General features: G+C 41.5%; 2 protein-coding genes and 3 long non-coding RNA genes across 21 annotated transcripts; 3 read left to right on the top strand and 2 right to left on the bottom strand.

Moving 5' to 3' along the window:
- Positions 1-2,992: 2,992 nt before the first annotated feature.
- On the bottom strand, positions 2,993-17,206 carry LOC149918611 (uncharacterized). The gene is made up of 4 exons (XR_016465196.1): positions 17,133-17,206; positions 9,430-9,485; positions 7,732-8,038; positions 2,993-3,144 (listed from the first exon to the last, which is right to left on the bottom strand). It is a non-coding gene; the product is annotated as an uncharacterized LOC149918611 (long non-coding RNA).
- RAB2A (RAB2A, member RAS oncogene family) lies at positions 17,141-61,718 on the top strand. Of its 4 annotated transcripts, none has more exons than XM_090137624.1 (9): positions 17,141-17,171; positions 17,395-17,517; positions 26,700-26,771; positions 30,635-30,702; positions 42,479-42,561; positions 43,934-44,026; positions 47,117-47,228; positions 57,825-57,893; positions 60,096-61,718. In XM_090137624.1, the coding sequence occupies exons 2-9, from the start codon at positions 17,472-17,474 to the stop codon at positions 60,189-60,191; spliced, it is 639 nt and encodes a 212-aa protein (XP_089993750.1). In that variant the 5' UTR covers positions 17,141-17,171; positions 17,395-17,471; the 3' UTR covers positions 60,192-61,718. The 4 variants fall into 4 exon arrangements, with proteins under 4 accessions (XP_089993750.1, XP_089993751.1, XP_031468785.1 ...); XM_090137625.1 differs by having other exon boundaries at positions 17,157-17,175; XM_031612925.2 differs by lacking the exon at positions 17,141-17,171 and having other exon boundaries at positions 17,179-17,517.
- Positions 61,719-76,132: 14,414 nt separating this feature from the next.
- On the top strand, positions 76,133-204,144 carry CHD7 (chromodomain helicase DNA binding protein 7). Of its 13 annotated transcripts, none has more exons than XM_090137628.1 (39): positions 76,133-76,409; positions 79,548-79,651; positions 116,898-118,752; positions 145,594-146,015; positions 154,069-154,207; positions 156,707-156,844; positions 157,868-157,933; positions 163,656-163,711; positions 164,864-164,978; positions 166,715-166,798; positions 167,689-167,826; positions 167,923-168,044; positions 168,478-168,721; positions 174,316-174,492; positions 175,700-175,843; positions 178,097-178,352; positions 182,624-182,834; positions 183,389-183,584; positions 183,803-183,970; positions 184,653-184,832; positions 185,121-185,231; positions 185,317-185,522; positions 186,472-186,671; positions 187,279-187,438; positions 190,306-190,395; positions 190,892-190,995; positions 192,400-192,529; positions 192,807-192,879; positions 193,098-193,152; positions 193,873-194,101; positions 194,263-194,471; positions 194,611-195,288; positions 195,767-195,927; positions 197,532-197,759; positions 197,973-198,416; positions 198,940-199,161; positions 199,472-199,612; positions 200,111-200,215; positions 200,991-204,144. In XM_090137628.1, exons 3-39 carry the CDS (start codon positions 117,073-117,075, stop codon positions 201,942-201,944), a joined length of 9,036 nt encoding a protein of 3,011 aa, XP_089993754.1. In that variant the 5' UTR covers positions 76,133-76,409; positions 79,548-79,651; positions 116,898-117,072; the 3' UTR covers positions 201,945-204,144. The 13 variants fall into 13 exon arrangements, with proteins under 13 accessions (XP_089993754.1, XP_089993757.1, XP_089993753.1 ...); XM_090137627.1 differs by lacking the exon at positions 76,133-76,409 and adding an exon at positions 77,565-78,110; XM_090137636.1 differs by lacking the exon at positions 76,133-76,409 and adding an exon at positions 77,565-78,110 and having other exon boundaries at positions 199,475-199,612.
- Positions 204,145-258,912: 54,768 nt separating this feature from the next.
- Positions 258,913-261,962, bottom strand: LOC149918612 (uncharacterized). Its single transcript, XR_016465603.1, has 4 exons — positions 261,481-261,962; positions 259,996-260,143; positions 259,321-259,430; positions 258,913-259,215 (listed from the first exon to the last, which is right to left on the bottom strand). It is a non-coding gene; the product is annotated as an uncharacterized LOC149918612 (long non-coding RNA).
- A 7-nt stretch (positions 261,963-261,969) lies between these two features.
- Positions 261,970-270,555, top strand: LOC116242267 (uncharacterized). 2 transcript variants are annotated; one of them, XR_016465602.1, is made up of 4 exons: positions 261,970-262,068; positions 266,855-266,915; positions 268,216-268,363; positions 270,281-270,555. It is a non-coding gene; the product is annotated as an uncharacterized LOC116242267 (long non-coding RNA). The 2 variants fall into 2 exon arrangements; XR_004169703.2 differs by lacking the exon at positions 268,216-268,363 and having other exon boundaries at positions 270,281-270,542.
- The last annotated feature ends 17,803 nt before the right edge of the window (positions 270,556-288,358 follow it).

The following is a 288,358-nucleotide window of genomic DNA, read 5'->3' on the forward strand; positions in this document are numbered from 1 at the left end:
AGCAATTATTACTTTCTTTAGTGAAAGCTATGACACTCTAAATTAAGCTGGAGCTGACAAATGTCGCAACTCCCTTGAGCACAAATTCCTTCATGAGCTGCAGTGATGGCAGCTCCTTAGCCTGTGCCTTCAGTTCTACAAGGCCAAAATTCAGTGCTCAAGTTGCCTGCTTACTGGTCAAAAGGGGATATGCATCCATTCTCTGATGAGACAAATACTTTCTTTGTATTGTTTCTGATTATGAGAAAGTGACAAGAAGGTAAATAAATTATGAAAAGTGATGGCTCTGTTTTGCCATCAGTAGGCAGGAAAAGAAATGGGAAGTGTCTTGGTTAAATGTTACTTATCTCTTAACAGAAGAAAGCTTTTGCTTAATTTAAAATCTGCTCTGTGAGGAAACATTTCACCACATAGAAGGTAGACATATTTTGCTAACTTTTTCATAATAAGATTTATTGTCAAAAATACTTAGAGTGGCAAACAATACAGTCGTTGAGTTGATTATGGCTCAGTAAGCTCTTAAAAGATTTAGATTCTATATAAGCATAATTAAGTGGCTTTTTTCCTAAGCTACTAACATTTTTGTAAATCTTGGCTCTGTTACAAAACATGTTAATAAAAAATGTATAATTCAAAATAGCTTGCTTTGGAAGCAAATAATTCTTGATTTTTTTTCCTTTTCTGATGATAGTTGTTAATCTTAGTCAGTAATGCTCAGTTACGGAGAAAAGAAAAACAGCCACTAGTTCAGGAAATTCAGGTTGGTCAAACTCATCTCCGTGCTGGGTAAGATCATGAAGCAGATCTTGCTGGACACTATGCTAAGGAACTCAGAGAACAGAGAGGTGACTGGTGACAACCAATACAGCTTCATTAAGACCAAATCATGCCTAACAAATCTGGTGATCTTCTATGATGGGGTTACGACACTGGTAGATAAAGAAAGAGCAAAAGGTGTCCTCTATCTGACTTGTGGAAAATGTGTGACAGTGCCCCACATTACATCCTTGTTTCCAAATTGTAGATACGTGGATTTGATGGATCAATCACTCAGTGGATAAGAAAGTGGCTGAATGATTGCACTCAAGGAATTTCAGTTAATGGCCTGATGTCCAGGTAGAGACCAGTGACAAATGGTTTCTCTCATATGCTGATGTTAGGATCAATATTATTTGTTGGTGACATGGACAGTGGGATTGAGTAAACCCTCAGTAAGTTTGCCAATGACACTGAAATGTGTGGTGTGATCAACACACTGAAGGGAAAGGTTACCATCCAGAAAGACCTTAACAGATTTGAGAGGTGGGCCTTTGCAAGCCTCATGAAGTTCAACGTGGCCAAGTGCTGCGCTCAGGTTAGGGCAAATTTAAGCACAAATGCATGTTGGGTGATGAGTGGACAGAGAGTAGCCCTGAGAAGAATGACTTTATGATACTGATGGATGAAAAGCTTGACAGTATGCAACTGCAGCCCAGAAAGCCAAGCATACCTTGGGCTGCATCAAAACTGTAACTAGACAGTCAAGGGAGGTGATGGTACCCATCTACTCTGCTCTTATGAAGTCTTACCCAAAGTACTGTGTTCAGCTACGTGTCACCCAGCATAAGAAAGACATGGGCATGTTGGAGTGGGTCCAGAGGAGGGCCTTGAGGATGATCAGAAAGACTGAGGGAGCTGGGGTTATTTAGCCGCAAGAAGTCTCACAAGAGGACCTTATAGTGGCCTTCCAGTATTTAAAGGGGGCCTACAGTAATGACAAGGAGAGACTTTTTATCAGGGATTGAAGTAACAGGATAAGGAATAATGATATCAAACTAAAAGAAGGAAGGTTTAGATTAGTAGAAGAAAGAAATTCTTGATTATTAGGGTGATGAGGCACTGAAATAGGTTGCCCTAAGAAGCTGCGGATGCCCCATCCCTGGAGGTGTTCAAGGCCAGGTAAGATGGCCTTGGGAGGTCCCCATGTCCATGGCAGAGTGGTTGGAACTAAATGATCTGTAAGGTCCCTTCAAACCTCAATCATTTATATGATTCCTTAAAATTGATTGCTTTGAAAATTACCCTGCTATTGGTTACCTCAAGAATTACTTCATACAGAGGATCTTTCTAGATAAGAGTCTGGTACAGTGTGCTAAATTTCTTGAGGAAAACACTTTCAGTGATTAACTCAAAATAATTAGTAATTACTTCTACGTTGTTATGAATTCATTATTTATTACAAGAGTGATAAAATATTAGAGAGGAACTGATCAGTTATAAATCAAAGAATGAATTCAGTAATGTTACAGAGTTTCTAGTTACATTTCATAGTAAATTCAGAAAGGAGTCGTTAAAATAGCTGTATCCAAAACATATGTAGAAGGTATTTATACAGACAGTCCGTGAAAATGTTTGTATAAACACATAACATCCATTCTCTGGTGTAATATTCTACAACAATCTAAATGATCTTAAGTAATCTAATTTTTATTAAAACATCATCTCTGACCCAGACCAAATATAAACAGATATTTCAGGTCTTTTCAGCTATGGAATCATAGTAGATGATGGTGGCTTTTTCCTTCTCTGTTCATAGTTACAGAGGTACATCCTTTCTGATGCATTGTCTATTTTCAGCTGGCTACATATCTAATATGCTTGCATTGCCACTATTACTGAGATATCTGAGCTCTTCAGTCTTTCTTGATCTTCATCTTTTGTAATGTTAGAAACCAGCATTTTTACCAGGGCAATGGTAGATCTGTGGCAAACCAATAAACTCCAGCTACAAGATGATGTCCGAGTTCTTAAACCAACTTCCTATGATATTGCCTAAGTAAATTTTCCACTTTGAAGTAAAGTTTTGGAGAGATAATAATAACAGCAATAACCTTCTTGGCTGTTTCTACATTATTTAACCAAGAATTGTGACCAGAGGAATGGTAAAAGTGACTCTGAAAATTCTTTGTGTATGGTAAAAGTAAATATTATAATGCAGCCCTCTAAACTAACTTAGAATATTGCAAAAGAAACTCTGACTCCAATAACCTGTGGTAGCCTAAATTGTTTATTTTGACAGTGACTGAAGAAAGTGATGTTTCAGCTATGACTGCTGACCTTCCTCAAGGTTTCTTCCAAATGAGTCAAAGCAAACTCTCCAAATATCTAGAAGAAAAGCAATGTCAAATCACTGTACTTCAAAATAACTGTCAACATGTAAGACTAAATTAAATTAACCTGGAGATTAAATGTTGTTGTTCTGAAATGCATATCAATCTTTATATTCATTGAAGCAACTGCACTAAGATAACCTTGATAATTTCCGTGAATTTGGGGAGGAGAACACAAACATATGGCTGATTAAACTCAGTGGTCAGCAGTGAGCACTGGCCCATGTAAACAATGAAAGGTTGTATTACATTAAACACTAACAGTTTCAGTTTTAATATTTAGATATTGACGATGTTGGATGTAATTGTTAGCCATAAATCACACTCTGGGGAAAGCAGCCCTATGTTCTAACATATCAAATCACTATAGTTATTTAACAGTAGTAGTGATATGGAGGTTTTTAATGGTTATGTCACAGTTTCCTTCTGCAATGAGTGAGAGCATCCAAACACTGAAATGTTAGTCTATAGGAAATAACTGTAGTTCAGTTAGATTCTAAAATCCAATCCTGTTATTCATATCAATTTCTTTGATAATTAAACAATTATGGTAAAGCACAGAATGAGTTCCACCAAAGATTAAACTACAGGGGTTACTAGAGTTGTTGTTTGCAGAAGCATAACCCGAAAAGATTTTATGTAGCTATTATTCATACATATGATCATCTCCAACATGTAGGCTACCTCAAGAGAGCTGGAGTTGCACTGCTTAGCCCTCAACTGGTTATATAAATCTAAACTGTCAGTTTCTCCTCTCTTTTAATTTAAATTCCTGGCAGGATTACTGTGAGAGTATATGCATGCAATTTTTAATAATTATGTAACAGAATATAGAAACCACTGCAAATTGGGGAAAAAAAATACCAACCCTCAACCAGTCTGTTAGTGCAAGACAGTCATCACTGCTTAGTTTGTGCCAGGCCAAGGCTGGTTTTATTCTCTTGATACTCAGATATATGTTTCTAGTTATTTAAAACCTCAGCAATTCCTCATCTAAAGCTCCTGTATCAAGTTACACACCAGGAAAAGTACAGGAGCCAAAATGCATCTTCTGGGATGCTTTATGCTGCTCTGCATGATTGGTTGTTCACACATGTAGAGTCTGCACTTATGTCATTAGATTCTAGACGACATTTAAACCTTCTGCATCTGTGATGTTTTGAGGGTAAATTTAGTCCAGTTAAGAAAGATGTTACAAGCACATTTCATATAGTTCCTTCCCTTCATTTCTCAGTGGTATCTGCTATCACATAAACTACTCCTCAGCCTATTCTTAGCCTTCCCAGAGTAAGTGCAGCTCTAGGAAATGCTTGTATACTACAACAATCCATGCAGCTAAAGGAGATAAATTATTCAGTGAAGTATCTTTTTCAACCTCCAAATCTTGGCAAAGCCTTCTATTTTGATGGAAGCTCACTAGAATGGACCATCACACTCTGATTCCAGTAGCTTCTTTTTTCTACTGCTACTGGCAACTCAAAACAAAAAAGTTGCTTATTAGTTTTGCAATTTTTTAATGAACTTCTGAACTAATGAAATGTCTTCTTATTCCATGCATCTTGAACACAACAAGAATACTGTGCCACACTTCCATTTCCTTTTCACAACTCAGTCTTGGTGGAAAAAGAACTGAGAAGCTCAGCTGGCCTTGTTCCACCATTAGAAGACTATTCTGCAGTGCCCTTTTCCTCTTCCCCCATTAGCTTCCCTAAGAGATTATGTTTGTCCTTTCTCTGCCTTTCCACAGTGGCTCCCTAATCATGGTCGGATGCAAAGACCATTAGTGCTTGTCAGACAATTTAACCTGTACATTTCAAATGATGTCTAAAATTTGGTCTTGTTTCAATACCTGAGCAAAAGAGCCAGAAGCTACCTGATTTGCTCTCAAGATTCAGCTTCTTACCCAATGATCTAAGTTCAAGGCCTGCTAAATACAGTTTTAGCCAAGTCCATCAGTTGTAACTACAATTTGAAGCCCTCATGCTGATGCTTCCTGGTTACTTTTTAAGGCTCTTCCTTCAGAACGTGTCTGTTTTCTGTAAAGTATTCTCTTTGATGTTCCATTTATCTTTGTTGCATCATCCACTATCAACTCCATGAAAAGGTAGCAGTTTGTGAGAAGTACTGAAGTAATACTAAAAATGCTTCTTCTTGTATAAGATTGAAAGTTAAAGCAGTATAAAAAGAAATAAAAGATACAGTTAAAAGATCATTTTTAAAAGAGCAATATAAAGGATGTATTTTTTTCTGACAGAAGATTTTTTCAAATGTAAGAAATATAATGCATGTGACAAAATTATGTTAAGGACCCTTCACTGCAGACATCTGTGTTTATTTTCTGAAAAGCACGACTGCTCTTTTAACAGTAACACCTAGTCTTTCGTGCCCATAATAGGAAATATGTCTGGGGAATAATTAAAATATCTCTCTTTGTATCAGTTTGAAGTGTACCAAACTTGTGGAATAATGTTGTCTATTCCCATCTATTCCTAATACATAACGTACATTTCAAAAGTGCTTTTAATGCCACTTTTTCTCTCTCTTCTACACTGTGGCAGTCAAAAGAGCTATGAAACCTCTCAAGCAAATCATCTTGCACCACATTTCCCCTAAATATAAGCCAGTATGTATACACTGTGTCACATCTTCCACTAGATTACAATAACTGATCTTTATCAAATGAGATACTAAACATACTGTTAGAAATAACATATAACATGTATGTGTTTTATGCCTTACAAAACTGTAATTTGTAATTGCATTTTCAGTCAATAGAGGGTTTTAGATGGAACTTCTGATCAGGATAATTACTTTAAAATAAAGCTCAGCGAAGTACTAATTCTTACTGTCTGGTTTCAGCTCATGTCTGCATTACTCAAGCTCAGTTAGATCACATGCATTACTGAGCATCAGTTAGACCTTCAGTTCTCATTGGTGAAAAAGCCAGGGACTATGTATACAAAAATGCACGGAATTTACTCACCTCAGGACACAAGGTCAAACATCTGCTTACTCTAAGAATGGTATTTAAACCTATTTGATCTTTATCTGAAGTGTAAGATAAAATGTTTTGCATGGGATAAGTAAGTTTTTGTCTTTTAAGAGACACTCATAAACTTAGAACTCATAAAGATGAACTACTGAATGATGGGACAATTCCAAGTGCCAAAATGACCAGATAAATAGGCCTGTTGTCATTACAGCAAAATATTCTTTTTAAAAAAGTATAATGAAATCATCATGGTGGTTTGTTTCTTTTTGTTTGTTTGGTGTTTTTTTTTCATAATTTAAATATTGATTACTGTCAGAAATTTCAGCTTGCTAAGATGAAATCTAAAGGACTGAGCCACCAACTGGAAAGAATCTGCCACAGACACAATTCGTGCCCCACCACAAGATCCCAATGACATTTTTTACTTTCCATTAAAAGTGTGTGTGTGGGGAGGGAAACAGGCTTAATTCAGACAAATTAGGAACTATGGAGCTACTTTCCTGGGACATGTTAACCAGCATACAAATCTAGGTATGGTTCCCTGGTTATGGATATTAGTCCACCTGTACATCTGGTCTGTACTTATCTTTTCTTTTTCTTCTTTTTCTTTTTTTCTTTTCAGTGTCTACAGCACTGAACACACTTTTCCAAAAATACTTACTTTATTTCATTTCATACAAGATGCTGCAGTACATAAACCGGATATTACATTGTTGCCTCCATTTTGATTGGACATAAATATTACTATCAGTATAAGCTGTTCTTTGTGCTCTCTTTATCTCAACTGACATAAAACCAGTTGAACCAGAAACTTCCATTGCTTTCACTTGCGGGAACATTTTTAATATCTTTCTTAGAGTCGTCAAGATACAAAATATGTTGATCTCTATTTACCTAACTCAGATGAATTTGCTAAGTGCCACCACACCTTTCTAGGTAGGTTGCCTGCTTAGTTTCTCTCTATGCCACGGCAAGTCACACACCTAACACCCTGCAGAATTTTATTGTGTACCATCAGCATAGGAAGTCAGCTGCACCATGCAAGTACCCTATTCACTGAATAGCTACAGCCTGATTAATTCTATTACACAGAGTATAAGCTTAGAGGATGACTATAGTGAGACTGCGAATGCAGAAAGAATTTGTGCAGTTTGCTTCTGGTCACTCTTCTTGTCTGGGACAGCTCTGCTTTTCCCCATCACACAGCTATGTGCATGGCAAGAAGAGCTACAGAAAATTTTGACATTACTGTTGTTCCTGGAAAAATTCATTCTGTCTCCTCCCCATATGCTCCTGCATTGCTGCTGTCAAAGAAAAGTGGTAGCAGGAGAAGGCTCCTACTTCCTACAGGGCAAAAGTTAACCTACCTGACTTGCTGGCTATGGCCAGGCGTTACAAGGCTGACTGTTTCCTAGAAGAAGCAAGCTGGTCACTGATTTTCTAAAGTTAGCAACTTTGGGGCTTGTTTTTGAAATAAAAAATTAATTTGTATAGTTTGAAGATCACTCTGAGTTCATACTGGGGAGTACTACATACTTTTTTCTACCCCTACAGCACCAAGGAGTTCCTCAAACAGACTAGTCCTCTTACCATTTGAAAATGTGAAAAGAAAATACCATTTTGTAAATTTTCCTTCTTTCCTTCTTTCTTTCTTTCTTTCTCTTTCTTTCTTTCTTTCTTTCTTTCTTTCTTTCTTTCTTTCTTTCTTTCTTTCTTTCTTTCTTTCTTTCTTTCTTTCTTTCTTTCTTTCTTTCTTTCTTTCTTTCTTTTTCTTTCCTTCCTTCCTTCCTTCCTTCCTTCCTTCCTTCCTTCCTTCCTTCCTTCCTTCCTTCCTTCCTTCCTTCCTTCCTTCCTTCCTTCCTTCCTTCCTTTCCCATATCAGGAAAAGAAGGTCACTCTGAAGAAAATATAAAATACATATAAATATAAAATACATATAGGAGTGAGAAACGTACCAGGAAAAAACTGCTACATATTAGAGCTGTGTTTGGAAAGGAAGACTGCCAACATACCATACAGCAAGCTTTACAGTGATAAGAGCTTCATTGCCACAGTCTGCAAGTATTATCTACACAAGTTAATTATGATGAGACAAAGGCTGTAAAAACAAAACAAGTCTTAAAAAATATAATTAATGTGGCTAGCTATATCATCTGAACTTATTTTTATCAAGTGAGCTTCATTAAGACAAGATGTGACACAATCCTTCATGTTTTTGGACTAGAAATGAAGACTTGAAGAATCTCTTTTTAAAGTGGTATGGAAGTATACTACAGAGTGATAAAGGAAGAAATTCATCATCAAAGAAAAATCTGATGGAAAATAAACCAGATCTTGATGCTGGGAGAATTACTTTCCTTCTACAGTTACTGCCATGAAACATAACACAGAATCCTAGACAAATTTTTGTACTATTTGGCATCTCATGATCAGAGCAACAAGATAAATGTGCAAATATTTGTCACAGAGAGAAGTCATGCATTTACTAATCCAAAATTATATATTTAACACTTAATAATTCACCATCTGAAATGAAGGTAAAGTGTTTTGGGTTTTTTTGTTCCACTAAAATTCATTCTATTGGGTTGTTGTTTTTGTTTTCTTGTTTTGTTTTTGTTTTGTAATTCTAGGATATACTATTTACCTCTCTCATACACATACCAGTGTATGAATGGACAGTAGAGAGTGATACAGGAACCTTAACAAATCCGAACATTTTGATATTTGACTATTGTCTGCTCTGTGAAATTAAAGACTCCCTATCTCACAACAGAGGGCTGCATGTGGACAATAACAGCTTTGGTGTGACCTTCACAACCTGAGACAAGGAAAGGAAGCTGCGCTAAAATGGCCTTAAAACAGCTTGAATTCTAAAACATCAAGTCAATCCGAGAAAGGAAAATACATGCAGAAGCATGTGTTACCATCCACATCAATAAGGGCTGAATGCAAAAAGAGTCTACGTACGTATTTGTTAAAGGAAAATATCTCCTGGTTTAAAATACTTAAGATTAACGCCTACTTGGTGAAATACACAGCAAATAAATCCTTAGCACAGAAACAATTCTATTTGCTATTCATATTATTTTGGTTTGTCAAGTTTTAAACAATTTCAGTAGGAACTTGCAGCCTTTTAACATCATCATAGCTATGATTTGGCTACAAGCATTTTAGTTAGAATTAACAGACTTTTCTACTATACCTCTCAGAAAAATGCAGGGTAGGCTATCCCTAATATCTAGATGGAAAATGATCATTTCTGTTACTCTGATCCTAAGACTTCCTCACCTCAAATCCTTCAGCAACTTTGCTGGCTTCCAGAATCTTAGATAGTTCCGTACTTTCTATAGGCACAAAAAAAAAAAAGTCAGTAGAGGTATCAGAAAAAGAAAATAATTAATATTTTAAGGGGGAAAAAATCCACAAAAATGAGCAGAAAACAATACAAAACAGAAAAAAAAATCCTTCTTTTTAACAGACTCAGACTAAAAAGATGTTTTCAGTTCGAAAAACAAAATATGACTGAACTTGCTCAGTCTTATTCCTTTTTAATGAAACCAATTTCCTTAAAGTTTTCTCACTTCTTACCATTAGTACTCAGGAAGTTTTGTGATTTTCACTTCCTATGAGCCCGTGCAACATCTCTTTAATACCTTCTGCTTTCTTTGGATTTAAGCACTGTCAAAACAATTGTTTAAAGAGATCTAAAGGAAATTAAGAAAAAAATATGTCTCTAAAGTCTGAAAATCTTCAAAGATGTCCATTCAAGTAGACTTCTGCATCGATCTGATATTGCCCGGATAGCACTAACACTCGATGCCCTTGTGAATTTTGCTATGAGCACACATTTGCTAAGCTTCTGAGAACAACCACAACAAAAAAATCAGCATATTTTTTCAGTTTGTCTGTTAGCCATTCAAGGTTATTTCAAGGATCCTTTTGTTTTCCTACTTTTTATGGGAAAAGCACTTTTATCAAACTGTTTGTATCAAGGCAGCAGAAAACAAGGTTATTCACAAGGAAAAGCAGGGTGCAGTGATAACAGTGGCAAAGGCCATTAGTAAATAAACAGGGATAAAGCAGAGTTCATGTAAATATTTCCATATATAGGTTCAAAAACTCAAAATGTGAATGCAGCTGCAAAACTGAAGTACTCTTCCCTTTTGTTGTATTATCCAAAGATATTAGTTAAATACTATACTATTCTAAATAAACATTTAGTTAAAAAGTTAAAACCATTTCCAAACTTTCTTTTTACCAGATCAAAAGCAACAGTTTAACTTAGCTTGCTTGTTTGTTTATTTGTTTGTTTAAACTACACAACTTGGCCTGCAGTAGAACTCTAAAAGCAAATCAGTGGCTGCAGAAGCGGGTGGTGAAACCTCTGTGCAAATGGTGCAGCCATTAACTGAAATCCTGGCATGAGTGTTCTGGAATAGGATCCTCAGAGGCTGAGCTGTGCCCACATCCCTCATAGGCACATATTTCTGGGTTCTCTGCTTGGAAATCTACTCTCCACTTTCCCATTTCTCCCCCCCCAGAAACCTCTAAAAAAAGGCCTCTAAAAACACTGGCCTTCCAGGCCTTTTATCTTATTGTGGGTGTTTCTTCTCATATCGCACCAAATCCTCTTTCATTCCAAACCCCAAATTCAGGGAGGTGATGGAGTCGCTGTCCCTGGAGGTGATGTGTTAATGTGGAATGGAGGGACATGGTTTAGTGGGCATAGTGGTGGTGAGTTGCTCATTTGAATAGGTGATCTTAATGTTAGAATCTTAATTCCAACCTTAATGATTCTATGATTCTCAGTTCAGATATCTCTGCTCTTTCTAATCCCTGCACTTACCTTCCTCATACCTAAGTAAGAATGTCAAAACAATCCATTTATTTGCACCAGATCACCTGTCCCAGAGCGCAGCAGATGCCTGCTGCTCTGCCCCTCCTCTACCTGCTGCTCTCTGTGTATAGTCTCTGCTGCCTTCTGTGCTGAGTCTAAATGGTGTAAAAATTAGAGATTCTAGTGTTGTGACTGCTATAAGTTACATACCTAGCAAGCCAGTCAGAGAGCATGATTTGCATCGTTTAACTGTTAATCCATGCTCCCTTCCTCAAAAGCAAAAATCAGAAAAGCAGTGAAAGATAATGTTATATTCCAGTTCCAGAAGTGAGGATCATACTGTGAAACCTGAGGGCTGGACATTAAGAGACTACTTTGCTTCATTCTTTCTGTGCATACAAGAAGTTTGAATAAAATTGCATATTCGAGACATACAACAACCTGTCAGAATGACCTAACAAGGGGAACACAGAGTTCTATCCACAGGACTTGAAGAGTCTGAGGAGTACATGTGAGCCCTAGCTGAAGCTGCTGAGACCCTCTCATTAAATGAAACCAAATGCAAACAACAAATGAGAAGCTCTCTCTACCATAGTCCAGTATCCCATGCCTCTCAACAGGAAGGAAAAATGAAATTTGATCAGAGGACTCAGCTATGTGAATTCAAGGATGTAGCTTGATTTCTATATGATTTCTGTGAAGTGCTCCAGGTGAAGAACACTCAATCAGCAGCGAATGGATCAGAAATTGAAAGGTGACTTCAGAAAGATAACATCTTTCTCCAAAAGATTTCAATGTTAAGGAAAAAATTAAAAAGAAAAAATACTAAGCAACTGCAGCAACACTCTGGCTGCAAATGAGAACTGATCCCATATCTCAGGAATATACCTGAGCATATAAAATGCTTGTATTAGAAAACCTAGCTAAAGATACTAAAGACAAACACATTCAAAAAATCTAACCTGTTGCTGTGATTGGGAAAATCGTAATTGGTCTGGAAATTGGGAAATTGGGAAAAAAAGCTAGATATTAGGAAGAAATTCTTTACTGTGAGGGTGGTGAGTCACTGGAACAGATTGCCCAGTGAGGTTGTGGAAGCCCGCTCCATGGAAGCATCCAGGGCCAGGCTGGATGGGGTTTTGAGCAGCCTGGTCTAGTAGGAGGTGTCCCTGCTTACAGCAGGGAGTTGGAACTACGTTGATCTTAAAGATCCCTTCCAACCCAAACCATTCTATGATTCTGTGATCCTTACAAGTCCCTACCAAACATTGATCCCATCAGTACACCATCAGCAGCATTGCAAGTGACTCAAAACATTCTGTGAATATGCACATCTGAAAATTTTAAAGCATTTCAGGCTACTGGACAACCATAAGTGGTCCGTTTGTCTGTCTAGCTGCTGTGCAGCCACTGGACAGAGCCAAGCAGCAATTAGGCACCATGGCTGCATTCAGGATGGGTACCTCTCTGGCTTACCAGCTGTCAAAGCAAAAACAGGAAGGAAGGCCTCTCTCCAAAATGTCTAAGCAAAAGTGTTAAGGATACACTGCAGTCTCTGCATTTTCTCCCCATCAGCAACCTGCAGTTCTACAGAATGGTAATTCCATTTCCTGATGAGATTTTATTTAGTCGGTTCAGGTCAATTTTACTTGCGTCAAACCAGAAGATCACAGAAACAGGAAATTGAGACCAGTTCCAACGAGTGAAGTAAATGTCCTTAAATATTACAACACAGGGATGTTGAGGTGATTGCCGAGGCTTGATCAGCCCTCTGAGTAATAAGTACTTCTTGTGGTTCAGCAATGCAGAAATCCCTGATGCTAAAGAAGGCTCGGAGCTGTCATGAATGGATGAGAATTCGGAGGAGATAGTGAAGATGACACAACCCACACAGGTCTCCTTAAACCTGTCAGCCAAGGGAGAGGCTCCAGCAGAAGAGGGCTTACTAAGACTAAAAACCTATCTGCATGGCCGATGTCTAGAATCACAGAATCACAGAATCACAGAATGGCCAGGCCAGGCTTGGAAGGGACCTCAAGGATCATGAATCTCCAACCCCCCTGCCACATGCAGAGCCACCAACTTCCTCATTTAATGCTAGACCAGGCTGCCCAGGGCCCCATCCAATCTGGCCTTGAATACTTCCAGGGACAGGGCATCCACAACATCTCTGGGCAGCCTGTTCCAGCACCTCTCCACTCTCTCCGTAAAGAACTTCCCCCTGACATCCAACCTAAATCTCCCCTCCCTCAACATAAAACCATTTCCCCTCATCCTGCAGTTATCTACCCTTTCAAAGAGTTGATTCCCCTCCTGTTTGTAGGCTTTCTTTAGGTACTGAAAGGCTGCAATGAGGTCACCCCGCAGCCTTCTTTTCTCCAGGCTGAACAAGCCCAGCTCCCTCAGCCTGTATTCATAGGGGAGATGCTCCAGTCCCCTGATCATCTTCATGGCCCTCCTCTGGACCCTCTCCAACAGCTCCCTGTCTTTTTTGTACTGGGGGCTCCACACTTGGAAGCAGTATTCCAGATGGGGCCTCACAAGAGCAGAGTAGAGGGGAACTGTCACCTCCCTGTCCCCGCTGGCTACCCCTCTTCTGATGGAGCCCAGGATCCCATTTGCCTTCCGAGCCGCAAGGGCACACTGCTGGCTCATATTAAGTTTTTCATCTATCAAGACCCCTAGGTCCTTCTCCACAGGGCTGCTCTCAAGGACCGCTCCTTCCAGTCTGTAAAGAAGGGGCCTTCCAATCAGAGGGGTCTACAAGGAGTGATGACTGCTGGGGACAGCTGGGTTCCATGTGACAAAGTTGCCAATGCATTACATGTTGTGTGGTCCTGTCTGAAAGCTAACACTGAAAAATTAATGCTTATCCAGTCCAGTTCCCCAGCTGACCAGACAGTTTAAATAGGGGGGGGGGGGGTCAAAGAGCGTCCCTCTGCAGCAGACACAGATCATAGAATCATAGAATGGCCTGGGTTGAAAAGGACCACAATGATCATCTAGTTCCAACCCCCTGCTGTGTGCAGGGTCACCAACCAGGCTGGTCAAAGCCACATCCAGCCTGGCCTTGAATGCCTCCAGGGATGGGGCATCCACAACCTCCTTGGGCAGCCTGTTCCAGTGCGTCACCACAGATGCACCAGCTCTATCAGCAGCAGCCTTTAGTTACACCGGATGAGATGGTATCTTATCTGCTCTTTTTCTGCAGCTTTGCAGGCTGTCATACCAACCAGTGAGAAGAGCAGGAACACCAGAGGAAGAAGAGCATGACCTCTTACTTCAGAGGTCGAGTGAGCACTTAGGAGTACTTATTTCCATCCAAATTCTGTATTGGATCCAATAAGTGATCCCAGCTGCAACTTTTCCTTCAGGCCTCTATCATGGAAATTATTAGAAAAGAGAACAGATCCTTTACACACAAAATACTTGAAAACAGAGACTATTTTTCATAGACTACGGGGCAAAACTTTTTTTTTTTTTTCCTGTAAAAAATAATTCTGGATAGGAATTAATGAAAGTAGTTATCAAATTAATTTGAAAAATATCAAAACTTCACTTCTTGTACATAAGATAATGGGAAAGTGGTTTTTAGGAAGATCCTCCAAAAGAAAGATACATTTTTCCATGGTGTTGTGTTTTCAGAAGAAGACAAGGTGCTCGGACATCCAAGAAAGCAAATGCTTTGGATTTGCTAAAATATGACTTACTAGTTGAGGAAAGCTGATTTATGTGGTATAACTGGTTTCATTAATAAAGAATAAAAATTTAACAAATAAAGTTCAAGAAGAAGTAAACAGCAGTAAATAGATAAGTTGGATTTCTCAAGAATAAACATTGATTGAACTAACTTTATTTCCTTCACTGACAAGCCACGGGAATGAAAGAAAAGTGAGTTTACAACACCTTCAGCTCGGGAAGGCTTATGACATTTTTTTTCCATTACATTTGTTAAGTCAAGAAAAAAATCACTATGACATGCACATTTGTCTAAAATAGTACAGTTGTAGAAGGTTTTTAAACTAAGGGAAAGCTTTGCATGTGGCCTTCCAGTGCTCTGTTTAGACTAGGAAACGTATTCAATATTTTCATGGACAGCCTGGGTAATAAGATGGCTGAGATGGAATTAAAAAAAGCAAGTACATTTGACAAAGTGAGTGAGTGGCCTTGACCAAAACTACTGAAATTAAGTGAAAGGCAAAACAGTGTTTCATAAGAAGATATCAAATGTATAGTAACTGGATTGAAAAGATGTAGAATGAAAAATTAAATTTAGATGCTGCTGCAGTAAAATCAAACCAAACCACATTTGGAGAGGAGAAAGACAGGAGACAACACTTTGTTTAGAGGTGAAGAGGCTGGTGTCATCGACAAGTGAGAATTGCTATTTGGGGCTCCATGCTTTGCCAGTAGTACTGGGAAAAGAAAATAAGAACACGGAATGGAGAAAAAGCAGGGAAAAAAGGCTGGTAAAGGAACACGTTTTTCATGCAGAGAAGAAGATACAATTTGTATGTAAAGGGAAAAGGAAAAAAAAAAAAGGTTTAGTTGTGGGGAAAATCAGTGTTGGTAAAGTCACTCAATATGGAAACAGGATTTGGGACACTGCACAATCAGCTTTATTGAAGGTTTTTAAGAGTAAGTTAGTCACACAGCTCTTAGAAGTGACAAAAGTCAGTGCTGTCCAACTTCAAGACCTGACACATCACAAATTAAAGTCTTTATAAAATTAAAAGCTACCAGACTGGTACAGCCAGGAAGGCAGATCCATGAGTTCACATGAAGAAAATGTCAGTGGCTCTTCAACAGTGCCACCAACTCATAGCAATTAACCAACCCGAGTCTCATCAACCATACCTACAGAGAGCAGCCCTTCTCTCAGCACCTGATGCAGCCTCGGCACGGAGCCAGCCCAGGTGCCAAGCCACAGTGCCAGCTCAGGGGCCGAAGTTCTGTGTACACAGATTGCTCCATGCAGCAGCGCTGAATTGGAAAGACCTTGAAGCTTCTTCCAACTCATTGAGCCTTTGTAACTCCAAGCCTTAAACAGTTGCTCACAACTTGGGATACTTTGCTGGCTGACTGCTTACAGTTCTATGAAGAAAGACAAAAAAGGAAAAAAAAACATTTCCCAAGCCAGAACTCAAACACGATATGTGAGGAAAACAAACCTGTGTGGAGTTACTCATTAGTGTTCCAGTTTGCATGGAACTACAGAGTGGCTTAGGTTGGAAGAGACCTCAAAGATCACCTAGTTCCAATCTCATGCCACAGGCAGTGTTGCTAAATAAATCAGGCACCAGCTCAGCTGTCCAGGGCCCCATCCAACCCGGCCTCAAGCACCTCAAGGGATGGGGCACCCACAGCTTCTTTGGGCAGCTGTGCCACTGCCTCATGGCCCTCTGAGGGAAAAGTTCCCCTGACATCTTATCTAAATCATAGAATCACAGAATCATAGAATCGCTCAGGTTGGAGAAGACTTTAAAGATCATCGAGCCCAACCACAGCCTAACCATACTACCCTAACTAACAACTCTGCTAAATTGTGTCTCTGAGCACCACATCCAAAGGGTTTTTAAACACATCCAGGGATGGTGACTCAACCACCTCCCAGGACAGCCTATTCCAGTGCTCAACAATCCTTTCTGTCAAGAAGTTTTTCCTGATATCCAACCTAAACCTCCCCTGGTGCAACTTGAGGCCATTTCCCCTCATCCTGTCACCTGTCACCAGCAAGAAGAGACCAACCCCGCTCCCCCTGTAAGCACCTTTCAGGTATTGGAAATCTCCCTTCTTTCATTTTATAAGCTCCCTCTAAGTATCAGAGTTGCTTATCAGGATCTCAGAGCTGGCTCAGCAGCCACACACCAGGCTTCCTTTTGCAGATCCCCTCCTCTTGAAACTGCAATGATGGTGTTTTTTTTCCCTCAACTCCAACCTGTCACCACTCCCTGCCCCTGACTGCAAGCACAGAACTCAACAGCACCCAGCCTCTTTCTCCCGCTCTCCTCCCGAGAGACAACCGTCCCGCCGCAGCGCCCCGCCGTAGGAACGCAGCGGCTCCATCGCGGAGGGGGCGGGGCGTGCCGCGGAGCTCCGCCCCCCACGCTGGCGGCAGGCGGGAGGCGGGGGAGCCGCGCGCCCCCGCGGCTACCTCAGCACTTCCGGGTCGGGGGCGGGGCCAGGCGAGGAGGTTGGTGCGTGACGTTGCCGGAGGGCTCCGGGCCGCTCGGCGCCTGTTATTGTTCTCGCCTCGCGCTCCGACCGCCGCCGCGTCCTTCCGCGGGCGCCTCGGGGAGCGGCGGGAGAAGAGCGGCGAGCGAGAGAGAGAGAGAAAGAGAGCGGCCGATAGGGGCGGGAGGCGGCGGGGCGGAGGTCGGAGGGAGCGGCCGTTAACCGTTTCGAACTCTCCGCAGCGCGAGCCCGGCCGGCGGGGGCGGGGGGAGAGCGCGCGCGTCACGAAGGAGCGAGCGAGAGGCGGCGGCGGGCGGCCATGGCCTACGCGTATCTCTTCAAGTACATCATCATCGGGGACACAGGTAAGCGGGGGCAGCCGGGGGCGGGCGGAGCGAGCGCGGGGCCCGGCTCCCCGTTCCCATTTCCGCAGTGCTGGCGTCGCCGACGTGGTGGCTTGCGCGCTTGGAGGCGGCTCCCCGCCCCTGCGCCCGGCCCCGCCCGGGGCCTCCGCCCGCCGCTCGGCCTCGGGGCCCGCCGCCGTCTCGCCGTTCCTCTCGCGGCTCTGCCTGCGGCATCCGGCGGGCCGGGCGGCGGCCGTCGCCGCGGGGTCCGAGCCTGGACGCCGCCCCGCCTGCGGGTGGGCCTCGGGGGCCGCCGTGCCGTGGCTGCGGGCGGCCCGCTAAGATGTCCGGAGGAATGCGAAAAAAAGCCTCGTTTCTTTTTCGATTTTTATTTTTTTCCCCGCTGGTGTTGTCGTCCCCTCTCTCATCCTTCGTAGAAACTCGCGGTGTGCTGGTTGTCGCCGCCACGTAGCAAATAACCCTGCTTACTGTTGCTGTGGGCATAACCGCGCGCTGATAGAAGCTGATGTCTGAAGCCTCTTAGCCTGTGTATTCCGTGTGCCCTTGGCACGGGGTGGATATGGGTAGCACGTTTCCATTCCAGCTGTTGTCATGGGGAGGTAACTAACGTAGTTATTGTGCCTGTGCATCATACGTCTTCCCTGTTGTTTTCCTCATACCTGAGTAAATACCTCTTTTAGTAGCTTTGATGACGCAGATGTCATCTTGCATATTCTTGCAGGGATACTTCCATAATTGTACTTCATGAGCCAAATTGTAGTTCGAGTATAATTAAACATGGCAGTTGCATTACACGTGAGGTTATTAAATGTACTGGTTGCAATTACTATGGTTTTTTCTTCCTTTTTCTTTTTTTGAGCTCTGCAAGCATTTTTTAGGCTGCTGCAGTAGGAGCTGTAGTACAAATGTCTGTTAAGAGAGAAATCACAGTTTTAACTACCATTTTGGAAATGTTAGGTTTGAGATGAGTGAAAATCCTGATATGTTTTTTTTTTTTTTCTTGAATGTTTAAGTGAGTGACAGTTCACTAACCCAAAGCACAGGAGAATACCTGAGCAGCTCCAGGGGAAGAAGCAAGTTTGTCTGCCCAGGAGCGTGCAAAATAGTAATGCAGAGTTCAGAGTGATGGTGCTTCAGAACAGGTCATCAATCCTGCTGCATTTCTAAAGCTGTGATTGCTGAAGTGGTAGGGAAGACAGCAAACAAGTGCTTTGGTGTATTGATTGTATGCTGATTAAATTTTTAGAATGAATTTTCCATAATGCAATGGTCTGTGCTGCAGTTCTGTTGCTTGAAAAGAGAAACGGAGAGTTGATGTGTGTCATTCCTGTCGCTGTTTTAGCTTCTTGAGAGCTAAATATGGATATAGTAAGATAGAGAAGGGAGATATGGGAAAACATGTCACAAATTTATTTTTTTGTTGTTGTTGGGTTTGTGGCTTTTTTCTTTTAGTTTCTTTGGCTTTTATTCAAAGTTGCTACAGGAAGCTAATTAAAACCAATGCAATGATCATTCTTGAAGTAAACGAAATACGCCCATGGCAGAAAGTTGGTTTTGCTTTCATTTAGATCTCCTATGAGTCTTTTAGTACTCTAACATAGCTAGTACTGAAGAGACAATTCATGTTGTGCACAGCTTGTTGCCAAAAACACTGTGATAGTCTAGGTGTTGCTACTGTTACTCAGCCAAAGACAGCTGAACTGGTAGCTCTGTTTATGGAAATTAACAATGGGTGAGGGTTATCTCGATCTGTTTCAGTGGTGTTTTGTCACAGCGTTACCACCAGTGGCCTTGCGTGCCATGTGATTTTCACAGCAGTACAGAAATTTATCCCTGAGACTTGAGAGTCTTTGGAACTGGATCAACTGCTTGGTGACTCAGCAATTGGTTGTAAACAAACTGTAGGAGAAAAGTAAGACATCGGTAACCAAGGACAGATGTTAACATTTAGCTCGTATTCTTTTTCAGCACTACAAAGCAAAGTGGGTTATGCAAGCTGAAAACAAAACAAAGGAAAAACCTGCAGTTATACAAGACACCTGCATGTCTTCTCCAAATTGTGATTCCTGGTGCTTTCATCTACTTAAACACAGGAATTCAGGATGGTCTCAGCGTCTTAAAATGACAGCCGCAGGAATTGACTGTGCAACACTGCCTTTTGCTCGAGAGATCTTGTCCCTTTGCTTGCTTTGTTTTTCATTGACATTCAGTGGCTTATTGTTCTGCTGGTACTTCAAACACAGTAGCTTTATGAACATGGGGTTGATTCTGTTGCGATTGCTATATTATTCATCTGCAAAAAAAACCAAGATGATTTTTCAGCTTGATTGGTGGTGGTAGGTGGTGTGTTCCTCTGCTCTTTCCAACACATCTGTTTTTGGCCATCAGTTGAAGTTTAGGTGGACTTTGGTCTGAGTCAGGGTGAACACTCTTAGCACACAAAGGTTGCCAAGTTTTGCAGTTGGTGGCTGAAAGTCTTCCTGTTCTTCTCAGAAGTTTTTCTATATGATAGTGAAGTCTCCTTTCCAGATTAAATGTCTTCATTACTGGTAACGTATTACTGTACAGGAAGAAAATGATGCATAACATTTCTGTAAGTAGTAGGGCTGGATTTCCCCCATTCCACTAAATAGGATTTTCTGGTATTAGAGTATGCTTAGTAGTTTCCATTAGAGACTGTTACAAAACTTTAGTATGTCTGAAATACCAGTTTTGCAACGGTCAGATTTCTTGCCACCAACATAATTTGTCAGTTGTATTCCATCTAAATGTCTGTGTATGATCAGCATTGCTGCATCTTTCATGAGCAGGTCTGTCTTCCTCTTTTCTTTGATGTGTTAGTTCAGCAATCCTCAGAGTTTCTTGTGTAATGAACTTCTTGCCTTCCAAATTCAGTAAATAATTGCTACGTATAAACCAAGGGTCTCAGTTGTTCTTACTAGGCAAAGATGAGAGAAAGTAGGATAGCTTTATGATCTCGCTTTCCTTACCTGAATAGCTTACTTTACTCTGGAATGTCAGCTGTTTCAATTGTCCAGGAGATTCTCAAATGTTGAAATTAAGTGATTGAATTGGCTTTATTTTTATCTCATCTCTTTGTGAAATGTTTCCAGTGTCACTGCACTTTGTTCCAGGATAGCCATTATTTGCTGGCAGTATGCAAGGCAAAAGCCTCTTGCCCTTAATTTCTACAAGTATGTTGCAATAGTTCTTAACAGGTTTTCATCTCTCTAGAGCTGGTGTTAACAGTTCATGATAGTTTGAGAACTACTTCATGCTGAAGATCAGGAAACTGGACCTACACTACTTACATCTTGCCTTGAGATGCTTTTGATGACACTGTGGTCCCGAAAGTGTAGATATTAGGTGTTGTGTAAGTACATCTTAGATTCTTAGAAATGGTTAACTAGAAATAGCAAACTGTAAGCACACTTTTACAAATGGTTACTGTTTGCCGTCATACTAATTCTAATGTTCAGTTAGTAAAAAGGTTTTATTCAAGTTTTTTTTTTTAATGACTGGCAATTTTCTAAGTCTGTTGGGATCATCTAGAATACAAACAGATTTTCTACAACCTTGTGTAGTTCTGTTAGAAATAATTTCTGTTTTTAAAACCTGTAGAGTTAGCAGTTGAGTTGTGCCATGCAACAAGGAGTGTGATAAAGCTGAATGTTCCTTTCAGTTTGTTGATCTGGACTGTATTTTAATATAGAAATGAAAAGTAGCATTATTGATTTCAGATGTGTCACTGTAAATAATGTACAGCAATGTTGTTTTTTTTTAGCATTAAGTTAAAAAGCCATTTTTACAGTACTGCTTTTCACAAGTATATGTAGTCGTCATGAAGGATTTTCAAGGTTGTTTTACTCACTTTCTTGTCCCTGGTATATAAAGTCCCTTTGCTTTGTAAGTAGCAGTTTGAAGCTGTGTAGTCTCTCCTTCCTATTGATTTTATTTAAAATGAAAAAAAAATCAATTAATGACAGAGTTGTCCGACAGACAACTGTCTGATAAGAGTTTAAGGATAATCTTTGCTTTAAGTTAATGTCTTATGCTTAGCCCTGTGGAAGAGTCATATGCAACTCTGCTTTGCTGAGTTGGAAAAATATGCTGTATTTGGAAAAGAAGGAGAGAATGAATGAGCTGCGGCCTGTGATAAAGCAAGGGGTTCATGAAACATCTGGAAGCAATCTAGAATTGTGCAGACTACTGTAAAGAACCAGAAGTCGCTCATAAGCCAGATTAGAAGCCTGTATCTTGTGACATCTTTACTATTTAATTATCTGGTTTAAATCTGATTTGGTTTTAAAGTCTGTTATTTGAGACTTGTCTGTTGAGGCAGGCTTTAGCCTATTTAAAGATTTATTTTTGTTTGTTTCCTTAATAGAAGTAGGAGAAGCAGAGAGCTTGTTTCATCTCGGTTTTGTGGCTTTGATTACTTGGCATCCAACTAATGTAGTTGATCACAGGTAAAAGGAAGGAGGACTGGCATAATCTCATGGGGATCTTTGCACTCTAGTACGAGCTGGTTTAGCTCACAAATGCAGTAGAAAAGTCCTTACATTTTGATTTAACTACTTACTGGGTGGGTAAACCAGCTGAGTTGGTCCAGGGAATTGCTACCAAGGTTGGAGCGCTTTCAAGAGCGGGAAATGGACCTAGGAGAATTGGTGAGAGTGACAAATCACTGAGTGGTGAGCTGCTTGGTCACCTTGTCTTGTGAAGCAACAAGAAAAAATAGTCTGAGGTGCCTGAGCTAATCCAGTGCTTATCTGCTGCCAAAATTGGAAGTCTGGTTACCTCTTGTCCTAGCTACAAATTTCTGCTTCTGAGCTATCAGCATCAGTACTTGTTCCATCCCTTCAGATAGACAGTTCAGTTCACAAAAGTGATTTAAAGAAACGAAGCCAAGCAAATAGCAGTTGTGATCAGAAAAGTGTAAGAGCCATTCTGAGTAAGGAGGCAGAATTGTATGGGAAGGAGCAAGTCTACCTGCCAGAGGTGGTTAGCAATTTAACTACAGAGATTTGCCCTCAGAATTCAGTTTCGATACTCCGGATGAGATGACTGCTGTTGCAGTTGGTTTGTTTTTTCCTTTTGTTTCCTTTCTGGGGCTATAGCAGAGCTTAAGTGAACAAGTTAGGAAGTAAGCTTAGCTTTCCCCCACCCACACACTTTTTTTTTTCTTGCACTGTTGGTTTTGAGACAGGTTAGCTTTCTGAGACACTCAGACATCAGTGGAGAGAACAGGACTGCAGCACTTAGATGGGTTTAAATTGTTGTGAATCCCTATCTTCTGGCTGTAATCTGGGAGTAGGCGAGTTTAGTCTATTGGTAATAAAAGCCTGGAAGTTCCTTTTGGAAAACAGCAGTACACCTCTGACTTTGCAGTTGACAGTTGATCAAACATACAAATATATATTTCTTTTCCTTTTCTTGAGTTATTTACGGAAACTCAGGAGCTGGTAGGGAAGAAGGAACCAAGTCTGCTTTCTTGTCAAAAGCAATTGAACTGGTTTATCTGTATCATCATGAGTGCTGTGGTTACAGAGCTGCTTTCTAAATTGCTACAAGCAGGCTCTGCTGCTCCAGGGATCAACTGTTTATTTTGTATCCCTTGTCTCATGCATGTTCTAATATCTTGGGTGACTGTAGTTTTCTGCTGGGTCAGTTTCTTGATTTAGCTCACTGTGTAATCTTGTGAGCGAGAAGGGAGAGGTTAGCTTTGCTGCTTTGCTGCTCTGCTTGCTGAGCAGTGAAATGAATGCTGGTGCTGGAGTTGGGAGGTGTTGAAGCATCTCTGGGCCAGTGGGGACCATAGCAAAGGTGTGGCAATATTCTGCCTACGGAAATTGACTGCAGAGCAGCACCTGGATGAAGAGAAAGCTGTTATGAAAGGCAGAAACATTTGGAGGCTTCTCAGGCTGGTGGTTTGGAATACAGAGATGAAAGAGTAAAGTAGTACTGTGGCGCAGCTTCACATCACTTTCTGTCACTGAGTACTAAGAAATGAAGTGATTCTGCAACAGGGTCTTGCAAAGAAGCATACTGCTCCCTTCTGAGCACATAATCTGTTGCTTGAATTTGTTCTTAAGCAAAAGCTTTTGTTTGCTGTTTGTTGGTGAAATGTATCCAAGATCTGCTCATATCTCGTTTTAAGATGTTAAGGGTTTTTTCTCCTCTGGGGATGGTTTGTCTGAAATAATTGTTGCAGTAAAACAGAGAATGAGTTAATAAATAACTGAATCTGTCCTTTCTGTGTTGTACAACTCACTAGCATGAGACGTGCTCCTAGGGAGTCTGCCTCATTTCAGGCAGAAGACTGTGCTAAGACTATGATTATCTCACAAATAGCCATTTTGCTCAAGAACGAACCAGTGGAGTTAGCATAAAACATTTGTATGTCACTTAATTATCTGCCATGCAACTGAGATCATCTTTGCAGCCCTGATACATTTCACATGATGGTAAACTGTTCAGGAGTTAATGAGACTCCTGTTTCCGATAAAGGTTGCTGTCTGTGTCTCTAATAGCACAGTCTGCTCATGCTCTAGAAGTGTATGGCTCACAAGCTGATGTAAGAAATGTCTTGTTACAAATTTGTGGTGTATTAAAATTATAAAATGAAACCAAAATGTTGCTATTAAATGTAGACATTACAATGTTTATAAGCATTATCTAAAGATGATTTATAGCATAAATCTAAGAGGAGCTACAGCTTTGTTTGCAACTTCTTGTGAAACTTATTCAGTGCAACACTTATGGACTTCCACAGGCTTTTGCTGGAGGTTGTGGAAGTAGCAGGAATGGCAGTGAATAAAAACTGGTTCATTTCTTCTGTTTCTGATGAGTGAACCTATCAGTCTGCTCCCAAAAGCCTTGCTATAAGAACGTACAGGTTCAGGCATCTTGGTCATTCTGTGCTAACTACAGACCATGCGTGTGTCAAAGGGCTGTGCCTGTCCATCATCTGGACTGTGCTGACCATAGTGTTTGTATGTTCATATGAAGCAACAAGCTGCTCATCAGCCTTCCAAGCAGAAAGATCAGATTGCTGCATGAGAACTGGTGCTGGGACACTGAATCAAGTGTCATTTTGTTGATTGAATTTTGAAATGTTTTTCTAATGACAGTAAGATTTTTGCAAGTAATAGTAGATGATAGGTTTGAGCTTCTGGTTTATTCAGTGATATTTGAAATTACTTTTTCAAGTTAATGGCAAGAGCTTTTCCGTGTTCTATTTCTGGATTGATTTATAGGTTGTTTTTGTAAGTGAGATGGTGATTATGTTCTATGGTGGGGTAGCTGTATTTCAATAGTGGTGATGTAAAAGTTTTCTCTGTATGTAAACACTGCTCTGGGAGTACTATAATGGCTGTTATTTTAAGACTCCTTAGAGATCTGTGTTCTGTCTCTGCAGCTCCAGTATTCTGCCTGTCCTTCAATCTATTATGTCCAGCACTTGCCCATTCCTCTTCTTCTTCTGTCATGTCCACTAACTTTGTTGGAGGCTGAATGGGACGTAACCTCTAACCAATTCCCAGTTCTGGCAGCTTGCTAGCATAAGCCAGAGAGCTACTGGGAAAAAAACAAAAAACAAAAAACAACAATCTGTTAAGGCCGATGCTGTAAACTTTGCCTTGGGCTGTAGTTCCATGCCACTCTAAGCTGTTGATCTGCCAGCTGCTGCATTTCTCTTCCCTCATTTGAACTCCCTCTCATGCTTGTCTGACCTTGCATTAAGCCATTTGTTTGCTTTGTCACTTCTCTTGTCAGGTTAGCATGCTAACCCAGCAGAAAACTGAAATGGCTTAGTCCAGTGAATTCTGAAACGGTGTGGAGAAGGGAGCATGAACATGCTGCAGGGAAAAGTAGGGACAGCAGCACCAGCGACTGGCTTAGCTGGCTGGAATCGCTGCTTCAGTTGTTATTTACCTCCAAGTGATGAAATGCAAGTCTCCTATTTCTGTGAGCTTTAATTGTAACTGGTCTTAGCTTTTAAGACTAAACTGACAGATGGGTGGTGATTCTGATGGAGTAGGCTTTGGTTTCTTGTGAAGCTATACTAAAAAACTCAGGGAATGTTGAAGTTAGCAGTAGAAAAATAAATGTCACTGCACGCAAACCTCTGGTATGCATATCTTGTATCTGAAAGTATGGTTCTACTTTTACTTGTCCCTCCTTTCTTTTTCTGTTATCTTGTTTTGTCAGGCGTGTTGCTCCTGATCAGCTGTTGCTGACCTCTGATATGTAGCTGAAATAACATTACCTCCATGTACAGTTTAAACAAAGTCCAGCAGGAGAATGGCTGTTACAGTATTCCATTTTGATAGTGCAGAGTCTAAGTGTATAGAAATCAAACATGATTGCCAAGTTGTATAAGGCTAGAAATATGAAATACGATGGAGCAGAACTGAAAGAATGTCACCTTCCACATAAAAGAACAAGAATAAACTACTTGTGAATAGCAGTGTTTACAAATGCAGGTAGTTTAAGTATTCCTATCAGCTATATCTGCTTTTATGTACTTTCATGTACAAGAAATTGCCCGTTTGCTGACCAGTGTCTGTGTAGCTTAAAATAGTTTACCCATATGGGTCTGAGATCAGGATAACTGTGTTATCCTGTTTGGTTATAATGTGAACTCATTTGTTCCTAATTCTGCGTAGAGTGCTTCTGGCCTGTTGGGAACAAGTGAGCAGTAAGTAGCGTGTAATGGTCATAGGCAGCCCACAAATACCTGTTGTTACCTCAGCTGATAAATTAGGAGATGTGGCAGCAATCCTCAATGTTATTGAGGATCATGTTAGCTTGAGAAAAAACTGAAACTCCTGGAAGAGATGTAGACATAGAATAGTGATGAAGAGCAGCAAGCCCTGTAGGTAGAGTGGTCAGAGGATATGGAATTGTGCTTTGAAAGTCTGTTAGGAAACCTTTTCTCTCAGTTTGAACGGCAGAACTACTACTTCAAAATAATTAAATAACTATTTTAATACTTATGAAACTTTAAAAACCGTTAGGAGAGAGTTGTATTTATATGAGTGAGTGTTTGAAACTCAGTCTTTCAGGTTCTAGTGATGAATTTTTAAACAATATGCACCGTTCACCTCAGTTGATATATACTGACTCTTGACAGATTATTTCAAAATTTACTTAAAACTTTTCTCTTTTTTTTTTTTTAGGTGTTGGGAAATCATGTTTATTGTTACAGTTCACAGACAAGCGTTTTCAACCAGTCCATGATCTCACTATTGGTACGTCTCTTTGGTTCCCCCACAATACTAATGTGTTGTTTCGAAACATATTTAAGATTGGTTTGTTTGATTGGCCTTTTTTAAAAGAGTTTTAAGCAACTAGGGTATCTCTGCACGTGTTTATGAGTTTGTGCTAAGCTAATGTTGGATTTTTTTTCTTATTAATGCAGCAGCAAATCCTTAGCTGATGAGTGTTCGTTAGCTAATAAAGCCAAATGGAGGCCTGTTTCTTACTTGAAAGATAATACAGAATCTGAAATAACAACAACAAAAATCATAACTATCTCAGTTGTCTTCAGCTAAAAAGCTGAAAACTGAATGTGAATAGAATTGGTCAAGCCTGAAATGCAGTGAAGGTGATGCAAATGGCAGGCTTTTCACTAAGGAACAGGGTATTAGCCTATAGCTACAGAACTTTGAAGACTGGTAGAAGATAAAACCAAAGAAAAGTTAACCTTAAAGATAAGCAAGTTTGGCAAGGATAGCTTACTGATAGCAAAAAATTATGTGTAAATGATGCATGTCCCTTCCAATGTTTGGAGGGGACAGGTTTTTTCATAACTTCTCAGTTGATTGAAGACTGTTTGTGTTAGGTAGGATTTGATATTCGTACTGTGGGAAGAGAATAAATGTTATCAGAATGCATTGTCTCTGAAACTCTTACCACAGCAAATGATACCAACTTCTATTTATATTTCCTCATAAAATAAGAGGAATAGTGTGGGAATAAAATTTTCTGTGGACAAAGATAGTCTTCAGATCAGTTTCACTGTTAAGCATAACAAATGCTAGCCTTTAGTAAGTTTGCAGCACCTTTGAACTTGTTCATGTTACTTCAAAGAACTTGTTAAGCTTTCCTTCAAGTCATGCTGAGTGTTGTACAGAATGTATCCCTAGTCTTTATTTTTAGTTTGTGTCCTGGAATAGGTGGACTTCCTGTGTTGGGAGGTACTAAAATAGACACTTGAAACATAAACAGATACTTTTCATGTAACAGTATGTATGCCGTAGCTTAGTTACAGCCATCTAATACAATTCAAACTTTTAGAGTAACTTCAATTTTGAAATATTTCTGATGTCTTGGCAGCAGGTAGGCTAGCTGAATAAAAAGCCTGAGCTTTTTCATGGATGTATAATTTATTGTCATCTTTTCTTCTTTGGTCCTACCCAATATATGACACCCATAAAAACATGCCTTTGGCAGTCTGTAGCACATTTCTGCTTCTCAGCAGCTTGATAGGCTGTGGGAAACATCTTCACTTCAGCAGGATGGCTGTAGTGCAAGTTCAGTGCCTGCCATACAGCTGACATCTAAGAGCAGGTACAGAAAGTAGTGGCATCAGGAAGTGAGCCTAGATAGCAGCATAGTGAGTGATGTGGGAATGAAGCATGAGAAGCTGTTTGGCAAAGAAGAAAGGGGTATAGGCTGGAAGCTTCCTTCAGCATTACTGATAGGGCACATGTCTGTTCTGGCTAGAATACTTCTCTCATTTACCCAATGGATTTAGGAGGACAGAGATAGAGAACGTGGGTTCAAACTGATACAAATGCCCATGCGGGGCGCGATAGGATGGGTTGGTATTATCTTACATGCTTCCAGCTGATGTTAAAACTCTAGAGAACCTGTAGATTTTGAAAGGCCTATGTAAAGCAAGCACTTTCTTATCAATATAGTACTATTATCAATATAGTACAACAGTTTTACCAAGTGGGAGTGCAGTTTCTATTTCCACTGTGGGCAACTCAGAAGAGAATGGAAATTGAAATTAGACATGGGGAAGAAAGTTACTTCAAGCATGTAAAATTCCACGTAAAATTTTAGTATAGCTAGCCTAGCATATTATTTCTTAAATTCAGAGATAAACTTCAATGAAAATCTGAAGAAAAAAGAAGACAGAAAAGTATCTGCTTCTGTATAGCCTGCTTTTTAGCCACCTGCAGAGTTGTGCATAACTGTAATAGAATACTCAAACCTAATAACTTAAAATGCAACAACTATCCGTATAGTTTTCATTTGAAAATGAAAGTATCTGCCATTAAAATAATTGAAGCAGGGAGAAGCTGCATGATGCAGTTAACAGACAGACAAAATGAGACTGATTTCTGTAGATGGAATGGGTGGCAAAAACTACTGTAAAGTTTTGTTAGCTCAGCCCATTGTGCTCACTATTTCTCCCCAACTGCAAACATGAAAAGCTTCTGTTCCCTCTTTAAGAGAACATAGTTTCAGACTAGGTTGTTTCAAATTCAGGTTTTGCTGCTAGCAACTATTTTGATGGAACAGGATAAGTACTTTTGACTTTTCTGTGAGGTTGAGTTTAGAACTAAACACGCTTCTGTTAGTCTTGAGCACCTTTCTCTGGCTTGGCACTCAACATCAGAGCACTGCCTTTCACTTACTCCCTCATTAGAGCATCTTCCCCCATTCTTTTTATTTTGCATGTAATTACTGCAAGTTATTCAGATGATAGAGCACCTCATTTGACCTCATTGAAGCCTTTCAATACCTAAAGAAAGCCTACAAACAGGAGGGGAATCAACTCTTTGAAAGGGTAGATAAGGCAGGACAAGGGGAAATGGTTTTAAGTTGAGGGAGGGGAGATTTAGGTTGGACTTCAGGGGGAAGTTCCTTACAGAGAGAGTGGTGATGTTTTGGAACAGGCTGCCCAGAGAGGTTGTGGATGCCCCGTCCCTGGAGGTGTTCATGGTCAGATTGGATGGGGCCCTGGGCAGCCTGGTCTAGCATTAAATGAGGAAGTTGGTGGCCCTGCATGTGGCAGAGGGATTGGAGATTCATGATCCTTGAGGTCCCTTCCAACCCTGGCCATTCTGTGAGAGCACAGCATTCTCTGGCCAATGGGCCAGAGAATTTGGCTCTGGTATCCTGTGGGAAGGAGAGTGGTCTCCTTCCTGCCTCTCCCTTCCCAAAAGTCATTAATTCTGCAGAATGTAACTGTACCCCAAAACATTCACAGCAAGTTTTTGAAGAGGTGTTTGGAGTCCTTCAAGATGAAGATTGAAGATGTGAATCTAGACAATTTTAAATGAAACTTACACTTTTTAAGTCTCTTTTTCTAATGAAATAGTAGCTGTGTGAATCATAGCTTAATGGAAACTTTGTAGTCTTATAGTTACGTAAATTAACTCTAGGTACTTCTCATGTTTTAAATCCTGTAGCAATAGCCTCAAGTTTATGCTTCATTTACTCTTACTGATCTCAGAATTTTTTTAAAAGACTGATGGAAATTGCTGGATTTTTCCACTAAAGAAATTCATTTGTTGATTGGATTTTTTTCCCTCTGTTACTTTCCTCTGCTACTTACCAGATTTGATCTTTAACTAGATTGGATTTTGGAAGCATTTTTTCATGAAGGCAGATGAATTCTAATTAATAGAGTAATAGAATTTATCTTGTTGAAGGTGACATTCTTTTGATTGTTTTGATTCTGTTGATAATGAATTGTAGACTTAATTTCTTCTAAACTGTCTGTAGTAATAAAATATTGGTAGAGCGTTAAAAATGACCACAACTCTATTCATTTCTCTGTTTATACCCAAGCACATATTTCTTCTGCTCTGAGAAGGACCTATTGAATCATTTTGAAAACTTGGTAGGAAATATCTCCTTAGCACTTGTTCTAATCAATATATTTATATAGCAATTGGGAAGTTACAGCTTTCTTCCTTCTGGAAAATATTCAAGCTCTTTAAAGCAGCTCAAGAATTAACTAACGCGGAAGGAGAAATAGATTATTAAACTACTGTGAATGGAGGAACGTATGTTAATTCAATATTGTATTTCTAGGAAACATTCTTCTTTCTGATGTCTTCTAATAATGTAACCTTCTGTTACATCTATCCAGGTGTAGAATTTGGGGCTCGAATGATCACTATTGATGGAAAACAAATAAAGCTTCAAATATGGGATACGGTAAGTAATAAAACAAACTATTTAAACATGTCTCCTCTAGCTTTTTCTTTTGTTGTTCTGGTTAAGTTCCCCATGATCTACACCATGTTAGCTGAAGTCTTGCAGCTTTCTGTGACTTCTGTGAACGTTATAAGTTTGCTAAAAAAAATTTCTGATGTGATGTGCTCTTAAAACTTTGCAAATTGCTGCTGTTTTACAGCATAACGCAACTTCCACAAGCAGTGCTTTCTCAGATTTGAGAGACTTCACTTTTTCTTTTTTCCAAAAATTGCTGTTCTGCTGTTCAGAACTTAGATTCTTCTGAGTAGTCTCTATGCTCATGCAAACGTTGGCTGATGTCACTTTCTGTTGGCATTTATCTACTAGTTTTGTTCAAGAGCTCTCTAGGGTAAATCTACATTTGCAGTGTAGGATATAAATGATACTGCTCACTGTTTTCACAGAAAATGTCAAGAAATCCGGTTCACTGTAGTCATCATAACACTTGGATGGTTAAGAAGGGACTGGTAAAAGCTTAAAGTTTCAAAAAGCCTACTGAAACAAACCCAAAGTCCTTGACTTTCAGGGGTAGTTCAGTTTAAAACATGTATTAGCAAAGTCAGGTACATTCTGTTGGTTGCTGTAGCACTGACAAGTTGGCCTCAGTGTTCTTGTCATGATTCAACATCTCTAAGACACCCATACCAATGGCTCTGTTTTCTTGTGCACTTAACTGTTTGATAAGTCACAGTTTTATTCCCTTTTCCAAAAGCATTTTAAGATACCTTTACGAACCTACAAATTCATGTTTGTGCTCTTTCTGGCATAGCAAATCTATGAAGGGAGGTGTATTCTTATAAATGAGTGTATCTAAAAATGTAAACAAAAGCAGTACTTTAGCTAACTTCATAGCTAAAATCTCATGTGCCTTAATTGTTTTACAAGTTCATCATCTAAAATCACATCTAAAACCTGTGCCTCCTTACACATTCTCTGTGGTATAAATGAATTATGTTCAGATTGTGCATCAGGCTTTTTCTAAGTGTGAACATTTTTACAGCTACAGCTGTGGATTTGCAAACTACCAAGGTAGCTGAGACTCTGTAAGTTCAATAGACAACCAGAGGGCAGCATAAACAGAAGTTTGAGGAGCAAACCTTTAGTATGTAACTTAACTAGGAAAATCCTAAATCCTAAAATTGGGACAGATTTTCTGCAGATAAAATTACTATTTTTACTACCTATGTAGAGAGATAATGTGCTGTTACCTGTTTCCTGGATACACATGAGCTTTACCTATTTTGTAGTAGATTTTCCTTTGTGCCTCAGATTGAGTAGCTCTTCTGTCTCTTTGGCTACTTAGTGCAAGCAAAGTGTCTGATACCCACAAATTCAATGGAGTTGCTCTTGATTATAAATTATGAGCTGTTTTTTGACAGGGATTTTATTTGGCTAGATTCTTGAAGATATTGAAAATACTAATTGGAAGATTGCATATTCTCTGAATAGACTGGGAAATTGTAGTTAATAATTTATGAATTGTAAGCAGTGAATGACTTAGTATGTTGCCTGGAGTTAAAATGTAAACTGTGTGCAGACTTTTTTAAACACAGGATAAATCTGTTGTAATCAAGTCTCATAAGCATATCTACATTCCAATGACTCAGTTTTGGGCTTGGCTGTAAAGGTGTTAAAGAAATAGTAAGATAAGAAATACAGTGAGGCACATTTCAAACATGGATGTCAAGGGACATAAATATGTCCATAATGACTAAAGTTACTGTCTCTCTTTCTGCTACCAAAAGCTGCTAATTGTAGCTAGCGCTACCTTGATATTTATTAAGCTGTAACAATTTCTATTTGACAAAAGAAAGTTCGTTTTACACAAGTGGCTAAGAAAACTTGATACATTGAGTCCCAGCACCCCCACTTCTCTGATTTAGTGCTATACTTACATGCCTACTTCTAATCTATCGCTGAAGCATCTTGAGGAGAGGCATGAGAAATGGAAAACTAGATAAAATGTTGTTTCCCCTGCTTAAAAGTAAACGAGGGGTTTGGCTTTCTTAAGCAAATTTTTCTTGCCTGATATTTCAATGCTGTGGTGATCAGTTTGTTGTCTTCAGCAGACCAGTGCAGTGCCAAGGAAAGGTGTATCCCTTAGTTCATAAGTAAAGGATCACGTATGGAAGCTGCAGCATACGTCCCTGCAGGAGTAGATTAACTCAGGGGCAGCTGAAGTGAACAGCGTTGTATGTCAGTGAGATCCATTTGTGTGGTTTCTGTTGGACTTTTTTGTACCATAACTCAAGACTTCATTAGCGTCTTAGTTTGATTCAGGAGTGGGATGCAGGAAAAGGGTCTGCTTACTGCACTCTGGATTTCATGTGGGAGTACACAAACTGGATTCCTTTTGGATGAGGCTGTGCTGGAAGATATGCTCAAGGAATGCTACATGTGCCTATTAGCTTTTGTAGTCTAGTATTTGTTCTTGTGAGCTGATGTCTGGTAAAACTTGTCTGAAGTGAAATAAAAACAAAATACTGCAGGGAAAAAAAAAAAAACAACAGAAACTTGCATAAAAGATGCTCAGTATGAGCACTGTGTACTTGTGCTCAGTGTTGCAGTCACATGACTACTTCTGTTCATTCACTGACACCGGCAGCCAGTGCATCCCCTCATCATCTTCCACCAGTGGAGGCTGCTTTTGGATAAATTCTCTGTGCTGCCTGGCTCCAGAAGCTTGTTGCTGTGTGTGCTGTGGCATGTCAAGGTATTTAGGTCTGGAAGTCCTTGGATTTCACTTCTGCTTCCTGACGCTTTTAGGCCAGTCAAGGGAGATGCAGGTATTAATTATTATCAATTAATTATCAAATTATTCTTTTGTCTTGTCTATAGATTATTTCATTTCCTCTGATCTTTATCTTATTAAAGATTTTCATTAGTTGCAAAGATTAAGAAGTAGTCTTGTCAAAAGTGGCTATCTGGTAGTTTACTAGTATGAGAAATTTAGATGCTTTTTTTTTTTTTTTTTTTGGAAGAGTGTGATAGTTGAGCTTGAATCAGTTAACAGCATCCCCTTTCTGTCTGGGGACCTAGAAGTGGAAGTGGCCTGTAAAAGCTGGTAAGGATCAGCCACAATGTTTGTTCTGGGAGCTGTTTAGTTTCACAGGGTTAAATAAGCTGTGTGGATGAAGGTTGCTTGTCTTGTGGCAGTACAACACTGAGAAATATAAAAATCATTTCTCCTCAGGAAAAAAAACCTTCATTGTTGTAGAATGATGCTGGGCTTGTTACCAGGATGAGTCAATATATCTTTTTATTATTGAGGGGGGTGTTCTGAATTGTATTTATTGTTACTTACATCATTGCTGATGAGCAAAAATAAACAGCAGTTGAAAGGGGGAATTAAAGTTCTCTCAGATGCTATGGGGGGGAAGGGGTTGAGTCGAGTCTAAGTAATACTATTTATGTTTTACAGATTAAATTGACATGAATGAATTTTTTTGTGTTTGAAGAAAACTGTTAATATTCCTCCTTTGTTTCATGGAAATCAATGATCAAAAATGTTTTGCTAATGTGTTTACATGATTCTTGTTAGAAAATAAGCATGATTTTTCTAGTTTTCTCCTTGAGTTTTTGTAGATGTGGGGGTGGCGGTTTCAGACAATGAATTATTCCTTGTAAGCCCATATTTAACAACAAAACAAACAATAACCAAAAGAAAAACCTCTGCCTTTTGGATTTGTTAGACAAGTTTGAAATTCCTTTCTTATAAACTGTTTTCAAATACTTGCATTGTTTTCACATAAGTGATCTAACTGAATTAACAGTGGTTTTGTTGATTTGGTGGGTTGTTTGTTTGTTTGTTTTTTGCTAACTGGGAGCTTGCACCAAAAAAAGGTTTGTTTGTGCAAGATGGAAAGCATAGTTGAAGGCATGTCTTTTTTTTTTTTTTCAATAAAACTGTAGTATGACATGTCTGCTTTGAGAGATTTGGACTCCACCAATCATTCTTGGAAAGTCAATTATCCTTAATGTCTTTATGAATACCCTGAATCTAGCAGAACAAACCAAGTCCCCTTAATATGTTAAATGAATATTTGTTTCATCTTAGTGATACTGTCGACTGCTAGGGCCTCCAACTTCACTGTCTTATTAATGGCCTGTTTCATTATGTTTTGTTCTCTCTTTGGTAGTTAGAGCTTGGAGGGATTTTGTCCATTTGTAAGTTCTTCCTCTTGCTGTTTGTGTAATTAGGGCCATCGTCTGACCCTCCATGCCAGTTGTTAATCATAGAATCACAAGGTTGGAAACTACCTATAATATCATCTAGTCCAACCGTCTTTGCATTACCACTGCTACCACAAGCACTAAACCAGATCTCGCAGCTCCTCATCCAGACGCCTCTTGAACACTGCCAGGGATGGTGACTCCACCACCTCCCTGGGCAGGCCATTCCAGTGCCTGACCACCCTCTGAGATAAAAATTTTCTCCTAATGTCCAACCTAAACCTCCTCTGGTACAGTTTGCGGCCAATTCCCCAGGTCCTGTTTGTTGCCTGGGAGAAGAGGCCAAGCCCCTCTTCACCACAACCTCCCTCCAGGAGCCTCCTCTTCTCCAGACTAAACAATCCCAGCTCCCTCAGCCGCTCCTCATAGGACTTGTGCTCCAGACCCCTCACCAATTTCGTTGCCCTTCTCTGGACATGCTCCAGGGCCTCAGCGTCTTTCTTGTGGTGAGGGGCCCAAAATTGAACACAGTACTCGAGGTGCGGCCTCACCAGAGCTGAGTACAAGGGAATGATCACCTCCCTGCTCCTGCTGGCCACACTATTTCTAATGAAGGCTAGGATGCTGTTGGCCTTCTTGGCCACCTGGGCACCCTGTTGGCTCATGTTCAGCCAAGCATCAACCAACACCCCCAGGTCCCTTTCCTCTTCATAATCATCCAGCCAGTCGTCCCCAAGCCTATAACGCTGCATGAGGTTGTTGTGGCCAAAGTGCAGGATCCGACACTTGGCCTTGTTGGACCTCATCCCGTTTACCTCAGCCCAGCGATCCAGCTTATCTAGGTCCTTATGGAGAGCCTCCTTACCCTCAGGCAGATCAACGCCACCTCCCAACGTGGTGTCATCTGCAAACTTACTGAGGGTACACTCAATCCCCTTGTCTAGGTCATCAATAAAGCTATTAAACAAGATAGGCCCCAGTACCGACCCCTGGGGGACGCCACTTGAAATGGGTTGCCAGTTGGACTTAACTCTATTAACCACTACCTGTTGGGTACAGCCCTCTAGCCAGTTCCTTACCCAAAGAAGTGTATACCTGTCCAGGCCACGGGCAGCCAGTTTCCGCAGGAGAATCCTGTGAGAGACCGTGTCTCAGGCTTTGCTGAAGTCTAGGTAGACTACATCAACAGCCTTCCCTTCATCTATCAGGCTGGTCACCCAGTTGTAGAAGGAGGTGAGGTTGGTCAAGCTCAACTGCCTTTCATGAACCTGTGCTGGCTGGGCCTGATCCCCTGGACACCGCACATGTGCTGTGTGATCTCACCCAAGATGATTTGCTCCATTACTTTTCCTGGTACTGAGGTCAGGCTAACAGGCCCGTAGTTCCCTGGATCCTCTTTATGGCCCTTCTTGAAGATGGGAGTCACATCAGCCAGCCTCCAATCCTCTGGGACCTCTCCAGTTAACCAAGAGTGCTGATAGATGGCTGAGAGCGGCTTGGCAGTCACCCCTGTCAGCTCCCTCAGCACCCGAGGCTGTAGCCCATCCGGTCCCATGGACTTGTGACAGTCCAGATGGAGGAGGAGCTCTCTGACTGTCTCCATCTGAATTGCTGGGGTATATTCTGAGTAGCGTAAGTTATTGTTCACATCAGTGATAGTACTTCAGGAAGCCACGGAAACTTGATCTACTGTCTGGGTTAGTGTTCAGAAACCTTAGTCTTAATGTGCTTAAATCTATTTGTTTAATGATATACTGTATTTGTATTTTATTTTCACACTATATTTCTTGTCAGTTTCTCATTGCATTTCACAATAACAGAGAAAGATCTTGCTTAGGATAAGGCCTGAGATAGAAGAAGAGCTAGTCTTCCTTCTCTCTGCAGTGAAACTTGAGTTCAAGTGACCCTAGTTACTTAAAGGTTTCAAATATATTTATAAACTGAAATAATTCATGAAGGTACTTCTAATAGTGGAGAGCTGAAGCTTTCTGTTTCTGTTAGTGTGTTGGGAATTGCTTTGAATGTCTAAACTGTATGCATACAACATCAGAAAAGAAACGTGTATAGTTCCACCCTTGGGTATTCTTATTTCTCATGGAATTTCAGTTCTTATTAGGATGCTGGCAGAGTTATTTTTGAAGCAGTTTGTAACTTGATGGAATAATCCATGTAAGTCTGACATTTTTAAAAGTTTTAATGAATTTGTATTCATCTGTGTCTTTTAGTTCCATCTCTTCTACAAGAGATGGATCTTAGTAAAGAACACTTTTGCTGGAAGGCACCAGTGTTGTTTTCTTATTTTTACGCTGTCTTTATGCCTTTTTCTTGTTATAGATGCTAGTAAATTATCTGAAAATTATTTTATTCCAGAGTAAGAGACATAATGGCAAGATTAAAAGGCTGTACACTTATTTATAGTATTAAAAACTGTGCTGAAGGATATGTATTGCTCTTCTCCCTTTCTGGAACATTTTATTTGAGGGATTAACTTGTTGAAGTAGATCCCAACTGGCAGTTGTCATAAGTAGTCTGACAGAGGCATGAACTGGTCAATTTTTTTTTCTGTTTACATATTATGTTGCTCCAAAAGTAATGCCTGCTTTTATTTCCATGGAGATTACAACAGGTGCAAATAATGCAATAACACTATTTGATAGAGAAGATTTTCAGCTACAAAACACTGTTTTTCAACATAGTCACTATCATTAGCTATGCATTTTCACCAGCAGTGAACAAGAGCCTGCATGTTGTACTTATAAAAAAAAATCTGCACTGACAGAGTTGACCTGCTGTTGCCACTGCTGAAATGCACCACCCACTGCAAGCGTTGATGAGTGTCAGTGGTGCAATTTTTTCCACTTGGAGGCATTTACTTCCACCCCTTTGCTTCATATGCACTTCCATGTCAGGCACCATTTGGTCAGTCTGCCCCTCTGCTTCCATCTGTCACGTGGCAGAAAAATGTAATGGAATATTGGCAGGAAGATTCAGCCTCTACTGCCATACCACCACTGCCACCTGTCTCTGATGTCACGTGCCAATGTAATAATACGGGTGGCATTACTTTTGGAGCAGTCATCATAGATTCAAAAATACACAATTCAGGATCTTTCAAGATACCCTTTTTGGGTACTGGATGAGGAACTGTGAGATATAGTTCAGTGCTTGTGGTAGCAATGGAATGGGATGACGGTTGGACTAGATGATCTTGCAGGTCATTTCCAACCTTATGATTCTATACCAGAGACTTGTCTATACATTTCACAACTGAACCCTCCGTAGCTATGCTGCACTCTTGGAAATGTTGCTGAGATTTCCTATAGGAAATGTAATACTTGAAGTCTTTTCTCTCATGTGCCACAGGCGTGTCAACTGTAACACAGTTAGTGGCCTGGAAAACTTGAATACAGGGCCTTCATCTCTGCACCTAATGTGATGGGTAATCCTTTACATTCTGATTATACCATTATTTTGAAGTTGCAACTTGGTCTATACAGAGATTTATATTTAAAGAGCAGGAATGTATGTCCAGTTCATGCAGGGATTAAGGTTTTTAGTACTGTTTTGAAGACTTGTAACTCAAACTGTGATTACTTAAGTCTCTCATTTTAGAAAGTTTATCTTCATCAGCTGATAGTGTGTGAATTGTAAAAGTTCAAAGTCCAATAGACAACCAAAACAGGTGTTGTTTAACAAAGAATCAGTTGTTTATCAAAAGCTCACTTTTTCTCATTTTCAGTGAGCTACTACTACTCATGCCAGAATAGCACCCTTTAACCTAAAGAGAAAAGAGGCATGTTCAGGTCTATGTAGCATGGCTGAACATTGACTCCTGTAGGCTACCTTGTCAGGGCTGCAGTTTCTATGAGTGAAATAGCTGCTGTTGTCTGTCTGTTATTTAAAAGAGCTTCCACCTTCTCCCTTCCTCTACAGTGTAACTCTGAAAGTGGGTGCAACCTGACGTTGCCTCAGAGCAAAGGCTTGTGTTTTCTCTACCAGATGTAGTTAGACCTTTGTTTAGTGTCTGCTGCCACTAACTACTAACTTCCCTGCCCCCTACCCTCTCATTCAATCTCTGGCATATGTTGCTGAAAGATTAAACAACTGTGTCAGGCAGAGTGTTGTCAACTGGTTGAGGGAAGTGCTCCTTCCCCTCTGCTCAGCAGGTGGGGAGGCCACACCTGAAGCGCTGTGTCCTGTTTTGGGTTCCCAGTACAAGAGACCTGGGCATATTGGAGAGTCCAGCAAGATGATGAAGGGACTGGAGCAGCATTCCTTGAAGAGATGCTGAGAGAGCTGGGACCCTTCAGGAGCCTTAAGGGAGGACTCTTACCAGGGTCTATAAACACCTGAAGGGGGTATACAGTGAAGATGGAGCCCAGTGGCAGACAAGATGTCATGGGCACAAACTGGAACACAAGGGGTTTCCTTTCAACACCAAGGAACAATTTTTGGGGAAAGAAAAAGAAAATCTCTGTGAATGAGTGACTGTGTGCTGCTTCAGGCTCCCTAGAAAGGTTGTGGTCTCTGCTTTGGAGATCTTCAGAAGCTGTCTGAACATGGCCCTGGGCATCCAGCTCTGAGTGTCCCTGCTTGAGCAGGGGCTGGATAACACAGAGATCCCTTCTGATCTCAGTTGTTCTGTGAAGAAACTGAAAATTTGGAAATTCCCTTGAATATAGAACAGAGAAAAGTGTTACGTGTTAGGAGAGTATGGAAAAGATTTTATGCATGCTGTTAATTCCACTTGACAAGATAGAGGGCTCTCCTCGTATCAAACCTGGTTTTGCTTTTGTACTGAGCTTCCCTTCTGCTTGTTGTATCCATTGCTTCTTGAAGCAAGTAGCTGAACTTTAATTGGTCCCTCTTTGCAAGTTAGATGAAGTATTAAAACCATAAAAAAATTGTATTTTAAAATAAGTTATTATAGTAGTAATAATAATTACTATATTTTGGGGGTGATAGCCTATGCTTCTGTATTTTGTCTTTCCCTCCTCTTGAAGTAAAGGGGTTGGAAGCAAAAGAGCAAGTTTGCAGATGAAAAATGCTTCAAATAATAACAATAAAAATAAATATATGTGGAGAATCTTTTACATGCCTAACCCACATTATTTTGACCTTACAGTTCACTCATTTAGATTTCTGTTGTTGAAATAAACTTCAAATAAATGTTTCTTACTGTTTTATGTGTAGTAGGTAAATCTCTACATGTAAAGATGCATTTTTATGTATTACATATACATATATACCTTTATATATTATATTTCATAGAGTTTCTCTACAGAAACTCAATTTTATTTTGTTTAGAATAAAAGAGGCTTTGGTTTCTGTTGTCTTCGTGTAAGTAAACACAAATTCATTATTGCTAAATGGAAAACCATATTTTTGGGAATGATGGTAATGTTTTCCACCTTCTTTTCAGGCTTTCCTTCAGGAAGCAATTATATTTAAGAAATATCATCATGGACAAGTAATAAAACAGTTGAAAATATTACAGTAATATCAGGCTTTAAATACCAAGTGCTTCTTGTAAGAACTCCAAATTCTTATGTTCTTGTAGATCTGGTAGAGCCTCTGGCAATTGTGGTTGACTTTAACTTGGTCGTCTTCCACAGTAAATTATTTAACATGACAAGGTTGAATTGATGAAGGTGAAACAGGCAATCTTGAATGTGGTAGGCAGTCTCAATAATGTACAATTTTTAGTGATGTGTAGAATATATTAGTAACAGTAACTTGGTTTATTGTCTAGTCAGGAAGAAAATGTTTAATGCATCTACTGTGCGCTTGCTCAAGTCATCACACCAAGAAAAAACTCAACTTTTTTGGACCTCCTGGGCAAGGAATCCAGTACTGAGCTAAACACTTGTTTGTTTTTACTATTACTTAGTGTACTCTATTAGGTTGCCTGTATTTTGTTACCTTCATCTGTATAAAGATGGGCTTGGATTGGACTCTTGTTCTAGTCCATATGTTAGTGTATTTCAGTTGAGTTGAAACTGGTGAATGTATTTTCTATCTTTTGTAACTCATTTCAATGGAGTGACTAAGACAAAATGTTTTCTTAAGCTGAAGTAACTGAGTGTTCTGGAGTGTAAGGGTGCTGTTTGAAAACTGACCACATAAAAATGTATTGTGCTCTAGATTCTGCTATTGTATGTTCTCATTGAGTAGCAGAATCTGGCTCAGGTGCTCCTGAAATTCAAGAGAACCATATATTATGGAAGTACAGTGATTGTGAGAAGATTCTGTAGGTCTGGCTGAATCATAACAGCACAAGCTTTGATAAATATTTCGTTCTCATTTTTCGTAGTTTTAAATCGGAATAATTTCCAGTGGTCGTAAGGATAACTATCTCACTGCGTGTCATTTTTCAGCATTAACATTAGTGTTTCTTAATCATGTCCTGTGCTAGCTCTGAATTAAGCTAAAGCTTTTATTAATACTAAAATTAAAAATCTTTTTTTCTAATAACTGTTAATTGCTAGATAACACTTCTGAAAAACACAAGCATGGGAGCTCAATGTTTGCAGTTATGAATATTTATCTTTCAGGGCTTTGATTTTTAATACAGGAGGGAAAAGGGTTATACCCTTGTCCTTTAGCTTTATCCACGTGAACTGTTCTACCTGTGCTCTTAAAAATATTTTTTATAAATGCAGACAAGGTTTTGGTTTGACTGTTGCATGTTAGTGAGGGATATCTTGGTAAAGGAGACTCAAAACAGCTGGGGATTATTGGGCGGTGATTAAAATCTAAGCTGATAAGCATGTTCTTCTAAGAGCAGAGATTTTAACAGAATACTTTTCTATAAGAACTGTCTAATTTCTGTAGTATCTCACAAGTTTTTCACCAGTGGATATGGAGACGACTGTTGCATCCTGTGGCTGTTTGACACGTGTTATTTATCAAGTACAGGGAAAATTGATTAGCTGTGGAGCAGAATTGTGTAGAATTGAATTCAAAACCATTTTCTGTTTTTTCATAATAAAATGATTACTGAAAGAATTCCATCTGAAGACTGTTGAAAGCTGGCTGCAGTTTATGATATAACGGATAAAATCTGCATCCTTGGCCTTCCAACAACCTTTACACCAGCAGATGGTGGGCGTAAAGATGTCATTCATCATTTATTTACAATGGGCTTTATTTATTCTAGTGTCAACAGCTGCCCCAGGGAGCGGGTTATTGAATTCAAATGTGAAGCTCTGGGTTATTTGCTTCCTTTCAAATTTGTCTTCAGAGCTTAGTTGCTAGGAGTCCATTCTGTGCTCTAATAATGATTCATGTATTGTGAAGCCATTCAGTAAATTGGGTTGTCAGGGATTGCCAAAAAAGGTTTAGAGGTCTTGTTCCGTTTTTTTTTCTAACTACACGGTGCTGTAGTTGGTGTCTCCTCCTTATGTGCCTTCTTTTGCCAGTGTTAGAGACTTTGTCCCCAGTTGTTCCCGCTCTGATTTCCCCTCCATATACTTCCTTGCTCTCACAAAAGTAGTAAGTTTATGGTTTTCAGCAATGAAACATAAATTTGAGACATGAAATAATGAAACTTTGTCTTCTGCAGGCAGGGCAGGAGTCCTTCCGTTCCATTACAAGGTCATACTACAGAGGGGCAGCAGGGGCTTTACTAGTGTATGACATTACAAGGTGAGGATATGGAAGAAGTTATAACTGTACTAAAATTATGTGTCTTTGTAGACTTGTTATATACAGCAATGTTAAAAATGTCTAATTCAGCATGTTTTTTTTTGTAGAAATACTTGCAATCTAATGTTTTGTAGTGTTTGTTAGGCAATCAAAATCAATATAAAACCTAGATTCAGTATGTATACTTCTAATTTTCTCAGTATACTGGTTGAGAAAAAGTATGTATAAACTCTAGGGAAGAATGAATCAAAGTATTTATATAAAGTATTTGACCATGAACCTGTGGATTACCTTTACTGAGAAAAGCGTTAAAATATTTCATGAATTTCTTTTTGTGAACTAGAATTTTTCTTTTACTGTGGCAAACTTTTTACTTAGCTGCCATTCTTGAAATCAATGAGTAAAAAATAGCAAAATATCAGAATCAGATTACATAGAAATACCAGGAAACTTCTACCAATGCTGTCTTTTTCAAGTTGGGGAATATAGTTCTCAAGGTGTGATTTCAGTAGCAGATGTTCAGACGTGACTGAGATATTCCTGCAGTCTTGAGTAAAGCGTCTGTAGCTCTTTTCTGCAAAACCATGGTGTGATTTTTAACTAAAAAATTATTACGACTAGATTGTGAAAATATACAGGCTCCAAGGCACTACAATGTTATATTGTGTGATTCCTTTTTGTGGATCTTAGGCATCATTGCTGAATTAAGCAACGAGATTCTTAGTTTCCCTTTTGTTCCCTGCTTATTTTTAAATGTCAGAAAACAATCTATTCTTCCCAGTTGACTTCCAACAAATCAATCTTTGATTCATAAGTAGGTGGCTTTCTGCTTGTGAAATATTAAATGCACAATCATGTTATTAAATATTTAGTGTACATTTTCTATAAGATCTGTAACATTGTCATCTTGTACCTATCTTACTTTAAAATACATCACTGCTAAATTCATTATTAAATTTAAAAATTCAGGGAAAAGGAATGTCAATCTTTTCTTTTGCCAGCAGTAGAGTAAGTATTAGTTTATGAATAAATGACTGCTTGTGTTGCTGTTTGAATTCATTTGAGGATGTTACAGACTTCTAAAACTGCAGTCAGCACACTTCATCTGTATATAACATTGCAGATTTTTATAGGAATACTCTTTGTAGTAAATGTTTTCAATTACTCTTTAGGCAGAGTTCATTAATGCTCCATGTCTGCTGAATTTGTGTTTGCTTGTTTTTCTCTCACAAATGGATTACCAGCTTTTATCCTTGAAGTGTATGTACTAATACCTGAGTTGGTTGCTCAGGTAGAGAAGCTAAGAGAGGAGAAAAAGATTTGCATATGTATATATTTTTAAATGCTGCCTTTAATTTTCCTTCTCTTTCAGGAGGGACACTTTCAATCACTTGACAACTTGGTTAGAAGATGCTCGTCAGCATTCCAATTCCAACATGGTTATAATGCTTATTGGAAATAAAAGGTAAAACTTAACCAATCATAACTATGTAGATGGTGGAAATTTAAAACTTTTCTCGTTACCTTTTTTCTTTCTAAATGATGCTTACACGTGGTGTCATCACCTAGATCTGTCCCTTATAAAGGGAATATGGTTCCTTATTAAGGTGTTTTAAAATGGTTTGCTTTTCTAGTTAAGAACCACAGCAGAGGAACCTTGCTATTAGATTCACATGCAAAACACTATGAAATGCAAAAAAATACGTGCCTCAGCAGTTACAAGGTGCTTCTGAACTTCAGGCCTGCTTCATGTTCTGTACATTCCAGCTGGGAGTGGGGTCAGAAGCTTTTTAACCATGTCCTAGTGATTCAAAAGATTTGAAAACTGTTAGTAAATTTGGAAACATTTATCTGCTTGTTTTTTCATCAACTACACTGTCCGGAGTTCCAAAATGGTTCCCTATGTTGATCAATGTTGAAAGTCTTCATAAAAAAATTTTACAGAATACATTAGTTTTATCTAATTTTTCTAATTCTTAATCAACTGGACTATGTCTAGATTTTTACTGGATGCTAGGGTTCTTTTTTAACATCAAAAGTATTATCTCAGAATTTAATGACCTATTAGTTAGAGGTCCTTACCTAATGGATTTTAACTTGTCTCCTTGTCTAAGTAGTTCTTGAAGGTAAAGATGCCAGCTGAAGTAACTGTGTATGCTTGTCACTAAAATGAAAGCTGGATCAAGTCTTAGATGCTACTGAGAAACAGCTTTGTAGTAAATATGGTTTAGTTTTGTTAGTCTGGCGTGTTCACCTCTTTTCTTCTTTTTCTTCCCCTTTCTATCCCCTTCTGTTTTCTTCTCTCTGTCCTACCTTTCCCTCAAAAAAAACAAAAACAAAAACAAAAACAAAAACAAAAAAAACCCAAACATGCTAAGCAGTAAGTAATTATCAAGCTTGCCCACATTTTTATATATAATCTGGAAAATGACCAGGAAGGTTCTTTTTATTAGTGGAATGTGATAATCAGTCTTCTCAAATGGTTTATAAATGAAACTTTGGTAAGCCCATGATGCCAGTGGCCAGTGGTCTTTTATGCATGTAAAAAGGTAGTAATGAGAGAAAAAGTGTGTACTATTTGCTTGCATAAGGTACTATGAAAATAAATATTAAGATGCAGATAATGGTGCCACAGGAAGCAAACGTTCTTTAAGAAGGTTTTTAAAGGGGATTATTTTCAAGCCTCAAAGAGAAGGATGGGAAGAATATTTCCTTTCTGCACTGTACTAACAGCGTGTTACAGGAGTTCTTACAGTAGAGCATACTGCTAGAGACATGGAAGAACACATATACTAGCAAAATATTTTTAAGCCAACAAACTTTGTTTTTAAGAATCCCAAAAATGCACTTACAATACATTTGTTCTGCTGACTTCTAAATTTGAAGGGAGTTGAGAATTTAAGCTGAAATACAATAGCTGTTTTTTGAAAACATTACGAATAATGGTATTAAAACGTGACAAATGCTATACTTAATCTCCTTTCCAGAACAAAGCATAGCTATAATGATCTAGTAAGACCAAATGCTTCGAATTATTGGAATGGGATGTATGCAGAGAGGAAGACAACTGTGGTTAGTAGAAGCAGTTAAAGCTCTTACATGGATATCTTTAGATACCGGTAATGAGTGGGTTATCACTGCAGTTTTCAATGCAACAATACTATTTCAAGTAAAAATAATTGTTTGTTTCTATTTTAGTATGCAGATAGCACTGTAGTGAATCAGGTTTTCAATAAGGTATTTTTGAGAGTAGGGTGGTAGTAGCAATGAAGACATTGTTCTTGTTCAAGAATATCATGTTGAACAGCTATCTCAGGCACATAAGAAACACCTTGTTTAGCTTATCTGAAAACTGGAGCTGAGATACTGGAAATGCTTACAGACCGTGAGCATCAACTTTAATTTTTTGCTTTGAGAAAACAGTTCTTCTATCCTTATCTTCAAATGCTCTGTATTTAAATGATGTGTTGAATTGTCTTGACTCTAAAATTTATCTGAGCTAGCATGTAGTTGTAAAAATAACAAGAGCTTGCTTTGCTGCAAAGTAGATGCCACATTGAGCGTTACTTATGTTCAATGTATGTGTCATTAAAAGAATGGTGGCCCAGTGTGTTTCTTACTAGCATTCTAGCTGCAGATAAAATCTATGTATTTGCAAACTGTTTAATTTGAGATTAAGTATCTAAGAATGGCTTTATATGTGTAATTTAAAGGCAGCTTTCTTTATACATATAAAATACTATTTATGTATCAAGAAATACAGCATTATTACTGCTCAGGATTTAATATATTTGGAGGAGCAGAAACTCGATGACCTTGTTCCTAAAGAAGCTTTAAAAAAGAAGAGTGAAATACTAATGTGTTCATGTGACCTAGAGAGTTGAATTTGGTATTAGTTGTTCAGTCCTATAAGGTATTCTTTGCCATTTTTGTAATATTTAACTTTTTTTTGAAAAGCAGAAAACAAAAAATTGAGTTACAGTGACTATAAGTTCTGCTGCTAAAGGGATTGGTCAAAGCTGTAATGCTAGGGTTGCCAGGAGGGAACGAGTAACTTAGTTCAAAATAACTTAATTTTGTTCTTAGGTTTTGCCCTGTTAAAAAGACCTACATACAAAGTTTTCCTGAGTAGAAAAAAAGGTCTGGAGGGTTTGGTTCTCTTAATGTTTTATAAAAGTCTTTTATCATTTCTACTTTGCAGTGTGGTTTGGTAGATACTAGAAAAGTGATAAAGTGATTACCTAAAATGACAATGTCTAAAGTTAACATTCCAAGGAATGGCTAGATAAGTATATTTGTATCCTTTTGTAAGGCATTTCATAAACTCTTTGATAAGATCTGTATCAACTGGAATTAATGACTCAAGTGTGATATCTGTGCCTATTCTGTGTACTATAAGTGCAGGGTTTATAGTAATTCTACTTTATATGAAGGCTTGAATATATTTTTGTATGTACGTAAGTTCTTATGGGGCCTGTTCACTTATAAGCATGTCTCTGAACAATGTCATTTACATGGACAGACTATGTGAGTAACTTTTTTTATTATATCTTAGTGATTTAGAGTCTAGACGAGAAGTCAAGAAAGAAGAAGGTGAAGCATTTGCACGAGAGCATGGGCTCATCTTTATGGAGACATCTGCCAAAACTGCTTCCAATGTAGAGGAGGTAACTTTGCTTAACACTGGTGTTTTAGTAAAGCAGTTGTTTTGAGTTGTGTTCTGTAGTTTGTGCAGATGCTATTCCTTTAGTGTTTGGATTCATTAATTTGAATTAACTACTTTTTAATTTATAGTGTGAGAAAGTCATGGTCTAGATGATACCTGATTGCACAGCACTAGTTATATCATTGAGATTCTGTTACCTAATATACTTCTTAAAAATACTCGAACAGTGAAATGGGTACACCTGTCTTTCTCAAAATCTTAAAATTGAAACTAGAATGGATTTGCTAGTCTGAAGCAAGACAAGCTCTTAGTTTCTTTCACAGATCTAACCTGTTCTTAAAGACCTTTAGTATTTCACATACTCTTCAGTGCAAGCTATTGTGATGCTTCGCTGTATCTGCTGTAAAAAAGTTTTCATTGTTTCTCTCTACTACCTAGCAGGAACCTTCTTTGTTGCAGTTCACACACAAAATTTTTTTCTGTCCTCTGGAGAGTTGCTGAAGAGATCATTGTCTGGGTTTCTGTAGTCTGTAGTATTTGAATAACGTTAGGTTTTTCATTCTTTTGCTGTTTTAGAGTAAACAACTTAAGTCCTTGAAGTTTAACATGCAATTCGTATTTCTGGATATTGGTATTTTTATATATTTCAGTTTGATTTACTACAAATTTTTCTTGAACATTGATTATGGTTGACATCAGCCAAAAACTAAAAACCCACTCAGTTGCTTACTCTCTACTTGCCCGATAGGTTGGGAGAGAGAATCAAAGGAAGTGAGGAGAAACTAAGGGCTTGAGATGAAGAAAACAGTTCAGTGAGTGAAGGAGGGGGCATGGAGAAGGAGTGAGACAGTGATGGGAAGACAGTCACTCCCAACTTCCCATAAACAAACTGAGTCTCTGAGCAAATAGATTGTTGCCCAGGGACTTGAGTCCCTGAGCAGTAGCTACTTTGGAAAGACTATCCCTTGTTTTTTATTGCTGAGTATGATTGTTATGTGATAGAAAATACACCTTTGGCCAGTTCAGGTCAGCTGTCTGTGTCTCCCCCAAACCTAAATGCTAGGGCAGAGAGAAAAAGGAAAGCTTGACATTATGCATGAAATGTTTAGCAGTAGCTAGTGTCTTTATCTCTGTTTTGGTCACAAATCTAAAACACAGCAGCATGCAGGCAGCTGTGAAGGAAATTAACTCCATTCCAGCCAGACCCAGTGGACAAATTGCTCGTGATGAGCTGTTGGTGCTATGCAGAGCAGAGAAATTTCTTCACTTTTAGGCCCTCAATTCCTGCTTCCCAGTTTTCTATCCTTGTGTACAGTAGTATGACGTAGTTCTGTTTTTCATCTACCAAATCTGTTGCTACTCGTATCTAAAGTCATTCTAAATGCAGGATGGTGGACAGCCATCATGGTATATTTTAAGTAGTAAAACCTTCTCATTTGGCAGTATTGTACTTCTTAAGGGTTACAAAAAGCAAACTATTTTCATTTACTTCGTTCTGTTTTGTTATTATATGATTCTAACATTCTAACATTTTTATCCGTGATAAAAAAAAAAAAAGCTTTACAGTGGATGCATTGGCCAGTAACATGTCTGATTATCTGGAGGAAGAGCAGCATAGAGTTGTTTTTCAAATAAGTTTGAATCCTCTCTTCATTATGGTATGAATGAATGATTGTGCAATTGTACTTGCTTTCTCACTCTGGAAAAGCCTTAAGATACAATTTTTTTTCTAGTGCCAGTCAAGTACATTCCTTAAATTATATTCTTAATCAACACTAGAAGAGGTAGCATGATCTAGAATGATTACGACTGAAAGAGCAAGATCTTAACCTCTGATTTAGTAAAAATGAATTGAATGTGAAGAAATAGTAGGCACAGGAAGTAAAAAGTGCCTCTTCATGGGTGAAGGAAGAGCCCGTTTTATTTTTAGGTCAGTGTGCTAATTCTGAACTGTTCAATATCAAAAAAATAGAGGGGAATAAGGGAATAAATAGTGTGAAATGGGCAACATTAGAGGAAAGAAAAAGAGGTATTCAGAACTGAGGCAGACATAGCTTCCAGTATGTGACTTCTGGACTAGAAAGAAATGATAATGTTGTGACTAGCTGAGGATGTAGAAGCTAAACAGAAAGAAAATTTGAGATAAATCAGCTGAACTTACCTGGCTGAAATTTTAAGCAGAAAAAACCTGTGGCCATGCATCTGCAAATCTGTGCAGGATAATCATAGAAACATCAAGGTTGGAAAAGACTCACAGGATCACCCAGTCCAACCATCCACCTATCACCAATAGTTCTCATTAAACTATGTCCCTCAACACAAAATCCAAACGTTCCTTAAACACGTTCAAGGTCGGTGACTCCACCACCTCCCTGGGCAGCCCATTCCAGTGCCTGAACCACTCTTTCAGAAAAGTAGTATTTCCTAACATCCAGCCTAAATCTCCCCTGGTGCAACTTGAAGCCAATCCCTCTAGTTCTATCACCAGTTACACAAGAGAAGAGGCCGACCCCCAGCTCACTACAGCCTCCCTTCAGGTAGTTATAGAGAGCAATAATGTCTCCCCTGAGCCTCCTCTTCTCCAGACTGAACAATCCCAGCTCCTTCAGCCGTTCCTCATAAGGCTGATCCTTCACCAGCTTTGTTGCCCTTCTTTGACCATGCTCCAATAATATTATAATCATAATGGTAGAGTCTGACTATATCTTTAAACGAACAAATCTGCTTCTGTCTTTGTGGGTTTGTCTTTGTTTTTTGTTTTTTTTTCTTTGCTAAGCCTTATTTCTACCACTGTGTAGTGCCCTAGTCAATATCTAGCCACAGCAACAGTACATGTTCTTGTTTGATGCTTGGATCTTAAGGCAATTTTAAAATGTTTGTTGTGTTCTGATAGGTTGTGGATGCCACTTCTTGGAGGTGTTAAAGGCCGGGCTGGAGAGGGCTTTGAGCATCCTGGTCTAGTGGGAGGTGTCTCTGCCTATAGCAGGGAGTTGGAACTAGATGATCTGAAAGGTCTCTTCCAATCCAAACCATTCTATGATTCTTCAGAATTATTATCCATTAACCTGCATCTCAGATGTGAATGTTCAGCAATGGAGAATATGAATAAATCCTGTTAGCTGTTCATCTAGTGCAAGGCTGTTATAGAAGGCTGATACTCTGTTTGCATAATAGACCATTAAGTGGAAAGTAGACAGGCTTTTCCTTCATAGCTTCTCTGGAGGTTTCTAAGAAATCAGCATGGCCACAGAGTTAAATCATCATGTTGCATATGGAGTGTGATGGAGTGGAAGTTTCTGAATCATTAGGAAGATAAAAGGATTGGAGGGAAGTTGTTATTGGACTGTCTGTTGTTTGACTGCTGCCAGAAGACTGGTTATGGTAGCTTCTTCAGCCATACTGTATTTGTGGGAAGTTTTTTTTGGTTTTGCGCACTTGTTGGTTTCTCCCTATAGCCATCAAGATAGATAAAGAGCTATCAACATAACATAATTTTTGGGGGGTGCTCTTTTTCTTCGGTGTTTTCTGAGCTGTCTACATTGGGCATTTCTTTCTTTACAATTCTATTGAAATAATTTTTTTAATGTTTTGAAGGTGTTTTGTAATATATGCTCTGAACATGCCTGTTGGCTTTCTTAGCCCAGGGTACATGCTGATATCTGATGTGAAACTTTTATGCTGAAAGTAATCTGGTGTTAACTTTTAGATTTAGTTACTGCATCTGTTATACTTCTCCTCTATCCTATTCACAACTCGTAGATATTGTGTGTGTTTTCATATAGTTTGCTCTGAGGTACCATTTGCAGAACTCAATGTTTTATTTACTTTTCTCCTAAGAAAGCACTGTGATACCTACAAGTAAGCTTTTCACTAGTATATGCACAATTCTAAGCTTTAGACGTCAGACATGTCTGTACTTGTTTTAATTAAAACTTCAGTTACTTTCCTACCTTACATTAAACTGCACAATTTTATTAAAGACCTTTTCTGTCTTGTTAGCAAAAGATACTAATGCTTGTGTTGCATTTTTCAGTAGCAGTTCAACAGCAATATACAACTGTTAGTTTTGGTGTTACCTGAAAGTTGCAGTTCAGAGCTTGCTGAGTGGTTTCTACATGGGCAGTGTGTAACACTTGTACAGGTAGAATAGGATCATCTGCATGAACTCAGGGTAATTGTCCAATGATACTAGCACTTGGTAGTTATCTTTTCATTCCTGAAATATCATTTATTTGAATCCATTTACTACATTCCTAGCTGTATTTGGAAAGCTGGAATAACTTTGTGCCTTCCTCTTGCATTCTATACTGCTAGTTCAATAATTATTAATGCAATCAAGCTTAAGCAAAAGAGTTTTCTGGATATTGAACAATATCTATATATTGAACAACCAGCACCAGACACCATTGCTGATCTCATTTACGTTAAACTTGCCTATCACTGACTCCTGGTGTGAGAATTGGTTTCAGTAAGTTGTTTCCCCTGTCAATGGGATTATGTAGCCCTTTGCCAAGCTTTCATCTTTGACTATTGTATTTGTTGTTCCAAGTTGTCTGCACATAAATAGAATGCATTAATGTATTAATTTTTTATGATTAAAACTGAATGGACTAACCATGTCAACTCAACAATTGAGCTCTCTGGCTATGTACAGCTGGATGGTCTTTGGACAGTTTTGTTCCAATTTTGTAACTTAATTTTCTCTTCAGACAGTTTCTTTCATACTTCTGCTTAAATGAAAAATGAATATTCAAACCCCCTGTATTTTCAAGAGGGGTACTGCTCAGTCACAGATAAGGGAAGAAAGAAAGCCTTTGTAATGGTCTACAGACTAAAAATGAAAATCCCACAGAAAGATGGACGATTATCAGCTTCCAAATTAGAACTGATGTTTTCTAGAACTGTTTTTCCTCTCTTTAAATATAGCTGCTGGTACACACCAGCTGTTTGACCTGGTGATCTAGTTAGCAGAGATTTAGTTAATTTGAAAATTTGAGATGTTAGTTCTAATAGAAAAGCAACACATAAGATATAATCTGACTAGATCTTGCAAAACAGTGATTTCTTGTCTGTGAAAGATTTAGGATTTACTTAAGTTGTCTCAAAACCAGTATTTCTTGAGTTCCTGGAAGCCCAAGTTCTGTGACACTTCAGCTGTGAGAATCTGGTTAGGACAGTGTCCTGACTCTTCTGTAAGTAATAGTGGATCTTCCACAGTTCTTAGGACTTTGGGACATAGTGAGGCATCATCAGAATCAAAACTCTCAGCTGAGGTTTCCATGCTATAGAAGAGCATGAAATATGGCTTCCTGAGTGAGCCGTAGGTTTTTTTTTTTTTTTTTTGACAGACTGATCCTTAGTTCTGGGGTTTTAGCTTGTGGATTTTTTTTCTTCAGATGCTCCATCCTTTGTTCAACAGCAACTGCAGCACTTCCTGAGACACTTCAGAATCTAGTTAATATGTTTCTTTCCAGTAAGTTTGCCAGAGATTGCACAGGCAAATTACTGTTTTGGGTCTATGCACCTTTACTTTAAGTATAAAGCTACAGATGTGCTAGGACACTTGTGTGGTGTGACTTCACTATATACTGTATATTTCCCCACTGCTTGATAATTAACTCCTCTGTAACCATTTCAGTGTCCCAGGCTATTTTCTGTTCAGAGCTTTGGGATCCCATTCTATAAAGTGGCCGTCTAGTGTTACTTACACTCTGGGATATAAAATGCCCTACTGAGTAAATGCTTTGGTCCATATCATTACACGTTCCAAATGTGTCCTTCAGTACTAGGGTAATGATATATATTGTATCTTATTGCTGAAGGAAGGAGATTGGGAAAGAGGAATTCTAGCTGTTGACTGACCACAGAGGTGAAGGTCATGCTTTAGAATTTGTGAAATGTGTAGCAGCTCAGTGTTCTTGATTTTTTTTTTTTAATGTTTTCCTACAATTAGTAATGAACTCTCCATCTGGAGTACTGTGTCCAGGTCTGGAGCCCATCTGGAGTACAAGAAAGATAGAGAGCTGTTGGAGAGGGTCCTGAGGAGGGCCACAAAGATGATCAGGGGACTGGAGCACCTCCCCTACAAAGAAAGAGGGAGCTGTGCTTGTTCAGCCTGGAGAAAAGAAGGCTATGGGGTGACCTCATTGCAGCCTTTCAGTACCTAAAGGGAGCCTACAAACAGGAGGGGAATCAACTCTTTGAAAGGGTAGATAACTGCAGGACAAGGGGAAATGGTTTTAAGTTGAGGGAGGGAAGATTTAGGTTGGATGTCAGGGGGAAGTTCTTTACAGAGAGAGAGTGGTGAGGTGCTGAAACAGGCTGCCTAGAGAGGTTGTGGATGCCCCGTCCCTGGAGGTGTTCAAGGCCAGATTGGATGGGGCCCTGGGCAGCCTGGTCTAGCATTAAATGTGGAGGTTGGTGGCCCTGCATGTGGCAGGGAGATGGAGATTCATGATCCTTGAGGTCCCTTCCAACCCAGGCATTCTGTGGTTCTGAATTCAAACCGGTTTGTATTTAAAAGCACTAAATTTAACTTTGATATAGCCACCAGAGGGCAGCATATTACATGAACTGAAAAAGCAGAACCCAGTATATATTTATTTTAAGCAAAACACTTCAAAATATGAGTTTTGAAAAGTATCAGTTATTCAGTTATTTGCAAGTGTGTGCAGCCTGCAGCTAAGTCATCAAATGCTCATCATGGGAATAGATTTCTGAGAAAGAGTGTGACATTGCACTTTGCAGATGTGGAAAATACATCTATTTAAGACATTATTTGCACATCTTGTCACATCTGCCAAGTGAAAACTAAATGTAGTGGTTCCATAACATGCATTCTGGTGCCTTTATCTTACTGTTATTCTTAGTGTATCTTAGATGTGATAAAAAAGAGCAAGAATTCCCTTTGCTTTCAGCACTGTTGTGTGTGTGTTTGTTTCTGTTTTTACCAGTAATAACATTGTGCTTCCTGGTTTTGTCTCAAGAGTAGCAAACCTTCTTCATTTGTTTACCCTGTCTGATAAAATGGATGTTAAATCTGATTTAATTTTATACTTGGTGTTTTTTAGGAGTAATTTATTTTGAATTCTGTATCTGCTGTTGTATGGTTATTCTTTTGGGGTTTGTTTGTTTTCTAAGAAGGGTATTTTGAGACTTCTTGATTTCCATTGTCAGTATGATGTAGAAAATTCTTTATGCAAGTATCTAAAGGGATAATATACTCATGTAGTGTAACTTAAAACCATTCTTGATTTGCTTTGCACTAGGTGCAGGTGACACAGCAGGCTGATAACATCTTACAAGACTCACTTTTCCCCACTTGCACATTAATATAATTTTCCTCAGCATAGTTTGACTTTTGTCAGTATTTCAGAACCCAGTTATAAGTGAACACAATAGAAATGTTGTACTGAAAGAAATCACAAAACAAATTCTTCAGACCTTTTTTGAAAATGCAGAACAGGTTGTCAAGCTTAAAATCATCGGTAGCTTTTGTGATTTAGGAAGAGTAAAACCAAGTGTTAAACACTACATGTAGGTATATTCCACAAGTTACATTGTTTTCTTTAAATTTCCTCAAAAGTAGCCTAGAATTTGTGTATTTGGAAGTCTTTCATACTCCATTTGCAGAACTCAACTCTTCTTTCACGAGCCCTGTAAGCATAGTGCAGGAGCTTGACGTCTTTTCAAGTGACAGCATACAAAGGCAGAACGAATGTACTCCAACCTGTCCTAAGGTGGTGGGAATGGACCTGAGCTCATTTAAGGTAGAGGGGCTTGAGTGTCTTTGTACTGTGCTTTAGTGGCAGTAATGTTACCAGGATGTGCAGTAGGCTTGATAGGCAGCCAGCCTGGGTCCATATGAGCTTACTGGTTGAAGTCTTGTGTTGTGTAGAAGTGGCTCAACTACACCTGGATCCAAGTTGGCATATGCAGTGCTACAGCTGTGCTCCTGCAGTTCCCTGCACATAGTATAATAAATCCAAACTGGCTTTGAGGGGAAACTGCTCTATCTTTTTGTGTCCATAACTCAGTTAATCTGCAAACAGGATAAACTGCCCATAAATAATGGAGAGTTTACAGTATACTGTATGTTCCAGATAAGAGTTAGGACGTGCAATATAAAAAGAGATTTTTAGAAGAAGCCAATTAGACTTGAGTTCACCTTCTTGTCCTTGCTAATTGGGACACTAGCATAGAGCACCAGTATCTGATAGAATATTCTTAAAGTGATTAGAGTCTTTTATTAGCAGGGCTGTCAGATGGTTATTTCAAGTCCGCTTTAACTTTGAAGCATAAACTCCCTTAAAATACATGGATGCAAAAAGCAAATGAATGTCTCAAAGGATGCTAGTCTTTTCATGACCGATTAGTAATTTTTCAGAATCCATGCTAACAGAAAAAAAAAAAAAAAAAAAACAAGAAGTAGATTTATTAGTTGCTCTAGTCTTGTGAAATCATTGTTTTCAAATTGGAATTGCTTATATGTGGCCCAGTATAGCTTGGCATTTTGCAATGCAGGTACTGCTATGTGCTGTTTTAACACTAATATTTGGCAAACCTAAATCACAGTCAGAAATTTGGTAATCAGGTGACGTATTTTCCAGATGATTGAAATGATAGAACTGAGGTAAATGAAATATTTGGATGTTTTTATTTTCCTTCAGACCAAGGCTTTCTCAGGAAATGCATTTAAATGTTAAAATACACCATCTGTACTGGATTTGGTATCTTTTTTTTTTTTTTGCTTTGTACAGTCCTTGTGCAATAACTGTTGAATGGGGGATGACCTGGGTGGCCCGAGTGTCATTCTGCCTTTCCCCATGGGCTTTATCATTTTTGTGTGGATAGGTGCATTATTGCAGTGATGTGTTCTTGAATGTAAGCATCCAGAAGATACCTTGTTTTCTGTTGTTAGTTTGGAGTTTGTAATCTGATAAATTTCTTGGTGGAGGGTCTAAAGCAGTTTTTATAGATGTCGTTTAATTCTTGTGAAATAAATTCCAAGAGCCTAAGTATACTTAGCCAGCACTAGTTCTGTAATTGTTAGATGTGCCAATTGTTAAGTGCTTGTTTACATGAAGTTATCATAACATGTTTTTAAGACTCCAAGTTCTGCTTAATGCCCTTTTAAATCGGCAGTGAGCAAGCATCCTCAGATCCCAGCTGTGAGTTTCCAAAGTTCTTGGCATATGCCTTTCAACAGGCTCGTGTATGAGGCTGTTACAATAATTAGTGTGTTATCAGAAGCCAAGATAAGGTTGAATTTTTTCTCTCACATTGAAAACTTCAGTTTCTGAGAAATTTGAATCAATTCATAGTTGGCTGGAAGCCAATTTTTCTCCTCAACTCTAACGCGTGTTTGAAAAACGAACTCACTTCCTAAGTGCCTTGTGAATCTGCAATGATTAATTCTTCTCATTATTTTGCTGCAAATTCTCATGACCCTCTGTGATGATTCGATCACCCACTTAGAGTTTATGCATATTCATATCTTTCTGCTCCTGCCGCAGTCGTTCAAGTCTCCTTCACTGGCTGTGGTGTGTGCTTGGTGCAGTAATTGAGCTGCAGTAGATTGATTACTCTGGGGAGCTGTAAGGCCTTTAAAGGTGAAAACATATCAGTCCTGTTAATTAGGAAACAAAGCTCTGGTGGCAAGTTCAGCAGTCAAATGCTTCCAGTGTAGAAATGAGGAAAGGTATGATTTGTTCCTCTCCATGAACCCTGTTTACTTTTTTATATTTGAATTAGATCTGTATTTGCTGTAACAGGGCTGTGCAGAAGATAGCATACCTTGTGTGATTGTGTAGTGATGGTGTTTTAAAATAAAAATAACTGTATATTTGATATTGCTTGCCATTATTGGCTGCTGTTAATCACCTCTTAAATTATACATTGTCTTAGGCATTATTTGACCTATAAAGTTAAATGTGGGATGAAAAACAGAATCGTTAATCTTAAACTTTAACAGAAACCATCTATATATTCATTCTTTCAGACGCAGTATCGAAGTCTTTTCTCTGAATTAACATAATACATTTTCAGAAATCATAATAAAATTTAGAGTCTTTCTATTATTAAGTTTTCTATTGCCCACCATGAGCAAGATTAATTAAAGAGAATACGTTCTTAAAATTAGGTGAATATTAAATGATAGCATAAGGTTTCATCCAGCAGACAGCATCCTTACATCATCATTGTAAGTACCGTGTGGTTTTATGTTGCTAAGCACTCTAATCTAGAGTGGCCTATTACAAAGATATTAAGGGTAGGGGAAACCATCTGCCACACAATCTATCCATAAGGGTCAGAAATAAATAATTTAAAAGTAATTTGTGTATCTTTTTTTTCCCCTGTAATTACTGGACAACAGATTGTAGAATACAGTTGTTATGAACAGGCTACTGTTTTTGTAAATAGCATGTGATCTGTTGCTACTTCAGGGTAGGTTACAGGGTGCTGTTGGCTTACCTGTTCTCCTCAGGTCAGAAGGAAAGGTCTTGCTAAATAAACTATACATGAGATGGACTGCAGTTAGTGTATCTTAAGCCAGGATATCACATTCACTAGTCTATTTTTTTTCTTTCTTTTGTAGGCATTTATTAATACTGCAAAGGAGATTTACGAGAAAATCCAGGAAGGAGTTTTTGACATAAATAATGAGGTAAATTTTACGTACTCTAAATGTGTGACTTTTCTTTTTTAAGGTACAAAATTCACCTTCCTTAGAATGCTGGACAGTAAAATACTTGTCTGTTCCATTTGGATATAGAATTGTCTGCTATTGTGATAAAAATGGATTAAAATAAGTGACCCTATCCATCCATGAAGCATCACAAAATAATATAAATCCCCAAAAGAGAAGAAAATCCACTTTCATCCACTTCTCCATATGGTGTCATCTGTTTTCAAAGATAATTTTCCACTATGTAAATGGAGGACCATGTTGATATGCCAGATGCACTCCATGAGCTGTCCAGTGTAGGGGAGGGATTGCTTTGAGAGTTACATAAAAGACTTTTGAAATGTTCCTGGTTTAGGTGGCTGGATTCTGTAGGGAATAAAAGATTAGCCATTTTGTCTATGCACATTACTGAAATTACAGATTATCAGGGCTGGTCTCTTTGGCTTGTTTTGTGGGGGCAGTGGCACAGAGCAGGGAATGTTTCTGTAATGCAAGAGCCAGGGAAGCCCTATAATCTCTCTTAAATGTTGAAATGATAGTGCTGTTGAAAATGTTGAGCAGCCACAAGATAGGTTCGTGCCTGTAGAAAAAGCAAGCTGAAATTCAGAGTTAGAGGAAATAAATATCCGTTAGGATCATACAAATTCCCAGGTAGAATTTGCATGAGAAGTAACACCACATAGAACAGTTCAGCTTTGGCAGCGCCATGTGATCACTCATCTCCTCTGCGCAAGTTTTTTACCCCATGTCTCTAAATGTCGTTGCTAAGATGCTTAGTAAAAGCACATGTGGAAATCTGTAGTGCTTCTCTGTCCTGCGCATTCTCTGTCCAGGACTGTCAGTCTGACACTTCTCTCTAGCCTGGTGGTCCTTGCAGAGGTGTTCAAAGAGCAGTGAAGGAACTGTTAGGACTCAATTAAGCTCACCTCTTTCTGCTCAGTATAGAGCTCAACAGAAGACAACTTTGACCAATAAAAATATTGCTCTTCTGATTTTTATAGAAGTGATGAGAAACTTCAGTAGTATGAAATATTTGCATTGAGAAACTTGTAGCTAAGTAAGACTTCAGCAGTAATCATTTAGATTAATTCTGACTGAAAAATGTGGGTGTGCATACATGGTGTTCTGGCAAAACACCCCTTAAGTTCAGTTTAGTGATGAAGAAGTTAGAATTGTCTTTAACATTTTGTAAGGAAAATACATGCAGTACAATATAAATTGGACAGTAATCGGTGTCTGAAAAAGCATGCTCATTCTATCTGTCGAGTTTCATATAGTAGCTGATTGCTTTACTGTGCCTTATGGAGCTTTGATTGCAATATGCTGTCAAGAGCCAACAGTCCGTGCTATTTCTTTGGCTTTATGCCAGGTCTGGCTCCTTGATTCCTCAAGAAGTTGCTACCAGCCCAGAGGGGGCAAAACCAATGAGCCATAGGGCATGCTTTTTATTAAAGAGGAGTCAAAGAGCGAAAAGAAACCACATCAGCTGCTGTCAATACTGAGCTAGTGCCAGAAACCCCAAGGCTACTACTGTTGCAGAACAACTGCCAAGCACTATAAATCTGAGATTTACTGTGACGCAAAGTTTCCTTAAGAGCTTAATTTCTGAAGCTACTGTATTACTTTGCTCAAAGTGCTGTATTTTTAGGTAAAATCCACTTGAGGGAGTGAGGGTTAAGATATAAGTGTGATTTTGATGAATGAAAGAGCTACGCTGTGTGTGGGTTCTTGGCAAGTAGCCACGTCTTTCGGGATCATAGAAATTATTGATGACACAGAACACTCGTATGCCCTTAGCCCATACAGCTGATTCAACACAGAAGGAAATGCTGTCTAGAGAGGAGAAGTTTTTACTGAACTATTAAACTAGTGGAGGTTTTGGTGAGAGGGGGGAGGTTACATGTTCCTGGCAAATGCTAGATATTTTTAAAGCCTTACGCCATGCGGTATTCACGTGTGATTCTTACTGTGTTTTCATGCTAGGTGCTTAAGGTACAAAGTCTAACGTGGTTATAAAATTTAAATGAGAAGGAAAGAAACTTCCTTTTAAATTATATTTAATTGTTGCTAAGCAAAAAAAAAAAAAAAAACATTGCTGTATTTATTGTGTGTGCTAGAAAAACTTTTCAGGTATATTCAGTCTTGTGCAATAATTATACTGTGTATTAAACTTCATTTCAGGCAAATGGCATAAAAATTGGCCCTCAACATGCTGCTACTAACGCAACACTTGCAGGCAATCAGGGAGGACAACAAGCTGGTGGAGGCTGCTGTTGAGCCCATTTTTACTTTCTAGCTGCCTAGATGGGGCCTACTAACTTGTTTGTTCACCCTTCCCTCCCTCCCCCTGCCCTGCTCGCCTCCACTGCAATTCAACTGAGACATGAAACTTGTAAGTTGGTTTCCTGTTGCAGAAGAAGACTTTATCCTTCAAACTCTTGTATAACTTTGAATAAATGGTTAATGTTCACTTAAAGACAGATTTTGGAGATTGTATTCATATCTATTTACATTTAATTTCTAGGTCAATTGATGTGATTATTTTTGTTAAATGTTGTCTTGTGCCCTTGACTACGAACTGAATTGTATTAAACACTACGAAGTCATCTGAGTATTTTAATCGATTTGTGTAGTTAGGTTTCCCAGTTCCTGCGGTTACCTAATGTTTAATATTGTAGAGCTGTCCTCAAGTTTTTTGTCGATTTTCAAGGCTATAAAGAGAAGCAGAAGGACTCTTTTAATTCTGTATTTATCACTTTCTGTATATATAGTTTAATAACCTGCTTGGGTGTACTTGCCAAGCTAGAATTCTTTAATGCATTTGCATAAATTCTATACTACTTAGAGCTTGAAAACTACAGAAGCATTAATAGAAATTGCTTGGACGCTAAATTTTAAGCCTTTTTGACATTGTTAGCATGTTCATCCTCCCCTGTCATTATCCTGAAGTCCAAGAAAAATGCTTAATGTATATTACTAGAGGCTACATACGTGCTATCTATTTTAATGCCAAATGTTTGCTGTTTGTCCACAATTTCCACAGCACCTCTTCAGAAATGGATTAGCTGTTTGCCTTAACGAATACTATAGGTAAAAACAGAGTGTGAATGAAAAGTAGAGGAGGAGTTGATAAACCGAAAATGGCACATTATAAAAAGGTTAATCTTTTCTTAATGCTTTCTCTTGTTTACCACTTGATTTCTAGGTATATTTTTCATGCAAGGACAGTTTTTTCAACCTAAATGTACAGTGGTTGTGTAAAGTTTTCTTTTAGTGACAACTTGTAATCCTAAGTATATGGTAAGCATCTTGTCTATTGTGAAGAGGGTGTGAAAATAAAATCTGCCAGTTTGGAAATCTTGATGAAAATCAAATCTGGAAATGCTTTGGCACTTATTATGGAGGGGAGGAGCAGGGGGGATGTTTTGCCTCAAATGAAAGGGTTGCAACGGTACAAAACAAAATCCTGTGTTTGTTTCTTTGTTGAAGTACAGAATATTCATGTCACCTTTCCTACAAATGATGGAGCAAGTTTCCACCTCATCCTGTTTATATAAATTGCAGATTTAAAGGGTGACAGTAATGGTAGGCCATGCTTCATGTATCTAAAGGAAAATAAAATGACCGCAGAACTTTTGTCTTACTGGACCAATACTGACTGCAGCACAACACTGGGGGACATGGATCCTCACGTCATCCGTTCCAGTTGTGAAAACTGAAACATCAAAATGAATAAATTCCAGTCTGATAGGTGTAATACAGCAGTGGTTCTGAGATTAAATAAAGTTTAAACAATGTGTGGAACCTTTTGTTTGTATATTGGGGGGAAGGGGCAACCACTAAGGATTTGCTAGTTACTGACGCAAATATTTCTTGCACTTATAGTTATGTTCACTCTGTGCACCATCAGCTGTTTATTATGGATTTGGATTCATAAAACATGAACACTGCTTCAGTTAAGTTTGAAAACTATTGCATGAGAGTAAGACCATAGGGCTGAGTAGGTCCTCCCAAGGAAAAATGGACAAACGAGAATACATGTTTGAATGACCTGCTTGAGGATTTGGGGAACTGGCAGCACTTTCATATCTCAGTTGCTTGAGATAACTTGGGAGAACAGTATTCTCTTCCGTAGCAGCCGCAGATGTGTGACAAAAGCAAAGTAGGGGAATTAGTACCATAATCGGGAACAAAAATGCATGCTGTTTTTAAGGGATGATGACTCAAAGCTGGGATACTAAGCCAAAGCTTCTTCCGCCTATTCATTAATGAATGTATAAAAGACATAGAACTAAACAGGAATCTAGTTCTGATTTTTTTTTGGTAGGGGATGAGTGAACATGGGAACGTACTGTAACTTATTACAGCTGCATGTATATATTGATTTTGATCCTGTCTTACATGCTAGTTTTATCCTGTGCATTATGCTAGAGGTCTGATACTTTCAAAGAGGAGCTTGGAACAAAACTAAAGGTTCCTTGTGTTAGCTGACTTTTTGTCACAGGCTTTGTGCACACATAACCCTTCTGTTTCCTATCAGATATCTATATATTTCTGTGGGGTTTGAGAAGCCATTGATAGCGTTTCATCATACAGTCATAGAATTGCTCAGGTTGGAAAAGACCTAAAAGATCGAACATCGAGCCCAACCACAGCCTAACTGTACTACCCTAACTAACAACCCTCTGCTAAATCATGTTCCTGAGCACCACATTCAAACGGTTTTTAAGCACATCCAGGGATGGTGACTCAACCACCTCCCTTGGGAGCCTATTCCAGTGCTTAACAACCCTTTCTTTAAAGAAGTTTTTCCTGATATCCAACCTAAACTTACTGGTGTAACTTGAGGCCATTGAGCAAGATCTAGCTGTACAGCACATGCTTTACAGAGTCATTGCTGCAGGTTTCAATTTTGCTTGTAGATGAGTGACTGATAACTAGCTTTCATGTGGCATGCCAGTTCTTTTATTGATTGCATTTTCATAACCAAGAAATGAAATATTTCATTGCTCTCCAGCAACTTATGCAGCTGTAACATAGGACTACTATCAACACTGAAAAATCATAGCAAGGTGCAGCTTCTCTGTAGTCATAATTTACCGTATGATATAAACTGTAGTTAACTTAGGAGTAAATTTGGAGTGACACATCCTGTAAGGGTAACATAAGACTCATCTCTCCTATTTCTACTTAAAATTAGAAGCTCTGGGAATTTTGGCTTTTGTTGTTTAAGAGTGATTCAACTCCCCTTCAATCTTCTACCTTTGTTTCTGTCGATTCCAATCGTTCTGATTTATTGCGCAAAATCAGACTCAGTACTGACTTTAGGTAAATGACTGCCAAAATACTCACTGCTAAGTTAAAATAATGAGAGGCTGTCCGAAGGCCCCAGCCGGCAGTGCACCAGCAACGTCTCCCTTCTGTTACATTATGCTCTTTATATTGCTTGGTTCATTGTTTGTTGTGCAGTTGGAGAGCGTTCGACTGCAATACTTTTATTTTGTGCGTGTTTTCAGAGAGCTGCAGTTTAAGCTAAAGGGCCTATGTATAACTGGGGAGAATTGTTTCTGCCTCAAGAGTCTGTACTATAAAGCTAAACCTGTTCTTGGGTTGAGGGGAGAGGGAGCCAAACTCTTACCAGATTTTAAGCTACAGTTAAACTAATTTTGAATGAGAAAGATATGTATTAAAAATAAATTCAAGTTTTGGCATTAGAGGACTTAAAAATAATTCTGAATGACAGCACCCCAACATCACTTGCCACTATTGTTACCAATAGGATGTTGCTTTTGCAGCTGCTGATTGTCCTACAGCTTTCTTGCTTTTTTCTCCTCAGCCAAGTTTCTCTCATGCTTACCTCTGTTTGTCTTATCTCTTTGGATACTCTTTCATCCATATTGGAATCTAGTGAGTAAAGTGCTGCTCTCCGCATTTGCTGTTCCGCATCCTTCATACTTACACGTAAGGAAGTTTGCCCAAAATTGGGAATCTTTTTTGGGGAAAGGGATATGCTCAATTGCTGCATGACTTGAAATCATGAGGAAAGTATTGCATAGGCTCTCTTACACATTGTGCATGTTCCATGTGTACTGTTTTTTGTGGGAAGGGGAATAATTTGCCTATTCCTTTTCTACTACTGAGTGAAAGGAAATAAGGGAGAAAGAGGAAGGGTAACGGGTTTTATTTGGAGATCTTAATAAATTTGCTTGCTGATGCCATGCTTATGATTTGTATATTCTAATGCTCTTTTCCCTTGTGTATGCTGCTCTTTTTCTGCCATATTACTGCAGTGTGACTTTAACAGCGTACAGCGGTGATTTATTTTAATATGGTACTGAAATCTCCATTTGTAAATAATCCAGTCTGCTGCTGTGTAAGTAGCTGATGAAATGTCTTTACTGGGTCTGCTGCGTATGAAAGAAACCACAACATTAGGCAATAAAAAGTACTAACAGAATATTACAAAACCAAGACCATGACAAAAAAGCAGCATGTTTTGGATCTATCATTTTTATTCTTGGGACAGATTTTATTATTTTTGGAACTATTACAAGACCTATGTTAAATATTGTGGATGACAAGAGGAAACAGACACTTGGCAAACATGGAAAACCAATTACAGCGTATTACCGTATTCCCCTTCCAATAAAGGAGGGGCTAAACCAAAAGTTTGTTCTTTGCTTAGCAGCTGGGGAAAAAAGTGCTCTGGCATTAGGGGTGGTTTGAGGAAAGAGACTGTTACTGCAGCACTCTCACTGCAGGCAGTCCTAGCTGCAGAAGGCAGTTTTATCCCAGTCTAAAGAAGCATGCTGTTGTCACAGGAGCTCTGATTAAAGAAATTGCTATTTATACTATCAGGTATACTGCTTGCTTATGGATATAATAACAATGACCCATGTTTGGATGCAGTCTGCAGTACTGCATATCTTTTCATTGTGCTGTTTCTGAAAACTTGTTTTGACAGATCAACTGGAATGTGTACCTGATGCTCAGATTTAACTGCTGCATCACAGGGCTCTGTGTGATGCAGAAGTGTAAGGGCTGATGAAAACCAACCCTAAACTTTACACAGAGGCCAGGGTGCAGCAAAGCATGTACATCCGTTCAGACTGCTGTCTCAAGTAGCAGCTCTCATAAAACTGACCACAACAGCGTGAATGTAAAAGAAGCAGTGCAGCAACATGCATCTGTGCTGGTCCTCAGAGCATAAGTATGATTTAAAGGTTTCTTCTTTAAGAATTCAAATATAAAAGTTTATATTGGGTACAATTTTGATGTTTGGTGTAAACTACCACAGGATCCTATTAGCCTTTCTTATGTGAAGCCTTGTACTACATATCAAATGAACTGAAAATTTACTTTTTCTGGACTCAGACATACAACGCAGGGAGGAAAGAAAATCTGAGTCAACAGGGTCGGTTGAAGAGACCAAAGTGTCTGTAACAGTGGTTAATTGAGGTGTAAAGCTGCCCCAGTTGCAATACTTAAGGGAACATCACACTTTCTGATCATGACTTGGGGAGATATTTCCAGATGCAGGAAATGTTTGAAGTAACATCCTTTACAGGATGGTTAAATGCCAGGGGTTCTCATGTCAAACAATGTGCATGCAGTTGTTTGCTGTTTTGCCAATAACATGGCGGAGGGAGAGGAAGGGAGGCTCCCATTGTTATCCAGAGGTTGGGCTCTGCCACCAATGTTGCAAGTGTTGCTGCTGTGTATCTGCAGCATAGGGCTGCTATGGCAATGTGACCAAGGGGCAGGCAAGACTTACTAAGGGTGGGACCAAGGGAGGGAAAACTGCTGATGTGAAGTCAGGCTTGTGGAGAAGTGGTGAGAGTTAACTCACAAAGAACTGGCTCAAAAAAACTGAATCTATGGAGAGCACCTGGCTGGGATTGTTGTATACAGCATAGCTTTGTCTTGGTTGTGTCTGGAAGTAAAAGCCTTCTAACCTGTATCTTCTGTTTGTTTTGTAAAGACGGATAGACCTTATTCAAGGGGTGGTGGTTGGGTTCACATCAAAAGTACCTGCGAGAGAGAGCCAGTACAGAAAAAGGGGCTTCTGGTGTCCTTGAGAGTCAATCTAGCCAAACAGTGAGTGACTGCTTAATGTAACCAGTCCAAAAATCCAGCGGGTAGTTGGTGCAGTTTCTCCTTCCCTCATGTTCAGAGGAACATGCCTGCACAGAAAGTAGAACACTTGTGGTGTTGCCTGTAGTGTTGCTATGGAGTGATAATGATGTTTGTGAAGTAAACATTCAGAGGAAACGGCATCCTCACCATTGAAGAAAATTAGTTTGTATGATCATGTCATGATATTGGCCTGCTCAAATCTGCTGCTGTTTTCTTTCTGGATTGCAGTGCTCCATGTGTTGTGTGTTTCTTCACATTTTTGATACCTCACTTTTCTTCCCTTTGTTACTTCTCTCACCCTTTCCTTGTTGGTTTTTGCAGATGGGTGGCTTTTTAGGGGAAATGTTTTGAGAAGCAATGTATTTAGTTTCCTATCATTCTAGAAAACCTTTAGTAACCATCACTGGAAAGAAGTGCTGCTTTTGTTTGCTTTGTGCACAGGATATTACTTCCTTGCCTATGCTGAAGAGGAGAAACGATACTTGGGAGGTCAGAGGGATGACACAGGTCAGTTAAAAGCCAAAGCAGCATTATTTCTTACACACTGGAAAAAGTTCTGTCTTGCAAAGGGGTGTAAGCAGTCTCGCTTGATGACCTAGCATGTTTTATTTAATGCATTATTCCAGTTGCACTGAAAATAAGCTTCACAGTTTGGCTACTTTGGATAAAGCAGTGTTTGCTCCTAACAGTGCTGTTATATAAGCATAGTATATGTAGGTGGCCATAGCCCCACCTGCTTTACTGAGGGACCAGGTAGATGCACAGGGCATGCAAGGAAATGAGCTGAGCTGTGCCTTACAGGTGTGCTGTGAAGCTGAGCAGAGCAGTGGCATAAAATGGTTTGAGTTGGAAGGGACCTTTAAAGGCCATGTAGTCCAACTGCTCATCTGCTAACAGCTGCAGGCTTCAGTACAAACACATATAAGGAAAACACAGCACATGGTAGAAGCTTTCTGGCCAAGCACCATCCAGGTGGTGCATGTTTTGCAGGTATTTTAGGTTTTATTTTGAAGGTGAATATAACCTCAATTTCATCCTCACATCTCTTCATGCTAGTTCAATTGCTGCTTGCGATGAAAAACAGTTTTCCTTCAGTGTCAGCTGAACTCACAAAGTGTAAGGAGGATGAGGAGAGGAGAGGAGAGGAGAGGAGAGGAGAGGAGAGGAGAGGAGAAGGAGAGGAGAGGCTGCTACAAACAATGGCTGTGCGAGCTCAGCCTGCCCTCGAGCCGCCTCGTCTTCCCGCTCCGACCGAGGCATCTCTCGGAGGTATGCAAAGCAGCAGGGCGATACTCGCAGCCTTATCAGCGGCTATCGGTCGGATCTGCTGTTTGTTCCAGACTCCACCTTTGCTTGGAAAGAGCTTGCGATGCTGTGAGGTAATTCTTCCTCCCTGCTTGTCCCGACTGCCGTTCGCCCCTGCCTGCCTCAGGCCGGGGCAGCGGACATCAGGCAGCCCGTCGCCCCGCCCGCCCACCGCCCCGACGGCGCTGCTCCGTGGTGCCCGTCCACAGGCGGGAGACGCGGCAAGCCTGAGCCGGTATAAACCCGCATTATTTTGATTTACCTCCAATTGATTAGGAACAGGTCCGGCCTCGCGTACCATAAACACCTATTAAAGCGAAATAAATGCGTCTACGGGGAGCTCGAGTTAAACGGGGCAGCGAGAGGCGGCGGCGGAGCGCCTCGCGCACGGCGGCCCCACGCAGCCCCGGCTCTCCGCGGGAGGCCTCGCCCGCGCCGGCCGTAGGTGGGCGGCGCTCCCATTGGCCGGCGGCCGCGCCCAATCAGCGCGGCGGGGGGAAGCTCGGCCGCGGGGTGACGTCGCGCGCGGAGCGGCCGTTGGGGGCGGCGGGGCGGGGCCGGTTCTGACCGCCGTGCGGCGCGGAGGCGGGCGCTGCTTTGGCGGCGGCTGCGGGAGGCGCTGAGGCGGTGCGAGGCACCTGACGCCGGTACTCCCCGTAGCGGGCCGGCTTCCTCCTTCTCCTCCTCCTTTCCGGGCAGTCCTCCGGGGAGCCCCGTCGCGCACACCGCCCCCCTCAGCACGCGTCCGGCGGCCGCAAAATGGCGCCTCCCGGCGGCACCGCGGGCGGCAGCGGGCGCGGTGCGGGGCTTCGTGCTGCCCGTCTGCCGCAGCTGTTCGGCTTGGCGATGAGCGCGGGAATAGAAGCAGCGAAGTTAAATGTCCTGAGGTGGCTGGATAGCCCAATTTTATGTCTGTAAATATTTTAATGAGTAAAGGTGTTAACCGTCCAACGCTTTGCTTGTGAATGAGCCAAAAACCTGTCGGGATCGTCCCTCCCCTGCACGTGCTCTGTACCGACACTGACTTTGCTCACTATGAGCCAGAGTGGCCTCTTAACAGAATGGAAAGATGTGGAGAAAATGGGAAATTCCCATCAAGCCAGCTTCAATGAAAGCTTTCTGTGGACGATCCATTGCTAACTACAAAGCTGAGAGCAGCACAGTTGCATCTTACAGAGATGAACTGGCCTTTCCTCTTCGATCTGCATCTTTAAACTCGAGGAGGTGCTTAGAGTTGAGAGCAGGTGAAGCGGCATTGGCCTGGGGATGCTCTGCCCACAGAAGACAAGCCCACGTGGGCTTGCTGGGACACCAAGCTCCAGAACACGACACCTGAAAGCTTGGAGTGATTGCACACAGCTGAACAGCTCTCCATCACCTCTGACATCCTGGCTCAGGTGGGTGTAAGCAAGTGTAGAAATATAAATATTGTGTATTTCTAGGTACATGCTGATAGTATTTATGCATTGGAAATCTCCCTGATGGCGAGACGAGCAGCAGCATCTGAGAAGCACATAGGCCTAATTGATTCCAGACCCAACCGGCCTGGATTTTGTTTCCTCTTATTTCAACTTTCTGACCTTGTAAAAATTATCTTGATTGTGTTATACTAAAACAAGGCCGTGATCTTGCAAAAACTACCATGTGTGTGACTGCCGGGCGGCACCGAGTGGAGCACTGCAGATGGAACCGATGCTGACGGCACTCGGCCCCAGGTTCGCTTGTTTGTTTTGCTTTGCTGTATCTGATCCTGGTGAAGCAATTGTCTCGCTTCTGCTGAACACAGAATCTGAGGTTTCGTTTTTAAAAGAGGTAAAAATGTGTAGTAAAACGTACGAGGTAAGGGATACGTTTTAAATCCTCGCAGTAGTTTCAGCTCTTGGAGTTTTATGACATTTCAACTTAGAGAGATAACAGCAAGGATTTAAAATAAATACTTACTGCCTGTAAGTTTTACATTACTTTCTTTTTTCCTTGTGTACTGGAGGTCTGTGTATTTCAAAGAATTGTTTCTAGGGCTTGGTATGAAAGTTTAAGGACTTACTGCCTTTGATGGTAACTTTTATGATGCTGTTGTGCCTTTGCATGAAAAAGTAATAAAAAAGACCTAGGGCAGCATAAAGCATTTGACGTGTGGCTGTCTTTGGTGCTGGAGAAATTCTGAGTGTAACTGTTCTCTGCCTGACAGCGACACAAGGCCCACCTACACTGATCCTTTTCTCGTGCTAAGTGCTTTTCCTTGCACTGGGAAGTCTGAAGCCTGCTGGCCTTAAAGCCCTGTGAAGACTTGTAACAGAAAAATCCTTTCCAGCATGTTGTAATAATTATGTATGATCCCTTTCTTCATTTCTCTGAAGATTCCTTTTTTTTCTTACAGATCAAGAATAAACAATGTATTTGTGTCTTTATCAGGAAGCCTCCCATGGGCGGTCCCTGTAAGCACTGGGATTGCCTGTCTGATAGCAGGAGGCTTATAAACAGCAGCTCCAGGGGAAGCAGGCCTTCTGCTCCTCCCTCTGCTCTACTGCAATCCCCATTCATTATGGCCTCAAGAACTGAGACTGAGCTGCAAGTGTGAGAAAATTATGGATGCCTGGCTGGGTACCACATCTGCCTTTACCTGAGCTCATAGAATGAATCACAGAATGGCCTGGGTTAAAAAGCACCACAATGATCATCTAGTTTCAACCCCCCTGCTATGTGCGGGGTCGCCAACCACCAGACCAGGCTGCACAGAGCCACATCCAGCCTGGCCTTGAATGCCTCCAGGGATGGGGCATCCGCTACCTCCTTGGGCAACCTGTTCCAGTGTGTCACCACCCTCTGAGTGAAAAACTTCCTCCTTATATATAACCTAAACCTCCCCTGTCTCAATTTGAAGCTATTCCCCCTTGTCCTCTCACTATGCACCCTTGTAAACAGCCGTTCCCCCTCCTGTTTATACACTCCCTTCAAGTATTGGAAGGCCACAATGAGGGCTCCCTGGAGCCTTCTCTTCTCCGAGCTCACTGACATAGAGATGTTGCAGGGAATTTTCTTGTATATAACATAGCACATCAAATGATCCTGAACATACAACAACAAATATAACAAAAAGTTAAGCCTATCTAGCAGCTTCTATGTGTCATTAAAGCTGGTTTCTAGAAAGTTGGTGTGAATACAGATGGCATCTTGTTTGAACTTTCTATCTTCCTTGTAAGGATTTCTTGTTTTCCTACAAACCTCAAGGTGGAAGTGGAGAGTGGTAGATTATGTATCAAATAAAAAAAAAAAAAAAAAAAAAAAAGCTGAGAGCATATGCAGTGTCCTGGCTCAGAATTTGTGTTGGTAAATTCCTATGCCAAAGATGTAACAACGAATACTAGAATACTAGTGCTGATATTGTATCTTGTTGCCTCTGTCTTCCAGCCACTGCTTTTCTAATAAGTTGTACAAGAACTTCAAGTAAAATCCTGCCTGCTCAGAAGTAATGCTGTCTTCCATGTTCTCAGTGCTAAATATACAGCGTGTTCTGGCTTGCAATTTTTAAGAGAGAAAACAATTGGTCTGTTGCTTACAAGTTGTGTCATCTGGTGCAGCGATAGTGCACAGCTCACCAAATGTGACCTGTGGCATTACCCATGCAATGCACATCTCCTCCCTCTTCTGCAACCACCGGATGAAGACATGAGGTCTGATTGCCTTAACATTTCAGCAATTTCTGTCCATCTGCTGAGAACCCACGAGCAATATGATGATTGTGCAAGTTTCTGGTAATACACAAATTGTAAACAAGTACACATGCAAAAGGTGAATTTCTGGGTGGTTTCCAGGGGAGTTCTCTTAGTGCTGCAGAGCTGAGGTATTTAAACACAAAACAAGTTTTGGATTCACGACAGAAACAGAAAAGAAGCAGAATGGAGGGGGACAAAGTGAGGCATTGGAAGGGTGTGGTGGTTTATATGCTTCTGCGACTCTGGATTTATTTCTTTATGGTTGGTGTTTTTGGGTTCTGAACACCTTTGCTTTCAGGTAATGTCAGCTAGAATGACAAGTGCATTTCATGAAATCTGATACAACATTTTGCCTATGAGATATTAGCAGAGTGTATTTTATTACATTCAGCTTTAAGTTTTAATATTTGCAAAGTACAATGAGTAGTGCATAGTTTTATGTCCCTTGATGATCAAAGCCAGGTAGTTGTTTCTTTTTCTTGCAACAAAGTGCTGCACAAGGGACATGCACATGGCCAGACTGTAAGAAGGTATGAAAAAGTAAGCTTGAGTCCTCATATATTTGCTGAATTTATCTCACAGTTTGGACATCCCAGTGCCTGCTGTCACTGATGTAAGCTGTGGTGTGTGCGTGTTATCCCTGTCCTCTGTACAATGCTGATTCATATTCAGCTTGGGCCCATCCTGTGCCAGTGGAGTGGAGATCACAGCTGACAACTTTGCTACTCCCTTGCAGCAGAACTGTGATAAACTTTAAACACAACTGTGTATGAGACGCTACTGTCAGGGACGAGTCTGAAATAGGGCATGGAACAATTTATTTTGTCTCCTCCTTACAAGTGTATGGTGCTTTTACATCTGTCTGATAACTTTCTGAAACGATATTTCCATGCCCGCCCTTCTTGAGAAGGAAAGGACGAGATAGGGAGAGACAGAAGAGATGTCACGGATTGCTCTGCTGTAAGGCACTGACATACTACTGTGATAAGTGCAGTGTGAGAAAACACAAAAAAACAATATGGAGTGCTGTAACGCAGCGCGTGTTTATGAAATATCTGAATTACACCAAGCTGGGCGGATGGTGACTGCCATGGATGGTCAGCTCAAAAATCAAAATAAACTTAACAACGGAAAACTGAAATTCAATTAAAACAATCACCAATTTCTTGCAGAAAGCAAGCTGGATGGTTATGTGAGTGCAGAGAGACTCACTAACTAAACAGCAACTGACAACAATTTTGCTTTTGCAAAATCCAATGCTCTCTTAGGATTTATCAATAGGTGGCATATGTAAGTCACAGAGTGAGATGTAGGGATGATTCCACAAGTGCTGGCGAGGCCTCAGCTATAGCACTGCCTTTGGTTTAGTCTTCTCTGATGAAAAATAAGAACAGTTCAGGGCAAAAAGAAGGAAGTGTTGTAGAGTATAAAAGTACATGGTGAAGGAAATCAGTATGTTGAGTGTTAGAGGGATTTGGATAAAGTCTCCTGATGTGCAAGGCAAGAAGATGTCTTCAAGTGCTGGGGGAAAGTTGAGTTAAACAAGTCTGTATAAAGGAAAAATGCTTTAGATTGGGTATGGGAAGGGTGGGAGGATGGTTTAGGTGGGATGTTAGGAGAGTGGGAGGGGATGCAACAGTAACTTTTAGGTTGGCCCAGTGAAATACCAGAACAAGCAGCTTGGGAAGTTGGGGTATCTCCTTCCTTAAGGGCTTCCAAGAACAGGTTAGACAAACATCTGCTGGGGATTGTCTGCCCACTTGATCCTATCTCTGTGCGGCCACTGTGACCAGATGGTCCCCACAGATCCTTGCTGTCTTTCTGGAAGTTCAGTGAGCAGGGAGCGGGCTGGACCTGAGTTTAATGAGAAGACGGTATCATCTGGTTAGCTGATCCTCTTTCAGGATAGAAAAACGAATCAGAGAAAAGCACATCTCACTTATCTGTTGAAAGAAATTTATTTTGTTGTTGTTGTTGTCTCGCAATTCTATGAAACATTTACAAAAAATTAGATGGAAAAAAAAATTAAATGTAACACATTTTAGCTGTCCCTCAGGCATTTTTAGTGTAACAGATTCAAGAAACAATTTAAAATATATCTTTTCCTCAATAAACATAAGTAGCTAAAGTAACTAGTTTACAATTACTTGTCAAGGGTATTATGCAGGGTGTTTGGATGTGTTGTGCTGTATGTAACTGACCAAAGCTCCTGTAGGTATTTCTGACCATGCCCCGGAATTTAGCACCCGGGTGTTTCTGGAATGCTTAAAGCCAAGAAAATAATGGTGACGAGTTACTCCAACCCAGTACAAGTTGCTCAGCACCTCATTGAAAACTGTGGAAGGAAAGCTGAAGGAAGCATGTGAGCCTCTCCCTTTCCCACAGGCGATCTCAGTGACTGCACAGTGTCCCCACACCCGCAGCTCTCTGCCCGCCCCAGTGAAACGTGGCGGCCACAGGATGTGCAGCTCACAGCCAGGGGACGTGACCCTGCGGCCGGTCATGGGCGCCCCGAGCCGGCCCGTGTCCTGCACCCTGCGTGGAGGAGGAAGTGGCGGCGGCAGCGTGTTGCTAAGCAGACGGGCCGCTGTGTTTTTCTGTCAGCTGATGCGTGTGTCAGGTGTGTGACTTCATTCTGAGATATGATGCGTTCCATTTATTAAGGACAAAGGTCAGAAGCCGTCGGCACAGCGGTAGCTGTGACTCGCCATATAAGACGAGGAGTGTTCTGAGCCAGCAGAGATGGAAGTGGGAGCCTTTACCACGCTGAGAACAGAGCCGGCCGTGATGGCAGAGAGCGGCACAGCCCATGAGCACACGACTCGGGAGAGCAGCTCCCATGGAATCCCCTCCTGCATCTAGAGGTGATCAGAGACAGCGAGCCGAGGTGACTGACGTGTTAGATCTTAGAGCTCACATGGAAAGCTAAGAGGAAATCTTGCTTCTGACAACATTAAGCCTATTGGAGAAGGAGAGCAGGATTATCGTCTCTGTAGTGGGAGCACACGAGTTGCTGCATCCTAGCTGATGTTATTGCTATACCAGAAAACTTGCAGAGAGCAGAGCAAATTGGGAGAGCGATGCTGCTTGCTGCTGCAGGACTCTTGGTGTGAGGCTGATGTCCCGGGGCAAGTGGCAGATGGTGCCCATTCCCCAGCTGAGGAGCTCCTCATGTAGCTGTGCCTCCTAGCTGGTGCCAGCCCATGCCACTCCTGCCTGGCTTTCAACATGAGCAAAAAGCCACCACCGTGTCTATCCCCTGATGGCCCTCGCTCCCTTAGCTTGCTGGTGCCACAGGGTGGCTCTGTGCAGCACCACGCGCCCGGCACCCTGAGATGTTCACGAAGTTCGCTCTGGTACGAGCCTGCCACTTCCTGCCACTAACCGAGGTCTGGGTGCGTGCAGCATGTCAGCCTGCGGTACATCGGTGAGCAATTTCTTCTAGAGAAAGGGATTTTGTTTTCCTTTAGCGTATGGCACATCATTATCATCTGTGCCCTTACCCCCTCAGCCTCCTGTTCTTCCATTGCTGCCCAATTTCTGAGAAGCTTTGAGTAAAACTTTCAGTTGTGAAAGAAAGAGAAACCACTTGTCTTTTTTACTTCTTCTCCATTTCTCTGCAGTAATACCTAGAGAGGAATGAAGCGTGAGTGTGTCTAAGGGTTGTGCAATTGAGGAGATGCTTCCCCCCCACTGCAGGACAGAGTGCAGTGCTTTAGGCTGCGCCCCAAACACTGCACCCCAAACATGGTGCAGGGGCTGCCTGGGGGTCACAGGGCTCCTGGTCTGGGAGCTCCAGCTCCCATTGTAGTTTCACAGAGAGAAAAGTAAAAGGCTGTGGAAATAAGAAGGCATCAAGAGTTGGATACATCAGTACAGGACTCCCCTGGGAACCGCAGGTTCCTTCATAAACAGAGTTTTAAGGAAGGAGTCACATCTGGGGACTTGGCACTGTCAGATATCATCCTGCCTTCTGAACAACTATGTCTGGGCTTAAGATCTTCATTTCACTATAGCCGCCTTGTAAAACAGATGCTGGTTCTTCAAAGTCCTCCGGATAAGTAACCTTCCTTGGTATTTCCATGTGATGCAGAATCGTTTGCATTTTGTGAGAGCAGTGTTTCAGAACACATGTAAATTCTGCCTCGTAACCTCACCGCCTCCCTTCTTGCAGAGCACATTACCTTATCTCTGCGTCACGATGCCTGTCTGAGCGAGTGACTTGCTCAGCTGTGCACACTGTGTCCCCACCTCGAAGCCTTACCTAGTAAGGTGAATGCAGCATTGCATTCAGGCTTTGTCAGTGCACATCCCCTTGCTCGGCAACTGCTGTTGAAATTCTCAGCCATTAATGCAAATTCTTTCTAATCTGCTAGCCAAATGGCTGCCTGCATCATGTGGATTACCCAGCTTGCCAGCACACAAAGGGCTGGGTGACTACAAGGGAATTTTCATCCCTGTCATCTCCTGGATACTTTAATGAGCTCTTACCAATAAGGTTAATCACCGAGACTTCCACCTCACCGTCTCTTTGCTCTCCTATGGCGCCTCATGGTGCGTGTTGGCAACTGGGGGCGTTATGGCTTTCTCTTTGGGGACAGGCCGATGGATGAGTCAGTTTCAAAACTTTTCCTCCGTAGCAGAAATGCAGTGATGTATCTCGGCTGTTTCTTTCGCTGCGGTAGTGCACATGTGTGTTAACGCCTGCCTCGTGAGGGCTGACTCACACCTTTGAGCGCTTTCCCCAACTCTCCATGTCTTACTGTTGGTGACTTCCCCGCTTCCACCTGCTTTGTCAAAGTGGTGCCCACAGCTCTTCCTTCCGGCTCTGAGGAATGTCTGGGATCCCTTCCCATGGGCACGACCCGCAGCGAGCCGCTTCTTCCGTAGGCCTGGCCGAAGGTCTGCCTTATAGGGCAAGAGAATCCGGCTCTGTTCCTGCAGAAGGAGGTATGCACAAGGGATGTGAGCATTTTCTCTTTTCTTGGAATGCACTATTGAACCGGGCTGCCACGCGCATTCCCTCTTGCTGTGGTGACACAGTGACACGCTTTTTGAAGAACGGCCGCACTCCTGTGATTGCCTGATCCTGTCACCACACCGCTCTTGAGGCATTTTCTATGCTCGGAAGCTCTGCAATCTGATTTCTGCTCAACAAGAAACTGAAACAAGCTTCTAGGGGGAGCCGCGGGGCTGCTGCTGTTCGTCTCACAGCGAGCTTCTCCCGGCCCTGACTCCTGGGGAACTCCAATCTCTGAACGCAGGGGCAGTTCCCGTGCCGTGCCAAGGTGCCGGGGTGTGGAGGCAACTGAGCAACACGCACCCAGCACCAGGCTGCCAGGTAAGGATCCACTGCAGGGTCGTTTGCTCTCAGCTAAAAACTGAGTAAACTGAAACTGGTTGCATTCAGTTGGGAGGACGCCTGTGTGCAGTTGTTTTCACACAGCAGAGGGACGCATTTTAAAAATAGCACCGTCATAAACCAAACAAATTTGGTGGAGCCATACTCTGGGCATGTGCTGCTTTCAAGTGATTTTCAACACCGTTTCCACTCGCTATTTTTAACTTTATGGGCGATCACTGTGAGGAACAGGGGAGGCATTATGCGGCCATCGGGCCCAGGAGCGGGCCAGGCACTGCCCGCGGTGTATCTCGCCTTGGTTCGCTGCTGCACTGAGGTGGGCGCATGGAACGGGAGCCAGCGGAGCTTCGGGTGCTCCCGTTGGCGGTGAGTTTCCCTCTCAACCTGCCACAAGCAGCGAGGAAAAGGAGTTACTTCACCGAGCGCTGCCTCGCAGCTCCCGCACAGCGGCACACAGCATCCCGGCGCTACATCTCAGCCCCTCGCACTTTTCAGACTCGCTCAGTTCCCACAGCGGATCTGACGGACTGACTACTGCGCGCTGCCGGTGCCCGCGCTCTGACGGGATTTGCGCGATTCCCCCGCACGGAGCCCGTTCCGCGCACACCGCCCCGCACCGCGCGGAGCCCTCCGCCCGCCGCCGCGCCCACGAGGCGAGGCCGGGCCTCGCGGGCAGCGCCCGATGGCCGCCGGGACAAAGTCCGCCGGGCGCGGCGGGAGGCCCCGGCCCCGCGGAGCGCAGCGGGGGACGACCCCGGGTCCGGTCCGAGGGGTGCCGCGCGGCGCCGCTCCCAGCTCCGGGCCCGGCCCCGAGCGGTCGCGGGGGCGTCCCGGGACGCGGAGCTGAACCCGCGGGGCTGCGGGCCCGTTCCCCTCGGCCCCAGCGGCGGACAGGGCGGAGCGCCGGGGGCATTTGCATGGGGGACGCCGCTCCGCTCCGCTCCGCGCCCCGCCGCCTCCCGCCGCGCTTCCGGGGCCGAGGCCGGGGGGCGGTTAGTGACCCCGCGCCCCTCCCCCGCGCTGGGCCGGTTCGCCACCACCATCGCCACCGCTTCTTCTTTTTTTTTTTTTCTTTTCTTTTCCTTTGCTTTCCTTTCCTTTCCTTTCTTTTTCTTTTTTTTTTTTTTTTGTTGCATAAATTATGCCGGGCGGGGCCGTGACGTCGCGGTGGGGCGGAGCGCGCGGCCGCGCTCGCCCCCGGGGAGGGGGCGGTGTCGGGGGCGCGCCTTGTGGCGGCGGAGGGAGGGGAAGGAGGAGGAGGAGGAGGAGGAGGGGGCGGCCGCGGCAGCCGCCTGGCTGGCTGGTGTCTCGCTCGGTTCGGCTCCTGCGGGCGCGCTCGCTCGCTCGCTCGGGAACTATCGGATTAAACTTGAATCGAGTGAAATTACACAAAGGAGCGGAGCGGAGCCGGGACCCGGCGGAGAGCCTGAAACTGCCCGAGCCCCGCGCTGACCCTTCCTCTCTCCCTCCCCTCTCCCTCCCGCCCCGGTCGAGGAGCCCCCTCCTCCCCTCTTAGCCCGGCCCCGGGGCGAGCGAGCAACTCCGTGTGCGAGCTCCGCGCCCCCCCCGGCCGGCGGCACCAACTCCGCGCCGGGTGCCCCCCTCCCGCCTGGCCCTCGGCGGAGGGCAGCGAGCAGCGAGCGGGGGGCGCCGGCCCCCGACGGCCCCGCGTCGGCCCCGGTGAGTGCCCGGGGAGGGGGCGGGCGGGAGGGCGCGGAGCGGCGGCGGGGCCGGGGGTGGGCAGGGGGACGCCGCGCGGCCGCGGGCGGGGCCGGGGGGGGGTCCCAGCGGGGCGCTTCCCCCGGTGTAAATGGCTTTTTGTTGTGCTGCGGCCGCCTCGGGGGAGGGGAGGGCAGCGGGGAGCCGGAGCGGCGGCGCCCCTTCCCCTTTCTCTCCCCCCCACCCCCTCGCCCCGGTTCCTCTCGTTAAGTTTGCGGGAAAAGTTGAGCGCAAAGTGCTCGGTGGGGGCGGCGGGAGCGCTCCCCCCCGCACCCCCCCCCCCGTGCTTGACCACGCTGCCGACGGCACGGGAAGCGCTGTAACAAAGTGAGGGCGCTGCCCTGGCCCGGCCCGGCCCGGCTCGGCCCCGCACATGGGGCTCAGCCCCCAGCGGAGGGAGGCAGGAAGGCGGGCGGAGGGAGGAGGAGGAGGAAGGAGCACGCGGTGCCGGTGCGCGATTGTCCTGCTCCGGTGGCAGGCGGGCAGCGGGGAGGGGGCGGCGGGAAAGAAAGAAGCGCGGGGCTCGGGGGTGGGTGGGGGGGGTTACCGGAGGCCGCGCTGTGGGGTCGGGGAACGGGGGCGGTGGGGAGCGCGGGGAGAGCGCACGCAGCGGCACCGCCGCCGCCCCGCCGGGAGCCGCCGCACGGCCGTTCTGAGGCGGCGGCGGAGCGGCTGCGTGCGCCTGGAAGTGGGAAGCGGACGGGGCGCGCGTCCGTCCGTGTGTCCGTCCGTGCAGGCAGCGAGCAGCCATCATTCCACCGCGGGCGTGCGGCCCGGTAGCCTTAGGGAAGCGGACGCGCTCCCACGCTGGGACTCCCCCCCCTCCCCCCGACCTTTCCCCCCCTCCTCTTCTTTTTTATTTTTTTTTTCCCTTTGTTTATTTTTTTATTGTTGTTGTTATTTATTTTTTTTCCTTCCCGGCTCGGTCACTCTCGCCCCCAGTCCGAAGGAGTTTTTTTTTAAACAGACAATGGACAAAAGAAAAGTAGCAGCGCCCGGGGAGTTCCCTCGGCACCGCCGCGGGGCCGCTGGATGCGCCGCGCAACTCGCCCCGCACTTGCCCACTTTCCGCCTTTGTTTTCGTTTGGGAAAGAGCCGAGCGTGCCCTCCGACTCCCGAAAAGGGCCGTTTTCCATCCGCGGCCGCTCGCCCTTCCGCGGGTTCCCGGCTCGGGGAATATCGGCGTAACCTCAGCGCGGTAACTTTGTTTCCGTGCCGATGTGCGCCCCGGTTTTTGTTGCTCCCGTGGCGGCGGGGCTGTGTTTATACAGAAGATGGCTTTCGGGAGAATGTGTTCGCCTCCCCCCACCCCCTTTATTTTTTTCTCTCTCGTGCTATACGGGACTGGTGAGGCACAAACAAGTTGAACAAAACATGTTTCTGTTCATTTCCTCACAGATCATCCATTCTAACGACGGCAAAAAAATCTTAATGACTATGACCTTAGCAGCACGGGGAGCTGATTTCCCCCAATTATAAATCCCGTTAGTTTGCGGTAATGTGTGAGTATCAATATATAATTCATACTAAAAGCATGATCCGTAATTATTATTATTTTTATTATTATTTTTTAAATGAAAGTTGAAATCCGTCTTTTCCCAATGAGAATGCCGCATCTGTCGCTCGGAGTGTTTTTGTCTCGCTGTTGCACAACAGAGGCTCTCCAGTCTTTAACCTAAAATGGCAGCTTTAATTTGACTGGGGCCCATTCATTGACAGTGATAATAAAAAGGCTGAAAGCTAAATGTGGCCGGGTGCTGGGGGCGCGCCTGCAGAGCCCCCTCCATTGCCGGGCGCTGCACAGGGAACAACTTCACAGTTCTCCTGCTCTGTCCCAAAAGTTTCCAGTGCATTTTTTTGTGCTTTCTTTTTTTTTTTTTAATTTGAAAAGAAAGAACAAAAAATCGTGGTGCTGTGCTTACAGCCCCTGCTAGGCACCGGGGTTGCTGACAAACTTGGCAGCGCTCGCGTTGTCAGGGGGCTGCTTCTGAGGGCTCTGCCTCCGTAACAGCAGCGGAAAAATTCTCATGATGCTTTCTAACATCAGATGGGGTCTGGAGAACGTTCACCGTTTGTTTCTGGGGACCGTAACAGGTGATGAGAACAATGACGTGCTCAACACTTGCCCATCTCTGGCTGCTGGAAATGGGAGCACTGCCCGTTCCCTGTTGCTGGGGATATGGGTGTGTGGGGCACTTCTCCTCTGGGGGAAACCCATAACTGCCTGGGATAAGTCATTGTGTTCAGTATTGGGCACCGTTGGAAGTTTGGAACAGTTGCACAAAACAAAATTTCCCCTGTGGGAGCACTGTAGAATGCCAGAGCTTAGCATGGCATCTGTCCTGCTCTTCTCTTAACCTAATGTGCTTATTTCCAGGATTTTTAAGCTTATTTCTTTCAATAAGAAATAGATAAAGGATCATTTTGAAAGCTGCACAACACAGTGTTAAATGCTTGTGAATGTGAGTTTAACTGAATTAGTGCTTCCTTGATACTAATTGGATAATTGTATTGGACCAGATATCTAACTAAATATTTAGCAGCATAATGATATTTCTGTTATTCTTGTCGATTCTGGCTGGGCTTTTCAAACTTGCTCAGATAGAAGTCTAGAATGGTTTCATCGCCTCTTCTGTAATTAAGGGAAGTTGCGATCATGACTGAAGATCATACAGCTCTTATGGGGAAAATAATAATATTTAAGGATGCAGTGTTGTAAAAATATTGGCCTGAACGGGATATAGCAGCACCCTGCACTCAGAACTTGGCACGCTGGTGGGAGGTGGGTGCTGTAGCCTATCTTCTTTGAATGTGGTCAGTGTGGACCCTGAGGCGGTCCAGGTCCCAGGAGCATCACAGAGCTCCAGCTCTGTGCAGAGAGCTCAGCCGGGGCTGTTTTGGAGAGCTGTTTACTGTTGGGCACTGAGAAGCTTTTGATTAATGTCTGTGGTATTTCTCATTAATGCTCAGATAATATTAGGGCTTGGTGGCATGTGGAATGAGCAGAGTGCCAATGAGGGTGGCACAAGCCCAAGGTGGGAGAAGCTTTGCTCGGGTGCTGCACCAGGACTTAGCCCTATATCTGGAGGTAGTCCTTGGTGCCAGGGAGCAGCATGGCTTTAAAGCAAGGACAAACTGAACATCTAGAGGTGATTTTTTTTTTTTTTTTTCTGCCAAGGTGCGAGGCCCAAGTTGCAGGAACTTTGCAGGTTTTCCAGTGCTTCTTAAAACCTTGTGCTGAGGCTCTGCAGATTGCCATATCCTGAGCATCCTGGAGCATCTGGCTGCTTGGTTTTGTTTGGTTTCCAGCGTATGGCGTGGTGCGTAAAGGTCGCTCAGCTGGGAGGAGGGGGAAAAGGAGCTGGGAAGGAAGAAAGCTGAAATAAACAAGTGCGTCACCTTAAATTGTGTGTCTTATCTCCACCCCTTGTTTCCTCTTCATCTTATTTTGATATTCTTAGTTGGAAAGCCTTAAGGGCCTGCTGGGTGGTGTTGGTCACGGGGAACCTGGTGTTATTCGGACACGGCTGCTGGCACCTGCCTGGAGCTCCCTGTTCCTCTAATCCTGACCTCTTTGTGTGTCTGCGGTAAGCAGGTTGCTGAGCACCTGGGTTGGGGTCTTGCTTGCTGGTGCCCATGAGCGTAATAAATGCCTGTATCTTATTTTTAAGTTTCTTCTCTGCATGAGGAAAATAGCAAATTTTGGTAAACCATCTTTTTTTTGCGAATGAGTCTTTTGTGCACGGAAGGACCTCTAGATCTCACTTTTCTGGTAGAAAAGTTATTGTATTAACGGACTGCATTGATTTAGCTTAGTTGTTAGGACAGACGTTAACTTTCTCCCTTCCCATCATTCCCTATTTATGCAAACAGCTTATTTGCTCAGTTACAGCCCGCTGGGCTTTGATGGAGGGAAGTCTGGGGTATTGTTTGTGTATGAATGAAAAGGCAAAGGAAAACTCCAATGCAGTTATTATTATTATTTTAGAACTCTTTCAGAGCACAGAGTAAGGCATGGTATGCAGAAACATTCCATGTTGTTATTGGGATTCTGCTGGGGTGCTGACAAAGAGTTCTCTCCGTTGGTTCCTTCCCCATCTCTGGGACCTGCTCTCCGTGGCTTTGCTGAGGCCAGCGGCTGTGGAAATAGCACCCCATAGTTCAGCGTTAAAGATACTTGGAAGACATGTTAGAAGAAAAAAAAAGCCTCAGTGACCTAAAGGACACATTCCGAGCGCCTGAATATGACAACAAAGCTCTTAAGGATATTCTTAAGTATACAAAAGCTGATTAGCTGCTAGCTTCCAATGCTGTGACTTTTCAGAGATGTAAACACGCACCTCAGAGGAGGCCTGCTCTGTGCTGCTGGGCCCTCCTGTGCAGCGACTGCTGCTCCGTGCATCCTGCTGCTGGGGCAGCTCCAGCCAGAAGAGCGAGAAGTGACACTGCTCAACGTAACCATCCTAATCTAAAAGTTAAACTCAGGAGAAGATTGCTAATTATCACGTAAGCCGCCGTGTTAGCCTGGTGCCATAGCACGTGACGTTGCAAGCTTATTGGCGTATAGGAACTAATGGCTGGTGTGGCACAGGGCTCTGTGGTGACCTATATAGTGATGGGGTGTGGTGCTGCTGGGCTTCCACCGGGCTGCCTGTAACCTGCCTGTGCCATGGGCAGCTGCTGTGACAAGAGGGCCTTGAGGGGAACAGCAGGAATAAATAACTTGGGGAATCAGCTGTGTGGAAAAAGTCATTGCAGCCAACATGTCTGTCTTTTTCCTGATGGTTCTGGGAGGAAAATTAAATTTCACGTCGCAAGGCCTGACCCTAGGGGTTGTTCTGTTCAGGCTCCCCTTGGTCATCGCACCATGGTGACTTTGCCTGCCTGGGCAGCAGGCAGCATGCTGGAAGGTCCCGCACCAAATGGTTTTAGAAGCACCTTAATTTTAATGACTTTGAGCCACTTAAGCTCTTCACTTGAGCTTTCTGCTTGCTGCTATAACTTCAACAGGTCTTTGGCTTCAAAGTTTCTTCTTTGTGATTTTGCAGGCCCACCCTGCAATTTGTCCTGATCTCTGTCTACCGAGTCAGCCTCCCTTCTCAAAGCGCTTTGTGGAGGTGTGCATCAGATGTACAAAGCATCATTTCTTTTAAGAGGGAAAGCCAGTCTTGCTCTGAAATATAAACATTATTTCTTCCTGTTTCTTCTCCCCCTGTTCATCCCCAGCTTTCCCATACACTTTTTCAGCCTGTGTCTTTCCTACCTCCTTTTTAATCTTCTTTTCAATTTTTGTTGCTCTTTGTTTGCTTAGCAGAGTTGTGTTTTCCTTGCTAGCCTCAGAGTATTAGGACACATTGCAGAATAAACAGCATTTCAGCTCTGATAGGGCTGCTCTTTGCCTGCAGTGCAAGGGATGCTGCTGCCAATGTGTAAGGAGTTGGGGAGCTACACCATCTAGTTCTGTCACTTCAGCTTCTGTGTTTGTGGAAACTGCTTTCTTGCATTGTTCAGTAGTTAACGAACAGCTGTAAGGTGTGTTCTTCTTGCTCCGTGATGTGGGATGTGTGTGGGCGAGAAGTCTGGTCCTCTCACCTGTTCTGTGTAACCCCAAAGCTACAGGTTAACCTTATCCACATGGTGAAATCTGGGGTGTGTGGAGGAGCGCAGGGGTCTGGACACTGCTCAGAGCTGCACAAAAGGTTTGGAGTGCAGAGGCTGTGATGGTGTGAAGTGGATCCAAACCTTGATCAAGTCAAGACTTAGTGAAGGCACGTTTTTGTCTTGAATCTCTGTATAGGAAGCCTATAGGTTGATTATTCAGAGAGTGAACAGCATTTGCTAAAAGCTATAGGTTCTAGATGCTAAGGAGTAGTGGTCATTCTTCAAGAGAGAACTGAAGGGAAACAGAAAGAAATCTGTAATTTTAGAATTGTAGAGATCAGTGTCAGGAGAAAAAGAGGAGAAAAGGTTTTCCTCAGAGAAAGTCTTGGGGCAGTGCTATCCCAGTGGGATGTGGAACAAACTCCTGTGGGATAGGAATGGGAAACTCAGTTCAGAATTTCAGCTCCGGCAACTTGTGTGGGCTGGTGAGCGGGGAGGCCGTGCGGTGGTGACGTACTGTATCAGCGTGTTCCTTGCTTAGAGAGCTGCTGAGATAGAAATCCAAGGCTGAAATGCTACTTGTCAGCTTGGACTGTAGAGAGCAGCAGTTTAGTATTTAATCTTAGAGCTGGAAATAAGACAACCTGAAAGGATATCTGACTTTGTTTTTAATGCTCGATAGAAGGAGGATTAAAGAAAGGAAGGTAATGGTGAGGCTAACAGATGTTCCAAAACTGCTCTGATAAGGCTGAGATGGCATTGCACGTAGGTGAGAGACTGGTAAGTTTCAGGGATGCATCTTAATTAATAGTTGGGATGTGCCAGTTCTCAGAATCTTGTACCTATGTAGTACTGGATAGGAGAGCATCTCTCAAGTCCAGAAATCCGGTGTTCCTGGTAACTCCAGTCTTTTAGTTTCATATTTGAATGTATAGTGTATATATGGGATCAGAAATCACTCTGTAACCGTAACAGTGGTTATTAGGTTGAAGTAAGGTGTAAGATGATGTTCTGATGAACTGCCTGGCATGCATCTAGGTGCAAGTCCTGCGGCTTTTTGAGGCTGTGCTCTGAGTTCTGTCACCTTGGGTTGGCAGTGGCTACTTGTTGATGCTGCTGTTTGCTGCCAGGTAGAAGGCGGACAGATCCCTGTCTCTGACTCTGGGTCTGGGAGGTGCTTGGGCTGTGCTGCGAGCTCAGTTCAGGTCCAGATTTCTGGTAGAGGTCAGAGGGAGGTTTTGTCAGGATGGCCTCAGCACAGGCCCTGTGCCATCTGAGCCACCGCTTACCTGAGCACAGAGGTCCCTTGAACTCCAGTGAAGGACTCCTGTTACAGTGTAATTCTTGCCTTGAGTTGTTCTGAACATGAAGAATTAAACTGAGAGCTTACAGCAAGCAATTTAATCTCTTGATTTAGGAAGGAGTCATTCAGGAAGTGAGTTAAACAGGGGCTCCTTACATGCCTGAGGAGGTAAGTCTGGGAAAGACCTGCTAAGTAATTCACTGTATTTATCGGTGCTGTTATGAGGTGTCTGCCACACTTTGCATTTGCTTAGCTCTGTGAATGGGTGCAACCTTACTCATCCCTGCTTTCATCATCCTTTCTTGGGAGGGGAAGTGAACAAGCAGGCTTCAGCCTCAAGCAAGGGGGAAGTGATCTCTGCAGAGGTGTGCTTTGTTGTGGGCCGTTAATTTGTACAGAAGTAAAAACAGGCAGCGATGCAATTCCCCAATTCCATCGTATTTTCAGAGAGGTCATTGGAAAACTGGCATCACCTTCACTTGCCCTTCAGCTGTACTACAGTTCTGCAGCAACGGTCAGCCCCAGGCAGCTCTTGGGTATTGCACTTACCCTATTTCAGTCAGGACTGGAGCTTTGTGGCAGCCATGCAGAAGGAAAAGAGTTGTTTGGCAGAATTGGTTGAGGGCAGTGCAGGAGCAGTTCCCAGCCTGGCTCTGATCACTGGTGTAGAAGATGACGGTCTTAGAAGTCACGCGTGTGAGATGTTGCATTGAAGCTTAAGAAAAGAAAAGTGGAAGGGGGAAGTGGTTTGTGCCTTTTCACTTAATCATGGTTAGATTTAAAGAAGTGCATGTTTAAGGTGACCGAGTTCTGAAACGACTCCTCCTCAAGGAAATAAGTGGATGCCTCGTACCCTCACTCTCCCTGCAGCCACCAGCAAATGACTGCTTGGCTTTGGGATACTGAAAACAACCACTTCAGCTCCCAAAAAATGGCAGATGGAGGGAGCTGCTCCCACCTTTCCTCTCAGAAGAAACTCCCCTACCACAACAGGAAATGTTCTAATCCCTCTTCCTGAGGCATTTTTCTCTTTTCACCACCCTCTGTCTCTGAGGAAAGAAGACCGGGCTACCTGCCTCTCTGGATGGAGTGGCCAATCCTTGTCCCTGCTGAGGTTGGTGTGGGGCTGGGGGCACAGCTGGGCTCTTGGGGTTGGGGTGCTGTGACTGGTCAGTGTACACCACTTAGCTAAGGTGGCTTAGGCACAGAAAGAAGGATATCAGTCAACCCACAGGGAGAAAGCATTGCTCTGAAAACCTGGTGGCATGTGGTGAAACACCTTGTTGGCTGGACTGCCTCCCTCGAGGCTTTTTTTTCCCTAGGATTTTAAGGAAGCAGGGATGCCAGCCTTCTGTAACAGGTCTGCTTGGCTTCTGGTGACAGCCCCAGAAGAAAAGGCCACGTTCTCTCAGTTTTCTCCTTAATAGAAATTCTTGTAGGTTTTCTTTGTTGTATGGCTTTTCGAGATTGGTGGTCACTTTCCAGTGGCTTTTTTTGTTTTTAACTGAAGTAGGATCTCCACATCTTTCTTCACCTATTCTCTTCTATCTGAGTTATGCTTATCCTCATCTTTTATCTCTGTGAGAACACTTTTTTTTTCTTTTTCCACTGGAGTGTTGTATGTAAATCTGTATAGAGAGTATATATTATAGTTCTTGTACAATAAATTATTTGGTAGCTCTTAGGACAGCTGGAAGGTGTTGAGTGTTGCCTTGCAGTCCATCTAATCGCATATAAGTCAGGATGTGAGTTGGGGAACGCAGTGAGCTAATTTAGCAGGACATTGTTCTGCGAGGAGAAGTTTCCACTCCGCCTTTGTCCCTCTGCACCCTTCTTCCCAGGCGCCTGGCTCTAAAGCAGCTGCGCTTGTCAGGTCCTTCTGGGAACCACTTTAGTTCACTGAAATGGCAGAAAAATAACCCGGGAAAATGGAGAGCAGTTTGCTGTTGTAATGAATCAAACTGGCTCATAAAAGGATCTGATGAACACCAGAGCTGGTACTAAGGACGAGGGGGGCCTGTGGCTTGGAGAGCAGCAAGCCCTTTTCATCTTTTCATTTTGGTGGCAGTGAGCAAGTGGATTGGATCAGTTGCTTGGGAACCTTCCTGGATGAAACAGAGATGGAATAATCATTTGTGAAGCAAAGGACACCAAAAGGAAGATGTGCTGGCTTGAGTTCAAACTGATATTGAAATTTGTTTATTCTAGCAGTGGTATGGACTGCGTGCTCTAAATTGTTTGTTAGAATTAATAAACTACTGTCCAGAAGTCGATTTTCCTTTTGAGGTAGAAGAACAAAAGCTGAGGAGATTTACTGAGGTATAAATGGCTTTTTGGAGATCTCACATTTGGAGTATTTCATCTTCAAAACACTTGATTCACAAGAAAGTGCATTGTTCTGCGTGTTTTCCTCATTTTGTGTTGTTTTTGTGGGTGTGATTCTCAGTGGTAAGCTTAAAGTTCTCCACTAGGTTCATAAACTTACAGATCCAAATTGTATGTCCCAAATTTTATCAAATCGATGTTTAATTCAGAGGGTTTGGTTACTCAGAACTTTATCCCAAGTATCTGCGTTATTCTTACATTAGTTTGAGGTGGTGCGAGATTTCTTGGTCTTCATAATTATCAAAGACTGTGTTGTTCTGATGGTTCTGAAGCTTTCCCACAGAGAAATGAACATGTGATTAATTGCAATCACATTGCTCTTGGTTGTTTGAAATGGGTGAAAAATATATTGCAAGTAAAATAGCATGCTGTTTGGGTACTTGTTTCACAGTGCTTCTGCTGCCCTTTGGAGAGACAGATGGGTGTTTGACATTCTATAGCTCTCATAAGGAGTGGACATATGACAGAAAGTCAGCAGCTCTGTCTCAAGAGCTCATGCTCAGGCTTCCTAACAATTTTAGGTGACTTTCAGAGCAGCAGGAATACATCAGGAGAAGCTGCTTGCTTCTGAAGAGCCGTTGTTATTGTGGAGTTCTATGCGTAAACTGCCTACTGTATGACAGAAAGGTAGCACACAGGTGAAAGAGTGGATTCTCCTTTCCATTTTTCTCGAAATACGGACAACTGTGTGTGCTTTAGTGGAAGGTGAGCGCTTGCTGTGCTACTCGGCAGGAAGAAATGTGCTGCCTCATAGATGGATCCTTTTTGCATGTTTTAAATCTGAAAGTGACCTTTCAGGAGCTGCGGGGATGGCAGGAGAACAGCAGAGGGGACTTGCAAGTTGGGACCTGAGGATGTTGCACACTGCTTCTGGGGAAAGCTCTGAGGAGTGGTGGCTCTGACTCACGTTGTGTGTGTTCAGAGCGAATACTGTAGTTACTAAAAGCAGCTTGTTTACTTTAGGAGTTGTATGTGCTAGCTCTAATGGATGTTAGGAAGCCCAAAGCACAGCTGTAAAACATCTGTCTCAGGGACCAGGTCTTGTCTGTCTGATGAATTTTTGTCCTGCATTTCATGTTCAGATTTTAAAAAGAATCTTTTTTTTCTTTTAGTAGGAAAGTTCTTACCCTTCCTGCTTGAAGGCTGGGTTACACTTGAAAAGCTATCATGCTGTTGTCCTGAAATCAGAACTTAAAATAGTGACTCAGTATTAACTTAACTCCACTTCCTCTTTAATCCGATCATCTTGCTTGCTATATGACCTTATAACACCTTAATTTAAAGGCTGCTTATTCCAGTGGATTAAATTTGGAGGTGTCTGGAGCGGTGGGCATTGCTACAGGAAGTGCTTAAGAAGAACTGAGAAACCACGTAGCCTCAAAAAGCCCCCAAAATGGAGGACAGTGGATGGATGTTACTAATGTATGGTCTGTGCAGCAGTGCAGGACTTGCTGAAGGTTAGAGGAGTTTTGAGAATATGGTTCTGCTGTGCTCTGGATATAAGTATATTCATTTCTAATGAGTGAATTTGATGCTCTCAGCTTGATGTATGCATCAGTAGGCTACAAGGCAACATACCTGCTCAGCACTTGCCCCTTGGGGTGGTCAGTTGGCTTTTCTTCCTCTCCTTGCATTTAGTGCTAGTGGGCTCAGCAGGCAGCTGTGAGCCAGGGACTCCAGTGCCGCTCCCAGCAGCTACGTCAGGCTCATAGTGATGCCTTTTGAGGTCTGCCATGCTGGGCTTGGCAATAGTTGCTGTGTACGCACCAGCTCTCATCACGTGATTGTGGTTATTTACACAGTGTTAATTTTGTCTTGATGCTGCTCTTGTGAGACAGGTGAAGCTTAGCCTTAAGAGCAGAGTTGGTCTTCTATTGAGCACTTTTAGAAATCCATTATGATGTTTAGAAGTAGGAAGAGCGTAGTTTCTATCATACACTGTGTTATTAGCCATTTTGTCTCATATTTTCTGTGAAGGTTTTCTTCCATCTCAAGTCAAACCTTGACTAAACAGGAACCAACCAATCTCTTTGAACAGCTGTGTGTTGGGTGTGATCTGAATATGGGGCTTACAGTCACTTTTCCTATACTCGTGAAACCCTTGATTGTTATGAGCCTTGGAAAAATCAACAACTGGCTTGTGCTGCCTTGTGTTGGGTGGAGGTTTAGCAGAAGGCTTGTTATTCTGTATGGGGCACACGCTGCTGCACTCCTTCCTGCAGTGGCAAAGGCTGGAAACTGTGGAGAGGCACAGCCCGTATTCTGCACTTCTTGAGGGGAACATCCACATTGCAGGTTTAGAACGATGACCGCAGTTCCTGCTTAATAGGTAACAGAGAGGTTTTGTTTTCAGCAGCTAAGGTGTTGCACAATGACTGGTGGCTTGGAGCTGAAGATTGAATTCAGTCTTCCAGTAATTCCTTTAAGTGCTTAACCTAAATATGTTGTAGTTATTTTAAGTACCTTTTTATAAGGGTAGTAAAACTTCAAGCCAGTGCTTTGACTTGATATTATCTCTTACAGCTGCTGTTTAAAACAGGAAAAAAATATGAACATTTTAATTTTTTTAGCACTTCGTATTGTTTTAACTCCTTCTCCTTCAATGTGAAAAAATATATTTAATGTAAGTTCGGTATTCCTGAAATTTCAATGTATAACACAATTTGGCTTTGATTTATTCTGAAACCGAACTTAGGATCCACTGAGTAGCATACAGAGAAGCCCTGCTTGTGCTGCAGTGTTGAGTACTGCCAGCATTTCCATTACTCCCTTCATCCACTGTTTTCCTTCACCTGTGCTCCAAAGTGGATAAAACCAGATTATAGACTTTTTTTTTCTTATTGGAGTAGTCCTTAATGCAACAAAAAAAGGTAGCGTTTCAGCATAGCCTGATACTCATTATTTTGGGTGTCCTTGTCTCATTCGTGCTATGTGCTCCCAAGCATTGTGATGGCACTTCAGCGGTGATAACAGGCACCGAAATGCAGTTTCTTTGCGTGAGGAGAGCAAAATGATATACTGAAAGTTGCATATTATCAAAGTAGCATATTTGTTAAGAGCTATGTTAGTTGTGTTACAATCTTGCTTTTTTAGTGGCGGAATGGCTGCCCCAAGGATCTGCATTATCCCCAGCCCTGCCTAGCAGTGCCCTGGTGGAGGCTGTCCAGGAGCAGAGTAAGCCCTTCAGCCTCTGCAACTTCACAGCTCAGAATTTCCTTGGAAAAAGTGATGGGTAACACTTAATGAGTTTTTCTTGCATGAATTCGCCCAGTCCTTTCTCAGTCTATGTAAACTCTTTAGCTTCCATTGGGACTGCGGCAATGAATTCTGCAGCTTAAGTACACATTGTATGAAGAACTGCTTCCTTTTATTTGTTTTATTTTGAACCTACCACCTGCTAGTTTTGTTTGATGTTCTCTAGTTTCCTTGTTAAGAGAGAGGGAACAATGGCTCCCTACTTACCTGCTCTGTGCTGCTGGTGCTTCTGTAGGCTCTCTCTGGTTCTCTCTTCAGTTGTCCTTTATCTGGGCTGGAGACACGGTGCCCATCACTCTACTGTGGTCTTTCAGTCATTTTACTCCTGATGTGGAACTGCAGGAGGATATGGGTATTCCACAGACTTGTGCAGCAACTTCAGTGATCATCTCTGCTGCAGTTGTTTCTTTGTTTTTAATTTTTATTTTTCCAGGACTGCTCGTAGCGTTTAGAATTCTTAGAGTACAGCTGAGTCTGTTGACAGATGGTGTCTTCCTAGATCCATCTCTTCTAGCTCCCAAATCTCCTTGAGAGTGAGGCAGAGCTCAGGAGGATGTATGTGAAGCAGTCAGGCTGTTTTTTTCCAGGTGTGTTGCATTCTGTTTACCCACGCTGACTCTCATCACCATTTTATTTCACCTTTGCTGGGTATGATGAAGATTTGCCACTTCCTGCTTTTGATTTTCACTTTTAGCAACATGAACTCTTTGCTTTTACCAGCAAAGTTACTTTAAGGCTCATCTCCTGTTGATCATTTACATGCATGCTAAACAACACGGGTCTTGTCATAGACCTCACAACACTCAGTTGACCTTTCCTAACACTTCTCTCCTGTTTAGAACAGCCTGCTTACCCATGTGCACACCTTCCCTCTTTTGCAGTTGTAGTGTCATTTAAAGAACCTGTGGTGGAGGACTTTGGTCAGAAGTTGAGGTGTATTTTGAACATACAAGTCAGCTCAGACTTTGACCTCTTATCAATTGTTTCAAAGAATTTGTACGTATTAGTAGCACTGGGCTTTTCTATAGGAAGGCACCAACAGTGCTTCTGTAGTCTGTATTTATCCCTGTTCCCACGGAAGTTGCTTCTTGCATCTTCTCTGTATTCACCCCACTGAGAAGCTGGACTTGCTGGCCTACAGTTCTTAACAGCCTAAATGTGTGACTGCCTTTCAGGACATGAAAGCAGTATTTGACACCAATGGTATGGTGAATAGATAAGCTGTTTTATCCTTGAGCTTGTCGGAACTCTTGGCTGAGTACCATCTTGTTTTGGGAACTTGTTACTGTTTGCTTTAGCTTGACCCAAAACTACCTTTGAGGCTTTCTGCAAAGAAAAATTCCAAGAAAAGCTTCCCTTAGCTTCTCCAGTGACAGTGAATGCAAGAAGTCCTTTGTTTTCTTAGACTGTTTTGTATCATGGCTGTGCATTAGCCCAGTGGGTTTGCCAGAAGGCTTCACGTATGTGGCCTGTGTGAAATGAACTTTTATTGCTTTGCCCTTTTGCGCATGTGCTATTTGTTTACATTTTTACTTGCTAGTTCTTTTATTTATTAATTCTCTCTTATGAAGAATGTTATTTATTGCGTTAATTTCCCCAGCTTCTGGTTTACTTTTGAATGTTTTTACTCTGGTTTTTTGTTCTATTTTTTGTCTGTCATTTGCAACCATTTTGTCCAACTTTGGTTCTCTTACCAAGCTTCCTCATTTTTCATACTTTTTTTTCAAAGTAAGCATTCCAATAGTATGTTTTGGTGGTTGCTGCTTTTTAGAAATGCTAAGCTTAAATGTATTTAGTAAATGTCATTAGCGATAGCTGTTATGCTGTAGTCAAGTCAAATGTGATGTGGACAAACGTGAATGTAATATAATTTGTTAGATGTTGAAATAATCCATAATCTTGTTAAAATGCTACACTGTAACACTGCATGTTTCACTATAACTTCAGAGAAGTGTTGAAGAAGTATGGTTTAATTTGCTTTTATAACCTGTTTTGTTCTTGCCAGCAAATCAGTTACCTTGCCGACTTGTACAAGTGGCATGGAAACCTGAATTGAATGGGATGGATTTAAGAATGAGACAAAGTATGTGACTGTGTCCTTTGATGACAGTTCCCCATCAGTTGTAAATTGGTGCATTTGTCCAAATATGCAGTATAAAATAGCATTACAATCTAGCTGTAGTTATCATGGGACCCATAACTTTGATTTTTCTTCTTCTTCGCTTCCCATGTGAAAACCTCTAGTGTAGTATAGTATTTAATTGTTTAACACTGAGGTCTCTCTGTTTTATCATAGTATGTGACATGTTACAGTACCACTCTGTATAAAAACGTTTGGTGCTTGAAGCCGTGGTGGAACAGTAAGAGTTTATTCACATATAGATGAGACTAGTGTATTTTAAAAAGTTTGCAGAAATAGTATCTTCTTTGTGGGGGCTTTTGAGAATTATATTGCTTTGCTTAGCTGACACGTACTTGAGAAAGTAGGATCAAACTGAAAACATGAAGTCATGAGCATTTACTGCTATTTTGTGTTTCGTGTGATAATTTCTGTTTGAGACAAGGCTATCTTGAAAGTCGCTTCGACTTCCAAAGTATGCAGAAATACTGCATGTATATCTATTTCAGACTAAGCAACTGAATTTGGGGAGTTTTGCTCTTAACCAATGGAAAAAAGTTTGTTCTGCAAAGATCATGAGCTGTTTGAGACTGCTTATTCATGAAGGTAGACTCACTGATTTTGTGTGATGAAGGAGCAGCTGGTTCAGAAGGGGTGCTCTGGAAGGTGGCAGTTGTGAGTTCACAGAAGTTAACAAAAAAGTGGAATTTTTCGAGAGTTCTTCTGTCTCCTCCTGCCAAGACCATAGGTGTCATGAAGGGTTTGCACTCATTCCAGGTGTTGAGTTATGGTTGTACTTTAAGTTAATTTTTAAGCTTTCTCATGAAACCTCCTAGGTAGCCTCCTGTATGTATAAAATACGCGTATTGGCTGGTTTTGTTTAATTCCTAAGTGAAGTTGAAATGAATGTGCTTGTAGGTCAGCTGGATTTGTTGAGGGGAAGCAGGAAACAAATCCTATATAGAAGTACAGGTTTTTGGTATAAAAAATAGCTTGAAAGAATTCTAGAACGGTGTTGCTCTGTGGTTAAAATAATGCTGGTAAAGCAGCTAGCACAGAGTGGAGGGATGCTGTTCCGTCTGGTGGCAGAATGTAGGCTGATAGCACGATTTGAAGTAACGGGTTGAAATGAATCTAGCCAAGACATGACTGGAAACAGTGGGTTGTAAGATGATGTTTAATGGGGGAAGCAATGATGGGTGTTTGTAGGTCAGACTTTTTTTTGTATCTCTTACAAAACCTGTGCATTTTGAGCTCTTCCTCCTAAGTAACCTTCATGAGTAGAAGGATAATCTGAAATTTGTTCGTTCAAAAGCTGCGTGGTTGTTCCACATGAGTACAGTGCAGCCCTGCTAGTGGAAGATCACAAACTATCAGTCACCTGTTGCCCATGTTTAAGTGGAACTGGGGCTTTTATGGGCTGATTTATTAGAAGACACTGCTTACAGGCTTGTTTAAAAGTGGCAGAAGCAAATTTGATAAGAAAAAAATGACATGACAGTTCAAGGAGATTTCGTCATGGTCTATGAATAGCTGATAAACAAAACGAGGTGCTGCAGCTCTGTCATTTCCTCCACTCACCTCCCTGTCCCCATCCCCCCACACACATAGGATTTTGAAAGTGGCATTGGGAGGAGGAAGTTGCTCTTAATCTGGTAGCATGAGTAAGGCTATGGATTGCAGGTATCTGCTGCAGCTTCTGTGGTGCTTGTTCAAGGCACATGTATGACTTTTGTTTGCCCTTGCCATCAATAGGGCAATATCTTTTTGGGTAGGCAACAAGTCTGTGCCCCACCAGGTGGTCAGGTGTTCCTAACAAAGTAGTGGGTGGCAATTACTGGCAATTACTCATTGAATTGTAACTCTGAATCGCTGAAAACTGAGGCAGTTGGATGGTCGGTTGCTTTATTCTTAACTATGTTAGAAGCTCAGCTTCAAAAGGGTGAATTATGAATAAGGGATCAAACCAAAAGGCAGGAGAGCCCTTCCGTGGGTTAGAGAAGTCTTCAGCTAAGTTTGGTGGTGTTAGTGCGTTATCTCATTCTTAATCAAAAAAGATGTATGTGGCAATGGGTGCTATGAAATCACATGCTGTAAGTTTCACATCCCTGCATGAGAGGATTGCAGAGCAGTTACATGATAGTGCAATAGCATCCCAATGTTGGTTTTGTTGTAGGATAAAATCAAAACTGACTTTTTGACAGCAAATTGTCAATCTTCCTTGCTTTTTTCATGGGTTTACGTACATATTTGTTCCTTTTGGTGTACCCTGAAGTTTAACATGGTGTAGAATATTCCTGAGTTATCTACAACAACAAGATTTGGGCAATCTTACATGGAAAAAAGTACTTTAAAAATGTTTGTGGAGGCTGAATATCCTACAGTGCTTCTCGTGCTTACTTTCCTCCCCATATAATTATCGATATGAGTCAGGCAAGAACATGTGATTGGAGCATGAATTGATTCACATCTGCCCATCACTCAGCCTCATTTTCCTATTAACAGGATAGGTGAGGATTAGTGAAAGGACACAGATGATTTGTTCCTGTATAGGTATGGTATCTTGTAGTTGAGAAAGCTGCTGTTCCTCTCTTCTTCCCCTTTCCCCTTTTTACATCTAGAAAAGAAATAGTCAAGGTACTAGTTAAGTGTTTTATTTGGAGAAGCAGAATAATAATCATAGTAATCCTGTCACTTAATATATAGTAAAATATATATTTAAAAAAGGCATTTATCTGAATATTCATCTAGGTACTGCTGTAACAGAGATGATATGAACTTGCCATAACTTCTGAAAAACAAGTAATGTCACGGGCAAAAAAGAAACCAAGTGACACGTTACTATGGCCAATTCTTTTGTTTAGAATGGACAACTTGGGACTTCAAGGCAAATGATATGGATAGTTTTAAGAATTTGTGGGCATAATTTAAGATGGTGATCTTGATAATCCTGCTTGGAAAGAAAAACACAATCTCTGTGTTAAGATAAATGCATTTTCAGAACCGGCAATGCTAGTAACAGCAACCTTACAAACACTGTGCATTTTCATTAACTGAAGTCCCATCCATAGTCCCTGGCCTTTCCCAAAAAACAAGAGATCTAAAATCTGCTAGTTTTGTTCTGCCTTGTGATAAGCCTGATAGTATGTAACTATACTTGTCCTGGACTGTCACTTGCCCTACATGATTACAAGATTGCTGGGCATTGACTGATATGAAGTCAGTCATTAGTTGAGCATGCAACTAACAATGTGTTTTCAGTGTAATTCCAGATTTTATATTGGATTTCCTTGTGGCTTGTAATTTCTCTTTAAAATGTTTATGTTACTTAGATCTTTGGTGTGATTAAGAGCATTTACAAAGCGGCTTGCAAATGAACAGAATTAAAACATAGCATATCTGTGGTATGTCTTAGTCCAGTTCCAGGTTTCTGTAACATGAAATGCCATCCACTGTTGAGGCTTTGGTTTTAAGATATATAAGCATTTTCAGAAGTGGAAGGCTGAAAACAGAATCTTGAAATATGTCTAGAATAAGTGGCCAAGTCAAGTCCTGGTTTTGAAGCTTGATAGAGCTCAGCCTCTGGTAGTCTTTCAAATGAAACCATCCTCTGCTCAGTGTTGGAGCATTTGGAGTTAGTAAATGTGAGCTTTGTGGAAGTTGTGTAAATGAAGCAACTCATTTAGAAGTTTAACCTATTCATTCAAGAGATTTGGCGTAGTCAAGGATGGAAACCTGTTTTCCAAATGGCATTTGCTTTCCTTGTGTACGTATTTCAGTATATTTTGGCTGACTGACTGACTGTAGTGAAGTGATTGTGTGAGGAAAAGCAGAAAACTTACTGAAGAAAAAAATATCCTCTTGCACCAATCTTTGTATATTGATTAGTGGATATTTTCCATTTATGACCTTGAAAAATCCATCTTCCCTGCTCAAGAGCAAACTCTTTTCTGAATACGTTTTCTCTCTCTGGGCTATAGTAAGTATAGCCTACAGTGCAGAGTAAATCATTTTTTTGTTATACTGTTGAGTATAATTTAGGTTCAGTTGATGATTACTGCCTAATTGCGGTTGGTAGACTGAGTGGATATACTGCACTTAAGTTTAGGTAAAAGATCCCCTATTTAATGAAGTTGAATGATAAAACCTCCGATAGCTCATTCTCTTTCAGCAAAAGTCTCACAGATTTGTGCTATCACAGTTGGTACCCCTTTAAAAACACCCCTGAATCCTTGAAGAAGCATCCTGTGTGATAGCTCTTATTCAATGAGTTCTTAGGTGTTTCTGAAAGATTTATGGTGAAGTCCAAAGCATTTCAAGGCCAAGTATAGTAGTCTTGTCAGATACAGCTTTACAGCCTGGTGACTTATAATGAGGGTAGAATGTAATTAGAAATTGTCCATGTCTTTACTGAGTACTGACGGCTCAAAGGTTAATTCAAATAATAATTAATATTGGTTTCTGTCAGAACAGGGTGGGTAATGAAATCTCTGTTGTATGATGACTGATTCTAAGAAGTAGATGTGTAAGAAATAGAGGCTACAGTTTACCTTTTCTGATTATATTCAGTTATCTTGCAATCAGCATGATAGCTTGATAAAGCATAATCTGAGGGCAATTTAAACATACTCACAGACATTGCAACCTACAGGGAGAATCACCTAACAAGTTGCATCTGTTTAAGGGGATAGATTCATAGCTGGATTCCTGAAGTACATGGATTTACTATAAATAATCCTTAAGGACCCTGTAAGAAATGTTCTTTGTTAATAACTGAGCAACGCCGTGTGTTTGTGGAAGTATTCTTAATAAGATTTGTTAGCATGAGAAATGTGGGATGTTATATTGATGTTTGTTTAAATTGGACTAGTTTCAACGAAAGCGATAGACTGGGTTTTGCTGGCAACCAAAACAAATTCTGTTCGGTTTCTTTTCCTGAAATTTTCTATTGGAAAAGGCTGTTAGCTATTGCTTAAGCAAGTGTGTGTGTGTGTGTGTGTGTGTGTGTGTGTGTGAGATTTCAATTGCAAGTAGTCAGTGAGCTACTAATCTCTTTTTTTATTATTATTATTTTCAAAGAGGTGTCATGACTACTTTATCTTCTAATTTTCTGTACCTGCTATGATTGTCCTCTTAATCTGCCTACCCCAAAGCTTCTCTAGACAGTTACAGCTATAGCTTGCTGTTCTGGGACCCAATTAGTTCTGCATAACATTTTTCTGAACACTTTTCTGAAACATCTCCTTTCTTGCAGTATGTCTGTCTTAAACTGTAGAACAGAATCATAGAATCACAAGGTTGGAAAAGACCTACAAGATCATCTAGTCCAACCGTGTTCCCATTGCCACTGTTAAATGTTACTGGACTGCTTCCCATCATTTCAAACTTGCCATAGTTATAAGGCTGTTTCCTCTATTGTCAAAAAGGAAAGTTAAATGTTTCTAAATTAGTTCTGACAAAGATTGGGTATTTTCATTCTTAACTCTTGTGAAAGTGATTACAAGATAGATTTTTTCGCTCATCTGGATAATGCTTTCCATACAAACCACTTCAATTCTTGGGAAGCAAAGAGGCTTTTCAATCAAGATTGTACCTCTTGGGGATGGGGACACCCAAAGGGAAATGGGTTAAGCAGGAGAGAGGATGGGAGAGGAGCGTGGGGGTGGTATGTTAGAACACCTAAGATAAGAGAGATGAAGCAGTATGTTGATCTTTGAGCTGCTCTGGGTGATCTTGCTGCTTTCTTCGCATTTTCTTGACAGCCTAGACTAGAGACTATATATGCTGTGCTGAAACTTCTGCAAGGTGAGGTGAAGAAAAAGCCTCAGTTTTAACTAGGATGGAGGAAAAACTGACTGCAAGTCAGATCCCTACAGTTTGCTCTGCCTTATTTTAACATAAGCGGTGAAAGACTGGCTTGGGAACTAAGCTGCACTTAAGAGTTTTGAGATGTCTGCAGGTACGTACACCATCTGAAATCTAGAGAACAAACTCATCAGGAAGTACAGGCTTTTTATCTAAAATGAAATCTGCATACTGATTTTTCAAAAGCTAACAAAGGCAAATTGAAAGGACAGCTGAAATCTTTTTCTTACTGAATTAAAGTTGCATGTGTATGCTTGATGACTTAATTCTTTAAGAGACTCCATTGCTTGTAGAGTTGGTCCATCTTCTGTAGGAAGGCTGCTGTGTTGATACTGGGGGGAAAAAAAAAACTGAAATCTGAAATACCACAAGACTTGCAGAAATGTACACTTGAAGCACAAAAAATGCTCCTTTAATTGCAAGACTGTGTCAAAATTTGTGCTAGTACTCAAAGGTATCAAAGTACAAATGTGAACAGATAGAAATTTAAAGGGAGCCTCTTTACTGGACATCCTGAAACAGTTTGTGTTTCTGTTTATTTCTCAAAATAGCATTTTTAAAGCACATTTTAGGTCATCTTCCCAGTCCCCTTCCATGACACACTGATACAGAGTATCAGTCAAGACTGTCCCATTTTAACAAGGAATGTGAGCCCTGGTGAAAATGTACCATCTCCAAGCAGAAATGAGGCTGCAGGATGGGGAGCAGGGAAGAGAAAGGAAGGTTTGTCATTGCACTTCTGCTTTTTTTTTTTTTTTTAATAGTGGTGAAATTGCTTGGGTTAGGGCTGCTTGAAATGTGCCATAGACTGGCCTGTATCTTGCTTTCTTCAACCACTTGAAATTCTTTGGGAAGGGAATCTTCTAGAGGGTTGTGTCTGTGCTGTGGAATAAACAGTTGTCGTGTGAAACTGATGTGAGCCTTAGTTTTACTCTGCCTCCACTAAAATACACTTTTACGGTAGTTTGTGCAGGATCAGCACAGAGGAGTACAAAGAGGGAGCTTTTCAGTACAAAGGCTGCCTGTTTGGCCTGCCCAAACCACCGTGAATGTGTTTAAAGGGGACTTTTATTACCATGGAAACTCTCAGACAGGAAGGAATTTGTCCTGCCATATCTAGAAAAGAGTCTGTAATGGTCAGCTCTTGGAACAAAAGTGTTTCAAATAGGGGGATATATTCTAAAAATGTTGGGTTGAATATGTTTTTTAGAAAGGAATATATAAAACCCAGTCTTATGCTAATGGGCTTTTAATATGGAGGATTTAGGGAAGACTGCAGACAAGTACAACGTGATCAAGAGAAGTGTTATGAGAAATCTAAGAAATGTTTTCCTCTCTGTGTTCAGAAGGCTTCCTTGGTATGGACTAAATGTAGATGAAATATTTTTCCCTTAAGTAGCATGTTTATCCAAAACAGCCATTTATTGAGGCAGCGTGTGTGTGCTTGGATTGAACTGCTGGAGGCAGTCCTCTGAGCACCATGAATTAACTGCTTTTGGAAGGCCTAAACTAAGACCTGTTCTTTTACTCTCGTGACAAATAGACTGAGCATTCACAAATGACCTTTATTTTCCTGAAACACGCTGAGCTATAACACTTCTTGCCTAAAAGAAATCCTAATGTCAGATCCCAGAATATCTGTGTGTCCTTCACCGTAGTTTTACATTTGTATGAAACAATTCAAAGTCAGAGTTTTCCCTGTAAGCCAGCAGGTGTGGTAGCTGTCCGTATTTGGAAGTTTGGAACAGTGTTTCCGTATTGAACTTGAAGACCTGACTGCACGGCTAATCAGTTCAGTGCAAAATATTTTTTTCATGTGTTTGACCAAATTAGAATTCCTTTTTTTTTTCTCTGGAAGTCATAGCAGAGACACAGACATTGGTTTCTCGTGTTTCCACGCAGCAGATGCCTGACTTATTTTAATGCCATGCTTTTCAAGTTGGATTGTTGAACCACCTACCTGACTTTGGCATGAAGGCTGTTTGAATGAGTGGCGTAGACTTAAGCTGCTCCAGTGAGTTGTCCTGCTTGAAAGCAGCTGTCTTCCTTTTGCTTCTTCCTTGTGCTATGGTTAGTGTTCATTGCCCCTGTGGTGATGCAAATTCTTCTAATGGTTAGATTGAGATGTTTGGGGTAAGCAGTAGAAAGAAGGCATCTTGTTTGTGGTTAGGAACAGAAATAAATGAGGAGGAAAAACTGTCATGAAAACCTTTCCGTTGCCCTGTTGGTTCTGCACTTGCTTACAGCTACTGATAATCAGTGTTCAAAGTCTAAACCTACATGGCAGGCCAGGTGAAGAACGGTTATTTATATAAATATAATGGAGTATTTATATGTGCCTTCTGCAAGCATTGAATGACCTTGTTTGCATTATCTAGGTTAACACTAATCTGCTGCTCTGATATGAGGGCTTCCGTCTTACACATTGATCAGTTTAGTTACTCGTCTCCTGACTGGAGGAGCCAAAAGGATCACAGGAGATGCTTCCAACCAGGATTAAAAGAATCAAATGGGGGGAAAAAAAAAACCAAACCCCACTGTTTCTTCTTCGTAAAACCATCTCTATGGGGTGTTTCTGTGTCCCTGAAGTACTTGGTCCATTTGTCTCTCCTAGGACTTTGTGCAGGTTGCATTCCAGACAATGCTGGGAATGCACATCTTCATCTTGGACAGTCAGTTATCTATCCAAGAGTGTGGAAACCCATGTTAGATGCTTTCCCCTAAGAGTTAACTAAGTTGAGAAAGGAAACAGTGGTGACATCATGTATGACTTAATATGGTTATTAACTGTGCAGGTGTTGTAAAGCTGTGAATCTAAACTGTAGTGGAATAATTGTACCATATGTCAGGGTTTTCTTCTTCATTTTTTTAATCCTTCCTCATCCTTCCTCTCTGTTTGTTTTTTCCACTTCCTCCACTATTTCTGTGTATGTATTTCTGTGCTGCTTTGCTACTCTAATACATCTTCTTAAAAAAAAAAAAAAGAAAAGCATCCCTCAAATTTTGATTTGTTTTGATCTTAATCCGTCACCAAGCTTCTTTGCCACCCTTGAGGAGTTCATACTCAGTACTTGCAGACCCTCCTTGTGTGACTCTTTACCCATCCCTGTCCTCTGAATGGGGAAGCAGGGAGCACTAAATCACCCAGTCACCTACAGCTGCCTTCAGCTTTCTCCCAAGCACAGTTAGAAGTTCAGCGATGGCTGTGCACAGATTAAGAGCTGGGAGAAGGGATGGCCCGCATGCCCCACCTCCGTCCCACACAGACGTTTTCCTTCTCCTCAGCTGCTCTGCTTTCCATCTGTTCTGAGGCCTGCTGGTGCAACTGTTTCCTTCATCTGCTGAGCTGAGTAATGTGCCTAAGGACCAGACACCATGCTGACCTTGGGGAATTAGGGGTTGTGGGTTTTCAGAATATGGCTTGCATATTTCTCCTTTGCCTCCAGAATCTTGACACGTGTGTCCAGTATCTTAATATTTGTTAGGTACGTCTTCATTTCTATGGAATGAACGTGCTTTCTTATCTCCATTGTGTGGGACAGGCCTCCAGCACTGCCTTGAACTGCAGCTGCCCCTGCCCAGGAGGGCTAGGGTCTGCTCAGACCCACTGGTGTATGGAAACACTGCAAAACTTAGTTATCCCTGCCCATGTACATCAGAGTGCATTCCTGGCTCGTCAAGTTGGCCAAGCATGCAAGCAGCTTTCCTTTTTCTGGTGGTCTGCTTCCTTTGGAATTGGAAGTACTTCTTGTTAGCGCTTTAAGTCTGTTTGGATGCTGGCAAATTGATTTGGATTTCAAAATACTGTGTGAATGAGGAATGCACCTACTACCCATTTCTGTAACTGAGCAAAGCTTTTGTTTTCCAGACCCTTGCTGCTACACCGCATATGGGAGAAGTGTGCTCTGACAGCTTGGGCTGTTTTGTTTTGAGGAGTTCTGTGATCTCACTGAAGGGTTTTAATATTAATTTGTCACTGGTGTTATGGTTGTGTTTTGATGATAGTCACTTAGGAGATGGGTGTTAGGCAACCAGTTGAAAATTACTGTAAGTGATTTTTTTTTTTTAATGATTCCTATGTTCAACTTGAAATCCCAGAGCACGTTAAAAGTGCTAATGCTCGTTCTCCAGAAAGAAAGGTTTCTACGTATTCCTCAAATTAGCACTGGTAGCAGCTATGTGCATGTGTGACTTTGTCACTGATTTCTCTCTGGCTGGGGATCATGCATTTATTAGCTTGATGTTGGTGTAAACGGATAATATAGAAATAAAATGCTGTGCATTTGGGGAGAATGAATATATTGTATTACTGGAGGTGTATTACAGTTCTGAATGGCTTTCTGTGGTAATGCATGACTGTCCATGCAGTTGTCACATTGTTCTGTGCAAAGAGAAGCTCTGTGCCCATGTAATGTGTTGCCTTCTTGAAAAATATGGAGTGAATGAAATGGTAACCAAGGAGGAGAGGACTCGATAACACAGGAATGTTTTTCTTGATGGATAGTAGTTATGTGACTCATCATCTGAATTGGGTGCTCACTCACGAGCAACTATCATGCTGTTAGTAGACTCGTAGTTCAGTTAAGCAATGGCAGTGGGTATAGAAATATCAGGTAAGGGGGTCTGCAATGTTTTGTTGTTTTTTTTTTTTAAAAAAAAAAAGCTTCCTCCCTCCCTGCCTCTTATGTTTTTGGAGCATTACTAGAAAAGATGCAAAATCAGGGTCAAAGAGAAACCAGCCTGTGATTTTTTTTTTTCTACATTTGGGGACAACAAACAGTGGCATATCTACTGATGGTTTAAGAGTTGGATTATCTGGTATGCTAGTCCTTGTAGCTGACAAGCTCTCCAGTTAATTAGCTACTGTATGGTACAGCAGAAATGGGAAATTACTTTAAATGGCTGAATTAGTAGTTATCTGTGCTTGCATTCAGTCAAAGTTGCAGATGTCAAAAAGAAGCAGGGAAAGCTGGGCGGTCTCTGGGCTCCTATGAAATCTGAAGTTTGAAGTATAATCTGGCATCTTCAGCCTAGTTCTTGAAACTATAAAGATACTGGTATGTGTTCTGTAACATGGTTTCATTTCTAACAGTTGTCATAAAGGGTGGTATGTCTTTTGTGAAATAACAGATGGATGCTGCTTTTCTGACAATATTAAAAAGCAGCAGTATAAATGATTGGACTATATTACTGTCATAGATTTGAAATAGAGGGGCTACATAGGTTTCTGTCTTGTATATGTTCCCTGCATCAGTGCTTTGTTGATGTATATTTTTTCTTTTCCTCTCGAATGAAACCCTGCCTTTAAACTTGTTCTGGTTGACTTCAGCTCTGGGAAAAAAAAAAAAAAAGGCTTTTGCAAGTAGACCTTAGCTGTAAATTTGCTCCAGTTTTGATGCTGTTACTTCATTTAGTACTTTAGAAGATGAGAGAAGAATGTAGTTTTGTCCTTGTTGTGAAGAAGACGTAGGGGATAGTTATGAAACATGAAAAATGAACTGTACAATTTTGAGTAAAGTATTATGTCATGGCTGTATCAATAATCTTTAATTCCCAGATTATCAACAAGGGTTGTTAGTGGACCAGGCTGTAGCATGGAGCTGATGCTGCTGGTTTAAGTGAACTAAATGGAATTGCATGTTTATTGTAGAGAGAAAAAGAGATTTACCCTGTTTCTTGTTAGAGTATCTTGATGTTGTGGGGAAAAAAAAAAATTAATAATCCTTCTTGTGTGTTATGCTGTTTACAATCTTGACATCCCTAAAGAATAAGAGAAATTCCCCTTTTAAGCGTGCATCCAGATATTGATGAAGTACTGTGCGGGGTGGTTTTTTTTTTTTTTTTTTTTCTTTTTTATGCATCAATTTTTTAATAGGATACTTAATATTGTCAGAAGTGAGAGTCAGAATTTGTTCAACAAAACCTTACTTAGCCTCCTGACCATGGAAAGTTGCTTTGTAAGTAGTCAGAAATCAATCACAGAATGGCTTGGATTGAAAGGGACCTCAAAGATCTAGTTCCAATGCCCCTGCAGTGGGCAGGGTTGCTAACCCCTAGATCAGACTGCCTAGGAACCCATCAAGTCTGGCCTTAAATGCATCCAAGGATAAGGCATCTATAGTTTCTCTGGGCAGTGCAATTTTCCAGAGGAATAAAAAGTTAACAAGAACCTTAATATTAAGTAAATACTTTATAGTTTTTGCTGTCAGTGGCCTTTGAGTAAGTTGAGAATGCAGCCTCTGCTGTTACCCAAGCTTGCAGTGGGGCTTGGCTCACTAGTAAGATGTGCTTTAGAAAGAGAAGGTGGCAGCTATCTTACCTGGATGCTCAGAACCAGGCTGGAGTAATTTGTAAACTATGCAAAATGTGTTGTGTGAATTATGATAGGTGCAGTTGGTGATGTGTCCTCTGTTATCATCCATTACACTGTGACATGAGAGCTGGGTTTGAGGGCTGAACAACATCCCCCTTAGCAGTTTTCTACAAAACCTATAAAGAGGCATAAAGTCACTTTATCTGGTTAAGTCATCGTGTATTTTAGAGTGATAAGACACTGAAGTTTATCAAATTATATATATATATGTTTCATTGCTTTGCTTTGAATGTGTAGTTTTTGTTGAGGATATAACACGTGATTTTCTGAGGTGGTCTTCTCTTATTTCAAGACTAATAACTGTAAGAAATGGTTGTTCTCTGACATGAGGATTTCAGGTGCAGGGTAGGAAAAGAAGAATTATGGTCACCTGTGCTTTAGGTTTCTGGATAATACTCTGTGATTAGATACAATAATAATTAAAATGGTGATGTAAAAAGTTGGTCAGGAAGGCTCATTGTGGAGGTTTTATTATTGGCATCAGGCAGTTTATTGTCTCTTTCAAGTTACTTCTGAATACTTTCATTTCATGACCAGTTTTATGTAGGGTATATAATGGGGAGGACAAGGAGCTATATTTTGTTCTGTAAACATCATTAATGAAACAGTTACCTGAATCTCAGTTGTAGATTGAAATAGCATCAGCTTATAGAAGCATAAGCATTCTGTCTGACACCAATGCATGTGATTCCTAAATCAATTGATCTCTAGCAGAGCCTCATCCATTCTATTTCCTCAGCTGTGCAGTGTATATTGGGTTCAAGGTGATGTAAGTCTTTGCATGCTGAGAGAGAGAGAGGCCACTTCCTGATGTGCTAAGGATGCTATGAGAATGCTGTTTACTGTTTGCTTCTTAAGGGAAACACAGTGTAAGGGTTCATAGTTTTGGCCTTTTGATGGCTGCTGAATTCTGAATATTTTTTTTTGTAGAAAGAAAATAAAATTGTAATTTTTGTTTAATACCTTGTGAGGAAAGGAATATGTATTTAGATATTTGAATCTGTGTCCTGAATTCTTTTGCTTTAGAATCTTTGCTGCTTAAGTGTTTTGCCTCTTATTTTTCTTTAATGAGGCTATTTTATGAGTCAGACTTCTTCACTAAAGAAATTGCTGGTCCAACAAAGCGGATCCCCAAACCTCTTCCACAGCTTTCCTATTTCTGATGTTTGTAGAATAGTTTGACAAAAAATGAGGATATTGCCTTTAATTTGCTTGCTTTTTCTACTTCAAAATAAATAGAAAAAACAAACAAACAAAAAAAAGCAAAACAAACCAAGGAAACAAAAAAGAATCCCTCTACACTGAATTTTAATCTCTCAGAAGTTTTTCAGCGAGTAGAAAAAGACTTGTTCATGCTGAAGGGAGAACACCGTGGGAATGGTTTTAAGGGGTTTTGTAAGCGTATAATCTTGAGGTGATGCAGCAAGATTGATAAATTTGGAAGGTTAATTTAGGTGAAATTATTAGGAACAGTGAAGGTGATGTTTTTACTTTTAAAATTGAGCTTAGTCCAGCTTTTTGAGAGAAGATGGAAACTGGTCCTGTTTCTTGGTAGATTCCTCCAAGTTTGTTTTCAGATGAGTAAAAACTTCCTTTCACATCTTATTCATGATTGGATTTGTATCACTACTGATGTACTGTCATCAGTCTCTGAAAAGGTTGTGGAGAACTGGAGGTAGCTCAAGACTTTCCTGTTGGGGGTTGTGGCAGATAAATGTCAGCTACTTCTACTGCTTGCAATAGCTTGAATGACTGTGGCTCTGGAGACTGGGTCAGTAATTATCTTTGACTTGCAAACTACTTCCAAGTTTCTTAAAATATTGGTGAAAATGAGAGTGAGATAGCATAGTTCTAAAAGTACAGAAGGCAATTTTTTCCCTGAAAGACTTTTTAAAGTAGAAATACATTGGAGTCACTTTAGAAGTACATTCAGAAGTTAAACAATGCACATGAAATGCTCAGTTCTTCTTTACTGGAAGAAACTGGAGACCTATTAAAGATCTCTTCATTTGGAATCTCCTCCGGTTATATCTAGGAAAAGCAACCTGGTTCAGTCCTGCACAGAAAGAAAAGCTACAGTGGATACAAGACCTGATGGCACTGATCTGGCAGTCTCCATTCCAATGGCGTAACTTCTGCCAGGATTGCCTATGCTGTGTAGGCACCTTTTTCCATGTGTGTATGCACTCTGTGAACTGTCCTGTGCTTAAATTTGGACCAAGGCAAAGGAATGTAGGAAATAAGTGAACTTTGAAGGTAGCAGTTTCTTTATTCTTCAGTATCTTAGTGTGTGGAGAGGGCTGTGGAGAACTTCAAGCTCTTTTCTTTTTGTCATTCTCCTTTGCAGAGAATAGCTTAGTGTAGCCACTTTATGATGTGGTCTTAATAACTGCTGATCATCACTGAGGCTGATCATCTGCTTTATTTTAAAACAAACAAACAAACAAAAAAACAACTTAGACATATAAGAGCTTGTTCCCAATTTATAGGCCAGGAATATCTTTTTGGCATATCTTTCTTCAAAAAAGGAGTAGGGGAGTGTTCTAGATGCTTAATGTCTCTGTTCATGGCAGGGGAGTTGGACTAGATAAAGTTAATAGAATCATTTGAGTTGGAAGAGAACTTTAAACAAAAAAAAAAAAAAAAAAAAAAAGCAAGCAAAAAAAACCTCTGGTAGTCCAATAAGTAGAAGTTATGGAAAGTATTTCAGTATTTGTTCTGTATGTCATCTGCCATATTCTGTGGGAAATCAGTGGACCTACTTAGCAGTCCAGGCAGTAAATTGAAGGTTCCTGAAATCTCTTCATCTCCATCTACTCTGTCTCTCCTGCAGTGTACCATCCTGCTTCTCCCCTCACCTCAAATCCTTTTTCTTTATGGTTGTCTTAAAGTTAGTGAAATAATGTAGCAGTACCTTTAAATAGTCTAATGCATATAAAACAAAGAATAATCCTGTATTAGTATGTTTGTTAGAAAAGAGATCTGTAACATCTTAAAGGGAGATTTGTAAAATCCAATAGAGCATATGTGATTTCAAGTATTTAGTTTATAAAATATTGATGTTATTTAGGGGAAAGAATTGATCATTTCTAATCCTTAACCAATGTAATATGTATTTTTCCTATTTGCTGAAAGGTTCAAAGGCAGTACGCTGAATGTATTGGGCAAAAATTACCATGAGGGCTAGAAGCTGAATGAGGGCTTAAGTTCAGATGTAGGATGATTCATCTTGCTACATGTAAAGAGCATAAAGGGGAACTACAGTTTTGTTCCGTGATGCTGAAATATGTTCCCTTTAGTTCTGTGAAAACTCTGGCTTTTCACTTTGGATATATAAGGTGTATTTATCTTCACAGAAATGAGTGTGGATATGTGGTTCCTGTACAAATGCATGCTGTGATCTCCCAGTATTTATGAAGAACACATGTACAGGAAAATGACTCTTAAGTACAAGTCATAAATTGAAATGATTATAGAATATACGTGGACAAATATACCATGTGTGGTACGGGTAGACTGTAATTTCATCAAGTGGTTTTTCAGACTTCATAAACTATGAATGAAACATGATTGTATTGGCCTTAGAACAGGTAAAGTAAAATACGGGATCTGGCTACTTTAAAGTGCTCATAATTCCCTGGCTGGAAATAGCCTTTTTGGGATAATGATTAAGTCTTAAAACTTGCCTGTGATTTAAAGGAAAAAAAAAAAAAAAAACATTTTGGTGAAAATCACGTGTTCGGAAACCCTGGGAAACATTCAAGTATCCAGCTCATGAATTTTTACGGCGCCCAGCTTTCCAAACAGGGTGAGGCTTTCACACAGAGGGCGGTGAAGCACTGGAACAGGCTGCCCAAGGAGGCTGTGGATGCCCCATCCCTGGAGGCATTCAAGGCCGGGCTGGATGCGTCCCTGGGCAGCCTGGTCCGGTGGTTGGTGACCCCGCACGTAGCAGGGGTTTGAAGCTAGATGATCTTTGAGGTCCTTTTCAACCCAGGCCGTTCTATGATTCTACGAGGCGATTCCAGGCGCTCAGCCGACGGGCAGGGCGTCGAGCCCCGCTCTCCAGCAGCTGCCCGCTTCTCTGGCTGTTCCGCGGTGCGGGCCGCCTTGCTGACCGCGGGATGCCGGCAGCAGCAGGCCGGGAACACCGGGCAGCCATGCCTGCGGCCTGCCCGCCCGCGCTAAGCCTCCCGCTCGCCGCGGTGACCTTTGCCCCTCGGTATCCTGTGACACCCCGCCTGCCTTTGTGCTCGAGTTTACTCGTGATGGATACATTTCCCTCCCGATCGCAGATGCCGGGCTCCGGCCGAGCCGGCAGATAAATTATTTTCAGCTGCGGGCCCCGGCGGGGGGGAGGAGGGCGGCCGGAGCTGCCCCGCGCCCCGGCCGGCCCGCTGCCGTCTCCAGCTCCTCGTGGAATATGAAAGGGGACGGCTCGCAGCCCCCTCTGATCCTTTTTAAATGCAAAAGAATGTAGGAAATTGCCCGCTCAGTTGGTTAATCAGTGACAACTGCAGTGGGCGCACAAAAAGCGCGGCCCTTAACAAGAGGCATCCGTTGCGCCGGGTGTTTTTTCAGCGCCTCAGCGGGTCGCCGCTGGCCCCACCCCTTGGATCCTCGGCTGGGTTAGTGTCAGCTTTATAAGGGGACGTAATTGCTGCGAGATTTCTGGTGACTGATGGCAGCAATATCAGGCTTCCCCCCGGGTCCCGCTCGGGCTTTTTGTTCGCTGTCCACCGCTGCAGTTGTTCACGCCGAAAACCGTGCGTTAAGGTGACGCCGCTCCCCTTACGGCCTTACGTGGGAGATAAGGCGGCTACCGAGTGCTGGTGAAAGTATTCCCGAGTCAGTTGTTGCGGCTGCACTTGTTTCTTTTGTTTATCTGGGACTTATTTTTAGATGAACCTCTCCCTTCTCCCATCTGTATTCATTCCAGCCTTGTGTTGGTGGTCGGATGACCGAAGAAATCCTTTTAAAGTGCCAACCCACATAATGCTAAAACTGATGTGTTTCTGGCTTCATTTATTCCACCCTCCCCCCCAACACACCGCACCTCGTGTTTGTTGCGTACTTAAATGTAAAAACAATTTCTTCCCCTGCCCTGGTTGCCTCATTAAAAATCCCCAGATGCACACTTGAAATAAAAGTATTTAATGCATTTCCCTTTTTCTGCTTGTCCAGACTGGAAAGAAGCGTGTGCTGGTGGCTGCTTGCTTCACGCTGTGGGTGCTGATTTAAAATTAGCAGTGCCCCATGTTGGGAACAGCATTTGCAGCCTTACCAGCGTTGCAATGGAGAACTCACCGCCGGTGTGTGTTGTAACACCAGGCTGGGCGGGTTTGCATCATCTTCCTCCTCGATGATGCTGTTGTGGTTCTTGTATCAAAGCTGCTGTGAACTTGAATGACGTAGGATATTGTTTCCAAATGTGTGGCACAGGCTGAACTCTAGCTGGTCATTCCTGCATCAGCTGCTTGACAGCAGCAAGCTGCCAAATATTCTAAGGCTGTTGTGCCCTCAGTTGCCTCTGTAAAAGTCTGTTCTTTGCCAAAGTACGTGATGCGTTAAGGAAATAAAATGCAGTCTGGTTTCTACTTAAATGCTGTCTGTATGGGAAACTTAGATTTAATGGATTTTTTGCCCCCACCCCCCTACATAACATTCATGTTATGTAGGTGACTCTGTGTATGCAAAAGATGATTCTGAGGGAAGGCACGTGAAGTTTTTTTCATTCTACCTTCCCTGCCCTCCATTCCTACTTTAACAGGAGATACTGACTGCCTTAAACTTGGCACAGTGGATGTGTTTTCTGTGAAGACGTAATTAACTGGGTTTTACTAAGACAGATGTGAAATTAAACTCCTCAGAAATGCTTATGCTGTATTTGCTGGCTCTTCCCACTGAAGGCAGAATTTTTCTGAGTCGCCTGAGTTCATTCTTTTCATCCTTGTGAGTCCGTTCTCTCTTTCCTGGGGCAGGGGAGGAGCGAGATTCCTAGCATCCTTTGATCTGATACAAACTATATGGACTTGATTTTTTAACGCAGCTGTACTCTCTGAAGTGTTTACTATATAAAGAATAATAAAAGTTTTTTAGGCAGTCAGAACAGTTTCTTTGGAAGTTACAGTGAAAAATCATGTTGTAATCAGTTTACAGATCTGCTGTTTTTTTTTTTTTTTTTCTTATCTATATGCCAGAGGAATGTACCATGCGTGGAGAGCTGTCTGTGATAGAGTGAGAACTAAACATTAAGCAAGCAGGAGACCAGGTGTGTTTCCCATGTGCGTGTTTCAGCACTTGCATAACTGTCCAGGCAGAAGTGCTGCTCGCTCCATAGGTAGAGGAGCTGAAAGGTAGAAGTCTCATCAGCTGTCTTCCATAACTGTCATTTTTCAGCATAATTTTTACCGAGTTATCAGGATGTTTTACATATTTATGAAGTTTTAGGTGAATGCTTTCCTCCAAACATTAAGGTGATCTCTTTGGTTACTGTTATTTCTGTCACCTACTCCTGTGCAACAAATACTTAAATTGCTACCCCTAACAGCCAGTGGGAGCTTAGTGGTTTTGAAAAGCAGTTTAAATATGAAATATTTAAATGCAGATTTAGTAGCCTAATGTTTAATCCTACATTTTGAGTCTCCAGTCTCAAAATGACCTTTGGCATGGCTTTGGTGTTTAGCATGAGAGGTCTTTTTGGCCTAATTCTTCAAAACAGCATGTTGTTTTCAGCATTTATTATCTTGTGTTATGGATACGTAGTTGCATTGTGTAAAAAAAAAAAAAAAAAAAAAAAAAAAATCCTGTGTCTGTCAAGTACTTAAGAGTTCTGTCTGAGATACCACTGATAGCTGTAAATGTATTAGCAGTGTATGACATGTCTCACTTGGAAGAAGAACTCCGAGCAGTGAGTATTAGCTGCCTTTACACATTCTGTTTATCCTGATTACTTGCTTTTTGACTATCAAGAAATGGTGCTAAATCTCTTGTATAGGAGGATGTAGAGGGACCTGCCCGTTTACAAGTAGCCTGAACAGAATGTGCAGATGGCGTTGTGGAAGGCAGGCATGTCTGTATGCTGCCCTTGTCGCTTCCTGTTCTTGAGAGCTGGGACCTGCTGCTTTCTGCCTTGGGAACAAGGCTAATGAAATTCAGGTTTTAGTGTCCTCAGCACTAGATCAGGTTATGATTATGCAGCAGCCAGTTTTGTTCCACTCGTAAAAGTGAGAAGCTGCCTAAGGCTGCAGGGCTCTGAAATACGAAGTCAAGCAATGGTTAACTATGACTTAAATGCAAAGTCTGGGTGTTTAGGACTTGGAATGCTGTGGACTAGAGTAAATGTAAGCTTTGTCTGCTGAGACAACAGGGTTGTTAAGCAATCGGCTGTGTCCTGGTGTTTGGGATCATACAATCACTTTGAATAGGAGTAGGTTGTCTGGGCAGCGTTAAGGAAATATATTCATTGACTCTGAGTTCAGTCGGGTTGATGCAAACTCTCATGTTCAGGAACAGAAAAGCTATAGAATTTCATAGCAAAATGTGGTTAAGATTTTCTTTTTTAATATTGTGTTATACATTCATATTCAGCAGTATACTTGGTTCAGATGGTCTTTTCTTTGTACCTGGAAAATAGACGTTGCTTTGTGAATTTCTGTTGATTTTAACTTACAGGATAGTTGAGAAGATGATGCATAAATCTATATTTTTAAACTATGTAGCAACAACAAAACCCACCAAACAAACAAAAAACCCCCCACCATTTTTGGGCTGAGCTTATGTGATTGTCAGTCTCAATCCAGTCTTGATGTTAGCATACTTACTTTCATAGGAAAGTGAGCTGTACTGCTTAGAATCATAGAGTGGCCTGAGTGGAAAAGGACCTCAAAGATCATCTAGTTTCAACCCCCCTGCTACGTGCAGGATCACCAACCACCAGACCAGGCTGCCCAGAGCCACATCCAGCCTGGCCTTGAATGCCCCAAGGATGGGGCATCCACAACCTCCTTGGGCAGCCTGTTCCAGTGCATCACAGAATCACAGAATGGCCAGGGTTGGAAAGGGACCTCAAGGATCATGAATCTCCAACCCCCCTGCCACATGCAGGGCCACCAACCTCCTCATTTAATGCTAGACCAGGCTGCGCAGGGCCCCATCCAGTCTGGCCTTGAACATTTCCAGGGATGGGGCATCCACAGCCTCTCTGGGCTCTCTGGGCTGGTTCCAGCACCTCACCACTCTCATGGTAAAGAACTTCCCCTGATATCCAACTAAATCTCCCCTCCCTCAACTTGATTCCCCTCTTGTTTGTAGGCTCCCTTTAGGTACTGAAAGGCTGCAATGAGGTCACCCCACAGCCTTCTTTTCTCCAGGCTGAACAAGCCCAGCTCCCTCAGCCCATCCTCATAGAGGAGGTGATCCAGTTCCCTGATCATCTTCATGGCTCTCTCTGGACCGTCTCCAACAGCTCCCTGCCTTTTTTGTACTGGGGGCTCCACACTTGGACGCAGTATTCCAGATGGGGCCTCGCAAGAGCAGAGTAAACCATCCTCTGAGTGTCACCACCCTCTGAGTGAAAAACTTCCTCTTAAAGATTTTCCTAGGGAACATGTTAGCTAGAATTATACCTTGGTAGAAGACTTACCTTTGTGTACGTCTGCTGATGTGGTTGCTTTTTTATTTTTGAGCCTGGAGGATTTAAGCAGGAAAATAACATTGCTTACAGTGGAAAAAGAGAAGAAATGATCGTAACTTATGATAAGGCTGTGACTCTTGTGACTTGCTTAACTATCTAGAAGGCATCTATCCTGTTAACATAAAAGGTTGAGAGCTTACTAGGAAATTCTAGCATCGACTGTTTTATTATCAAAAGGTGGTTAACTTGTTTTGATCAGACCATAGCTGCTACTATTGTTCATTCTTAAACACGCACTGTTAGTCGTATATCACATCAGAGGGGTGACTTTTTTTATTTGGGGAAGTAGAATAAGGTTTGGTGAGAGCACAGCTGACTGTAAAGGACTGCAGCTGTAAATCTAAAGCCAAACTTAAATGAAGAAATACTGCTATGGCTTGGAGACAGTTTCTCAAACGCATTCTCGTGCTGTGTTCCAAACCTAATAGCTTTAGCATTAACAGCACAAGCATGAAACCAATTCACACTTCAGATAAAAATGCCGAGCTGAAATCATAAATAGCGGCAAACAGTGTTTTCACTCTTAATTTAGATGATGGATTTATTTGCATACAAACTGCACCATAAAAAGTTGCTTTTCTTTTTAAAGACCCTGTGCTGAGGAAAGCAAATGTGCTGTGGAACCTAGAACACATCTCCTTCCATACAGGTTTTAGTGCAGATCTGCAAGCTGTGTTGGAGTCAGCTGGGCAGAGTTGAGGTGTGTTTGTTTAAACACAACCCTTACCCTACTTTAACTTGGTTTTGTGGTTATAGTAGCTGGCCCTAACTACTGTTTGCTGATGTTGACTGTTGGTGGCTGACTAGAGCCTGAGTTTTATTGGAAGCCTGTCAACTGACAAACAGTAAGCAAAGCAAATTCAAATGTGTGTCTTATTTGTGTAACTGTTTCTGGAGATGCTGTTAGCTTATCTGTGACAAATAGCAAAGTGAGAATTCTTGTGGAATTTGGTTGTTTTATTGCAAAACTTCATTAGAGTTTCAAGAGGGTACAGCATGTCTACCTTTGAGTGGTCATTTTAGTGCCTTACCTAACAAAATCAGAGCAAATTCTTACCTGTTGAGAATTCTGTGAATGTATGCAGGCTTAGTTGTTGAGGGGGAGAGAGATCCTTGACTGGTCTCAAGTTTGACATTGCCAGATAGAGGCTGGGAGGTGACAGCTCTGCTCCTGTGCTTCTTTGCATTTCCAAGCAAAGAGCCTGCTCCGTTAGGCAGAGACCAGCAGTATGTGATACTCCCAGCTTTGCCAGCCCCTGACTGCAGCATGCAGTGTCACAAGTCTTTGGGTGATCCTGAATCACTGCAGGGATTTTCATGACCGAATGCTTTGCTCTGGAGCAGTCTAATGCGTAAAGCTCGCTTCAGTGAAGGCAGCTCTTTCTTGCTTTGTTGAAGCTTTCTTATGCTATATTTTAATGAACTGATTGAGGTGAGAAATGCTACAGATGGCTTTTGCTTAATAAAGGAAATGAAATCAAAAGAAATAGTTATTAAGAGACACGAAGGTGGCTCGTAGGAATTTACCCTCAAGTGATTTAGAAATATAAGTGTTAATATCCCAGCTGAGCACTAAAGAGATTTAAGAGTGTAGTTTTAAAGGTGACATTCAAATGCTATTTTAAGAGGAGTGATAAATGCTTGTGCTTTTCCTTGTGCCCTCTGCTTCATGCTGTAGAAGCTCATCTTGACAATGATTGCAAGCAGTGTAATGAATGTGCTGATATTTTCTCCCTAAAACTTGTTTGGGACGAATTGCCTCCAGTTGAAATAGTCCAGTTTGGCACTTTGCATCCAAAGTGACAGAAAGCATCCCTTTTCTGCAACAAAATGTGAGATGTGAATGTACATGTAAGTAAACCTGTTTTTGTGTGATTGCTGATTATTAAGGGCAAGTCAATATCTGCAAGTACTGGTTCTACTAAATAATGACAACAATGCAACGATAGTTTTTCTATTTTTACTTGCAGTATGGTTGGGCTTTGACTACCAGCTTCAAGTTTATTTTCATAGCTATAGCATTTAAAATTCTTGTTCTAGAAAGGAAAGATGGTATTAGACTGCCTCATTTGAGCCATAAAAAGCAAACTCAGACAGAATAGCTGTGGGGAAGAGGAGGCATTTCAGCACACACCAGGCTTCCTGTGAAAAAACTAACCTGGAAATTCTCTGAAGCTGTTCTGTTAACATGAGTTACAGCATTTCCCACTCCCCACCCCCAAGTCCAAGTGCATACTGTTTTACTATTTAATTTCTTTTGCCTTAGCTAATTCTCCTTCGTGAGTTATACAGATAGTAAATATGGGCAGAACAAAACTTTAGTGTGGTCTTCTGTATTGCTGTGGTTGCTATTAGTCTCATGATTACTTGAAGATGCCTAATGAAGGGTGGTGATGGTGTTAAGGAAATTATGGCATGGGTTCAGTGATCCACTGTGTCGTAAAATGAAGAATTTAATAGTTTTGCTGAAATGGGTGGACATGTCAAGTTGTCTTTCAGTTTGTAATTCTGTTAAATTAAGATAAATGATATATTTAAAAAAAAAACACAAAAAACAACCAGCTAAATATATATGTATTTTTCTCCTAAGCATTAAGTTGGGTCTTGGAGTTTTGTATATTTTCAAGGGTCACCTCTGTGTGTTTGAGAAATCTGTTCTCTGTATGACTAACTTTAGTCTGTCGCAGGACTCGGTGCTTCTGCTTGCTCATCTGATTACGCAGCTCAAGGGAATAAGGTTAAGGACATGCTGTTGGTAACTAGAGCGTTTTCAGGGCTTTAGTTCAGCAGATGGGCTGCTTGGCTATATTCATGCATCTGCCTACCTGCTGTGGCAGCTGCTGCTGCTGCATGTTGTGTTCTTTTGTTCTATTCCACCCAAGAAAGGAACGCTAGGAAGTGTAGTGAATGGATTAATTTAAGGTTAAGGGCAGTGTTTTGCTTGCTTCCTAACTCCCTATCATAATAAAGCTTCTGATAAAGACGATGCAAGCTTCTTAAAGTGAAATAGATTTTTATGATGTGTTTCGGGGGCTGAAACTAGCTGTCATTGTACAGAAAACAGTCAACTGTATTTTCTTTATGTTGCTTATATTTATGTTGTTTATATTTCAATATTTTTCCTTTCTTTCTCTCCCTTCCCCCGCTTCTAGGAGCAGTAACCAGACTTTGCCTGACACTGCGTGGTCCAAAAGAATTAAGGAAATATGGAATGACATGAAGGAGATTAGTTGAGGATTAAAGGCTTTGAGGACAAAACACCTCGCCGAGGTGAAGCACAGACTAGCGTTCTAGTTGTAGCTCCAAGGAGCTGTGTGCTGCAAAAAGATGGCAGATCCAGGAATGATGAGTCTGTTTGGAGAAGATGGGAATATTTTCAGTGAAGGGCTGGAAGGTCTCGGAGAATGTGGATATCCTGAAAACACAGTAAATCCTATGGGGCAGCAAATGCCCATGGATCAAGGATTTCCCTCTTTACAGTCATCTCTTCATCATCCCCCTGCAAATCAAAATCAAGCAAAGTTGACCCATTTTGATCATTATAATCAATACGAACAGCAGAAAATGCACCTGATGGATCAGCCGAACAGGATGATAAGCAATGCCCCTGGGAATGGTATAGCATCTCCTCATTCACAGTATCACAACCCTCCCGTTCCTCAGGTTCCTCATGGCAGTGGTGCTAGTGGTCAGATGGGAGTCTATCCCAGCATGCAGAACGAAAGACACGGGCAACCCTTCGTAGACAGTGGCTCGATGTGGGGGCCGCGGGCAGTTCAAGTGCCAGACCAGATAAGAGCACCATACCAGCAGCAGCAGCAACAGCCGCAACCGACACAGCCGCCACAAGCACCCTCCGGACCCCCCGGGCAGGGCCATCCTCAGCACATGCAGCAGATGGGAAATTACATGGCTCGTGGTGATTTTTCAATGCAACAGCACGGTCAGCCGCAACAGCAGAGGATGAACCAGTTTTCTCAAGGCCAAGAAGGCCTCAATCAGGGAAACCCTTTCATTGCCACCTCAGGACCTGGCCACTTGTCTCATGTGCCCCAGCAGAATCCCAGTATGGCACCTTCTTTGCGACACTCAGTCCAGCAATTTCACCACCATCCCCCCACTGCTCTCCATGGAGAATCAGTAGCCCACAGCCCTAGATTCTCCCCTAATCCTCCCCAGCAGGGTGCTGTTAGGCCGCAAACACTTAATTTTAGTTCTCGGAGCCAGACGGTACCCTCACCTACTATAAACAACTCAGGGCAGTATTCTCGATATCCTTACAGTAACCTTAATCAGGGATTAGTTAATAATACAGGGATGAATCAGAATTTAGGCCTTACAAATAACACTCCAATGAATCAGTCTGTACCAAGATACCCAAATGCTGTAGGATTTCCATCAAACAGTGGTCAAGGACTAATGCACCAGCAACCCATCCACCCTAGTGGCTCACTTAACCAAATGAACACGCAAACTATGCACCCTTCACAGCCTCAGGGAACTTATGCCTCTCCACCTCCCATGTCACCTATGAAAGCAATGAGTAATCCAGCAGGTACGCCTCCTCCACAGGTTAGGCCCGGTAGTGCTGGAATACCAATGGAAGTTGGCAGTTATCCAAATATACCCCATCCTCAGCCATCACACCAGCCCCCTGGTGCCATGGGAATTGGACAAAGGAATATGGGCCCCCGAAACATGCAACAGAATCGTCCTTTTATGGGTATGTCTTCAACACCACGGGAGATGGGTGGGCACATGAGACCAAATGGTTGTCCAGGCGTTGGCCTTGCGGATCCACAAGCAATACAAGAACGACTAATATCTGGCCAGCAACTTCCTAGTCAGCAGCAGTCTTTTCAACAGCAAATGCCAACCTGTCCTCCCATGCAGCCTCATCCAGGGATACATCATCAGTCTTCACCACCGCCACATCCTCATCATCAGCCTTGGGCACAGCTTCACCAGTCACCACAAAACACACCGCAGAAAGTGCCTGTCCTTCAGGTAAGCTGCTTCCAATGAATAAAAAAAATGTTTTGTGTGCTTGTAAATGCATTTGAGTATGCATGAGATCTGTGGCTTCAAAGCAGTTGTTCTTGCTTGGCTACACTGTTCTTTTGCTCATTATGTGACTTTCTTGGTACGCAGAAGCTAAAGGTAAAATAAGGTTCGTGTATCTTGCTGATGTTTTTACAATAATTATTACAGGATGGCTTTATGGATAGACTGAAATACGATATAGCAATAGGACAAACTGAGTACTGCTTTTTTAATTTCTTGTTGGTTCTTTTGAGGGGGAAATGGGAAGCACGTGTGGGAGCTCTAATTTAAGCTAATAACTTCTGTATTTGCAACTTGCTAAAAGGAGTGTGTATTTTAAGGGGTTTGTTTTAGTCAAACTGAGGATTTTCTTTAAATACTCAATGTTATTCTTTTTTGTTTGTTTGTTTTTAAGTTAAAACTAAAATTTTAATGTATGTAAAAAAATGTTCAAGATGAACTTATTTCATCGCAAAGTAACACAATTGAAAAGTGAATGGGCAGCAGTTTATGCAACAGAATTCAGCAGATGTGAATCATAGTCTAAAATCAAATCTTCTGAGGCTTAAATAAAATCTCAAGTAAGACAGAAGTTCTATTTTACTGAGGCTTTGATCTGCCGAGTTTTTGGTGGAAAATATATTGCTTCCACGTTATCTTTCATTTAAAGGCTAGAAACATTTAAAAGTCTTGATCCCTCTGTGGCTTAGTGAGTTTGACTGCATGTTAGTACACTGAGCTGCAAAAGTGCCTTTTGGGATCCTTGGGTTTGCCATGGCTTGCCTCTGGCTCTATCAGTCAACCGTTCTATAGGTTTTGGTACTGGATGAATAGGTGGCCAAGATATCAGAGGTTTAATTATTTTTAAAGCCACTCAGTAATTAATGCCAAGTAGCTCTGCCCATAAATATTTGGAGACAATTGTTGGAATGCAGTCGTAATGATACGATGTTACAATCAGCCATAAATAATATATAATAAATCATAAAAACAGCTGTCCTAGCCAGTGTCCCAGGACTGTGAGGAAGGCAGCTGCTCAGCAGTCCCCTCCTCTGCTGCCTGCCGGCTGCTTCTGTTCGCTGCTCCACACAGCATGAGGTGGGTCTGGGAATCAGATGTATGTGCTGTGGAGAGGCAGCTGACGAGGAGTGGTGGATGGAGCAGCTCAGCAGCTGGGAGAGGCTTCCACATTCTCCAAGGGGGTAGCACAGGGCATGCTGTAGGGTCATCTAGGCCTGGGAGGGAGATCAGTGCTACCTCGGGGTGAGGGAAAGGACAGAGACTTCATTGGAAGGAGGAGGAAGCTCTGCCCTTGAAAGGGGACACGGTAGCTTCATGGCTGTCTTTCTCTCCCCTGCCTCCTGTAAAATAGGTGTGAAATGTTGTACATATGGTGGCCTTTCCTCTTTCCCCCCCTTCCCCTCCCCCACCTCCACGTGCATGCTTTGGAGAGTGTAAATAACCCTTCTTGCATGGCCATAGGGTGGTGTGTTCCTGGCTGGTTAGTTCTTAATGGTGCCTCTTGTGTTATTGTCTTCATGGCTAAGCAGCCCATAAGTGCTCAAGACTGCATTGAAAAATCCAAGAGAACTAGCAGAAATTTTGAAAAGGACGCATGAGGACGTGGAGAAATGTGTGCAAAAGAGAAAAGCTTAGGGTTCAGGAAAAGGAGTACGAGGTTAGATGCTTGGGTTTTTACTCTGAAGAGAGCTGATGCATCCAGCAGAAAAAAACAAAAACTTGAAAGAAAATTGTGGAAATGGTAATATGAGACTTGTAAAACTAGGGGGACAAAACCCAGCATTACTGATATCTTTCACAGCTAGCAATGGAGGAGATGTGGAAAGACTTAAGATGACTGTAATAAAGGCTGTGCTCTAAAGCTGCGGTCTTCAGCAGTGGAGTTAATTCTGTGATTTCATCTGATCATCCAGTAAACTTCTTTTTAGCAGCAGCAGATGGTTTGGGAGGCCAACGTCTGCTTGTGGAATGGGAACGTGTTTTAAATGTTCTTGGGGCATTCGTTTCCTTTTAACTGGCGAGGTAGAATACAGGCATCTCAACTCTTAAATGAGCTGTACAAACTATTGCGGAGTTTTGCAGATGAATAACTTGAAGGTAAGTGCTGAAGCTAAATAATTAGAGGAAAACCACACTATAACTCAAGTTATTTGATTAAAATCAGTAATTCAAACAGTTGTAGCTAGCCAAGTAACTTCTCTGTTAGCCTACTTCTGTTAAGTTTTCATTTGGTAAAAGTTATTGTTAGCATACCTTCCCATTAAGTAATTAGTTTGAGATCTGACTGTAGTAATGAAACACTTGACAGGCAGGCATTTCCCCCTGGAAAACTGTTTGGATGAAATATAAATTGTTAAAGTCAATGAAAGCCCAGCTCCTCCTCACCCCCTGGGGAAAAAAATGCAGATGTGTAAAAAAACGCCTGCTCTTAAGATTGAATGCAGAATCTGCAACTATCCTGCCTCTGTCGTGGTTTCTCCTTCATGTCAGCTGGCAGAAAACTGTTCACTGAGCAACAGTTATTTAAATGACTGGTTTGATTTTATTTGTATAAAATGAATCAACGAAATGAATTTAGGCAGTGAAATGAAAATCACTGTGTATTTTTAAATCAACAGAAGCCATTTTAGTAATTATTTTTCAGTGATTTAAAGCTAGCCTTATCATGGGAAGGCTGTAATACTTGTGGTTAACCAAATTACTGTTTTGTTTTTAGATATGTTGGAAGGAAAGTGAAGTTCTTTTGCTTTTGACTTGAAAAGAATTGCTGTGTCGATTCTAGAGTTCTTTATTTCTCTGTGTGTACAAAACTGCTACTTATTTTGGCTGAGAGGTACAGCTGGTGATTGACAACTTAGCAGGGCTAGATTAATAGCTGAGAGCTAGATGTGGTTATTAGGACCTTGTTAGCAGTGAGTTCCTGGCTTCAGTTGAGTTAAAGGTATTTATATGCACCACCATAGTGTTGGGACATTCAGTAGATGTGCTTGATTTTCAAGTCCTGTTTTGGAAATATACTTCAGCAAAGGCTGTGGGTGGGGAGACAGGTTCTGTGGTGACCAGTTGGTTGGCCAAGGTACAAAGCAGAAGGTAGGAGCAGCTTGTTTGTTTTCACAGTGGGGGGTATCTGTGTTGGGCTGGTGAGCTTCTGCCCTCCAAAATATTCATAAATGATGTGGAAAAGAGTGGAAAGTCAAATGCAAAATTTGCTGCTGTCTTTAATGTGCTCAAAACTGAGTGCCAAGTGCAGGGGTGAGGTGGAGCCTGCAGTAATGAAGCTAAATGGTTGGAAATATGACAGGAACATCAATTGCTTGGTTGTAAGCTGTGTAAATCAAGGCATAATGCTTGGGCAGTTTGAATGTCTAGCAAAGATCTCTGCTTAGGAACAGAATCCTGGTTGGATGACTATCTGAAAATATGCTCTGACAGTCAAAGAAGCAGAGCAGTAGGCATTGCTATAGAAGTAGTGGAGAGCAGAACACAGATTGCTGTTGTGTTGTGCGTATGTGCATGGTATGCCTACGTGGCAAGTGCTGTGCAGCTCTGGGTCCTTCCTTAGGCCTCAGTAAATAAGCAGTACTTAAAGGGAAGAAAGTGATGGTTTGGGGAGAAGGGAAGATGCAGTTTTGAAACCGTGAGCAATATGGGTGCATGGAAAAGGTTGTTTGTCTCCTGGATACTTCAAGGGTATTCAGCAAATTGTCAGGTGGCGAGCTCAAAACAGCACGTTGAGATGCTGATCTCAGAGATGATGTGTAGAAAAATGCATTGGGGTTGGATAAATGTGAAAACACCACGTTTTGGCTCATCAGACTTGTGCCATAAACAAGTGGTAGAGTTCATTCTCAAGATACATCTCCTTTATATTGTATTTGGTTCTTTTACTCTTCCACAGACTTATCAGAGATGAGATATCAGGTTAGATAGGCCTTTGGGAAGGGGGACTCTGATACTGTACAGTTGCTCTTAAATATCAATACTTTCAAAAATCGTTGAAAGTATTTGAGTGTAAGAGGTTTTTCTGCCAAGAATAAACTATGCTGGGCGTTTTGTTCTATGGAACTTTTTGTTTACAGTAGCTGCTGGCTACTGTGTAGGCTGAAGTTTCGAGCCCTATTCATTAAGTGCGTACCATAAACATGATGTGATCTACATTCTTCATAATCAAATATAGGAATACTTAAACAACAAACAGTTATGGTAATAGCTTCGATACTAGATTAAATGGTAGGACTCTACAACAGCGCTGCCAGGGTTGAAGAATACCGTGTTAAGGTGCCCAGCCTCTTTTGGAGAAGGTTTTTCTTTTGTGTTACCGGTTCACTACCAGTTTTATTCTGCCTTGTTTACCTGTGGGTGTGTGACTTGGCTTTTCGTGATAACTCTTGGCTCTCTTCAGCATAAATGCATTCTTTTGACATTTCCTACCCTTCCTTGTAGGGGAGGAGGCAGGGAAAGTCCAGCTGAGTCATCAGCAGACTCATTCCAGTTACAGGGCCTTTCTGCAATTAAAACTTTGTGCTTACGCTGCCTCAGCGTAATTTATACTTGGATATACCAGAGTGAAGAGGGGTATTAATGCAAACTGTTATCAACTGGAGTGATCTGAAGTGATATTCTAACTCAGCAGAGAGTGCATGTTAAGTCAGTACTACTGGCACGCTCAAATGAAGTTGATTTTCCTGACTACTTGCATTTTTTAATGCCTGGGAATAGTAGGGAGAAGGAGTCCTCATCTTCTTACTGTTTTTGCATAACTAACTAACTTTGACTGTGTGTTCTGGAATCTTATTTAGTAAAGAATGATGTCTAGGATTTTTCCTGTAAATCAATATTCATAAGCAATATCCCACCTCTCCAGAGAAAACTTAATCAGATATTGAATGCTTAGAATTTTTTTTACTGTTTTCCTGTAAATAAGGAGAACGGCTTCAAAAATTAAAAACAAACAAACAAAAAAAACCTCAAAAAACTGCAGATGGGCACTTCTTGTTTTGATTGTGAGGCTCTTTCACTTCTAGTTGGTATCTTGGGGCACTAATAACTTAGTTCAGCTGTGAGCTGGTTCACATCCAGGTCTCTCAAAGGCTGTAATAACTGATATCTAATGCTTTTGCCAAGACACAAAAGTTGGTGTTTTGAAACTCCATAGATACATTCAAGTCTAATAATTGGTATTAAGAGATCAAAAAACTTATTTCTTCCTCAGCCTTCAGAAGGCGCTATGTGCTTTTATATATGGGAGGTTAGAGTGGTTCTGGAGTTAGTAGGCCTTTGGGCCAAAAATTTGTAGTTTCGAGGTAGTTTGGCTACAGATTTTTTGGGTTTTTTTTAAGTGTTAAAGAGGTACAAGCAGCTTCAGGAATACCTATTCCCTCAGGTGCTGTGATTTGACTGGAATGAGAATAATTTGTGCCATTAAATTATCTGCTCTTGAGTTTTGGGTAGAGCTAGTTTGCAGCATTAGCATAAAAATACAAGTCTGCATCAGCATACTGATTTTGAAGTCTTAAGAGTTACCAGACTTGTTCCTCAGCATTATTATGTTGAAACTTTCTATGATACATTGGTGACTCGAATGTGTTTTTCCTTTGGAACGATTTGGATTATCTGGGGAATCGCCTAACTAGAAATATTTTTAAATTGTGCTGCTCTTCAGTTCTTAAATACTACATTTTCATCTGCTGGTGGTCTCTTCCAGTGGGATTTGGCAATCATCTTCTTTTTCCATGACTGAACACATTCTTATGTTTTATATCTATTTGAACAAATTTAAATCTGTTGTTTCAGGTAAGCTTTTTTTTTTATGATTAGAAACTGATATTGTAGAAAGAACCCTCCTATTTGTGCCATTGTCAGCTTACGTAACTTAAAACACTGCAGAGTTCGAATAAATGAAAGGAGAAACACTTGACTTTTATTTTCTCTTTCTTTAAATGCAGTGACAATTTTAATAAGGAGTAAGTTGCAGTTGAATTAGTAATTAGTAATTTCCTGTGGTTTTTATTGTGGGTCCTCCTGGTCTTCCATCCTGCTTTTACATGTGGAATTTGAGGTGTGATGGTTTTACACTTATCAGCCTTTGCTGGCATAAGTGCCCCCTCTTTCTGTTCTCTGACTACAGTAGATGTACCTGTTTCCACTCTGGTGGAAACTTTGCCTTTGGAGCTGGATTTTCAACGTTTGCCTTTAGAGGCTGTTTCTTCCTTCTGTTCAGAAGGACAGTGCTTTTGACTTTACAATTTGATTTAGAAAATTCCAATGAAAGAGCTGATAATTCAGTTAGTTATGAAGCTAACATACTGGAATGAGATTTTTTTAAAAGAGATGGTATCACCTGAACAGTGTCTCAGAATTGCATCAAATATGTTGTCTTTGTACCTCCCACTGCTTTTTCTTTATGCTCATAGGAGGAAGTTTTTTACTCAGAGGGTGGTGACACACTGGAACAGGCTGTCCAGGGAGGTTGTGGATGCCCCGTCCCTGCCTGCATTCAAGGCCAGGCTGGATGTGGCTCTGGGCAGCCTGGTCTGGTGGTTGGTGACCCTGCACATAGCAGGGGGGTTGAAATAATGATGTTGGAAGTCATTTTCGTAATTAAAGCATCTCTTTGTGCAAATCTTCCTTTTGACCAATGCAGAGGTTCACAGAAGGGACTGGAAGCAAACTGGTTCTGGGGAGTGTGGTAGGAAACATGGGCAGGAAGCAGTGCTCAGGGAAAGGAAAGCAAAACAGAGCTGACTTAGTGGAGCAGCACTGAGCAGGAGTGACAGAGAAGAAATGGCCAGCAGCCAGTACTAAAGTGGAGATGGAGAAGTTCAGGGAGTCACCGCCCATGTGCTCACTGCTTGAGCCACCTGCCTCCTGCGCCCTTGCTGGTCAGTGCTGAAATAAAACAAAATCCACAAAAAGCTGAATGAAATCTGGGATGCAGAATCTTAACCCTTTCTTTATGTCAGCACACACAATTGCTCAGTGAGCCTTTGCGCTCTTAGGGATGCTCCTCTGGCCAGGTTGCATCTGGCTGGGTCACGTTCCAGCATCTGCTCATGTTGACCTCAGAATTGCCCAGCTGGTGGTGCAGGAATGGGAATGCCTGAGAAGGCAGCGGCTGCCCCTTCCTCTGGACTTGAATTGAATGTCCTTTAATACCCTTACATGAGCATTGGGCTCTGTAGAACTTGCTCTCAGTTACCAGCTGTAGTGTCCCCTCAGTTTAGATAGGTTAGAACCTGTATTAGAAGCCAAAGCTTGGTCCTGTTTTATAGAACTACAGCAGTGATCAGATTCGAACTTCCTTATGTGTTCTTTTTAGCTTTCCCCTTTTGCTCCTTTTTTTACACAAATGTGATTTGTTTTCAGAAGTGTATTTTATTTCTTTAAAAAAAGAACTCTTCTCTTCTTCCACCTGAGATATTTGCAGCTATTTTGTTACTGAAGAGATGAAAGAATGCCCTCTTTCCAGCAAAGAGAGCTGTGCGCAGTTTATATATACAGCATATATAACTATATGTGCATCATATGCATTGAAATGAGGGAAGACACTTCCTGTATCTATCAGTGAGTTGTTTTCCTTGAGCTTGAATGCCTTGTTTGTTTGTTTTTTCCCTTCAACATAATCATTTAGAAGCAATAAAACTTAAAAATAAAACTCAAATTAATTTCTGGGACTTCTTTATGATGAAACAGAAGTGATAGATAGGATGGCTTAATGGTCTGAGCATGAGTTTGATTTATAAACTCCTGAACCAACATTCGTACTGCTTTTTATTGATCTTGATACATTATCTTAAAAGTATTTAGTTAAATTTCTCTCAGATGCGGGACAAGGTTAGTAACAATGTTATTCCTGCTTATAGAGAAAAATACTGGTGAATGGCATAAAAATTATTTATTCACAACCTAAAGTCTTAAAACTCCTGATTCAGGTTCTTATTCAGATATCCAGTACTCTAAAACATGTCAATTCCCTGCTTTTCTTCTGACTCCTATGGAAGAAATAGGCTTTTAAATGGTGGTTGGAAGTAAATTCATGCAACAAAATGTCAATGCCTCTCGTGTAGGAATTAGTCTGGGAGCAGAGAAGTTGCACAAAGTGTGGAAGAAAGTGGCAATGAAGTAACAAGCGAACCACTTTCCAATAGATTTGCAGCTGTCAGCAGGAATTGTTCCTTTGCTTCTGTTGCTCCATCACCTGTGCATCCCTGTGTCAGTACCAATGGTCTGGGAGCAGTTTTTCCTCCACTTCTGCAGCTCTTGTATTATCCTGAACAAGCTTACGCTTCTAGGAGTGGGTTTGCAATGTATATGGATTAACCTTATAGAAACTAAACATTGAGAAATCTGAATTTCTGGAGCTTGGCAGGTTTGTATGGAACACTATGAATGTTTTAATTTTGGGAAATAAAAAGAAAAAAAGAATGCAACGTTTCAGTATAAGGCACAAAATGTTTGTTTACTTATGTTGATATAGCATGTTTTAGAGAAAGCCAAACAGTAAAATTTTGGCTTTCCCTTTTTTAATATTTTGTTAAATATAAATTTTGTTTTCTGTCAAGAAATTTTCACACGTAGTACAAGTTTCCAAAAGGAATGTGTGCCCACTTACAGCAGACCTTTATTTTTTGTCAGAGAGACCGAATAAGTGAATCAGTTGAATTAGAAAAGCATTAGTAAATTTTAATTGTTCTTAGGTAGCACTTATGTCTTATGTAACTCTCCAACCAAAGAACATAATGACCACTGTGATTAAGAATTTAATTTTCTATAGATTTTGAATTTAATGCTCTTATAATGAGAGAGAGAGAGGATGAGTAACAAGCTTCATAACTAACTTCTCAAAATCAAGTTGTCAATATGAACTTCATTCTTTACACTCTTCTTTTCCATCTCTCCCCCTCTCCAGATGGCCCTCTACCACTTGCATTCTGGTACTTCATATCTCTTTTGGCCCTGCAAGACTCTGATAACTGTGATAATACTGTAATTTTCCTTACATGCAAGCACTTAATGATATGAAGTCCTTTATTTTATTTTTGGAAGAAGTCTTTCTCTAGCAGCCAATTGTTGCTAACTGTAGTGGGAGGATTGTAGTATATAGTGTGTGTTTGAACTTAAAGCAGTGCTTACTGTAAAGTGTTGATCTCTGCTTTTACATAGAGAACTGTGTGTGAAGCACAGTAGTTACTAAAACTATGCTAATTTTGAGCTTTATAGTTGTTTTTCATATCTCAGTTTATTAATGGGATATTGTAAATATTCACTGTGGCAAGGACTGTCATTTGTGGAAATATGGATAAAGGCCTACAATACTGGAAGACTACTTAGTTCTTAGGTCTTTTTCTCTGCTATTTTCACTTGGAATATTTCAAGAAAACTTGTTGGAAAGCTGATAATTCTGTGACTAAGACGTGATCTTTGGGATCCGGGGGATTCGTGCTATTTGAGATAGATTGTTTGTTAACCATCTGTTTCATTACTATATCGTTAATATTCCTGCATGCTCGTGAGGTGATCGGTAGCAGTGCTAAGCATGAGACTGCAGAACAGTTCTGCAGTTCCTCTCTGTAATGCACAGCCCCATGTAGATCAAGAACTTCTTTCCCATGTCGTGTAACACAGAAATACTTTGCTTGGCTGCGCTTTGTCAGAAATATGCATCTGGATAGGATAATGGAGGAAGACACGAGGTAGCAGCCAGAAACTGTCACAACGGCCACAAACTGAAGGCCAAAGCTCAGCTTACCATCAGCTATTTCTGCTGCTAGTTCCTGCTGCTGAATGGCAAAGGTTGTGTAGTTGAGAGTGAGGCTGTAATCAATATGTGGCTGCTGCGGCTTGCGGAGAGTAACCCTAATGGGCTTAATACTAAAAGCAGGGAGCTGTGTTCCAAGCTGTGCCTCGAATTCGGTGGTGGAGAGGGACAGGTGGTAACGCGTTGCTTTAGACACAATTCCAGTTATAAAATAGAACAAAATTAAAACCTGTTATTGCATAGGCGCATTGCATTTGAGACCCACTATGTAGGGATTTTTACATTTTACTATAGGTTTTGTAAAGAACAGCTGGAGCTCATTAGGTGGTCTTTTACTAAAGATAAGGTGCTTAGTGTTTCATAGAACAACGTTAATCAGACTGGCTGGATAACTAAAATATGATTTAGATGTTATAATTAAGAGTTATCTCAATTGGTGCCTCTAAATGAGGTGTTTGTCCGCAGAAAAGGAAGCGTATTTTTTTGCAGGCAGGGGGTAAGTTTAGTTTTAATGATATTTTCTGATTTAATTGTTAGTTTAGTTCAATTACTCCAGGAGCTGGAAAAAGGCCTGGCTATGACATGTCATCATATGCATATTAGATAATGCATTCAAAGACTTTCCTTATTTGTTGCTGTGACTAAAAGGCGAGAGCTTGAGAAGTATTCTTGGGCTCTTTGACATAAATGGATCTTGGGCAGCATACATAACATCAAAGGATTTACATTCAAAGAAGTCCGTGATTTCAAGCCCACTTTGTCATGCTGAAGTTAATAAAATACTGCAATGGGAAGGCCATTTGAATAACTGCTGTCTTCCCACCTCAAGGAAAAAAACAGAACTGATTCCTGTTGTTCTCTTCTGGCTTTGTATTCACGGGTGTCCATTAAGGTCTCCTCAAGTTGGCAATTCCAGCATGCTGCCCACACACTCCTGAGACCCTGTGACCTGGGACAGGGGATGGCAGAAGGCAGGTTTACCTACTAAACAGCAGCACATGTAGGGGCAGTTTCTAAATGGAGTTGTGGTACTATTGCTGGGAAACTCCTAGAGGCTTACAGATTAAAAAAATAAAAGTAAAGGGAAAATTGCCAGCAGAATTTTGTATACTGCAAGATAAACCTCACTTTAGCATGGACCTGGTGTCAGTGGTCAGACTGAAGTGTGCTACCTGAGTTGTTTCATAAGGTGGTATTAGTAAGCACATAGCATGCCTGTAGCCTGCTGTGTGTCCCCTGCACGTCTGCTGACTTCTGCCAGAGAACACATGAGCAACGTGAGTCAGTTGGAACAGGCTGACGGGGCCAACAAACCCTATCAGTGTTTCCATTTGACAAGGTGGAAACGGGCTGTTCAGGGTATGCCTGGTGTCACGCAGGCCACAATCCTTTACTCCCTTCTGCCTGCAGCTGGACTCAAGTGGCACCGATGGCAGCAGCAGGGTCACATGTGGCTCTGTCCTCAGCAGTTGCCCAAGCTTGGATGCCAGATTGGCTTGTTTCATGCTTGTGTCCTCAGAACAGCAAAAAGCTGGAGGAACTAGTTTCACATCCTGCTTTATCTTCTAATGATGAAGCTTCAGAGTGTAGCTTTCTGCATTTAAGAGACTTTTGCTATGTCTAGCTTGGGTATTCAGAGGTTCTTGTGCAGAACTGTAGGACCCAATACATGTGAAAGTATCTACCTTACGTCTTACAAAAACACCAGTTTATGGCTGGAAAGCCACAGACATAGAGCTGTGGAAGAATCAATCAGTATATTTTTCTTTTAGCTTCTGAATACATCCTACGAGTTGCAGATGCTGAAGAAGTAGGCACTTGCATTCAAAAGCGAAGCAAAAGTTGTGGAGAGAAATGCATTATACAGGAAAACCTGGGCTGTGAGTAGTTTAAGTTTGATCCGGACATTTCATTTCTATTTCAGCCACTTTACCTCTGGTACTTACATATAGGTGCAAAAGGAGAAAAGCAAACTTTCATCATCTCTTTTGGGCATCTCTGCACTCATTTGTAGGAATTCAGCCAAAACCAAAGCACTGCTGTGATCCGTCTAATTCTCTCCATGGGTGGAGATGGGCATGGGGGTTAGGTGGTGATTAACAGGTCTGGGAGCCATCGAGGCAGGCTGGGGGCTCTGCTCTCCAAGCCCTGGTGCAGTTTCTTTGGAAAGCAATTTTAAAGGAAGGGTTTGTTCTGTCGTCTTTTATACTCTTTGATTCACAGCTCGTCTGTTAGGGACATTGTGTGCAGGATGCTCTTGAGGAGGAGGAAGGTTTCTTACAGAACATGAAAAAGAAAGGAGTGAAATTCTCTCAGGAGCCTTTTTGGTTATATTCCTATTGCAAATTAAAGATGTGCAGCAGTTGGATAGCAGCATCTCCTGCACTCAGCCACTCCTTAAAAGTGTATCACTGATACAAAAATACTGTAGCTGTGTAAATCAGAAACTGTTGACTGGTAATTTCATAAATTGCTTACTTCTACTTTTCTCAAACCTTTATTATCTAGAATGCCTCAAAATAAAAACGACTTCTGCAATATTTTTGGAAAGTTGTGCAAATAAGGAATAGAAAAGCCATTGTAACCAGGCTTTGGAACTGTGGTACCTTTCTTTAAAAAGTAACCCTTCCCTTGTCAGGTAGCACTACTGCATTTTGTACATCAGCTGTCGCATGAACAAAGGCAATTATTAGTTGAAGGAAGATGTACTAAATACAAACATCTGAAATCACAGGGTTTTTTTTATGGTGTTTGAGTACTTGTATTTATAGCTGGGAGGCTTTAAGGATGTGAGCCGAGTAAGGCTTGTAAAAGAGGTAATGGCTCTTTCTTTCTGACTGTATTGTGCAGACTAACTATAGGAACCTCTGGGGGCAATCAGCCTCTTTTTTTCAGGTTTTAATGTAAAATTTGGTAACTGTGGCTTACCCATCCTGCTTGTTTACTTAATCAAGATGTCCTTTTCTCTAGAATATTAAACATAAATGGGTACTCAGAACACGTTTTATGAATTTTTGAACTAGAATGTCCAATGTTTGTCACATTCCAAATTATGTTTGTTAACATAAACGTGTTTGTTTTTTTTAAAAAAAATTAAACAGGATCTTGTTCTTTTTTTTTTTTTAACCATCACCAGTCTTTCAGAAAAGGATACTTGTGAAGATTGCATGGGCCGTTGAGCTGTCACATTACCATCTTAAAAAGTACTTTCCATAACCTTATTAAACTTCACTTTAAAGAGCACTTGGCTTTTGCTTTCAATGCCCCTTTTGGAAATCCTGACCCAAATCTGATTACTCTGATTCTTGGAACACGCATCAGACTTTCTGTGCTAAATATATTAATTGCCGATTTTATACTCAATTTGTTTTTGTGCCAGTTTTACCTTTCATCTCGATTCCTTTTCTTTCCTATAATAGGATCAGCTGGTGTTCTCTTAAAGAGCAGTGTCTGAAGTTTCTACCCTTTTCCTTTAAGATAATCCATACATATGTCTGTTTTAAGGATAATAGTTGTTCATGTGAATTATCAGAGCTATATACAAAATTGTGCCATTAGACAAATACTTCCTTGGTTTTAGTGGGAGTCGTCATGAGATGCATATTAACCTTTAATTTTTTTCTTCTCCCTGGTTGTTTGTAGGCATCCTGTGGTGAAGTACAAACTTATTTAGTCTTGAGCTATCTGGTCTTACCTTTTTACCTGTAAACATAAATGAATACCAAAAATCAGGAGTGGTAACAAAAATTGGAAGTATGGAAGTGTTTCAAGTTTGGACACATGTATGAAATCGTTCTTAAATTTGTGAGGGCTTCACACTAATGGGCTTAATTTCTGTCAAAGTGTTTGTGGTTGTAAAGTGTCTGCGAATTTCAGAACTTCTAAAGTAAAGCTAGGAATCTGGAGAAGCACAAACTGACACAGTCACAACTGTGCAATGCTTAAAGGACACCTTCATTTGCAATAACATTTAGAAATACCGATTCCTCTTACTCATCTGCAAACCTCTTCCCACATCTTGAGCTCAGGGCTATAATGGAACCTATTATAGGCAAAGGTCTGTGACTCAGCCATCGAACCATTCAAACTCTCAGCTTTTTAATTGACACCATTAAATCTTTAGTAGTTTTTCTCTCATAAAATGTGTATCGTTGGTGTAAAATGAATTGCTGCTGAAGATATATTGTACCTTTTGCGTTCACATTCTGTGAGTTGACAGAACTGCAGGTAATTCAGTTGAATTTTTCTGTTGCTTTCTTTTTTATATGCTTTGGAAAGTGAGCATGGAAACGGCCTCAAGATGTGCTGGAGAAGTCTCAGGTTGGATGTTAGGAAAAATTTCTTCTCTGGAAGAGTGGTCAGGTGCTGGAGTGGGCTGCCCAGGGAGCTGATAGAGTCACTGTCCCTGGTTGTGTTTGAGAAACATTTAGATGATGTACTGAGGGATGTGGTTAGTGGAGAAAAACTGATGGTAGATGGATGGTTGGATTGGATGATCTTGGAGGTCTTTTCCAATCTTAGTGATTCTGTGATTCTACAAGGCTGTTTTGAGGAGACAGAAATCAGGGGAGATAATTTAAAGAACGTGGTGAAAATTAAATGCTCATGTCTAAATACATGTTTTTATTTTAAAAAGGATAGCTTTTAACTCTTCTGTTGTCTTTCCACATACTAAGTATATGACATCTTTGTTTAATATATGATACCTTGTTTGTATGGCAGTAGTTTGTTTTGTTTGCATATACTCTAAGTATCTGCTGCAAGTAAGCTTCACAAAACAACAGTAAGTTATAGGAAATAAGTGTGATTTTTAGTATGCGTATTTTAGCTGATTGAGTTTGCTTTATGATAGCAAACTGCAAAATTGAGAGTTCAGGAAGGTCAGAAGTAGGACTGTCACAACACATTCCTCATGTCTATGAAGCAGGACGCAATCTGCAGTTATGTTCTCTCTGTTCCCCTTCTTTCAGATCTTCTGTGATATAAATTGCTGTTTAACTGATCTGCTTGTATTGTCTGAGCTATCACCTGATGATTTATTTACTATATATCATCCAGTAAACATTGTTGTGAATATCACTCTATCTCATAAAAAAAACACTGACTCTTCCCACAAACTCTCTCTTTTCATATCTTGCTAAAGAATTAATTGCTAACTGAGTTCTTTTATGGTAATTTTAATCATAATAAGAAAAACCTCAACAGCTACTAGTGAATTCATCTCCTAAATTCTCCTCTAGTATGTTTTCCCCACTTTATGTGAGGAAGCCCAGATAGACAGAGAGCGATGGATGTGGGGCTTTTTAGCATATAGCCAAGCTGTATGGCTCTGATGCTGAAGCCATTGGTTATTTAAATAGAATAGATGCTTGGGGCCATGATTGGTGAGCACTTCTCAAGAAGAGGGGTAATGGCAAGACCTTTGCTGGAGACCCATGTTTAGGAATAAATGTGTTGTTTTACAAAACAACAACAATAATAAACAAGGAGGCCTTTATTGAAAGAAAGATATCATGGTGAGTTGAGACTGGTGGGGAAAAAAAGTAAGTTATCTTCCCTGATGTTTATTGCTTTGATCACAGACCCATCTCTTTGCAGTCTGTCCCTTTTCTGAACTTAGGTTTTCAAGGTAACCTGAGTCTTCTCTTTAGGATATTATCTTAGTCATTCAGAGCTGATTTAATCTAGGAGTGTCTTCCACCCTGTGTGCTGTGCAAGACAGCAAGTCTTGAAATAACTAGGAGAGGTCAGTCTGTATGTTTGAGACACTACTGTCGAAGTTATGTACCCAGAAGCAGAACTTGCTCCATAAGTTACATTAACTGGAGTACTTCTTTGTTCTGAAGGATTTGAAGTAATTATATAAACATGTGTAAAATATATATGTATGTAAAGTATCTTTGTAAATTGTAATTGTTTGTAAACTGTATTGTTTTTTCAAGACAGCAGTGCATGTTCACTGTTTTGCTTGTGGAGTGACTCATTTGGTTGTTGGAGAAACCTTTGAATTTCTAGATAAAAGTGGGTTAGAAAAGTTAGTCCAAGTTCCATGGAAAAACTAACAGAAGTAAAAGTGGTAGTGAGGTTTTGGATTTTCTTTTTCTCTTCTGAGGTGGAACTTCTTTGTAACTGAGGAAATGGCATTCTGCACAACAAAGTAAAATGTTAACTTTTAGTTCATTTTAAGCAGTGAATCCCCTAGTATAAGCATGCTCACATGTGCTGTAAGATTGAAATAGCAGCAAGTAAAACATCTTGAAACTTGGAGGAGACATAAACAATAGAAACAGGATGATTGAGTTACTGTGGATGTAATTGCGTATCAGAAAACATTTACCAAATATGGCCTTTTTGGGGGAAATTCTGAGATCAGAACTTTCTCATCAGGTTATGTCAGTAAATTGAAATATGAAAATGGGGGAAAAAAGTTTTAGACTAGGAGTAACTTAGGGCACCACCAAGGTGACAGATGATTTTACTGTATTACAAATCCATGGGATTGGATGAATTTGTATGAGTGTTTTTATTGTTTATTGTTGTTTTTTTAATTTATAGCAGAATAGTCTTGAGTACAGGGTGTGGGTTTTTTTTGCTTTTTTTTTCTCTTAAAAAAAAAAAAAAAGACATTAGCTCATGTAATGAATCCAGAACATTTTGTCTTTTGATTGTGGATACAATGCACTTCCACCTTGGGGAAAGGAGAAAAGGCAAACAAGAAAAGGGATGTTTTATTACTTGTCTGGTGAGGTCTGTTGTAAGTCATCCAAATAAAATATTGATTAATAAGAAATTTTTCAGCTCCGAACTGACCCAAATTGTAGTTTGTGTGGTGGTGGTGTTTCTTCTAATGCTTTAAACTCATTTTTCTTAAGTTAGTAAGCCATATTTACAAGACACCCTGCCAAAATTGAAAAATCTTGCTGCAAACAATAGAAGAATTCAGGGTAGTTTGTTACTTAATGAAAGTACTTACGGATGTTATTGTGAAAGTATGGTATACTTACGTAGGACTTCCTTTCTGTGTACAGAAACACAACTCAGATTTGAGTCCTTTGTCGTGTTTGGACTCTTAAGCATGTGAGGCCATTTCCCTCATTTCACATGCTACTAGAACGCAACTAAATATTTGTACTTTTAGGGAAAACTTGCTTGTTTTGTCATGTGAGCTTACAGGTTGTAGTAGTGATGAGGTTCTCATTAGAGCTTCCCTATAAATTGTATCAGTCAACAGTTTAATTTTTTTTTTTTTTGTATGTACTGGCTTAAATGTGCATGTCTAGAATCCGAAGAGAGGCTTAATGTAACTCTAAAACATAGAATTTGGGCTTTTTTTCCCCTAGATACATAAGGAAGGTGTTAGGAAAGGGATAGATATCTTACATCTTACTTAAAATCCATCTACATACATCAATTTTCTAAGAGTAAATACAAAACTATCTTGTTTGTGGCTGCAATATCTTATTGTATCAGCAGCAATTACATCTACACCCACTCAGTTGCTGCCTTCATTTATTTCTGTGAGAAGGCTTGGTTGGCAGTGGAGAACCCTAGGCTGCCTCCCAAGACCTAGACATCTCTTGATGTTGGTTAATCCCATTGAAGATCCTTGGAAGAGGGTCTGGAAACTGCCCTGGTGCCAGGGCTATATGATACAGCGTGTGGCTTGCAAGGAGAAAAATGCACAAGGGTTGGGTGTGCCTAGTACATTCCCAAGGCTGGTAGGTCTCCCCTGTGAAGATACTCAAGCCCAGAAGAAGGAAAGTGATGGTGTGTGTACCCGATTGTGGCAAATAGTTGCAGAAATGAAGGATATAAAGCTGAATTTGAGGATTTACTGATATGGACATGGTAAGGAAAAAGAAAAGAATATAATACGCAGTGGTGTCATGCAAATAGATTGGGCAATATGCAGTTACATCCACAGTGCTCTTATCTGTGCTCAACTCTACTCCTAGTGTACTTCCATGTAGTGTTTGCTGTGGTTTGGTCCTTTGGGTTCATTGTTGGTGTTCTAAAGCTTTTCACTCTGTTCTTAAAAGCAACAGATGAGATCTCATAGTGTGTTCATCAAACTGGTGACAATTCTGAAGCTTGCATTTGTGTGAATGTTAGGCAGAGAGAAAACAAGAATTGTAAACTTGCTGAACTGATCACCTTTGGCTATATCCAGTCAAAACAAAGCAACAAACAGGAAAAAAACCCAAGCATTCTACTTCTCCCTCTTATTTATTGTTTTTATTTTCTCTCCCTCAAGTTGAGTATGTTTTACTTGAGGTAAAAACATAAGAAGATAAAGCGTGCTTTACCTGAATTCAGATAAAGCACACTTTAGTAGAGAATTTGCAAATCAAAAAAGAGGGATAGCTTTTAAACTTATGCCTACACTGCATACTTGATATATGTAAGTATACAAGATGTGTATGTGTTCTTAATTGTGTGCCTAATGTTTACATACATAGCTTGTTCAATACTTCTTCCTCTAAGTTTCCATTGTTTGGGTGATGTGTAATGCTTTTGTTGCTCTTGCTGCTTGCCACAGTGATAGCCTGGACAGAATTTCTTTGTCCATTACAGTCAGGTGAAACCCCAAAGTGATAAACCTGATGCCATCTGCTCATGTCACGTTAGTTCAAGTTTTGGTAACACTACAGAAGCATCCTGATGGAAGAGACTGGGACCTAGTTAAGATCCTATTTTAAAAAAACAAGGTGATTCTAAGTCTCTTGGTTTTTTTAGGGGACATTTTTAAGGGTCAAAATTTTACTCTGTAAGCTCTTATGCACCAAGTTAGAACTGTGGTGCTGGGTTTTCTCTTTCTGGAGGAAAGGGTGTTAAGTAGAAATTATAATTGATAGATAGGGACATTACTTGTGATAATGGGAATGCAGTGTGATGGAGGAACTGGTGACTTAGAAGAAAGGTTGAATGGCTGCATGTGTGGCATCCAGTCACTTCCTTGAAGGAAATCTCCTGGTGGAGGAAAGAGAGCCTGTGTGCAGGACACACATATGCTTCTTGGCTTCCTTTAGGAACCTGGATTTCAAAGTATGGCTGTGAAATGTCCCCCAGAGAGGATAGATGTGCTTGTTCACTCTGAAAATGAAGCAGTTCCTCTCTAACAGTAAACATCTTTTCAAGCCCAAGAAGAGCGGCTCTGCCTCTATATATGCTGTTAGGCTATATATTGTCTTTCCATGGCTGATGTATTTTACTGAATACAGCTATAGTGATAGGACAAGGGGGAACAGTTTTAAGCTGAAAGAAGGGAGATTTACATTAGATGTTATGGAGAAATTATTCAGAGGGTGGTGAGGCATCATAATAGGTTGCCCAGAGAAGCTGTGGATGCCCTATCCCTGAAGGTGAGTAAGGTCAGGTTGGATGGGGACCTCTGCAGCCTTATCTGGTGCAGGGCAGCCTTGCCCATTGCACTGGGATTGGAATTAGGTAACTGCTAAAGTTCCTTCCACCCTAAGCTGTTCTATGATTCTGTTCAGGAAAAGCTGAAGCACTGTACTAGGTGATCTGGAAACAATTTCACCCCAGCACTGTTTTTGGTTTACTGCATGAGTTTCCTTTCTTGCTTGGAGTTGTACAGACAGCATCTTGTTTTGGAGGGGTTGGAAAAGACTGGTGATAAATCTTAGGGGTATCCTAATCCAAAGAGTCCTCTAGTAAGCATTAAGTCTCTTGACTGTGCTTGGGTAGTGAGCAGACATAACTTCATGATGAAAATATCTCAGTTTTTCAGTATGGGTCTTACTTTGCAAAGTAAGGTGTTTTTTTTTTTTAAAAAAAAAAAAAGTTTATGGGCCATTTTCTGTTAGTATTCCAGAGCTATTTCTGGTCTGCCTCACATTTTCTCACCTGTTGGCATAACACAACTCTGCAAAACTTGTGTGGTTAAACTCATGTCATCATGTTTCTGACACGTTTACTGCTTGCTAATGGAGTGTATGCAAATATGTGGTTGGTCAGGGAAAGCAGTGCTAAGGTAGAGTGCAAGTTACCAGCAATATGAGTTTTGCTGCTAGAATTCTGTGCCTCATTGTCCCACCCTTGCTGTGTTTCACTGCAGTTAAAACTAGTAAGAATAAATAAAAATCACAAAAATCCTGAGTCCTTGAACTGTCTTACACAATGATGATGGAGAGTGGAGAGTAGGTCCTGTGCTAGCTACTTCTGTATACTATATGGCTTCTGACCTGCATGCAATGGGGACAGCCTTATACTACTAAACTAGGATATATTAAGAAGTAACATGTCACATAACAGTATAATAAAAATGTTTGTCTTTTGGCCCATTCCCTTAACAGTTTCATACTATCAGTGTGGTAGCTCTTGTAGATTCTTACATGAAAGGCCAGCCTGGAGAATACGTGTTTCATTGTCTTAGGAGAGGCACTTGTCTGATACTGTCTTGTCTACGTTGGTGATTTTGATCCATGGTCAGCAACAAGGAGAGCTCTCTTCTGGAAAAATTAGTTATTCTTGAGCTATGGACTCATCAGCAGTCACGGCATGAATATCTCACTTTGTGAGCACAAAACAGCATTGCTACATGTGATTACTGTTAAATATGATGGAACGTTTGCTTTTTGGATGGCTACATTAGTGTCATTCATCTTTTATAATCCGTGTTGCTCTATAGAGGGCATGACCAGAAAATGAAGAATTCTAATGCTATAGTTATGTTGAGACTCAATTAAAAACACTGCATTTTATATAGCATATCTTTCTTCTCCCACACAGTAACTGGTTGATACTGTCAGTTGCACCAGCAATGAGTGAGCTCTTGCAGTGGTGTCTGAGAGCATTAAGACTGGTTTTAAACATTTCCATTCTACTGTTAGGATGCTGCAAGCATTGGTATTGCAAATGTCTTGATTCAGAGATTTTTTCTGAAAACTTCGGATCAGTAAGTTTTAACTTCTCAGTAGTTGCATCTTAAAAATATTCTCTGGTAGCAATAACAGAGTAGAAAGATTGTTTAAGGAATCAAATGATAGTGAAGTGCTTTTACAACAAAACCGGATTTTTTTTAATACAAATGATTTTTAAGTATTTCTTGCCAAGGTATTAATTGAGCCCTCTTTTCTGTATGGTTTCATCCATATCTTGTAGAAATATGGTAAGAAATTCAGTAAACTGGAAGATTCCTGTTCTGTTTGCAACATAGATGGTATTCCATTTTCATCTGATACAATCTTATTGCGAAAAAGATCACTGACAACAACACCAATAGGCTTTTAAATGCAAGTTGTCACCTCAGAGCTACACTGTGTAGAAGGCTTTCTGAGTTAGTGATGCATCAGAGTTTCAACATCATGCTGCCCGTCCTAAGCATTTTCATACCATAAATTAAAAAAATGTATATACAACTTTGGTTCAAGACAGTCATTTCACAGAATAGGGAAGGGAATCATCACTCACAATAAAGGAGGATAAACTGACTGGTAAAGCAGATCTTGGGAAGAATTATGTGTGAGTGTATTCTTGAGGATATTTCTGGATTTCTGCTACTATAGGAATTTGTACTTGGAAATTTCTGAAGCTGTGTTGATTCCTGCTTGCACTGCCGTTTGTACTGACACATGAAGGACAGTCTGAAAAGTTTCTGCTGGGCTAGAAGAGCCAAAGCAAGCTTAAGTTGGAGGGAGCAGCAGGGCAGGCCTGGTACTGGAGGCATTGAGGGGGCAAGTTGAGAACTGCAGGAACAGAGACGTGCATACAGACACATGAGGAAACTTTCCAGATGATTTGTTTAGCGATGAGTAGTTTGCTCTAAATAATCCAGAGGGATGATGAGTCCTTTCATTAATTTTTGAAGGAAGAATTATGGGGCAATCGATACATACAGTGACTTAAACATTGTGGACAGTGCTATCAGAAAGGATACGAATCTTCTGACTCTCCACAGAGCTGCTTCCAGAAGTCCTGCTATAGTTCTTCTGTTGTTTTAAAAGAACTTTCCTTGGTCGCAGGTTGCTGTTTAACTTTTCCCAAGTGAAGGTGATAATTTAAGCTAGAATTATAATTGCTGCAAAAGAGAATAATTTACCTAACCCAAAAATTTTTGCTGTATATATTGTGTTGGAGGGTTTTGTATTTTGGAACCAGTGGGAAGTGATTGGTTGCTCACTTTACCATAACACAACTCACTTGATAAACCAGTCTAAGAAAATTTGAGGGAGATTGAGAGAGTAGATACTGAAGTAGTCCTGATTTAAAAAAAAAAAAAAAAAAAAGACAACAAAACAAAACAGGGGGAGAGACTTCTATTGTTTAACACAGATGTTTAAATTTCACAAGGTTTGCTGAGTCACGTCGCATACATTGTTGCTCTTGTTTCACCATCCTACAAGCTCAATATTGGCTCAAGTTGCTGCTCTACTGGGGAACTGCCACTCATCTACTTTCAGCACTTAAGTACAGTTGATTGTGGTTCAATCCGTGTTCAAGCAACAGAGAGATTCTCCTTAGCCTCCCTCGGTGCCACTAACCCTCACTGGGTTAATCCCCCATCCTGTCCATCTTGCTACTTTACATAACAGGCCTGGTTAGAGGTGTATATCGCTTCTATGGGTTGCAGAGAATGAGCTTAGATCTAAATATGTGAGCGGCTGTGAAATGCAGGCAGCTTAGTTTTTAACTCACCAAATCTTGGCTGATGTATGTTTGGAAGTTTAAAAATAAGTTTTCAATCCAAAAGAGGGAGGTTTAGTATTCCAGGAACAATACCTGAAATACAGTTTCCTTATAAAACTGGCTCTGACGTCACTGGTTTTCGGTGATAACACACCAGTGTATGACTGCCCTGGTAACCTGTTGAGCTGCTAACGGTTTGAACACTCAGAGCTGCTGAAGAATCACTGTTTTGCTCTAATAAGCTGCGATCTTTAGCAGTGTCCTGCATTGTGATATTGCACGTTAATAGCATTGATAAACTGTCGGATGGGGGGAATTGATGAGAAAATATCCATTGTAAAATTAAATGGTATTACTGAAGCCTGTTTTGTGCTGCTGGTTAGGGAGGTGACTAGACCCAGTAGGCTGTGCTAGGAGTATTAATGTGAGCTCCAGGTTTTTTCGCATGATTAAAACAGGCCATCTGTTCTTTGTTAAATGTTTACAAAAACAGCTTTTCTCTAAAAGATTTAAAGAGATGTGGGTCTAGTAAACACACCAATATTTTTGAGCACCTTTTTCACCTTATTTCAAATAATACCAAAAATAATTCCGATGAGATATCAAATAGGATTAATACCTATTTGTATTTAATCTTCACTGATTCCTCTCCTGTGGAAGATTAAGTTCTGTACCGATGTGCTAAACTATGGCTTTATTATGGGTAAAAGCAGGAGGAGAAGTGATTTCCATCAAATACGCAGATAGATTCTTCAGTCTTTTGGTAAAAATTCACAGTATGCGTCTTTTCCTAATTTGTAAATGGAAAATGGTGTTCTTTCGTCAGAAATTATGACCCTGCAACTAGAATTAATCCTTTGTGGATCTAAAGAAGAACTATTTGAAATAATTCCCTGTGGTAGGCTTAAACTAATATTTACTAGTGAAAGCCTTCCCTTTTCTCCCCTTCTAAGAAAGAGCAGACAACTGGTTTGAGGTATGAAAACGCATCTCCTGAGCTGCTTCCCCTCTCCTCTGCTCACCAGACTTGTGCTGCTCCTACACGGCTTCACACTAGGGAGCAATGTGGGGTTGTCAGTAAGGGATGTGCTGTTTTAGAATATTGCTAAAGTGCAAGCACAGACTTCCTAGAAAAGAGAAGTTATCGCACCCGTTTCTTTGAAAGAGCGCTAGGTTTAGAAGATCACGTGTAAGTGAATTATAAAACATGCCAAATCTGTGGAGGTAAGTAGCACGTAGCAGAACAACTGTATTTTTAAGTAAAAGGAAATGCAACCAAATCATAATTAGAGTAGAGATGGCTGTGTGTAGCTTAATGTCTGGGGGGCGTGAGTGATATAAACCAAAATCATAGAGATTTGGTTTGTATACTTACACACCTGCCTTGACATGGTAAATAAAAGGTTGTAAGCACTGTATTTGTTTCACATGTAGAGTTTGCACTTATGTATAGATAATATAGTTTTATGAGTCTGAGAACGTGGATATTCTTTTTGAGGTAGGAAGAATGTGAGTTTTCACAGGGTGACACCTTACAAAATGGCACTGAACACAGTTACAGGGAGTACTGAGTACTACAGCATGGAAACAGTTGCTGCCATGTAACCTTATGACCGGACCTTGTCATAGAACTGCAAATGTCAGATCATAAAGGGTTGTCATTGCTGTTGTGGAACCTCTCTACCTTATGCTCAAATTTGGTTGTAACCATGTTGAAAGTTGTTCAAACCATGACTAGAAAAAAAGATGACTTTTTTGAGTTACATTAGAATGGTAACAAGAATTCTCAAGCGTATATAAAACTTTATACTGCTTTCAGAGACACGGCCCTATCACTAATGTAGGTGAAATCTTGAAAGTTTTACAGAACTAAACTTAGACAGCACTGCTGGATTTCTTGCAGTTTTTAGTTATTTGTTGGCTTGGCTGCTTTGCATGCTTCAAAAGAGGAAGAAAAAAGTTGAAACAGTTGACTGATTTTATTCTAGAAAGTGTATCACACAGAAGCTTATAGATGGCAAACAAATAGTGTATTACCAAACATAAAGCACTTGTTAAATACAAATTTTTACAAATAATGGAAAATTTAAGATTTCTTGTATGTTAAGCATAGCAAGTGAGCAGTATTTAAAAAAAAAAAAAAAACAAACTGAGATTTGTAGTAAACAGCTCAGTGAAGGCATCGGTGAAACCTGGACTCAGTGTCTGAAAATCAAATGCAGGATGCATGAGGTATGAAATGACAGAAAATATAGTCATGTGTGCATTGGGAAATTTAGAAATATTGCTCTGAAAGCCTGTTGATATTAAAAAAAAGAAAAGAAAAGTTATTGGTAATTTATGTGATATTCCTGTCCTTTCCAACATAAAAATAAATGTTAAGCAGTACAAGCACATAATGATATGAGGTACAGAGAAGACAATTATGTTCTATGTCACATAAGGAACAAGTCTGAGGAGACATTCAATTCATGAATGGAGCATTAAAAACAATCCAAAGTATATGTATTTTCTGAGTGCATAATTGGACTGTAGAACTCACTGGAATCACTGATATCCAATTTTCTGAACTCTCCAGCATGAAGTTATCCAGGTATTACTGTGTCCACAGCTTTCTAGACAAGGTGTTGATACAGGATGCCTGATTGCCTTGAGGTGGAGCTGATGGATGTGGTGCTAATTAAATGGGTGCATCAGATTGGCAGTGTAGCTGAGTTTCCACTGTGACTAAGGCCCTGCTGAGCTCAATAGTATCTTAATAAACAAGTGGAGGAAGGAAGCCTGCAATAATTTAGATTAAGCCAAGTAGACCCATACCTTTGGTCAGCTGCTTGGGTTTTTCTTCTGTCCTGGAGTCTCCTTCAAAGCAAACCAGAGTATGTAGTTCATACCAGTCAAAACTCTCCCAACAGCAGAAGAGGTATGTGCTCTCCCTCCCTTGGCAGGTCTGCTCCTTCTGCTGCTTGGGTAGTTATACTCAGGGCATAGTGGGTTTTTTTTTTTTTTTTCTTTTGCTACTGTGAAGAAATGCTGAAAATAGTTTACAGTCTAGAAAAAATACATGTGCATTTGCTTTCTCATGCAATGATTAAGAATTTTATTTTCCTAAATCTTAGGACACAGGGTTTGTAATTGTTCGTTGCATACTTGCTGTTCTCAAGTACCATTTGGAAGAAAAGAGAAAATGTGACAAATAACCTTACAAACAGGCTGTCCTATTCCTAGAAGTAACATTCTTCTTTGCTATAGACTTTTCTTCTCCACAATTTGTGACCATGGCTAATGGGGAACTCTTACACTAAGAATTACACCCACTTTCTAGGGGCATAGGTAGGGGAAGGTAGGAGAAACAGAGATAAAGAGGATGAGAAGATGGTCTGATCCTTTATGCAGTTTTAAGAAAAGCATCAGTTCATTGTCATGCTATTACTTTTTTTTTCTTGAAAATCACCATGGTCATGATTGCATAGCGGCAGGCAGGCAGTGAGAAGCAGGTCAGAGCTTGGATATGCCACAAAGTCAAGATAGAGCTCAGATGCTTTTTCTTTGCAGACTCGTGGATATTTGGGTAGAATAGAACTATTAAAGAGAGAACTTCAAGTATATCCAATATGCTTAGTCTAGGCACTTTGCATCTGTATAATACACAAAGGTTTTCCTATACTTTATGAAAGTCTGACATAAGTCTGATACACTACATAGACTTTGAAAAAGGATGCTTTTGCAGTTTCACAATTACTTAATATAATACTTTGTCCAATCTGTAGCAGGTTTCAATTATAAGCAGGGAACTGTGGTTCTTTGACATAAAATGTAACCGTATATTAAATTTAAAGTGACTTAAACCTTCGTGTGCTGATCTAAGTACTTACTGTCACAGCATGAACCAAGGTAAATTAATGTTGTATAAATACAGCCTGTGAATGTCTTTTATTTTCTTACTGCACATCTAGAATCAGACTTCAACATTTTTTTTTTCTGAAGGACAAGATCTCAGTGCAACAGAATCACTTGCAACAAGTTATTCTACTAACAACTACTCTGAATACAGAAATGTCCAAAATAACAATTACTGTCCTTTTGCATCTAAGAGTTGAAGAGTCTAAATGTTTTCTCTAATTCCACTTTGTATACAAGCTTGATTACAGAATAATTTTACCTTTGATGCACCAAATATTTCTGGTCACTTCGCCACCATTTTAACTGCAGAAAGTGTTGTTGTTGTTGTTTACTGATTTGCTGTGCAGTATTTCGGATGTGCTACTAACATAATTTCCTGCTTAATATTTTCTCCCATTGTTCCCTCTTGCTCCATAAGAGCAAAGTTTTAGAAATGGAAGTTGCAAATGTACAATTTTATTTCTGTTTGTCTCTCTCAGCATTCTCCATCGGAACCTTTTTTAGAGAAACCAGTGCCGGATATGACTCAGGTTAGTGGACCGAATACCCAGCTAGTGAAAAGTGATGATTATCTGCCATCAGTCGAACCGCAGCCACAGCAAAAGAAAAAGAAAAAGAAAAACAATCACATTGCTGCAGAAGGTCCCAGTAAAAGTTTTGGTAAGGAAGACTTTCCTGGGGGACTTGACAGCCAGAATCTAAGCAGGAACTCAGTGGATTGCTCCCAAGAAGATAAAAAGAAAAAGAAAAAGCCCAAGGCAAAAAAAGAACCGAAGGATCCTAAAGAGCCCAAGGAAAAGAAGGAACCCAAGACCCCCAAAGTCCCTAAGACCCCTAAAGAGCCAAAGGAAAAGAAAGCAAAAAATACCACGCCAAAACCCAAGACCAGCAAAAAGACAAGGTAAGTCAGGAAACTTCTGTATGTTATGGAGAACAGTGTTTGTGGGATTTCTAGATGATCTGCATTAAATGGGGTGAGTGGAGCAGAAATCTTGTTTTGTCTTTTGTCCTCAGTCATCTGCAATACCGTGTTTTTGGAGAAACTGTCAGGCACATTTCTCTTGTTTGGCTTTCCTGTTTATGGCTACACAATTTCTCTAAACATGTGGGAAAGGCAGAAGTCTTTGCCATACCCAGCAAGGTTAGTTTTTCTTTTCAAGGCATAAACATTTCTGGATCTGTTAGGTTTCAAAATTAGCTTATTTTCTTCTGACACTGATCTATTCTTCTGTGTGGTTTATATATTAAGAGATGCTTCAACAGTAATTTAGGTTTGACCAAAATCCAGAGATGAGGGGCCTAGAGGGGGAAAAAAAAAGTTTTTGTCCAACTAAGGAAGTTCAGCACTTGTTGCAAGCTGTACAACTCACTTATTTGATGCTGACACAAGCCATGTGCTAGAAGATGTCTGTTTAAAAAAAATGTTTTTATATGAATATTGATATGTGAATATGTCCCTCGCTCTAGAGGTTATATTCATTTTACTGTTTCATGTAAAAACAGTTTTTCTAGCACAAAGTCTTTGTAGATAAACCAGATGCTTCAACCCTGCTTCTCTGCTGTTTTCACTCAGCATCGTGTCCCTTTACAAGGATAGGCTTAAAATACTACTGAGTAGTATGAGAGAACAAACTGCTGTTACACATGAGTAAATACGTCATAGATAATAACAAAGATTCTTTCCTTACCCCTCAACTCCCTAAACACCATGATTATAAATGCTCACTTGAAAGAAAACTGAGAGGAAAAAGACATTAAAGCTCAATTTTTTTTTCATTTGTATCTAGAATTTCTTACAACTGTTCTGAATTTGTTCCAAACATCTGAATCTGTTTTTCAAGATGTGGTTAGTGTTATAAAATATAACTTCCAGATGGAAGCACAGCCAGACTTGGTTAATCCGAATCAGTTTGCAAAATCCATTTGTATCAGGGTTTTAAAATTGCAGTTAATGAATCAGCTTTGCATATATTCTGCAAGACTGACTATCAGTGGTCAGTTCTGCTTCAGCTAAATGAGGCACAGATCGTAATAAACTACTTTCTCCTTTGGCAAGAATGAACTTTTTTTCTCAGTTAGCAGAGACAATGTTTCCTGAAGAACTTAGAAATACTGGCTTGTAAAATCAAATGTTGTCCTCCTGAACTGGCTTTGTGGACTGTTCAATAAATTACAGTTGATTAGCCTATCCTACTGCAGAATTCATACAGACTGTGTTTCAGCCTGTCCTACGGGTGGGTTTTATATACAGAGTAAGTCGCAGCTTAAAAAAAAATGCTTCAAGCTGTTTCTCTCAGTGCATGTTTTTGAAACCAAAATACTGTATCAGCTAAAATAACCTTTGTGCTCCATTTCCAGATATTCGTAGGCTTAAAGGCTGAACAGGCCATATTACTGCATGACATTGAGCATCTCCTAGCAATTTTTTGCACCAGGAAGTAGAAAAACATTTACTGCAGGACTAGTCAATTAGTGTACTTTTACAAGGACCTGGCTGCAATGAAGCTTTGTTTAATAAGCAACGGTTAGAAAGAGTGGTTCAGAAACATGCCTGGGTTCCTATGGCTCTGCTGGATATCAGACCTCAGAACTTGTCTGTCCTCTCCACTCAATCTTCACATCTCTTTGCACGCCTTCTCTAAGTCCTGGGACATGCTGTGCAGATTAAAGGAGCAGCATTTCCTTTGAAGGAACAAATCACGTTTCTTAGTTGTGTCTCTGGAAAGACTTTATCTTCTTTCCCTTGCAATAACTCTTGTACGTGAGTAGCTAGATGACTACAGTATTCTGCTATTTCCTAAGCCCTGTTGTTTTACCTGTGAGAGACATGTTTTGAGCAGCACTGAAGAGCATGTGTTGTTCCTTATGCTTACACAAAGGTGTTGAGAAAGTTTACTTTTTCCCTTAATGAACTTGTCTTGCTGTTACCAGCTGCTCTTTTGAAAACAAGGTTGTTCTCGTTTTGTCAGCTTCAGTATCAAACTTCTTCAAAAAACTCTGATGCTGTGTTGGGATGCTGTGCTGCTTTGGTAGAATTTTAACTCAGTGAAAGGAAATTTGCTTGCTTTGGCAGTATTGCAGACCGGGGAGTCGGTCTAAGTGACAGATCGTTGCATCAAATTTTTAAATGAATCAACAGCCCAAAAGATTAATCGTCTGAGCTGCAATATTTCAGCAGCGCTAAGTCTCTACAATATCTGAGTAAGATTCCAGCAACTTAGCATAGATTATGGTATGAATATATCCAAGTGAAATTTTATGATGAAAGTTAATAATGTGTCTGGCATGAGTGTGCTAATATTTACTAATAATATCTCTCAGTATTTTTAATTTAAGTATTGAAAAGAATACTCTGATTTCTTTCTTTAGATTTTTAAATGCTGTGCAAAACCAAATGATTTTCTTTCCCAAATAAGCTAATTAGTTTAAATAAAAGAGCAGAATTGCACTCATAAAATTCTGATAAATAAAGTCAGAAATACACATGTATTTATCAAAGAACATTATTTTTTTCTTTTGGATAGAGTGTTATAAGCCCCAGTTAACTATTTGACACAGGCTGCATCTTAACCACTTTGTAATGCAATACAGCTCATAACATAGCCCTGTCTGTCATTTCAGTTTAAATTTTGACTAACTGTATAAATCCTTTCATTAAACAAACAAGAAACGGAGAGAAACTTTGTCCTTCATGTGTCTTCTATATTTGGTGTCAGTTGTGACAAAATGAGCAGCCTGCCTCACTGAAAAGCAGCTTCATGTGATGGACAGGTCAGATGGGAGGAACGGAAGAAGCTGATTAATTGCATGCTTGTTTGAACTGTGAATCCTATGACATCTTAAAAAGAAAGAAAACACTAAAATCAGAGGCTACTATGTTGCACTGTCTAGTTTGTGATTTGGAAAGAAAGATCACATTAATTTGTTGCTATGAACCCAATCCTGCCAACGCTGAAAGCCAGATAAAGCGGTGGCTGGTTCAAAACAAACAAACAAAAAAGAACAACAAATCTTCTGTAGACCAAAGTAGTAAAAAATCAAAAGAAAAATGCAGGTATACCTGAGATCACCAATGGAGGTGGTTCATTAAATTGCTCAGTGCAGAGTATGATGTGGCCTTTTCACATTACTGAGCCAGCTTCAGGCACGTGCAAAGCACGCCGGTTATTTCCAGAGGTAGTAGTAGGACTATTTGCCTTTCCCTGTCTAAACTGCAAAGTCATGGCTCAGATGTCTGTTCCTTCTGGGCCTGTCCCTGGAGAAGATGTGGAGCACCTGTTTGAGAAGATCACACTGCAGCACAGCTGATAGCTCTCCTGCTGCTTCCTGTGAAACCTTAGAGAGTGACCACCTACTAAGGTGGGAGAAGCAGGAAACAACTTGAAAGGGCCAGAAGGCAGCTCCTTGTGGGAGCTTGTCCCTTTTCCCATCTCCTCCAAACAGTATGCTGTACTTTGCAGGGCTGCTCTAATCTGCTTCCTCCCCTCCCTGCAGCAGGAGAAGCTCTTGTCCTTCCCATACATGCAGCAGCTGCCTGGGATGGAGGTTAGGGTGAGTGGGTAGGCAGGCTGCTGCTCACAGAGCACTAGCATACCTACCTCTTTTAGAGAGAGGTGGAGACTGAGTTCTTTGGCACGCAAATAAGCTATTTGTTGTGTAGGAAAGGGGATGGCTTCTGGCTGCGGAAGTGGGAATAGACTGCTGCAAAGGGGAGTGGTGTGAGCAGCAGGATGCAGTACCTTAGGGAGGCAGAGGAGAGGAAGAGAGGTCCCTAGGTGGTACTGGTAGTTTCCACTCCAAAGCTCAGATCATTCTGCGAAAGGCAGGAAGGGGCTGCCTATGGGAAAGGACAGGAAATAATGCAAGATTTCCATGCACGTGTCCGCAGAAGCAGTTCCTCTTCACACCTGTCCTCATCTCCCTTTTGAACTACCCCAGCTGCCAAATATTTACTTTTGTCTTCCCTGCAGGCAGGCCTTGTGGGCTTCACCATTACCAAAGCTTACTTTTTAATGATTCAGCAGAGCAGTCAGGCTGGAATAAATCTTATCATCCCACTGTTATTTTTCCTACTTCTGTCACGTGTGAAAGCATTATATAAAGGGGGTTTTAATGTCAGATAAGATAGTAAAGAAAGTCTCTAAGTCCTAACATTTTGGGAGCGCTTAAGGGTTTGTGGTTTTGTTGCTCCACGGTGGATGTACAACATCTTTCTAATCCAGGTTCTAGCAGGAATTTGTCATGGGACAGTGTTCCCAAATGGAAAAATAGGGATCAGTAGTGTGTCTGACTTGCCTTGGATGTTTAGATTACAGAAAAGGGTTAATTACTTCCCTCATAATCCTGTGAAACATCCCATACTTTTTTGGGGTGTTTTGGGGTCAGATGGTTCAGCCTTCTAAGATCCTGGTGTCTGACCTTACTCTGTAGGTGGCTGCTGACTAAGTGACACAAAGCACGGTTTGTCAAAGATGGTATGCTCGTTCTAAAGTTGTAATTCATGCTTTCTTCTCTGTTATCCTACTTAAGTTTTCCTCTTCAGACCTTGTTTTCCTTGTTTTCAGATGTGTTCTCTCATCTGACCTTCTGCGGGTTTTCTTCTCGCCGATCCCCTTTGGTCAGTGTGCTGTGCAGTCCTCAGGGATAAGAGGATAAGACCAGGGAGTAGTACTGGATAGCTCGGTTGTGAGACATCTAATCTGAAATGTCTCTGTGTTTTAACTGTGAATAGAAGGACTGGTTTTGGCTAACAGAAAGTGTTTTGTGTGGATGCAAATACTTCCTCAGTTTCTCCCAGATTTTGGAATTCTTGTTCGGGGTCTGTAGACTTGTCTAGTGAGAGTTGGTTAAATCATGCGTTTGGTCGTGTAGAAACACATATTTAAGTTAGTTGTTTAAATGCACCTATTATAGTTTGCCATCTGCAGTGCCACATCTGCAGAATACTATCAGCGTGCATCCCTAGCACACTGAGGCACAGACTAATAGTAATGCTAAAGCCTCTAAAAAAATACTTTCCACCCCCCTGTACTCAGATATGGAAAAGTAACTCTGGCCCAGCCGAACAGCATCCCTGAAGGGCAGGAGCTTGTGCCCTCCCTGGGAGGTGAGGTAGGCCGAGTCAGAGTGGCTGTCAGGAGCAGATCCTGCTGGCCAGGTGAAGCCTCGCCCATAAGGGTGGCGCTCTTTTTCTCCGCTTTGTTTCTTCTTCACCTTCCCTACTTTTCGTGGCAGAAGCTGTGGCTGTGTATTTAACATCGGCAATTCTCCCGAGTTCAGAGCTTATATTTCTCAGCGGAGCCGGGCTTTGTTCTCCCAAGTTGGCGGCGTGTGTGTGTGTGTGTGTGTGTGTGTGTGTGTGTGTGTGTGTGTGTGCGTGCTGTTAGCCGGCCTGTCAGGGGCGATGCGAAATGGTGTCCGGATGACTTAGTGCACAGCTCCCTTACGAGTGTGACTCAGTCTGCCGAGGCACGACCCGTGGGTATATATAGGTCACGGAATGCTCGCGGGAAGGCGTTCAGCTCTGCCACCAGGAGCGGGGGAAGGTCTGACAGGCATTAGAAAGCAATCTTTGTCGGGGTGGATCTGCCCGAGCGCTCCAGCCCGCGGCGGGGCCTTTGTCTGGGCCGTGCCGGGCTGTGCCAGCCGAGCGCTGCCGGTGCGCGTTCCCCGCCGTGCTGCAGGAGGATGTCTTATCCAACCTGGGCCGTGCTATTCTTCCAAGCTTTAAGCCTGTTATTCATAGGCGCTGGTGCACCTGGGGCACGGCAACTACCACTGAACTTAATTGCGCGCTTTGCTCTGATTTATGGAGGTCGCCTGCAAAAAGCACCAGCCTGTCAGCTCGCTTCAACCTGGCAGCTGTCCAGCCCCCTGACAGGCCCACCTTCGGTTGGAGCACATCTGAGAAACGTGGAAAGTTCGGTGCGAGGTTTTGTCAGGTTGCGTTTGGGTGATTTTCTTCGTTTGTTTGGGTTTTTTTTTGTTGTTGTTGCTTTTTTTTTTTTTTTTCTGGGAAGCGGCTTGGCCGTGATTTCATAAAAAGGGGAACAGACAAAAAAAAAAAAAGCAAAACCAACAACCAAAAAAAAAAAAAGACAAAAAAAAAGCAACCCAAAAAACCCGCGGCCGCGCAGGTGTCGGAGCGTTGGGCGCTGATTGAGAGAAGCAGATGGCTGCAGTCGGTGGCCGCCAGCCAGCGGAGCAGGTGCTGGTCACGTGGCCGCGGGTTGCCAGGGCGATGCGAGCGCTCTCGGCGCGCAGATGAAAGGCCGGGGGCCCCGCTTCAGCTGTAGCATTGTGTAATTTGTGGCAGTTAGAGCGGAAATAAACGCTGGAAATGGAGCCGCGTAGCAGGGGAGACTCCCGGCCATGTGCGGCCTGCGCCGGGCGGCCGCGGGAGGCAGCGGCTGCGGGCTGTGCTCTGCGCTGACGGCTCCGCTCCGGGCGGCGGTGTCGAACTTCTTCGTCCCACCCCCCCTTTTTTTTTTTAATTTTTGGTAGAAAACTGTCACATTTTGAGGTGCTTCCTTCTTGATAGGAAAGCTTCAGTGCCCTGTAATTGCCCTGTACTAAGAATTTGTTTTCAAAATTGCTTTTTTTATGTTAACTTTTTAACTCAGTGTCTGTTGAAACACATTCACATCCCCCCTCCAGCTACCCAATATATGCACACAAATACATATATGTATATAAAACTATATTCAGAAACTTCAAATTACTGCTCCAAAGTGTGCCTCCGGTTGACCATTGTGCGGGAGAAACAAATGCAGAGCGTGTCCAAGGTCTGGAAGTGATGCAGAAGAGGAGGAGAAGCTGCGTTGTAGTGGCTACAATAATGTCTGGGGTTGGTACTTTCTGGTCACCAGGTAGTGGTGCACAACTGCACACCAGCAGCTTTTCTTTAAATGTGTCAGCAGCTCTGCAAGCAGCAGCTGTCAGGGCAGTGCTAGGCCTGAAGGGTCTGCTGAAAACCCACCCAGCCTCTGGAACCGAACGTGCTGGTGATGTTTAACTTCCAGCATCACTTCTTACCCTTTGCTGTCTAAACATTGTGTCTCTGTTGCTGGAGATCACCTTCACAGCTCGGCTTGGTGGCAGTGTGTTAAAAGCTGGGCTGTGGTATGGGAACCCGGAGCTTCCTAAGATTGTGATGTGGTCAGAAGGATGCAGTCCCAGCTCCTTCATGGTGGATATTTTCACAAAGAGTGACAGGAATGGACTCTAAACCTCACTCTGTCAGCACTAGATATAGCTTGCAGATGCTGAGATATTAGTTTTTTTTCCCCCCTCACCAGAGAAACAAAGATAGAAAACCTGTGTTGAAGTGTTAAGGTGAGCTAGCCAGTCTAGGTAGCTGCAGCTGATGGCAACAAGCCTTGTCGGACCAAGTGCCTTGAACCCTCTATGTGGACCCCACTCTGCTGCCATGCGCAGCCGTCACATGCCTCAAGTCTTCATGTGTGCCCTGGGGGCTGGCACTAAATCTCTTGTGCTGTTCCTCTGCTTAGAACTGTAGGCTCAAGTGCAGAATTCTTGCCATCGGTGGTACCGCTTATCTCTGGCTCAGCTTGCCTAGTTGACGTGGGGAGTGGCAAAAAAAGAAGTGCAAGTGTAACCCTGTTTGTATCTGTGTGTGTCAGTGCTGTTTTCAGAAGGTACAGGTTTTAAACAGAGCAGCTCTTCTTTACCATTCTCACTTCTAGTTTCTTGTTGAAGACGCTAAGATACTGAAGGGAGGCTGATTCCTTATTCTGCTGTTAAGGAGAGGGAAACATACAGCAGTGGCCCGTGCATCATTGGGTTTTACAGTTACGTTTAAATACTTTAATAAGGCAAGGCAGTTGACAATAGTAAAGTCACTGAAAATAAATATCTTGCTGATTAACTGTTCTGTGAAGTGCTTTTTGCTGACTTTTTGATACAAATATTGATTGAAAATACCTTTGTTCTAGTAACAAGAAAACAGATTCAGAAACTAGTGCTGCGAAGAAAAAGGTTAACAAGGGAAAGGAAGGTTCTGAAAACTCAGATTTGGATAAAACTCCACCACCTTCACCTCATCCTGAAGATGAAGATGATCCAGGAGTTCAGGTAATGCTATCTCCCAAGTTCAACATAGATTTTGGCAATTGAATTGTATGAAATGATAGTTCTCTCTGTTTGCGTTATGGAGATAAAGATATGTAAGTATTTACTGTGTTGATTAGAATGACATACCAAGAAGGTGAAAGCTAGAACTCACTATGGTGAATATTTTACTAAAACAAGTGTCGTTCTTCATAATTTTGCTTTACAGTCTTGTTATCTTTAGATGTATGCACGGCGCTGCTGAGCTTTCATATGTTTTCTACCGTTACTGCTTGCAGTTAGGATACTGAATTTTCTGATCTGTCGATTTTACGTGGCATTATGAGGTTTTTCTTATGAGTATCTTGTTTCTTCTTTGCGTCAGCTTTGGAAACCTTCTGAAATCAAGCACAAAATGTGACAGAGCAGGATGAGGGAAATTTGCACGTCGGAGGCTTGTAACTGTACCACTTTAATGTATGACAGGCCTTTCTTCAGAACTGCCAGCTATCAGCTCGTTTTCCTTCAGCACTGCTCACCTATTCATTTCTCTCTAAATTTCCTTTAACATAAGGAAAATCTGGAATAGGAGTAAGTGCATATGAGAATGTGTGTCCTGCTGCTTGTCATATTAAAAAGTGGCCAGTTCCTGGCTTTCTTCTGCTGGCAGTGCTCAGAGCAGGCATTAAAAATAATCATTCCCTTGTTAAAGGATATAAGAAAATTGTGATGGAGAAAGTATGACACTCCTAAATTGTCATGCTGATATTACTGAAGTCTATTGCATTTGACTATTGCATATCAGCTCGCAGATCTTGCTTCTAGTTATGAGAGCTGTTGAAGCCAAAGTCAAATTAGCCTGGTAAAAATGTTGCCAAACATTGATGTCCTAACACATACACAGTTTATGCCTTTTAAAATTAATGTATTTCTGTTAATTTTGTTTTCTTAATACTTTTTTCTCACACTGCATTTTTTGCCAATTCCATGCTGCTTCATGTAAACTTAAGGAAGGTTTATATAAAGGTTTATATCTGTATATAGTGGGACAGCTAGCATTAATAAACTTGTTATGCTGATACTCATATAGTCATTCATAGTTGGCTAAAACTCCGTGGTACTGATTCACCTATAAAGATCCTATAATGCAGGAAGTGATGCACTGCTCTCTTTAGAGACACTTACTTTTGTGTTATCAGACAGATTTTTTGCATTGTGTTATCAAGCCTTCTCACATATAGATCAACTAAAGGGTAAAGGATAATCTAATGCAAGTAAAAATATGCACAGTTTCTGGCGATGCATAACATTTGCAAAGCCTCATGTGGATATCAGAAAGAAATGGGAAGTTAACCAAGCTGATAAACGTCAGAGGGATGTCTACCATTACATTCTAGACTTGATTTCCATTAGAGAAATATAAGAAGACTTCTGGCACCAAGAATAGTGGTAAGATTTACCTATTGAGCCAAAAGAAGATGGATATTTTCCCATCAGTGATCATGGAAATGAGGGTGTATATTTGCCAAGTAGCATCTATTTTCAGCTATAAAAATATTGGTATTATGTTACAGTTTCATGGGAACCCCTGTAAGTTGGGGCTTCTACCTTTAACATAGCATCACAGTTGTTTAAAGGGGTGTCACTGGTGAAAATTTTCATTTGCAGTTAAGGGCAATTTCCTATTTCGTGGAAATTGTGCTTCAGATGTTTGTGCTAGAAAGTGTCTAAAAATAAATTTTACACTTCATTTATGCACATTTAGAGACCTGGGTACATAGATCTGTTGAAGAGGCTCTGTAAGTATCTCATGTACCAGAGACAATGTGTGTTGAGCTGAGAAAGATATGAAAATAAGCAATATATCAATTCATAAAAGTAGATTTTTATCAGTTGAAATTCAGCATCTTTTTAAAAAATGTGCTAATCCATTGAGGTTTTTTAATGATGACTTTACAGTTTCCTTCAACAGCATATGCTGTCAGCTTTTGAAAGTGTATAACCTGAAGCAGAGTGTCTGGAAACTTGAATTTTATTGTTGCAGAAAATAACTCTCACTGAATGATATGTTTCCAATTCTGTCAAATGAGTGCTTGTGTATTTTACAGATCATTTTCTGCATCTTCTCTGAAATTTTCTCTCACCCTGGTGTAGAGGGTATGGGAGACACAGGAATTATGTTTTCAGTCTGTGAATGGCTCAGATTTCTCATTCTCCTCTATTGAAGTTTTGGGTCTTTTCCTATGCCGTGCTCCAAGGATGCGTTTCTGAACAGTGCTGTGTCAGTGGAGTAAGGAAATCATGTTTCATTGTATTTCCACTACAAGATAATTTGGAGAGATGGGAAGACCATGAAAGTGTGTTGTCACTGCTTAGCAACATTATAGCCATACCATGGAAAGGTGGCATTTGGTTCCTATAGTGGCCATCTGTCAAAGTTCTTTGTACACATGGGTTGAGAGGGGCAGATTCTGATTTTTGAATTGCTTTGAGATACAGTTTTAACTTTAACATTCTGTTTAGAAGCGACGCTCCAGCAGGCAGGTGAAGAGGAAGCGTTATACAGAAGACTTGGAGTTCAAGATTTCAGATGAGGAGGCGGATGATGCTGATGCTGCTGGAAGAGACTCTCCTTCAAATACTTCTCAGTCAGAGCAACAGGTCAGATTTGAACGGAATGGAAAGGTGGATGTGACAGCAAAATTCAAGGTTCAAATATGGGCCTTTTTTTCTGAATGATATTAATCCCTGGTTGGCACAGTGTGCCAGAAGGAATTAGCTTTTTACCTTCTTAAAGAATATATTCATTCATGACTTTATTTACAATCTGGTGATATGCATTTTGACACAGTTCTTTGAAATTAGTGGCTTCTACCTCAGGGAAACCTAAAATGGACTGCTAGGAGTCAGAATTTACTTCTCTGAATTCAGTGGTCTGGCTTCTGTGACTTTAATAAACCACTCAAGCTTGTCCCCTGCTGCTAGGCACCATAAGAACCCCTTTATGAAATTACTGCCTTGTAGTACCCAGCAGGGTACACTTTATTCTCTGTGCAATGTAAATGACGGATAAAATAGTTTGAATAAGATGAGGGGTAATAATGTAGGAATGACTGTTGTAACAATCTCATTGTTTTGTAGTGCATTTTCAGAGTACTACTTCACTTAACTAACTGATAACCTATTGGAAAATGTAGATATGTTCTTTGGTATTTCATACGGTGATTTGTTAAGCCTTATGAAATACACTATGTGATCTCCATTGTTAATTGTGTTTTATCAGAAGGGGAATTTTCTAGGCTTGCATGCAGTTATGATACTGGGAATCACATGTAATTTTGATAGCTGTCATGGACATTTACAGAGCCAACCGGAGTTCTTGAATGTTTTCTAATATTTCCATTGTATGGTGCTGAAAGCATGTATAATTTTAGGAGAGGTGAACTCATCTGTGTACTGTCAGCCTTTGTAGGAAAGCTGGAGTTCCATTAGCTCTTAAAAATGTGGTTAAACAAGTATCTATCAATTTTTTATTATGGCATTATATACATTTGAATCTTCTCACTTCTCATGCTGAGAGAAAAAAAACATGTTGGGAAAAAAATATTTGAAGTTTTCTAATGAAGAAAGAATTAAAAATACTATTTACACAGCCATAACTCTTGTGTAATATTTGTGGTGCAGGAATCTGCTGATGCTGAAGGTCCTGTTGTGGAGAAAATCATGAGTAGCCGCTCAGTCAAGAAAAAGGTAAAAAGGGAATTTCTTCCCTCCATAGCTTTAAACAAGCTAAGTATGTTTCTGTTAAGAACCCTAGTAAGTTCTCAAAAAATGCTTGGATATTTCATATTGAAAAATATTTTACTGAATACAGGAGCTTCCCTAAAAATGTCTTTAGAGAACATTAAACTTTCTATTGTGTAGGCATGTGCAAAACATGCTGCTTGTTCAGTGTTCCAGTCTTTTCTTGCATTTCTTCAAATGAGAATTTTGATTTTTGCAAATATATATACCTGAACAGAATCAGTGGTGTCTGTTGCTTCAGAGTTCTGTTTTAGGGGAGTTTGAGGAGTGAGACCTCTCCTACATCCTGGGTTTCTGCCTTATTGTAATAAAAAAAAATCCTAAATTTTTACATCTTTCGACAGTGGGTGTGCTTAGCAGCCCAAGTTTACTTGTGATCTAGGAAGTTATATATAGAGGTGGTCAGAGAGCTTGTTGCTATGCTGAGATAGTGAAAAAAGCATTCTGCTTGGTGAAGTGTGGTTCTCTTTTAATTCTGCCCTGTTGCCAGCTATGTTCTTATTTTGCTGCGGTTTCCCTTAATATACTTTAGAACTTGATTGGCCCTTGCACTTCCAAACTATTATACTTTGAGTAGGAAGTTGACAGAAACTTTTTCCTAAAAAGGCATTATATTTTCCAGACTCTTCTGTGTAATTTTCTCACTCATCTTACAGTTAGAAAGACCTGTCTGATTTAATATAGGTATAAAGCTCATGTTGAACGTAGTTAACCAGAAATAAATGTTTCCCTCAAAGAGTTAATTTTTCAAATCTAATGAGGAGAGTTGGGCTTATCCTTGGACTTGTTTGTTGTGGGTTTTTGTTTTTGATTTGTTTTTATTTTACTGCTACTGTCATAAGATCATTAACAGCTTTATAAACATAAATTCATGCAGTGTCACGACTGGCTTTGGTTGAGTTTGAATCTACGTTTGTATGGCACAAAACCTATAGCTTTAGATATAAATAAATAAAACAACAATAACCCTAGAGTTTTTATCTGAAAAGAAAAAAGTTTTAAAATACAACTTAATAGTAATAAACGTAATAATTAGACGCCCTGATGGTCTACTAGAGAGGAGACAAGAAAGTGATCTTTTCATAAATGTCTTTACATTTGAAGCTGTTTTTCACCAACTATTCGTCTCTTCTTCTTCTCTCCTGCAAATAAAGGTGTGATTACTCATGGGGAGTGTGTATTTTACTGCATTTTGTGGGAAGTGGTTGGTCTGCTGCCTACGTGTCTTTGATTGCAAGCTCTGCTGGAGGCAAGCTCTATTTTGAGCCTGCTCTTTAATGTTTTTTATGGATTGTATTTGCAGGTTTGAGGGGTGTCTCTTGTTTCCTGCTCTTCTTCCCAATGCTCCTCTCTATCCCCAAAAAATGGATTTCAGGATGTTAATATTTAACATCTGAAGTATCCAACTGTGCTTTTATTAAAGGTCTTTTACACTCTTACTAACGTCATCCAAACACTGGTTGTTAGATTACTAATCAAAGTAAAATTGCTGCGATCAGGACCAACACATAAAATAAACATGAGCGAAGGCTTCACTAGGAAACCTTTCAGTGGATTAGGTTGTTACAAAGATGTTTAGTTTGAGTAAAGGACATTAGGTAATGAGTATGCTTTCAAAACAGCATTCTTAATATTATGCTGTTTTTTTCTGAAATATAGGCTTACTCTAGCTTTGGAGTTACTAGATCAGAAACAGAATTATAGCCAAATTTCTTCTGTGAACATTTCAAGTACAACAGACAGTGTTTTTCCCTCTTGTTCTTAACGTGGAATTTTTATTTCTGGTTAATACCCTTGCTGAAAGTGCTAAGTACATCTTCTCTTTGTAAACCCTATCAGGGTTTACAAAGAAAAACTTACACATGCTGCCTACAGTTTGTATGTTTAAGTCTTCCATTTCTGTAATTCATTTCTTAACCAACTTCATCCCCCTTTGAATTTCTTATACTTAGCTTTGAAAAGGCCTGGATTGAACTAAAGGTGCTATTCAGCACAATCACACATATTCAGGAAAGTTCTGTGGAGTTTGCAGGGCACTGTACCCTGTGTATTGCATATCTGAATTTCTCTTTCTGCCTACTAATGCACTATAAAAAATTATATCTGAGAGAACTGTGTACAACTGCTTACGTCTATTCCACAGACTGGTTAGAATAAAATCCAGCTTAGCTGTCTGCTATTTTTCTAGCTCTAGGTGATCTGGGTTTTTTTTGTTTTTTTGTTTTTAATTATTATTTTTTGAAGCTCTGACTTGTCTCTACTCTTCAGTGCCTTACTCAAATAACTTTTGTTCTAGCAGATATTATTGTGTCACTTCTGTGGCAAAGGCAGTGCCAAATAGTATTCACTTGAAGGAAGAGATCATTTATTTCTTCAATTATCTGCGAAGACTGTGGATCAGATCGTCAACTACATCACACCTGGGCAGTGATCACTGAAGAATCCTGCGCTGCCCATATCTGACATGTTATTTTACGTTGTCTTCATAATCACTTTTCTGGGAATTTTGCCTAAATCATAGAATCGTGGAATGGCCTGGGTTGAAAAGGACCACAGCAATCATCTGGTTTCAACCCCCTTGCTAAATGCAGGGTCGCCAACCACCAGACCAGGATGCCCAGAGCCACATCCAGCCTGGCCTTGAATGCCTCCAGGGATGGGGTATCCACAATCTTGTTGGGCAGCCTGTTCCAATACGTCACTACCCTCTGGTTAATGTAAACATGTGTGCTGGGGGTTGAATGGTAACATAGAGTGCATGAGCTTCTACATCATTCATCCTGTACTGATAGACAAATACACTCTACTTGAGTGCTGGAGATTGTAACTTGACTTGAATTTTTTTTTCTTCCAGAAACATGAGTTCCAGAATAAGATTTTTGAAGGATTTCTTTTTTTCTGAAATACTTTTTCTTTAGTTAAATCTTTGATGCACACTCATAGAACATAGAAGTGGTCTATATTATTGTCTGTTAAATAACACAGTAATACATTGTACTCATGAGATGGACAGGATTTATCAAGATTTTCTTCATAAATTATTGTTCTGACATTGGCAGGTGACAGGAAATATACTTGGCTGAAATGCTGTAAAAAGGAGTTAAATTGACTAATTATAATAATACATATATTATATGTGTATAAATTGTATAATTTATATATAAATTATATAATATAATTTATACAAAGGTGTTAAACCACATTGTCTCTGTAAGACTCATACATCTCAAAGTTTTTGATTTAAAACTAATCAAAGACCACAGTGTGCTTAAAAAAATAAAAGGGTAGTATCTTAAGAGTAGAGAAGACTTCTTAAAGAGTAATTGTGTCTCAGGAAGTGAATAGAATTCAAATAGTTGGATCTCCGTTTTTTCTTTTATTCTTCAGTTTTGGCCTCTAATCATGAATACCTTTGTCAAGCATACCTCTTTTTATTTACTTATTTTTAAAAGTTATCGTCTTCAGATTCCTTCTTCTGACAATTTCTTTGTAAGTGACTGAAAGGTTCCTCCCTGATTTTTTTTAAGGGTTAAAGGATAGTTTGTCTCCTTCAGCAAAGGGTTCAAGATCATCAAGAAGTAGCTCCAGGAATAGTTTACCATCTTCCATTTGTCCAGGGATACCTATGTGGAAGCCTGTATCCACGGTCTCTAGAGAGGAACAAAAGCAAACTGTACCAGACATAGACCCTGAAATGATTAAGTCTCTTGATAGCCTGGAAGAGAAGAATTACTACAGAATCATAGAATTACAGAGGTTGGAAGGGACCTCAAGAGATCATCCAGTTCAAACCCCCTGCTAAATAAAGCAGGTTCCCTACAATGGGTTGCACAAGTCGGTGTCCAGATATGTCTTGAGTATCTCTACAGGAGACTTCACAACCTCTCTGGGCAACCTGTTCCAGTGCTCTGTCACCCTTACTGTAAAGAAGTTCTTCTGCATGTTAATGCAGAACTTCCTATGTTCAAGTTTTAGGCCATTACTCCTTGTCCTATCACTGCATACCATCAAAAGGAGCATGGCTTCATCCATTTGTCTCCCACCTCCCTTTAGATATTTATAAAGATTTATCAGATCCCCTCTCAGTCGTCCTTTTTCCAGGCTGAACAGACCCAGATTACTCAGCCTTTCTTCATAAGGGAGACTAGGCCCTGCATCATCTTTGTGGCCCTCTACAAGACTCCTTGCGGGAGATTTCCTGTTGTCTTTGAAATGAGGAGCTGAGAACTGGATGCAGTAGTCTAAATGTGGCCTCATCAGGGCAAAGTAAAAGGGGATGATCACCTCCCTTGACCTGCTGGCCACTCTCATCTTAATGCACCTCAGGATACCATGATACCATTGGCCTTCATGGCCACAAGAACAGTGCGCTGCTGGCTCGTGGCCAACCTGTTGTCCAACCAGGACCCCCAGATCCTTCTCTTCAGAGCTTCTCTTCAGAAGGTCATCCCCGAACCTGTATTGATGTATACTCCATAAACCAGAGACTAGGAATGATTTAACTTTTTCTTTAGAACAGAGTTTGATGCAGCTGCTGGTGTTGCTTTTTTAATTGGTGCTGGTTGAAAGATTGAAAGATTCTAACTCATTCTCTAGCTTTAGAGTAATCTTTTTACTTTTTTTTTTTTTTAATCAGTATGAATATATAGATATAAAATGGAGGACATTGATTTATACAGGGGTCAATGTTTTCGTCTGTTTTGTGCTACATACAATATTGCAGATGTTGCTGTTGCTGGTGTTGTTGTCCCTGATGAAGTACGTAAAAGAAAATCCTCTTTGCTTTAAAGCAGTTCCAAAGTTCATTAGCAAACATACCGTTAATGTTGTGACATAAACTGAATTCTAAACGTGTGCCTGGTGCACTGTCCTTAGTTTGTCCTATGGCAAGGTTCAGGAGTAATACTTTGTTGAATTACATGCCATATGTTATGCAATACTTTGGCACTAGGGATGAGTTAAAGGTAGTCTGAACCCTTAGCACTGAATGCCCTTGGTTTTTCTGGTTTATATCACAACTTTAACCTTGCTTTAAATGTAGTTTTTGGGTGTTAATTTAATTTGGCTGCTCTGTATGTGAGACATCTTGCCTGAGTGAATTTAATTGCACCATTGAGTAAAACTAAAGCCATGAACACTGATGCACTAAAATTCTAGCAGAGGTATAAGGTTTAGTTTTATATGGCTTCTTGTTTGGAGTTATTAACTATATGGTGGAATAAACCCCTTTTAAAACTCTTTTTTAAAACATTACAAAACCCACAATGTAGAGTTGCCATGAGCCAGCCAAAAATAATACATATGGCATTCAGGAGTGCAGTTGCTAATTGGCTGCTGCCTGAGAAAATGGTACACTTGGCTTCTACTTAACACTGTGGGTTTGGCAGTAAGCCAGATTTGGGGTGAGGTTGTGAATGAAGCTGCATGTGGTTAGGGAGGAGTTCAAATGATTCATGTCTTGGAAGTTGTAGTAAGCAGTGCAGTATGTACTTGGGTAAGCTGCTGGAGGAAACTCCTTACTCGTGTCCTCCCCCCACCTACACCTTCCTGCCCCTCCGCTCGTCTCTGCCACTCTGTACATAGGTACCATATTCTGCATTTCTGTTACCAATAAATAAATCAGCTTGCTCAGTCCTTCAATTCATATTTCAACAATGCTTTTTTATAGATGGAGAATGGAGAGGAGGTAGAAATAGAGGAATTCTATGTGAAGTACAAAAACTTGTAAGTAACCCATTACCAGTTTGGTTCATATCTTTTAAGTTCTCTTAATCTCACATAATGATTATATTATAGCTTTTGCCTACAATGCTATCCAACTTTAAATCAACTTTAAATATTACTAATGTTTAACCCAGACCAGTGGCATCTAAGGGAGGAAGTACTTTGCATTGGTGGTAGCAGGCCTGATGTCTCCTTAATTTGTTTTCTCTCCAAAATGAGATACATAGGTCAAATTGCTCTGCTATTAAACTTTAATTTAAGGTCCAATTATACATGCAGATTTATGAGCACGCACACTTATCTCTATAGATCTAGCTTCCATAGAGTTTTAATCTAATGTGCCTGTAGACTAATCAAAAATAACCCGTAAAATTGCCTCAGAAACAACATTTGTGTTCAACAAAGTGACTTGGTATCATAACAAGGAGATTCCAGAATTCCAGCAGGTAGCTGCTGGGTGTGGTAGGGATGAGAAGAGTACAGTGTTTTACTTCTGTGCTCTGAAACTGCAGTGCCATCAGTATTTAATATAGAATATTTCACAGCTGGATAAGTTCATTTTTCTTCAAGAAAAATAGCATATCTTGTTTAATTTTACCAACTTTTTGACACAAAAGTCAGAAATTCACTTGAAGTGAGTTTCTTGCTGCTAGTTGCAGATAGTTGACTTCACTTTAAATATCTACCACCTGTTTGCACTATATTGATTATTGTATGATATTTAATAGCCTAACAATGCTTTCTTTAGTGCTATTACTTTGGCATATTTTTTATAGTGTCTTACACTCTTTGTCTGTCAAAAGTTATACAGCTAAATGTATGATGTGGGAATAGTCATTTTAGGAGAGATGCTGTTTCTTAGTTGAAACTGTGTGTGTTCTTAAAGATGAAATATTACAGAATTGCACTTACAGTGGTTTTTCTTTTTGTTTTATAAATGCTGAAACTTCAGTGACTAGCATGCAATTACTAATTATAGTGCTGTTCCCAAAAATGTAGTGTATATGTTTATATCTTCTGTGGTGAGGATGTTAGTGTCCAGTTTCCCAAGTATAGCACTGCATTGTGCTGAAAAGTTCAATTGCACTGGTGGGGGATGTTGGAGTATGCAATACAGCGCAGGTTTGAGTAAGATTTTGTTTTGTCTTCTAGTTCTTACCTTCATTGTCAGTGGGCATCTGTGGAAGAGCTGGACAAAGACAAGAGAATTCAGCAGAAGATTAAGCGGTTTAAGGCAAAACAGGGCCAGAACAAATTCCTTTCAGAAGTATGATGATTTTTTATTTCCTTTAGATGATTAAGGAATGTTTTAATGAATTATTTTTCTGTATACAAGCAGAAGACTTGACAACTGTAATATATCAGCATTTATTCTGATGTAAGATATAACCACGAGTGATCCAAGTCATGCATGCTTATGAAATTCAAGTGATCCGTTCTGACTTGATACTTTTTACTATATATTTGTTGCTTAAAGTAAATGCTTAGTTGTTCATCTTGTAAGCTTAACTCTTACTGAATCAGTACAAGGTCTTTCTTGTCAAGAGCTGATTATGCCAGAAAAATGCATCACATTTTTCTCTGTTACGGACGCTGCTCACTAGGGATTCTAAGCTTTTTATCATCAATTTAATTTCACTTAGAGCCATAAGCAATAATGTGGCAGGGGTCCTGTCAATAAACGACCAAATCTGCTGGTTTGTTTCTGAAAGCTTACCTTTCAGTAATACACCATTTTTTTTTTGCTTGTTTGTTTTTGTTTTTTTTTAGGGGAAAAAACAGCTTTATTATGGTACCCTATTTATTTATTTGTATTTATTGTTACTATATAGTTTAAAGTGAACAAAATCTGTTAGAAATGGAAAACTTTCATAAAGTCACCACAGGTTTTGATTAAGTGTTCCTGGTTGATATATTCTTATAAAGTTTGCAGGAATTTAGGGGAGGAGGAATTGATATGATATGCTTTTAGGGCAGAATACAGGGCATCTATCAACACTATGTCAGAACATCCAAGGAATGCTTTGAGATTATTATAAAATGCAGTGGCAACTATGAGGAATTAAAAGCATCGTATAATGCTAATGCCTGAGCAACTAAATTAAGTAGACTCTCAAGACTCCAGATATTTTTTTTAAGAAGTCAATAAATACATGAACACTTTAAAAAAATAAAAAATAAAAAATCAATACAATATATTGAGCAACATAATTGTGAGACTTAACATCTTTTTTTAAGTGTAGAAGCCTTCAATTTCTTTTTTGTAAACTATTTTTTTAAATGTTTCCAAATGTGTCACAAATAAGTACTTATTTATAAGTACTTGGAATCTGTTTTGTTTCTGTTTTATTTGCCTAGCTATGAAAATGAGCATAGTTTTTACTCCTTTTGTCTGGTTTTTCCATTGGAGGGGATCTTAAAAGCATAGAATGAAACATAGTTCTTCTGTACTGTAGTCAACTCCATAAGTTCTGGAAGGGATAAGAGAATATAACAAAATGAGATTTTTGGACACTATGTACATACATGCCATGCTTTTTCTGTTTTTGAAATGATCTTGAAACCTTATAAAGCAGTTAGATGATTTCTGTAGATAAAATAATCCAAAGGCACTTATTGTACAAGGCTCTAATTTCTTTATTGCAAGCTGTAGTTTTCAAGAATGCTAAATGCATTGCATGCCATAAGCCTTTTCGATTGCTCATTAGTGAATTGTAATTTCACACTTCATTTAAAATATTCTTAAACATTCTCTCACAGTAAAAGGTTTCACACAGTAATTAAGAGGCCCAGTTAACAAAGTCTGAGAAGTCTGATTCCCTCACGGGGAATGATCTTGCTGAATTGTAGCATTTCAATTAACATGTTGAAGTTTGCCAAATATAAATTCTGTGTCACCGTGACCCAAAATATTATTGCCTGGTGAAATATATAATAATTTCTCCTCTCAGGAAGGACTAATAAAGATATCTTGTATATTTTTCTGCTTGTCTCCTTGGACAGATTGATGATGAGCTTTTTAATCCAGATTATGTGGAAATCGATAGAATCCTGGATTTTTCACGTAGCACAGATGATAATGGGGAGGTAAATAGAACTTTTAATGTACTTGTGGTCATATGGATGTTCTGTTTAGAGTGTATTCTTTATAAATTTGAATATATAAACAATTCTGAAGCTACCTGGGTATTTCTGCAGAAAATGTGAAAGCATTTGAAAAAACATTAGGTAATGTAGCATTTTCCCTAGAATAAAGGAGTTTAAGTGGGAAATCAAACTTCTGTGTTACTTGTATTTAAAAACAAAACTACCCAACGCACTCCAGAGCCAACAAACAAGAAGAGGGGAGGGAAAACCAGCCCTGATTTGTAGCTAGTAATATGATGTCCATGCAAGCAATACAGAATTGAAATGAAAATTGCAACAGCCCTGCCAAAATGGGTGTTAAACAATGTCTAAACAATAATGACATTGGTAGGTGTTGCAGAAGAGGTCCTGAATTTACTGTTTCTTACTTTATATGACCTATTCTACAGAACAAGATTGCTTTCTTTTCCAGGAGATTCCTTTTTGATCCTGAGAGAATATAAAGCTTCAGTGACAGTGTCAGTGTCTTTATACTGGTGATCTGTGAATGGTTGGCTTTTTGAAAATGTAACAGGTGGAAAACCAGTATTGTTTTACTTTAAAATGTTAGTTTAGTGCAAGTGATGTCAAATGAAGTGTTAGGTTCACCACCAAAAGGAATGTAAATTCCCTCCATTCTAATATGACTTTGTTAACTTGTTAAGGTATCAACCTGCTGTTTGCTTATCCTCTGGGCTGGTTCAGATATTTAGATCTTGAAACACTTTTTGAATTTTATCTAGCTTGCAGATCTCCTGTTTACTTAAAAAAAAAAAAAAAAAAAAAAAGAAAGTTGTTTCACTTCTATTGTTTTATATTGTGATCTAATCTTTTTTTTTATCTTGACAAAGCCTGTAACGCATTATCTGGTGAAGTGGTGTTCGCTACCTTATGAAGACAGCACTTGGGAGCTCAAGCAAGACATCGACCAAGCTAAGATCGAAGAATTTGAGAAACTGATGTCTAGAGAGCCTGAAATGGAGCGTGTGGTAAGAATTGGCTGCGTATAGAGGGTTTTATTTGAAAATAGTAAAGTAATGTGGTCTTTCAGAAACCACTAATGGGATTTGCTGTATTTGAAACAGGAGCGACCTCCTGCCGATGACTGGAAGAAATCGGAGAGTTCCAGGGAGTATAAAAACAATAACAAACTCAGGGAATACCAGTTGGAGGGAGTAAACTGGCTTCTTTTCAATTGGTACAACACGTACGTAAAACACTGCTTACTACTGAATCTTACTTTGGAAAAGCTTTTCTAGTTTATATGCAATTATAACCTTTTAAAGTACCCTTCTAAAGTGAGATTTTAGAATTATTTACATCTTTCATTTTTCACTGCAGAATCGTATATGAACTACTTACGGAGATGTAACATAGCATTACATAAAACGCAAATATTTTGGATAGGTTCCTGTGGCATTCATGTATACCCACAGTGCCTCTCCCTAGCTTGGGAGGTACCTGTTTAATGCTTCACAAATTATAGTATTTATTTATATCTAAAAAGATTGTGGTGTGCTTTCAATGTAAGTTTGTCATTTTAGAAATGTTTTGTTCACTTTAGTTACTTATGTAACTAATTTTTTTTTTTTATGTTTTATGTTTTAATGTAAGACTATGGTTTTGTTTGTTATTTTCAGGCGAAACTGCATTTTAGCAGATGAAATGGGGTTGGGAAAGACTATCCAGTCCATTACGTTTCTCTATGAGATATATTTGAAAGGAATCCATGGTCCTTTCTTGGTTATTGCACCATTGTCCACAATTCCCAACTGGGAAAGGGAGTTCCGCACCTGGACAGAGTTGAATGTGGTTGTGTATCATGGGAGTCAAGCAAGCCGGCGGACCATTCAGTTGTATGAAATGTATTTCAAAGATCCACAGGTAAGAACTCCTTGTGCAGTTATCCTGGGTTTTGTTTGTTTCTTTTGGTTGACTTTGTTGTTGTTTTTTTAGTATATGCTTTACTGTTGCTGATTAATCTTAGGTTACAAACATCAATTAGGTTTTTTGGTTCTGTGTAGTACTAAATCTGGTGTAGTAGGCTTCAGTTAATAATAATATATATGTGTGTGAAGAGACATTATTTCAGTAGCAGCCAGGAGATTGTTTGGAAATAGAATAGGACTAAGAGTTACTGGGATAGAGAATTCAGGTTTTATTTTTTATTGTTACATGCAAGGGTTTTATTGTTTCGTACTCCTGAGAAAAACTGGCAGAAAAGATTCTTAATGGAGAAACTGCTTTAACTGAACTAAGCTTAAAAGTCCATGTGTGCCAATGATTCCAGGAGAAGACCAGCATGCAGAGATTAAGCTTGTTGATGTTTGTTTATCAAATTTTATAAGTCAGATGTATTTTGAATCTCTGTTACTACATTCCTGTTGAATAGTTCTTATGATATAAGGAGAACAAATTAAAAAGGGAGGGTGAAAACAGAAAATTATTTGAAAAACTAAAGCTATGAAGAACAGCAGTTCTCTACATTTAAACACGTGGCTTTGCTCAGCGTAAGTAAAAAGGATTGGAGGAAAAATAGTGTGTGTTCATGGAATCTTATTGCAAAACAAGTCTTCTCACTTAAGAAGAAAAAAAAAGTGGAAGCTCAACCCTATTTGAAATATTGTGGGGTATTATTTCCAACAGAACTTAAAAAGTGATAGTGGTGAATTCATATATTTAGATTTTCTGTAAAGCATTTGATTTTATGCCATGGGATATTTTGATTAATAAACTAGAATGATATAAAGTCAATATGGCACACATTAACTGGATTTAAAACTGGCTGACTGATATTTTTCATTGTAACTGTAAATGAGAAATTATTTGCATTTCGAGTGTAGTTCAGGGATTGGCTCTTGTCCATGAGCTATGTAACACTTATAACAATGATCTGAAAGAAAACATAAAATCATTACTGAAGAAGTTTTCAAATGACACAAAGATGGCGAGAGTGGTAAATAATTAAGGCAGTTAAAGGATACAGAGTAAGCTGTGTTACTGGATTCAAATTAACAATATTCAGAATAGCTAAATATAGGGCTATCTATGGTCTGAGAATAGAGCTCATTCTTACAGTAGGGAGAGCTCTGTCCTGAGGAGAGTGTAAGACAAATGCACATCCTTTATTGTTTTGACACAGAACCAGTTAAACATGAGTTCTTACTGTGAGGCAGAACTTAAAAGGGCAAGTGAAAAGTATGTGGGAGGAAAGAAATCTTTATTAAGAGTAAAAATCTTACAACGTTCTTCTGTTTGCTCTTAGTGTAGTGTGTATTCCTGTTCTGCCTAGCTCTATTGTCTTTTCCTCAATAAGTGTTGAGAAACTGAAATCGTTATAGTAAAACTATGAGGATCGTTGCAAGATAGTTTTTACTTGGCTCCTCTGAGGTCTGTTTTCAATTTTGAAGACAATAACTGTGGCACAACTTGACATGCCATCAGGGCAAACAGGTACTTAAGTCTAGTGGAGAAGCACTGTAAATCATAAGAGCTAGAAGTTGGATCAGTTTGGCTTAGGAAATAACTGTTCTTTCAGCAGTTTATCAGAGAAAGTTCCAAATCAAAATCAGATACACTGCTGTAACAGATGATTAATTTCAATAGCAATTGCTGCCCTGACGTTGAGAATAATCACCCTTATCTTCTTACCTAGGTGTATTATATACAAGTAAATTGAAATTAATTATTTTGTATTTTATCTGTCTAAAAATATTTCATAGCAAAGATTTGATATTTTATATCATTTTTAATTTGTTTTTTATAATTATAGCTGTCTCTATTATGCCAAAATGTTTTCCATATTGCAGTTACTCTTCTTGCAGTGACCATGGGTGGTCATTTGATCCCATATCAAATACAATGGCAAAGCACTCATGGCACAGAGAAATGAATGTGTTTCTGCTACCTTTGCTCTGTTAACTGATTTAAGTTGAGAGTCAAACAGTTGCCATCGTTGGGGATGAGGCAGAAACAAACTCTTCCTTTTGGTGGCAGTTAGCTTAGATGTATCATGAAATAATACTCTGTGTTCTATTCTCTGTAAGACTCCATCAGCTGTGAAATGCATGGCAGAAACTGAATTATGAGGGGAGAAGTGTCTCTGCATCCTGACAAAAGGAATCCACATGAAGTGCTTAGTCTGGCATCCTCTAAGGCACTACCAGTGGGCATTTGATGGGGGATGGGGAGAGAGAGAAGGCGGGCAGGCTTTGGCAGTATCATTTCTGGTCCTTTTGCCAAATGCGTCAACTCAAAGATGTCAGACATCGACATCTTTGGCTTTTTAGGTCTTAATGTGAAAAGAGGCCTCTCAAGCTGAGCAAATTTTCAAAAAGACAGCTGAATGTTTTGAAAATCTGAATGGCTTTGAAGGACAGTAATAAAAACCTGCATGCATGAGAAGCCCCTACCCATCTGCAGTAGTTTGGATTTCAGAATCAGCACCAGTAACAAGTCAAGATGTTGTGAAAACTAGAGAGTATTTGATAACAAATTTTTTCTGTGGTGTGATTTTGATGCTAAGAATATCATGTGACGAGAAATAGTTCCTTAATATCCCTTCCTGCTTTATTGTTTGTGACATTTATGGAGAGAAGCCTATTCTGATATTCTTGAGCAGTAAAAGTGACAGGTCCTACCAGAGACCTTCCTTTATTGGAATACCAAAAAAAGGAAATGCTATTCTGTGGAATCCTACCTCTGAAAGTTTTGTTGTAGGTTTAGGAAAACTATGTATGCCAAAAAGTTAAGGGCAGAGCCCTGCAGTAGAGTTTGAGGTGTGTTTGAGAGAATTTTGCTTTGCAGTGTAATGAGGGCTAAGAAGAAAAGCACTTGGCTCATTTGTAGAGACAGGATACCATGTCTGTGGTTGATTTTAACTGAAATAATGCTACTGATGTTCAGAACTTTTTCTAGCTTATTGATTTATTCTTTTTGGACTTTGCGGGTGTTTATTTAACAGTATTTTCTTGCCTGCATTATTTTCTTCCTTGCTGAGCTACTACAGAGCTATGGTTAGCAGACAGCAGTGTAAGGTGATATTTCACTTATAGGTACTCTGTCTTTTACCAGAGATGTCAAAGTGTGCTTTACAGAATGAGTGAGACTTTTTTCCAGATGCCTCACTGCTATAATTAGTAAATATGCATGTTCCTCACATCTGTTCTTCAGTTCATCAACATGGAGTCTGAGGTTAGTGAGAAAAGTCCATGTTAATCTTTTAGTCCCTTCTGGTGGAATGTCATCTTTTTAGTAGTTGTGTTCTTACACACAGCCACTGATCCTTCTCAGTTTGTGTCCTCTAAGAGGTAATACAACCTAAGTGTAACCCATCTTTTAGAATCACATCTACTTGTTGCGCTTCTGGGCTGCCTCTGTCGTTTTAGTTAATTCTAGAATTTTTCGTGCAGAACAGGAAACTATTTCCTGTTAGGAGAACCGGCTTCAAGTGGAATATGTTCTCTGAGTAAATTGATGAGAAATTCCTCTGTTTCTGTCATCAGAGAACTTCATTTGGATGCCACACTGAAACAGGGTAAACTGACTTCCTCGTTGTCTAAGAAGTCCCGTCCCTGGAGGTATTCAAGGCCAGATTAGATGGGGCCCTGGGCAGCCTGGTGTAGCATTAGGTGGGAAGGTTGGTGGCCCTGCATGTGGCAGGGGGGTTGGAGATTCATGATCCTTGAGGTCCCTTCCAACCCTGGCCATTCTGTGATTTTGTGAAGTCACCTGTGAAAAAGCTGTAGGTCACTTGCCTGATAATTTCTGCTTCAAAGTTTCTCAAATGTGACAACAATAGCATTACATGAAAGTATGGGAAAAGAATCCTAAGTCCTCAAGGCCCCAAACTGTAAAATTTACCTTCAAAAGCTCTTACAGTTCCTATTTAATTGACTCTTATAATCACTCACTCCAATACAGCATTTTGCTGTCTCATTGAGCTCTAAATATGTAATTGGGGTCCCTCTTATTGCTTTAGGTAGGATGATTTTTGTAGTGCACTGTTTGCCAGTCATGAGGATGCCTATGGCAGTCTTTCCTGCTACTGGAAAGAATCTCATAGGCTGCATTTTCATATCTTTTGCAGTTATATTTGGTTCTTGAAAAGATCACAGTGTTTCACTTCTCTGTCTTTCTAAGTTGTCTACTTGCTGTATCTTCATCTGCTGTTTGTTAGATTACAACTGTTTATCCCTTGAGAAGGTAAATATTTCCAGAATATGCCATGCAAAAGCACTGTTGAACAGATAATTTCTTCCTCTGAGGTACTCTTGATATGCATATGCAGATATATTGCTGAGTTCAAGATACCGGGTTTCCAGTCCTTTCAAAGAGTCTGAAGCCAATTCTGATCACCGCAGCTTGCAGAGGATCATATACAGGTCACTTACAGGAGGATTTGGACTTGCACGTATTTAAAAGGAAAGATGGCCATCTCACTGTAAAATATCTGTCTGTCTTGAAATTTACTGGATGTACAACCTACAACATACTCAGTTTTCAAAGCAGGATGGGCTTTGAACTTGTATGATGCCAGTCTTTTCAGAAACAGGTGTTCTGTGCAGACCATGTGTCACTCGAGATATCTGGTTATGTATTTATTTGAACAAGATTAGAAAGAAATATGACACAATATCAGTACAGTGTTCATTTTGTGATCTCTTCTGAAGATTGTTCAGGGTTTTTCTGAAACATAATAGTCGCCCTAATAAGCCTTTAACTAACAATAATTAGTGAAGATGATGTCAGGCATCAGATAAATCATAATGTTGAACTTTTCTTAAAACAAGTTCTCAAAAGTATTGAGGAAATGTTTTTAAGCTCAGCATTTTTCTTCTTTTCAAAGCTGCTTGCTGTAATTGTAGGTGAAACTTGATGTCCATCAGAAAAATAAACAAAAACAACTGTTGAGAGCAACATGATCAGGACAACAAATCTTTAATATACTTCAGGGTTATTTGTACTGTTTGGGAGAATTGTGATGTATTTCCTTGATTTAAACAAAAAAGAGAATTCTCTTGACAAAGACTGCAAAACTTATTTTGAGTATTGCAGGGATACATTATTGCTTGCTCATTCAGATTGTAGCTGAAATACTTGCAATCATGTAATCATCACACAGCCTTCCAGCCGCTCTGTAGCATTGCTTGAGGTTGTTCTGGCCCAAGTGCAGAACCAGGCACTTGCTCTGTAAGAACTTCATCCCATTGGTCTTAGCTGTATAATGAATATGCATTGATTCTGTGAGCCTTTTTGCAGGAAAAACAACATAGCGAGCTTGATACCAGTAGTAAACTTAGACATTTGCCCTCCTTCAGTGAGTCAGCAATAATGATTTCATTTGCTTAAAATAATTTACCCATTGTACTGTTCTGGGTTTTCTTTACATAGTGAATTCTGAAGATGAAACAAATTTACTTTCTTTCTTTGACAGTCAGTTTATGTCAGTTTATTCTAACGTTTGCTGTTCTTTTTAGGGTCGTGTGATAAAAGGGTCCTACAAGTTCCATGCTATTATCACAACATTTGAAATGATTTTGACTGACTGCCCCGAGCTTCGAAACATTCCATGGCGTTGTGTTGTAATCGATGAGGCCCACAGGCTGAAAAACAGGAATTGTAAGCTTTTGGAGGGACTCAAGATGATGGATCTGGTAAGTGTGTGCATCTTTTAAAGTAAATAAATAAATCTGCATTTTCTGTATTTTCATTAGTCCCAGTTTGCAGTTTCACCACGAAGTAAAAGTATTGCTTCTTAAGTAAAAGTATTAAATGTTAAGTAAAATAAGAGAGTGCATCTTGAGAATCTTTAAATTACCTGGAAGCACATACATACATTGGATTTTGGTATGCTGATGTTTCATCAGGCTTTTCATTAATTTAAACCTGTAGTTATGTGTATTATTTTAAATGAATTGACACTTTTTTTTCTTCCCCTTCTCTCTTTTCATGTGACTGACTTCTATAATCACTTGTACTTCATTTTCTCTTCTTTACCTTGACATTTATTTAGAAGTATAATGTGGACTGCTGACTAAATACATCCGTGAGAGTTAAATTAATCTGAATTAAATCAGCTCACATGTTAATTTGTTGTGTGACCATAAGGAACTGCTTTCAGGTTAGCTATGGAAGGGAGTAAAAGGAAGGGAAATGTGAGTTGGTTTCTGATATTTTCATAAACATTTATGCACATTATATGGGTGAAATATATAATACTAAGCATAGAAAGAACAATGAGAAGATGAATTTCAAGCTATTTATTATTTTATTGGTCAGAAGATTCTTTAAAACTGTAATATGAATGTAGTCAAGATAAGTTAATACCTGGAATTAAAAAAACGGTAAAAATAAACATTATCTTACACAAGCACTGGTGACCTATAGATTGCTTTCAGATTGTTTCCCTCATTGTTAAATAATATTTTTCTTGAAGTAGTCCTGAAGCTTTATGAAAGAAAGTTACTAAAAATATTGTATAGAATTTATTTTTATCATAGTTACCACTAAAGAGAAGCTGAGCTTACAGTTATGGCTATAGATGGAGAACAGGACTTCTCACTTCAGTTCTTTCTCAGCTACTAAATTCATGTTTGGTCTTGGGCTCATTGCTTAACCTCTCTGAGTACCTCCACTAAAGCAGCATGAAACTTCTCCTTTCATCTCTGTCAGTTTCATACTCTGCTTTGTGAGCACCTCAAGAGGTGAAGTATTTTTCTGGGCTGAAGGAAGACCAAAACACTAGTTTATAAATGTCTGAAAAATAATTATACGTAAGTTGAGGCAAAAAGAAAAAATATATTTATGAGGAAAAGAATGGATTTAAATGGATTTCTAGGCAACTCTGTCTTAATCTTTCAGGAGCATAAAGTGCTGCTTACTGGAACTCCTTTGCAAAATACAGTAGAAGAGCTATTTAGCTTGCTTCACTTTTTGGAACCAGGTCGCTTCCCATCTGAAACCACGTTCATGCAAGAATTTGGGGATCTGAAAACTGAAGAACAGGTAGACTGCCCCTTACATACTTCTCTATTTAGATTTTGTTAATTTAATCATTCCATTGTATCTGAACTTTATTGCTTGTTTTTACAGGTAATACCTGTTTTCTTCTTAGTGACTACAATGGACTTATCCTTATTTTTGCTTTGTTGAAATTCATTTTGAGTTCTTTTTGCTTTTGATCAGAATTCACTTTAACTTGTGACTGTTTTTGCTGCTTTGACAATTGATCATACAGAAATGAGTTCTCTTCTTTGACTGTCAGTATCAGAGTAAAGGGATTGTAATTTCTGTGGAGAGGATATCTGTGAGTTTTATCAATGACTTCAGTGCAAACAAACACATTTGAAATCTAGTTTTCAAGAAGCAACCAAACAGAGGGAGATGCTTTCTTGACCAACTCAAGAACTCAGATTTCTCAAGCTGACCAGTAAAAGAAATGCATAATTCAAAGCAAAATAAAAAACCCTTAATGCAACATGTTTTAGATCTCAAATGTAAATGATGGTCATATACAAAACTTCTTTTCATTAATGTATGAAAGTGTTTTTAAAAGTAAATAGGTAACAGTTAAACTACTGTAAAATTACTCATAGGACTTAGCTGAGGCAAGACATCTTAATTTAGGCACCTTAGTGTGGCTCTTTGCACCTTGTGGTAATCCAACTTCATGACTACGTGCATTTTTGTGTACAACTTTGTCTTGGTTCTGTCTGAAAACTCCCCAGTTTCTTGAGTTTCTGACTTTTGAGTGCTTGAAGTGGTTAACTTTCTTTGAGATTATCTCTATTATAGGTAATTGTCTAAATTTAAAACAAACCAAAAAAAAACCCAATTCTTTCCCAGCCCCTTACCGTCTGGACAATCACTGCGTGTCCTGCGGGAATCATAAGGGTATGTTTCCACAGATTGTGCAGGCAGTTGCATGTCAGTCAGCCTGGACTCTGACCTGATTGGAAGTGAGCCAACTGTGATCCAGAAGCCATGTACTCCTGTTAATATAGTGTTTGAGCTGGAGTTAATATATCCTAACTCTCAACATAGCTTCTGTCTGGCCAGCTCAAAATGTCAGCGGAGCAAAACTGGAAATTTTTGATGTTGTAAGTGAAAATATAACTAAAATAATGCCATGAGTCATCAGCAGATTTGGAACCTGGATTGCTTGGGCAACGAGTTTTGGAAGAAGTGTTGTCTTTGTGAATACATCACTTCTGAAATATGATTTTTCTTTCAAATGGTGGAAGAGATATTAGCAGTTTAGGTTTTCTCCTTCATTCCTTGCAGTCCTATTCCATGTAATTTTTTCATTTTTCATCTCTCTGGGCTAACTTATCTCTTTTCTCTTGAAGTTGAACTATTACTATAGGAATGATGTGAATTCAGGAGAAAGCTGCTTTTGTTCTTGTTTCTGTTACACAGCACCCTAGTAGGAGACGATGATCAATTTCAGGGCAAATTGTTAGCTCTTCAGCTCGGAGCTGATTTGTAGTTTGATGAGAGATGGAACTTTTAAAAACAACCTTAATGCCAACTCGTTATATATGTATGGAGTATGCTTGAGTTTTTGTGTAAAAGTCATCATAAAGACTTGACCAAACTCAGCAAACCTTATAGAAGGAAAATGGACACTTTCCCTCTGCTTCATAAAGTGTATGTTGCCAAACCTGGAGACAAAAAAAATAAAATAGCATTTAAAAAAAAAAATTACAGAAATATGAAATACTCATTTTGAGAAAAGGCCTAAGTTGTTTTCTGCTTTGGCAAATGTCAAAAGAAAGTAAAGTACATCTAAGAAATGTCTAAAAGTAAAAAGAATTAGGAGCAGATATTTGAAGGGAAAAATAGTATAATTCACTGTATTTAGTGGTTAGAAGTTACTCTAAAGCTTGTTCTTACAGTCAGATTTGCTTATATAGCTGAGCTGTGCCTAGGTAGGGTTAGCTCTGCACAATTGGTGTGCAGTACTGATGTTGTCTAGAGGGATGGTTCTAATGGAGATCATTTAATGACATGCACTAAACAGAAGTAGTGAGCACTAAAAATTGACTTCGGAAATTTATGTCACGGTGTTAACAAGGAAATTTTAGTTTCTAGGTCCTTGAGGAAAGACTTAAATGCTGTCTACTTGTGATCTGAGTTTAAAAAAAAAATAAATAAAAAATAAGAGGGGGACTTCAGAATTAAGAAAACATTAGAAATAGAAAAAATAAATAAGTGAAGACTTAGAGCTTTGATTGTTGTTTATTTAATGTCTGCTAGGTGCAGAAACTGCAAGCTATTTTGAAGCCGATGATGCTGAGACGTCTCAAGGAGGATGTGGAAAAGAACCTGGCCCCCAAAGAGGAAACCATCATTGAAGTTGAGCTGACAAATATTCAGAAGAAATACTATCGTGCTATTCTTGAGAAGAATTTTGCGTTTCTCTCGAAGGGTGGAGGTCAGGCAAATGTACCTAATCTTTTAAACACTATGATGGAACTAAGAAAATGCTGCAATCATCCGTACCTTATTAATGGTAAGTCACATCATATTCTTTTCAAGAAGTATTTTTAAGACTGCTCAGTGTGTCAAAAATTCTGTTCTAGTTTTTTCAGAGGGATAGTTGTTAATTTTTCTTTCCATAAAATTAGTATGCTGAAAGCAGCGAAAGTGACTGAGTGAATATACTGTGTAATTTTATTTATGAATTTTTAAATTAGAATAGTGACATAACCTTTTAGGTTCTCTTGTGTTTAGAAATGTGCTAGTCAGAACAGCATTGCTTTTGAAAACATCTGCACTGCTTTTTTCAAGGCTTGCTAGTCCTGTCAAAGTTGGTGTTAGTATCATGTTAGTATTAGAGTTTTTTCCTTTTGTTCTTTTTACAAAGAATACTTCAGTTATCATGTGGGTTCTTGGATGCTGCTGTAAAAATGACAATTTTTTTTCTTCACAGTTGGTTAGCTACTACTTATTTTCTTCCACGGGGTACAATGAGAGAGTACTAAACATTTCTGAATAAAAGTAGTGGGTCAAGAAATGACTGAGATGTGCTTTTATAGACATGTGTAGTCAGTTCATTTTTGTAATTTAATTGGACTGGAAAAAGATCTATATGAATGCCATATTAGATTTTAACAGTGAAGACTCTGTTTCATTATGATGCTATTGGTTTTCGATCAGAATTATCTATGGCAAACACTAGGTGATGAACCAGCTCTCTGAAGTATGCTGAACTGTATGTGTTGGTCATATCAAATCTTCCCTTTGAAGATGTAATATAAGCTTCAGTACATAGTTGCATGCTACTAGTTCCTTGTTTTCCATCACCTCTTTGTTACTGTGTATGATTTATGCTGTCACTGGTTTCATGCTAGTTACGAGTTTCATGGTGAAAGACTGTTTTATCATGAGCCATATGTGATTGCAGTTTTTATTGTGTGACTTCCATATTGCAGTGCTTTTTTTTTTTTACATTTTTTGTTATGCTTAAACTAATTCACCAAATGACATCTAATTATATTTCATCTGCAAGTAATTATTCCAAAGGCACGATATAGAGTTACTCCAAGGTACCTGAAGTCAACCGTGCTGGTGGGCTGCTCAATTTCTAAATTCAGATTCATTCAGAACATACAATTAAATTAGTTTTGTGGCTCTGTTAGAATTTGTTTGTTAGTTCTTTGCTTCTAAGTTAATCTATTGCATAAGTGGGTTTACCAGAAAACGGTTCAGAATGTTCAGGTTATGAGTTTCTAAACTCAATGCCATTTATGTTCCTTGGTTTTCGGTTCATTTTAACCTAGTGATTGTTTTTCCTTGTCTCATGTAATGAGGAATAAAGTGAATGTTTTTCTCCTATTTTGTTTTGTGAAATAAAATTAATGAGTAGCATTTGCATCATTGCTTATAACAGTTTTTTTTTTTTCTTCTGCCATGTCTCGTATCATTTAACTTATATTAAAAATTGCTTAAATTCAGGTAGCTGTATGGAAAATTTCAAGTATTTTTGAATGACTATTTTTTTTAACCCTAATAAAGGGAGGTGGAGATGTTTCTTGAGCTTTTTCCTTTTTGACATTTTTGTGACTTCTGAACATTTGGACTTGTTTTTAGTGGGATGCAGCAAAACAGCAGGTGCTGTTAAGATTTGATGCAAGGGAGAAATAATTAAATCCCAACTATTATTAGTGTGAAGGATGGAACTAAGCAACTAAGTTCTTTTAATTCCAGGAGAGAAAATACTCTTATGTCCTGTAGTTGTCTGAGCCCTCGGTTTTATCTTGTTGATCAGTAATTAACATCTTTGTATTTACAGTGATGACACAAGTTTATTTCTGACAAGAAGCCTTGTAGTGGCATAATGTTCAGTGGTATTTTTCTGAAGAGTAGCAAGCTCTGGAGACTTAAGGCTTTTATGAAGAGGTCTTGGAATCCTTCTCATTTTCTTCTACATTTAAAGTTTTGTAAACAAGCACAGCGTATGTGTATTTGTATGTATAGACCAAGTAGAAGATTGTTTTGTTTCACGTAGAACTAACTAAGTGTTCTAGGTAATCTTCAGTTAAGAGACATAGAAGTTTGTATCATGGAAGTAGTATGATAGGAGTTGAATGTGATGATTCTTCGTTTCTTGAACAGTAGATTAGTTTTGTAGTGCTGAAAGGAGAATGGCTGTCTACTGGAACTGTCCTTGAGCAGACTTGAAGAAGAAACTGCTGCATTTTGTGTATTCTCCAGCCAAGATGGGCAAAGCATTGTCCTATTGGTTTTCTCAGAGCTGAACTCCTTGTTTTCTGCTTAGCAACCACTCAAGTATTTATGCATCATACTTTCTCTGACTCCAAGAAACAACAGCAGGGGAGTGCCTCTATACTTGCACATGCTACACAGTATGCTGGTAAACACTGCAAAGGTTTCTTTCTCTGTTCCTTATGCTCTCTTGAGCCCAAGGAGTCTCTCTTAACTAGAAGATTTCCTGCTATCAGAAAAACAGATGTTCAGACTTCTTTTCATTCACTAATAAAAATCAAGAAGAAAAGAAGTGTTAGAGGCATACAAGACACTACTTCAAGTAGTGTAACAGGTACTGTTACCTGTTACTTAGGTAACAGGTACTGCACGTTCATCACTTAGTTGCAATTGAAATAGGAGTGAAAAGGAAAAGGCTTATGAGTTTTAGCTAGGATAGGATGGTTGGACTAGCAGATTTCAGAGATCGTGGTCTGTTATGGAAGTGAATCTTGCTGGGACAAAATGCTGATACTGAAAATTCATCATTTGTGAAGTTTGTTGGTAGGTTTGTTGTAGTGTGGTTGGCCTAGTTGGTTTGCTTTTGAAGATACTGAGTTTGCATACTGTATACAAGCTACTTGACAGCCTATTATATTCTGAAATTGACCAAGCTCAGTATGGAATCTGAGATTACTGCCTTAATTTCTCCCATTTGGCAAAATGGGTGCTAATTTAAAGAAGGATGGCTTGAAGGTTTGTCTAATTCTATTTTCATGTGGGTTTGTTTTTCTTATGTGCAAACTATTAGGATCAGTAATACTTGAAGCATAGGGAATTCTTGTTGTAAAAGTACCTTTAGGTGAAAGCACTGAATTTTGTGAAAGTGAGCAGTGCAAGTAATAAGAAGCTGTCAGCCTGCATAGGGTGGCATCTAGTTAAGACACCATGTTATAGTAGGCAAGGAACCAGTGATCACACAGTGAGGATGCATTTGCCTGTTTGCTTACAGGCATCTAGTTAGAGTTGGGATAAGGGAGAGATTCTCAGTGGAAGCTTGGCAGTAAGCTTTTCTTCTTCCCTGCCCCAACCCTCCCACCTTTCTTTGTGTTACTCAAAAGTAGTGTTGATGCTGGATGTTATAAGCTACGTTTTGTTTAAGAAAATAACAAATGAAAATCAGAGGACCTGAAAAAGGCAGCCCCTTGAAAGGTTTATCTATATATGAAATAAGCTTAGGATGAAGATTCCTAGACTTCTGTATAGCCAAGAATAGTTATCTGATAATGTTTGAATAATATGTTGTATGTAGAAGTGACACTGAAATAGGATAAAAGCGTATGAGCCTAAGAAAGGCATAAACTTGTTCTGTACTCATCAGGTAATGTGCAGTACAAGGAACATTTGTTTCTATGCTTTTACTTCATATGAAAAGGGGATGGCAAGAAGGAAATTTTGACTAGTTCTGGAAAGAATATATACATTGAACAGCTTATAAAGCTGAGGAGAAATTAGATGTTCAGTGATAAAAAAAAAATCTAAATAGATGATAAAATACAATTTCATACTGCTTATTTTTTTTCCAAGGAAATCAGCTTTTTCACAGTTTGGATTTTGATTCTCTAGCTAGTAATTGAAGGAGTCATGCTTGTGATTAACTTTCATTTTGGACATCAAATTTGGTTTGTATTCTTTGTGTTTTCCTGTGAAAACAAGAATTTTCTTCCTGGTTGAATTTCAAAGAGGACAAAGCCCATTTGACAGTTGGAATAGTTTTTACCTTTTCATCTTCTTTCTTAATGTCTCATTAAATTGTGTTCATTAAATGATTATATGAAATTATTTAGAAAAGATTTTACTCCCTTAAAAAATCGAATGAATACTCTAAGTGGCTTTTTAGTTATACTGTGTTTGTGTGTATGTTTGCATTAAATTTAAGACTAATATTTTTTATAAATGTTTATTCAGAGAGTGTTTAAAACATTCCTGTGCTCTCTATAGAGTATTGAAGGCAAGCTCATTGTTTATTGATAAAATCCTCTGCTGTGTTCATGTATTGCTGTCCAATCTTTGCAGGTGCTGAAGAGAAAATTTTGGAAGAGTTTAAAGAAACACACAATGCCGACTCTCCAGATTTTCAGCTCCAGGCAATGATCCAGGCTGCTGGCAAGCTAGTACTGATTGACAAGCTGCTGCCAAAACTGAAGGCTGGTGGCCACAGGGTGCTTATCTTTTCCCAGATGGTGCGCTGCTTGGACATACTGGAAGACTACCTCATTCAAAGACGGTGAGAGCAACAATATAATGCAATTCTAAATAAACAGTGCGTTCCTCAGTGGCCACAGTATTTAACCTGTGAGTGATCTTTATTGTAACGGGATGAAATTCAAACATGTTACTGTATTTTCTGGAGTAAGCTGACTGCAAGTTGCAAGTACTGAAGTTTTTCTTTCAGATGAGTAGAAAATGACCTCAGAGAGGCTTTAATGGCTCCTCCTAGTTTACCAGTTAGTTAAATGTTTCAGTTACTCTGGAGTTGTTTGTTGTTTTTCTGCTTAATCCCAAGTATTTATTTCATTCCTTGGAGTGAGAACCTCGTTTTTACTGAAGGGTATAAAGCAGGAGACAAGATAGCATATCTTCCGCCGATGAAGTTTTTGGATACAACACAACAGTCACTCAGTTTGTTCCAACTATTTTGAGAGTAGAGAGGCATATTTTCCCTTCTTGATTTGTTTTTTTTTTTTTTTAGTTTTTTTAATTGTATATTTTAAAAACAAATAATGCCAGAAGAAAGAATATTTGCAGTAAAATTCTCCTTACAATGCATCTTTATTTCAGGTACCCATACGAACGAATTGATGGCCGAGTAAGAGGCAACTTGCGTCAGGCAGCTATTGACAGGTTTTCAAGACCTGATTCTGATAGGTTTGTTTTCCTGCTGTGTACAAGGGCAGGAGGCTTGGGCATTAATCTTACTGCTGCTGATACCTGCATCATTTTTGATTCAGACTGGAACCCTCAAAATGACCTCCAGGTAATATTGCAAGGAATGATTCAATTGAAAACTTCTTGCCTATTTCCTGTGAAATTTTGTTCACCTGCAAAAGAAATTACTGTTGTCCACTCAGTAAAAAAAAAAAACCATACAGATTATTATTTATATTGAAAGTAATAACATTTAAAGTAAGTTTTCTATATTGATTTTTTTTTTTCTTTTGTCACTATAACTGAGTATCTGTCCTGTTTCATCAGGCTCAAGCACGATGTCACAGAATAGGACAGAGCAAATCAGTGAAAATTTACAGGTTGATTACAAGGAATTCTTACGAAAGGGAAATGTTTGACAAAGCTAGCTTGAAGCTTGGCCTTGACAAGGCTGTGCTACAATCTATGAGTGGAAGAGAAAATGCTACAAATGGGGTAAGAATTAATATATTAAGATGCATGATCAACAAATTATATGAATGTATAACATTTTTATTTCTTGCTTATATCTTAGCTGGAGAATGATGGCTTTCAGGTAGAATATGGCATATATTTTAAAGTGGGGTTAATTAAGGGCAAGGCTACATGAACTGGCTCAGCCTATCTCATGCATCATTAATTGCCAAAAGCAGACAGGTAGAATCATGTTTCCTCAATTCTCATTCATTCTCATCGTTCTGTCCTTTGCATAGTGTTGATTCTTACAGTTTTTGAGCTTCTTGCAGGCTGCCTATCCATCCATGTTTTTTTTGTTTATGTTTGTGTGCTTTATTCTTTTTTGTTTTGGACTTCTTTGCTTGGGCCTTTTCTCAGGTTAGGAAGTTAAGTATGTTCCCAGGAGGAGTTTAGAAGTCATTGGAGCTAAAGTAAGCAGTTTCAATGACAATGAATTATTAAATCGTTTAAACCACTCATATAACTTCACCCTAAGAATGTTGTTGTTTGCATTCTTCTTTTAAAGGTGACTTCAGCATGAATGTTTAATTGACCAACACTACATTATGTTAGGGGTTCTTAAAATGCTAAGTGAAAAGGCAACTGATGTCATTATGTTGTTAGATATAAACATTGACTAGGGTTTAAACAACAAAACAACTCTCTCTCTTACATGTTACAGGTGCAACAGCTTTCTAAAAAAGAAATAGAAGATCTTCTTCGAAAGGGAGCATACGGTGCTCTGATGGACGAGGAGGATGAAGGGTCTAAGTTTTGTGAAGAGGATATTGATCAAATTCTCTTAAGGCGAACACACACAATTACTATTGAATCTGAAGGAAAAGGCTCAACATTTGCAAAGGTGTGCATTGGCATTCAGAGGAAAAATAATAAAGTTGTTACCACAGTAGATGGAAGGAGTGCTGAATTGCCTTCAGTGTCAATTTAGTTTTTCAGTATACTTTTTTCAGTTTTCTTCCTCAAAACTGTTGGGACATCTGTATTTCCAGTTAGACAGTTGATAGGCTTCCTTTTTTTGTTTCTTGACAGTGCTGTTTTGGAAGTCCTAAACATTGCACTTACCATTGAAAATAGATATCTTTATAGTGTGTGGTTAAGAAATCAATGCATGTTTTTTCATGTCTTCTAGGCTAGTTTTGTTGCATCTGGGAACAGGACAGACATTTCCTTGGATGACCCTAATTTTTGGCAGAAGTGGGCAAAGAAGGCTGAACTGGATATTGATGCTTTAAATGGAAGGGTAAGAGCTTTACGACAGTACTCAGTTCATTTAAATTGAAGATTTTTCTCCTCTTTAATTTCTACATTTTCACTTTTCATTTTAGAATAACCTAGTTATTGATACACCAAGAGTAAGAAAGCAAACCAGACTCTACAGTGCAGTCAAAGAGGATGAACTGATGGAGTTTTCAGACCTGGAAAGTGATTCCGAAGAAAAGCCTAGCACAAAGCCCCGTAGGCCTCAGGACAAATCACAGGGTTATGCAAGAAGTGAATGTTTCAGGGTAGAGAAGAACTTGTTGGTTTACGGGTAAGAATATACAGATTATGTATTGTGATTGTGGATAAAAACTGAAAATATGTAAATGACATATAGTAAATACTCTTTCCTCTCTTTTTCATGTTCACATGCACTCTGTGTGCTTTTTACATCAGTACTGTCTGTACTTACTAGTGAGATTTTAAATTGCTTTATATATAGGTTCCTTATATATATGTAGTTCTTAGCTTAAAGCATCCAGTGTCCCACAGCTGGATATGAGCTCAATGGTAAAATACGTAGTATTGTGATGACAGAATATTTGTTTCTGGTTTCTTATATTGTAAAGAATACCAGAATTATTGAGAGTTAATCTCTCTTTTCTAAGTATTGTGAAGAATAGCAAAGTGTATTTGTGAAGACTGGTATGGTTGTGAAATCAGGTCAATTCAGAGGTTTTTTAGCATAGTTCTCATGTTTTGATGGTACTTGATTTCAACTAATTGATGCCTTATTTTTCCCGTTGGATATACCAATCTGAATTTTTATCTCTTTTTAAGCAAGTAGCTGTATTTAACTACTATTCCAATGGGCTTCAGGAGGACTGGCTTTACTTCTAGAAAGCTGTGTGACAAGTGACTAATAATGAATTTCAGGATCAAAATAAAACTGATTCCCCAAATCCCATGACTGTAGGAATTGGCTGAATTTCCTGTTCGTAGTTTACTGGGACCATTAGAGTTAAACATATGTACTTTATTATTTTGAGTGTAGTTCAATTGCAGCTTTACGAGCAGTGAACTTATTGCCTGTTCTGTAAAATAAACATTCTTAACTCTTTGGTGCTGTAAGTGGGATTCCCCAATGTAACCTGCAAAAGCAGAATGCATTAGTGGTAATACAGGAGGTCCTAACTTGCTTGGCACCAGGAGTTAAATTGAAAGTCACAAATTAAAACACCAGTGCCCTGGCTGTTGTATTGAACATATTTTTCTTGTAGCTGGGGTCGTTGGACTGACATCCTCTCACATGGGCGCTATAAACGTCAGCTAACAGAACAAGATGTGGAAACCATCTGCCGGACTATCCTGGTATATTGCCTTAATCATTACAAAGGGGATGAAAATATCAAAAGTTTCATCTGGGATCTGATCACTCCGACTGCAGATGGGCAAACTCGAGCTTTGGTTAATCATTCCGGTATGTCTACCACAATCAAATAATGATGCTAGTAAATAGGGAAGAATTGCTTTAGTCGTGCTATGTCTTTAGTTTAAACTATAGCTGTTCTGACATGTTGTAGGATCTTGTCAGATTTTATGAGTAAGGTGGGCTTTGACTGGGTCAGTATTTAAAGGGGAAGTCACCCTCAGATGCTTTGTAGAATGCAGTGCTCTTGCTCATAAAGCAGTTTGAACAAACATTCTAACATGGTTTTTAAGTGTCACCTACTGCTGGAGTTAAGCTCTTTCAAATGGCCATAAATCATAAAGCTTGTTTCCTTATGGCCATTCAGATTCATGAACGTTTTTAGAAGAAATGTTTATATTTCTTCTTTCACTATTTTCTGGCTAGTTCTCTGAATTTTTGAAATCTTCACACCTAAATTTGCATGGTAGCTTTGGTTGATTTTGTTATTCACAATTTCCAGATAAATTATGTTGCTGTTCAGTTTTTGGTTGTCTTGTTGCCCACAATGGAACTAATATAGCAGTGATACTTAGCTGTAAATGTGTGTTTGTAATGCAGTTTGGTGTGAGAGCTTTTCTATTCAGACTGTATAAGAAATAATTGGGGATTTGTGTAGGCCTGTCTGCACCAGTGCCCAGAGGGAGGAAAGGAAAGAAAGTAAAAGCCCAGAGTTCACAGCCAATGCTTCAAGATGCTGATTGGCTCACCACCTGTAATCCGGATGTTTTATTTCAAGAAGACAGCTATAGAAAACATCTCAAACATCATTGTAATAAGTAAGTATTATTATTTTATTTAATGCTTTTTATTATATGTTTTTCAAAAGTCTGTGACTACTTTGGAATTTTTAGTAGTAAATTTTTAGTTTTTAGTAGAACATGGGGCTATTTAATAGGATGTAAAGAGCATTATTACTTCTAATTTGGGGGATAATCATCTTAGCAGATATCTGGATATTTCTGTAAGCTCTTTATGATTGATCCATTCTTAAAACATTTATGAAGAAATGTGTTTTCTACTTAATAAATAAGAATGAAATCAAATATGTGATTATTCTTAATAGCATATGGGGAAAAGAATATACCCTCACTTAAATCTGTTTCTCTTGACAACTGAACATCCTGCTCTGCTCTGCACTAGCATGGCTTTACCTTGAGCACTGTGAGCTATTTTGAGCAGCACAATATAAGATGAAAATGAAATTATTAGAGAGCATCCGAAAGAGGGCTATGTAGGTGTTGGGGGGTCTAGAGGGCAAAGTGCATGAGGAGTCACTGAGTTGGTTTGTTTGGCCCAGAGCAGAGAAGGCTGAGGGGACGAGGCCTTGTTGCAGCCTACAACTTCTCACAAGGGTAGCAGTGGGGCAGCTCAGATCTCTGCACTCTGGTAACAGTGACAGCACCTGATAGAATGACATGGAGCTGTGTCAGGTTGGGTGTTAGGAAAAGGTTTTTCACCAGAACCTTTGCTTAATTGTTGAACGAATGTCTCTCAAGTGCATCTCTTCTTTGCTTTTGGTTTGTAATATCTTAGTTATTTTTGTGTCAACTTCTTTCAACAGTAAAGATATATAGCATACAGGTGTAAAGCAGTGTTGCTGAAAAGCTGTCTTTATGCTTTTAATACGTATTGTCTTATTAAAACTGTTTATTAGAAATTATTTATTTCAAAAGTATTTGTTGCCTGTCAACAGAAGGGGTGTGATATGAAGGAGATAAGACATTTAAAAGGTTTATTAGTTCATTTCTGGATGCTAACCAAGCTTAATTCGCAGCTGATGAGAACAGATATTTAGAGAATTATGTTAGCAAGGGCACATGCAAGTGAACTGGTTTTCGACTTTTTTCTAAACTGTTACTGAGTGTGGTTATTACATTTCACTTCCTCTTAAAGTAATTAAATTTTTTCCTGTAACATTATTTTGCTCTCCCAGGTAACGTCCTCATTACTTGTTATATCAGTTTGCAGATCAGCCTTCTTAAACTCATTTTTAAAATACTGCTACTGAAATAATACAGTAGAACAACTAGAAGGATCAGGAAGACTGTACAAGAGTATTTTCAGTTGCTATCCTTTTTTCTTCATTTCCTAGACCCACCATGATTAAGTGAATTGTAGAAGCAACGTGTTTAGCTCAGGTAAAATCAAGCTGAGGTAGAAGCCAATTGAAAGTATGAGTAATTTCCTTCATCAGATAGCAGTATCGGATAAGTAAGTGCAGGGTGTCCTGCTCTCATGTGTAACATGCATGCTTCTTTAATGTGGAGGACTCCTGAAAGGTGTGAAGAACCTCTGCATTTTGGTTTAGTTTTGTTTTGTTTTCCCTTCCTTTGGCTTGATGTAACATTTGTTATTACTTAATACAAAGATAATAGAGACCCTCAGGAGCTTATTTCTATAGCCACACAGAGAAAAGGGGCACTTTACTGGTCCTGGTTATCTAGCATGTCTGACATGTTTTGAATTGTAGAAATGACCTTGATTCAAGTCCCTACTCTTCCAAGAACTACTTGGGTAACACGTGTAAAACTGGATATCGCTCCTATTGCATCAGATCTCTAACAAGGAGCTCTCAAAACTGGTGGTGGTCTAAATTTTTCATGCAACTGGGCGATCAGATTACTGCCTCCCCAGTTACCCTTACTGCTCCAAGAGAGCAGCAATTCAACAGTAGCCGTGATGGATTTGGATACAGGGAGAAGGCAGGCAGAATAATCTCCATTTTAGCTGGTGCTGATTCTACTTCATGAACTAGGCAGCAGGGGGTGCCCTGAATTGGGTAAACATGGGAGAACTTGGTTATTTTCAGGGAGACATTTTTTCTGTAGTGATGACCTCTTTTCTACTCTCCTTGAAAATCCAGTCTGCCATTCTCTCTCCTGCCAGCTTAAGCTGTTGCTGCAACACCTGACAGCGGACCCAAAAACAAGCGTAGTGTTTCAGGGATGGGAAAAAAATAAACACGGGCAAGGAAGACTTTTCACATCCTTATGGCACTTATGTTGTGTGCAGGTAAAATTAAATAGCAGTTTGAACTATAGAGAGTAAAAATAGTTAATATCTCCTAGGGGAAATGGGGGATTATTTTTTTTCCTCCCATTCTCGGAAGCAAAAAGTTGTATAATCTGAAAAACCTGACATTCCATATTGAGGGTTTATTGTAAGGTAGTAAAACCAGATTTTATATCTCGTTTATTCCTACAACTTCTGATGTGCTTCCAAAAATGGTATTAAGGCAGCAGCTGAGGAAATTTTATGAGATAATGAAGCAGAACAGTTACTGAAAGCCATCTGCTCAGTTGTTTACAAACTTGCTTCAATACTTCAGAGGCAGTGGTAGAGTACGTGTCTAAACTTCACAAGCTGCACTAGGTAGAACTAAATGAAATGCGCCGGGGCCGGGCTGCGCTCGGTCCCTCTCTGTGCAGTGTAAGCGGTTGCCAGGCAGGCCTGTTGGAAGCCAGCAGAAAGCACCACACAGAGGTGATTATGTGCCACCATCTGTCACGCTTCAAGCCTACCATACAGCATGGCTAATCAGCCTTGGCAGGATGATGGATGAACAGCAGCAGCTGCCAAAAGCCACTGTTGGCAAACAGTCCTGAAGTTAAGAACTTTTTCCCCCCTCTGCCTTCCTCTCCAGGGTCCTGCTGCGTGTCCGCATGCTGTACTATCTACGACAAGAAGTTATAGGGGACCAAGCAGACAGGATCTTAGAGGGTGCTGACTCAAGGTTAGTGCAAGTGGAGGTTTATTTTTTTGCTTTATGATGCTGGCTTATGTAAAGCACATGTACTATAATAATTTTAGCACTTAAAGGTGCTTGTGCTTCCTGTTAAATGGGTTCGCAAGCCACATTATTATGTTATCAAATGAGATGGGTAGTTTTCTTGGAGGAGGGAACAGTGTGGGAAATTACAGGTATGGATTTTTCAGTATTGCTAATATTGAAGAATTATTGTAACTCAATTTTAATTTTTCTTTTTAAAAAATCCTAAGATTGTAAATGAGTATGTTTGGGTAACCACTGGCATTTTACTCCTAAAATAGCCTAATATTTTTTCATTATTTCCTTTAAAACAATCCAAAATAATTTTCCATGCGTTCTAATTGATGTTGTGTTTTCCCCCTCAAGAAGCATGTTTACAAAATGGTGCGAACCACTTCTCTTTTTTTCTAACATTTTTGTCCAGTCATTTTTACAAATGTTTATAATGCTGTCTTTATAGTGAAGTAGATGTATGGATACCTGAGCCTTTCCATGCTGAAGTTCCTGCAGACTGGTGGGATAAGGAGGCGGATAAATCCCTTTTAATTGGAGTATTCAAACACGGTAAGTGGTGTCTCACTCTGAACAAAACTCAGTTGTAAAGCTTTCTGCGTGTAGGACTGTTCAGTCATAATATTAACAAGTATTGTTCCAAAGAACTGTTGGCTTGTATCTCCCTTTTTTTTTCTTGCCTGCATTAAAAACCTAATATGAGCTGTAAATATCAGATGCTGTTTTTAAATGTTTGCAGAACATTTGAGAAGAAAACATTACTTTCTTGGCTGTAAATAAAACAAAGCCATATTTGTTTAAGTAATAGCCAAATAGTAAGATAGATCTCCATAAACTTTGCTTCCAGCACTGCTTCACTTGCTAACTCTGCCAACCAGTGTCAAAGTGGACGGTGGGCTTAACCTCTGCTATTAATCTGTACAAGTGCCTCCTGGGCTTTGTTCCAAGCAATATTTCACAAATGTCAGTGTTGAGAACTCCCGGCTCCCTTGAGTGGGATGCAGCCTTGTTAACTTTGAAAGGCTGGGGATGCAGAGCTGGCATGATATATACAGTGAGCGATTCCTGATTATAATCCCAATTCTCTGGAGGTCGCAGAGGTATTCTCAGCAGCCCAGCCTGACTAAAGGGGAGAATGATGGCTTATAAAACCTTTCATGATTACAGTTTGGCTTGAGGCTCTACAGCAGTTAGGAGCAGTGTGTTGTAGTACAAATCCTAATTGAATTGTGCTGTTCTGCCTATGTACAGCAGCTCTGTTTTGTGGGCTCAGCTGAGGCAAGTCTAGTCTAAAAATCATTTTCCTGCAGTGCACTGTTGGGATCTGCCATTTTCCATCTAGTCAACTTGGGCAGTAAAAAAGCAAACAGCAGTTTGAAAACCATAGAGGGAACAGTGTCATCTTACTGACATGCATCATCCTAAACCTAATAAGACAGGTTCGTTGGCCTTACGTATAACCCATGTATACAGCATTTTCGCAGCCTGCACTGAGGGTTCCAGCAAGGCTGGAGCTATAGAATGTGTGTGTGTGTGCTTCCATTCACATCTGCATGTCTGCAGTAGGGAGTGTTGAATATGAAGAACCACTGCAAAAGTTACATAGAAATCTTTATAGTAGTGTGGGGTTAGTTTTGGTGAAAGATTGTCATTTTATAAAGAGATTACATTAAAAAAAGCTATTCAATTTTTACTGTTTGTTAATGCTACTGATGTTAAAATGTTTCTGTGCTGATGAAATTTATCAATATGAAAAATGTTATTACACAAATGAAAACTAGTGGGGAAAAGATGCATCATTTTTTATTAAACAATTCCTTTAAAATCACAGTTACAGCTCTTTAATTTTATTTAAAAAGAAATGAACCCAGAAATTTGTATTTCACTGCCTAAACTGTTCTTTTTACAGTTGATCGTAGCTTTTTAAAAAAAAAAAAATTGCTTCCCACCCTGCAGGTTATGAGAAGTACAATTCCATGAGAGCTGATTCAACACTGTGCTTTCTGGAACGGGTTGGCATGCCTGATGCAAAGGCCATAGCTGCTGAACAGAGAGGGACAGACATGTTAGCAGATGGCGGTGATGGGTAAGGACGACATGAAAAAATTAATAAACTTTATCAGCATTGTATATGTTGGCATGAGTTCATGTGTCATATTCTGCTTACATCTTGCCTGAGGATCTGAAGTGATCACATAATGTAAAAAGTATGTAAAATTGCTTACACGGTTGAGCATGAAATATAAATGTGTAGTTTGGTACACATTCTGACGGCTTTTGTAGCTTTTTTGCTTTTCTTTCCAGAAAAATAACCTTCCAAAAGCAGTGTTTATTTAAATTGTTTATTTCAAATATTTTTTTAGAGGTGAATTCGACAGAGAGGATGAAGATCCAGAATATAAGCCAACCAGAACTCCTTTCAAGGATGAAATTGATGTAAGAACTTCAAGTTTCTGTAATTACAAGCATTCGTAAACATAACTGATGCTCCATGTTTATCCTAATGTGTAATTCTTATGTTCGTGAGCCACCAGATAAACACGCCTTACAAAGATACTTTTCTGCTGTATTTGAAAGATAACATCTTTTCTTTCTGCAAACAATAACATATGGTCAGAGCTGAAAACTAAAATAACTTCTGTCTTCTCCCAAAGGAATTTGCAAACTCACCTCCAGAAGACAAAGAAGAGTCCATTGAAATCCACCCAAGTAAGACTATACTAAAGAAATGTTAAAAAGGCATAAATAGACCACTTAGGCAAAGGTGGACTTTTTATTAGCGCACGAAGAAGCAGGTTGTGTTTTGGGAAAACATCATGGTAAACTTCTCAGTGCCAAATCTCTTCATGCTTCATGTGTTTCAAAACAATTATTTACCATGTTTGAATAATCCCACGTTAAGGCTTTCTGAGTTTCTAATTACATAGTAGAAATTGTGATGATAAAAACTGGATGTTTCTTTATGTTGCTGTTGATGCTTTTGCTGAGATAATCTTGAAGTTGCTGTGGATAAGTTCCTCGGCATGGAGGAAAAGTGCCAAGTTTAAGTGAAAATAATGAAGTGGTAAATCATAAGCATAGGTGTTTTCAATGAGATGGAATGATCTTCTTAGTAACACATTTAAAGCTCTACTGCATTAATTTAAATACTTAAAGGTATTCATAATATGTTTGCATTCATAACATTGAATAATAATACCTGATAGTTATCTTTAAATGCTTCACAGTCATTTGAGTTTGTGGAGTCAGATGGTTTTATTCTATTTTTTATTTCCTACCAGTGTAGTTATCCTGTTTCTAATTTGTTCTACACCAGTAGTAATGAAGCGTATGTTCTTATCTGATCAAACAGGATGCAGTTTTAGCCTTAGAAACTTTGAAATGTTTAGTGGTGATTTTGCAGTGCACAAATACTTCTCTATTCTCTAGACAAGCACAGTGAAAGCAATTCTGAGTTAGGCCAACTCTACTGGCCCAACACTTCAACCCTGACTACCCGTCTGCGTCGCCTCATTACTGCCTATCAGCGCAGCTATAAAAGGCAACAAATGAGGCAAGAGGCACTAATGAAGACTGACCGCAGGAGACGTCGGCCTCGGGAAGAAGTGAGGGCACTAGAAGCAGAAAGGGAGGCTATAATAACTGAAAAACGACAAAAGTGAGTTTTTCTCAGTGATATTTTCCTTCAAATCTCAATTAACTTTGTGTGTTGCCAGTACTTCTGCTTTGAAAGTATAAACTAAATGGGCCTGGGGGTATCCAAACTGTTCGGGCTTGCCTTTAACTAAGTGGCTTGTTTTTTCCTTCTTCCTTGAATAGATGGACAAGAAGAGAAGAAGCCGATTTTTATCGTGTAGTGTCTACTTTTGGAATTATTTTTGATCCTATAAAACATCAATTTGACTGGAATCAATTCAGAGCGTTTGCCAGGCTTGATAAAAAATCCGATGAAAGCTTGGAGAAGTATTTTAATGGCTTTGTGAATATGTGTAGACGAGTGTGCCGAATGCCAGTCAAGCCAGATGATGGTAAGTTTTACTGACTGCAGAAATGGACATGACTATTAATGGACGGTACCTTTGTTGAAACTTGATTCCTAGGTGCAGTGATTTAGAGATGGGCGTACATCTAGTCAGTGTTAAACAGTACAAACTGATGTCATTGCAGAGCCACCTGATCTTTCTACTATGATTGAACCGATCACAGAAGAACGTGCTTCCAGAACTTTATATCGCATAGAGCTGTTACGGAAAATCCGTGAACAGGTTCTTCATCACCCACAGCTGGGGGAGAGGCTAAAACTTTGCCAACCGAGCTTGGATCTGCCGGAGTGGTGGGAATGTGGTAAACATGACAAAGACTTACTGATTGGTGCTGCTAAACATGGAGTCAGTAGGACAGATTATCACATTCTGAATGATCCTGAGCTGTCTTTTCTTGAGGCCCACAAAAACTTTGCTCAAAACAGAGGGACGGGTAATTCAAATACTGTCTCTTCTCTACACCCTGTGGGTGCTGGCTGCAGTCAAACACCACCTATTGTCCCATCCACACCAGTACAAGAAGAAAAAAGTACAGAACAAACGGAGTCTAAAGTTGAAGGATCTGAAAATCCAGCAGCCAAAGAAAAGTCTGATATCAAGGAAGAGACAGATATTGCAGATAAAGACACTAAACAGGATTGTGATGCTGAGGCTGAGACTGGCTCTGTTAAATGTGAATTGAAAGATATAGAAATGAGTACAGACGTAGACCCGAAATCAATTTCTGAAAAAGGTTCAGAAGAAGATGAAGAGGAGAAACTGGATGATGATGACAAATCAGAAGAGTCCTCCCAACCTGAAGGTAATGCTTTGGTCGGGTCAGTCCTAAGCACTTAACTTAGCTTGAGTCTTACAGCTGTTCAGACTTGTGCCACCTGGTAAGTGGCATGCATGGAGCTGTTTGGAGCCTGGATAGACTACGTTTAGCAGTTTCTCTTCTTTTCCATGTGTCAGGTGGCTAGATAAACTTTCCAAAAAAAAAAAAAACCAACAACAACAACAAAAAACCATCAAACCATAAAAGCTAAAACAATCTATCTTTAGCAGGGTTTTTTTTTTTTGTTCCCTGTGAGGGATGATTTCCAAGATAACTTACTGATCTAATAAGCATAATTTCTGTGCCAAGTGCAGAAGACTAAGGCTCTGTTGTAATAATGATGGAACAGAAGCCTGAGTTAGAAGTATGGTATCAAATATGCTTGTCTTAACCTATCTATTGAGGCTGACATTGGATGGTTGGGAACTTTTGTAGTTAATTCTTGGTCATGATTATTATTCAGCAGGAGCAGTTTCTCAGGGTAAGAATTTTGATGAAGAAAGCAATGCCTCTATGAGTACCGCAAGGGATGAAACGCGCGATGGATTCTACATGGAAGATGGGGATCCTTCTGTGGTCCAGCTGCTTCATGAGAGAACATTTGCCTTTTCTTTCTGGCCTAAGGTTGGTTGGGGGTAGGATGGGATGCACTGTTTTCAGTACAGATAATATGTGGGAAGTGTGCTGCAAAAAGAGCTTTGTACAGTTCTGTGCTTCTAGTGAACATGAGACTCTACTCCGACAGTGATTTTTGAAATGGCTTTTTATTGTTCAATTGTGTACAAATTAGTGGAGGAAATGAACAGAATTGCTTTACTGTAAAACAACAAACTGCTGACAGACATGAGTTCCTTAAAGGCCTTGTAACTGTCTGAGTGCAGAATGACACCTCTTACACCGTTATTGATGGAAGCAAATTTATGACTTTGACTTCTAAATTTCATCTGCAGAGTAGTCTGCAAGGAGAGCAGAGATTCTGCAAGATCACCTTTTCAGTTTGGGATGGGGAAAAGGGTACTGGTGACCTACATGATCTAAGCCATTATGTAATGTTGACAGATGTAATTGTATTAAGGTGTCCTGCAAATACAAGCAGCAGTTTTACATATGATAAAGCTATATCTTATTTTGGTAGCAGTGCAGAAATATATCTAACACAAATTTTGGGGGGAAAATATCAAACTGTAACATCATAGTAAATCCATACATAATTTAGTACTTTCCTTTGCAGTAAGGGCAGAGAGAGAAATAAAGTAGTAATAGTCTTAAGCTTACTAATCACCATAACAGGGCCATCTGGTTTAGGAGGGGGTGGGGTAGGGCAGGGGGGGACCTTGCTCTTAATAGGCTTATTCCTGGAGAAAGCAAGCAGTCTGTTGCAGCTGCTGAGATTTGCTTGTGGCCTTTGCGCTGTTTTGCTGTTCTGGAAGCTAACTGATGCTCATATTCCCTAACCAGCAGTATTTCTCATAGTTCTGAAGTTTCTACTACTTCAGACAGGCTAGCATGGAATGTACTTGAATACTAAAATGGAAAAGAATTATACTCATCTTTTTTGCTTTCAGTGTGTATTTTGGAAACATGAACTAAAATCTTATTTCAGTTATAGTGTAAAAACAAATCCCTAATCTATGTAGATTCATCATAAGTAGACTAATACACATAATCAGAGATTTTTAGTGTACACGCTTCAGTGAAATTTGAAGTGATAATGGGTGTGGAATGAAAATTGACATTCATTAGATGTCCCTAGGTTGGTGCTTGTTTCATAATGTTGAACTTTATTAATAGTGACGCTAATGAGGATCCACTTCCTAGGACAGAATTGCAGATCCAGCCTCTTGGATCTCAAGAATTGCAGTTTTAAAATACTCATTGCAGATGTTTTGATTTTTCCCTTCCGAAATGTTGAGTTTGCTGACAGTTCAAGTAAGAAGCGGAAAACAATTGTGAGTTTCTGTTAAAATCTGATACACTGTCCAACAGAAAACTTGATCTGTCTTCCTTCATCTCAATATAAATGCCGTTTTTAAATTCTAGTTCTATTCCACAAAATTCCGCACGTATTAACTTTTTTCAGGTGATCAGTTTATCCTGGCCTGGAAGAAATAGTTGTTTCTTAATGTCTTTCTTAAGCTTTACCAAACTAGACAGAGTAGTTATACTCATTTGAGTTTAACAGGCAACCTTCCCACTAAAGGTTCATTATGTACTTTTCCTTTACACAGGACCGAGTAATGATCAACCGATTAGACAACATCTGTGAAGCAGTGCTGAAAGGGAAGTGGCCAGTAAATAGGCGCCAGATGTTTGATTTCCAGGGGCTCATACCTGGGTATACTCCAACAGCTGTGGACAGCCCTCTGCAAAAAAGGAGCTTTGCAGAGCTCTCCATGATTGGTCAAGCCACCATCAGTGGCAGTGAAGACATCACTGCTTCTCCTCAGTTGTCAAAGGCAAGGCTGCATCCTTCTCATTCGTACAGAAAACTTCTTATCTTTATCTATAAAAAAAAATAGCATTCCTTTGAATAAAATAGGAAAAATAAAAGACAGTGTTACATTGAGTAAAGGCTCTGTTTTCTGAGTTACATATTCATTTTGTTGTAAAATCAGTGAATGTGGTTAACAGAGCTGTGTTAATGTTTGGAAATCTTCATATTTCATTAGGAAGATGCACTCAATTTATCGGTTCCACGTCAGAGGAGGAGGAGACGAAGAAAAATTGAAATCGAGGCTGAGAGAGCTGCCAAAAGAAGAAATCTTATGGAAATGGTTGCCCAGTTACGTGAGTCTCAGGTGGTCTCAGAAAATGGACAAGAAAAGGTTGTAGATTTATCAAAGGCCTCACGAGAGGCAACAAGTTCTACCTCAAATTTTTCATCTGTTACTTCAAAGTTTATCTTGCCTAATGTCTCCACACCCGTGTCTGATGCCTTTAAAACTCAAATGGAGCTGCTGCAAGCAGGTCTTTCACGCACACCCACAAGGCATCTACTAAATGGCTCTTTAATAGATGGAGAACCGCCCATGAAGAGGAGGAGAGGAAGGAGGAAAAATGTAGAAGGGCTTGATCTGTTATTTATGAGCAACAAACGGACATCGTTGACTGTAGTAAGACAACAACCTTTTTGTCTCCTATTTGTTCTTCTGTGTCTAGTACTTTCTGAATGTGAATTTACAGTGTTATACACCAGCAAATAATAACGTACAGTTCTTACCCAGCCAGCTTTTGCTTTGTATTTAATTTTGAACAAAACAAAATGTTGTTTATATCAAGTTTTTACTATAGCAGATTGTGATTTAGTTTTAACTCACTTGTACTTTCAAAAAGACATTTTTTCCTTTGAAATAATAGTATATTATAACATTTTGAGACTTAAGTTTACCTTTCTCTCTTCTGTAGGAAGTGATGGTCTTGGGGACCATTAGCTAATAATGCATGAAAACTGCTCTGTTCTTTAATGTTCAAAGATTCTAAATTTACAAAATCCCCCAATGTGACTGCTTTACGTAGTGGAAACATGTAAATCTTATGAACTGCTGTCTTGAGCCTTTAACTCTAGTCCCTGAAATAATTTCTCCCAGGTAACTGCTGCCTCAAAGTGAGAACTAATGCTGGTGTTAATGTTTTCAGGAGGATGCAGAAGTGACCAAAGCTTTTGAAGAAGATATGGAGGCCCTACCAGCAAGGAACATTCCATCTCCTGGTCAACTGGATCCAGACACTCGCATCCCTGTAATCAATCTAGAGGATGGGACCAGGCTGGTGGGAGAAGATGCTCCCAAAAACAAGGACTTAGTTGAATGGCTTAAATTGCATCCTACTTACACTGTAGATATGCCAAGTTATGTACCAGTAAGTATGTGATTTTTAAAAGTGTAGTATTAGATTAGTATGGAAGTTAATTTTACAGATATGGAAATAAATTTCTTCAAATTGGGTGTAGTCATTGGATTTCAGTGGAGATTTTCATCCTAGCCACACTTACTATAGTATCTAAACATTCAGGAGGCACCAGGATTTCTATGTATGTTCAGGAAAAGATTTTTTTGAGGGTAAAGTAATTGGCCCCTTCTTAAAATTTTTGGTAGAAGAGATGTAGTAATTCTTGATTTTTGATGAGAAAATGAAAAGCTAAAAAGCAACACATTTCTCTTCTTTTCAGAAGAGTGCAGATGTGCTGTTTTCCTCATTTCAGAAGCCGAAACAAAAACGACACAGATGTCGAAACCCTAATAAACTGGATATAAACACCTTGACAGGAGAAGAAAGGGTACCTGTTGTAAATAAGAGAAATGGGAAGAAGGTAAAAACTAAGTTCAGTGGAATTGTTCAAATTGTTTAATAATGTCTTTGTATGTGGAAAGCTGGCTTTCTGTTCCAGACTTTCTTCTTTAAAAAGTTTAATTTGGCACTGACATTTATTCTTACTATCACTCAATCTTTAATTTCTCCTTTACTAATGGTATGCTCATACTAGTCATTTGAGTTGAGTAACTCCTCTTTTTTGAAACTGTATAGAATGTTATTTCCTTATATCAGGTATGAATTTAATTACTAGCACTGCCTGGACTGTGATGATTTGCTGTATTTTTTAAACATGGTCTTTTTAATTCTTATATCATTAGGTAGTTTTAGTTCAGTTTTCCACCATGTGAATTGAGATTCTTTACTTTCATCCTTCATAGATGAAAGTGCACAGATGGAAAATGTACAGATGAACAGTAGCAGTTTTGTTGTTTGGGTTGGTTGTTTGGTTGGTTTTTGTTTGTGTTTTTAAGTATTACCTTATCTTTTGCATTAGATGGGCGGAGCTATGGCCCCTCCAATGAAGGACTTGCCAAGATGGTTAGAAGAAAATCCTGAATTTGCTGTTGCTCCAGATTGGACTGACATTGTTAAACAGTCTGTAAGTGAAACTTTAATTCCATGCTTCACTCTAGGTTACAGCACAGGAAAGTTGAAGGTTGTGTAAATTTTTGCAGGCAAGCACTGATGATTAAGTCCTTCATCTCATAGCTAGTAGTTCTGAGCTGAGGAAATTGTAATGTCAGGATGGGAGTTAGCCAGCTAAGAGGAAAGATGATAGAAGGCTTCCCTAGAGAGGGATTGCAGTATATGGAAAAATCAGGTACAGTAAAGCAACCTTAGCATTAGTTACTTGTTTCTGTTTATTATTTTGTATTTTTTTCATTTAGTAAGCAGCAATTTTAATAAATACAAGTGTTTATACATTAAGCAACTACTAAACTAGGTGTTTTTCACATGCATAGCAGAAACAGTAATCACCTCTGTACTTTGTAGCATCAAAGAGTTACCTTTGCTAACTGTTATTTGAAAATACAGTGTATGGTTCTGCAAATACTTCTTAAAATACCACTCCCTATACTGGAGTTCACTGGGAAGTACAATGAGCTACGGTGTTTTAGCATGATTTATTCTTCTGCCCTGTTTAAATAGGCAAAACATGTAACTTTGTTTTCTTCAGTTTTCCTTATGTGTTCTAGTGTTGCTCACTTTAGTAGCTAGTTACTCATGATTTACCAGGGTTGAAAAGAAAACTGCTTTTTGAATTAAAAAATAACGTGGTAAAATCCCTTCAATTTCTTCCATTATAGCTATTAACTGCTGAAAGCTACAAAAGCTAATAGAGAATAAAACTCCTTTCTGCATCCCTTTCTCAGGGTTTTGTTCCAGAGTCTATGTTTGACCGTCTTCTCACTGGACCTGTTGTGAGGGAGGAAGGAGCAAGCAGAAGAGGAAGAAGGCCAAAAAGTGAAATTGCCAAAGCAGCTGCAGCAGCTGCTGCTGTAGCATCAACTTCGGGAATCAACCCACTACTAGTGAACAGTCTGTTTGCTGGAATGGACCTCACCAGCCTCCAGAATCTACAGAACCTGCAGTCTCTCCAGCTCGCAGGCCTCATGGGCTTTCCGCCAGGGCTAGCAACAGCTGCTGCTGCTGGGGGGGATGCTAAAAATCCGGCTGCCATGTTGCCTCTGATGTTGCCAGGGATGGCTGGATTGCCCAATATGTTTGGACTAAGTGGATTGTTGAATAACCCAATAACAGCTACTACTGGAAATGCCACTACTGCTTCCGGTCAAGGAGAGACTGAGGATGGCGCTTCAAAAGCTGAAGAGAAGAAAAATGAGAATGAAGAGGAGAACAAAGACTCTGAGAAAAGCACAGACACTGTTTCTGCTACTGACTCTGCGAATGGATCTGTCAGTGCTGCTACTGCGGCGACTACCGCCACTGCCACCACTACCACCACCACCAACACTGGATTGCCCACAAACCCTCTGGCCTTCAATCCTTTCCTGCTGTCTACCATGGCTCCTGGCCTGTTCTATCCATCTATGTTTCTACCTCCGGGACTGGGAGGATTGACTCTGCCTGGTTTCCCAGCACTAGCAGGACTTCAGAATGCAGTGGGCTCCAACGAAGAGAAGGCTACTGACAAAACTGAAGGAACTGCCTTTAAAGATGAAGAAAACCTGGAAGGCAGTGATGCAGAGGAGAGCCTTGATAAAACTGCAGATTCCTCCGTTTTAGAAGACGAAATAGCACAGGGTGAAGAATTAGACTCACTTGATGGGGGGGAAGAAATAGAAAACAATGAAAATGATGAATAACCAGTACCAGTTACAGTTGAAGTGTTTTAAACTTTTGACAAGTGGTAGTCCTACTGTTTACACTCACAGTTAATGTCCATACTTAGTTTTTATAAGCTGTTCTGTAACATAGTGTAGCAAAAAAAAAAAAGTTCAAGTCATGTTATACAGATGTGTCAAAAGGTATCTTGGTCATTAAGTATTGTGCAGTGCATTATTTATTATCCCTAGGAGAGATGAAATTTGAGAGGTGATCATGTCTTTTTAAGGAAATTGACATAATGCTCTGCTTTTTTTTTTTTCTTTTGGTACCATTGGTATTATGAAAAGCAGCAATTTGTAATCAAGTGGCACTAAATAGAAGGAAGTGCTGCTTAAAGGAAGGATGAAGTTATATATTTAATTTTTTATTTTTTATTTTGTTTTGCTGTGAAGGTCAAGATGAAATTTACCATACATATCGTACTCGCGCTTCATTTTGACTGTATGGGAGTTCACCCGCTCACATGCGCGCACACACCCACACACACACACTCTCTCTCTGACAATCTTCATGATAGTGTGAATGTCTCTGTCTTGAGACGCAGCAATAATAAGGCAGCTGTTGAATGTGAAGAGTACCTTTTGGAAATTTACCCGCGGAGAAGGTTCTTACAGGATAAAGCTACAGTTTAATCGTCTCGTGATCTTGTAATGCACTGGTATAAACAAAAAGAAAAAAATCAGGTACCTTTTTTAAATTAAAGGACTTTGTTACTTTAGCCACAAAGCTAAACAGCATTACCTCAACTCTAAACTAGCCTTGAAGTTTACAGACATGACTTTGTAAATGTATTGTTTTTCTTTGTTGTGATGTCTTTTTATTTTTTTTTTTCTTTGGAAACTGCTATCATGTAAGATAAGATGTAAATTGCTGCCAACTGTAGTAATGATGCTTTTAATAAAAGTGACCCATGATATGCAGAGATGTAATTATAAAATGTAGTGTTTAGGGACATCACAACTGGTGTTCATGTTTTATATTTGCATCGTGGCTTTTTGCAGCGTTTTCTGCTATACTCCCTAATAGATTAGTGGCTGTAAATGCTGAACTTATTGTCTTCACGGGACTAGGCAGGAAGAGAAACCCTGAATTACCTTCATATTTTTGACTCTAAGTAACTCTGCAGAAAAGCACACTAAAAAGCCTACTTTACTCCTTCAAAAGGGGCATGAGAGACTGAGAATACTTTAAAATGTGTTCAGCATGTGATAATATGGTACACTGAAGAACAAAAGGGCAAAAGAAAAATGAGGCTTTAATAGGCACAATATCTAGGTCATTTATCCTTGGTTAATGGGTAGAAAAACACAATGCTGTAGTGACAGCAAGGAATACAAAGGCTCTGTGGTATCCTGTAGACCAGAGCTTGTGATGCCAGAAACCACTGTGTCAAACAACCTACATGAAACTAAAACTGACCCACTTTTCATAAAAACCAGCGTCTCTTCTGGAGGGCTACCGATTTGTACCCTTTTGTGACCTTTGATATTGGAGATAATGTACCATTTGAGAACTGATGTTTTCATATTGTTGTCACCTTGACACACACGTACACAACCGTCTTGATAGTGAGGATAAAAGGTTAGGTCTGCAGTAGAGTACATGAAAAATTAGCTCTTTGAGTAGCCAGCTGTGGGTGGACCCCTGTCTTATGATTAATTTTACCTGTGCTTTTGGAGAGCTGCAACCCTCTCACATCCCCTGTGAATTTGCACAAGAGCTCGAATTAAGGAGTACTGCAAGGCCAGAACTCAGCCGTGAGGAGGATGCGTTACAAGGGGTGAACTTGCCCTGAAAGGAGCGTTCAACGAACAATGAAAGTAGATGAGAAATGAAAGCTTAGGAAGTGAATTTGGTGTGAATGAATCACAGGCATGCACTGCTGAAATGAATAGGTGGCAGAATGTCTCGTAGTGCCACTTAAATAGATCATACGGAGTTAATGAAGGTCAGGAAGGATTTCCTCCTGCCGTGTCCGTCACTGGACAGCTGACGAGGTGTGTTATTCCTGCCTCTTTCTAAAACATTGCACGTAGATCAGGACAAGAAGTGAGAGGCTGAAGGCCAAGGTATATTAACTTGATCTGGTGTGTTGAATCCATTCTATCTGTTATTTAAGTTGTTTAAATGACTGGTGTCTTATTTTGTCTTCTGTTTCTAGAACTTCCCCTGTAAATGTGGCTAGGTGCTTCCTGTTGTGTGTATTTCACATACTGATATAAAATAGCTCTTTTCTAAATTCAGTTTTATAATTCCCAGCAAAGATTTAAGCAGACTAATGATATCCCTTGGGAGGCCCCTTTTTAATTGGCAAGAATAGAAATTATATTGTTAAATGCCACGCGAACCCTTTTCATTCTCCTAACCCTCTTCCTCTGTCAAAACGAGGGGGAAATTCAGGTAACTGCCTACTTCTGCCTGCAGGTTTTTGACACTGAAACATCCAAGTCTTGACATAGGGTGTCCGAGGGACATAGTAAGCGAATCTTACCCCTATTAGAAGCATTCCTCAAAGCAGTTATTACTCATCTGTGTTTCCCGTTCAAAGCAAAACTGAAACTGGAGAACTGCTGTAGCAGCGTGGATGCTGTGATGGTGGGGGAGTCTCTGGGCTTTTCCGCTTGCTTTCCAGCTGCTCTGCTTCCTCCAGGTTAAGCAGACTGCTCACCTGTTGGAAAGAAGGCAGAGTTTGATTTTGGAAAGGATATGGGCCCCGGTATGAAAAATGAAGTGGGGGGATTGCCATCTAATGTCCAAGAAATGTATTACATGAAAATATGAAGGTTTTTCTTTAATAAGACAGAGTTTTTAATATGTTAATTATTGCAGTGATTCTCACAAAGTTTTAAAGTGTGTCTAAATGAATAAAAGCTTACGTGCGTTAAGATGATTAGAACATGCTATCCTCAACTTGATTCACAGCTGGAGCACCTTCCTGCCCATCTCAATTGGAAGCCTTCTGCCAGTACCTGTGTTTTGCTGGACCCCTCCCTTATGCTCACAGAATTGCTAATGGGGAATGTCAAGGAGTACAAGTGACTTTGGAGGAGCGTGTATTTGTGTCAAAGTATACAATGATCTGCATGCTGACGCAGCCTTTCCTGGGTACGTGGCGTGCAGCCCTGCCAAGAGAAACAGCAGAACAACAACAAATCTGCTCAGGCTTCCAAGGACATATTTTCTAAGAATTTGCAAGAGAAATCTTATGATCCTATTTGTAAACCTAGGCTGTTGAGGAGAACTGGTTGAAAACTCACTGATGATGTAGCAGACAAGTTCCCAAACCAGCCCAAAGTATCTTCTGTTGGCTTTGGTCTCTTGTTTCATGTCAGTGTCAAAAACTGTGTTGTGTACAAGTGTGTCACTGATTGGAACAGCACGTAGTTTTCTTCTGTCAAGGACCTTTCCAATTCAGTGCAGCAAAAGAAGCACTCTTTCATTTGAGAGACAAGAGTTTGGGGGATGGGGAGAAGTAATCAATTGTATTTCCAGTGCTGAGCTTCCCATTGAGTTTCATCTTGCCTACCGCCAAACTACTTGTATGTGCAAAGCTCCAGCTGCCCCACGTCGCACACTTCAGCTCTCCCCTTGGTGTCAGGACTGGTTCTGGTGGCAGCAGGAAGCACCCAGGGCTCTGAGCCCTTGAATCCCCACGCTGGGAGCTGCAGCCCTGTCACCACTTCTGGCTGCATTGGATGGGGGAGTGCTGGCTCTGCTGGAAGCGATGCCTTCAAGAGGCCTTGAAATTTGGCATTTTGGGCAGATATTCTAATCACCAGCTTGAGTCAGCTGCTCTGATTAAAATTCCCAAAGGAAATGGATTGTTAGAGATTGGCAGTTGCTGTGAGTGAGGTTTGATGAGTGTTTTGGAAGCAATCGAAACACTTCCACACGGGAAGTAAATGTCCACTAAATGTCCAGTGCTGTCTGAGTGCAACCTTGGTTAATTTGATGATGATTTGATGCAAACCAGCAAATATTTAGGATAACAAAACATGCAACAAAAATATATTTTCTAAAAGGGGATAAGTCCATATCAATGAATAGTTTAGGTTTTTCACCTTGCATAAAATTGCTGTCAACATTGGTAAAACCATCAGATCTTAATGACTGGAGCCATTTGTGTTGCAGTAGCTTAATGCTTGTAGTTTGAGGTCTGTTATTCGTAGTCAGTCTTTGCTTAGAATTTAGACACCAGTGATAGTCACGAGTCAGAGACTTCATTAAAATCCTGGTAACTGCAGCCCACTTTAAAATCCAAACCACCCATTTAGGAACCTTGCTTAGAGCATGGAGATGTAAGAGCACGTTGGGGCATCTCGCCGTGTAAGTTACATTTACGTTTTGTTTATTGTTCCCACTTTTTCTATGTGAGTCTATTGGCCCAAGCAGCGTACAGACCTCAAGCTTTGGCTTTGTTGGTTTTTTTGGGCAGTCTCATTTGTAAGCTGAATGGCAGCAGGCCATGAGGTTAACCCCTCTGGTGCTGGAGGCAATTCACGCTGTGGGTGAGGAATGGCCGGCTCTGCTCTCAGCGCTTCTCCAGCTCTTCCCCTCTACGATGCTTTGCCCTTCGGCTGGAGGTGCTCACAGGCACCAGTAGGGCGCTGAGGGATCTCTGCACCATCGGCCCCCTCCCATGGGCTCTGGCTGCTGTGGGCCTGAGTGGGATTTGCATTTTGATGGTGCTCCCTCGGCTCAGAGGCCCTGCAAGGAAACTGGGATCCTTCGTTTTCCCTTTTTCTTCCCCCTCCCCCCCACCTTTTTTTTTTTTTTTTTTCTAAAGGCTAGTGGAAAATAAGAGACATCCATTGTATCTCACTGCGGAGGCATTGTTCTGTACCAGACAAAGATGGCATATTTCTGCCATCCATAGTTTCTGCTCCTTCAGCCATGGCTGGCTACTGATGAGCAGCTGTGCAGGCTCTGAATAGCCCCAGGCATTTCCTAAAACCATTAGAATTATGAATTTTCCCCAAATGCGTGCCAAACTCCTCCCAAAAATATGTAGCAGAAGGAGGGAAGCAAAGCCTTTGCTCTTTGTCCAGAACTTGTTTTCTAAATTCAAACTTTCAAGGCAACTGTGCTCTCATAGAGAGCATGTAACAAGTTCTGCCAAACGTACCAGCTGATTCCAAACTGACCTGCACAAACACTGCTCAGAAGGATATTTTGAAAGAAGTGTTTTTATTTTCTCTTTAAGGATTTTTGTAATGGAAAGAGTGAAGGGTTTAAATTGAGCTATGTAATTCTGTTTTACGCACTGGGCAGGTGCTCGTGATGAATAGTCAGAACTGAAGAAAATGCTAAAAATCAGTCCTGTTCCTCATCTGCCACGCATCTGACACTTGTGAGGTATGGTGGGGGCTGTCAGCACAAGGACGTGCTTTTCCTCCCAGCCTTCTTCAAGTTCTCCTCGGCCAGACTGGCCATCTTCTGCTGTCTCAGTCTGCAGCAGGCTTGCCATCTGCTATATGGCTAATCAATTCACAAAGGTGCTGCTGGGCAGTGCAGGCTCCCCGTCCTCTGCCAATATTTTCTGGAAGTTGTCAAACATAGCTGAATTTGTTCTCAGCTGTCACAATCCTCGCATTGATTCCAGCTTGTAGCACTCCGGTGACCAGTGGGGTATGTGCTTTGTTTTGCAAGCAATGCTTGCTCTTTTGTGCCCGCTTTGTGAGGCTGCAGAGCTTCCCAAAGCCTGGGCGAGCGTGGCTTGAGAGCTCCCAGTTCTTCGGGTGCAGGCACTGGGTGCCACCCCCTGCCCCTGGGCAACACCAGACTCTGGATTTGGTCATCGTCGCTGCTTCTCAGTGCTCCTTTGATCATGCCTGGGTCAGACGCAAAGGCTCTGCACCCAATTCAGGTACCCAAAGCTCAGGTGCTGGTGTGGAGTGGCAGGATTTGTTTCATTTATTTATCATTTCTTTTAATGAAAGATCTTCCCTCCAGCCTTCCAAGCACCAGTTGCTACCAAGGAGCACCTTCTGTCATTGGCTCTGTACAACAGCACTAAAAAGGAGCATTCGGAGAAAGAAAAAAGGCATCTGCTGGCTTTAAACCACTCCGTGTTTCACTTGAGTGAGCTTTCCCATTGCTCTGTTAGCTTTCCTTGCCACATGAAGAATTGTTATCATTTCTTACCTATATTTATATTTAACCCAGAGAGTAAAAGCAATTTTCGAGAAGCCGCAAGAGGCAGACACCAAAACATTTTTCCACCTTTTCTCAGCGCACGCTGCTAAATACCGTGTGCTTGTCAGCTCCTCCTGGCATCCTTTCCCCATAACAGCCTCCAGTGTGAATTTGGATCAACTCCTCTGCTGGGGCAAGCGGGGATCACGCTATGCAGTGACAGCATCTGAGTACGTGTGGCATTTGACTGCAGCTATTTCCTCGGTGGATATTTTCTTACCTGGCTTGGGATAGAAATTGGGAAACAGTTTCTACCAGCAGCTTTGGTTGTATACAGGCTGAAGATGAATGGGTTCTCTTGCACGCTGTTCAATAAAGTCTTCCTAAAGCAGTTTCAAGCTGGCGTGCCAAGAGGATCTTAACTAAATTGGAACAAATTGTGTGTCTCTGCTACGTGCTTCACTTATTCCTCATGGAGAGGTCACACTGTAGATCTCTCTTTAGTGTCCGTTGTTTAGTGACCTGAGCAATGTTTCAGTGCAGTGATCCCCTGGTTTTCTTGCTGAGCCTTTGCTGTTTGCACTACAGAAAAAATCTGAAAGCTATAGTGGAGCAATTTCTTTTTCTTTATGTTTATCTTCACTCTTCCTGATAGGTGACGTAGAATATGCTGTGAGCAGGCAAAAGCAAATTAAATCTCCACTGATCTCACTGATGACCGATGAGCAATAGGGTTGCGTGCAGAAGTCATTGTGTCTGCTGCTTGCAGCAAACAAAAGTCACCATGGGAGAAATCAGAACCAGACTAGCATTGGAATCCCGTTATGTGCCACCCTCATTCCAGGTGGCCACGGTGCCCTTCTGGCACAGGGCTGATGCAGGAAGGCCCAGTGGAGCCCTGCTTGCACCGGTGCATTTTGTGTTCTGCATTGGTGCCTGGGGGCCTACAGCAGTTGTGGGAAAAGCTTCCCTGGCTGATTCTGTAATCCGGAGGGTGCTGCGTGTGCTGGTACAAAGCTCTCCCTGTCCCACCATGGGCATAATTCTTGTCTTCTGACAGAGGAGGGTGGGAAGGGAGCCAAGGTGACAAAAGCCTTCTGTAGCCAATAGGGAAATAATGGTTTCATGGCGTGAAAATGCAGAGCCTCTCCCTTGTGATTCCTATCACCTGCTATCAGCCACTCAGCCTGGCACACAGGCAGCCGAAGCATCACTGCAAGGTGTGGGCAGGGTGGGAACGTGTCACCTTCTGGTGCTCAGTGGACAGGTGCTGGTTAGCTTTAAATCAGAGCGTGTGCCCAGCTGGCGCAGGCTGCATGCATGCGCTTGGCTGTTGGGAAGGTGAGGATTCTGTCCTGAAGACCAAAATGTTTCCAGGTGACCTCTGGCCTCCCACCTTCCTAAAGGTTCTGTCCTGACAGTTTTACTCCAGTGCTTTGTGCAAGCTCATTTTCAAGGTCTCGTTTACATCCTGTTTGCTGGTATGTTTATTCCCCTTGCTTTTGTTACTGGTTTACAGTCACACCATTTCTTTGTTTGCTGGCACTGATCTCATGTGACTGCAGTTATCTTCCCCACAGCTAAAGTGCTGAAGGCAGTTGCTGAAATCCTGGCAGCGACGGATGCAACACCAAGTGTTGTGGTGAGATCTCCAGCTGGGAACAATCCTTAATCCATCTGATATTCCGCAAGTTGGAGTCCTGGTCCTCTTGGAAATGAAAGGCGTAAAGATGAAAATCTCACCCTGAAGTACAGGCAAACTGGTCTAAATTGGTTTAGGAATCACATTTGACTCTAAGAAATCAGCCAAGCCACGCACACGTAATTCAGGAAGATATAAATGGCAACATGATAATGAGTGGACACCTATTTTAAGCATGATCTATGTTTTTACGAAAATTCATTACAATAAGCCTTATGATACCGAGCTCTTCAATGAATTTTTCATGTCTGCATACCAAGATATATATAAAGTGATCGTAATCGTACACCTTTGGGGCGATGCTGAGCACCAGCTGTTTCGCTGATGATTTATAGGTTGCCATGTTCAAGGTTAATAATTGGGAGAAACACGTTACAGTATGCAATGTATTTATGTCAGGTTAGAAGTTCAGCGGTGAGGATGAGATGTGAGGACGATAGGTGCTGTTTTAATTAGCTACGTCCCAGCTTGCTGGAAAACCAAAAGCAGTTCCCCTTTCCAAAGGGAAAACCTACGCCGTTTTGTATTTTCAACTCAGTTGAAAATAAAGAGCAGAACGTCCTCCTTGTCTCGTCTGAGATCTGCCCCAGTGGTCACTGTGCATCACAAATTCGACACTGATGTCGAATGAAGGTGAAGGGTGGAGGTTTTCCCAGGACAGAGCCCTCCCAGACTGGCAGGCTTTGGGACCAGCATTGTGCAAAAAGCTCTGCTGTCCCTCCAAAGGGACAACTTTAGAGCTGGAGCTTTCTGACACAACCAAAAGGTGGAAACTTTTCTCCTATGGGCCTCAGTGTATTGCCACTGCATTGCAACACTTTATAAAAACCCTTCCTCTTCCTTTCTGCTTTGCCGAGCTCCCTCAAAGCTGAATGTTCATTCCCAGAAGTTTGCAGGTTTCTTTACACATTGCCATGATTATATCCACTGTGGGGAGCTTCAACTAAGATGAGAAAAGGGGCTGATTCATTTTACAGGGATGCTTTTGCATCTGAATGGACTCAGCCACAGCATTTTGGGTGGAAATGGTTTATCCATCCCCTCTTCGTGTTTCCATCCGTGCTCTCCAGCCTGGAGGCAGAGAGCTGTGCTGGCACCTGGATCAGAGCACGCTTCACACACCCAACTTGCTGTACCCAGCTTCTCACCGGGACTGGTCTGGGGCTTAGATTTGAGTCCTTGACCATGGTGTGCCCTGCTTTAAGGATTTCCTTGGTGTTGAGCTGCTACATGCAGTAACATCCCTCAGCCGCAGACCTCAACTGGCTGTTGGGTGCCATGCATTCCAGCCCTGCTGTGCATTAGTGTATGCTAAACAACCTGTTGAACTTCTGATAACGAATGCAGCCTGCCCTCTAAACAAATGGGAAGAGGTGCCCTGGCATAATAAAATCACCAGAGAGAGGGCAAGGAATAGCACGCAGATGAGATTTCATTCTCATAAATTGCCTCTCTATTACACCTGGAGTGTATTCACAATAGGAAGCTCCAAATATGATGAGGAAAGGGGCTAATTTATTTCATGAGGATGGCTTTAAATCTCAGTCTATACCTGCGCTAGAAAATTAATTATGGCTGTGATGAATGAAATGAGGAGTTACACCAGTAATGAACATCACCATATCCTGCTCTCTTAGCCCAATAAAATTTTCTTTAACTCAGCAGTGGCATTCATAAATGTCAGCAAAGCAAAACGTGAAGACAACAGAGCACGTTGGCCTGTGTGTAGGCAGCCCAGCCTGTGGGTACACAGAAAGAATGCCAGAGCCTGCACGTGTTTGTGTGCAATTTCTAAAGGCCAGGCTATGGCCTAGCCATTTCATAGAACAATTGGTGGAGGAAAGCTAATAAAAATGAGTGTCATAAATATCGTTACTGGGAGCTGTGTTTGGTGCTGGAATCCCAGGGCAGAAAGTTGGCCACGTCCAAGCCAATAGTAAAAATCATCCCAGCGCTGGGTTCTGAAATTAGAGCATCAAAGCCCTAAACAAAATACCTAAAATTATCCTATTCAATTATTGGATTGTGTGCCCTGAGTTATTACTGGAGGGTCGATCCTCAAGCACTGTAATATACCAGTTTATCAGTGCATGTTTGCCTCTTTGTGAAGACACACATCACACACGGATACAGTATATGCACTTTTAAAAGATTTTGTTTTCTTCTGGTTTCTCACTGCTGGGATTTATCCATTCTCAGCGACTGTCCTCCAGCCGTTTGTGAATATAGAGTGGTGTGCATATTGAGAAAGCTGTATGGATTGTCACCCTTGCAAAGCATAGTATATTTGGGTAAAAACAGAAGGCCTGCTTTTTTCATAGCTCCAAATTATATCCACAGACTTTGGCTGTGTGCCTCCGATATGCACTAGGCTGGTGGGGGCCAGACAGCTGTGACAGATTGCATTAAAAAATTTGAATAATTAGTGACACACGGAAAAGCCTTTCAGATAGACACCTTCCACAGGCCCCGCTGCCCAGAGCTCTGGCATTGTCTTCATCCTTCTCTCCCCTCTTCCACTGAAGAAGACCTTGGTCTGGCAGCAGTCTTTGGACACCTAACAAGCCCATCACACTATAAGGGGGTGAAATGCTCTTCCAGTTTTATTTGCTTAATTTTCCTAAGGATCCTGGGAGGTGATGATCCCGGAAACCATGCCGTTCTTTACTTGTGTTTTGACTTATTCTTGCTTGCTGTAATTTTTGCCTATTATTGTTACTATCATGCTCCATGAACCCAATAATACCTTCTCCTTTGCAGCAAAGTTTTCCACACCGGAAGCCAACAATTGTGCTCCCCCTCAGTCCTTTGGTCTTCAGACTGATCTGTGGTTTGTCCATTCCCTGAGGTTTGTGCCTTTCAAACTGGCCCCATTGGTCCTGCACTGGTTGTGCTCATTGGGCTGGGCTGGTCTGCGAGTACAGTGCTGCATCCCACTGGGCTCTTTGAGCAATTCTTCATCACGTCAAGTCAAGATCTTCTTCAGCATGAATGTTGCCATTCAATAGATTTCAAGTCTCTATGTGAAGGCTTGATCCCTGCTCCCCACTAAGTACTGCTTGCACCAGGTCCTGGGAGGCCTTGTGGAATCTGATTTTAGCTATAAACTAAATCCTTTCGTACAGTTTCCAATCCGATTTTCAGTTGTATTGCAGAAATTCGAGCTAGAGCTTGCTTCCCCAATTTACTTAGGAGGATGTTATGGAAGGCTTTGTCAAAAGCCTTGCTAACCTCAAGTATATCCATGAAACCTATTGCTTTACCACACAGGGAAATTAATTTGATTTGATGCAATATATTCTTGACAAAGCAGTCTTGGCTGACTCTCATCTCCTTGTTCTCGTCCGTGTGCCTACAAATATTTTTTTTATTTTCCTGGGAAATGAAATTAAGCTGACAGTGGTTTATAATCCCTGTCCCTCTTTTCCCCTCACCCCCACCCCTGTGCATCCTCTTCCTCTCTCCAGCCACACTACAGCCTCTGTGTGTTACTGCCACCGCACTCTTTGGCCTTCTGCTGAAATTTCCATCTGTGCTTTCCTTTCCTGTTTTTTTTTTTTTTGTTGTTGTTGTTATTGGTTTGGTTTGGGTTTTTTTGTGTGTGTGTTCCTCTGGTGTGGTAATCCCCCTCCCCCACTAAACACCTCGCTCCAGGCAGGGCTGAGGGATGAAGAGTTGCTGTCTCCCCTCCTGGGCTGTGACATTTGACCGCTTCACCCTCAGCCAAACAGCCAGTGGCTCACTGCTTCATTTCAGCATCCAAAATAAAATTGCTTTTTAAACTCCCCATGGACTCTTTCCAGGCTACTGCACAAATTACTCCCGCTTCTTCTCCTTTCCCCACCACTTCCTATCCTCACAGAGCAGTGGCCTCTTCCTTATTCCTCAACTTTTATATAGCACTATAAATTTGTGAGGAGATTTACGGCCACTAGATAAGGCATCGCTGCTACCCAGCAGTCTGCAGACTGCTCCTTCTCATCTCTCCCTGAGACAGCATCACATGAGCCAAATGGGAGCCAGGCAGCTCCCTTCTGTCAAGGTATCTTCAGCAAACAGTGCCAGCACGTCAAAAATTATTGCGGCCTTCTGCCTCTCTGCGAGGGTCTGGGACGCAAGGGGATTTGTGCATCTTCTGCGTGGCTTTCTGATCTCTTGCTTTGCACCTAAAGCAGACTGGGAGTTGCAGTTTCCTTGTCCTTCACATGCTAATGAGTGCAGCTGCTCTGGCAGCAGAAAAGCTGGGTGGTGAGCTTCATCTGAAACACCGGGAGTAGCCCTGCCAAGAGGATGGGAAGGAGCCTGGCTGTTGGAGCACAGCCTTTCCTTGCTCACCTCTGCAAGCTGCAGCCCTTCTCCATGGTAGCCAGGGAGATGCCACTTTGCTGGAGCAGATCCTGGTGGGTTCAGGGCATCCAGTGACCACCCTGCCCTCTGCACCCTTCCCACCTCAGTGAGCCTGTGTCCCCAGGAAGCATTGTGGTGAAGGATCAGCAAGGTTTGCACAGTGACACAGGAAGGCTGGTGGTGCTGCTCCCCCCTCAGCCCAGCACTTTTAGCAAGACCATGTTCCTGTTCTGCAGTCAAATCTTGGTTCCAGGTTGTGTGGCTGGATTGGGTTCACAGAATCATTGAATCACAGAGTATTCTGTATCGGAAGGAACCCACAAGGATCACTGAGTCCAACTCCTGGGTCCACACAGGATCTCCAAAACCCAAACCCTATGTTTGAGAGCACTGTCCCAGTGCTCCTTGAACTCTGGCAGCTTGGGGCCAGGTCCACCGCCCTGGGCAACCTGTTCAATGCCACTGCCCTCTGAGACTTTTCCTAACCCTCACGTGACCCTTCCCTGATGCAGCTCCATGCCATTCCCTCAGGTCCTGTCTCTGTCACCAGAGAGAAGTTAGGTTCCCAAATATATTTTGATTTGAAGTCTATATGAATCATCTCATCTTTGAGTCTAAAAACATGTGCTAACCAAGGCAAGCTTTACATGGCTTTCTCCTTCATGCTCTCAGTTGTTGACCCATTGTCTTGCTCAGCACCCAGTTTCTGCTAGGGTATGAGTCTGTGAAGACCCTCTTGTTAATGCAGCTTAAGGTCCTGCTGGACCGAACCTGGTAAGCAGCAGCACTGTGCGGGCAGGGCTTCCCGTACCTGCCCCAGCTGTGCTGTGTGAACCTGAACTTGTGCATTTCCTGCCTTTGTGTTGTTTTGTTTTGCTCCATTGTTGGCGCACCCAGCCTCTCCCCTCGCTACGGCAGCGGATGCGCCGTTAATTCAATGTCTTCCTATTTGCAGACACCCTCCCTTATTTTCTGCTCTTTGGGCGAGAGCGGGCTGCAAACAAACTTTTGTGCCTTTTGCATGTTTTGCTTCATTTTTCCAGCAGCTGAGTCAGCATCTTCCTTTCTCTGCAAGACAGCAGCCCTCTAAGCCTCTGTTATCTGGTGAGCATGCCGCTTACCACAGCCACCACCTAGAGCGGCTGAGATAAGTGAGACAGCCGAGGGAGGACCCATCCTCTGCAGCCCCTGAATGCTCCCAGTCAGCATGGGAAATATTCTCTGGAAAAGCCTCCAGCAGCTGCTCTTATTCCTTCTTTGTTTCAGACGGTGCTGCCTATCTGGTGACGAACTGAGACGGGGACACAAGACCCCAAGCACAGTGCAGAGCCCGGCCCTGCTTCTCCCCAGCAGTACCCGTGGGGAGTGCCAGGCCCAGAACAGGGCAGCTCTGTCTCCTGCCCCCCACCAAAATCCTCAGCCATAAGCCTTTCCTGTGGCTCCTGGGTGTTGGGGGGCACTGAACCCTGATGGCTGACTTCTCCCAGATACATTGCTGGGCAGGAGGCCATGGCAGAAGGTTTCAGCTGAGCCCTAAGAAGACACATACAGAAAGGGTGCAAGAGCAGAGGGGGAAAAGCATATGTGTTATATTTGTATACTTCTCACTGTCCCATATAAATTCTCAGTGTATGAGCTCAAACTGTGGGTAAGATGGCAAAATCCTCTCCACGTAGCACAAACACCCACTGTATCCATTGGCTCATTTTGTGCCCCCTTCCTCAGTATCCCTGAAAAATATGTGCCTGCATTAGGTAGAAAGTTTGTGTCATCTGCCCACAGAAATACCTGCATGGCAGTTCCTGCACCCCAGGGAAGGCTGATACTGATCAGATCCTGCTTCTGCAGGCTGGTGTTTGCAGGGAGATCCACATTTATCTCAGTGGCTTTTCCTTCAGCTGTTTGTTATTAACCTTTTTCTCTTTGTTTGTTATTAAACTTTTTCTCTCTTCAACAAACTGAAGATCAAAGACTCAAAGCCTGAGCTCCACATTTATCTCGATGTGTTGTGTCTGAGCCAGGGAGTTGTACAGCTTAGCAGTGGCTGGATGGGATCTAGGCAAACTCTGCTTGCTGTCCCATGTCTGCATTGGTTTCTGTATGGGATAACTCAGGGGCAGTCAGTGGTGTTTGAAAAGGCCGTGATCTTCAGGCTGGGGTGAGGTTTGTGGGGTTAAACTGAGCACACGGTGTTTCTCAGCTCAGCAGACTCGAAGAGGAAGGCTGCACACTGCACACTCTTCTCTCACACTGGTAGCTTTGGATGGACACATTTATTAGTGTTGCTGTGTTGAGTGCAGGGAGTTACCAACAGGCAGTGCTGCCCTTCCCAGGGCTGCATCCCCACACTGCCTGTGCATCCCTCAATTGCTTGTGGGGAGCGGCTGAGGGAACTGAGGGATTGTTAAGTCTGGAGAAGAGGAGGCTCAGGGGAGGAGACCTTATCGCTCTCCACAACCACTTGAAAGGAGTGTATGATGAGGTAGAGTTTGGCTTCTTCTCCCAGATAGAGACAGAGATAGGACGAGAGGCAATGGCCTCAAGTTGTGCCAAGGGAGGTTCAGGTTACATATTAGGAAAAATTTCTCTCAGAAGAGTGGTGAGGCATTGGAACAGGCTGCCCAGAGAGGTGGTGGAGTCACTGTTCCTCGAGGTGTTCAAGAAGAGGGTAGATGTGGCACTGGAGGACATGGTTAGTGGGCATGGTGGGGATGGGCTGATGCTTGGACTAGGTAATCTTGGAGATCTTTTCCAACCTTAATGATTCTATGATTCTATATGCCAGCCCATAGCTCATTGTATTTTCTTCCCAATTCATCCCTGCCCTGCAGACCAGTTGTGTCCCTCTCCTTTGTGTGAGAGCCACCAGCTCTGCCACAGGGCCCTGTGTCCCCCTCACACAATCACAGAATCACTGAAGTTAGAAAAGATCACTAAGATCATCTAGTCCAACTGCCAGCCCATCCCCACCGTGCCCACTAACCATGCCCCTCAGTGCCACATCTACATGTTTCTTGAACACCTCCAGGGACGGTGACTCCACCACCTCCCTGGGCAGCCTGTGCCAGTGCCTCACCACTCTTGTACCAGGTGAAAAGGGCAGAACCTCAACCAGTTTAATTAGCAGCATGCTGATGGAAGTCATGCGGTGGGCAGAACTGCTCTCACGGTGACCCTGCTGTGGGCCCAGAGCCAGGAAGGAAGAATCAGAAAGCTGCATTTGGAGGCAGTGAGTGCTGGCAGTGCTGAGCCCCAGCTAGCTCATGTGTGTGAAACCACGACCAGATAGCATCATTGCATGGTGTGCTGTGTTCTCAAATAAAGAGAGGAAGGAAAAGGATTTAAGTAAACAAGATCGGAGCGGCTTGCAGAACTGCAGCCAGGCAGCCCCGTCAATAAATGCACGCTGGCCTCGGCCGGCAGATTATTTCAATGTCAGCACAGATGCCATTTCTGGAAACTCCCTGCAGACCAAGGACGTTGAGGAGCCATTTTATTGCACTTGATGGGCGAGTGCAAGAGGCAGAGGTTAATAAGACTAGTGTCATGCACAGAATACACCAAATAAAAGGTGCAGAGTGAAAAGTTTCCATGAAAAATGTTCAATTCCCTGTAAGCAAGCCTAAGAAAAGGATATCATTTCCTCCAATTCCTGCTTTTAAATGAACATCTACAATTTTTGCAGCTGCTAACGTGTGTACTGCAGCACTGTAATGCTCTCCTGAGCATATGAGTTCTCACTTAATATACATGCATTTAGGTGCCTGTGAAACTCACTCATCTTAGCTTACCTCTACACTCACAGCACAAAGGAGTTTTGCACCAAAGCTGCGTTTGCATTCTCGTATCTGACAGCACCGTGAAGTGTTTCCGTGCTGTTCTGCTCCTACGCACGAGCCACGTTTATCCGCGGAAATAAGGAAGTGCTCCTGCCCGCTTTGGGCTTGGAGAGAGATGTGAAAGAAGCCATAATCTGCATTCTGAATACTGTGCATGCTTAGAAAAACAGGTTGTGTGCTTTAAAAAATACTCGTGTACGTAGGAATGTTTGAGACTGTACTTTCAGATGCCCTCAACCTGCAGTCACGGAGAGCTTTACCATCATGTGAGCCTCCCAGCACTCTGGAGTTAACTGGGCTGATGTGCTGCTTGCCAGGCATGTCCTGCCTGGTGCAAGGGCACCAAGAGTGCACTGGGAGCACTATGGAGTGGTCTCCACGTCCCAGGGAAGAGTGCAGATGTGCCTATGAGACCCAAATAATGAGCTCCCAAGAAGCTCCTAAAAAACGGATTCCTAAATGATTCCTAAACAGTTCCCAGACATGGCTTACTGTGACTTTGAAGGGACCACGCAGATACAAACAGGAATGGAAAATGGTTGCTGGGCATTAACCTGGGTGCCTTTGCTGTGCTGTAAGGACAAAGTTTAGGGAGAGATCAGAAGGGGAGGCTATCAGGTCACTGGGCAGCACTTATATGAAATGTACGGCTGCACACAGCCAGGCTGAACAGGGACCCTGTGATGTTTGGGGTGAAGCTGCAGCAGGGGGAAGCAGCCATCTCTCAGATGTTTGTCTGCACTGTGAACGATGGGCAGGCAGGCAGACAGACAGATGGATGGGAGCAAAGCAGTGTCTGCAGCAGTGACAGGGCTGCTGCGTCCCAAGCCCAAGGACTCTTAGCATCACCGTGAGTGCTTACGAAGACAAAATACAAACGTGTCTGCTGGCTAAACGCAGTGTTCTCACTGAATGCTGAGAAAGCAAAGGGAGCTGGGCTGTTCTGCAGGAAACAAATCCAAACAAAAGCCGCAGCAAAGCCAACCGCAGCAGCATATGCCACGACAAGTTTGCTGCTCACCCTTTGTTGGCAGGACAGGCTGCAGCTGCGGCGGGGGGAGCAGGAGCGCAGCTGCTCCCCAGAACCTCCTGCGGTCATCTGGGGGGGGCAGCCCCCAGCTGGTGCAGTGCTGCTGGCAGGGAGCAGATAGGGCAGGTGAGGGGAGGGCTGCAAGTGCAGGTGTTCTGCAACACTTACTGCATGAGGGGAAAAAACAGAGGGCTGAGGGTGCTGGAGCTGGTCAGCACCAGCTGTATGGGGCTGCAGGAGGATGGGTATCTCTGCTGTTGCCGATGCCCAAAGGGATTTTTGTTCATTTAGAAAATGCAACGCTTTATTAGGACTGTTGATTTACCACCAGTTGAAGCTGGAAGAATAATGGATAGATAAAGCAGGCTGTTTTTTTTTTTTTTTTTTTTTTTTTTGAACCCCCAGATGGTTAATAAATGTATTCCCCAACAGACAAGCATATATTTTATAAATTCAGATGGGACAGGTGGGAACAGCAAGTAAATCTGGGTGAAGAATCCTCTGTATTTCATCCCCAAAGCTATTTTGCAGGTTTCATAGGTATTATCTATCAGGGCTCAGCACACAGCAGGGCTGTAGGGCAGGAGTGATGCTTGCAAAGAATTCAAGCACGTAAAGTTAATGTGAGAACAGGTGTTCACTGCTACAGTTGATGGGGAGGAGTTTGGTACAGCATCAATATAAGGACAACATGAGCAGAGAGACTAAAAAGCATAGCAACAGAAAGAGAGAATACCAAACAGCTGGGGTGTCACATTCATACAGAGTTAAAATAAAATGATGCTGTAACTTTGATGAAAAAAAGTTTAAAATCAAGTGATGGATGTGCTCAGGTACCTCATTTCTGTGCCGCCAAAAAGAAGGAAAACATGCTCTGTCCAGACAGATGAAGCAACAAAGTAATTGAGTGGGTGAGGATAATGGCACTGTCTGGGCACAGTGCTTGCTGCCCCGACCATCCTCATGCTGGGAATGACCCCCTGCCCCAACCTGCCAGGGGGTACTGCTGGAAGCACAGTAGCACCAGATGATGGCTTCTTAACATCAGGATTGCAGTAATAGTAGAGCTGAGCACTCAGGTTAATGCAATGTCCATTACTAGGTCTTTTTCTCATTCCCCGTATGTTTCTCAAATTAATTCTGCGTTTCCTTGCTGGAGGGACTTGTTGTTTGAAGGGATGGAGGAGGGAAGAAGACAGAAATGCAACCTGAAGTCAGCTCTCCTTTTTGATTCTTATGGATGGTTTTGATCACATGAAACCATTATACCTTAATATTCCCCCCAAAATCAAACCATTTCTGTTTAGCCATAGCACAAGCTCACAGATCTTGGTGGAACAGTCCAAGGACTAAGGACACTGAAGTAATTATCTTGTATAGACAGGGCATGACTGAATTAATAGGCTAGGGAGTAGCTGGCATACAGCTGTGCATTTACTCTACTACTGAGGACCTTCCTAATTTTTTCCCCAAATTCTTCTCCTGGAGCATCTCCTAGTAGGATAAAGCCCACCAACCTGCATAAGCGTAAACTGTGGAAATGTCCAGGGCTCTTGCAAATGGGTTTGGAGGATGCCAAGCTTCTTAATATCACAGTAGAGGACACCTGCTGTACACACAGCCAAATAAATTAAATGGAGGGCAGGAGCACAGGCTGCTGTTTTATGTCCTTTTTTGCCCACTGATGAATCTTACTGATATGTATCGAATATTGCTTTGTCATATTATTAGCTTAATTTTCTGCTAGGGAAAATGATGTTTATAACAAGCATGTGACAAGGATAAGAATTCCAATGTGACATTATTTTGAAAATGGAAGTAAGGAACCATATAGAGAAACATATAGTGCGAAGGGAACAGGCTGCTGATGAGAAGTTGAGGCCTGACACTGAGGGAAAAAATGAGCTTGCTGCTGCCCACCAGGACTGCAGCATCTCAGAAAGCTGTGTTTCTCAAGGAATTCTAAGTATTTTTAATGCATTAAATACTTTGATATATTAAAAATTCTGCCTTTATACTACCTATATTACTTTAAAATGTCTGCAATTTCTGACTACAGCCTGGTGTCAAGCAAAATCTGCAAAACATATCTGCTGCCTGAAGTGTTACAGGATGTGATATTAGGTTGAGGATTTGCAGAAAACATAACAGATCAAACCAAATTCTGCATCTCGCTGCCCAAGTGTTTCAGCTGAAGGATTAAAACTGAGCAAAAAGAGAAAGATGGAACAGATGCTGCATCTCCATGGGGCTTCTTCTGGCAACCTCTTTCCTGTTTGGGTCTCGTGCTGTCTCCTCTGGAGCGACGCAGCGGTCCCAGTTCCTAAAACAGCACACAGCAGCACTGCAGCACGCCAGAGCAGGGAAGATGGATGCAACCTGAGGGAATTCAAAGAGACACTTGTGTTTGCCTTGGAGGACAGGGGACTGCCCCTACTTGGGGGCACAGAGCCATCTGTTCCTGGATACAGAGACTCACAGCTTTCCCCTTCAAGATGGCCTGCAGGCTCCTCCTGGAGAGGTAGAGGGGGGTCCAGTCCAGGCTGGGCTCCCTCTGCAACACTCACCTTACAGCTGGGGCTAGAGGCAGCTCTGCCACCACCAGCTTGAAATATGAAAATGCCCCCAGCCTCAGTGCTAGTACCTAAAATGGGGTGATTCCATCCTTCACCTCCAAGGGAGGTATCTGAGATCATAGAATCATAGAATGGCCTCGGTTGAAAAGGACCTCAAAGATCATCTAGTTTCAACCTCCTTGCCATGGGCAGGGTAGCCAATCAGTAGACCGCGCTGCCCAGAGCTACATCCAGCCTAGAAGATGCTTTCTGCATGCCTTTGGTGACTTCCCTCTTGGTATTTGATGGGTTGATGGTTGAACTAGATGATCTTAGTGGTCTTTCCAACCTTAATGATTCTACGAAAAAATCCTGATGTCTCAAAGCTCCTCAGTGAGCCAGTGCACTCTGAAGGCTGCCATCCAATGCTGCTGCCCTGAGCATGGGAGCTTCATCCACAGGTACCAGGAGCTGCCTGCTGACAGCAAGCTCCAGTGCGTGCGGAGGGGTGTGCACACACACACATACACATCTGCACATACCTGTCCATGCACACACACACTCACAGACCCATCCCCTCCCTACACACACAGCAAAGAAGCCTCACACTCTCTCTGAGGCCGCTGCTCCCCTGGAGCTCTTTTTAGAGCACTCTGCTGCCTCACTCTGCAACCCTTCCACCCAAATCCTGTTATCCATGCAAGCGTATTTATAGTTCTAAAATAATTCTGCTATGACCTCTGGTTTTACTACAAATCAATTATTTTGCATGTTAGTATTTTTCTGCCTATACAGTGGCTATTCTCTTATCACAGAGGGTTTTTTCTCTCTCTGTTCCCCTCCCTTTTTTTTTGGGGGGGGAAGGGGGCTGGGAAGAGGAGAGAGGGGGTTTGGAAGCTGCTAATTACCCTCCCCAAACAGGCTGCTGGCACACATTGCAGCCAGCAAAGTTGGTGCTGGGAGGGGGTGGGGAGGGAGGGAGGGAGATGACACACCATGCGTGAGCCTGGGCAGCCAGCTCCAGACACAACATCTGCAGAATGAGGCCATTTTTCTGTAACTCTAATCTCATAATTCATTGTTTGTGTGGTGTTGGTTACAGTAGCTGAAAGGGGGGATAACAGCAGGTCAATTTGGCAGAGTTGTGCCTGAATCCGCAATGAGGGACTGGCCCACCTTCTGACGGGCTGCTGAGAGAGTGCCAGAAAAAGAAGGAGAATATGAGGGAAAGCGGCTTAAAGACGAAAGGGAGGCTTTTATAAATCATACAGCCCTGCTAGAGACATTTTGCACAGCACACAGGTGTGCCAGGAACTTGCAGGCACTGCAGCAATGCCTGCTATACATATCAGTTAGTGCTGGCTATGACGCGTTTCTCCCCACCGCCCAGGCTTTTCCTTTTTGTGAGAAACCCCCAGCTCTCATTTTTGGTTGCGGGGAGCCCGATAAGAGCAGCTCAGCGGAAGGTGTGCTGGTTCATGTTTGTGGCTGATCGCCAAACTTCTCCTTTTAAACCACAAAACCTATTCTGTCAGCCTAAATTAGCTGACGGCGAGGGAGTGTCCTTCTCAGTTTGCAGGCCGCGGCACATCTGCTCTTTGAAGACAGAGAAAGAACAAAATAGGAAAATAGGGTGTTGTGTTTCTTTTCTCCTTCACCGCCACCCCTACCCCCCTGCCAGCTTCCCATTTGTACGTGTGTTCATAAACACCCCGAGGAGGGTGGGCGTGCGGGCAGTAGAAGGAGGGTGGTAAGGAGGGGTTCTGCACAGCATTGGGGACACCTTCCTCCTGTGCCACCTCCCCCTCTCCTCCCTGCTGACCTTGAGTTGATTCCCTCTGCCCCTCCCTCCCTTCTCCCCCTGTCCTGCTGCATCTGCCCTCTATTGAGGGCTACAGGGGACTTAGCCCCCTCACTGCGGCCCTTAACCCGTGCTGTGTGCCCAGCCACGGGAGCAGCCCCTCGGCCCCACGCGCGGCTCTTCACTGACAGCCATTGGCAAACAACGGGTGGCCTTTTGCGGCCCTGCCCCTCGGCTGGTGGCCCTGCTGAAGGCCTTGCTGTCAGCACACGAAGCGTTGGGGTGGCGAGGGGCTGTGGGGCTGAAGGCTGCAGGGATCCCGACGGGAGCAGCCTGCCCGCTGCTAGTTGGCAACAGTTTCGCCCTCACAGAAAAGTACAATGGAGATGGATGGCGCGCAGCGACAGGCTGCCGGCGGCTCCAAGGGATCCATAATTTATGATGTTTTTCTTACCGATCCGGTTTTGGATTTCACCAGCAGGACGGTTTCCTTCCCATTTGTTGCTTCCTTCCGTCCTTGCTCTGTGAAAAAGAAACCTGGGCTCACAATGAGCCCGAACTGTGCGGGTGTCTGAGCTTGCACAGGGCAGGTGGGGTTCCCTGGCCTCACTGTGCTGCTTTTAATTCATTTCACGGAAATGAGACGGCACTGATGCACATCTTGCCCTGCCTGAGCTCCGCGACCCACTGTGCTGGCTGTAGCCCTGAACCGGTGGGTCAGCTGGTGAAAGCCGTGCTCCTGGGGCTCCGGCAGCAGGCTGCCTGGAGGTAAGGAGGTTAATAATGGCTTTTAGGGATAGTCCTCCCTCAAACAAACAAGGAATCCACTCTTAATCTGCTCGATCCCTTGTCACAGACTTCCCTGGCCAGGAATAGATGAACTGCAGTGTGGGCACCATCAGATGCAGTCACACATGGACGTGCAGGGCTTGGCGTTTTTTTTCCAAGGCCAAGCCTCAGCCCCTAATTTCAGATCTGGATTTCTGGCTGCAGGCACCAGTCCTGCCCGCTGTGCAACCACGCTCCCGACCTCAAGGACAGGGACAGGGACAGACCTGCTGTGCAGTGCCACCGCCCGGCATGGCAGCCCCCCGCCTCGCTGCAGATGGCTGGGTCAGCCGGGTGGTTTGCATATGACCAAGTAAGGTTAAAACCACAGTCACTGTGGTTACCGGCGGCTGTGATTAGTCACACAGTAAGTGATCCAATTATAGCATCTCCCCCCCCCCACACACACCCTACTTCATCTGTTTAAAAGGAAAAGCCCAGGCCTCCTGTAACTCGATTTCAGAACGGGTTTATATCCGAAAAAAAAAGGAGCCTGAAGTTGGAAAGGGAGGCATGGGCTGGGGAGCAACAACAAGGGTTTTCTTTGAAATTGATGTGTTCTCACTGTCGCAGAGCGAAGATGCGGGTGTGTGGGGAAAGCCCTGTTTACTCCCAGCTCAGTGCCTTAAATAAGGCATTGGATGAAATTAGGGAGCTTTCAGGAGGTGGGAGCTGCCAGAGGGTGGGAAAGGCTCTCAGTGGGTATCAGCTGGTGTGGCTGTGTCTGCCGCAGGGCTCTGGCAGGTCGATCTGTCTCCTGCCACCGCAGTTTAGCGACCACTGAGACCAATCTCCTGCTGCTTCCCACCTGGACCGCTGCACAACTCTGCTGGATGTTTTATTTTTAAAAAGGATTTCAAGGACCCCACTTGATTCGCCTTGCAAATGGCTGTAGTTTTCAGAATCACGCTTCCCCTTCTGCTGGGTCCCAGCCCTCCCACATTTAAGCAGGGTTAGGGCAAGGCCGCCCTGCCCCAGCCTCCTCTCCCCCAGCTGGTGCAGGCGGTGAGAGCAGGTGATGGGCACCTGCGTCCCCCCACCGGGTGCGCCCTGGCCCCTTCCCCAGTGGCCACTATGGGGGTGTGAGAGGCGGGTGAGAGGGAGGAGGGTAGGAGGGAGAAAGGAGTTAATTTGCTCTGGTTGCAGGCTGTGGTGCCTGCCTGATGAATGCGGAGCTGGGCGCCGATATCCCTCACCACTTGGATGCCCCAAACTGGGGTCTTTCCTGCAGGAACCTTTGCTTTCCATATCCTACCGGCATCCTTTGACAGAGCCCTCTGGAAAGTCATGCTTTTACTGCTGTTACTGCTATCTGTTACTATTATTTATTGTCTTTCCATGCAGAGCAACCCCTGGGGCACAAGAAGGCTCAGTAACACTGACCAATCCTTCTCCACCTCTCCTTGTATTCAAGTTTCTTTGGTCATGCTGTGCTTAAACCTCACCTGAGAGCACACTTGCTTTCTTTTAGCACAGCGTGGGTTGAAAAATGACCAAGCAGATGAGCAGTAGCACCACAACTTTGCTCCCACGTGGCTGAGCTTCACCCCACTGCACAGTCTTATGCTAGAGCTGTAAATCCCAGGAGAACTCCAATGGAGATCCTTGTTCTTTGGTGCTGCAGTACTCAGGAGGCAAGGGATCACAGCCCTAGCCCTATACCAGTCATTCTGCCCTGGGGGCCATCAAGACTCTTCTGGGAAAAGCCTTTGATATGGGGGCATCTGTGCCTCCTGTAACAGACACCTCTGTCTCCAAGCTGATAAACCATTCCTGGCTAAGGAATCCCTACCCTGGGTGTCATACAGCAATTTGGAGTAAGTTTCTAGGAGCTCATTTCTTGACCTTTCAAGGTAATCACTATCCAGCACTTTCTGAAGTATTTCTGAAGGTAAGATACATGTGGACACCTCCATCTCCATCCACCAGATTTATTTCACAATGTACTTTGACTCAGCAAATTCTTGATTCCCTAGATGACTCAGAGATTTCCTGGAACTTTTCCAACAGGTGCCCTCTACTATGTTGATAGTGTTTAGCTGTTGCTAAACTCTTGCTTGAATCTTCCTGTTCCTCTTCCTGCTCTTTTACCTGCCTGGAGAACTTCATCCCTTTCTTGTCTCTGGCTCTCCTGCACCAGGTTGCACCCAGGTGAGCCCCCAAAGCTTCTCCTTCCTTCTGAACTACTCTAAGGGCTCATTTGTCCCTTCTTCCCTTACAGTGAGGAAAATGTGCATCTGTTATCCACTCTCTCCTACCAAAGCAGGGGTCATGAAGGACAGTTTTGATGGACGCCCATGATCAGGCAATTGATTATAGGTGCATTTTTGGGAGGTAGTGGGAAACTGTGTAGGCAACGATAGAGGGGTTGTCTGGATGGAACAAGAGGATGTGTTGTCCCAGTTTTCAGTGCTGGTTCTGGAGACAAGAAGAATATCCTCTCCCCCTTCTCCATTAGTGATACAACAATAAAATATTGTACTCTTGAACCAATGCCAACTCCATTAACAGCACTGCAGCCCAGGTGAGCAGATGCAGATGTCCAGAGCCTCAGAGAGCCTTTTTGCAGTGGAGGAGAAATGAATGACACAAAGTCTATGTCAAGGTGCTCCAACCCAGCCTGGTGCCCAGAGATCAACCTCTGTGAGGGCTAAGGTAGAGAGGTGTGAAGGGGGCTCACCTGTCTGCCACACATCCCTTGAGGCTGGAGCACTCACTTCTGAGGGTACCACTTTCCCTGCAGACAGAGGGATCCCTGTATATTCTGACCCAAGCAGGTCAGAATATGTTGGGTTGCATGCTATTTTTTGTCTGTTTGCAAACATGTGACAATCCAAGGAGAATGTTAGATACGTAGCCTAGGGAACCTCCATTTTTTGCCCTACCAGCATCTGTATCTTGTTCAGAGCCAGGTACGATCCCCCAGCCAGGATGCATAAGCCCTTTTTCACCAAACAGCTCATCCCTGCCCTAAGAACTACTTGTAACTGGGACAGCAAGCATCCAACACACCACAGCAGCCTTAACCAGCATCCTCTTCATGTAGCACTGCCTCTGTTCAGAGCTGCTCTCAACAAAAACACTACTGCTGTGTCCCAAGATTGAGTATTTGCACATGTAGCAGTAGGATGGGGATGGCAATTGTGTAACAGGCACCTCGCATAAGTGAGCTGTCAGAAACATCATTGTTATTGTTTATTGTCTGCATATCAATGACATAGAGGAGCAATTATCAAGGATAAGGATTATATTTTCTCCACGTCTTGGCAGAGCTGGCTCCTGACAGCAACTGGCCTGAATTGTAAAGTCTGATCCAAAACCCAGAAAAGTCCTGCAAACATCAATAGGATGCAGTTCAAGTTCTTCCTGAGTAAAGAAGTGGAAATAGGAACAAAATAATTTCCTTTAATGAACAGCAGGGAGGGAAGTTCCCAAATAATTATAAGTGTGTTTGCAGTGACTCCCACTGTTTTACGCCTGCGACCCCAGGTCAGATGTGGGGTTTTGTATAGACCCATCCGTAAGTACATAATACACTTGTCATGGATGAGATCTACTCTGGTCTATTTTTCTGGCAGCTCAACGGTCATCATATTTTCAATGTTTTGTCCAGTCAATCACATCTTAAATGACGGGGTTTCCATCACTTCTTTCCACCACTTCATAGGAGCTCTTTGTTAGGACTCTTTCTCAGAGCTTGCAGTGACACTGGGAGCAGAGGAGGATGAGTCTCATTTGCAATACCTGTAAATTTTATTTGCATTGACTGAATGCAAAATGTAGTCCCATGCAGCTGCTTCTGACTCTTAGCATTGTATGGGCCAAGGAGCATATGCTTACATGGCTGGGCAGGAAGCTATGCAGAGCTTCCCCTGAGTAGCTGTCCTCACTTCCCATAGGCAATATCCTCCCCTTGCTGACAAGCCCTGCTGGGATCATGAGCAGGGATGAGCAAGGCATCTTTGCTGCATCCATCACTAATGTAGTTCTGGGTACCCCACCAGCATGTCTCCATGCAGTGCTGTACCATGCCAGCAGACGTCCACTTCTGCTGCTCTGAATTTTTCCAGGCACTTTGCTGGTGGATCTCTCTTGTGAGGTTTCAGATCCTATCTGTGGATTTTGGTGCCTGAGCCCAAGCTGCAAAGGGGGTGAGGTTGGTGCTTGTGTGCCATCATACCGTCAGCAGCAAAACCCACTGATTTCCCCAGGACTAACCTATAATGTAGTGGAGCCATCGCAGTAAAGGGTGATGGTCTGCAGCACAGTACACATCTTGCAAAGCCTTTCCTGACTGTATAATCCCTCCTCAGGGTTTAACACAGGGCATTCTCATTTCCCCCCTAGTTTTCCTTTCCAAGGCCATATCCTGCAAATCAGGCGCCACATCAGCCTGCCATCCATGCATGCTCATCACTGCATCTGTAAAAAGAAAACCAGAATCCAGCCTGGGGCTGAAAATTGAATTGCACTTTGTGAATCACTGCGATCGCAGAGCTGGGAGACGGGGCCGTGGGGTGTGACAGGGAACACAGAATGTCCCTCTAATAGTGTATTCAGCCCGGCACAAGGCTTTCTCTCCAGAGGACAACCTTCTCAAACACAAATTTGCCTGGCTTTTCCCTTGTGAAGTGCACTTTACCAACACAACACCCAGAACAGCTGGATGCATCCCCACTCCGGCTCTCTATTGGCTGTGCGGAGTAGCTGGAGGTCAATTATCTCCCTAGCGATCGACAGAGGCTGGAGACTGCCGGAAAAGTGACATTGTCCCCCAGCCATGGCCACCACCTCCCCCACCGCAGTTCAGCCCGGGCCCCTGCTTCCCCTTGCCCGAGGCCCATTAAAACTGTGTCAGTGGGAGGGAGTGTCCCACTGTGTCAGTGGTCCGTGGGAGGGACGTGTAGCACAGGGCAGTGTGTCCTGAGCACTGCAACAGAGTACAGGGTCACCCTGGGGAGCGCTGGGCAGGTTTCTGGCATTTCTCGTGGCCACATGGGCACTCAAGGCAAGGAGAGTCCAGCACCTCTCCAGGGAAGAGCCCGGCCCCTGGGGGTTTATGTAACCCTGAGCTAAATAATTATTAGGCGTTAGATTACTTGCTGATGATTTGCTTCATGTCTGTCCACTGTTTCCTCACACGTGTTGTGCAAAACCGCCTAAAATGTGTGAAGTTTCAAAGGATTCCTGTTGTTGTCACTGATCCTCTCAGTTATTCTCTCTGCTTTATACACACAGAGCAGTAGCTCCTGTTTATCCCCTCTGCGTCAGGCTAGGCTGCCATGCCCATCTCTCTTGGGGCTGTGGCGGGGTTTTAGTGGGGTTTCCCCATGTAGGGAAGTGGGTAGCTGCTGAGTAGGTCTTTTACCACATCCCTCCCAACTTCAATGGGCGCGAGGCACGCTGGCACCTTTTCACTCCCATCTGCATCTTTTGTGCTGAACGCTGTATTTATGCAGAGATTATTTTGGTACACTCACCCTGCTTTGCCTTCTGAGTCACCGATGTGCAAGCCAGCTCCTATCTGCGGCAGAGCCACAGTGCGTTGTTACCAGTTAGCACCCAGCCCAGGTAAATACTCCCTGCCCTTCAGCAGGGCTCGCCTGCTTGGCTCCGCTCTGCTAACCGCGGGCGCTCTCTGTCCCTGGTGAGCTCCTATCTGCTGCTAATGTCTTACTGCAACCTAGGCAACTTCTATGAGCCTAAGATATGTCCTTGCTGGTCTCGGTGGCATGCACTGTACAGAGCAAATATTTGTTTTGTGATTCATGGTTTGGGAAAGTGCAAACGGTATGCTCAGAGCCCCTCCCCTCCACAGATCTGTTGGTTTTCCTGTTGTATTTATTTTTTTTGTCCATGTCTTTATTTTTATTTTGGTGCTTTCAAGAATCGCATAATATTTGGGGTCATTATTTAAAGTCTCAGGTCCTGGAGTCATGCAAATGACAGGAACTGCTGCTTTCAATGCAAGAATAAACAAAGCAAGAGTGATTTTCTGCTTTCTCCAGTCACTAAGACATGCCAGATCCCTCAGCAGTCCCAATTGTCAGCAAAGAGAAAGCCACTGTGTTACTCTGAGGTGTGCTAAAACCACGTGCTATCCTTTTCACTTCACTGGGAGGCTGAGCAGCTGACTCAGGCTGTCTGTGTACTTCCGTCTGGTGGCAATGCTGCACGTACCCACTTTTGGGGTATGATGGCCAAGAGCAGCAAGAAGGTGGCCCTGTATCAGTGAGGAGCTGTTTCCAGAGCACTCAGGAGATGGCCTTGGAACAGTGGGATGTGGCCCTGGAGCAGGGAGGAGACAGCCAAGGAACGGGGCAGATCCCTAGGCGGGAAGGAAGGAAAGCACCCCCACTCCGAATGGATTCTTTCAAATAAAAGGGCCCCAGCTACCTTTCTTCCCTATAATGGCCCCTGAGGCTCATCTCTTAAATTGGAAACAAAAGGATTACTTTACATCACACAAGTGGGGCAGGAGCTGGTGGGGACAGAAGCACTTCAGTGGCATGAGGAGTCCTGCTGCAGGGAAAGGCCGGGGGAGGGGTGCAGGAGGCCTTAACCTGGGTTTTGCCTCTGGCCTCTTGCTGGGAAACCCTGTATTAACCTCTTCTCTGCTGTTCCAGTATCTGTTTGCTCCGGGAGGGCTCTGGTGCCCTGTTGCATCCACACAAGTGGGTACATCAAGGTGCACTTTGTGCTTGGCAGCATGCCTAGCAATAACAACACAAGGTCTCTGGTGGCTAAAAAAGGGAAAATAGTGCTAAAAAAAAAAAAAAAAAGAATAAAAAATTCTGCAATGAGACCTTAATAATGATGGCACAAACACAGCAAAGCCCAAAGTGGTGCAGCTGTGAGGCAGCAGGAGAGGTGCTTCCCATGGAGAGGGACTTGAGGCGGCAGTGGGAATGTGGGAGAAAACCCAGCACCCGGCTAGCGTGCAGCTTCCAGAGGCTCCAGCTGTGTGCTCGTCCTTTGTCTGCTCTCTCCTCTGGCAGCTTTCCGAGCGGTGGGCAGAGCAGGTGTGACAGCACCCGGGGAGCCGAGCACAGGCAAAACCAGGCGCTCAGCCGGCAGCTGGAGGCTGCGAGTGGAGGATGGATGCAGCAGCTCTGAGGATGCTGTGGCTGCTTGTGCTGCCTGGTGTGACCGATGTGCTCGGGAGAGCCACTGTGTCCCTCTGGCCTGATGTGTCCAGGACTTGATAAACCACCCGCATTGGCAGCAGTGATTTTCCATGCTCGGTCTCCACACAGCTCCTTCCCTCTATCCATTTTTGGTAGGGGGTTGTGTGGGAGAATAAACTGGCAAACAAAGTAAAAGAGACACCTTTGATTAGCAGCTAATAGGGGAAAATCGACTCTTTCGGGACCATCATCACCCTTGCCACATTGGATCAGAATGATACTCTGTCAGTGCCCTGGTTTTGACCCTGTCCTGCACTGATCTCTTTGGAGGAGGATGCATGGACCTGGGCTAATTGACATCTCTAGCTGCACCCTTCTCAATCCCAGCAGCACAGCTTTGCCAGGTCCTGGAAGCATGACCTGCCAACGCCTGTCCCAAACTCCTTTAGGGAAGCATTGATTCTCCCATTCTCTCAGAGCTGAAATGAACATGTTTAAAGGAAAGCAGGTGATGTTTGAAATGTTCCATGATAGGCTTTCCTTTGACTACAAATGTTTTGTTTGTTTGAATCAGCTGAAAAAAAGGTCTCAGCGGCTGGCTGATGTTGGCTGCTAAGGATTTCAGCCTTGGAGGGAAGCTCTGTCCCTGCTCTGATGTTCAGAGTATGCGGCCCTCGTTTCAGTGTGAGGAGCACCTGAGTTGCTCTCAGAGTCCAAAGGAAGCTCTGATCCTGCCACTGAAATGCATACGTTCACAGAAAAAAAAGCAAAAAACAGTAAGTAAATAACATCATAAAATAAATAAAACTCTTTCCTTTTTGAACAGCAGGGTTAGGGGAAAATACTGGGAACTGCAAATGGCATCTCTCCCAGGAGCAAGCTCCAGCTTTTCAAAGGTGCAGTTCTCACAGAAGTAATAGGAGCAGCATCTGTGCTTGCAACTTTTAAGTGTGATTTGTCTGTAATTTCTCTGCAATCACCAATATTCTGCAGGGATTCTAGAGCTTGTTTTTAATGTGTGTTTTCTTTTCCATTGCAAAGGCCCAGCTATCTCTCTGAAAGCCCATATGCTCCTGTCCTGTTTGACTTTATCGCGCAGGAAATGGCCTCTGTCCAATTAGCAGCATGGGAATTAGCAGTGCTAGAAATTCACTGCTCCCCACTGTATTCCCCTCTGAGAGTGCTGAACTACAGCATTAAATTTTCTCTCTTTCTTTCTCTCTCTCTTTTTAAACAGCACCAAGAAGATTGAATGCATAGGCAGCTATTAGAAAAGCACTGTTAGTGCCGAAGTCGGGAAATGCAGCTGTTAAATCCCTAGACATACTAGAGCAGAGATATTTCAGGTAAGTTGTGTTTTCAAGTTGAATTTTCTTCTGGTTTAGCATGTATCACTTAAACTGCAAGATGTTAATGGTAGCAGTTCTTGTGATTTCATGAAATCATAACATTTGATATGTCACTTAAGCCCCAACCTTGGAAGTCCTTTGAATAATACAAAAATCCATTATAGCACCCTTAGGTGCACACTGAGCACCACAAAAGTGCAAAAGAAAAGGTAAAATAAAGAAACACAATTTCATACATACACCTACATGCATAATTGTATACATCTGTACCTGAATTGTCATTTTTTAATCCAACTGTGTGATGTTTTGCTGGGAAAGGGAGAAAGAAACACGTGCTCTTTGTATGCTTGGGATTGACATTTCTGCATGAACAACATGAGTCATAAAAAGGAGGAATTCATCTGAGATAACATTATTACAATACCTTATTTCTCATGTCCTGTGTTCGAGCACTTAGCAATGTGACTTTAATGGGACATGTTTCTATGACTGTGCGTATTTACTGTGTAAAAGAGAGAGCTCTCTTTTGTGATGAATGCAAAGAATGCAAAGGAAACTTTTTATTTAGGCTGCTGGACACAGACCAAAGCTGTGGTTTTTCCTAGCTGTCTAGCTCCCAGACTGACTCTCACAGTGGGTGCCTAGTGTCACTGTAATGGGTTTTTCTAAGTCCTGGCCTGGATTAGCAGCCACAGATCAGAGTGAGATGCTGAGTACACGACAGGCAGCTTACCTTTTGTCATAGCAATTTTGAAAAAAATGTCTGTATCCTTCGAAGCATGCCTTTAATCATTTGCATTAGCCAGTACTGTCAGTGTTTGAGGCAGTAAGCTGCTGCTAGATCCTTTTCTGCCTATTTGTTCACAGTCACAGACAAGAGTAAATGCTATTACTGATATTATTTAATTGCCTGGTGCCAAGAAACCTCTGTAAGGCCAGCCTCCAGTTGCACCGGATATTCTGCAATATTATCTTCAAGCATAAGGCCAAAATGTAAGATATAAACCACAGTTATTGGGAGAAACTGATGGAAAGGCAGCAAAGCATCTGTGTAGCCAGGGAACAAGTGACCCTTGCGAGGGGCACCCCGCTCCCATCCTTCTCAGCTGGGAATTCACTAGAATTCTTTGGTATTATCAGAGGACTTTTAGATATTCAGATTTCTTTTCCATATTGACTGGAACAGAGCTGTATGAGATTCTGCATTACCAAACACCAGTAACAACGGAGCCTGCACTGGCACAAACTGAAGGAAGAACCAGGGAGCCAGGGTGTCTTTTCTGGAAAATCTTTGGCCAAAATAGGGGAGAATAAGCAAAAGAGAACTGAGTTTTTTTTACAGAAGGCTTGTGTAATGTTCTTGGGAGAAACACAGCTGGCCAGTGAGGGTAATCAGTGTTGAGCGGGGTAGAGCTTAGTCACACAGCGCACTGTGAGCAGGAGAAGGTGCCTGTATGGCCAAAATCAGCTGATGACATCCCTGGTGGTCTGGAGGCAGCCTGGAGGGTCACTTTCCACGTCGAATGCAAGGAGCTCCTGCTGTATCATTCAGCAGTGAGAAATTAGACAAGGGAGTGCTGAAAAGGGTCTGAACAACAGTGAAGCTACTACACAGGGCAGAGGAACACAAGTAGCGTTTGGAATAACACTGTTTTTCTTAATAAATGCTGATTTCCATATTTTTCAAAAGAGATTTATCCAAAATGTGTAAAATAGGGACACTCTTATTTACTGGGATTCCTAGCAGCATGTTGTTTTACCTCAGTGTTTGGTGCCAAGAATTCCTGGGTTAGTGTAATTGCATTGCACCTGTATGGGGGCTTGAACTGCTAATTTATGCAAGCAGCGTGGGCTCATTTCCACGGTGTCCCTTTTGAAGGAGAACTGTGATTGTTTGTAGCAGGAAGGCACTGAGGTGCAGGATCGCTCCCATTGCTGCCTCACGGGGCGGGCAGCTCGGCATCAGCCCCAGCCACCGATCCGCATGGGAGCACTGGGTCCTCCCTTAATTAGCCCCGGCCTGCGGTGGCTGACAGGCTCTCGGCCATTTTAATGAAAAGCCGTGTTCCAGCAGTGACCTTGGTCTAACCGGGAAGTGCCAATCACAGCCGGAACGACTGTCACAGCCATCACAGCCAGCACGCTGGGGGCTGTGGGCCCGCATCAAGGCAGCAGTGCTGCGCGCGGCCTCCTGCAGCCTTCCTACAGCAGGCGGGGGAAGCCCTCCGCCTGCAGCCGCGGAATTGGCATATTCCCTTCCCACCATGTGCTCCAGCACTTCTCTAAGGAGTTAGCTACTCTGTGACATCGGTGACAAATCCTTCCTGTGTTTGGCAGCTAACAACCGTGCAAATGTCTCCTCCATTTTGCCCCTGACCTTTCCTGGGGCAGTCAGGGTTGGCTGTGCGCAGGATCCATGCAGCCTGGCTGAAGGCTGCGGCACCCTCTGCCACTGCTCCTGGATAGTCTGGCTGTTGGGGATCAGCCCAGGGCCCTGTCTCCCCAAAACCTCTCCTTTGTTCTGCGCTTCATTCCCTATTCATGTGATCGCCTCGGTGCAATGCCGTCTCTCTCCTTCCCTGACTCTGCAGGAATCAGCGGTCTCTCCCCTCTCCATCTGCCGCTGCAGAAGGCTCCTGGGCTGCGAACTGCCCTTCCCCCCCTGTTTGTACACCTCCCCCTCTCTCTTCACTCCCTCTTCCTCCACCCCCTGCAAAAGTCCTCCAGAGTCAGCTGTCACTTGATTTTATTTTCTCAGGGCTCCCATCGCACAGTCACATCTGACTTGCCACTGCTATTCCTCCGCGACTTGGGGAAAACGTGGCCAACTTTTGCCTGGTGTCAGCTTCACAGCCCAGGCCTCTCTCCTCCTCCCTAGGGGCGGTGGGAGCTGTTACTGTGCCATCTCCCCTCCTTTCTTATCACTGCAGCTGGTGTGACTGGGCTGTGCAGAGCAACCCCCTGCAAGTCTGCTCAGTGGGGCCAGCCTCCCCTCCCTGCCCTTGCCAGGCTCAGCAGTGATTCTCTGACTTCCTCCTTCCCCCTCCTCACAGTGGTGAGGAAGGCCAGCTTGCCCTGGATGGAGATGGGGATACTTGTGTTTGTGAGCGGTGGACTCAGGGCAACTTCAGGAGGCGGACGGTAGTTCTTATACTAAAACGAGGGTTCCTACCAGTGCTGGGGAGGTGCCTGGTGCTTTTGGGGGGCTATGCCAGAGCAAAGCACAGATGGCTCTACCAGCACACTCAGGGCTCCAGCATGCCACCAACCGTGCAGTGCTCCTGGCCTTGTGCTGTGCTGCCTGGCCGGGCTGCCGGTCCCCTGGTTCGTAATGAATTGACCCTTTCCTGCTTTCCTGCTTGTCCTTGTGCAGTCGCCCTGGGGCACGGTTTATTTTACTCTCTTCTTTAATGAGTCAAAGGGATCCAGTTGGAAGCTGTTCAAGACTAAGCTTCCTGCGTTTCTTTACCCTTTCTATGAGCTTAATGAATATGCCACCAAAAAAAGCTCATTAAGATGTAATGTCAGTTCTATTTCTGACACTCCCTCTTGGAGAAACTGCATCCTGCGCTGGCAGGGAGGTGAACCTGAGATCCACAAATAAACACCAAGCACCTCCTGCCTCTTTTTGCCTGTCCTTCCCTTTTCCTTGCTTAAACAGGAGCAGGGGATGTGCACAGAAGGAAGAAGGATCCATGAGCCTCCCAAACTTCTCGCCATCTATTTATCAAGTAGGATGGTTGCTCTCCCTCTCAGCCTCCTGCAGCTAGAACCAAAAACCCCCAAACTGCAGCTTTTTGCCCTTTATTGCTGCCCTTACTGCTGTCGTTTTGATGGTTTGCAGAAAGAGGAGCCCTTCACCAGCACTGCACACACTGGTGCTGCTGGGAGGCAGTCATCCCTGTTTGCTGCGGGTGAATCAGAGCTCCACGACGGGTGAATCACTGGAGTATTTGACATGTCAGAGTGGTGGAAAATGATTCACACGAGGTTTGGTCTCTGAAGAATATTTTTTTCCTCTACTCGTGAAATTTGGAATTGTTGCAGGGTTTGTTTGGGTCCCGTCAATCCCTTCCAGGGAATCAGGCGTTCACTGAGGGAGAGAGAAATGAAGAGACAAGATGGAGGGGGGGAAAAACAGAGCTTTAGAAATGCAGTTAGTTGGCTGGGAGCAGCTCCTTCATGCGGCTTGTCCTTCACTATCTCTTGTCACATACATGTGAGCTGCAGCTAGATGCCAGGAAGGGAGAAGCAGCTGAACAAAGAGGATGTGGTTACTCTGCAGTGTACTGCATCTCCGTAGAAAGTTGCAAAATGCATCCCACCTACACTGTGAGCCCCTTGAGCCCTGCCCAGCGGTGTGGGATAAATGTTCTACTTTCACCTTTGCATTTCACTTTCTACAGGTCTGTTTTTCAATGTAGTGTTGTTTTGTCATCTGGTGAGGAGGCCTTCTCTTTTGGGCTCAGATATTCTCAGCCCTTGGAACTGCAAAACAAAATATGGTTTTTGATGCAGCACTAGTGCTAACATCCTTATAAAAAATCCTATTTGTGTTTGAATGTGAACAAGGCATTACAGTGATTTAAAGAGTACAAGTCAGCACGCCAAGATTAGTAGCCTCCTATTGGTCTTAATCTTGTTCCCTTACCATTTTCAAAGATATATTAATAGCTTCAATTTTTAATTTGAATTTTTCTTCCCTGTAAGGTATCATTAAGTTGAAAAGTGCAAATGAATGACACTGCTAATTTGGTCTGCTTGACTGTCTGTGCCTACTATCGGAGGACCAGATGTTTCCTAGTTGGATCCCCATGAGATTATTAGTTATAGAGTAGACTGTGTCCTCTTGGGGCATGGAGAAGAAGGTGGTGGTTCTAAGCCACCTTTAATATTTTTGGCTGTGCCAGGGCTGGAGCAGCCCCTGTGACTTACTTTTGCCCACTTTCCCCAGTTCACATCTCAGGAGAGAGCAGCTGCTGCATATGGCCCCTTGGTGCTGGTGAGGGTCACAGGATGGTCTCCAGTTTGCAGAATGAGGCCACACATCACGAGCACATGCAGACAGAAAGGTTGTCTGACTCGCCTGTGCAAAGTACCACTTGAAGTGATCCTACCTAGATACTAATGATCATTTCTTTTTGAATTTTGCATTATTTTATTTATTATTTTATCATAATTAATACCGTGATGCATAAAAGTTTCTTGCACAATTAAAATGATGAAGTAATAATACAGAAGATGGGAATCTCTGGATCTAATTGACAGAGGGAAGTAGCAATTAGTGGAGCTATCTTTAGCTCTTTGGCCCTTTGCAAAGACAACAGAGAACCACCTAATATGGGGTTGTGAAAATGCTGGTTTAAAAAATCTGCTAGGAAAACACTCATGCACTAAAGTGCTTAGTTCTATGTCTATTCACCTCTGAAATAGCCCCTTGTTTCTTTTTTTTTCTGTTTCCAGATGAAGCTGCCTTACATCCCTTAACCCCATCTCCTCTGGGGGAGATGGAAATTATAATGGGAAGCCCTGGCAGGGCCTAGCACTGCCAGCACATGAACTCCCCAGCTGCCACCTCCTTGTTGGGCTGGGGGCACACTGGGGATGGCAGCTGGCAAAAAAAAAGAGAAAAACAAACCACAGGAATCCCACTCCCAAGGAATCTGGTCATTTCAAGGTTCCCCTATAGATTCACAGGTTTTAAAGGCCAGGAGGGACAATTACATTCTGACCCCTGGTGCAACACAATCCATTCAATTTCTCTGAGTGTTGCTTGTGCTCAGGCAGATGAAATGAGTTTGTACTCCTTAATGTGCTCTCTTTAGCTCTGGTCTCTTCTCTCAGACAGCCCCCCCTTTACCCCTCATTGTCTCCTATTCAATACAGCATATGTGTGTGGGTTTGTTCTCAGGTTTTCCTAAAGCACCGCCCCAACAGCATCAAATATCTCCCAGGGCTGCCCCCATTCCATGCCCATTGGTGACAGGACATCTCTCAGTATCCCAACCATCACAGATGTGAAAGATGTGTTGCTCCCCAAACTGTTTTTATTGCAGCTTGCCTTGTATAACAGTGCAGGGAGCAGGCAGAGAGATCCTCCCCCAAACTTGGAGATGGCAGAGCAGCAACAATGCGTAAAGGAGGGCTGATGCTTGCTGTACAACTGACCTGAAGTGCATAACTCATTGAAAGTAAACATGAAACAAGTGAGGATTTGCCCCCCTACAAATTGGAAAGTGCCAGAGCAACTCCAGCTTTACCAGAAATCTTCAAATGCATGTTGTCACCAAATCAGAGCCTCACCTCTCAGCTAAGCAGATGCAAGAGGCTGTTATTCCTGTTCTGGTCTGTTTATTTACTTACCTACTTGTTTAGAGCAGATGTCTTCTAGCTGTTCTAGCTGGGCAGCAAAGCTTGAAGACTTGGGCCAGGAAGCAAATAAAAGGAACTCCAACTGTATTATTTAAAAAGAAAATAAAATACATCTCATGATCTGCTAAGCGTGTCTCCCTGTCTGCAGCAGGCCTGACTGTTGCTTCTGGACTGATTGGTTGGCAGTGCTGCCATTTCTAACAGCTTTCCAGCCTTCCCACAGGAGTGGTGTGGTGGTTGATATATCTCAGGCCGTGTTTCAGACTGCTGCTGTCTTTAAGATGGTTGAAAGTCCTTAGCACAGGGAGCACGGGTACCTAAAAACTCTCTCCGTGCCCTCTTTTCCACAGCTGCAATTCACTCCCCATTATAAACAGTGTGATAACTTAATTCTGATGGGTCGACTGTGGTGCTTTAGTGTGCTATAAAACACAAATTTAGGCAGCACATAAAATAAGCTTTTCCTGCCATATGACACAAACCACAACTGTCTGGCATGGACATACAAGCCAGAATCTGAAAGAAAGCAAAGCACAAAGCCAGACGCGATCTTTGATCATATGTTGTTTAAAATTAACAGCACAGATCATAACCACACTTAAATAACACATCTGTCTGGGGGGTTAGATAGTACCACACAATATGTTCTTTTAATTCATTATGCATTTGAATCCCTCCCAAGTAACAGGTGGTTTTCTGACAAAGCAGTGTGCCAAAAAATGCTGGAGAAAGGGCTGGCTGATTGTTATCCTTGGAGGTGAGGAAGCACAGGTTCCTGGAGAGCAGTGAGCTCTGGTTCCCTTAACTCTTTTGCTGCTGGCTCTCCATCGACTCCTGCAATAATTAGTGCCCTACCTGAATTGTAGCACATGCCTTCACCTCTCTGGGCTTGCTCTCCAGCCCTTAGACTAAACTGTGGAACAGAAGCTGTGTCTCAAGAAAGGGCAGTAACGGGAGTATGGCTGGAGCTGTACTTCAGGAGATGGGGACTTGCTGCCCAAGGGATTCTGGATCAGGTTCCAGTGGGAACTGAACAAGCCTACTCTTCTTCAGACTAGGTGTCTAACAACCTTAGAGACCCTTTATTTCCCCCAGAAAGGAAATGGCACCTTCAGAGAAGGACTCCTCCCAGGCCATAACTATCCATCTCAAACCTGAATTGTTTGTCCCCATGAACTGTGAAGTGAGTGACAAGCTCAGGTATTCATATTCACACTGCAGACAGGTTTTAGAAGCATTTGTCCCACCCAAGCTGCTCACATACTGCTCAGGGCTGTGTCAACACAGCCCTGCATTGCCCCCTGCCCAGAGCATAATTTAAGGGCAAGCGGACAAGAGGCTGGGTTCCCCTGCCCCCGGCCCCTACATGGTGTTCTAGTGAACAATGACCATCACACGTGGAGAAGGGACTGCACAGATGAGCCAGACATAGCATGAGGCATAGACATGATTAATGGCACCTCATTACACCTGACAGCAACTGCTAAAGCTTACAAAATTAGTCACATCTTTTAAAAATCTAGCTGCAGTGTCTGGAGCCCTGTACTGATGAATTCCCAGGCTGGATGCATGCTGTGGCCTTTCTTGGACTGCCAAGGTAGAGCCCAGCTGAATGGAGGAGGAAGGAGTTGCGAGAAGAATCCTGTCTTCAATCCTTGTCCAGTGAGGTGAGCTCAGTGCTGACAGCAGAGACGTGCGTCTCTTGATATACTCAAATTATAACAATCATTCATTTTGACCTATTCCTTGTACAAGCTGCTCCCGGAGGCGGGGGAAGGAAGGACATGACTTCCTCTGGGCTTTGCTCATTTTTCACCAAATAAACTCACCAGAGGGTGATGCAAAGCCTTTCCCTCCCTCTGAGAGCCTTTTGATCCTTGTGCCCTGGGATCAGGGGAATTTCTTCCTCTGGGTGCCTGACACAGGTTCCATCTCACCTAGTTGGACCTGCTGCAGAGCAGTCAGGCTTTGTGACCTGGGAGCTGGGCAGAGTTGCTCGAGCTGCAGGCTTTCCCGCATCTAACGGCACATCAGCCCTCGGGTCCTCCTGGGTCACTTGTCATATGCTGTCTGGGCTGAGGTCTGCCCGGAACAGATTTCCAGCTCAGTGGCCATAGCTGCTGAGATGAGCTTCAGTAAAACAAACTTCTCAGACATATGTTGTGAGGTTCAAGTGAGCCTATAGAGGCACAGGAAGTTCTGAAGAACTGCAATGTGATTTGACCCTGGCTGCTTTGCTAATAACAGGGGGGCTTTGGGAAAAGCCTGGCTCTGAACTGATGGGACCACCTGAGCCTGCAGAAACAGATGGGAGAAGGTGCCGTTCTCTACCCACAAAAGTCGGTTTTCTCACTGCTTGCAAATTAGACTTTCTAAGAACAGCACCTGTGCAAAGCTCAGATAAACAGCATCAGCGCTGGTGTGGCGAAGCGGTGGGACCTTCCCTCTCGGCCCCGCATCTCGGATGGAGGGGTTGCCCCATGGCTCACACCTCTTGCCACAGGAGGAATTTATTCCCCAGTGCTTGGCAAGGAAGTGACATGTTGCACCTAAATGTGAGGAGTACATGAATTTAGGGCCATGGGGTGGCGGGGAAGAGCAGCAAGGCTGTGGCCCTGGTGCAGGGTGCAGGATGAGAGGCTAAGAGGGTGGGGAGGGCTGTCTGGGCAGTGGGTAAGGACCTCCAGAGCGAAAAACCAACAAGCGGACGATGTCCTTGTCCCATGAAAGCCTGAGTTTTGTGTTTGTCCCCTGGGTGGCAGAACCCAGCTGTCAGCCAGCGTTCAGGGAGGATGAAGCTGTGTGTTTACATGAGCGATCATATGGTAACCCCTTCCAGCTCGTGGGCAACTCAGAGGGTTACCTCATCGGAAGCTGGATTACCTCATCAGTGTGAAATGTGGCGAGTGCAAGGCAGGAGCAGGGCAGGCAGCCCTCTGGGGCATGGCTCCCTCGTTAGTGAGCTGCAGAGGATCTGGCCTTCCTGGCTGCACAGGAAGCAAACTGGATATCTGTTAGTGTTGTAATTATCTCAACACAAGAGTTTCCACATAAATCAGCTGTGTGGCATGGGGGTGTGTGTGGGGTTTCCACCAGCCCTTCATTGCGAGGTGCTTGCCCTGTGCTGGCCGTGCTCTTTGTGGGGTCTGTGTGAGGAGCATTGGGCAGCTGGGCTCTGACCCTCCTCCCAGAGCTGCGGTGGATCCTCTGGCTTAAGCGTATTTCATGACCTGCATTGCTCTGCTTCACCTTTTCAAAAGCAAAGCAACAAACAATACATGTATAAGTAAAAAGCTGCATGTGATGCTTAGGAATATATAATGCATTATCGGTGCCATAGGCGGCGGAGTTTATTAGCCCCTGTCAGGCTATTCACAATATAAAGGACATACTGACCTAGAATGATCTCTTCCTTCCAATCAGCATTTACACTGTAACAGGAGGAGAGCCAGCATTTGTGCATTTGTAAGGTTAACCCTTTGGGCTACCCTTGCAGATATTTACCCTAGGATTTTATTTACAATCCCAACCCTGGCAGGCTGTATTTATCTCTAATCAACACTTTTATTAATCAGGGAAGGTGTGAGCTGAAGGCCACCGCTTCTGAAAACAAACATATTTTAAATTCCTTAGAGCTTGCATGTACGTATGTATTTGTGTGTGTGTGTGTATTTCTCTGTCTCCCTAGCTATTTATCATGTCCGGTTGGACACATTGTGCGAGCCCAGCTGCTCTTATCTGGCATGGGGTAGCATATTAAAAGGAAGATTAAGATTACCATTTTGCTTTATTTTGTTTCTCAAAGCTTGATATGCATAACCAGAACTTGTGTGTGTGTGTGCAGAATAACCGTTGTAGGCAGCTTTTGCTTGCAGTGTCTCCAGGCAGTAGGTAAGGCACATCTGGAGCTTGCAGCATCGTGGAGATGGCTGCTCAAATCCCAGGAGCACGGGTCGCGCTGGGAATGGGGGCCCGGTATCCATGGTGAGGTTCCCTATCTCACAGTGCCAGGTGTGTGCACGTGCGCTATTTCTTGGAAAGGCCGTCCTTGGGGGAAGGGGGAAACCAAGAGAGAGGTAATTAGGAGCTACCTTGCACAACTGAGCCAGCTCATCAGGGATGGGGACAGGAAGGACGGTGCTGGGAGCAGGTGATGTGCAATGTGCAGCCTGCCATGCTGGTTCTCTCTTTCTCCCTTTTTCTCTCTTTCTCCTTTTCTCTCTCTTTTTCCTTTTCTCTCTCTTTCTCCTTTTCTCTCTTTCTCTCTTTCTTTCTTTCTTTTTCTTCCTTTCTTCTTCTCTTCCTTCCTCTCTTCCTTTCTCCTTTTCCCTTGCCTTCTCATATTCTCTCCTCACTTGCTCTCTGTGTCATTCTTGCTAGCTTCTCTTACTTTCTCTCTTCTTTCCTCCTTCTCTCCCCACCTCCTTCTTTCCCCACGCCCTGTATCCCTTTCTTTCTCTCTCTGCTTTAGCAGAACAAGAAAAAGGCGTATGGGTGGAAAATGGAGGTTCTGAACTAATTCCAGAAGGGTCTGTTTGACAGCGTCAGTGCTAGTTGTTCTCTATCTTGAAATAAGATCCATATTCGGATCAATAGAGATTTGTGTGGGGGGAAGTGTTCCTTTTATTTCTTTGTCAACTCAGTGTGGCAGAACTGCTGAAAAAAACATGCTGTGGAAGCTACTAGCATTGGAGTAGTTATTAAAGCAAACTCTTTCTGGCTGCACTGTACGTACACTTCAAGTACTTCCATACATAAACCTGGAGTGTGGCTGAGCACAGACCTGCACTATTTGGTTCTACACATGTAAGAACGCTCCTGTTTTGCTCGTGGAAAGCAGAAGACTCTCAGATCCTTCTCCAGCTTCCCAGCACCCTGGAGCCCCAAAGGCAGCGTGGTGCTGCCTTAAGCTCCCAGCAAAAATTGGGTGAATATGGCTCATAATCCAAGATTAAGTGGATTTAAGGGGTGAAGAGGCAAATCCTCCTTCTGTTCTGTGTTTTACAGTTCTGTATTGAAAGGAAATGGACGCATAATTATGGTAAACCTTCCCTCCACTCCAAGCCCTAGGTCATAGTGAAAAACAACACGTTGTAACCACTAGTCCTTATGCAGCACTAGGCTTCATATAAGATCAAGATCTGACACAATCAGACATGGAAATGCTTTTCTTAATAAATTTGCTATGTAAGTAATGCTCACTAATGGCTTTCTCTTGAGCTTTGCTGCTGTCTTCAAGGCAAGCAAGATGAAAGCTCCAAGTGCTAGGGCAGGCATGAGCCACCGTTTGGCATTAAGATTTTTGAACTCAAAGAATTATGAGAGGAACCCACAGTTCTCTTGTGCAGGTGAAATTAGAGAGAGAAAGATATGACTCATTTGTGGGGCAAATTGAGCCTGCCAGCTGGGCTTCATTCAGCTGAAAAATATACCCATGTGGCTGCAGAGAAGCCAACCAGAACTAACCAGAGGGGTGCAAATCTTCCAGTCAAACTGCAAATTGGGAACAACAAAGCAAATCATTCAGGTAGAAGGCATGCAAAATGCAATTGGTTCTCTCACACTTTACCTTGAATGGATTAAATCTGGCACTTGATGCGCAAACCCACAAGCACTCGAACGGTAGTAAGCTGGCATGAGGCTGGCTATAATTAGAAGTGATATCTGCTCAGAATTAAAGTGCCAAATGTGCCTTCAGGTGTATTCACTCTCCATCTTGCCTTTTAGTCCAGGCCTGACACATTTGGGATTCTTGCCACAGGAACCGTACCAAATGACTCACTCACAGTGGTAGCCGTGTGCAGAAGATTGCATCCTACAGAATCAGTGGGCCTGGAGTTTAACATGACAGGCAAAACCTCAGGAGACCGACATATGGTCACTTGGCTCAAATAAGCTCCTTCAGACTTGAAAATATATCTAGCCTTTGTCTAAATTCTCTTCCTCTTTCTTTCTGTTGTTTCTACAATTGTAGCATTTCTTGTCCAGTTCATACCATGTTTTGTTCTTCTCTGTCCTCTCTTTCTTCTACCTCCATTTGTCTCAGTGTGTTCAGACTCTCAGTCAGTCTCCATTCTCAAATTCCTCTTTCCTGTTAGCAGCAGTCCTCACAAAGCTCTCTGTTTTCTCACAATTTTCCAGCAGCATCTGAGGTTTTACAGCCCCCCTGGAAGCTCAGCTGTAAAGACTGGAATGCTCTCTGTTCCTTTTTCTATGGTTGCTCTCTTGGTTGCTGGTGTAATAAGGCACGGATCTGCAAAACCACTTAGAAGCTGCAGAGACCAGCTGCTTGGTCTTCTGGTGGAGTTTACAGCCTAATAGCAGTGCCTGGGCAGGCAGCAAAACTGGAGAAGTGTGGGTGTTTGGGCTGACCATAGAATCATCATAGAATCGTGGAATGGCTTGAGTTGAAAAGTACCTCAAAGATCATCCAGTTTCAACCCCCCTGCTATGTGCGGGGTCACCATCCACTAGACCAGGCTGCCCAGAACCACATCCAGCCTGGCCTTGAATGCCTCCAGGGATGGGGCATCCACAACCTCAATGGGCAATCTGTTCCAGTGCATCACCACCCTCTGGGTAAAAAACTTCCTTCTAATATCTAACCTAAACCTCCCCTGTCTCAGTTTAAAACCATTCCCCCTTGTCCTCTCACTATCCACCCATGTAAACAGCCATTCCCCCTCCTGTTTATACACTCCCTTCAAGTACTAGAAGGCCACAATGAGGACTCCATGAAGCCTTCTGTTCTCCAAGCTGAACAAGCCCAGTTCCTTCAACCTTTCTTTGAAGGAGAGGTGCTCCAGCCCTTTGATCATCTCAGTGGCCCTCCTCTGGACCCTTTTCAAAACCTCTGTGTCTTTCTTGTGCTGGGGGCTGATCCTCTTGGGGCAGGTAATAGAATGGAGCAACACAGCTCCTGCCTCATTGGAGAGGCTTGTTTTTTTCTTAACAACAACAACAACAGCAAAAAACAAATAAACCAAGATCAATCTGATTTTAGTGTTTTAGACGAGATAAAATAGTAGTCCCCTGCATTTTTTAAGTCAGTCTTTTGAAACCTGTTGATCTTGACCATCCTATAGATTTTGTAGCATCTTGTGCTTGGCAAGTCAAGAAGAGAAGGGAGACTTACTCTTCACACAATTCCTGTTAAATCAGAATGATAATATATATTGAATGACATTGCTTAAATCAATGCAAATTGATTGAGGACCTCAGAGCATCTGGAAGATAACAGCAGAAGAGAGACCAATTTCCTAAAGGGATATTCATGGCCATTTTTATAGTTGCCACACAACTTCTTCCCCAAAGGAAAAGCTCACAGGTCATTGGAGGAGGTGACATGCTTTGCCTTGAAATTGAGAGCCTGTGTAAGATAAGTAATGGTGCTTCCTTAGTGCTGATATACCTCTTATTTCTTTTAACTTCTGTAACCGCTGATAAATTATGTTGACCATTGGATTATGGTCAGCAGGGAGTCTTGAAGAAAAAGATTTGGGTTGCCTTAATGAGGAAGCAGGGAGGAGGAGGAAGAGAGAGGGGGATTTCAATGGAGAAAACAAACATCACCAAGACATGAGGCTGTTGATTTTCAGCAGGATTGTATGCAAAACCAGGGAACCTGAAGAGCCAAGCTGCCTTCACTGAATTTCTGTCTATCTCCTCTATTCTGCTCATAGTCAGAGGCAGCTCACATAGCTGTCTTTGTGATAAAGCTTACAAGCAAATTGGACAGGGTGTCAGGCTGGCTATGAAATATGACAAATTAACAGCCAAGGCTGCTACTGCCCTTGTTACAGACACTTCATTTAGAAGTTATCATGTTTCTGGATGCTTTGTGTAATTTGTGATGATACTGATTGTGATAAATTGCAATATTCAGGTAAAAATTTCACCACTCATTCCTGAAGCAGAATATTAAGGGAGGAAACGGTTGTCAATACTGCACCACTTAACTTCAGGCCCCAAATGAGAAAAGATCTCACAATAACAATAAAATTCTCAGTCACTGAGCAATGTAATTAAATTAAGCTAATTACATTACAATTAGCAAATCTTTAATTTATTTTTAATGCGCTGATTAAACATTATGTGGTAACCATAAAGCTTTCTGAACAGTAATCCTGTTGGATAAGCATTGACACCAACCTGGGGTCATTGCTTGATGCTGGAGTATTTCCTGAAGTAATAAATAATTGCTCTTTATATCCAGCCTGAAAAGAGTTTCCGTACAAATATTTCAGGCACAGACTTTATTCCCTTCTTTCCCTTTACCTTGATGGCTGATAATGAAAAAATGAGTGCTCTGTTTCTACCATGGATTGTTTGCATGTTTATTGGATTGTTTGTTTGTTTTAAAGCTGGCAATTATCTCAGAGGACCTATACAACCCCTTTTCAAGTGATTCCCTACTGGTTTATCAGAGGGTTCTTCTTTTTTTCTTTAGGAGTCCCTGTGAGAAGGGACTGGGGAACATGGCCTGTGGCAAGATCTGCATCCCAAATGAAGCTGCATCTCACACCAGATAAAAGAGAAAAAATCACACGTGTTAAATGTAACTGGAAGCAAATCACTTGCCTAAGTGCAAAGCTCTCGCCTGGTCTTACAGGCACTTAGTCTATGCAGATCCTTCAGCCTTCAATATTAAAGCTCTCAAGGCATCTAGCACTGTTTTGGAGTATGCCTAACCAGTGCTCCTGCCTCAACCAAGCTGTGCAAGGGCGTACTTATCTGACATTTAAGCTGGATTAGAAACCATGAACTATGTGTTCATCTTATCTTCTTATCTTCTTTGAAGGCTCAGCCTCACAAGTACACTTCCAAATTGCCTGCTGCTCTGCCAGATCCAACCCCACAAGAATGGCTGTGGTGACAATCACCTTCTTATAAGGTCCTGCCCAAGAAACCAGCCCCTTGCTCTACTGTTTCATTCAAGTGGGGAGAGTTTGTTGTGCTTGCAGCCCATCGAGCTGGAAGGAGCAGCTCTCTGTCTTGGACTTGCCCTGGACTAGCTCAAGGGTCCCTGCTCCTACAGCCTTCTCTGTTTCCAAAGGCAAACGGACAAAATAGTGCCAGAGAAATCTATGTGGGAGTCACCTCTTTGACCACCAGGGCTTAGAGTTAGGATTCTTCTTTTTCATTCTATAAATATATACATTTTTTCCTGAAAAATGGGACTGTATTATAAAGAGAAGTGAAGGACGATATTTCCAACTCATATGCCTTACAGAGAGAGTGACCAAAAGCCTTCTGCATGGACTAGCAAATCTCCTCAGGCACAAACGGGGAGAGAGCACTTTGGGTGAAACTCCTCAGCTAATATGAAAAATGAAGGATTTCAGAGATGTGTCTCCTTTTCAAGGAGCAAAACTGGGACCATGCTCAGTTCTGCCAGAAAGAAGCATGCAAAGTGAAAAAGCTCAGTGTAAAATATCTAAGCTCTGGAGAGAAGTGGAATTTTAAATGCACCCCTATGTTCCATCCTCAGGTTTTCCCCATATGCAGGCTCCAGATGGCCGCTTGCTCAGCACACTGGTTTTTGCAGCTCAGAGGTGTGTGTGGGTTAGGGATGAATGCCATGATCTTAAAAAGTATGGGCCCAGCTGTACATTTCCCTTGTCTGCTTGATGAGGTGAGGGAGAAGAACGCACAGTAATCAGAGCAGCCCTAAGCCCTACATGCCCTTCACAGATGATCCCTGCTGGTACCAGGCCCATGAGAAGACTGAGCTTTCGTCCCTGTGTCAGATTTGTTGATGTAAAGTGCCTACCCAGCTCCTGGGCCATGAGCTTTTATCTCCACAGGACTCTCTGCTTCTCCAAGTAGATGTATCTGCTCTCCTGCCGTTAGCTCGAGGCTCTCTCATATGGCAAGCTCCAAGGCACATACGTGCACCCGGCACAGCTTCTTTCTTGGATCTGGTCCTTACTGTTCAGGGACAACATGCCATTTGCTGATGCACCTCGAGCTCTGCAGGTGAATCAAGAGTGTGGAGCTGGCCTCTGCTTTCGTTCAGCATCACAGAGAGACAGCCATTCCCTGCAGACACTGACACTCTGCTGTGCTAAATGCACCAAAAAGAAATGGCTTGAGAGCAAAGAGGACTTAAAATTGTGCAGGTTTGGGGCTTTTTTCCCATTTAAAATTTTGTAAAATTTCTCTGCCAGCACTGAATAATTATTTCAAAGGAAGAACTGAAAAATGTATTATTTTATATCTTGTAAGTAAACAGAGAAATGGCTCCATGCTATGTATGGAGTGGCCTGAAGTCCTTGTTTTGCTTCTGTGGGACTTCGAGCAACTGCTGTGTTTATTTTTTCCTGATAATCTCTCTAATAGCATGGAAAAAGAAGGCACAGACTGTGCCTTTTTTCCTTTCTTTTTTGAGAATTGAAATAATTTGTGTTTCTCTTCTGTGGAATGAATTTCCAAACCATAATACCGCACGTTGAGTGTATCTGGAAAGGATGCTGCCTTGTTCGATGAACTGAATTGTGCACACAGTTGGAGGCTCTGACAGTGCCAGCATCAGTGAATGCAAGTTGCATAAAAAAGAGGCAGCATCATTCATGACACTAATGAACAGTCCTTCCTCGTCTATCAGAGAAATCTTTCCCAGGGATAACGATTCTCCTAGCATTTTCTTAGCCATAAAAGAAGAGATTGTGTTGGGTCTTTGGTTCTGTATGAGACTATCAGGAGGATTCTTAGGCTGAGAACAGAAATCAATGTTTCTGTGATACTGTATTGGCTAAATACTTAGACCAGAGAAAAAAGACTTTGTTCTGACTGCACACTGAACCTCTTGTTTTGCTTTGCTGTTACAAGATTGTGAAAATAGTGTGAAATTTAAGGGTGCATGTTTGATTCTGAGAAAGTCTGCCAGCAAGTCCTGGTCATTTATTGCAACATAATGTACCTGATTCGCCCATATAATGCTACAGCTTTAAGTAACTGTAAGTTCATTGATTTCAGTGGAATCTTGAGAGTAAAAGGGAAAAAATGGTAATTCAACTTTAATGTATTTACTCATTCTTCATCAGGTATTTATTAGCCTTTAAGATTCATCCACTTTAAATCTTTCTGAGTACTTGAAAAAAGTCTGCTGAGATATGATCAAAACCAATATGAATAGCAGAAGAGGCTCTGGGGATCTATTCTACAAAATGACAATTAGACAAGATCTAAACTAGAAGCTTGCTTCTAACATAGGCTGGGGATATGATTATTTCTTTGAAATAGTACTTTTACTGAAATAAAAGCTGAAACATAGGTGCAGTTTTATCTAAAAGGTATATTTTGCCTTGTACAGTTTTTTAAGAACTATAGAGTAAATAGAGGCTGTACTGGCACATTAACTTATTTATCAACATATCATAGAAATCATTAAGGTTGGAAAAGACATATGGAGAGCATAGAATCATAGAACCATCAACATTGGAAAAGACCTCCAACATCATCGATTCCAACTGTCCACCTATCACCAATATTTCCCACTAAACCACGTCCCTCGGTACATCTTAAGCATTTCTGAATCCCTCCTGGGACAGTGATTCCACTACCTCCCTGGGCAGCCCGTTCCAGCACCAGACCACTCTTTCAGAGAAGTAGTATTTCCTAACATCCAACCTGAATCTCCCCTGGTGCAACTTGAGGCTATTCCCTCTAGTCCCATCTCTAGTTACACGGTAGAAGAGGCTGGTGCACACCTCACCACAGACTCCCTTCAGGGAATTGTAGTGAGCAATAAGGTCTCCCTTGAGCCTCCTTTTCTCCAGACTAAACAATCCCAGATCCCTCAGCTGCTCCCGATAAGACTTGTGCTCCAGACTCCTCACGGCTTTGTTGCCCTTCTCTTAACATGCTCCGGTGCTCTAGGAAATCCAGGGAAACTGTGACTCCATCACTGTAGGCTAGACCTCAATCTACAGTTCCAGATATTTTATTTCATAAATAAATATGAATATTTAAATATCCTGCACATTGATTCCTGCCCATTGTTTGCATTGCTGTCTCAATTCAAATGATACTTAATAGGCTTCTGCTTCATTCTGTAGTGCTCTAATTTCCAGGTATTTTGTGAATGATTCCAGCACCATGAACTGAGATCCTGATCCATGCTCATTTGTAGGTGATCACTTGTGCAGTTTGAGTGGCTGATGTGTTTGACCTTAGTTTTAAATCTATATGTAATAGCTTTTGGGGAAATAAACTCATGTAGAAAGATTTGTCTTGGAGATTGTGTTCATGCTTGTGATAGTGACCAACATAATGGGATGAAGCAGAAAAAGAGAGCTTGAAGCTTGTTTTTAGGATAGAGAGGAAAAACCAGAACTTTTACCACTGACAGCACCAGTGACAACATGTAGTTACCTATCATCTAGCTTTTTCCACTTCCTCAGGACAAGGCAGCATCTTCAACAGAGATGGATTTAAATTAAAAAAAAAAGGAAAAAAAAAAAAAAGAGAAAGAGAGAGCTCTATGTTATGACAAGAATTTGATGTGAGTCATTTAAAGAAGAATATTTTAGGACTGTTTATGATTAGGTTATAGGTCATTTTAAAGTAACTTTGTTACACACTGCGCATTAGTATCAGGTACAAAGCTTTTGTCACTGGAGGAAACCTCCTTAAATGACCAGAGCAAATCCCTCACACTAGCGAAGTATCTGTAATTCCTGATCTCCCACGCATGACTGATTTCCACAGGAATGAAGCTTTTGTGATCCATGCATTAGCAAAAATGTGCTACCACTACAGTAATTAAATGGTTTAAACCTTCCATCCTATATAGATCCACTTTGATTTCTTTCTTTCTTACCCTTCTCATCAGTGGGCACCAGAAATTAACACTTTGGTAGGCCCAGGGAAAATGAGGCTGTGTTTTCCTCAACTTTCTGCTGTAAAATGAGCCCCGTTATAAAAAAAAACCCTGTGTACTGTCATTGAATTTACGTTAATACAGCAATGATATTTATTCTTTCAATAACTCTGAATTGCAAAATGCAATGGCAATTCATGCAGAGATATTATTTGGTGCTATTTTGATGGCAATTTTTTATTACAGAATTAGAGGGGTGCTGTGAGGAAAAACTACACAGCATCTTCTGGTGGATGGTGTACACTGCTAGACTAACAGGTCATTTCCAGTTTTGCCTTGATGTGCTGAAGCAAAGGCAGCTTCCACAACTGAAGAATATTGACTCATGACATGGGATATTTTTGTTGAAATCAGCCCTTGTGATTCTGTTTGCCTGATTTGTTGCGTCAAAAGCCAAAGCAAAAATTACTGTTGCCCCTCTACAGGTCTAACAGTTTTGCAGATCAGCTTCACATCTAGAGGGGAGAAATCAAGTGTGCAGTCTATAATGTGTTCATTTACAAAAGACACAGAAGTTTCATCTTTCTCAGCCTCTCACAGGAATGTGAAAGCTTAAAAAAACACTTTTTCCCTTTGTTCCCAAACCCTGAGCTTTTCACCTGGGAAATCCTTCTAGGTCAAAGCTCCTCCTCTGAGACCATATGACCTTAAAAGGTGGGCTTGAACCTTTTTTTATGCAGCTGTTCTGCAATACAAATGAACCTCAAAGCCTCAGCAGCCAGACAAAGAAGAGGTCTTTAACCCACATAGGCTCTGTAAGGGAGGTCATTTATGCTTAAATGACCCCTAATGGGCAAGTGATGAGTACTGTTCAGCACCACAATATTAATGGGCAGGCAAGAACACAGAGCAAGGGGTAGGATGGATGTTTGCATGTTTCGATACCTTACAAAGCAAAAAGGGGTGGGCAAGCTTACCTACTCCTTTCCCAAAGGACAGCCAATCGCCTCCACGTACTTCAAAAGAAATGTTGCTTTTGTCAGTTTATTTCAATGAAACGAAAAGATCTGTGAAATCACATTTAATTAGATAAGTTCAGATTTATTTGGATTGTATAGCCCAGCTGATATTAAGGTGAGGGGAAGTAGAAAATTTACTTTATTTCCAATGATCTGATGTCCATTTCCATGGAAACAGAAATGGAAGCAGGAACCAAACATAAGCAGTCACAGCCCTGGTTAATTGCCCATGGCTGCTTTCTGTTTCCACTTCTATAGTGCTGAACTCTACGTTTGCTACTGACCCCGTTGCTATCAAACAGTGCGTGCAAGAGGGGTCTGGTGAGGGGAGATCGGGCATGAGGAAGAGGGGGGAAGAATGTGAGATGCATTCGCAAGGCTCTGAGGCTGACCAGTGAAGAAATCTCCTAGACGATTTGTTTCCCTTGACTGGAAAATCGAGGAGTAACATCAGCAAAACTAATTTTAATTAAGTTACTGCTATGAGCCTGGTGGTAAAACAACTCTTAATGATGATCAATGTAAATCTGGATTTGCTCCATGGAAGTCAATGGCACTCTAGCAGGGATCAGGAGCAGACTGGCTGTTAATGAGAAGTACAAAAAATTATTAACGTAAAGTATGTTTCTGTGGTTGTTGGGGAGTAACAAAAGTAGTACAGCAGCCATATTTTAATGAATTAGAGAGCTCCAATAGATCTACCTATTGGAACAGAGGTCTAGAGGTAGGTCACTGTGTTCAATAATAAAATAAAAATCAAATATGGACCACAAACCACAAACAAATGTATTTCCAGGCAGCAAAACTGTTGTATTTGTTCATTACAGTAATTGAGCACCTCTGTGCTTCCAGATTTGGCCTAAAACCAGCAGCAGAAAATGACATTAAAACAATAATTCCTATCTGATTGCTTCTAAAACCAGATCCCCAGACAGGAAGCAATGATTCCCAGAGGTTCAGCTTCATGGTAACCAAACCAGATCTCAAGCTTTTTGAGGTTTACCATCTCTTGCTGGCATCTGTCCCATAGCAGATTTCCTTCTGATATAGAATGGTTCGTTCTAACTTAACAAAAGCAACAAAAGACTACAGTGTGGAAGATCTTGAGAAGACTTATGTAAAGGAAGAGGTTTTGGTGTTGATTTTTTTTTTTTTTTTCAGACATTCTGTGGACAAAATACTCAATCCAGTTTTTTTTTTTTTTTTTAAAGAAAGAAAGAGAAAACAAGGGGGGGAAAAAGGTCAGTGCTATGGCATGGATTCTGCAATGGATAGACCAAGGCAGGCTCAGAGTAGAGGAACTCCTTCCTTAGCCTTATGTCCCATCTCCATTCAGTGATGGTCTGTAAGTGCTCCATGCCACATGAGCAGTCCACATGAGCAGTACTCATGCTGTTCTTCCTTCCTACTCTGCCCCTCAGAGATGATGCCATTTTCAACTTTGTATTCATCTCTAACCTGTTAACTGGAGGGAGGCAATTCTTGAGTTATTCATCAAAATATCCCAACAGGAAACACAAAAAACAAACAAGCAAACAACAACAAAAAAACACAACTGACAAAGAAATGCATGTTTTTACAAACATTATTCCATCAGGATGCACTACAATTTTGAAATGTACTTACCATCAGTTTCCTCGTATGATTTTCATACTGCCCAAGGGAGAGGTGGTTTTCAAGTGGACAATTTACTCACAGTTTTTGGAAAAGCTTTGCAGTTTATCTCATTTTATATTGCTTAGTAGATTGCATGAGAATTGTTTCAGGTACTCAGAGTCAAAAGATCAGGTATGAGTGGTGAGGAAAGCCTGACTGAAGCTGGAGGCTGGACAGGCCAAATGGCTGTCAAGGAGGGAGGTGGACACCAAGGGAACTGTAATGATGAGAAGCTCTGAAGCGGTCCTGTGAAGCAAAAAATCTAACTTCTCTGAAGATACAGTGTCAGCCTCCATGTAGCACAAGACTATCACATATGATTTAATTTTTTGGTGTAGTAGAGCCTTACAATCTGTGGCACATATGTGAAATTAAAGTCGGAGCAAAAAGGTCTGCTCCAAAACAGTGCAAATATTTTCAGATCACCCTGAGGAAAGTCGTACGGAGAGAAAGTTAAAAATACTGTTTTCACTATTATTCATCACTTCCAAAACATCCAATTTAAAATCACAGCTTAGTGAGCTTTGGCCAAAGCCTGTATTTATAAAAAAAAATATGTAGATCCCTTAGTGCCATAAACCCCATTCTCCATTTTCTTGCATCTCCTATTACCATGCTGACTTTCTCATCCTGTTGCACAAATGTAAAATTCCGTCCGTGACATAGGATAAAGGAAAGTCAGGCTCAGTGTATAAATAACTTACTTCTACATGCTACACTATGCAGCAGAGAGACATCAGTTGTATATGAGCCTCTGCAGATTTTCATTGCTTGCACACTATCAATGAACTTAAGCAGCGTGAGCAGAGATGGGCAATGACATGTCACGGCAGTCACATTCCCACCTAGGCTGAGACAGAGATACAGGTTGTGATTTATGCAGCACATGCCCCCATGTCAGATGCATCCAACTCATTTCTGCCTATGGCTTTGCTCAGTGCACACTTTCACAGAGCAACAGTCCAAAGTAGAGGCATGTGATGCATTCACTGTGGTCAGATATGTGTTGCACTTCAAGTGTTAAGCACCATGGCTGCAGCCTTGGGGTTTCATTGTGCCAAGAAGAGATTTGGCTTCACTGCCTACGCAGTCCTTCCTCATATGTTCAATGGGCATTTTGTATGGTTATTGCAGGTAAGAGCCTGCTGTGTCACACCCTCAGCTTCACTCTCACATGCTTGAACTTATGTCAATAAATACACAAAGTCCTCTGTTTTTCTGCTTCAGCACAAATCCTGCAAGCCAAATAAGAAGTGGAGAAAAAAGAAAAAAGTAGGACTCCAAACATTAGAATATTCTGCATGTAGCTATGTTGCATGTGGTGCCTAATCTGGAAAGCACAGTGTGGTACATAAACTGACTGGCTTTCTGCAAATAAGAATGGCACAGAAAAATACACACACAGAGGTTATGCAGTCTAAACCCTGGAAGTGTTATGGTGGGAATGTATAACCTAGAGCCTTACTTGACTTCATACATACGCACCAAATATTAAAGTCCTAAAATAGCTTGCCTCCTAGCCAAGCAGCTAAGACATTATTGAACTTTTGACAGTCATACTCAAAACGTATAGTAAGAGGCCATGTGGAATGAGCCTGATTTTTCTTTCCTTCTTCCTTCCTTCCTTCCTTCCTTCCTTCCTTCCTTCCTTCCTTCCTTCCTTCCTTCCTTCCTTCCTTTCTCTCTCTCTCTCTCTTCTTCTCTCTTTCTCTCTCTCTTTCTCTCTCTCTTTCTCTCTCTCTTTCTCTCTCTCTTTCTTTCTTTCTTTCTTTCTTTCTTTCTTTCTTTCTTTCTTTCTTTCTTTCTTTCTTTCTTTCTTTCTTTCTTTCTTTCTTTCCATAGTAGCTGTTTCTGCTTTATTCTGTCATATTAAAGAACAGGAAGGCTTTTAGAGCAGGCGAGCTCCCAAAACAGGAGAGTGACTTGATTTCAAAGTGAAGAGCAGGTAACTGCCAGTACAGGAACCTGCAGGTTAATTGGGTATCCTGACCCAGACAAAACTCAAAAGAGAGAGCAGTTCAATTCTTTCATTTTGTACATGAAAAATCACTGTTTGTGTTGCATGGAGTTCACTTTAATCAGTCCTGTGAGCTCCTGTTGTATCATGAAGTGGATCACCCCTTCTCAGGAAGGAGGAGGAGAACTGTAGAGGAGACCCATGAGAATTAAAAGATGGTAACTTTTCAAAAAGTGAAGTTAGTGATTTTGAAAGGAACCAGATTAGCAGCACAGGAAATGGCCTCCTTTATTTAATCATACCTAAGTGCTTTGAGATAGATCCTTATTCCTTTTATCTTGATGAGCAGCACATTTATACAATGAGCATGGCACTTGCTGGGGGCAGCTGTGAAAGAGAGATAGGGGTCAAGCCTTCGGTACCACCAGTGAGACTCACCAGCAGCAGACAGTGGGTGAGTACTGTGGTGTTCCTTTATCACAGTTTCCTCTATCTGAAAATCAGCATAGGAAATAAAATGCAAAGGAAAAAAAAAAATGATTTAAGTGGTGTGTTGCAGCAGACTTGCAGATGAGGAGTTAAAAGGGAACTTAGTGCTACCTACATGCTTTGAGGTGAGTGCTCACAGCCTTGCTTTGGACTAGACAGTATCAGAGGATTGTAAAAAAAAAAAATGCTATCATAAACATGGCCCATGCTGTACCCTACCCACCTGCTATCCCCATTGCCATCTTGTGCACAGTCTGCTAAGGCCAAGTGCCTACCTGATATGTGATTCTCAGCATCCTTCGGAGAGTATAGTCCAGCCACACCCAGAGATGTGCCTGCAAATCTGTGGCCAGAGGAGGTGGTGGGGACTCTAGCTGGCACACTAGTAGGATCACCAGTAACAGCCTGTGGGAGCCCTTAATTTTGACAATATTTCTGGTAGTTAGATGGTACCGGGTCACTGAGTGAGGTTGTTAGAACCTGATCCTGTATCGAATTCCACTGTTAATTCACAGAGAACAGCTCAGAAGCAGTGCCAAAGTGACATCTGCCACTGTGCCACTGAGACTAAAGATGAAAGCCTGTAGGATGAGATGGAGAGAGAGAGAGACTTAGACGGGTATAAGATGGCTGTGAATTACTTCCATTCTTCATTCCCTTGAGCTGAATTCAGGGACAGTGTGCATTTCTTGCATTTCTTGGCTCCATTGAAGTGAAGAGGTTTTCCATTAATAGAGTGCTTTGCTGTTATTTTTTTTTCCCCACAAGTGACTTAGCATAAGAAAAGAGGGGAATAACACTGGAGGATAATAAGAGAGCTGGACTCCTAGGCATGCTTTACAAAGTAAGGTATGTAGGAATACATTTTTATGTAGAGGAAAAATATGATGTCAACCTTTTCTCTCCCAGGAGTGTTTAATGGTTCTTACCTGCACATTTTCTTCAAAGGATTTGCTTTTGGGAGAAGCTGCTCTGCATTAGGAAACACACAGGCTTGCTCCTTTCCACCTTTCCAATTTGCCCTGTTGGTATCCTTGTGAACTGCCTCCAGATCCTGCTCCTGGGGCAGGTCAAAACATGCTGCTTCTCATTTCTCCTCCCCCGGGAAGCTGGAGGAGCAGTTTTAAGTGTGCTATTGCTCTTCAGGTCTGTATTAGAGTGGATCTCACTAAAGTTACCTATATCCAAGGGGGATTTTTCCAAAAAAGCAACAGCTCTGTGCTGTTTGCTTCTCTTTCTAGCTATTTGTGGTTAAAAATGTTAGGCATGTTTGTGGCTCTTTCTTGTTTTTTTCACCCTTAGTGGCTATCGGTGACAGGAAAACAAAAACTAGAAATTGTCCCTTCTACTGTTTGTACTGAACTTTTGTCAATTCTTGACCAAGTGGCGAGAAAAAGAATGATGAGCAGAGTAGACTGAAGGCGGTTTGGATCAAACGGGATCAAGCAATTTCAAGCACAAAATCCTGCCATTTGCTCCCTCATGAGCAAGAAGATCTTCATAAAAAGTCCAATAGCGGCTGTTAGCCATCTAAGAATGCATGGCATTCAGATCATATAAATATGCACATCTCATTACATGTCATTAGTTGTTGCTAATTCTTTCTCAGCCTATGGGGCTAATCACTAACTCCTGATCAGTAAAATCTTAGTTCCCTGTTGGCAAATTTCCTTTTATTACAAGTGCTCCTATTCCTGTGGGTATCAAAATGATTCCAACACCCCATAATTAGATCTCTTGTCAGCCTAATACATGTGAATTTGCCTTATGGATTTAGTCGGCAACCTCATTAGCTCTGAGTCAAGTTGGTCTCTTCTCAGATAAGACACTGGTAGACAGGAAAATCTTGGTGCTACATCTTGTTGCAGAACTGGCTTGGTAGCTTGAACACACAAACACATGAGGAAGCTTCCCAGATAAAGAATTTAATCACAGCTGCCTCACTAACGCATTGGGAACTGATCTGTTTTACCACCTCTGTAGTCAGAGAATGTTGGCCCGGGAACTGTGTTACGAAATTACATACAGATATCTTGGAGGTGGGAGATAGGGAAGTGGCCTGAGCAGCATTCTGATCTGTACTTCAAACATCAAGAGGATGACTCTTCATGGGCATAGTGATATATTTACACCAAGAAAGACTATCTCCATGAGAACTTTGCACTCCAGTCTGGTTGACATGTGCCTAGGGAATCCAAATGGTTGTCCATTTCCAAGAGCCTGGAGAAAATGCAACAGCTCCTCATTGAGGGAATCTGTCAGTAGTAAATGCACACCTAGCGTGGAGAGGCAACAGCGCAAAGACTCCAAAATAAATGTGCTCACCTCCAAGAATAAGAGTTCCTGCTCCAAGAAGGCCCAGGTCCAGGACAGTAATTCTCCTGCTGAGCCCTGTGTTATGCCTTTCCAGTAGCTCCTCTGATTCCCAGGGTAATCTGAAAGATCAAAAAGAGACAAAGACACGATCATTCCCCAGCAGTGTACTGGCCAAGATGGTTTTGGCTGACAGACTCAGTGCAGATGGTCATCAGACTCTGATCCAGCTCCTGGACTGTCTGGATCTGATCTCAGCCCTGCAGCCAGATACACTGCTCAGACCCAGAGCCACTGCACCTGATGACACTCCTGTTGCTTGGCTGAGCAGCACCCAGAGACACAGTTCCCTACATCTGTATGCAGGGATCCTGACACAGTGCAGAGAAACATAGGAGGAAATATATTTGTCAAAGTGGAGAAAGTTCTCTTTATAAGCAGTTCAATTTTGTTTTTTGTTTTTTCTTTTTTTTTTAATCTGACCTTGCTATCAAAGGCATTTGTCTATATTTAAAACAAGTTGCCTTTGTTCGTATTGGTTTGGACTGATTTGCACATGTTGCCTGCTTATTTAATTACTCTCAGTCTTTTCTAACAGCCCTTGCCCAGCAGCCAGGGACAAAACTTTTGATTTGTATGTGGAATTAATGTTCCCAAGACTCCTAAAATATCTCTTGGAATACTTACTGAATATCTTGTATGCTGCTTCATTTTCAAGTCCATCTTTATAGCAGCTGTCACCTCAACCACTGGGGTGATCTCAACTCTCACTTCTAAACACTCTCTGTCATCTAAAACATTCCTGAAGCCAGGTTTGACACCACAAGAAAAGACCCTGTAAGATAATGGTAGCAAAACATGTGCTTTTTCATATGGTTGCAATTTAATTGTTCTGCATTTCCACTTGTTTCAACTCCACAACTGTGTCCCAGAATGCATGGTTAAAAAAAAAAAAAAAAGCACCACAATAGTGCCAGCTGACTGCTGAAGTTCTTCTTCCAAGACTTAATAACTTACTTTATTTAATTTAGGAATGATCTGAAATCCATGATTTGGTCAGAAACTAATGAGTGTTATTCCCAAAAGTAGCTTTTCTGAGTTTAGTCTATATCCTTCACCGAAGCAGAATCGAGTTACTTTAGAGCTCTGTCCAACACCTAGGTGTCTCCTGTGTTATTCTGATACTTTGATGAAGGTGGCACACGTTTATGGGCCTCTAAGATTTTGCCTGATTTCTGCATTTTGTTTGCTAGAAGCGCTCTCACAAATCTGAATTTACCAGTTTGAATGTTTGGATGCGGAATCAACGTTTTACTCAGGTAGATAGTGATAGGACAAGGGGGATGGTTTTAAGCTCAAGGGGCGGAAGGTTTAGATTGGGTGTCAGGGGGAAGTTCTTCACAGAGAGAGTGCTGAGGTACTGGAACAGGCTGCCCAGTGAGATTGTGCATGCCCCGTCCCTGGAGCTGTTCAAGGCCAGGTTGGATGGGGCGCTGGGCAGCCTGCTTTTGTACCACATCTGGAGGCTGGTGGCCCTGCCTGCAGCAGGGGGGCTGGAACTTGATGATCCTTGAGGTTCCTTCCAACCCAAGCCATTCTATGATTTTATGATGTTGAAGAGAATGGTTGTATTTTTCTGGCACTTGAAGAAGATATGAAATAACTTCTGAAAACATAATTTTGTTATTTTTTAAATGAGCGATTTCTGTCCTCTTATAAAAAGGAGATCTAGACCTCAAGGTGGAATAGAAACTACACAGAAGTGTGAAATACGTAGGGGTTGCGAATCAGCTCAGTCTCTGCTTGCAGTTTTGCTGCTTTGATTTCAGTGGAGCCACATCAACACAGCCAGAGGTTTTGGCCCCAACTGCATCTTCAGAATGATACTCAGTTCTTATGCTCACATTTCACAGGAAAAACATCATTTCAATTCCTCCACTTTGGCTTACGCTTGTAGTTTTATTGCTCTTTAATCTACAAACCTGACTTGAGTGATGTAACCAAACAGGAGCCCAAGCTCCAGCTGATGCTTTTGTAAAAGCAGTTTCTGCTTTGGTTTAATTTATGGAAGCTGCTGAATAGCTGGGTTGGTTTACCAGCTATGCTCTGTCAGCTATTAATAAAGGTGAATTTCATGAAAGGTGTGTTTTTCTTTCTGGCAATGGGACTTACTTTGCTCCTTATAAATGAAATCCTCTTGTTCACTAGCAGGACTTCCATTCAATCATTTTCCCATTGAACGCTAAATATTGGAATAGGTGAAATTCGGAAGATGAACTGGTGATTCCTTTTATGTATAATGAATGAGCCATTACTCAACCAGCATAATTTGTCAACACTCCTGAACAGGGGGAGCAGTTACTTAAGATTGGCTCACTGCAGTGTGTAAGATGGGAAGAAGTGCAAACCTAACTGTATGTACTGGAGCTGCCTGCACCTCTGCTGTAAAATGCTCTCCAGAGCAGATATCCCCCTCCAAATTGGAAACCTTACTGCATCCCTCTGAGCTGAGATCTGCAGCCCCAGTTCTTGAATAAAAATGGTAAAACTTCACTAAGAGGAAAACAAGGAAAACCAGGCAATGTTATTGAATGCTGTGACATGCAAGTTCCAGAATTCCAGTTCCAGTTTGTTACAGCATAGAAAATCCTCTCTGCTAGCAACTTCATTTTCACTCCAGCATTATTCTGTTGCAGGGCCTATGAAGCAGATTGCTAACAAAAAGGGTTGCTCAGAGGGTTTCTTTCAATAAACCCAAAGGTAACAAGTATCCACTGAGCAGATGTCATGAGACTGAGCTACTCTCTGGAAAACTGCCGAGATATTTTAAAATAATGCTTCTTATTAACCAAAGTACTTTTCTAAAAGTCTTTTAAAATAAAACTTTCCAGATGCCACCTGCATCTGAGATGCTAATAGGATGAATGCCAGTAAGCCCACTAATACTGGAAATGCTCTTAAGGAGCAGCTACCACTGATTGTACTGGCAACAAACAAATCAAAAACTAGTTTATGTATTCCTGCAGCTGCATCTCCAGCCAAAGCAGAGGCAGGAGTCGGGACCAATGCACAGCTGACTAACATTGACTCACTCTTTTCAGATTTTTGGCACTTAAGTGTAATTAAGATTTATTGTTTGCTAACTTGCAGGCCAGAACAGGCACTGTGATATGGTAACTTTTTGTCTACTGGTGAAATGCTTGCTAGGAGGAATCATCAAACCATCTGTGTAGAACATGACAGAAATAAAAAACAGTTTTTCTCATTTCAAGTGGCAGTTGGGGTCCCAGTAGGATCAGGAAGGGCTGAGTACAGTAGCATTAGGGAGTATACTGGTGAAACACACTGCATATGGCAGTATAGGGCAGAGATAGTTGAATGCAAGGCAGCACAGGACATGGCAGACATGCCAAAGCTGGTTTGTATTGATCCATACCAGACCTTACTTATCACTGGCAGTGCAGCCCCCTTTATTTTTTGCCCTTGGATGCATTATAGAGAGATGCAGAAGTCAGTACAGAGCTCTCTTCTCTGCTAGTATGAGCAGGTAAAATAGGGGAAGTGACACCATAGCTTGCCATCCTAGAAGGGAGGTGAGAAAGGGATCAGTGACAACTGCAACATGGATGCAGAAATGGTAAGGTGAGGCAGAAGGACATAAGTTAGACCAACACTGGTCTAACTCATCCATGAGTAGAATCTTAGGATCATAGAGTATCCCAAGTTGGAAGGGACTCTTAAGAATCATTGAGTCCAGCTCTTGGCTCCACATAGCACTACTCAAAAATCAGACCATACTTCTGAGAACATAATCCAGACACTTCTTGAGTAGGTTTAGTTAATTCAATTCCACTACATTGGCAAAACTACATGCTAGCTGATGGCTGGGCCTGAAATATGCTGGGACCAGAGTCTGCACTGGTGATGGTGAATGTCTTTGGAATTTGTGTGGGGCTTTGATTAGTGCAGGCTGCCTGACCTGGAAGCTCAATGTCTGGTTGCTGGGGAAGAGTCATCTAATATGCAAAACCACATTCTCAGTCTTAGGACAATATTTTATGTTTCTATGTTCTTTAAGTCTAAGAATTTCCAAGCAATTTTTTAATATTAATAATGCAACACAGCTGAAATTTAGCTTGACAGAAGGGTAGATGGAGGCATGGAAGATTCTGGATTAGATTCTTTTTTTTTTTCTTTCTTTTTCCTGTGTAACTTGAGCAGTTATTTTCAATGTCAGCAGGTTGGGGTTTTGTACCACCTACAGCCTGGGCCTGGAGAGGGAGATTTGGTGCAAGGAGTTGAAGCTGTTGCAGGTATCACAGTGGCAATGCAGAAAAGCTGCAGGCAAAGCCTACCTTTTCTTGGTTTCTGCTGCCAAACCCTGTTACTAGGGCTAAGACTGCCTCGAACATTTTGTAGGCATTTATTTCCCTGCCTCTGCCAAGCCAGGGGGTTAGGTTTCTGCACCTCCTGTTTGTAACTAGGGATGCATTCTTCTAATCCTACTCATTCTTTCTTTCACCTCACATCTGTCCATAAGCTGAATCCAAAATGCTGAGAAGGCACACTGGACAGAAACAAAGAGAGCTGTGCAGATCCAGTTCATTTACCCAGTGGTTGCCAGCACTCCAAACAGAACTGGCTGTCACACATCCTGGCAGCAAGGATGGAGCGAGGAACATGTCTACGTGTAATAACTTTCTGTAATTTCAGCAAATAAAGACAGGCTGACTAACACCAGGAGACTCTCTTACAGCTCATTTGCTGTGAGTTAGTCCTGAGACACCCTCAGCAGACGAGAATGCACATCGAATGTTTTGATTTATGGAAGAACATTTTTTCCTAATATTTTTCTAAGATTTTTTTCTCAACTATGTAATGTGACTCTGAGGATGACCATTCCTTATTTTTAAAGGAGACACTCTGTGTGTGTTTTTTAAGACCTTTTCTGAAGGAGGACAGAGGGTTGCATATTTTTTAACTCCAAAACCCAGATGTTCTTAAACAGAGAAAAATAGAATAACATACATTAATAGCTTGGAAAACAATGGCAATATTTAATTAACCTTTAGAAATGGCTAATCTGTGAATCTGCACGTGTCAGCTCATCTTTAGAACAGAGTGACTGTGTGTGCCTTTGCCAAAATCAACATGCTTGTTCGGTGGATTTCTTCCACTGGGGATTCACATGAAGAACAAAAAAAAAAAAAAAAGGGGGGGGGGGGGAAGGGGGAGAAAGAAAAACATAATAAATTTTTTTTCAGTTGTTTGACTTGAAGCATTCATGTGATCCAGATGACCTCGTCAGAGTTGATGTAGCCTGGTGTGCCACAGATCCAAGATCTCCATGTTGAAGGCTTGGCTCTTAGCCCTTGGTCGTTGGACCAGGCAGCCTGCAGGTCTTGTGGGACCACTAAAAGCTTTGCATAAGCACTGAGGCCGTTACCTCTTCATCACTGACTTTCTCTGTCTCTTCCCCTTTAGATTGGCTGCCATCAGAGCTTATCTTCAGCAGATTCTCTACCTGCCAAATCCTCTCCTTTTTCAAACCTTTGGGTAGAAATACAGAACGTGGGAGGGACAAAAGGTCCTTGAACATCTTGCTCCTTCCAGAGCCCCCTGTTTCCTATTTCAAGAGTCCCCCACTAAAATGGGATGAGATTTATCACTGCTCCAGCTGGCTGCAAGGCTGCAAGGTGCAGGCGAATCGCTGAGTTTCTCAGCATGCAGAGAGGTATCTGCAGCATAAGGCTCATGGTGCATAAGGGAGGAGTGGCAAGTACACCAGAAGGTGAAGAGATGGCTGGAAGCAACACTAATGCCCCTCCATCTGGAAAGATGAGTGCTGTTTAGTACGTCTGGAAAGCATTATTTCTGCAAATAGCTCAACCTCTTTCAGCTCAGAGGCAGGGATCCCAGCCTGCTGCCAAGCTTAGATCTCCCTGATGGCAGTGTGGTAGGGGAGATGGTGAACAAGTGTACTAATGGCATAAAGCAGGAAAAAACAGCATCTAATACATCAGCTTAAGGTACATCAGGCATCTGCCCTTCTCCCAGAAGGCTGCCTGTGACTTCAAATTGCATTAAGACACACTTGTGTTTTATATCACGGGATCAACCCATATGATAAAAGTTTAATTGGGTGGGTGTGAAAGGGAATTTAGAACTCTCTCAACTGATTGTTCTCAGTGATTTAGCTTTGCAAGGGCGGTATGGGAAAGGATCAGCTCTAATCCAATAGTGCCCCTGAATTTCTGTTGAACGGCAGCTATGAAAGGATTCAGCTTTACACGAAGCTCATCTGAAAGCACTGGGAGGTGTGAGTTCATGTGGGTTCAGAATGATGGCTTGACCCAAGTTTGTTAAAGCCTTGAGTCAAATTCAGAGACCAGAGGGGATCAGCCAGCAAGCCTCATCAGGCCTCTGCTGTAGCAAAAAAAAGTCAGTATATAGGGTTTTCTTCTAAGTGTTTTTGCATGGATAATGCAAGTTCCAATGAAATACTCTTCTGTGTTTTAAACATATTAAGTGAGCAATCCAAAAATCTATCAAAGCTACACTCCTTACATGAATTTCAAGCAGGACAATTTCCAAACTCCTCATCAGCGTACAGCCTGTTTTCTAATGATATGTATTCATGATCAATGTGGGATGCTGCGTGTGGTAATGAACAAGTTGTAATGCAGCTGATGTGTAAGGGCCCTGTGTGTATTCTCATGGGTCACTGTTGACCAGCCATCTGATATGTGCCAAGTTGGGATGAGGCGCATGGTGTGCAAAGCTCACCAACAATTTGTGGAAAACATTGCTTCCGTTTATATACAGCAGATTTGCACTCACAGTTTGTATTTTTTTTTTCCCCTCCCATGAAATTCAATATCTCATTTGAAAACATAGTTTCTAAACGTGTTTTAAAACCATAACTCTGCTAGATAGGACTCCAGACCCTGAAATATAGTTTTAGGAAAGAAGTCTACTCTAAGGCTTGAAAATAAAGGCACAAATAAAGGCACAAACCCCACTTTGTAAACAGATCCAGGACATCTTTGCCTTGTAGTCATGGCTTTGTACACATTTTCACAGACTTTTGGGATATTTGCCTCAAAATTTTCATTCAGGTGTTTCTTTCCATATTTGTCTTCCATGCAGAAAGCAAGCTTAAAACAGTTGTTGAAGTTGAAGGATTCCTCAGAACTCATCCATTTTAGCACATGGAAAAGTTTGAAGGTCAGGGCTGACTTTTAAATTTTTTTTTAGAAGCTCCACAATGAATTTAAACATTGGTTGTGGTGATTGAAAACAACTGTATACAAACTTGTGTATTCACTGATAGTATGCCACAGTTCTTAATGGAAAAACATCAAAATGCAAGGGAAGTATATAACAATACCGCCACCAAAAAAATCTCAGCAAGCCTATTTTTATTGCTTTAAAAAAGACATTTACTTATTTTCTGACATTCTTTAGGTCTTTTCCACAATTTTTTACCAACACTGTTTCAAAACTAGTTAACTAATTATCTTTTTTTTTTTTTTTCTTTCCTTAGGAAAAGAGTCAAGATCTCCATAATGATTTTGTTTCGTTTTGATTTCCGTACAAAGTAAGAGGTCTGTGAGCATCCTGGTAAAATATGATAGAAAATTTCAAATAATAAGGAAAAATGACTGACATATTTAGTGAAGAATTGTTTTGGGGTAAAAGGAGTTCTTTTCAAGTGAAAAGGCATGCCGTGCAAAAAATTCAATTAGTTCTAGTTTCAAGATCCCTATGGGCCTTATCCTGAATAGTTATTGAGACAAAGCTCCCATTGAAGTCACTGGGCATACTTCCTGATTAAAGCCTTCAGGACTAGGTCAACTGGGAGTTTTGCCTGAGTAAGCACTTCAGGATTCGAGTGTAAACACAGCCATTGGGGAATAAATGGGTTAATACAGCAGCCGAATACATTCACTGCATTCGTAAGCTGTGCTTTATAGAAGGGATGTGGATCCCTCTTCCCCGTGAGGATGGCAGACATTTTATTGTCCTTAAACCACTGCCCTTTCATTCGTGCCACCAAAGCTGTGGTGTCTGCTCATTGCCTCTCCCCACGCCCCTATATCTCTCCCCTATGAGAATGAGCCCCCCTCCACCTCAGCAGAAAGGCCAAACCACTTTTTAAATCCAGTACCAAGGGAGGAATCCCCCTGCCCCCTCCCAGTCAACCCCATTCCCCATCCAGGCTGATTTAGTCATGTCTGACTTCTCCTATTCACATTATGGCTACCCTTGTTGCTTTTTGGGTTTTGTTTTGCTTCCTTACTGTTGTTGTTTTTCAGCCAAAGCTGTCATTTATCATGAGAACAAGAGCAGCCATGTGTTGATTTTTCTGGATTCCTTTTGGACAGTGTCCCAGTGCTAATGAAGGCCCTTCCAAAGTGCTAAAGAGCTGATGCCAAAATCAGTTACAGTGAAAACAATAGGGGAGTGGTGCACAGACAGCACATCTAGTGTGTGTGTGCGTGCATGCGTGTGTGAGCGGAGGGAGCACTTACAATTGTGATTTTGGTCCCCCTCCCCAAAGGATAATAAATTCTACTGAACGAAGGGGCTCAGATTCACATTTGCTCAGAGGCTGAGGCACATTAGAAATAAAAGCCAGCGGAAAAATAGATGTTCACACATTATGTCCTGTCTGCTCTGGATAATAACACAAAAATCAATGTTGTACGTAAGCTGTGACAATGATGATGGAGCTTCTCCAAGACTCACAGGACCTTGAAATTCAGGGCTTTCTCTCTGCTTAAGGCTCATTTAGCTGAAAACTTTTTAAAGTGCTCTTGAGTGTGCTTTTTGTTCTTCATTGCTTTTCTTTTTCTTTCTTTCTTTCTTTCTTTCTTTTTTTTTTTTTTTTTTTTTCCTTAATAGACTTTTAGAAATGGAATTATTCTGCTTCTCGGGCTTTACAATCTGCTCCCCATACAATGCACTCTAAGCCTGACAGTGCCAGGCAGCAGCCATTGCACGCTGCTCAGGTGCAGGACGGGGATGGAAGCGCACTTGTGTGAGCTCGAAGGTGAGCGAAACCCAGACAGAAACACGCAGAAGGTGCACAGATCTCCTCCTCCTCCCACCCAAATCCAGGGAGACCATAAACACCCGCAGCGCAACCAGACGAGCGCTGGGACGCTGAGAATTTTCACCTCGGAGGAAGCGCGCAGTCGCTGCGCTTTCCTCTTATTATTCATCCCGGAGGATTGATGCATTTTATGAATCAAAACACGGCGGTTCCGCGGCCCAGCTCTGGCCTTGTGCTCCACCTACCGGCTGCAGATCCCAGGCTGCCTCCTCGGGGCTCCTGCCGGGCCGGGCCGGGCCGGGCGGGGATGGCCGCGACGACGCGTGGCCGACGGAGCCGGGTGAACCGCTTGCACGACCCTTCCTCCGTGCCCGTCGGTTGTCAGCAAGGCAGAGGGCATATAGGGGCAGGTGCGGGTCTTTCTTTGGTAATAGCCACTAATATAGAAATATACAGGGTTTCAATAGAATAATCTCTGTCATCTAGGCACATACGGCAAGTGATTTAAGCTACAAATCATTTACATGCACGATATAAATGCTTCAGTAAATAAAAATAATAACCTCTGACTAACCTACCGTGTTTAAATTTAGATCTCCATTTAAAATGCATCGTACCTATGTACTTCGTTTCCATGTTTCTTGTCTGCACTGATGTTACCTTCTCCAAGACCTAGCAGACTCCATGGATTCTCAGACCAGGGGGCCCATTTTGGTCCTCTGCTCTGACCTTCTGCGCAGCACAGGGCATACAATTTCACACTGTGATTTCTTCATCTACGCAGGCAATTTGCAGCTGAGCTAAATCATAGCTTACAGAAAGAGTAAAAAAGCACGCAGCCCTGTGTAGCGCTCCAAAATGCCTATCCAGATTTGAAATCTTCAAAACCTGGCACCCAGTTAGAAGTCCCCCTCCTTCCCAGTATCAGTAGAGTTCCTTATTTCCCCCTGAATCTGCTCTTTTTTTGTAACATCTACGTATGTGGATGTTTCCAGAAAGTTCTGATTTATCAGCTCTCTCCTCTTAGTTCACCCTCTTATTCAGGCATTTCAGCAGAGCAACAGATGGTCCTTGCAGGCCATTTGCTTTGATTGGAATTGTAGTGTCCTTCTTTGGGACACTTTCTTATAGCTAAAAATGAGCTTAAGTTTCCTTACCCAGTAAGAACTTCAAAAGAGGGCTCCATTTTCCTTGCTACAAAAGAAAACATATGTTTGTCAACAGTCAAAGGGTGAAATTTGCAAACTTTAAAAATTATCTTTCACCATATGGATTAGCATATACCTACAGTCATAGAGAATGGAGCTTTTGAAGATCCAATACAACAAATTCCTTTTTTTTGTCTCTGTACCTATGGATCCTGAACTTACAATGACAGAAATAATAACTCATTTAAAGTCTCTCTGCTAATTATTTATTGATATCATTGGCACATGTGCTTAAGCATTCGTGGAGTCCAGATTCAGTTGTATATTGTGCAGATGCACCTTAGGAGCACAGGTATTACATGAGCCAAAAGTTTTGTATCTTGGCACAAAAAAGGGTTGGAATAAAAAATGCTCTCTAGGAGACTTTGCCTTAATTATCCCTTGAATTTTACAAACAGTTCCATGTTGTGGGTGAATACAAAATATTTCTGAGGGTTTAAATACAGCTTGTAATCATATATGAAATTATTTGGACTAGCTCTTGTAGATGGGATAGAGCTCTGTTTGTCTATAGAACATTGTTACCGTTCTGTAGTCCTAAAGACATGCTTATCATCTTTTTGCTTATCATTTTATTCCAGTGACCTCAGTGCACAAAGGTGTTTTATAGCCTGTTTCCAAATTCACATTCTGGACACTCATAAACCTTTGGGAAATGTCAGTCAGGCACACTGATCCTTCATGATACTTGTGCTTTTTTTCCCAGGTGAACCAACTAAAGTGAACTCTGCAGTATGGACATCTCCCTGGGGCACCTCAAGGTCAGATGGTGTTCATGACTTGGATGCACATCAGTGCTTTAAGCTTGATGCATGGGTGACATTCAGCACTTCAGGGTACTTTCTATGGGTATAGAAGATGTAAGTTTGAATCCTGTGTGGATGTACAGGACTCTGAATCCCATCTTCTGGATGAAGGCTGTAGCAAATAAAGCTCTCCTGTATGTGACTCCAGTGGCTGTTCCTACAGAGAAAACATTTTTTGTGGATCTCAGTGCTGCTTGTATCTGAGGCTCACTGCATGCTGGTCCCTCGGGGATTTGGGGAAAAGTACAGTGAATCTCTAGACTTCATCTGGGTAGAGGTGTGGTGAGCCCTGTACGCTGAGGCAGTGCTGGCCATTTGTAGAGTCCCAGGTCTTGACAGGAGGGCACCTCTGAAGTCAAGGACTTGGCTTTGATGATTGTCTGGTATCCACCAAAGCCAAACCAGGGGCAGATAAGGACATGCATTCCCACTCAAGATGCTGATCTGAGGAGACTGTCAAATGAGGACAATTATACCCAACCTGCTATCTGCTGCTCTCTAGAGAAAAATGATTGATATGCACATGGCTTCAGTGGCAGGAAGCAGGTCCAGGTGAGCAGCCACAGTTGAAGGCATGGGAAGAGGAAATACGGCAGGAAGGACACTGTCCTAAGTCAGATACCAGAAGTGATGGATGGCTTCAGACCCAAAGAACTATACTAAGTCTCTCCATTCTCAGCTGAGGCTGAGCAGAGATTTTACTCACTTTTTTAAGTGTCTCTGGTCTTTTCTTATGACTGGCTTTATGGCCTACAACCTTGAATTGATCCAGTTTCTTGTCTGCAGTTTGTCTGTGTCACAGCTTGGTCATGTTTGTCTTGTGTGGGACACACCACTGGACAAAGCAAAGGGCCAATGGTCTGAACATTTAGACTGGGACTGAAGGGTCACCATGTATGGTGTTGGGCACTGAGGCAACAAGAATTTTTTCTCTCCATTGGCAAGAGAATGAGGTTTCTGCTTTCTCCTATAGGTTAATTCTTCTTTTATTCCTCAGCAGATTATGTGCAGAACACAACATCCATTTCCATTGGTAAAGTAAAATGCACTGGGAGGTTTCAGAAGAAAAAGCCATAGTGGTGAGAGGGGAGGTTACAGGAAACTATGTTGATTTAGCCGGAGAAGAAAAGCAGATGCATTAGTTGAGGTAGCCTGGATTATGGAGGTAAACCCTGTAATTCTGAACTACAGTCACAAGGTTAACTCATGAAGTGAACCTTCACATTTTTATGTCCTGTGAGGAATTCATAGGCCAAATTAGAGTACAGGTTCCTGTACCTAATGCAGAAAAATTAGATGTCTGACAATAGGAAATATAGAAAGCAGCATTCAGTGCAGGAAGCTGTAAGGGTGAATTTATGTAAAATGCCAGTACTTAACCTGGAAGTTTTCTGATTTTCCCATGTGCTCAGAAGTGGTTGTTCTCTGGAGTTGATCACCCTTCTATAGAACAAGTTGCAAGCTCCAGCATGATCCAGATTTGGAGCAGACAGGACTGTGAACTTTATTTAGGAACTACTTGGGGAATCCGGAACAGCTAGGCATGCCTAAGACTGAGTATCTTTGATGATGCCTGCTGGCCTTGCAGTGATGCAGGTTGGTGTTACTCTGTCTGGGGAGCAGCTCTGCTAAGAAAGACCTTGGGGACTATGGCATGCAGTAAGCTGAACAAGAACCTACCATATGCTTCAGCAACAAAGAAAGCGTGTCCTGGGCTTTATTAACAGCAGCATGGCTAGTATGTGGAAGGGAATGATTATAACCCTTGCTCACTACTACTTAGATGGCAACTAGAACACCATGTCCAGTTTCAGGAACCCACATAGGAGATATTAAAATGGAATGAGTTGAAGGCCACCAAGATGGTTGCGGTTTGGAGCTTTTACCTTGTGGGGTGAGACTGGGGGATGCGGGGTTTCTTCAAGGGAACCTGTCTACTGCATCTCAGCTTTGGATATAGGGAGCAAAACTGTCTTTCCTAGCAGCCTGTCAGTACCTATCAGGATGTTACTAAGAAGATAAAGGCAGTCTCTTTACAGAGGTGCTTTAAGAAGATGAAAAGTGGCGGGCATTTGTTAAAGTAAAAGAGGTTTAGATGATAGTAAGGAAAACCTTTTCCCATACGAGGGCAGTCTAGCAGAGGAACAGGCCATCCAGTGGCTACATAGTCATATTTCCATCTTTATATATACATATAAAGCTACATATACAATTTCCATCTTTGGAGATTTTCAAAACTAGACAGGACAAAGCCTTGACCAACCTATTCTTATTTGTAGTTGAGGTAAGTTTGAACTAGAGACTTCCTGAGATCCCTTCCAATTGGAATTATCCTCTGACTGTGAATACACAACTAGAAGTTTTGTTTCTAGAAAAATAACATCTGTGTGGATGCAAGGAGAAAACCCTGCTATTTCTATGCCTGAGACAGACTCTTCTCTATCTTGTGAAGGCCTGTTGGTTAGAGTTTTTCCTTGGGATGTGAGTTTGTATCTTCTCAGATTGTCAAGGACATAAGCTCAAGTCTGTTACTCCTGAGTGCTGTAAATACTCATCAAAGGGAAGAAGTTCTGTTGCTCTGCTGTAATATAGTTACATATAATAAGGTTGTAACATTGTAATATAGACCCATCCTCATGCATCCTTATAGTAGATCCCAGATTGCTGCTGACTGTGCTCGTGTCACCTCTTGCTACCCCCAAATTCATAACTGCATGTCATCTCCAGGATTAGCTCTTGCCCTTTTCTTTCAGGAACTGAACTGCAGCTCACTTGCCTCTTATACTGGGGAGTGAAACAGTAAATCCAGCCTAAGCATATATTAGAAGGACTGTATAGCAGCAAGTCAGAATGAGAAGAACATGGCTCCTCTCTGAAAGTAAGTGAAATGCAAAGAGTATTGTCTTCAACAGAACTGGCTGCAATGGCAAGGAATCACAACTTAGGGTTTTGTCTGGGGAAATGGGAGATGAGAATTTAATTCTTCAAAACAGGCTGCAAAATGTTTATACTTTCCAGCATGACAATCAGAATACTCAATGTGAAGCCTATAGGTGGCAAGGAACCATACCATTTTCTCCTAAGAGCATGCTCTGGGACTTGCAGACTTTCTTGGTGAACTAGGACAAGGGGCTGCTACTCTGACTGTGCAGGCCTGTTGAAAGAAATGGCTGCACCTTAGATGAATTATCTGCAAGCAATGTAGGGTGGTCATTTTTAAGTGTGAAAGCTATATAGGCAGTGAATCACTGTGCTGAGTTCATAGAATTATAAAGTAGCATAGGTTAGAAGGGATATTAAAAATCACCTAGTTCCAATCCACCTATCATTTCCACCTACTTAGATCAGGCTACCAGGAGCCCATCCAACCTGGCCTTGAACACCTCCAGGGATGGTGCATCCACAGCTTCTCTGGGCAGTATGCACCATTGTCTTGCCACTCTCCGAATAAAGTATTTCTTTCTAACATGTAATGAAAATTCTCCCTTCTCTTAGTTTAAAGCCACCTCCCCAGTTGTCCTGTTACTATCAGACCATGTAAAAAATTGGTCTCTCTCCTCTTTATAAGCTCCCTTCAAGTACTGGAAGGCTTCAATGAGGTCTCTGCAGAAACCTCTTCTACAAGCTAACCAAGCCCAGCTCCCTCAATCATTCTTCATAGGAAAGGTGCTCCAGCCCTTTGATCATCTCTCATGGTCCTCTGGACACTCTCCAACAGCTCCACATCTTTCTTGTGCCAAGGGCCCCAGGCCTGGCTGCAGTACTCCATGTAGAGTCTCATGAGGGCAGAGCAGAGGGGGACAATCCCCTCCCTCTCTCTGCTGGCCATCTCTCTTTTGATGCAGCCCAGGATACAGTTGGTTTTCCAGACTGTAAGAGCACACTGCTGGCTCATGTTCAGCTTTTCATCCACCAGAACCCCTAAGTCCTTCTGTGCAGAAGGACTCTCTGTGAGCTGTTCACTCAGACTGTATACAAACCTGGGATTACCCTGACCAAAATGCAACACCTTGCACTTATCCTTGTTGAACCTCATTAGATTCTTGTGAGCCCACTTTTTGAGTGTGTCTGGATCCCTCTGGATGACATCCCTTCCTTCTTTTATATTAGCTGCACCACCCAGCTTAGTGTCATCATCAGACTTGCTGAGGATACACTCCCACTATGTTGTTTAAAAAGATGTTGAAGAGCATTGGTCCCAAAATAGACCCCTGAGGGACACCACTCTTCACTGACCTCCACCTGGACATAGAACCACTGACCATAACCCTCTGGTTATGACCTTCCAAACAACTTTTTATAGTCCAGTCTTCAAATCCGTATTTCTCAAATCTTGAGATAAGGATGTGGTGTGGTAACATGTCAAAGCCCCACGTAGACAGTCCAAGCATCAATTGCCCTTCCTTTGTCCACTGAAGCCATCACTTAGCAGACTACATTGGTGCCAGGCACGGTTTGTTTACACACAGCTGTGCTGGCTGTTTTGGATCACCTCCTCATCTCGCATGTGCCTTAAAATATCTTCCAGGAAGATCTGCTCTATGATCTTCCCAGACACAGAGGTGAGGCTCAAAGGCTTGTGGTCCCTTGGCTCTTCCTTTCTCCCTTTCTTGTAAACGAGAGTGATGTTTCCCTTTTTCCACTCACAGGTGACTTCATCTGACAGCCATGACTTTTCAAATATGATGGAGAGTGGCCCAGCAACCACATCGGTCAGAACCCTGGGATGCATGTCGTCTGGCCCTATAGACTTGTACACATTTAGTCTCATGAGGCACTTCCTGACTTGCTCTACTTTAATAGCTGGAGGGATTTTGTTCCCCTGATCCTTGCCTAGAGATTCAGGGACACAAGAGGCATAGGAAGCCTGATTGCCAGTGAAGATCGAGGCAAAGAATCCACTGAGTAACTCAGCCTTTTCCATGTCTGTTGAGCCCAGTTCTCTCTTCTCATTTATCAGAGGGGGTATGCCCTTCTTTGCCTGTCTCTTCTGCCCTATGTACCTGTAGAACCCCTTGTTAATTTTCACACCCCTCACTAAGTTCAGTTCCATATGCACCTTGGCTTTTCCAATACCATCTCTGCATGACAGATCTGGATAGCATCCTTGTATTCTTACCAGACCACATGTCTCTGCTTCCACTGTTAGGTCATTGTGTCCTTTGAGTGAATCTGGGCTCATGATCTTTTTTTATTCAAAATGATTTGCCACTAGATGCAAATTGCTTCAAGTCAATACACTACATGGATGTAGCTACCTCATTTCCCTCCTTTCAATGTGCTTATACGTGCTGCTTGAGTGATATGGGAGGAATTAAACATTTTTCCAGGCTAGAGGTAGAACAAAGAAGGTTGATGGGGAGGAAAGGATAGCAATATAATTTATAAAAAGCTCTTAGAAGCAACAGCTTTAGCTTTCTACTATCGTGGACTATGGCTGAAAATAGCAGGTAATGGGACCGGTGTCCCTTTAAGAATTCTTGAGGTTACTAATGGATATAGGTCATGGTGACAGCCTTAAATAAACCTTCAGTAATAAACAAATCATTCTGAGTTTTCATAAGATTACCATCACTCCAGGGCTGCTCTAGTAGGGCTAAGAATGCGTGAAGGAAATGAGCATGATAGATCATATACATCATACTGTCATACCCCAAGAAAAGGACAAAAAAAATCTTTCAAGGAGGCTCACACTGTATTCCTGATAAAAGCTGCTAAGAATGTGCATTAATATTAATCCTCTATTTTACAATAAGCTATTCACTACCTCTACACAAAATGCAACATTGCATCAGAGGAGAATGAAAACAAAACTTTGAAATAATAGCAGGCATAAGTAGCCTGTTCCCAGGACTTGGAAATAGAAAGAAAGGTCTCCAAAATCACGTATCCAAAATCACTGTAAGAATAATATGGAGGTATATATTTGATAGATTTTTTTTCTATAGTTCATTCCTTACATATTACAATTTTACTTTGATTTTAGCTATTTACCTTTAATTTAAACAGAATTCACAATTTGAATACTGGACTTCAACTGAAACAAGATATGATTAAAACAAAATTTTCTTCTTTTCTAATAAGACCTGTTGTAGATTGAACGTCACTTCATTACATTTTGGAGTACAGGAGCTTCGTGGAGTGTTTTTAAACTTTTGATGTCTACTTATAAATTCCTCTGCCCCAAAAAGGAACATGGGAGTGAAAAATGATTTTGGTATATTGTTGATATCTAATAGGGTTCGTTGCTGAAGGAAAAAATGATTTGAGATATCTTTATGGATAATGACCTGCCAATGATTGTAAATACAAGGTGACATCTTTAAAGATAAGGACATTCACAAATCGATTAGACAAATCAGTTAAGCAAGGCCACACAGACATATAGCTGTATTGGGACTAAAATATCCTACTGTATATAGCACATAAATGATTGCAAATATTGTTATGTCTTCTTCTTCGTGTCTATCAATAATAATAATCATAATAAACATTCTTCTGCCAACAGCCTAAGCATCCCAGTAATGTGAATTGATTGTTAGCATTTTGCTTTAAAGATGGATTAATTAAAGCTGAATCATATGGCCATCCTTACAAAAGTACTGTACATATGACATTTAAATTAATACCAAATGAATTCATCAGAAGTAGGGTAATTACCACGAATATCTAATGAATTAATAATGGTAGATCATTTATGATTCATGCATATATATATGTATTACTTATATATAATGTACATACACAGACATTCACATACACAGTGGATAGCAAATTTTCTTCTGCCACATAGAAGAGTGAGATCTGTGTTTTTTAGCTGTCTGTGACAGACTTCCTACTGCTGTTCAGTTTGCTTAGTGCTTGTATTTCACCTACCGCTGGGCAAGATGGAGGCAGAGAAACTAGTTGAAATAACATCCAGGTGGGGGTTGTGAATCACTCTTGTAAAGTTCTTGTGTGAGAGAGGATACTGGTGTAGAAGCAGGGCCACAGCTTTCATGTAGTTTCAGAGTTGCCCTGGATGGTCTCTATGTTTTTTTGAAGGTGTGCAGATGAGATGTGGAAGCTGGGCATACAAACATGCTCAGGCAGCACGAGTGTGGTGTGACTGGTTGGTTGTTCCAGGAGGAGCCTTCTGTCAGTACTAAAATGCAGCAGTAGCCCCATATTTTCCTCTCATCCATCCATCCATCAGACTTCACTACCTAGTGCGAGTGGGTTTTGGTTTTAGAAATGCTAATAGGTAGCATGCATAGCCATTAACAAAGACCTGAAAGTGTGGGTCTCTTCCCTGTCCTCCAAGTCACTGATACTTTACTTTCCCAACATTTGCATTTCTTTTCCCACTCTCATCTGACCCACACTTCATCTACTCACTCTCCTTAGCCTTTTAAAATTTACTCTAGACTTTTCCTTTCTCAGCAACTTCTGTCTACCTTTCACTTCAAATCGTGAAAGTGCCTCCTACTGCCACTACTTGACTTCCATTGCATCTCCCATATTTTACTCTGTCATAGGGCTGAAATAAGCACCTTCACCCACTAACAAGGTGTTTGTCAAGGCCATCATGACCTTTTCCTGGCTGCTGCCCAAAGCACCTTTCCATTTTCATCTTCCCCAGGCTGTCTGTGACTACTGAGTTACCAGTGATAACTCAAATAATCAATTACTCATTGATTATTCTCTCCTCGAGTGCTTTCCCAATTCTCAGCCTTGCTTTTATGACCAGTCCTTCAGTGATCCCCTGTTATTTTCACTCTATGTTTAGCATGTTCTCTTTTCATTATATGGGACTTTGACAGCCCACATCCCTGTCCATATACATGGCTCACATGACTTGTCTATACCTGCTGCCTAGTAGTTATGCCTCTTGTCTTCTTCCATAGACCTGACATTATGTTTTCATCGATTCAAACTCAGCTTTATGTCATCTGGATCATATTTTTAACTTTTATTTTACTTTTTTCTCCATTACCATGGCTCCTTGGGAAAAAAATTGTAAAATGCACGACTGGACTCTTAGTAGATGGTCCTAATTGTGTCCATACTCTGGAGCCTAAATGTCCTTATCTTACTGGGATTGAGAAAAGCTAGTGGCTTCAGCATCTAACCCACATTTGAGGAGCAAGCCTGACATCAGAATGAGCAGGAAGGATTCCTCAGTCTAATAGTCTAACTCTGGAACTTGTTCCTTCTCTGCACAAGTCTACTCTGCAGTTGTTATGTATCCTCTTATCCCTCTAAAGGAATATCTGCCTTCATCTGGTTTGCACATTTCTTCAAGGGCACATGATAGATGAACTTAAAAAAAAAATAAATGTATGCACACATTTAAGAGTCTAAAACTTGATCGATCTTCTCTAAATAATACAAAAAGTATGTGAGTCTAGGTAAAACTAATGAAGCCATAAAGCCTTCAAGCATTTTGTCCATGCCCAGCTCATTTTGGATTTTCTCCTCATTTTGGATACAGTCTTTGAGCTGTAGTCAGAGCTATTTAAGAACGTTAAAAATATTTTTCTTTCAACACTGAATTATCTTTAAAAGCAAAAGTTTCATTCAGTTCAGTTTAGTATGGTTGGTCCTGTCAGAAAAGAGGGTCTTTCTATTACAAAAGAATATATTTTTGTTTCCTTCTCTTACTTTAAAGCCTCTCTCTCTGCCATCGTAGTGAGTATCTTCAGTGTATGTGTTCCAATACCTGATTCTTTTGTTTTGCTGCTAGCTCTTCTTTCCTTCCCACTTCACCTGTAGACTAGTTGGAGGAAAGTGCTTCTCCTTGCTTCTACTGACCCCACTGGCATTGTCTGTTTAGAGTAGAGACATGAAGATCTCTATTATATCCAGTCTGGGAAAGACATACTTATGGCCTTGTGAGTGAATACACAGTGTGATTCAATGATACAATAGTTTTCATAGGAACAATTTCATCATATCGAACACAGCTGTGAATTTACACTGGCAATCTTTGACCCACTTTTCATCTCTTCTTTCTCTGTTACTCTTCTATCAATATACTCAGATGATGCTCAGCAGAAAAGACAGTGCAGTAACCTCATTCTTTCTCCTCCTTTTTCACTTCCATGTGCACTCCCAGTTGCTGCGATACCTTAGCACTGTACAGCCTGGGATCCTGCCATACCTTGAATCTGTGCTTGTCAACTGACTTCAATCCAGGCAAAAATGTTTGCCATCTGGCAAATTATCTTCCTCACTTGCCACACCCACAAAGAAAACAAGAATGGGGCTCAAAAGGTCGTTGGACCTATCACTTGCCCAAGGGCAGGATCAGCTGCATCTACAGCATTCCCAACAGATGTTTATCTTGCTTGTTCTTAAAGCCTTCAAATGTGGAGGTTTTCCAAGCTCCTCATGCAGTGTTCAATTCTCCTTGCAAATTCTTAATGATCCTTGGTATCCTGAGCTCTTCAATTACAACCTCTCACATTCCCCTATTAAATTCAACCTGCTTATCTGCTCCTTCAAAGGCTGTACACAGCTCCGGCTCCATCTGTCTACGGTTCTTTATGAGAGTATCTTCACAGGGTGTCTGGGTGCCTTTGCCCAGCTGTGCATCTCTCCTCACTAATGTTCCCCACCCACCCATCGCCCTATCTCCATCTGTCTGGCATCCCTTTGCCCCCAAAATTATTTCATCGAGCTTTCATTTCCACTCCCAAGAACTTTCCCCTTAAATTGTTTTCTTTGTTAATAAGAGACTCCAGTTTACTCAGAATGTGCTTTTTTAAGGACACCTTCCCCAACACACACGCTCCTCCCAAGCCCAGAAGTTACCATTCAATCTGTCACCCTGTTCACCCGGCCAACTTTATGGTTTCATTTGCCTTCATCAGCCTGTAAACTCATTTTGGGTGGGGCTCTTTTCTGCCCTTCGTTCTCCTCTGTGTTGAATGTGCTGACAGAGCTGAACTCTCAATAATTAATAGCACAAACAAAGCTTAAGAAGGGACAGATCAAAGGATGAAGAAAGGGAAAGCAGAGGGAATGTAAGGTTTTGTTTAAAGCAGCAAGGAAGCTTCAGAATAAATGTAGCCCTCTGGGATATGTTGAACACCTGTCAAAGAGTGGTTTCGTATAAGGTTGTTGAATAATCTGAATGAAGACAGTCTCTGCTTCTCTAAAGTGTTCAGAAAAATTAATCTTTTCACTGTTACAAGTAGACACTTTGTGAAATTGATTTGAGTTGAGGAAGACAACCGAGAAATGAGTGAAACTTGGAAAGTTGGCAAGACACAAAACAGCACAGTAAGTCCATCCCATGGATCCAGGAGGTTCAGGATTCAGGACCTCCAAAGAACTATGCCAGGAGTTTGCTTCACTTCCTCAGAGCTAGGACTCTTCAACCCCAATGCCTCCAGGAAGTCTAGAGGCAGATTTCCACCCTGCTCTGTCAGCGGTTTGCTCCATAGTGCTGCCAATCTGTTGCTGACTGCTCTGTTGTTGGCAGAACAGATGTGTGCACTGTGGTGACAGAAGAACACGAAGACTATTCTTGCTGCCTTTCCCACAAAATCATGGGTAATCCTGAGGAAATAAAGCACCTAAGTTCTGCCAGGAACTTCAGTGGCAGAAATATGCTATTGTCTGCCTCTGTTTGTGTGAATGGAAACATGATAAAATAATGCTTGGTCATTATCCATTCTTTGGACACTCATCAGCATCAGTGTAGGAAGTGCCAGTGAGTTACAGACAGGGTGTAAAGACTTCTGGTTTTAGCCTGTCTGATCATGAAGAACTGCATTATCTTGCAGTAACACTAATATCAATGGAATGTCTGTCTTCTTGTTATTCAAGAGATCAAGGTGATTGTATTTTGTGCTGGCTCCAGAAAGTGGGCCTTAATGAAAGAGCACCTGGGACAAAATAGCTGCACTCATACAATGGTTAGTGAGCATCCACTGGTTAAGTGCTGGTGAAATGTGCTGGCTGTAGACCCAGCTTCTACCCTTGATGTCTCTAGTGTTGTTTAGACTATGACACACAGGCCAAGAAGGGAAGGGGGCCTCCACTGGAAACAGGACAATTTAGATGCTGCTGGCTCACAAGCTGGATGGAGGCAATTAGAGAGTGCACCTGTCATCACAGGAGCTGTGTCAAGGAAGCAAAGGGGGTTCCTTTGAAAGGTAAAAAGCAATTCGGGGAAGTGCCATGGTACACTTATCAATCTGTCTATTTGCTATTATGATGATGATGAGAATTTATTACAGGTTTTAGTTTAAACTTCCTGCCTCTTTATTTTCATAAAGAATCACATAATCAATATATTGTGTGACCAAGTGTGTTGTACAAACACAGACATCCCTGCCATTGCAATATAAGGAGCACACATTAAGAAACACAAAAGGTTCAGTGGGCAAGGACAAACAACAGCAAATGCCAAAGAGGCCACCAGGCTGCTGAGCTCTATCAGGTTCAGCAGGGAGGATGTGAGCAAGGTTTGACAGTCATGTCTACCTCCATCCCAGGAGGTCACTGACCAACATGGTTACTTGGCTACAACACGTGAAAGAAGCAATCCAGAGCTAAGGGACAGTTTTACCCATGGCTTTAGGGGAGATGATTTGGAAGACATTTTTTCAATAGGGTCTGCCTGTTTAGTTGAACTAAAATTATATCTTAGATATTTAATTTGCATTACACAAAACATTTTGACCTCAGTATTTTCTAGGAAGTGTCACCTATCTTCCCCCTAGTTTTCTTTAGCTGAAAGAGAGATTTCTTTGAGATTAAAATCAATTTAATGGTTAAAATGTATTAAGGGATGAGCTTTAACTTAGACAATTCACACGACTCAAACTACTTCTAAAAAGTTTTGTTTTGCTAGAAAATTGTCAACCTGACTCGAACCTATTTAAAACAATAGCAGGTACTCCTCCAGCCAGAATGGAAAGACTTCATTTACATCTGCACTGCCAAGTGGATACATTAATACTAAATTTAATGTAAATCCTAGGTTTAATTTATATTACCATTTGAATAATCTAACTCATATCCAGGGCATAGATACGTCTGAGAAAAAGACTTCTGTGCCTGGGTAAAAAGAATTTAAAGAAATTCTGACCTATGGACTAACTGCAGAGATGTTCCCACAAAGGTAGGGGGAAATGCACAGTAGAGAGGAATTGGAAAAGGCAGAGAGAGAGAGAGGGAGGGGGGAAGAGAGAAGGAGATGTGTGCATTAGGAAAATTGCCAATAGGGTGGTTGGAAAAAGATTAATTACAGCAGTAGCAGCATACCAAAGACAAAAGAACTGACTGCCTGATGGTCTTATAAGATGGATTCATGAAAAAGAATGAGAACAAATATCAAATTCTGCTCTTAAACACAGCACTGGGAGTGCGTGTTACCCAGCTGGCATCAGTGGTGTTACTCCGTGTTTGCACCACTTTTAGTGAGAGGAATTTACCTCCAGGTCTCTGACTTGTACCTAATATGTCACATGCTTTCTGTCAGATAGCCAGGTGGGTCTGAAGTGTCTCTCTGGAAGATGGAACGGCAGGAATTCTGCCAGACAATACCAGCTGAGGATCAACTTCTGAAAAGGAAGAGATTGTTTTAGTGACATTTGGCTCTGTACTTAATTTCAGCCTTTTAAAAGCTGGGTGCCTCCCTGGTTCTGCTAGCTTTGTCCATATACACTCCACTGTATTTTCCCAGGCATGTGGAAATGTTTACCGTCTGGTGTAAATCTCAACACAACAAGTACCTGATCAGTGAGCCACATATCAAGTGAGTTTCATGAAGTTAAATGAAAAGGAGCTCAGCATTCAAAGGATGGCTGCTCTTCTAATTAACGGTATCTGTGAAGTCGCAGTGCACCTTCAAATTACGTGTATGCCCACAGTTCACCAGAGCATCCATCCTTCCTTCACATGGCTGATTAATGATTCTTTTGCACATGCATTTGAAGCTTGAAGAGTTTCATTTCCTGATGATAATTTCCTTTATCTCTGTTGTCAGTGGGGGAGTGCCTCTTTGTCCAGGGCAGAACCTGGCAAGAGAGGAGGCTGGGCTGCGGGCCGCTGCTCACACCTCCCACGTGTGTTTGGAAGTCCCAAGGGACACCCTACCTGGTACTGCAGCAGCCTGTGAAATTGGCTTTCAGCGAGGCGTGGTGCTCCTGCTGGGGGCGTACGGGGGTGCAGATAGAGCGGGAAGGGACAACAAAGACTGTGATGCTGCCTCCACGTTTTCATTCACAAGGGGAGTTTTAGGATTGTCACACCAACTCTTGGGGTCAAATGCTGTGTTTAAAATACTCATGGCAAGCTCTACTCACTACTCACTACTCTGAGTTTGTGGCTTGATCCTTCCCATAGGGAATAGGGTATTTAAGCAGAAGGAAATTTGGCCCCACTCTCAGAAACAATGTCTTTAGCTTACAGCTTGTGAAAACTGTTCACTGTTCTTGGACCACTCCGCTCTCCTCCAGGTTTAAGATTCCTATTGGTAGCATACCTCTGTACAAATAAGCACAGAACTATTCTTGAAGTCCACCAGAAGACAAACCCTGTGCTCACGCAGTCCCTGGCACATTCACGAGCATCTGCAAGATTTCAGAGTGAATATCTAGTTCTGCCCAAAGGGGCTGATGGAAAGTCAGAGACTGAAAGATGAGGTCTTTTCTCTTTTATTCCTTAGGACACAAAGACTTATTTATTTAAAAGACTGGCTTAGCATTATTGTAATTTTTGACACAATGGGTGCCTAGATGTTCCAGCCTGGACCAGGGACCTCTTGTTCTAGGCACTAATCTTGACACTGAGATGATTACTTAATACCTGGGGGGTATCCGTCTAATGTTTGTTTGTTGTTCCCCCCCCCCGCTTTATTTTTTTCTCATAATATAAATTTACATTTCAGAGTCCATTCACATGTGCTAACCTAGTTATGAGCCAGTTTCACTCTTCATGAACTTCCTGCCTACAGGCTTTTTTTGTAAATGGCTGTAATATGATAACTGGAAATCCTTTTTACTATCTTGAAACAGGAAATAAACATCCTGTTGTGAGAAGAGAATTAGAATGATGTGTGATGCCTCTTTTGTAATTTACTCAACTTGGTAGAATATATTATGTAGGAAAGACTTTTAGGGCCTTAAAGCAAAGATGACCAGCCATAAATCAACCTCTATGAGAGCATGCTGAATCCCTGTTGAATAGCACTTAGATCATTCTTGTTCAGCTTGAGCATTGGTAATCTTTTGCCTTTAAGACTGAAGAAAAATTAGCGAGTTTAGAAATGATTTAGGAGTTCAGCAGATCTCCTGGGTCTGCATTTTGTTGATCTTCATGTGAATATTTGAATAATTCATATTTTTTTGTCATGTTTAGAAGATGTTTCCTTAAATGTCAGAAGTGTCTGTCTGCAGAACGTACGTGGGGCAGGCTTTTGTAAAGTGGAGATTGCCTTTTTATCGGCATGCAGAAAAGTCTTTGATATCTGGGTTCTTGAGGTATGTATTCTTCTTCTCTTCCTTGTTCTCCCTGACTGATGTAAATTGAGCTCCTCCCCTCAGTTTTTTTAAATCTGCATTTCCTTTTCTTTGTTGGAATTACTAATATGTAATATCTCTTTCTCAAGATAACCTTTTCCTTCTTTTACTTTTCCTCTTGCTTTTCCTTTTGTGCTTCCTTTTCTTTCATTTTCCCTTTTCCTCTGCTTTTTCCATTTTCATCTCCTATTTATTTGTTTTTAGTTGCATATATTAATATAAGATATTGCTGGAAATCTTATGAAGATTTTGTTTTAGTTGTCAATAAGAATTTTAAAGAATTGCTCCTCATTTTGCACATCTCACTCATCAAGTTCGTGATTTCAATTAAAAAGAGTAAAATTTCAATTAAAAAGAGTAAAAAGCCAAGCATATAACAATAATTCCTAAGAAGTATCTTGATGATGCCTTGTGACAGGGAATGTTCTGATATTTCTAAGTTACAAAGCACCAGAGAAATTACACTAATGGTAATGTTTGCGTTTCTGCTGTTATTACTGAGATATCTTTGTGTATCTCCTCCAAAACATTATGGTGAATAATCTTTGTATGATAGTCGTTTTGGAGTGATGCTACATGATTATTTATGAATTTGGAGTTCTTTGCAATACTAATCATAATATTATGGGAGAAACTATTCCAGCTTTGGCATTCACTTATAAACATTGTTGAAATGTTTAAGTGCTTGCAACAGCTGTAGGATGGATTTTGGGGTCCTTTTTTTCTATGCGCTTATCATGTTTTTATGTTTGGGATAGCTTAGTAGAAATGGCTCTAAGAGCAATAAAATAAGTACATGACAGTACACTTAAACAAGGTAATATTTGAACCTGAAAAGAGAGTTATTGGTCTGACTTTATTCAGATGCTGCTGGTCAAATCAGATGAGAGATGTTGTTATTTGGGTTTTTCGCTCCTTGGTAGGATCTTTCAGCTAAACATGGAGGTTTCTATTAAAATAGACTCTTTTGCATTTTGTATTCCCCATCCTAAGAATATATAACTGTTTTGCTCAGGCTCATTTTCTGAGAAGCAGTTAGTGGTTAAAGGATAAGTCTGTGAGTCAGATATATGGTGCTCTGATCTGATGTCTTCTTTTGAGTCATTCAATTTTGTCTACACGTTAGGGATGGGCAAGCACTTTTGCTCCACCTACATGCCAAGCTGGCCACAAGTGGACCAGTACTAGGACAGCTGCATGAATGTGTGGCTAAACACATATAACTATATCCTATATTTTAGCATGGCTAATTACATTCTCATAATCAAAGCTCTAATTGCATAAGCCATGCACTTAAAGCTTAATCTCTCCAAAACTTGCAAAATACATACTTCAGGGATCAGGAGCTCTGAGAACTCTTCATGGTAGGGAGGTAGTGATGACTTAACCACTGTGTTACCAAAGGGAATGGGTCTGGACAGTCATCTGGTTCGCAAGACAACCAAGCAGTACTGACTTCATTGCCCTTTGATGGTTTGCTTATTGCCACAGCTGGGAACTTGGATTACTTGGCAGACCCCATGGCAGTAGGGTCTTGCTGGTGATCATGAACACAAAACACACTTGAGCTAATCTAGAACCACAGCTGGCCCACTTTGGCTTTATTGCATTGGACTTGTGCCTACAGAGCTCCTGGGCTGGCATTGGTTCCTGTCCATCCAGATCAGAAGAGAAGCAAAGCAGATGTAAAATTGTCAGCACCTGTAGGTCGCTCAGCTCTGAAATCAGGCAAGCTACCAACATCTTCCTTCCGGGGCTCACTTGCAGAAGAGGTTTCTTACACACTGGGAAGATGTGATTCCTGGTCTTTATTTGAGCCATCTTTTCTTTAATATATTTCTCAGTCTTCTTCAGAAACAACTGCAGCTGCCACATGCTGGCTGGCATCTTTAAAAGCGGCTAAGAAGAAAATGGCTCTGCCTTGAGAGTTTTCTGATAAGGCTCCAGTTCTGCATCTTCATGCAAGTAGGCATGTCCTGACATCTCTTGGGGATGTCAGACTTGTTCTTCCTTGCGTATGTTTGTCATTTTAAATAACAGAGTATTGTCAGCAGTTTGTTTTGCTCTCTGTGTAAGTCTACAAACTAACACTCCCTTTGATTTCAGTGGAGCTGTGGTTTCATTTGTGTAGTTGAGAACCTCCAAAGAGTTTTTGTATCTTAGCCAGTGTGTGCAGTGTCACTCTAGAGGTGTAAATGGGTTTCAGTGTTTTATTGACTTATTAAATGATGCTGCGTAGCTTCAGATTTATTAGTTGCAGCTATTTACACAGTGACTATTTCTGTCTCCACAATCAACTTGCTCTGGGACTGGCTTGTGCAATGTGAAGGTTGCTGAGATGAGTCACTGTGTGAAAATCCTTGTAGCTTCTGCATACATCTGGATAGGCAAAGACTGGATCTTTCTCTCTTACTCTGATTTTTTTCTGATTGAATTCTATTTAATTTTCACTTTTGCACCCTTACTGTAGTTTTTGAAATCTTGCTGCCTCCATTTCTCACATCTGTTACTAACAGGATATATACTCATACAATCTCTCTCATCTTTTTTAGCTTTAATGCTGAGAAAATAATTACAATCTCCACCATAACTGTAGGTATTAGCAGGAGAAAGTGCTAGTTTCTTTCCACAGAAGTATAGAACAACCCCAGTCATTCAGCAAGGTGACTATACAAAGAAGCAGTTTTATTTCTTGAGAAGAGTTGCTACAATATTTCAGTCATATAAATGAGTGTGATGATGTTGACTCAAAGAGAGAAATGCAGTTTGATTGCATCTTGAGTCTGGTCCATGTGCAGTGAAGATAAAAGTTATTGAAATAGAGAGTAATAACATTAAGGGATCCGCATAAAGTTTAACACAGAATTTTTGACTTCTAGAAAGTCCCTTTTTTCTCCCAGCTCGTGAGTGATTTCAATGGGCATTTTGTCTCAAATACTGGATTGAAACACAAGTGATTTTTTTTTTTTTATACTTTCTCCTGAAGGATGTAAAAAGGCTTGTCTACATAAGCTCTGCTGCTCACTTTTGCATGACAGCAAAGCTGTTCATCTGCATGGTACATGTCCTGCATTGTAGGAAGCTGTTGGAGTTCTGTTTGCTCACTTACTTAGAAGAGCCCTGAGATTTTGCAAGAGGAGGGTGTGAGTCTCCTTGGTAGAATCAGACAGGGGATCTGCTATTGCTGGTTTCAAGTGGCTGTTACATGCATCAGCAGTACATCTGAATTTTTAGGAAGAATCCAACTTCATTTCTTCCTGTAATGACAGAAAATTCCTCAATAATGTTCATCATCTGCATTTTCTTTGGATCACAGGCTGATTGATTCATTTAACAAAATGAATCCTGATTCCAAGAATAGAGAGAAATTCAGGTTTGGATACAAGATACTGTTGGATCAGGCCAAGTTTCAAAGGGCTTTAGTTGAGGAAGGGCATAGGCAAAAAATGTAAAATGGACTCA

This window comes from Phasianus colchicus, chromosome 3, assembly GCF_987193195.1.
Source record: "Phasianus colchicus chromosome 3, bPhaCol1.hap1.1, whole genome shotgun sequence".
Classification (NCBI taxonomy): domain Eukaryota; kingdom Metazoa; phylum Chordata; class Aves; order Galliformes; family Phasianidae; genus Phasianus; species Phasianus colchicus.

What these genes read in the sequence shown, in the direction of transcription:
- RAB2A (XM_090137624.1), top strand. Translation starts at nt 17,472, where the DNA reads ATGGCCTACGCGTATCTCTTCAAGTACATCATCATCGGGGACACAG. An exon ending in AGCTTCAAATATGGGATACG is followed by an intron (nt 30,703 to 42,478) that starts GTAAGTAATAAA and finishes TGTCTTCTGCAG; the next exon opens with GCAGGGCAGGAGTCCTTCCG. An exon ending in CTAGTGTATGACATTACAAG is followed by an intron (nt 42,562 to 43,933) that starts GTGAGGATATGG and finishes CTTCTCTTTCAG; the next exon opens with GAGGGACACTTTCAATCACT.
- CHD7 (XM_090137628.1), top strand. Translation starts at nt 117,073, where the DNA reads ATGGCAGATCCAGGAATGATGAGTCTGTTTGGAGAAGATGGGAATATT. An exon ending in TTAGAGGGTGCTGACTCAAG is followed by an intron (nt 190,396 to 190,891) that starts GTTAGTGCAAGT and finishes CTGTCTTTATAG; the next exon opens with TGAAGTAGATGTATGGATAC. An exon ending in CTGACATTGTTAAACAGTCT is followed by an intron (nt 200,216 to 200,990) that starts GTAAGTGAAACT and finishes TCCCTTTCTCAG; the next exon opens with GGTTTTGTTCCAGAGTCTAT.